Consider the following 288358-nt stretch of genomic DNA (forward strand, 5'->3'; position numbering starts at 1 on the left):
GCATATGCTGGATGGAAACCTCTTACAGGTTCTGAATTGCATATAGTGAGTCTTTTCGAAGTTTAATGTCAGTGAGTTGGCTTTAAACCATTTATTAATATCCATGAAAATATCATTAGCAGATCTTTCTAGAACTACACTCGACATACTATTTATTGCAATACTTGTGTCATCTGCAAACAAAACGAACTCTGCTTCTGGCAGTGTAACTGATGAGAGATCATTAATGTACACAAGAAAAAGCAATGGCCCTAAGATGGATACTTGTGGGACACCACATGTAATTTCTTCCCATTCTGATGATGACTGATGACTTAATTCAGTAGTCCCTTGCACTGACACCCTTTGTTTCCTGTTAGCAAGGTATGACTTTAGCCATTTTGCAGCACTGCCCATGACACCATAGAATACTAATTTATTTAAAAGGATGTTGTGGTTCACACAATCGAATGTCTTTGACAAATCACAGAAAATACCTGCTGCTTGTAACTTGTTATTTAATGAATTAAGTACATTTTCACTGTAGGTGTAAATAGCCTTCTCGATATCAGAACCCTTCAGAAATCCAAACTGTATTCTTGATAATATGTTAGTTTTGGTTAGATGGTTGAGAATCTGCCTGTACATTACTTTTTCTAAAATTTTTGAGAATGCTGGCAAAAGTGAAATTGGTCTGTAGTTTGACGGCATCTCTTTATCCCCTTTTTGAATAGAGGCTTAACATCTGCATATTTTAGCCAGTCAGGAAATGTCCCAGTTATAATTGACTGGTTACACAAGTAACTCAGAATTGTACTAAATTCACAAGGACATCCCTTAATTAACTTTATTGATATTTCATCATAACCACTAGAACGATTTGTTTTTAAAGATTTTATTATGGAATTTATTTCTTTTGGTGAAGTGAGTGACATATTCATGTACCTGAAGCTATTTGTAAAGGCTAGTTTCAGGCATTCAAGGGCATTATTTACTGATCCTGACAATCCCATTCTATCAGTAATGGATATAAAGTACTTGTTAAATAGATTTGCCACACTATGCCCATCGGTTAGTAATATGTCATCTACCCTTACTGCTATTTGCTCCTGTTCCTTTCTGGTTCTACCAGTCTCCTCTTTCACTATATCCCATATTGTTTTTATTTTGTTCCCTGACATTGCTATCTTCTTCTCGTAGTGCATTTGTTTAGATGTCTGAATTACTTTTTTAAAAATATTTTACAGTATTCCTTGTATTCAGCTAAATCATCAGCATTGGAGCTATTCTTGGTCGACAGATACATTTTCCTTATTGTCTTACAGGAAATTTTTGTTCCTTGTGTAATCCATGGTTTTATTATAGACTTCTGTTTAATTTGAGTAACTTTTAGAGGAAAACAGCTTTCAAACATGGTACTGACATTGTTCATGAATGTGTTATATTTTTCATTCATGTCATGAGCACTATAAAAATCTTTCCAGTTCATATCTTTGAGCAGTTTTCTAAAACAATTTTTGGTCGATTGACTACTTTCCTGTACTCAGATTTAACAGTCTTGATAATCTGCTTAGAATTTACATTTAAAACAAGGAGATGCATGTCATGATCTGATAGTCCATTTATAACAGGTTTTGTGGTATGATTTTGTTCCTTTGATTTGTCTAATAAAATGTTATCAATGGCTGTCCTTGAGAATTTAGTGATCCTAGTTGGAAAGTTTGCAGTGTGAGTTAGATTGAAAGACAACATTACTAACTGTAGTAAATGTATACTGGAAGATTGCATTAGAAAATTTGTATTAAAGTCACCAGCAATCAAAATTTCTTTGTTTCTTCCTGTTAAATAACCCAAAAGAGTTTCTAGATTTATGAATAGATTATAATTTCCTGCAGGTGATCGGTAAATAGTTACTATTATATCGGATCTGTTATGGAACTCTACTTCTGTTGCACATGCTTCTAGATGCTGCTCTAAACAGAATTTATCAGTGTTAATGTTCTTGAATTTATGGCAGTTTTTAATAAATGTGGCAACTCCTCCTCCATACATATCTACTTGCAGAAGTAGGAAGCTAGCTTAAATCCTGAAATGTCTAACATTTCTATACTAGTGGTCACTTGATCTTCAGAGAGGCAGATTATGTCAATTTGGTTAGATGAATTCGTTTCATCAATACAAATGAGTAGTTCATCAACTTTATTTATGAGTCCCAGAATGTTCTGGTGTAATAGAGATAACTGATACTGCATACTAATGGGATTATAACTGCTTTGGCGAAGATGAACTGGCAGTTTCTGATTACTTTCTGTTAAACATTGTTTAAATGAAGGCTGTATGCTAAAATCTGACTCCTGTTCATCTGTTTTCTCAAACTGAGTGTGTCTGCCAATCTCTCTCAAAACTCGTTTTCTTTCCCCCTTCCCTATCCTAAAATAGCCATCCCTCTGACACCTGTGACCACTGGTATTTTACCACTTGTGGCCGTGTCCCCCTTAAGTTTTGTGCCGTCAACCCAGACAGTTTTCCCTTCCCTTTCCTGTTGAAGTGAAGGCCATGCCTAGTGTAGTCCCACCTATCGATAGCATCCACAGGAATCAAACCAATATGGGACCCTATATCCGTCCTAAGCAGCCACTCCAACTCCAAGTTCACCCTCCCTACAGAAGAGTTCAAATGAGGCCGATCATGGCGTCTCAACACAGACACAAATCCCACACTCGTATGCTTCGTTGCTGATGCTATCTTCACCAGGTCACTCTCTATGGAATATTCAGAGTCTTTGTCAATGCTATTTCCTGGACCACCCACTATAACCACGACATCCTCCTTTGTGAAATCCTTGCATAAACAACATACATCCTCTGATACCTGACCCAGTTCTGCACTAGGCTTGAAAAAGTTTGTGACCTGGTACTCTGGATCTAGATTTTCCTGCAGTAGTTGGCCAACACCTCTACCATGGGAACTACCTAACAACAGAACTTTCTTTCTCTTTACAAATTTCCCTACCTTTTTCAAGTCCTTGAAAGCTTGTTGTGCCCTTTCTACCTGCTTCAGCTGCATGAGGCTCATCCGATTCTAACTGAGGCAACAGGTCAAATCTATTTTCAAGATTTATGACAAAGCTGTCTGATGCTCTCCTTTGCCTGTTCCCCCTATTACCTGTTGCCACTTCCCACCTCTGTTCACCCTTCTCCCTCTTTAACCTGTCCAGATCCTCCCTTGCCTTGTCTAGGTCAGCTTGAAGAGCTTCAATTTTCCCTTCCTGTTCCAGTATTTTCCTATCTCTACCGCAGATCCTACAATACCAGTGGTGAGCCTCATTTATGTCCCCATTTCCCACGCCACTACATTCGCCCCAATGAAAGAAACTACAGCACCCATCACACCATACCCCGGAACTAACGATCCTACGGCATGTCACACATTTTTCACTCATGGTAAAAACAGAAATCGTATAAACTGATTTAAGTACTGACTAAAACGTAAACAAAGGAGCCTAGAAACGATTCAGGCGGATGAATAAAATGTTTTCTGGTTTCCAACCGCGTCAATTGGTTAAAACTACACGAGCTTTCGGCCAAGCACTCCTTGGCCATTGTCAAGTGTTATGACTGCCAGTGGGCTGTTGGTGCGCCCTTATATACGCTAGCTGCCGGCTGTGACGTCACTGGTGTCCGTGACATTGCCGTATATGGGCATGTTTTGAGTCGGCGTTCGATGCGCCCTCTTTAACCGCGCGATCGCTGGATCCCACGCAGCGCTGAGCTGTAAGCCACCGTCTCTATTCAGGGTATTTGTGGTAATTTTTATTTTAATAGCTTCCTGTATTAAACTGTCCCAGAAGCCGTTAGTGCGAGCCACAGCAGAGGTATCGTCAAATTTTATGTGGTGACCGTTTTCTAACGCATGCTCAGCTAACGCAGATTTCTCTGTATAGCGTAGGCGATAATACCTCTCATGTTCTTTCCTGCGTTGCTCCACAGTGCGCACTGTTTGTCCGATGTACTTCTGGCAACACTCACAAGGTATTTCGTAAACTCCAGGTGTTCTGAGACCTACAGCGTCTTTAACTGGTCTCAGTAATTGACGGATTTTCGTTGGAGGCCTGAAGATCGATTTGATCTTGTGTCTTTTCAACAGGCGGCTTATCTTGGCCGACACAGAGTGACAGAATGGCAGCAAAGCAAGTTTCTTTTCCTGCTCTTCGTCGTTGGTCTTATTCTGGTATTTCCCAGAAATCACTTCTTTCACTTGATGGGTGCTGTAGCCGTTATTCCTGAAAACCTTTCGTAGGTGGCTCAGTTCGTGGGGCAGGTTGTCGTTGTCTGATATTACTCTTGCACGCTGCACCAATGTTTGCAATACTGTGAGCTTCTGTGCTGGATGATGATGGCTGGTGGCGTGTAGGTAAAGGTCTGTGTGGGTGGGTTTTCTGTAGACGCTGTGGCCAAGGCGCCCACGAACTGTAGCTGACAACTGCTGATGGGGTCGTGCAGTGACGTCACGTCAGCTGGTCCCTCACTCACGATGGTCACCCTGCTGTGACGTCACGCCAGCAACTGCGCCTGACGTCACACTACGTTGCGCCTACCCCCACCAGTTGCGTTGTGATATGTAACGTCGCCCAGTGCCCAACCATGATTCGCTTCAGACTCGCCATTTGGAAAGCCGTAATCTTCTGCACAATCCTTAGTGCATGTTTTAATGCTATGTTTTTACAATGAATGTTTACAATCAGTATTTACAAAAAGCATAACAAAAATATAAACTGTTTGTAGCTGAAACTTTACAATATGATTAATGCAAAAAAGCACCCTATTGATTTCTTTTATTTAAACATTGTTACAACCCAGGTTCTTTTGAAGAAAACTGTGATACCATTGATAATTAATCGCTTATCTAAAAGACATAAACTAATCATTTTCTAGTGGCGAAGCCGTGTTGCTGTAGTGTATGTCAGTGTTTTGTTAGTTTCCCAACACCCTTCATCGACCCCAATGGGTTAAACTGGTACAGTCTGCACATTCATACTTCAAGCACTCTCACACCATGCAACACGTATTTCTAATTATGTTCCACCCATTACCAACTCTAGCTACCTTTTAACTCTTTCTACTTTACGCTAATCTGGGCTGTGATGCTTCTCCTGATGCCAACATATTGGATGGTGACTCTGGTGCGGATATCTGGCGCAGAATCTGGGTCAACTATTGCTCACCGCTCTCTGTACATTCCTTACTGTACTGACAGTATAGATTAGACATCAACAAGAATTCACCTTTTACTCTGAAACTGACCAATAAATCTCAAAAATCGACGTGCAGATATCAGCAAATAACAGCTGCTGCAGACACATAAAATACGAGTCTTTTATAATTTGTAGTGCATAAGAATTCGTGATTGTCTTCCTTTTTTTTGTCTGGTCCCATTTACCGTATCTTTTCTATTCATCTAAAAACTTACTACCATGACTTGCGCACCAAGTGATCACCCCACGTGATATGAAACTTCGCCTATGACGTGCCTCTGGCGCTGGCGATCCACAATCGAAATGCCACACGACAAACATCACCTCATTACTGACGGTAAGCCATAAGCGATAACCACAGACGAAAAAGTACCACATACGGAAACTATCGCACCATAGACGATTATCCGTAAGTGCAACCACTCTCGAAAACTACCAACATGAACGCATTGCTCCACTGGCGATAACCCCAATCGAACCACAGCGATAAAAAAAGAACATACTTGAACGTCAACACGGCCCCATCGATAAAGTTGGTATGATCCAAATCACGCCAGAATCCACTATCGGATCGCAAGCAACTTCTGTGGCACCACTATCTCTTCCTCGCTCTGAATAGAGAGAGTCCAGGACTTGTGCAATTATTTCTGAACAAAAAATGCGATTTTCACGTTCTTCCAACACATAGCATTGCTGTGTGCTCAAGTATTAAACTACCAGTTTTATCATAAACCCAAGAGGTTTCTGCGGAGAAATCGGCACATTCCTATCCACAAAATAAATTTTTTTCTGTGAAACAGGAGAGGATACCAGTACGTCACAAATTTGCAGTAAATTATCAAAGTGCACATGTGTACATAAAACTACAAACGCCAGCCTCATTAATCAAATGTCACAGGAGAAAATCTTTTCCTCTAACTGTAATAATAATACAGCCAAAAAGTGTTAAGTGCAAACAAATAAAGAACAATACACTATTATCTTATTTATTAACATTACAGAGTGACCCACCACTTGGTACCTATAGTGGGTCGTTTGCTACTACAAATTAAACAATTTTGAGAATTTTGGTTTTTTATGTAATTAAATTGTTACTTAAAGAAGAAAAACAAAACAAAAAACACAATGTACATAAATTATAGCTGGAAAAAAAATTACTGTATTGTTAAGAAGAAAATAATACACGAAGGGAAAGATTTAGACGGCAAAAGACGTCCTTTTACTAACTATGTCAAGTGGGAAGCTTCGGAAAATACTTCGAGCCTGTCTCATCTGAATTAGCATATTCTATTCTACTACAGCTATTATTAAATGTACGTACAGTGTGATATTAACCCTATGTGATTTGAGTATAAGGCATGACAGTACTATTTGTTACTACAATTGCTTTCTCCACTTAACCGCGCCGTAAGCTCTTGGGGGGCCTCGGGAGATGACCTAGAGCCTCGTCTCCCCGAAGGGCACTTTTTATCTATGTTGTGCACTTGTGTTTGTGTATTTAAGTCTTATTGTACTCCATATGTACGTTCATGCACAATTTTATAAAGTTCATATGTTTTACAGTCTGCATCTTGTACATTCACAAATTACACATTTACATATTTGAAAATAATGATCCAAAGAACTAAATAATTACTCCTTTCACTTGTACAAACAGGAAAATTCGTTGTTTTATTTCTGTTACTAACTTATTTCTAAATTTTATTACTTGTAGTACTGTTGCAGTCGTGTGATCTGATACTATGCCATCCATGTATCTGGTGATATTGGAATGTTCATGTCATCATCTGTGTCTATATGTTCATTTGTTTTCATACCAGTGTTTGAATCTCTGTTGTCTCATGAAATCTGTTGTGGTGTAGGGTGTGTTTCCGGTTGTGATCTCGTCTATGGTCGTTGATGAAGTATTGCGTACTGCTCTTGATATTTCATCGTGATGCAGTTAAGTATGCTCCAGTTATCTGGGTCTCTCAAAGCTTGCCCTATGCCTTCGATTTCTGATGTCAACCATATGTATGTGAGTGTGCCACATTTTAGTGTTATGTGTTCTGGGGATCCATATTGCCCACATTCACACATATCACTTTGGCTAAGGCCAAACCAGTGCATGCGTGTAGGGTAAGGGCAATGGCCCGTCAGGAAGTGTACGATACAGTGACTTGGGTCAACGCGTCCGAGCGTCAAATATTCCCGAATTTTCAGTAAGAAGGAGAAAATCCGAAGGCATTTGTTGGATGTTTCCCAATCTTTTTGTCATGTCTTAACCTTCCAAAGATTTAATTGGCATTATTCTGTAATATACTTCCCCGTTATCTGATATACCTTACCCACTCTTCCTGTTTTTAGTCAGTATGCTGCTGCCCTGAGTATAATTGTTATGTCAAAAGGATATGTCGCAAAAACAACGCATAGGGCTTCCACTTACGTGGTGCCAAATGCCTCTGACATTTTGAGAAATACACCTCTTTCTCTCCGCCTTGAAATGGTTTTTTGGGCCGTGATTCAAAGAGTGCTATATGACACACAAGGTCTGCAGTGGTAGTCTGTAGTGCTTTGAGTTTAATGTGGCGAGCTTCTGCATTAGTCTTGTCGCTTTTTCAGTTGCAAGTCTTATGTCATTCGTCGAGGTGTATCCTTAGGCATCTTGATTTTCCTCTGTGTGCTAGTGTCGTTCAGCCTAATGGTGGGGTTTCTCTGCAAGGCCCCTTTGATCAGTAAGTATACTGTCTTGTTTGCCACAATTGTGAGTTTGTTATGGCTGCACCAGACATTTATTTTTGTAAGGTGTTGTGTAGCTTTGCTTTCGAGCTGCATTCTCGAGTTTGCAGTTATTACTACCAGCAAGTCGTCAACATAGGCTACTGTACCATGCACCTTATCATCTTCGCGCAGATTCTTGAGGAGCGGTTCTACGGCAATATCCCAGCAAATTGCCCCCCTGCATTGTGGGCATCCCTTTGTTACTTTCTTGATAATCTTTTGTGTTCCTGCTTGCCGTTGCACAACACTTCTTTGCAGTAGTCCAGTAAGCTATTGTATAAGATTGTTGGTGTTATAAGATTGTTGGTGTCTAGAAACAAGGTAGGTCACCAGAGATTGTTGTATGCGCTTGCTATATCTGTTGCTATTACTACTGCATATTTTTCTGGTATGTCGTTATTTCCAGCGCGCAGTTAGCTGCGTCGTCTATTGAACTTTTTGGTCTAAAGCCATACAGGAATGTACTAAGAGCGTCCTCTCTAACTGCAGTCGATTACACAGGAGCCTCTCCTGCACCTTAGCCAAAATGTTCAAGAGCCAGATAGGCCTGTAAGTCGTCGGGTATGTTGGGTCGTGATCCTCTGATTTTTTGATGATTACTACATTCCCTATTTTCCACATAGCAGAGGCCCTACCTTGTAGCAGTGCTTCATTCAGTAACTCTCTTAGAAAGGGGGTGATCTGAGTGACAGTATTTTTTAGTGTTTCTGAGTATATGCCATTTGAACCGAGAGTCTTTTTATCCTTTAATTGTTTTACTGCTAACCTTACCTCTTCTTGAGCACATGGGACAGTAACGGGACGATCTGTCTAGGTGTCCTCCATTTGTCTTCGTAAGTCTGAGTGATGTAGCTGGTCATTCGCCTTTTCGTCATCAGGAAGGAGCTTGTTCAGCAGTTACTCTTCTGAACACATCCAGCCCTTTCTAGTACTGCCATCTGTGCGCCTAAGAGTTGACGATACTGTCGGCGTCTTTACCTTATCAGTTAGAAGTTTAAATGGTTTCCCCCATGAACTGTTTTTTAGCTGAATTTTGACAAAATTGTTCCAGTGATCCTGTCTGGTATTGTATAATTTGTTTTTATAGTTTTGCTTCGCGTCACGGTATAGTTCCAATCTTACCGCCCTCTTTTGTGATGTTTTTGCTTTTTGGTAACGTTTCCTGTTGTCTCTAGCACCTTTCCTTAGCTTTGTTAATTTAGTGGAGCAGGGGCATTTCTGTTTCGGTGCACAGTCGGTCTTTGGGATAGCTAATGCCCTTTCTGAAGCAGGCCCGTCAGGATGTGAGCTTTATAGTCTATGCTACCACTGACTGTATGGAGGGAAAATTCTTCAAATACGTCCCTTAATGTTTGCCAGTCAGCCTTGTTTAGAAGAAATCGTTGTTTTTGCTGATATGAAGGTTTTGTGTTTGTGTTTGTGTATATGTTTGTGTGGATGAGTATGGCGTTGTGGTCAATGTGTGTAGCAAGTTCTAGTATCTCCCATTTGTTGACGTGTGTTGCAGCTCTACATACAGATACCAATAGCCCCGGAGGGCCACCGAACGCTCTGTGTCGCTACACATTCTGTCTAAGGACAACATTGCCCGCAGAAAGCACTTATGCTATCCCGCCAATTTCACCAGATTTGTAGAGCGCCCGGACTTCGCCTTGCTTGTGAGATGTCAATATTGGTGGATTCTCATACAGTGTTGCAGTAAGTAGGTGTTTGTTCTACTTTGTTTAGAATAAAGAGGCTGCATTCATTTATTGCGTCAACTACGATTTGCCCCCTATTAGCGGTTTGTTGCGTGTCATAGTCAACCATTTATTGATGTCACTAAGTGTGAGTAATCTTCTGTCCATAAAAATTGTGCTATAGCTCTTATTTAGTCAGGGAAAGGCCCTATGTCTCATGAATAGTGTGCGTACATGGTTATGATAATCCAGGATTCTCGTCCATGCGTAATTTCAGCTGAGGCTGCATGTTCAGAACAAAGTTGTGTTATTTTTGTGATTGTGTAATTTATGTTCACTATTGCAATTGCAGCCTTGGCATCTCCCGGCATTTGTTATGAGATTTTTGGGAAGGCCTGGAAGTCTCCCGTCTCGCATATTTGGCTCTTGGAGAAGGAATATGTCTACCTGTGCTTCGTTCAGAAGTCTGCCCAGTTCCACTCCAACGAAAGCGCTCCTTTTTCAGTTTAGTTTGCAAGATCTTCACAGGAGGGGTATCTACTAAACCAGGGGCGGGCAGGAATTCTGCACGTGTGCGGTGCACATGCACGTGTGCAGTTAACAGGTGTTCTGCGAGCACACAGGGGCAAGCTGGCCACCCGCTTCTCACCCCTCCCCGCCATACCTTTCTCTCCGCTTCATCCTCTGTAATGCGTTTTGTTTCCTGGCCTGCTTTATTAAATGAAGGAATAAGGTTAGTAGGAGTGCTTGACAGAAATCATGGTTTGAAAGAGTACCTATTACCTACGATACGTTTTATTTAACCATCACAGGTGGAGTTTACAATACGTTTAATGTCTGGAACAAAATTTCTACATACACACAAACGCAAACAGTTACGTAAATTTTCATTACTGATGTTTGCTCTTAACCGAGACTTATTAATTTTCATAACAGAAAAAAATCTCTCACAAAAGTATGTCAAGCCCAACATTGACTATCTTCATGGCTTCATGATGGAGACGAGGAAACTCTTGCTGTGGAAAGTCGTGATAAAAATCTATTACACGTCTTGCCAAAAGGAACTTGTCTCTCAGACGAGAATTACACTGTAGATCTATTAATTCCATTTGCAAACTGAGATGAATATCATCTACAGAAACCAGATTCTCTCGAGAACTATTCAAAACCTTGGGATAAGTAAGATATATCCCCAAATCGCTTGAGAAATTCCTATTTTATTGCACTAAGAACGGCAACATACTGAAATTTATTATAATGGCGTTCAATATTAAACTTCCGCTCACCAGCGACAATACTGTGACATATTATACATTTCCAATTTTCACGTTTTTCCACAGACAACAAATGATTCTCCCATTCCTTTTTAAATGATAGCAAATCTCAAATTCTCCGTTTCCTTGATTCATTCTGCATTTTCCGGTTATTGAAATACAACGTTCACTGCGTAGTGGTCGCTTCGCTTCAACGTCCGCAGCTTAGCCTGGTACTACACTGCCGCAACCTGCAGGCTGTCGGCACTGTCCCGTTCGACGATTGCACGCGAGCAGCACACGTACAGCGCTGTGTGCTCACGAGCCGCGTGCAGCGTTTGCCCGCCCCTGTACTAAACGCATAGCACTTACGTGTTGTGTCTTTAAGGTCGTAATAAACGCGCCCATGTGCGCTGATGAGGTCCTCGTAAAATTTGTCATGTTTAAACCTTCACCTGTTCGTACGCAGGCTTGTCCTAAGAGTATGAAGAGCTCACGATGGTCGATTGACAGGTTCTCTGTCCTAAGTATCATTCTGTCGGTCTGCTCTGTTGTATGGAAATTCCCCTTTCGGGTGACTGAGACTTATCGCCATCCACTGAGCAGTCTCGAAAATTTCCATATTTGCTAACCTACTTACGCGTAAGTTACTCTCAAAATATAGCATAACCAATTACTTATTACTGTGTTGTTTGGGGTTTCTGTGTGTGTCCTGTGAAACATCCTGACATTTGTCTTCCCCTATTGTTTGTGTACACTGGGAATTATGGGCGGATGAACTACACACATAAAAAGTATTGCATCACTCTGGGTCCCAGAACTCCTGCAGACAGACGTTGACTGTGGATATTGAATCACAGACACAGTCCCTTTGACTGTTCAGAGATATCACTAAACCCGCCTAAAGATGTAAACAACCATGCATGAGCAGCGCTTATTATGCGGAGGGGGTCCAACAGCCGATCTATGCCAGTCATTCCACCAGGAAGGAGGTACACGGCTCGTGTTGTCTGTAGTTCAACCATGCGTAGACGGTCAATGCCGCAGTTCGATCGCGTCCGCATTGTTACGTTGTGCCAGGAAGGGCTCTCAACAAGGGAAGTGTCCAGGCGTCTCGGAGTGAACAAAAGCGATGTTGTTCGGACGTGGAGGAGATTCAGAGAGACAGGTACTGTCGATGACATGCTTCGCTCAGGCCGTCCAAGGGCTACTACTGCAGTTGATGACCGCTACCTACGGATTATGGCTCGGAAGAAACCTGACAGTAACGCCACCATGTTGAATAATGCTTTTTGCGCAGCCACAGGACGTGGTGTTACGACTCAAACTGTGCGCAATAGGCTGCGTGATGCGCAACTTCACTCCCGACGTCCATGGGGAGGTCCATATTTGCAACCACGACACCATACAGTGCGGTACAGATGGGCCCAACAACATGCCGAATGGACCGCTCAGGATTGGCATCACTTTCTCTTCACCGATGAGTGCCGCGTATGCCTGCAACCAGACAATCGTCGGAGACGTGTTTGAATGCAACCCGGTCAGGCTGAACGCCTTAGACACACTGTCCAGCGATTGCAGCAAGTCAGAGGTTCTCTCATGTTATGGGGTGGCTTTAGGTGGGGCCGACGTACGCCGCTGGTGGTCATGGAAGACTCCGTAACGGCTCTGCGATGCGTGAATGCCATCCTCCGACTGATATTGCAGCCATATCAGCAGCATATTGACCAGGCGTTTCGTCTTCATTGACGACAGTTGGTGCCCCATAGTGCACATCTTGTGAATGACTTACTTCCGGATAACGCCATCGCTCGACTAGAGTGGCCAGCATGTTCTCCAGACATGAACGCTAGATTGAAAAGGGCTGTTTATAGACGACGTGACCCACCAGCCACTCTGAGGGATCTACGCCGAATGGAGTGGGACAATCTGGACCAACAGTGCCTTGATGAACTTGTGGATAGTATGCCACGACAAATACAGGCACGGATCAATGCAAGAGGACGTGCTAATGCGTATTGGAGGTATCGATGTATACAGAAATCTGGACCATCACCTCTGAAGGACACAAACAACACATTCACTAAAATAAAATGACTGCAACATACTACAAATTGCTGAGGTACAACGCAGAGCGCCAAACCCGAGTCTAAATGTTCTCAGTGCGCCGTAGCCTCACTTTGAAAAAAAGAAAAAACACTCGCCTGTTCCGCAAGATAACGCACTAACTACCTAACAAAAGTGCCAAGATTCGAGATGCTGGCCAAGGGCCCCAACTCTAAGCCGTAGCTTGCTTTAATCATAAATATATGTCTGAGTGATGCTAAATAAATCTTATTATCGTTAGATAAACAAAAGTATAATCTTTTCAATAACTTTCAAGTCTTGAGCTACCCTCTTAATTTTTATATATGCATTACTGGATTTACTCATGGCACTTTTGTTGCCTATGCCTGAGGTCTCATTCAGAATTCAAATTAGTAATCAAATTAATTAATTTTATAAGAATGAACCTTAAATTGCTGGCGTACCCATGTACCTCCACAATAAAATAAAAACAGTGAATAGTTGAGGGAGTGTAAATGAGGACATTGGCATATTTAAGTTTACAGAATAATGAAAAGTTTTATTAATCCTTTTGTAACTACTTCTCGCTGATAAATCTTACCAAAAATGACAAACACAAATCAGAAAAGGAATGGTATTTGATTGGCAAAGCATACATTGGGGTGGAAGCTATATAAATTCTTCCCTGAATCAATCCCTTTTACCACGAAATCTGACTTTGTTTATAGGGATCCATTGTGAGGCTCAACTCTATTGAAATGGAATCAAGTACGACCAAATATTCCGTAAATTATGGTTCACCTGAGAATAGGGAGTTGTGAGTATCATTTAACAACCCAAGCAGTATTTTACCCATTCAACTAGATTCAGGCGCCAGCAGAAAACAGCGCGCTTTGAGCGAGTGGCAATGCGCTGTGACAGCTGTGAAGTTTCGACGCGTCCATGAAAATTTGCAAACTACGCGGTCTGGCGTTCTTTTATGAGAACAGAGAAACTTCCCTATTAGAGCCCTGAAATCCCTCCAGCTTTCAGTATGAAGTGCACCTGTTCGCTCGTCTGGCCAAACGAATTTGACTCACAGGCACGACGGTGCATGCTGGAACCGTCAAACGTCAGGCAGCCGGCACAGGACGAATAAGTTCACCCTAGTGACACATGCTACGTCCGTGACGATATGCAGTTCTACTGTCGGTACAGTTGGGAACTGCCACTGGCTCTTATTCCACCACAAGATACAGACCACAATGTCATTCACTAGGGAAAGACCTGAAGCTCTCCAAAAGGGGAGGACCAGAAAACGAAACAGGCAAAGAATCATCACCACTTTCCACCAAGCCTCGGTACGGGAGCCAAATCAGCAAAAAGTAAACCACCCTCACATTGCACAAACCAATCGAACTATCCTCTACCTGGTAGCTAATACAGATACAGCAGCAGGGTTCTCACGATAGGGGTGCAGGCCTCCACTTCGCATATCCTGAGAGGAACCAGTCAGCGACTGTAAATCTTTCTTGCCTGGAAAAAGAAGATTTTAGACTAGGGAGGCATCGTTCTCGCTGTAAGCATGGCCAAGTTCTGCCAAAAAACATCTGCGTAGATGGGAGCAAAGTCCCTCATTTCTGAAAGAAAGCTGTTACACTTCCCAGATAGTTGTACCCATGAAATATATATTCCTGCCACTCGCTAAAACAACCTGATGACTTCATGGAGTGGGGGCTTACAGTCTTGCCTCCACTTAACACTATAACAGACTCTCCTTCCTTATCATCCCATGTCCTAATCTGAGAAGGCACGAAGTTTTATGATCTTTCCACCTTTTGCACAAAGACTTAGTTTACAGCAGTCTCTCTTAAATGGCTTCCTCCAACCACTTTCCGACAACTGACCACCTTTGAGATGGACTGCGGCCTGGCCTAGGTAAAATGTTTTGCGAACTGGCATCCTTCTTCTGACGCTAAACTGGAAAGAGGAGAGGGCTTTGGCCAGATGTTCGTCTGCAGCTACGATTCACTGAGCGCTACTTCCCAGAATCACTCACACAGCCACGCCGCTGCACACACCATTTATAGCCCCCAGTTCATCTCGCTCCTTGTTCTGTCTCCTCCAGTAGCGCCCCTCAACAACAAGTTCTCTACAGGCTACACCTACAGTTATAAAAACACTCTGTGCACAATTTTCTCATGTAAAAAGTCATAAAACAACCAATACCAAATGTAGTACTGGGGAACACTGGTGTGATGACGTAAAATATTAATGTTAATCTGACTGACAATGTTGTTAAAGTAAGAGAGTGGCATGCCACCTTTCAACATCAATGTCAATCTCGGATTAGGGACGATAAATGACATCTCATCATAACTTAAGCGCGTGATTGGAGTTCTGGAGTGTGTATCTTTATATCTACCCCTCACATTCACGAGCACTGCTTGACCAGCAACATCAGGTCGACTATGGATGTCTCTACCAGGGCAGCCATTGACGACCCCACACAGACTCGGACTGTAAGAATAAAGAAGGCGAAAGCAGGAGCACCACAAAAGTGTTGCAGCCAAATTTTAACCTTGAAGCCACCCAGACTTCAAGATAGCAAGACACAATGGAAAAGAACCCGATGACGTTTGGTCTGGTTCCGAAAATATTTGAAAGAATTCTATTCAAGAGAATTAACCTGAGTCAACATAAGGTTATCCACCCCGAACATCTTGGTTTTCACAGCCTCTAATCGCCGGCCGCGGTGGTCTAGCGGTTCTGGCGCTGCAGTCCGGAACCGCAGGACTGCTCCGGTCCCAGGTTCGAATCCTGCCTCGGGCATGGGTGTGTGTGATGTCCTTAGGTTAGTTAGGTTTAAGTAGTTCTAAGTTCTAGGGGACTTATGACCTAAGATGTTGAGTCCCATAGTGCTCAGAGCCATTTGAACCATTTTGAACAGCCTCTCATCAACAGAACTCCCAACTCATACGCATTTATGAAACCACACGGGGCAACTTAAATAATCGCAAGATGATAATTGGGGTGTTTTTTAGATGTGGAAAAAGCGTATAATAAAATATGGCGAGACCACATCCTCAAATTTCTCCAGGACACGTCGATATGGATTTTTATATTAGAACGATTGACAGTTTTCTTCAAGAGTGGCAATTCTACTTTCGATTCGCACATAAAAGCTCTGAGAAGAAATTGTTGGCGACTGGGATATCCCAGGGTTCCGTCATCTACCAGCTCTGTCCAGCATCTGTATAAGTCATATCCTGACTGTACCTCATGTGTCAGTTAGTCTGTATGCCCATAACACGGTCTTCTTCTCTGTTTTGGCGTAACCACAAGCGCTGGAACAAGGATGCGGAATGCAAGAGCAGAGAAGGCGGTGAGGAAACGGCGGCAGTGGTGCGCGGATTTGGACCGCGACTAGCCAAGAGCGACACCTAGAAGAAGGGGATATAAGCGACTCTCCTGCTGCCTCTGCCGCGCAGGTCGGCACCGGATCGCGGACGTTAGTTATCAGTGATGTGTGTAAACTTGCCTGAACATTTCGCATATCAAGGGCTCTTAAGTTATATTGCAAGTCGCCGCTCGTTTGCGACTATTACTTGTAAATCTCCGAAGTTAAGTTTTGTCAATTTGCTTTCTAGAAATGAAACTTTGAAATTGTTGTATAGCACTCCGAGAACGCTGCAACTCGTAGGCACCCTATTAGCGACGAGTGGGCAAGACCCCACATTCTTCACTGGGAGAAATGTGGACCAACTCATCACACGGATGCAGTGTCAGATCGACCAGATGGAGCAGTGGGCCATGATGGATGAAATCACTATCAACCCGACGAAGATGGTGGCTGTACTTTTCACAGAACAGAGGCCAATCTTGAACATGAAGTTCCCAATCAACTCTCAACCTATCTCTTGGTCCCAAGAGTGAAATACTTGGGGGTCTAATTGAATAAGGAAAGAAAGCAGGACTACGCGGGCTCAGACCACTGGTACCGTTCAAGAGCACTCACCTGGACACCGGCATGAAGATACCACTTTACAAGACAACAGTCGAACCTACCGCGCTCTGTGGTTCGACATCTTGAGGAACGACGCGTACAACGATTATCAAGTCACTTTAGGTGATACAAAACAATGTGAACGGATGGCACTGGGAGTCCGCTGGTGGACACACCCAACAGAGCTACACGACGCGATACAGGAAAAGTACCTGCAGCAAAAAGTCTAAAACAAACCACACCAAATATCCGATACAATCGAAAACTTTTGCGGCACATCTCGGCAGTTGCAGACAGTAGGAACAGACCAAACGGAGAGGTTATTATTTGTTGACACTTCCCCCTTCATAGGGCTGAATTCTCTGACTACTAACCTTGGGGGGGGGGGGGGTCTGCATGTGATAACCTGTGTGACATTACTATAAGGGGCGTTCAGAAAGAAACGAGCCAGAGGCATATTTACAGAACCCAGTACCTGTATGTTAGAAGTATTGACCCTGGCCGCTGAGACACTTGCCCCACTGTGACACAAGGCGGTGAATGTTTGCCTCAAAAATTTCCTGGGGCTGCGATGTTAACCAGTTCCGCACGTACAGCTGGACGTCGTCGTCCGAGGTGAATCGTTTGCCCCTCAGAGCTTTTTTAAGGGGACCAAAAATGGCATAATCGCAGGGAGAGAGGTCCGGACTATATGGAGGGTGACCAACAAGAACCTCCCATTTGGATTTCTGCAGGAGTGCCGTGGCTCTGTTGGCCGTATGAGGCTTTTCATTGTCGTGGAGCACAATGACTCCACGGATGAGATTGTCTTGATTTGGTCGCTTGGCGAAGGGTGGTCAAGGTTTGCGAGTAACGCTGAGCATTCACTGTTGTCCCGTGCTGAAGGAAGTGAATCAGAAGGGGACGTTTAGGTCAAAGAAGAACGTGAGCATAACTTTTCCTGCACTCGTGTGGACAACGACGTCCAGCTGTACGTGCGGAACTGGTTCACATCGCAGCCCTGGGAATTTTGTGAGACAGCCGATCACCGCCGTGTGTCACAGTGGGACGTGTCTCAACAGCCAGTGTCAATACTTCTAACATACGGTTACTGGTTTCTGTAATTATGCCTCCAGCTTGTTTCTTTTGAACGGCCCTTGTACTTTACATTTAGTTTTATTGGCTTCCTTAATTTTTAGTTATATAGAATACAAGGATATTTTGCTTTCTGCATGGAATCGCCTGAGGATGCTGCTATTAGCAGTGAAATCGTTCGTGTGAGTAAATAATCAAATAACAGCTGTTTGCGATTTCATTCAGTTTACACATGGGAACATCTTTATCTTGTGTTAGGTATTGTTTCAGTCTCTGCCCTTCTGTGATGTTTTTCTTGCGGATATTCTGCGGGTGCAGCAATTTGCTGTCTACTTTGTGGATTTTTCTTGGGTTCTGTTTCCGCACTGTCCATTTAGGTTTGGTGCTCGATTGTCTGAGACTAGCTTTTATCACAGGTGTTTGATTCACTTAATGATATATTAATTTTGCTTTTGTTGAGGTTTCTCTCCTTGCTGGGAGCTAGACCTGCTTTCGTGGTGAGGAATCCAGACTCTCTGACTGGAGTTGAGTGTGAGTTTGGGAACTTTGACTTGTTGTCGGGTTTGCATATGGGTTTTGTTCGTCCCATATGGCAGATTCTCATGCTGTTGGTCGTGGTTATCAATTAATTTTCCTCTTCATTTGTATCACTGCTTCAGGAGGTGAGGAGGTTGCGATGTTCGCTACGTTTAGGATTCTGGGGTGAATTTAAAGCTTTTACATGTTCAGTATACCTACGCACGTCTCGAATAGACCTCCGTTAACCACAAGGGTCTCAAAATTAACATACCTTCCCTTTCTCTCACACTTAACTTGCCGATAAGTCACTCGTCGGCTTGTCACCTTAGGTTGTTCACACCCAAATGAGAACCTTACGTTTAATTCACCCTTTCGACATTTAACCTCCTTCATGAGAAGCGTAGATCGCTGCTCGAAAGTTCCACTAAGCTGCAGGCAACGGAAAGCGCTCACACGGCGAGAGGTACCACTCGTCCGCGACCACCGGCAGCATACGCTTCTTGCGACACGTGAGTATTACACCGTTCATCACGATATGTTGACAGGAAATGGCCGCAATGCACTAAATTTCTAGTACTTCCACGGCCACAAAATCTTTGCATGGATAGGGACTCGAACCCTGGACCCCGCAGTGTTCGAAGTGTGGTACATTACTGGTTTAAAATTCTGCGGCCTGTCCCTCAAGGGATATACCCGTCATTCTGGATATAGCATGTGCAAAATAAGCTAACACGAATAACAACGCCAAGGTCTTTACCGCTTTCCCAAACAAGAATGAATTAGAATGAAGTAAGACTGTTAATTACAATTGTACAACTTTTCGGAAGCAATATTTCTATTTCCCACCAAACATTTACGCTGTAACGACTAGACCACGAGTTTTTCCTGGATGGGGAAAATCAAAGTCGATGGACAACTGAAAAACATCAACATTTCACTAACTTTTAGCAGTATCGTCTCGAGAATGGCTCGCACATCAACTTTTAGTGCTAGCCAGTCAGGGGTAAGTATCTCCTTCCACGCTATTATAGCTTTCAGTATTATATTTTAGTAACTGTGGCTTCGAAAAAGTGACACGTCGAGATGACTTGGTTGGACACACTTTCTCTTATCCTATACGTCTTCATTTTAGGAAGCATATTTATTTATATTAAACGAGACACAAACAGTTTAAATAGGGCTCTGCTTTTTTTTTTTTGGGTGCGCGTGGTCGGCTGTACTATTGACTCATACCCCAGGTCGATCAACATTTTCATCTGGAATCTGGCGCTGTCCTGCCGGCGAAATCCGTCGGGTCACGTTCCACGTACCCATTCGAAAACGGCCTGTGTGTTTTGAAAGTGTGGCCGCCTTCCCATTCCTGCACCCGCCCCCAACTCAGCAACCACAGTACCTGACAACGAACTTGTTGTTTCCTTAGATATGTGCTCGATTCCTATATGAAACTAAAGTTGAAAGGCTACACCCTATAATCCGTGTATCAGAAAGTTTCGGTGAAAGAAGCTGAGTGATGTTTTTTAGTACAATGTCTGTTCTCAAAAGCCATTCAACAATCAGAGGAGTAGGCAGTGTCTGCTTTTTCATAATACTTACGGCCAACAGAAAAGAACCTTCCAGGACATCCCTTGCTAATATTATTTCTTCCATAAAGTTACATGCGCAGCATCTTGTGCGTAGTCCTGAACACAAAGATATTAGATCGTTTCAGAGTTGCTATAAGCTGCTTTTCAGTAGTAAATTCATTGCTTTATTGTTATTCTGTCCTATCTGAAGAGACGCTTAACAAATTTCTGTCGCTGTTTCAGAGACAGCCACTGTGAATGTGGTAGTGACTTGGCATTTCCGTCTAATTTCCAATTACCTCCAAGACGTTCAAGTACATGCGCTTTCACCTTGAACTCTTGAATGTCAGTGCTGAGTGGTGCATTTTGGCTCTGTGAGCAAGGAATACAGTTTTACTGGTGTCTGTTCTCCAGAGCCACTGGTCAGGGCACCTTTTATCATTTCATCTGAATCATAAGTTCCATGTATTAGTGATGGATGAGGCTATAGACATTTTAATAAAGCTGTCTCTTTCTTTCGCAGTGTTATAAAAATCCTCATATTTTCGTTTAGAAAGTCTCTCTTCTTCGCAGATTGGAAGGTGAAGTGTCATGTTGCTCACCATCCTCCTAAGATAAGCATCTGATTAAATCTCTAAAAGTTCTTGCCCATCTCATTCGTCTTTACGAGCCCTCCTTCGAGCTAAGTAATACATACACTATGTGGTCATAAGTATCCGGACACCTGGCTGAAAACGACTTACAAGTTCGTGGCGCCATCCATCGGTAATGCTGGAACTCAGTTTGGTGTTGGCCCTCCCTTAGTCTTGATGACAGCTTCCACTCTCGCAGACATACGTTTAATCAGGTGCTGGAAGTTTTCTTGGGGAATGGCACCCCATTCTTCACGGAGTGGTGCACTGAGGAGAGGAATCGATGACTGTTAGGTGACGCCTGGCACAAAGTCAGATACTAGTAGATTTCTCTGGGTCATGAGTGCCCTTTTTGCCGGTGCTAGTCTGCTATTGATGCCACCCTTGCTCCGCCCATCAGGGGTTACTTCGTTTCCTACGTAGCAAAGGTCATAACTTAGTCTACTTCGTGATCATCAGGTCTGATGTGAAACTTCTCGCTATTCTCATTTCTGATACTTCTTATTACTTTCATCTTCTGTTTACGCTCAGACTACACTCCTGGAAATTGAAATAAGAACACCGTGAATTCATTGTCCCAGGAAGGGGAAACTTTATTGACACATTCCTGGGGTCAGATACATCACATGATCACACTGACAGAACCACAGGCACATAGACACAGGCAACAGAGCATGCACAATGTCGGCACTAGTACAGTGTATATCCACCTTTCGCAGCAATGCAGGCTGCTATTCTCCCATGGAGACGATCGTAGAGATGCTGGATGTAGTCCTGTGGAACGGCTTGCCATGCCATTTCCACCTGGCGCCTCAGTTGGACCAGCGTTCGTGCTGGACGTGCAGACCGCGTGAGACGACGCTTCATCCAGTCCTAAACATGCTCAATGGGGGACAGATCCGGAGATCTTGCTGGCCAGGGTAGTTGACTTACACCTTCTAGAGCACGTTGGGTGGCACGGGATACATGCGGACGTGCATTGTCCTGTTGGAACAGCAAGTTCCCTTGCCGGTCTAGGAATGGTAGAACGATGGGTTCGATGACGGTTTGGATGTACCGTGCACTATTCAGTGTCCCCTCGACGATCACCAGTGGTGTACGGCCAGTGTAGGAGATCGCTCCCCACACCATGATGCCGGGTGTTGGCCCTGTGTGCCTCGGTCGTATGCAGTCCTGATTGTGGCGCTCACCTGCACGGCGCCAAACACGCATACGACCATCATTGGCACCAAGGCAGAAGCGACTCTCATCGCTGAAGACGACACGTCTCCATTCGTCCCTCCATTCACGCCTGTCGCGACACCACTGGAGGCGGGCTGCACGATGTTGGGGCGTGAGCGGAAGACGGCCTAACGGTGTGCGGGACCGTAGCCCAGCTTCATGGAGACGGTTGCGAATGGTCCTCGCCGATACCCCAGGAGCAACAGTGTCCCTAATTTGCTGGGAAGTTGCGGTGCGGTCCCCTACGGCACTGCGTAGGATCCTACGGTCTTGGCGTGCATCCGTGCGTCGCTGCGGTCCGGTCCCAGGTCGACGGGCACGTGCACCTTCCGCCGACCACTGGCGACAACATCGATGTACTGTGGAGACCTCACGCCCCACGTGTTGAGCAATTCGGCGGTACGTCCACCCGGCCTCCCGCATGCCCACTATACGGCCTCGCTCAAAGTCCGTCAACTGCACATACGGTTCACGTCCACGCTGTCGCGGCATGCTACCAGTGTTAAAGACTGCGATGGAGCTCCGTATGCCACGGCAAACTGGCTGACACTGACGGCGACGGTGCACAAATGCTGCGCAGCTAGCGCCATTCGACGGCCAACACCGCGGTTCCTGGTGTGTCCGCTGTGCCGTGCGTGTGATCATTGCTTGTACAGCCCTCTCGCAGTGTCCGGAGCAAGTATGGTGGGTCTGACACACCGGTGTCAATGTGTTCTTTTTTCCATTTCCAGGAGTGTATATTTTGTACTCATCAGACTGTTCATTTGATTCAACAGATCATGTAATTCTTCTTCACTTCATTTGAGGATAGCATTGTCATCAGCGAATCTGATCATTGATATCCTTTCACCCTGAATTTTAAGTCCACTCTTGAACTTTTCTCTTATTTCCGGCACTGTTTCTTTGCTCTATATATTGAACATCCGGGATGAAAGACTACATCTGTCTTATACCCTTCGCAATCCGAGCACGTCGTGGTCTTCCAGTCTTTTTTCCTATAGTTTACCCCTATTTGTCTCAGATATTAGAATAACTTATAGCATTTTACATTATCGAATGCTTTTTCCAGATCGACAAATCTATGAACGTGTCTTGGTTTTTCTTTAGTCTTGGTTCCATTATCGAGGGCAGCGTCAGAACTGCCTCTCTGTGCCTTTTTACCTTTCCTGAAGTCACAGTGGTCGTTGTCTATTAGATCATTAATTTTCTTTTCCACTCTTCTGTATACTATTGTTGTCAGCAACTTTGATGGTTGAGCTGTTAAGCTGATTGTGCGGTAATTCTCGCAGTTGACGGTTCTCGCAGTCTTGGGAACTGTGTGGCTGACATTTATAATGTTACTTAAAATCCGTTTTGATTGCAAATTTTTTATTCATACGACCAGTTTCGGTTCATTCAGTACCATCTTCAGATCTGATATTTCAGTTACAGGAGTAACCCGTCCAAATCCAGCAACTTTCACATGCTACGTCACATCCATGTTTTCTGTTGCCTTCAAATAACCAAAACATACTGACTAAGGGAGATAACCCCAAAAATAAATCCTGGCCCTTCTAGAAAGAGCGTTGAGCAGATGGCTAGTAACCAACTATCGGAAAACACTAACTACTCCTAGTACCCCACCGGAAACAGGATGGTTTCAAAGGTCAATCACAAAGCTATGAAAAAGGACATACGAAAATGGATCAACGGATATATCAAAGTAACAACATTGAATGGCAGAGAAATTTAGTAAAAAGAGAAATAGCAAATAAACTAAAGGACAGGAATATCAACGCTGTAGTAATCACAAAAACGAAAATGAAAATGAGAGGTAGTAAATATGTAGGTAATTACATTATGTTCTGTAGTGGAGTCGTATAAAATGAAAGAGCAAGTAAAGTTTGGCATTACTCCTGTAGAAGAGGTGGGAAAAAGAGCTCAAAGATTGCACATACATAAGCGAAAGTCAGATTGAAACTGAGAAGTGGCAACGACACCATTATTGGCGTATATGCACCAGAATAAGGAAAACAAAGATGAATCTAGAAGTTTCTATAAAGAACTACAGAAGGCTCTGAATAAATACAGTGCTACTGATCATATTATTATGACGAGTGATTTCAATGCCAAAATAGGAAATATCCCATTAACGAATATTAGAATGCCTTTTGGAGAACCGGTATGAAATGAAAATGGAAAAATTCTAAGTGATTTCACCACTTACAATAATCTAAAAATAACAAACTCACTTTTCAAGAAAATAGATGTACATAAATATTCTTGGGCCAGTAGAGGTCTTAGATCAATAATTGACTATATTTTAATAAATAATATGCTAGCAGGTCAACTAAGGTTCAAATGGCTCTGAGCACTATGGGACTTAACATCTATGGTCATCTGTCCCATAGAACTCAGAACTACTTAAACCTAACTAACCTAAGGACATCACACACCACCCTGTCATCACGTGGCAGAGAAAATCCCTGACCCCGCCGGGAATCGAACCCGGGAACCCGGGCGCGGGAAGCGAGAACGCTACCACACGACCACGAGCTGTGGACGGTCAACTAAGGGATACAAGTGTTTATAGAGGACAAGTTATAGGATCAGATCATTTTCTAGTAATTTCCAGACTAAATCTTTTCTCGATATGGAATAAAATGGCAAAACGTATAAGTAACCAACATAATCAAAGCTCTTATAAAGTATACTTGCCGGAAGGGGACAGTATCAAACATCTCTAACAAAGCAGCTTGTATAAGGAGCTACCATACTTGCAAACTAAAGATAATATAGAAGAGGAATGCCAAAATCTACAGAACGTGACATACAGAATAACAGGACAAGCTCTCGGTAAAAAGAAAACACAAAAAAGGAAAAGAAAAGGCCTAAAATTTGGAATGAGCGTATAAGAAACGCTCTTAAAGAAAAACAGGATGCATACATAAAATACCTCAGCAACCCCACAGCTGAAAAGATGCAATCTTATAAGAAGAGAAGAAATATTGCTGAATCTGTAGTAAGAGAAGCTCATGCTTGTGACAGAAGACAGAACACCTGGTTTGCTTGCATTTTTTTCTCTTGTGACTTCTCTTTTCTATCCATCAGTTTACTTTACATCTTTCAACCGTTTTAGATCCATTTCTCAGTTCCAAAATTGAATTTAGGAACAGCACATACAAAACATTTATTTTGAATTCAATGCCAGAAGGACGTCTTCCTCTTACTCATTAATACTCAGACGTTTACTGAGTACATTGAGACCTATACAAGCCGAAGCCAATTGCAGACGTTACCATTTTTTTAATAGTGCCGTAGTGCTGTCCTCCAGAGCTGCTGTCTGCAGCCGCTATGTAAGATACGATGCCTTTGTTTCCCAGAAAGCTACCTAACGCAAACTTCACATCGTGATCCAGTTGCAAATGCAAAATGGGATGATTACTTCTCACATGGAATACTGTGAGCAGGTGTTCTTAGTGCCTCCTGTCTTCCCTCATAACATTTGTCCCTTCATAACATTTGTCAATCCTGGCCTCTCACGAACAGTCATCCAAGTGTTCATTCTCCTGGAGCGACCTCCATCTTCTCAATAATTTCCCAAAACTACTACGTCAGACAAGCCCTGTCAATGAAATTCCTGCATTTTCGCACCCAGAGGCCTACAGCTAAAGAGAGGAATTCGTTTTGGCTCTGTCCTATCGGTACCTCAGAGGAGCACGTTATTGTGTTACAGCACGTTGTTTCCTACGACCCTCCTAAGATTCCCATCTGATATATATATATATATATCAAATTAATTCGGCCTACGCATCACTCTACATAATTTGCATATCAGATACCGAAAATGTAAAAGTCGACGAAACCATCAGTTTAGCCGTTTTCCAGAGCAACACTACATAACAGTTGCCTTTCCCCTGATAACGTTGAGTCGTTACAGACCTAGAAAAGGTACTTCAGAAGCCCATTGACTACCAAGTTATTGTGACTCACCACAGTAAAATGCTTTAAAAATTTGGGATGGAGTGGCGGTCATCTCGTGCAGAATTCAAACTACTCCTCTGCAGCTGTCCGGACAGATGCAGGGTTACCTGCTGTCTTTAATGTGTCGGCTCGTGATGGGCGTCCCCTAATGCTGTCCAGTACATACAACAGCCTTCGGCGAACGCTGTCCTACCTGACGTTGGCGTCATCTTTCACAACCTGCGTTAAATTAATGATCGACCCGGTTTGATGTGCTATCTGTCTGTGAAACTGCCAGCCCACTCAAACGTAATTCTCAAGAAATAAAATACCTACAAGTAATTCATGTATTGGCAGTCACTATTAGATAATCTTTACTAAAAATAAAAGAATACGCTATTTTCATATCAAATTAATTCGGCCTACGTATCACTCTACATAATTTGCATATCAGATACCGAAAATGTAAAAGTCGACGAAACCATCAGTTTAGCCGTTTTCCAGAGCAACACTACATAACAGTTGCCTTTCCCCTGATAACATTGAGTCGTTACAGACCTAGAAAAGGTACTTCAGAAGCCCATTGACTACCAAGTTATTGTGGCTCACAATCGTGTAACAGGCCTCCTTCGCCAAAGCTGACACATTGGCTCATGTCATTCACTATTGGGCAACAAGTTCATGCTTACAAAAACACGTCACCCCAGGCTCGCAACACACTTTCGAAGAATGCGATCATACCAAAAAACGGAATTTAAATTGTTATGAGTCTTACGTAGGAGTAATGAACACTTATTTGGTCCCATGTTCGTTCGACATTTGGCTTTTCAATGGCTTCCCAATTTACAAGTTTTCGACGTTTCTCTCTTCTCGGCGTACCGTTCAAAAATGTTCCTCACATCAGCGGAAAATGAAACTGTTTTTCACCACCTCTGCAGCCCTTCTTTTGTCTTTCTATTATTCTTCTTGGCCTGATTTCAGTGTTGTGGAAGGATGAAACATGTAACTCTTCTTGTAAGTTAGCTATGAGTACTCTCTTAAAACAGTGTTGAGCCTTAGCCAATTAAAAAAAAAAAATCTGTGGAATGTGATATCTGTGGCAAGGCAGTGAATAAGGACAAACTTTTTGTTTCAAGTGGCAAATTTCTAGCGTTTAATAATTTGTGTTTTCCATCCACCAGTGATGTTGTTGCAGCAACTCCATTCTTTCCCACTGCATTATGTATCGTGTGAAAATCCGCTGTCAGAACTATTAGTGGATGTTCGCAGCAAATTGTTTACGTTTTGGTTTGGACGGATGATGTTTGGTTTTGGTGTACTAGCAAGTGGTGAAAATATGTTCATGGAGTTGGGAGCAGGAGACAATTTGGAGCGAGTGAGACAAAAACGGAATTAATGTTTACCTGTCACAGATGCTGGTACGTCTATGAACATATAATGCAGTAGTGAGTGCTGTTATCTCGATTCGTTCCATTCGGGTTTATTATAGTATTGTGTGCGATTTTGCTGCAACGCATTTTGATATTCATGTTATTGGTTAGGATAACTTGCTGTCTGTGTTATTTTCTATTTCGTTGTGTAGGTGAGAGGTGCCTTGTGTGACCATGTATCATTGTGACATGTTAAAATTACTGTACTACGTTAAAGTGACGTGACCTTAATGCCTCTAAATATTCTTGAACATGAGTTGAGTATTATTGTTATAACCGATAAGTATTCTTGCAGATGCATAAATATTATATACTCTCGTTTTTCTGCCTTTGGGAGTTTGACTTCGGTCTTACCGATTTTGAAGAATGGAATACCACAGAACAAATGGATGTCAGTAGACAGAGCACAAAGGATTAAATAATAATTATGACTAAATGTAAGTTTAGAGACACCTTTGTAGTCTACATATATACTTGAAGGCTTGCTATTGATAACATATTAACCATCGTCCGAAGGATCTCATTAAGTGAATCATTTTGGTTCTCGATGTTGTATATTAAAGTGGTTGTCCAGCGTCTGTAACATATCTTTGCTTAGAACTGTCTATGGAAAATCTGACCTAGAATGCTAATGAAGTTCGTTTGTTTTACTTCTCTAAAGAGTCTTAATTGTCCCTCGTGCAATATGTTGTTACAACAATCATTAAGGAGAGTATGAATGGCCTATACCAGTAATGCTAAATTTGTTAATTCGTTAGCCAATTTTCACAGGAACGGCTTCATGCAATTTAATGAAGCTTTTGTAAATTATTTATACACGCTTCACCGAGCGAGGCAGCGCAGTTGTCAGCACACTGGGCTCACATTCGGGAGGACGACGTTTTCCGTGATTACCCTAAATCGTTTCAGGCAAATGCCAGGATAGTTCCTTTGAAAGAGAACGGCCGACTTTCTTCCCCGTCATTCCCTAATCCGATGGGACTGATGACTTCGCCCTTTGTTCCCTTCCCCTAAATCAACCATTCAACCAACCATGCTTCGTTTACTTAGTCCTGTAGTTTGGCTGAAGTTCAAAATGGCTCTGAGCACTATGGGACTTAACATATTAGGTCATCAGTCCCCTAGAACTTAGAACTACTTAAACCTAACTAACCTAAGCACATCACACAACACCCAGCCATCACGAGGCAGAGAAAATCCCTGACCCCACCGGGAATCGAACCCGGGAACCCGGGCGTGGGAAGCGAGAACGCTACCGCACGACCACGAGATGCGGGCTTTGGCTGAAGTATTTATTCTAGGAGTCAGGATACAATTTTTTTCTATCGTCTTTTTAATAACATGTACCATTAATTGTGAGACTGGAAGACAGAAAGGAGAATATCACATATCAGTGAGATAACGCTAGCGTGACTGAAGCACTTTTGCGTTCATTCCCCGGCACGACATGTGCGGGACGTACATTGGTGTCTGGCCACCTTCACACCCTTCTCATCATCAAGCGTCGGACAAATGCTGGGTTTTTCAGTAAAGAGAACAAACGCAGTTGTTCCAGGTTCCATCCATCTTCTTCGCGGGCCCCGGTGATGAAGAGGTTTTATTGCTCAAAATGGACACCTAGATACTGTTTGTTAACATGGTGCACGGGCTGGATCGCCGCAGCCTTCCGACGCATCTAAAGAGCGTTACAGTTTTGGCGACGTATTCTGTTCGGGATACCCAGAAGCCATAATTTGTAGGTAGAGACCATTCGCTAATTATTTTGACAATCGCCGACCACTAAAAGGCAGACCTTTCATGTTTTACCTCCCACACTGGCAGCTGAACGATCCGAAGATATCACTGTGGTGTATGCCGATTCGGATTCGGCGGGCAACTTCCCGTGATCACAATCCTTCTTGCAGTAAAGTGACAAACAGCTCCTGAACTGTACTGGGAATTCAGCCACATTACGCGGATGGCTGCACATAGCTATTCACTGTGGCCAAAGGAGTATCGCGAGAGAGTATTCCGAGCACATAAAAGCTGTTTCAGTCATATGATTGGTGTAAAGCTTTGTTTAGCACTTATTTTCATCTTTTAGTGAAAGTCTGTTAATTGTCTAACGTGTTCTGAATGTAGCACATCAGTGTTAGAGGGGGTAGTAGTATGAAACTTGAATGATGCACTCAGTATTCGTCGATTTTTTATAAACATTGTACATGTGGGTGCCACCACTGTTACACGCTTCACTGTAGAAAGTTTGTACTTTTCTTCTCCTTCTGTTGAATACTAAACTTGTAATGCCACTGGCTATCTTTAAAATAATGATATAGCTGATTGATGTCCTTGAGTCTACCGTCAATTAAGATTTATGTATCGTCGACATATGGTTGATATTCATGTTAGTTAAGACTGCAACATAATCCTGAACGGTCATCATAAAGACGATTTTACCGAATATTATGACACAGGGTTTTTTCTTATACTGACTTAATTTGCACGGAACGATACATCCTTATTCGACATTGCATTACTTGGAAACAGAATCCTAGGCAGTCAAACGATAATATGTCATAAAAATATTTAATTTTTGTGCACATTACAGTGAAGCTTCCAGAGTAAACATTTCATCTCATGTCTCAGGAAGTTGTTAATACTCTCTATATTTTTCTAGGCGTCTTCAGGGTAAGGTTGAAGTGGAACGTTCTGGTGCCAGAAATCCATCCGCTCTGCGTCTTTGTTGTGAGCTAGCGAGAAGTTGGACTGCATCAGCATGTAGCTGCGAGTCACATTGTCGTACGGCTCCCAGATCACAGGATCCGCCTCCGGGGTTGGATTTCTGCGGAAACACGAGGGTGATTCGAATATGCTGATCCTTAGGAACGTGTTAAGCACAAGAAAATACTTGTTTCTTCACAGCTTTTAAGCTTTATATTGTCTCTTAAGTTTGCAACATTGAGCCACCAAGTACAGATTTTGCATGTGCATTTACGTGGAGACATTAAACAGAAAGAACAAACTTACGCACAGTCTCAGTGTGTGGTAACAAGAAAATTCGTGAACAGGTAGCGAACTCAGTAATGCCACAATATATAGAGAGGAAGATAACACCATAAGAATGACGTTGTGAAAAGTACTTGCTTTCTAGTTAGAACTAACGCTATAGGAAAAGACGGGTAGCTAAACTGCCTCGAACGAAATGACCACGTAGTTGGCGAGAACGCGGCATAACTGTGGTGTTCATTATTTCTCGGCTTCTTAAATATTGCAGAATCACATAAATACAGCGATGTCCGTAATACGACAATATCATAGCGTTTGATCAGTACCTTTTGGTGTTTGTTAACCGTTTCGTCTGCTAAGTTAGTGTGATTGCAATAGGTATTTCACTAAGATACTCTCAAGCGGTGCACCTCCCCAAAGTGTTAATTTGGAAATAGACTGTGAGAGGTTAGCGATTACTTGTTTTATATAACATTGTCAGATAGGAGAAAGTGAACAAATATTGGCATCTCAACATTTCTACAACTAAAAGAATTTTGTTTTTATAATTATCTACATCGCATACATTATAAAATATTAAATCATAACTGATTTCAGTTGACTAAACAACCATCTTCACATCTCTCATGGTAAAATATATGTTAGCATTTAGCGTACTGAAAATCCAGAATCGTCGATATAGCTCCGTCTCTGTACAGCAACCTCACTGAGTATGGCATTGAACTACTTGATTTTACCTTATTTTTTATTCAGTATTTTGCTGAAAGTGCTACTCATACGGACATGCTCCCAGTTATGTAGACGACACCGTCATCACACTTTTATTGATTTAGAATGTAGTGCTGTAGACAATTATAAAAAAAGTTAAGTTGATGTATATGACAAACAGTAGTTGCTGCAATATTTAGCAAAGAGCCGGAGCAGTATTTAATGACCTACTGCACTCTGCTCAGCTAAAAAGAAAGAGCAAAAAAAATTTTAGGAATAATTATTTTAATCTGGTGACAGAAAAAGAGAGGACTAATTGTATAGCTACATACCCATACTTAGCGAAGTTGGTCCAGTATCGAACCATATTTCTGCGCACTTGATCCTCCTCTGACGCTGGATCCAGGTTACATACAGTATCATCTCTCACAAAGAGCACGAATATGTCACCGGCGTGATTCACCCCTGAAAGACGGGTATTATGTTAAAACAGTCGTTAGTATACTGCTAACTTCATGTTAAACGTATGTGGGAAGTGGTTGATCTGCTTCTGAGATGGTTTACGACTTTAGATATTTTAATAAAGAAGTGGAATTTTCATGCCATATTTCCATCTCTGATATAATCTTGTGTTATTGTAGCTCGGTAAACACGAATGTCCCTAGTCGCTAACATCTGTACGGTAATTCATACAGAGTATTTACTGTTATCACTGTGGTCTCTTTTAAAGCAAGACAGCATACATTTGTGTTGATAATCACGATTAATACCAAAGAATAGTTCTCGATGCCAATAGGTCTTACGTTTTCCCTTTGAGGGTGAATTACTAGGCTGAGAGTTCTTAGGAAATATGTGAGGAATGTGCCCTTGTTTTAAAATTCACTTATTATTATTTTATTGCTGTACTTGACCAACGTGTAATTCTGAAATCTTCCTTAAGAATGATTAATTTATCGAAAAATGCCTGTAAGTTAATAGAGATCCATGAAAATACGCGAGTCTCAACAATAATGTATTCTCTAACAGATGCCTTGGGTAAAATACAATATGTGACGCAGTGATACAGATAGAAGGTATACCGGGTAACGGACTTAACAGTGTACTGTGTCCCTTCACCCTTCAACTAGAATGTAGCTCTCAAGTCGCATCAAGACGTACAGCATGGCTAGCCTTAATGGTTCCCAATGCTTGACACATGCCCTGCAGACCATGGTGTAGTGTTTAGGGCAGTAGTTCTTCTGTCTAGAGGATCCTGCAAAGTTTTTATCCGGTTTGGATAGCGAAGATGTTGATTCTTGAAGGTGTGACACCTTCACGATGTAGGTACTCCTTCACCGGGTCAACCTTGTCGGATATTTCCATCCACTGGACTGAAATCTGGTACAAATAGCAGCACATACTGTTGTAGTATTTTGATCCTATGGACTTCAACCATGACTTTCTTACAGGAAGAACGTAAGAAGCGTACATATTCCTAAAATTATTGTATACAAACTGAAACAGTGATAGAGTCATATTTGCCCCTATCTGCAGTACTATCAAGATTCACATGTCTCAGGGTCTGCCCGCTCAACAGATGGCTAGATCCAATCTTAACACCGACACATCAGTAAATAGAATTCTGTTTCAGTGTTGCTATAGTCACTCAGAGCTGACAAGATACCACATTCGCTGTCTCTGCGCGGCTGAAATGTATCAGGAGGGTCGCCGACATATTAGAGCAATATCCGAAATCAGTGGCTGATAGTTCAGTGGTAGATATGCGTTCAGGCTACTGTTAGGTCTGCTGGTTGGGCTTCTTCGGGTCCGAAACAGAACAATCCTGGTGTTGGAGTGTAGCACGCACACTCTGATTATTTTGTCCTTGCTGAATTCTTCACCTAAGCCGTCTACATTCAGCTCTCGGACCATCTCGCATTGACCAAGGAGGCATATAATCTTCCGATAATTAGTGTACTCTGTGCTGTCCTACTTCTATTCTACTAAAATAGTGTAATACTGTATACCGCTAACTACTTCCCACTTCAAATTTCTGTGTCGATACTCGCAAAGTTCTCCCTAGATATTAACTCAACCGACACAAAACTACTATCTACTGACGTTGCGTGCTCGATACACAATGCCCCAGGCATCAGAAAAGACACGTAACAAAAAGAGAAAAAGAATGCTAGAGGGCAATGCTCATCGGCTGGCACATGCTAAGCTCCAGAATAAAAATGTCAAAGACGCTATGCTGGCACAACTATCAAGGAATGATAACCATAACTAACTGTGTCTAGGATTTGACTACTGTTCAATTCATCAAAACTAGACGACAGATAAACATTAAACTTAATTAGCACCATTAGACATAGATGTGTATGTCCAATCAACCATCGCAGCTTCAAGTCGTTTCTTTCACGAGTGTCTTTGGACGATGGATATAAAACAGCACATTGAATACTGGGAATGTATTTCACCCCTCCTACGGAACAAACGACTGCAATTTTTTCTCATAAAATGGCCAGGCAACGTACTAGGAAGAATATTCTACAAGGTGACTACTATCTTGGACGTTTGCTCCCGTGTATTACAAATACCTGGTTTATCTACAATGTCAGTAAATTTTGTAAGTTAGTTGTTACCAGATTTAAAAAAATAGCAATGTATGAAGCGCTCTTTCTAGTATTAGACTAGTGTATGTACACTCCTGGAAATGGAAAAAAGAACACATAGACACCGGTGTGTCAGACCCACCATACTTGCTCCGGACACTGCGAGAGGGCTGCACAAGCAATGATCACACGCACGGCACAGCGGACACACCAGGAACCGCGGTGTTGGCCGTCGAATGGCGCTAGCTGCGCAGCATTTGTGCACCGCCGCCGTCAGTGTCAGCCTGTTTGCCGTGGCATACGGAGCTCCATCGCAGTCTTTAACACTGGTAGCATGCCGCGACAGCGTGGACGTGAACCGTATGTGCAGTTGACGGACTTTGAGCGAGGGCGTATAGTGGGCATGGTGGCCGGGTGGACGTACCGCCGAATTGCTCAACACGTGGGGCGTGAGGTCTCCACAGTACATCGATGTTGTCGCCAGTGGTCGGCGGAAGGTGCACGTGCCCGTCGACCTGGGACCGGACCGCAGCGACGCACGGATGCACGCCAAGACCGTAGGATCCTACGCAGTGCCGTAGGGGACCGCACCGCCACTTCCCAGCAAATTAGGGACACTGTTGCTCCTGGGGTATCGGCGAGGACCATTCGCAACCGTCTCCATGAAGCTGGGCTAGGGTCCCGCACACCGTTAGGCCGTCTTCCGCTCACGCCCCAACATCGTGCAGCCCGCCTCCAGTGGTGTCGCGACAGGCGTGAATGGAGGGACGAATGGAGACGTGTCGTCTTCAGCGATGAGAGTCGCTTCTGCCTTGGTGCCAATGATGGTCGTATGCGTGTTTGGCGCCGTGCAGGTGAGCGCCACAATCAGGACTGCATACGACCGAGGCACACAGGGCCAACACCCGGCATCATGGTGTGGGGAGCGATCTCCTACACTGGCCGTACACCACTGGTGATCGTCGAGGGGACACTGAATAGTGCACGGTACATCCAAACCGTCATCGAACCCATCGTTCTACCATTCCTAGACCGGCAAGGGAACTTGCTGTTCCAACAGGACAATGCACGTCCGCATGTATCCCGTGCCACCCAACGTGCTCTAGAAGGTGTAAGTCAACTACCCTGGCCAGCAAGATCTCCGGATCTGTCCCCCATTGAGCATGTTTGGGACTGGATGAAGCGTCGTCTCACGCGGTCTGCACGTCCAGCACGAACGCTGGTCCAACTGAGGCGCCAGGTGGAAATGGCATGGCAAGCCGTTCCACAGGACTACATCCAGCATCTCTACGATCGTCTCCATGGGAGAATAGCAGCCTGCATTGCTGCGAAAGGTGGATATACACTGTACTAGTGCCGACATTGTGCATGCTCTGTTGCCTGTGTCTATGTGCCTGTGGTTCTGTCAGTGTGATCATGTGATGTATCTGACCCCAGGAATGTGTCAATAAAGTTTCCCCTTCCTGGGACAATGAATTCACGGTGTTCTTATTTCAATTTCCAGGAGTGTATATTGTGATTCATAATTGTTTCGATAGTGCCATTAACGCAACAAGAGGAAGACTTCTCTTTTATGAAAGAAAATACATCATCTACAACATACTCCGCCAGCCACCTAATGGTATGGGGCGGAGGATACTTTCGGTACCACTACCTGATCCCTCCAACCCTGTTCCACTGGCGAATAGTGCGTGGCAAGAATGATTGTCGTTAAGCCTCTGTATTGGCTCTAATTTCTCGAATTTTCTCCTCGTGGTCAATACGCGAGATGTATGTGGGCGGAGGTAATATGCTGTCCGACTCCTCCTGAAAATGCTGTCCCGAAATTTCAATAGTAAATCTCTTCGTGATGCACAACGAATCTCTTGTCACGTCTGCCAGTGGAGTTAGTTTAGCATCTCTGTAATGCTCTCTCGCCAGATAAACGATCCCGTGACGAAACGCGCCGCTCTTCGTTGGATCTTCTCTACATCACTCCTACCTGATAGGGATCCCAGATACATGAACAATACTCAAGAATCGGGCGAACAAGCGCTTTATAAGCCACTTCTTTCGTGGATGAGTTACATTTCCTTAAGATTGTTCCGATGAATCCGAGTCTGGTATTTGCTTTTCCCACTATCTGTTTTATGCGGTCATTCCACTTGAGGTCGCTCTGAATAGTTACGCCTAGATATTTTACGGCAGACGCTGTCTCCAGCTGTTTGTCATCAATAGTGTAGCTGTACATTAGTGAATTTCTTTTTCTATGTATGCGCAGTATGTTACATTTATTTACGTTCAGGGTCAACTGCCAGAGCCTACACTATTCATCAGATCCCTGCAGTTGATCTGCAAATTCTTACTGTTTTCTGGCGTTGCTACTTTGGTATAGACAACTGTATCATCTGCGAATAGCCTTAAAGAGCACCCGATTCTTTCTACTAGATCGTTTATATATACTGTAAACAGCAACGGCCGTTTCACACTTCTCTGTGGTACTCCGGGTATTACATCTGTCGATTTTGCTCCGTTAAGAATGACGTGTTGAGTTCTATCTGCAAGAAAGTCTTGGCTCTAATCCCAAGTCTGCTCTGATACTCCGTAAGCTCGTATTTTTTTCATTAAACAACAATGCGGGACGGTGTCAAATGCCCTACTGAAATCGAGAAACAAGGCATCAACCTGAGCGCCGTTGTCCACTGCGCTGTGGATCTCGTGGAGGAGCAGAGCGAGCTGAGTTTCGCTGGATCTCTGTTTGTGGAATCCATGTCGATTTTTACGGAAGAGATGTTCATTTTCCAAAAACCTTATAATTCTGGAGCATAAAACATGTTCCATAACTCTACAACAGACTGACGTCAACGATATACACTATGTGATCAAAAGATCCGGACACCCCCAAAAACATACGTTTTTCATAATCAGGTGCATTGTGCTGCCACCTACTGCCAGGTACTCCACATCAGCGAGCTTAGTAGTCATTAGATATCGTGAGAGAGCAGAATGGGGTGCTCCGAGGAACTCACGGACTTCGAACGTGGTCAGGTGATTGGATGTCACTTGTGTCATTCGTCTGTACTTGAGATTTCCACACTCCTAAACATCCATAGGTCCACTGTTGCCGATGTGATATTGAAGTAGAACGTGAAGGGACACGTACAGTACAAAAGTGTACAGGCCGACCTCGTTTGTTGACTGACAGATGTGTTCAAATGTATGTGAAGTTCTATGGGACCAAACTGCTGAGGTCATCGGTCCCTAGTCTTACACACTACTTAAACTAACTTACACTAACTTATGCTAAGAACAACACATACACGCATGCCCGAGGGAGGACTCGAACCTCCGGCGGGAGGTGAGTGACAGAGACCGCCGACAGTTGAAGAGGGTCATCATGTGTATTAGGTAGACGTCTATCCAGAACATCACACAGGAATTCCAAACTACTTCAGGATCCTCTACAAGTACTATGACAGTTAGGCGGGATGTGAGAAAACTTGGATTTCATGGTGGAGTGGCAGCTCATAAGCGACAAATCACACTGGTAAATGCCAAACGACTCCTCGCTTGGTGTAAGGAGCGTAAACGGACGACTGAACAGTGGAAAAACGTTGTGTGGAGTGACGAATCACGGTACACAATGTGGCGATCCGATGGGTACGGCGAATGCCCAGTGAACGTCATCTGCCATCAACGCATTCTGAAGTCTGCGTAGTTCAAGTGCTGCATCTCAAGACCGCTACACGAAATTGACGAGGCCGACCCAGATGGTAGAAAAGAGCCAGTAAGGTGCTCATCAAAGAAGTGTTTCCAGAGATAATTGTGTGATCTGATGAGGCACAATTTATACTATACTGTACAATAAACTGGCAAAATTCAACCTAATGGGCGCCTCAAATCTGCACGTAAATGTGGAGCAACCCGTGAAATAACTTGGGAGGAAAGTGTGGTGTGAGTTATGTAATCGGGGTTTGATTGGGCCGTTCTTCTTTGATGTCACAGGTACGGGTGAGGTGTACCTAGAAAAGCTAGGGACGTTCATTTTATCTGCCTCTGTGAGCTGTCTAGGGACGAAAGTTTTCGCTGTCAACAGGAGGCTGCCCTACCACACTGCCACAATCGTGTCACGGAGTACATATACGAAAACGTACCAGCACGACGCAGAGGATGAACAGGTGCCGTCAAATTCACCAAATTAAGGTCTCTGAACTTTTATCTTTGAGGAGTACTAAAGGATTTTTTTGTTGTTGTTGACGTAAACCACCCCACAATGGATTAGCCTCGAGAGTGCATCGAACATTTCTGTGGAGGAATCGAACTGCAGTCGATAGTCGGTGCAGCAGTCCAGCGGCATCGCCTCTGTGTCGATGTTAATGGTGGACACTTCAAACACCTGTACTACTTTCGATAATTTGAACTTTAAGCTGCGTTTTCAACGAAAATGAGACGTTTCCGTCAATTAATAAACTATTATCGGAGTTATGGACTGTTGAACAGTTTATGCTTTTTTGCGTCCCTCTATATTCTTCCACTGTCTTCATCGTCTGCGGAGATCTACATCTACATCTACATCTACATCCATACTCCGCATGCCACCTGACGGTGTGTGGCGGATGGTACCTTGAGTACCTCTATCGGTTCTCCCTTCTATTCCAGTCTCGTATTGTTCGTGGAAAGAGGGATTGTCGGTATGCCTCTGTGTGGGCTCTAATCTCTCTGATTTTATCCTCATGGTCTCTTCGCGAGATATACGTAGGAGGGAGCAATATACTGCTTGCCTCTTCGGTGAAGGTATGTTCTCGAAAGTTTGACAAAAGCCCGTACCGAGCTACTGAGCGTCTCTCCTGCAGAGTCTTCCACTGGAGTTTATCTATCATCTCCGTAACGCTTTCGCGATTACTAAATGATCCTGTAACGAAGCGCGCTGCTCTCCGTTGGATCTTCTCTATATCTTCTATCAACCCTATCTGGTACGGATCCCACACTGCTGAGCAGTATTCAAGCAGTGGGCAAACAAGCGTACTGTAACCTACTTCCTTTGTTTTCGGATTTCATTTCCTTAGGATTCTTCCAATGAATCTCAGTCTGGAATCTGCTTTACCGACGATCAACATTATATGATCATTCCATTTTAAATCACTCCTAATGCGTACTCCCAGATAATTTATGGTATTAACTGCTTCCAGTTGCTGACCTGCTATTTTGTAGCTAAATGATAAAGGATCTATCTTTCTGTGTATTCGCAGCTCATTACACTTGTCTACATTGAGATTCAATTGCCATTCCCTGCACCATGCGTCAATTCGCTGCAGATCCTCCTGCACTTAAGTACAATTTCCCATTGTTACAACCTCTCGATACACCACAGCATCATCTGCAAAAAGCCTCAGTGAACTTCCGATGTCATCCACCAGGTCATTTATCGTGCACAACAAGGCAATGTTGGCTAATTGCCATATCAGTCTGTCATACAGTCTGTGGCCTCTACTACTGAAAGGCCTGCGCCCCTCTTCGGTTATACCAACTGAAAACGTGAATTCTGTAAATGAATCCGCACTCATGTTATGGCACTGTATTTGTAAAGGTCCGTCTTGGTGACATGACATATATAATTCACAAGTACCGGTTTCGGCCTTTCCACATTTTCAGATCGTAAGAATCTAAGCTGAATTAGCTGAAGTAGTTCTACAAAAGCCTTGTGATAAATAAGAGAAATAAAAAAAAATATACCATGATTACCAACCATATATACAATAAGAATTACCTGATGTCAGTATCAAGGTCAGCCTATATATGTAGGTACATAGTAAGTGCTGGGGCACTAATGTTAGGACAAATGAGTAACAAGTATTCTACATTCAATGTGCTTAGTCATTAATTAAAATTATGTCATATGGAAAAAGGTGTTGCATAGAGCGTCAAAAAGACAATTATTGGACATAATGGCAAAACTGGAAATCCGGCCACCGTGGCCGAGCGGTTCTAGGCGCTACAGTCTGGAACCGTGCGACTGCTACGGTCGCAGGTTCGAATCCTGCCTCGGGCATGGGTGTGTGTGATGTCCTAAGGTTAGTTAGGTTTAAGTAGTTCTAAGTTCTAGGGGACTGATGACCTCAGAAGTTAAGTCCCATAGTGCTGAGAGCCATTTGAACCAAAATTGTAAATTTACGTACATAGGTAATGGCAACTGGTATTACTGCTGAATAAAGAGAATGTGATTAAGTTGGATGTTTATTTTGATGTATTGAGAAACCTGTTAGTGTGAGCAGCGTCATGCGCCGCAGCAACTTGGGGTGTGGTCATGTGCGCCGGCCACCATGTAGGGAAGCAGCCTACTCACGCCGCATAAAATTCACATCAGTCTTTCTATTGTGTGCCAGCCACTCCACTGTAATTAGCTCTGACGTCATAAATGTTGCCCAATACTTTAAGAATCAAATAAATAACCTGAAACGTTTCTAGCATGTCAGGAGTAATACTAAATCAATATGTGTTGAATATCAGTTCAATAACTTTAACCATTTTCGAAATTTGGACGTTTTTCTGTAAAAATCATTGGCGCAACAGAAAAGAGCTAGAAACTTAAAAAATTATATTTAGATTCCTTTTGCATAATAATTTAGTAGAAACAGGATTCTGGATCTCACAAATTAAAATTTTAGTTGAAATTCATGATTTTCTGGGTTTTGTCTTAAAAATTAAGGAAGCAAGATAGATTAAGTAGGCGAATAAATAAGGCTAGGATGTTTAAATTTAAGTAGAAGGGAGATCCGCTATAATCATAAAGATGTGAGAAGTTTCAATTGAATAACTATAAAACTATAGCGATAGCGTATCTCCAAAGAGCAAATTCAGAGCTCGTCTACTGCGTGTAGTGTAATTAAATTAATTCTCTCGCCCAAAATATTTGACGTTACCACGTCAGACTTTTATTATGATTACTTAAATTGAGAGCTTCATCGGCCATCAGCAAAGGAATCAATGATTTATTCAATAATTTAAAGTGGTGCATTACTACCCCAGCGGCTAGTCGGGAGAGCAATTTTGATCAGGCGTTCCCTTAGCCGTCCGCACCACGGCTTTATATATAAGAACGCTGCGCGAGAAAGAAAGGCCCCAGTTCTCTCCAGACGCTGATTAGCGCACCATCTGTGCCGGGAGTCGCGTCGCATCGGTATCATTGCTATAAACAGCCTCGGATGCCGTAATAAGTTACTCGGGATATGCGTAACCATGAAATCGTTTTCGAGTGAAGTGTTAATTCTGGGATGACTTTAATGATCTATCTTCAGTTTGCGTATGTCGTATTTTCACGTGCCGCCGCGGGACAGACATTCTACCATTATTTAGCGTGGCGTTTGATGAACATTATCATCAAATTATGGCGAGCATTCACTTAAACCTTTAATTTGGACAGTTATAGTTGCATCAGCGCATTAGACGCTGAACTGCTCTGGTAGTTGGATTGTGTGAATTCTTTTTTGGTCTGTGACTTTCAGAATATAGTGAACATTTTAGAGAGAATCGTTTTTGATTATGAATCCCAGACAATCCCCTAATTCCTCATGGCTATAAGCTGTAGCTATAAGTGTATTTCTCAGATGAAGTGGGCGCTAGGAATTCTAATTACAGGCTTCACGTTTTGCTAATCACTTTCTGGTTGCCAATATTGTAGTTAGAGAACCAGTGTTGAGAACGGCAAACAGCAGCATTAAATAAATAATAGGAACATTTTATAATAACAATTATTCCACCCGCCGCCCCACATATGTTGCTAATCGGCCGGGAAATGCATCTTTTCTACATTACATTCTATATTCATTCAACAACAATATTCCACCCGCCGCCCCACAACCAAAGGAAGGAGACTGGGCCTGAGACGCCACTGGGATTCCACTCCGTACGTGTCATCGACTATCGAGATTTTAATTAATGGACACTGCTCTATTAATTATCTCACACAAACGTAAGGTTAATTCTTCTGTCTTGCTGAAGGGTTTGAGTCGACAGATGCGATGTTTACTTTTAAACATTTCATCCTGACATTTACACAGTTATGTGTTATTTACTTTGCAGGGATAAGAGCTTCCTATTAGTATTCCTTACACGTTTTATACGGTTTTAAGTATGGATTTTATTTTTTTCTCCATATGAAAAAGTTTTAATTAATGATTACGCATATTGCGTTTCAACTATTGAATGTACAATTCTGGTTACTCATGTATCCTAGCATTAGCGCCCTCAGTTATCTGTGTAAATACAGGATGCACCCAGGTCATTACCAGCACTCATTTTGGACCTACGTATATAGATTGACTTTGATACTTACATCAGAATTTTTTATGGTATGTATGGCTGTTAATCACGTTAGTACCCTTTATTTTTCTTGTGTGTCACTAGATCTGTTGCAGAAACTGCTTCAGCTAATTCATGTTACGTTGTTTCACGACTGTTTTTCTATTTGTATCTCAAGATGATAATGGCCGAAACCGGTACTTGTGAATCATGTTGTTTATGTAATCAAGATGGACCTTTACAAATAAAATATCCACAGATATCCGTCTGTTGCGGTTGTTATCTGTATCGATGAGGCACGCAAGCGTGTTTCATAGAAAGTTTTACTCGCATGTGAGTCACAAGCGTCATACAAAGACTGCATTTCCCATGGTTTCTTGTGCTAGTGCAGTATCATCTTTGGTTATGCTGTATACCTACAAGCAACACTTTGAAGACAAAGGCTTGTCAAGAAATGAGCTTGCTAATTGGATAGATCCGAGTTCGCATGGCGCTCGTGTGTTGGAGCAAAGCACTTACTCTTTCTTCCGTCCACGCTGTTTACATCGCACTGCTTGATGACGGCTTAGTAAAAGTTCAGATATATTATCTTGTGAATGATCTGAGATGGCCATTACTCAGCTGCCGTTTCTAGAAATTTTTTGAGAATGCTGCATGCTTGCGCAGCACTGGCGTGGTTACATTTTATATGGTTTTTCAGAGCACTTGTGTATCCACGTGCGAAACGTTGCTTTTCTTTGTCCGACTATGCAAGGATCATTATCGATCTTCGTTGTATATAGGAAGGATTTAACGTGACTTTCCCAATCATTTTATACGCTGAAGTGCCAAAGAAACTGGTATAGGCATGCGTATTCAAATACACAGATATGCAAACAGACAGAATGCGGCGCTGCGGTCGACACCGCCTATATAAGATGACAAGTGTCTGGCGCAGTTGTTAGGTCGGTTACTGCTGCTACAACGGCAGGTTCTCAAGATTTAAGTGAGTTTGAACGTTGTATTATAGGCGGCGCACGGGCGATGGACACAGTACCTCCGAGCCAGCGATGCAGTGGGGATTTTCCCGTACGACCATTTAACGACTTCATATCACAAATAAGGTAAAACATAAAATCTCCGATATCGGTGCGGCCGGAAAAAGATCCTGCAAGAACAGGATCAACGACGACTGAAGAGAATCGTTCAACATGACGTAAGTGCAGCACTTCCGCCAATTGCTGCAGATTTCAACGCTGCTCATCAACAAGTGTCAATGTGCGAACCATTAAACGAAACACCATCGATATGGTCTATCGGAGCCGAAGGCCAACACGTGTAACCTTGATGACTGCACGACAAAATAGCTTTACGCCTCGCCTGGGCCCGTAAACACCGACATGGGACTGTTGATGACTGGAAACATGTTGCCTGGTCGGACGTCTCGTTTCAGATTGTGTCGTGCGGATGGACGTGTATGGGCATGGAGACAACCTTGAGCCGTGGCGGGACCGGCGTCAGTAGTATCTCTGACATGAATACGATCGATTTCCTAGCACAGAGGTTCGTCTTGGGGCATGGTACGGCTCGGGATATAAGCGAGTGCCGACCGCGAGTAACGGGAACAACACTTTGAGAACTTCCGTGGTGCGCGAGTCGGCGATTGGCTGATGGGCAGAAGCGAATACGGCGTGCCTGAGGCCGGGCGGCGGTTATCACGTGATTATACTGGAGGCGGCGGGAGTTGGCCGGCGCTGTGCATTCTCCGGCAACCTCGTGAGCTGTGGATGTGCCCGCTTCCTTGGAGGGACACGCTGTTAAAGTCTTGAGAAGTGATGGTCTGACCTTCGCAAAATCGCCCCAGCATCAAGACACCCAGTTAAGTTCTCTAATTACTAAGAGCGCTTAGTTAACTGTGATCGCTCTTGGTACAGTAAGACATTGCCGGACGCAAGATGTTATGTGTGTTCGATTTCATTTGATGCCTCTTACTAAGCATGTGCTCTGCTTCCGCATAATATTGATGTATTTGAAGAATGTTAGTTCGTTACCTATTCTTAGCAAGTGTTCAACTTGCTTACGATATCGGTTAATCCATGTCAGTATGTTCTCTGCGGGCAATCTGAGTTTTTATTTCTAAAGGTTACCGTGTTGAGCTTTTCAGGCTCACTTAAGGTGGCCAATATGTGTATCATTAAATTCTAGTGAGTGTAGGTTCTCGTGAGCCAGTTCATTTCCTACTCTTAGCGTTTGTTTATCAGGTACTCACTTAAAGAAAGGACTTGCGAGTGAAATTAGTTGTCGTTAAGCCTTGATTTTATAGTGTTAATTTAGTGGTCAATCCTGAATGTTAAAGTTAAGAAAAGTTTTTTGGCCTCCTGTTGTCGGGTGTGGTCTGTGTTTCAGTGAGCTGAGGCAGCCGGCAACCGAGGCGCAGAGCTTGCCTTTAGATTACAAGTTTGACTTACGGGCGGTGGACTTCGCCTGCGCTCCTCCTGTGTTCCTCTTCGGTAGCGTTTGCTTGGTTCACATTTCGGTGGCCTACTCGATGTGGACTTGCAAACAGAGCCACGCCTTAGTTCGAAGTTAAGTATTACTTCCCTCAGTCGGTTCCACCGTTCGTGGTTAAACTACGGCCTTACAAGCTTGGACCTTACTTCTGTTGTTACACATATATGATTGTACGAAGTTGTGACTTTCTATGCCCTAAAAGCCCATCTTACAAGCCAATGGGCATTTTAATAATTTCGTGGTTCGCTGTGCAAGGTTCTCTAGTCTAGTAATTTGCAAGATTGCCCTAGTTACGCTTTAATAAATATATTCTAAGTATTCGTGCTAAAATTGAGGCTGTATGTCCACTGTTATTTTACATGTAATGTTTGAGTATTGAAATTGAAAGGGTCTTAAATAACGTGTCTTAACTAGAGTTGTTTTGTTAAAGTTATGGCCAGATTCAGCCTTAGTGGCTTCGCTCAATTTTTATATGACATCGTTGCTAGTGGTTTATTAGTTTATTAATGATTTTATGCAATGAGAGAGTTTCTTAAATATTTTGCCTGAGTGGCGTTTATCAATGTTTATGGGAGATCGTTACCTAATGATTTATTAACTTGCTTATGATTTTGTGTAATGAGTGTTTCGTACATAATCTTGCCTGAGTGGCGTCTGACAATTTTTATGTGAGACTGTTTTTGGTAGTTAATAAACACATTGGAATGGAAATGTTCACTTTATTGGGTCAGCCCTTCCACTCCATTTACATTTAAAGGTTAAACAAAGCAGGTGTTAAGTAAAAACGTTCCAAACCTCATGAATCCATGGACACTGCATATAAGCAGGGGACTGTTCAAGCTGGTGATTGCTCTGTAATGGAGTGGGTCATATGCAGTTGGAGAGATATGGGAGGGACCCCTGATACTTTTAGATACGACTCGGATGGGTGACAAGTACGTAAGCATCATGTCTGATCACCTGCATCCATTCACATCCATTGTGCTTTCCGACGGACTTGGGCAATTCCATCAGGACAATGCAACGCTCCACACGTCTAGAATTGCTACAGAGTGACTCCCGCAACATTCTACTGAGTTTAAACACGTCCGCTGGCCACCAAACTCCCCAGACATGAACATTATTCAGCATATCTGGGACACCTTGCAACGTGTTGCTCAGAAGAAATCTCCGACCCCTCGTACTCTTACGGATTTATGGACTGCCCTGCAGGATTCATGGTGTCAATCACCCCAGCACTACTTCTGACATTAGTCGAGTCCATGTCACATCATGTTGCGGCGCTTCTGCATGCTAGTGGGGCCTCTACAAGATATTAGGCAAGGGTACCAGTTTCTTTATCTCTTCAGTGTAGTATTATGGGGATTTGAAAGTATATTTGGTTCTTGTCTGAGTTTGTGAAGGTGTGGTATTTGTACAACCAAGTGGGTCGCTAGTAGACATTTGTTTCTATGGTTCAGGAATTTTCATGCATTCAGGGGTACAAATCTTCTAAAAAGGGAAATATTTTCGGGAAACTAACACCAGATTCATAACGTATTTACACTCTTAGGTAGTTAAAATCTTTTCTAAAATCAGTATTTCTGTATGTTGCGAGGGCATTATCGTACTACTCCTATGTTGCCGATACGAATTGTAACACGACATCCAAGTGTAAAAAGGAGAGACTCTTTAATCACCCACAAACATGCGGCTGCGCAAGCACAGATGGAGGCTAAGATCGGGTCATATTCGTGTTGACAGCTGAAATAAACTTGGCTGGAGCACGTAGAGGGCCATTTTCACACTATGCTCCATAGATGGGGTTGTCTGTGGCCTTCCGCCGACTGCAGACGCCCGCGTGATCGGGAAAATCCGTCCACTATGGCTACTACAGACGTTATGAAATACATTACATGCTTTCTCAGTTCCATGCTACAGCTGATGGTTGTCGTTATCCGCAATTGCGAATTCATGTAATGTGTTTCATAACGGCTCTAGTCGCCGCAGTGCCTGTTCCTTTGAACGTGCATGCATGTCCAAAGGAACTTTGCATCATAATCAGAATATCACAGGTACTGCAATGTCGTACATACATACGTGTCTCTGGAGCGTTGTCGCGTTTTCAGTAGGTAGCTGGGAAACCGGCCATATCTCGACAGGTAGTGTGTAGGTCCCTTGGTCGGAAGGAGGTACGATATTCTTGATCTTTCAATTATGCTGGGAAGGAATGGCAGGTTGTCCTCCCTGTTTCTGGCCTGTTCCACGTTTCTCGCCATTTTCTATTAATTACTATCTTTATATCCCTATCTGATGTGGCTCTTGTACACAGTATCTGTTTTATCTTAACATATTCGCCCTTTTTGAACCGATATTGTGCACATACCTTTATTATGGCTAGGTCTAATGGTAGTAAGGTTGGTATCACCAGCAGCACCTCAGACAGTGTTGAATTTACACGTCTATCAGGCGGAGAAGTACACTTCTCAGAAATTTCATTCCTGGGGGTTCCAGTTTCAACTGCATGACTACAATAATGTCGTAGGCTGAGTAGTTCATCTGTTTCAGTCTTTTGAACAGGGCAGGCATAATAAGTTATTGAACACCCCAGGTATACGAAACATTACGATTCAGTTCTGAAGTGCTCACATTATGCATTGTGTGATCTGCGGCATCCTCGATACATTTCGCTTCCCTGAAACCGTACTGCAGAGCATTCATACCAATTATCTGTCTGCGACCCCTCAGGCGGTGACACAGAGGCTTTCCGAATACTTTGTCTAGAGCTACCAAACAAATCGGCCCTTATCATTCAGGTCTTCTTGGGTCTCAGTCTTCCCGCATTTACGGTATAATGGTATTCGAGATTCTGGGCATCTGTCAACGGAAAAGAGATTCGTTTAATAACACAGGGTGCTCGGTAATTTTCTTTACATCCTAAGACTTGTAGAGGGGAGTGAGTTGATAATATTTTGAATTGGATTCCATGACCGGAAAAGTACCGTTTCCGTGCTGCGACAATTTGCAAACATGTTGATAACGTGACCACTTCCACAAGTGATTGATTATGCGTGACCTAGTACATCACTTGTTTGGCAGTTCGACTCATTAGTAGGCAAAGAAATTGCTCGTGTACTCGTTAACAGGTTGTCTTCAACGTGAGGCAAGACGGCCTCTTGCATTTCGGGTGTGTGGCGTCTGCTTGGAACACCACAGCCTGCTAACGGTGAAGGCAACCTTTCTCGAAGCCGTTGTGTAATTGTGGCGAAAAGAGTATGCGATGGAGCCGAACGTTGTGGAGATCGGTTTTGATAAAGGCGATGAGCAGCTCTTCCATTACAGTGAGCTTCGCCATTCAGAAGGATATGTCGATGTACTCCGCAAACGTGTACCCAATCGTGTTTCTCTGACACTCAAAGACACGTGAATGAAGCTCGAACCAGGCCAGAGAGGTAGGATAGACGTCAAATGACATCAGCCGCGCCAGCATAACCATGTATAGGCACAATAAGTAAAATTTCATTATGCTAGGCTTGGTGTTGTAATTGCCAGCGGAGTAACGGTGTACCTAGGTTCAGTATGTATCTGAGGGTTTGAAACTGGCCAGTATGTATCTGAGGGTTTGAAACTAATAACTGTAACTACTTTCTCGACTTGTAGTGTATCTACTGATCAGCCAGAACATTATGATTACCGCTCTACTATCGATATAAACCCATCCAGGCGATACCAGTCTCCGCTGGTGAGGAATGACTGCTAGTCAGTCACACGCGCAGTGCATGCACTATCAGTGAGCGTGTAGTCCGTGCGTAGAACGGGGAAGGCGCGTGATCTATCTGAGTTTGACCGAGAGCAGATTGTGAAAATCCGGAGGCTCGACACGAGTATTTCGGAAACTGAACGACTTGTCGGGTGTTCAAGGAATGCTGTGGTGAGTGCCTACAACACGTGGCGAAACCTAGCTGAAAACACGTCCAACGTCGTGCGATTGGGCTGTCACCCCTCGTTACAGATGTCGAACGTCTTAGGCTGGGCAGACTGGTAAAACAGGACAGGCGGCGAACCGTGGCGGAACTAACATCAGACTTTAATGCTGAGCAGAGTACGAGTGTGTCTGAACACAGTGCAGCGAACACTTCTAATAACGATGGACCTCCGCAGCCGATGACCCATGCAGGTGCAAATATTAACAGCACAACGTAGGCAACTACGATTGAAATGTGCTCGTGACCATCGGCACTGGACGTTGGCGTAGTGGCAGAGCGTTGCATGGCCTGATAAATCCCGATATCTTCTTCATCATGCCGATGGGAGGGCGCGGATCCGTCGTCCTCCAGGGGAACAGCTCCTTGACGCCTGTACTGTGGGAAGGAGAGAAGCTGGCGGCGGCTCCATTATGCTCTGGAGAACGTTTACTTGGGTATCCGTGGGTCCGGTGGAACTCGTGCAGGGCACCATCACGGCCAAGGAGTATCGTACACTGGTTGCAGTCCACCTGCACCCCTTCATTACCATCAAGAGTCCCGACGGCAGTGGCATCTTTCAACAAATGTTGTGCCATGTCACAACGCCAGGTGTGTGATGGAGTGGTTCAAGGAACACATTGTTGAGTTTCAGTTGATTTTATAGCCCCCTAACTCACCTGATCTGAACACGATCGAACGCATCTGAGATGTGGTTGAATGTGCGTCTGAGCCCATCGTCGCCTCTCCCCGGAAGTAGCGGGACTTAAGTGACTTATGTGTGCAGATGTGGTCCGAGCTCCCTTCAGCGTCGTACCAAGGCCTCATTGCTTCCACGCTGTTATGCGTGCCGAAGGTGGGCGTGCCTGCTATTAGGTAGATGATCACAATATTCCGGCTGATCAGTATAGTTCCTCCTTTTGCGACTAAATAAATCAACACGACCGTTAATTTGTATTCCCTACTGACTAGTAATATGTCGACTTCCGAATATTGTCGCGGCATCAGCCGCAGGCAGGACGTTGCAACCAACCAAGGAATGTGCGTGATCGCCACTGACGAAATGCTGGAGCTGGGTGCTAAAGCAGTATTGGAGGAGCACTCTGGAACACAGCAGTCTACTGCGGCTGTGGCCTGGGTTACTCTATACCGTGGCGCGACGCCGCTTTTCCTCAGTTGCCATCTACGTGATGGGAAGCAGACTCCTGTCACAACACACCCAGGACCGCCTAATACATGTGTGCCTCCCGCTCAGCCATTAGCAGCACTCGTGTTTGGACTTTGGAATTGCACCATCGTCATGATAATCTTCACAGGAGTCCTCAGTCCAACGTTTGGCGAAGCCGTTGAGATCTCACTGAGAAGTGTAATGAACTGTGCAATGTCGATGGTCTTCGGGCTGCCAGCGAGACTTCGGACGTCGAACTCATGCCACTGACAGGAGGCGTTTCCCTGAGTGTCGTCATCTGATAGTCTGGCCGACTGCAGCGGCCTTGGGTACATCATGGCATCATGGAGCATCTGCACGGCCTTGTGTATCCCCCCCCCCCCCCCCTCAAGCCCAATGCAGTGTACGCCACTCAGCTGTCTCTCTACACCGCTACAAAACAGACAGCTGTCCAGCGCCAGCAAGGTCACGCACACTGTCAGTCATTTCATGCTGAGGCAGCACGCCGCCTGGTTCCTTGGCGCCAACATCGATTTATCTTTATGGAATGCGCTTAATAAACGATATTGTTATTGAGTGAGCGTTTCTCATTCCGCTCTTGCTGCGGTAGTGATAGACCGCTACCCACAGATCCTACACAAGCAACTCAGGGGCAGAAGTGGCCATCCTAGCTGGTAATGGTGTTGGTGTTTACTGCCACTCTGCGGCGCCGTTATACTATGTAAGAAAACTGATTTTAGCTTTTGGGCGGATTTTAAAGATGAGTGTGACTGCTCTCACTTTTAGCAAATATTAATTCTATGACACTGCTTTGACAGGAAAGAGATACGTTTATGTTAAGTGCGTTATTTTCTTTGTACTCACCCCACTGCGTAGATTCGACGATATCCCCGCGGTAGTCGAATACATAATAGAACACTGGTGTGTCACTCAGCTCGGCCACTGTCCTCACCAGCGTGTCTGTTGGCTCGAAAGACCTCATGTCGTTGTCGAACTGTAAGAAAAAATATGATTTGGCTGTTGATTGTTACTGTAGTTTCATAATATATGGATCGAACTGTGATATATCACACTAGTTTCAAAGATGACTGTACCAACCATTATATGAATAAAAAAAGTAAGAAAAAATTACTTTTATAAAGTATGGTCCTTTTTTGGGAATTAAGCAATCCTATTCTATCGGCTCAATTTAGCAATTTGATTTGTTCTGTAACAGCTTCTTGTACTGCTTCTTAGGTAACGATCATCGGTTTGCTCTTCCAAAACGTAAATGGATAAACATATTTCCCACTAACAGACTCCACCTCTTACAAAGTTTATCGATCAAACATTTATTCAACAACTGACTTCAATAATTACTCCCTACATTAACTTTCCACTCAGTCAATACATGTTTCTCCAGTGCTAGATATATACTCCTGGAAATTGAAATAAGAACACCGTGAATTCATTGACCCAGGAAGGGGAAACTTTATTGACACATTCCTGGGGTCAGATACATCACATGATCACACTGACAGAACCACAGGCACATAGACACAGGCAACAGAGCATGCACAATGTCGGCACTAGTACAGTGTATATCCACCTTTCGCAGCAATGCAGGCTGCTATTCTCCCATGGAGACGATCGTAGAGATGCTGGATGTAGTCCTGTGGAACGGCTTGCCATGCCATTTCCACCTGGCGCCTCAGTTGGACCAGCGTTCGTGCTGGACGTGCAGACCGCGTGAGACGACGCTTCATCCAGTCCCAAACATGCTCAATGGGAGACAGATCCGGAGATCTTGCTGGCCAGGGTAGTTGACTTACACCTTCTAGAGCACGTTGGGTGGCACGGGATACATGCGGACGTGCATTGTCCTGTTGGAACAGCAAGTTCCTTTGCCGGTCTAGGAATGGTAGAACGATGGGTTCGATGACGGTTTGGATGTACCGTGCACTATTCAGTGTCCCCTCGACGATCACCAGTGGTGTACGGCCAGTGTAGGAGATCGCTCCCCACACCATGATGCCGGGTGTTGGCCCTGTGTGCCTCGGTCGTATGCAGTCCTGATTGTGGCGCTCACCTGCACGGCGCCAAACACGCATACGACCATCATTGGCACCAAGGCAGAAGCGACTCTCATCGCTGAAGACGACACGTCTCCATTCGTCCCTCCATTCACGCCTGTCGCGACACCACTGGAGGCGGGCTGCACGATGTTGGGGCGTGAGCGGAAGACGGCCTAACGGTGTGCGGGACCGTAGCCCAGCTTCATGGAGACGGTTGCGAATGGTCCTCGCCGATACCCCAGGAGCAACAGTGTCCCTAATTTGCTGGGAAGTGGCGGTGCGGTCCCCTACGGCACTGCGTAGGATCCTACGGTCTTGGCGTGCATCCGTGCGTCGCTGCGGTCCGGTCCCAGGTCGACGGGCACGTGCACCTTCCGCCGACCACTGGCGACAACATCGATGTACAGTGGAGACCTCACGCCCCACGTGTTGAGCAATTCGGCGGTACGTCCACCCGGCCTCCCGCATGCCCACTATACGCCCTCGCTCAAAGTCCGTCAACTGCACATACGGTTCACGTCCACGCTGTCGCGGCTTGCTACCAGTGTTAAAGACTGCGATGGAGCTCCGTATGCCACGGCAAACTGGTTGACACTGACGGCGGCGGTGCACAAATGCTGCGCAGCTAGCGCCATTCGACGGCCAACACCGCGGTTCCTGGTGTGTCAGCTGTGCCGTGCGTGTGATCATTGCTTGTACAGCCCTCTCGCAGTGTCCGGAGCAAGTATGGTGGGTCTGACACACCGGTGTCAATGTGTTCTTTTTTCCATTTCCAGGAGTGTATCTTTTCCATTTTTTTCTCGTTTCATCGCCGCATTAATCAAAACATACTGTTTCCCACACAACTTTAATTATAAACAATTACATCAGTTCAGCTTCCAGCATCAAACAGTCTTTGTGTAGGCCTTTAAAGTTTTATCCTCTAAAGGATATTACTACAAACAACTGCTTCCTTTTATCTATGTTAAGCTTAACCTCCTTTTTTACATTTATTATTGATGTTTAATTTTTTTAAACCTTGTGTTTAAGATCTCTCCTTGTATTGTATTCTCACACGATACTATAACGCAAACAAATTGCAGTTTTACTGTCAAGGGTTCTTCTAAATAACATTCAGATCGATTTTCCCTAATTCTTTTCTTCAGTAACAGACAAAATTTGAATTCCGTCACGAGTGGTTTGCTATTTCGGAACATAATTGTCAACCAATAATTTTGTAACCTTTCTTTGTTCTCTTTGATGTATTAAGGCTGCGAACATGTTCGGCAGAGAAGGTACTGAACAATAGTTATCTCATTTAGTTCATCGGCCATAATATTATCTTTGGAATTTGACGCTCTCTGAAAAGTCTTTGAAGTATTTCCCGTGGTATGAAACCCACTGACACCAGACTGAAATTCTTTCTAAAGAATTCTGTCTTAGACTAACACTTCATACTATTGCGTCTCTGTTTGTGTATTTCTTATTTTAGTTTCCTATTTAACTTCATTTGGCTAATATCCAAATGCATAACTATGCTGGACATGGTTAATTGTGGCATAAGTGACCGTTTACGCACAGTACGTTAATTCGAATCTTCACATGTAGGTAAGTGTATCTTGGTCTGTTCGGAAGGTAAGTTCTTGCAATTTTAGAGGAATCTGTTTATTTCACTGTCTGAAATCCATTGCAGTGTTATCGTTTTTCATTCTTCCCAATTCCTGTCTCGTCCCTAACTATACTTACTTAGACCACGTTTGCGTGTTATTAACAACCAAAATTATTTTACTATTTGTGTAACTAAAGTCCGACGAAGTCTGAACTAAATTTCGAAGCTTGAGATACTGTCCAGAAAAAAAAAAAAAGTTTGATATCTGCGTTTTGGTATTAACCGGAGGTTTACATAACAGACCTGACACGCCGTCATCTCCGTTTGTACTGAGACTTGAGCTACCAATCATGATGCTGTAACAATAAATTTGTTCAAGAAACATCCAGGCAACGGATAAATGCTGAAAAAGTGAAGAGAACTAGTGAACTGCAGAAACACTGTGTACTCTGTACTACGTTTCGAAGATTGTGTGTATTGTCTATTAAACCGGGTACCTAGAAACGACGGAGATGTTTCGTCCCGCCATAGCCCTTAGTTGTTCACAACACCATAACAGGCCACAGCAGTCCACCCACCCCACCGCCGTCCCATACCGAATTCAGGGTTATTGTGTGGTTCGGCCCTCAGTGGAACCCACCCCCCCTCCCCCCTCCGCCCAGGGGAATGTCTCATACCAGATGAGTGTAGCCCCAAATGATTGCGTGGTAGAGTAATTATCGTGTACGTGGAGACTTTCGCGCAGCAATCGCCGACATAGTGTAACTGAGGCGGAGTAAGGGGAACCAGCCGACATTCGCCGAGGTCGATGGAAAAGCGCCTTAAAAACCATCCATAGGCTGGCCGGCACACCGGACTTCGACACTAATCCTCCGGGTGGATTCGTGCCGGCGATCGGCATGCCTTCCCGCTCGGGAAGCAGCGTTTATGGAAATGTTGGAGCATCTAGTATGAGGAACACTGACAGAGGAATGGTCCAATGCGACATGTCGAAAGCTACCAAGAAATTTTTCACACAGGAAGAGTACACTGAAAGAAAAGCACTGTCAAAATTTTAGCTACAAGTATTTAAGAAATGTTAAAGATACTCACTTTTGTCTCACGAAGAACCATTTACAACGGCGATTTGTACGGCCCTTCCTATCCAGCGCGCGTTCAGCGAATAAGCAGAGGCAGCCGTGGCATGTGAACGTAGCGCCTTGTAGTGCGAAGTTCAAAGTGCAAGCACGCAAATCACAAATTGAAGCATATAAACCATACCGAACATGCCTCAAATCACTAATTTTTTGTATAACTTGCACTTCATATAGACAGCTGGACTGCTGCAGAACGGAAAGAAGATCGAGGCAGTGTATAACGTTAACTTGCAGACGTCTTGCAAGACTTCAATTTGTTGACGTTAATTATTTTATAACTGTTCCAGTAGCACAGTTCTTATGATAATTTTTAAATAATGTATATTTTACTGACAATGAAACGCTTTCTTTCTTATTCCCTGTTATCTTCGCAAAAATGTGACGTGTCTATTGGATGACAAAACAAACATTTTCCTACACTAGGCACCCCTGAAAAAAACATTAATGGAGTCAGGGACTTCAGGGTAATTACTAGCTTTATTTATACAGAACTGGAATGGGGCAAGAAATCGTCATGGCCGTTGTTCTGCAGATTGTTCTGCGTACATTGATCGAATTCGACGAATGCAGGGATGCAAATTCACAATCCAGATATGACTGAAGTTTAACAATACTGTTCCTCTGATAAACGTGAAATGACAAATAGCTATCGGAAATTGTCTTAAAATTTTCTGAAAAATGCATTATAATGTCGAAAAATTAATTCATTGGGAGACTGAATCTCTTCACCATCATTCTAAAGACCGATGTGATATTATGTACAGGCCAAGAGCCAAACAAAAGCAATGAACTATTTTCTGCAAATGGTAAGAAGACGTTCCGGATGTAACATTATTCTCTCGTTTTTTTAAGATTTTTCCACGTATATTACAAGATTTTTCCAAGTAAACAGTCTTTTTTTCCATTTTTCCCCTAATTAACCTTGATGTTCCTGGAGACAGATATAAAACTGCGAAACAGTAATCCATCGATACCACTGACATTGTTGTATACGAATGTGTCATAGCATTCGTGGACTGCACAGGCGACTGATAATTTTTTCTTTTTCTTCTGCTCGAAATGATGAAGTGCTGTCTGTACTCAGTTCTTATGCGGAACGTGACTGATTGGCTTTACACACAGCATTTTTGGGGATAAGAAGCAGCTTCGTTTTCCAAACAGCTACTAATTTTTCTGTAGTATTACCTATTAATGACATATCTTCATGTTTACTTAAGGTAACAATCGTAATTTGGGACTTCCTTTTCGTATAAATTCCTGAATCTGTTTAACGAGGTCGAACTGACCTGAAATGTTCATATCAACTGTGATTCAGAGCCCCCACTCTCGTGTATCTCCTTTGTAACAGTGCACTGGTGCTCACGAGCAGTTCTAAATCTTTCGAAAGGTTTTTATTTCGTACCTTTGCGAGTTTCATTTTGTTGGATATTTCGTAGTTTTTGTATATCTTTCTTTCATTTATAGAATTAATGTTCAGTTTTTACGAAATGTAGCTGGCTATGCAAACTTCTTAAGTTTAAAAATTTCCTCCCCGCCCTATTCAACAAAAAATTACCTCTTTTATTTCGTCACTGGAAACTATTACTGGAAGTACTTACTTTCGGATTGGAAGGTAGTCTATTTCTGTTCTGGACTTTCATTAGCGCAGCAATCATATTTCGGGCTACAATTAACAGAATCATCTGAGTAATTTCCCGTATTTTCTAATATTTGTATTTTCACAACAGAAATATCGACAACATTCGAGAGTATGTTCAAGAAATTAACTAATAAATAACCAATATGTAGATCTTCAGGAGAAGTAGCCGATTTCGATTGCACACCAGGATTTTCCTATTTCATCTTTGCAAGACTGGAAACATTAATTGGATTCCAAGTTGCTGCGAAGTTCTGGAACCTCGACAAAGACAGATGCTATTAGCGACCACTGCTAATTATTATGAACATTTAAACGAGTTGTGATTTCTAGTGAATAGTAACTGTGTACAATTGTGCCAAACTATCAACAAAAACTTAAATTCGGTTTACAAATTACAATTGCGTCCACCGAGCGAGATGGCGCAGTGGTTAGCACACTGGACTCGCATTCGTGAGGACGACGATTCAAACCCGCGTCTGGCCATCCTGATTTAGGTTTTCCGTGATTTCCCAAAATCGCTTCAGCGAATGCCGGTATGGTTCTTTTGAAGGGGCACTGCCGACTTCCTTCCCCATCCTTCCGTAATCTTAGGGACTGATGGCCGCGCTGTTTGGTCCCCTCCCCAAATCAATCAACCAACCAACTAACGTGCCATCAATCAAATGTAGGATTTTGACCACCGTGTTGCGCATGCGCTGTAAAACAAGGGTATACATTTCTCCCACTTGTAACAAATACTTGCAATGTGTCTTAGTAGCCAACATTTTGACAGTGTGTTTCTACTGCTGTATTCTTCCTGTATATAAATTTTTAGGGCAATTTTCGACATGTCAGATCGGACCGTTCCCCTGTGAGTCACATACGACTGATAAGACTAAAGGCATGACTATAATATACACACGATTGACAACCAACACTCCAGTTCCGAACGAACCCGATAGAAACCACCAGTCCAGTTTTGAACGAATCCTAAAGAAAAGGACGATTCATTTAACGCCTGATCCTTCGAAATGCGTTTTCCTATATAAAATCCTAATCTTGACTTATATCTAATATATAAATATTAATACTTGTTGTTTCTTTTTTCGTCTTTCGTGAGCTCCGATACCATTCATTCGATAAGAAACTCTGATGAGTTGTAGTGCACATGCCTGCGAAAGTTTATGTAGGGGTAAGAAACACCTAACCACCCGTAAATATGAGGGTGGATGGATGTCATAGAAAATTAACTCCGGAACCTCTGGAACAAATGCAAAGATATTTTGTGTATCCATCCCATTGTTTGCAAAATTATCTGTATAAAAATATTTTTGGGGGAAATATACCGTAAGCAAGCCCAGAGGTGAGGTGGTAGTGAGAAGAGATGCTGACGGATACTGGTTTCAAATCCGCAACTTTTGGGGTCGCTAGACTTAGTGGTGAAAATCAAGACACCTCTAGCAGCCTTACGACTGATTTGGAATGGAAAGGTGTGACATAAAAGCGAAACTCAGAAACATCTGGAACCAAATTTGGTATACACATGACTCAGTATGTGGGAGTCAGATACCCCTACTACTGCAAAGGATGCAGTTGACTATGAGATGGAGCGACATGCAGAAACGTCTGGAAATGACCTTTCCTGTAACAAGACATGGTTAGAAGGAAATCCGCAACTGAGCTGATGCTGAGTCTCTAACGACCTCGATGTCGACAGGGTGTTAAGCCCAATCTTCCTTCCTTTTTTCCTTGAATTTGAGCGCTTAATTGGGTAACTTCAATGCTAATTAACTCGCATATGGAGCAACATATCGAATTTTTTTCTGAACGATTATCCCTCTGCACAAACTACCCTGCAATGCCCTTACAACCTTTTCAGGCTGTTCCTGACCAGCCTGTATATAAGTGTGAAATGTATGTAACGTATGAGTGCGCAAGCGAAGCCACGGACAAATAACTAGTCTTCAATAAATGTAATCTGAAAAGTTACGCTATATGCAGAAGAATGTATATAGATCATAGGTGTCCTCACGTTAACTCAACGTGAATTTACGTCACAACTCTAAATAGAAACAGAAGTGAATGGATGTTGTACTTTTCGACGAGCTAAAACCGAAATGTTAATTGGAGAGTGATATCAATCGCGAAATTAATTGTAATTGTACGTTTCTAAAACTGTTCCAGGTCATAACTTTTTATAACTGTTTAGTATTAGCATTAACTGGTGAATACAATATTAAAATGTCTCTCAAGAAATAAAACCTTATACAAAATGAAACAAATCGAGACAGCGTACTTGTAGAAGGAACCTAAACGCACTACATAGAAAGTAGGCAAGGCATCCTTTATCAATGAACTAGCATTCGACTTGGGAGACTTCCATACAAATTGAGAAAAAAGGTTCTGGATTACTTACGTTCACAAGAGATTCACCATCGTCCGTAGAGATAGTATCGTTGCCAAAGTAGAATTCCCTCAGCTTGAGAGCTGCTTCCTGTTGCTGCTCTACAGTTGAAAGATGCAAACAGGGTGCCACCGACTCGACGAATTGGCTGTTGAGTATCTCGATTTTCTCTGTGTTGTTCAGTATTTGGAAACCTGTCGGACAACGATAGATAAGTGTTTCCAGTAAGACAACGGTACAGATTTAACCATACTAAAATTCTCCTTATGCATCCAAGTTGCTGAGAAGAACAATATACAGGCGAATGGAAAGGAAAATTGAGGATGTTTTAGATGACAATCAGTTTGGCTTTAGGAAAGGTAAAGGCACGAGAGATGCAATTCTGACGTTGCTGTTGACAATGGAAGAAAGACTAAGGAAAAATGAAGAACGTTCATAGGATTTTCGAATCCTGCCTCGGACATGGATGTTTGTGATGTCCTTAGGTTAGTTAGGTTTAAGTAGTTCTAAGTTCTAGGGGACTAATGACCACAGCTGTTAAGTCCCATAGTGCTCAGAGCCATTTGAACCATTTTTTTTCATAGGATTTTTCGATCTGGAAAAAGCATTCCACGATAGGCAAAGGTGACGTTTGAAATTCTGAGAAAAATAGACGTGCGCCGTAAGGAAAGAAGGGTAACAAACAATAAGTACAAGTGCCAAGAGGGAAAAAATAAGAGTGGAAGATAAAGAACGAAACGCTCGAATTGAAAAGCGGATAAGACAGGGATGTAACCTTTCGCCCATAATGTTCAATCTATACACCGAAGACGCAATGAGATAATAAAAGAAAGGTTCAAGAGTGGAATTAAAATTAAAGGTGAAATGATATCAATAATACGATTCGCTGATGACATTGCTATCGCGAGTGAAAGTGAAGAAGAATTATATGAGCTGCTGAATGGAATGAACCGTCTAATGATAACATAATATGGACTGAGAGTAAATCGAAGAAAAACAAAAGTAATGAGAAGTGACTGAAATGAGAACAGCGAGAAAATTAACATCAGAATTAGTCATAAAGTAGAAGATAAAGTTAAGGAATTAAACTACCTAGGCAGCAGACTAACCCATGGCGGACGGAGCAAGGAGGACATAAAAAGTAGACTAGCACTGTCAAAAACTGCATACCTGGCCAGATAAGTCTACCAGTATCAAACGTAGGTCTTACTATGAGGAAGAAATTTCTAAAAATGTATCTTTAGAGTACAGCATTGTATGGTAGTGAAACATGGACTGTGGGAAAACGGGTACAGAAGAGAATCGAAGCATTTGAGATGTGGTGCTACAGACGAATGTTGAAAATTAGGCGGCGTGATAAAGTAAGGGATTAGGAGATTCTGCGCAGAATCGGAGAGGAAAGGAGTATATGGAAAACACTGATAAGAAGAAGGGACAGGTTGGTCGGGCATCTATTAAGACGGCAGAGAATAACTTCCATGGTATTAGAAGGAGTTGCAGTGGGTAAAAACTGTAGAGGAAGACAGAGGTTGGAATACATCCAGCAAATAACTGAGAATGTAGGTTAGAAGTGCTACTCTGAGATGAAGAGTTTGGCACGGTAGAGGAATTCGTGGCGGGCCGCATCAAGCCAGTCAGAAGACTGACGAAGTTAAAAAAGGATATAAAGGAATAGCGAGTTGTCACATTGACAAGGAGCAGTTAATCTCCACATTTAGTGCTAGACTTTTTTCGGCATTGCAGGGTTCCTTTACGTTGTGACACGTTGAATCTAAATTGATCTACTCATGGCAGCAAGTGAGTTGTTTCTTAAAAATGTTTTCTGGTTCTTCGTCGGAAGGAAAATAACGCTGTTCTACATACAAAATGATACGGAAATTAAATGAGCTACGTATTTGTAGAAAGCCGACAACCAGAGATACGACTGTACATGCCACGTCCAACCACCCACAAAATAAAAAAATTGGTGGCCTATGACACATCTTACAAAGACTAAGTGATATCCCACCAAGTAAAGAATGTAACGAAGAAGAGTTACAAACAATACAACTCATAGCCACAAACAGTGGCTAGAATAACCACATACCCCTTGGTCTAGAGTAGCGTCTATGATTAGTAATGAAAACATGGCACTAGTTAAATGTTGATTAATAATCAGCATTGATGGCCGAAGACTGCCGGCATAAGTAATCACACTCATTCTGCCAACAGCCTTGTCAAAGAGGGCGGAGGAGCGGACAGAGGTTCAGGACGCTCTACATCTACATGTATACTCCGCAAGCCACCCAACGGTGTGTGGCGGGGGGCACTTTACGTGCCACTGTCATTACCTCCCTTTTCTGTTACAGTCGCGTATGGTTCGCGGGAAGAACGACTGCCGGAAAGCCTCCGTGCGCGTTCGAATCTCACTTATTTTACATTCGTGATCTCCTCAGGAGGTATAAGTAGGGGGAAGCAATATATTCGATACCTCATCCAAAAACGCACCCTCTGAAAACCTGGACAGCAAGCACACCGCGATGCAGAGCGATTCTCTCGCAGAGTCTGCCACTTGAGTTTGCTAAACACCTCCGTAACGCTATCACGCTTACCAAATAACCCTGTGACAAAACGCACCGCTCTTCTTTGGATCTTCTCTATCTTCTCCGTCAACCCTATCTGGTACGGATCCCACACTGATGAGCAATACTCAAGTACAGGTCGAACGAGTGTTTTGTAAGCCACCTCCTTTGTTGATGGACTACATTTTCTAAGGACTCTCCCAATGAATATCAACCTAGTACCTGCCTTACCAACAATTAATTTTATATGATCATTCCACTTCAAATCGTTCCGTACGCATGCTCCCAGATATTTTACAGAAGTAACTGCTACCAGTGTTTGTTCCGCTATCATGTAATAATACAATAAAGAATCCTTCTTTCTATGTATTCGCAATACATTACATTTGTCTATGTTAAGGGTCAGTTGCCACTCCCTGCACCAAGTGCCTATCCGCTGCAGGTGTTCCTGCATTTCGCTACAATTTTCTAATGCTGCAAATTCTCTGTATACTACAGCATCATCCGCGAAAAGCCGCATGGAACTTCCGACACTATCTACTAGGTCATTTATATATATTGTGAAAAGCAATGGTCCCATAACACTCCTCTGTGGCACGCCAGAGGTTACTTTAACGTCTGTAGACGTCTCTCCATTGAGAACAACGTGCTGTGTTCTGTTTGCTAAAAACTCTTCAATCCAGCCACACAGCCGGTCTGATATTCTGTAGGCTCTTACTTTGTTTATCAGGTGACAGTGCGGAACTGTATCGAACGCCTTCCGGAAGTCGAGGAAATTGGCATCTACCTGGGAGCCTGTATCTAATATTTTCTGGGTCTCATGAACAAATAAAGCGAGTTGGGTCTCACACGATCGCTGTTTCCGGAATCCATGTTGATTCCTACAGAGTAGATTCTGGGTTTCCAGAAACGACATGATACTCGAGCAAAAAACATGTTCTAAAATTCTGCAACAGATCGACGTCAGAGCTATAGGTCTATAGTTTTGCGCATCTGCCCGACGACCTTTCTTGAAGACTGGGACTGCCTGTGCTCTTTTCCAATCTACTGGAACCTTCCGTTCCTCTGGAGACTTGTGGTACACGGCTGTTAGAAGGGGGGGGGGGGGGGCGCAAGTTCTTTTGCGTACTCTGTGTAGAATCGAATTGGTATCCCGTCAGGTGCAGTGGACTTTCCTTTGTTGAGTGATTCCAGTTGCTTTTCTATTCCTTGGACGCTTATTTCGATGTCAGCCATTTTTTCGTTTGTGCGAGGATTTAGAGAACGAACTGCAGTGCGGTCTTCCTCTGTGAAACAGCTTTGGAAAAAGGTGTTTAATATTGCAGCTTTACGCGTGTCATCCTCTGTTTCAATGACATCATCATCCCGGAGTGTGTGGATATGCTGTTTCGAGCCACTTACTGATTTAACGTAAGACCAGAACTTCCTAGGATTTTCTGTCAAGTTGGTACATAGAATTTTACTTTCGAATTCACTGAACGCTTCACGCATAGCCCTCTTTATGCTAACTTTGACATCGTTTAGCTTCTGTTTGTCTGAGAGGTTTTGGTTGCGTTTAAACTTGCAGTGAAGCTCTCTTTGCTTTCGCAGTAGTTTCCTAACTTTGTTGTTGAACCACGGTGGGTTTTTCCCGTCCCTCACAGTTTTACTCGGCACGTACCTGTCTAAAACGCATTTTACGATTGCCTTGAACTTTTTCCATAAACACTCAACATTGTCAGTGTCGGAACAGAAATTTTCGTTTTGATCTGTTAGGTAGTCTGAAATCTGCCTTCTATTACTCTTGCTAAACATATAAACCTTCCTCCCTTTTTTATATTCCTATTTACTTCCATATTCAGGGATGCTGAAACGGCCTTATGATCACTGAGTCCCTGTTCTGCGCTTACAGAGTCGAAAAGTTCGGGTCTGCTATCAGTAGGTCCAAGATGTTACCTCCACGAGTCGGTTCTCTGTTTAATTGCTCGAGGTAATTTTCGGATAGTGCACTCAGTATAATGCCACTCGATGCTCTGTCCCTACCACCCGTCCTAAACATCTGAGTGTCCCAGTCTATATATGGTAAATTGAAATCTCCACCTAAGACTATAACATGCTGAGAAAATTTATGTGAAATGTATTCCAGATTTTCTCTCAGTTGTTCTGCCACTAATGCTGCTGAGTCGGGAGGTCGGTAAAAGGGGCCAATTAGTAACCTAGCTCGATTGTTGAGTGTAACCTCCACCCATAATAATTCTCAGGAGCTATCCACTTCTACTTCACTACAGGATAAACTACTACTAACAGCGTCAAACACGCCACCACCGGTTGCATGCAAGCTATCCTTTCTAAACACCGTCAGTGCCTTTGTAAAAATTTATCTCTGGCTTCAGCCAGCTTTCCGTACCTATAACGATTTCAGCTTCGGTGCTTTATATCAGCGCTTGAAGTTCCGGTACTTTACCAATGTAGCTTCGACAGTTTACAATTACAATACCGATTGCTGCTTCGTCCCCGCATTTCCTGACTTATCCCCGCACCCTTTGAGGCTGTTGCCCTTTTTGTACTTGCCCGAGGCCATCTAACCTAAAAAACCGCCCAGTCCACGCCACACAACCCCTGCTACCCGCGTAGCCACCTGCTGCGTGTAGTGGACTCCTGAACTATCCAGCGGAACCCGAAACCCCACCACCCTATGGCGCAAGTCGAGGAATCTGCAGCCCACACGGTCGCAGAACCGTCTCAGCCTCTGATTCAGACCCTCCACTCGGCTCTGTACCAAAGGTCCGCAGTCAGTCCTGTCGACGATGCTGCAGATGGTGAGCTCTGCTTTCATCCCGCTAGCGAGACTGGCAGTCTTCACCAAATCAGATAGCCGCCGGAAGCCAAAGAGAATTTCCTCCGATCCATAGCGACACACATCATTGATGCCGACATGAGCGACTACCTGCAGATGGGTGTACCCTTCATGGCATCCGGAAGGACCCTTTCCACATCTGGAATGACTCCCCCCGGTATGCACACGGAGTGCACATCAGTTTTCTTGCCCTCTCTTGCTGCCGTATCCCTAAGGGGCCCCATTACGCGCCTGACGTTGGAGCTCCCAACTACCAGTAAGCCCACCCTCTGCGACTGCCCGGATCTTGCAGACTGACGGGCAACCTCTGGAAAAGAACAAGCAGCCATGTCCGGCCGAAGATCAGTATCAGCTGGACACTCTCCAGTCCTTGGGGTGGGAACTGCCCCTAAAAGCCGAAGAATCTGCAATGATCAACGGCATGAGGATGTACAAGGCAATGGAAACCACTGTATTAAAATCACATAAAATGTATCTACAGAACATGTGATCTGTAATTGAAAAAGTGTCATGATGATCTCCCCACTCGCAAAGGAATCCAGATTAGTCCCCCAATCCCCATTCAGATCTCAGGGAGAGGACTGCCCAAGTGTAGGTGAAGACGTGAAAAAGATTGAATAACCAATGAAATGATGACCTTCTGTGAGTCGAGGCGTGGAATGTCAGAGCTTGAACACCCTAGGAAACTTAGAAAATCAGAAAAGGGAAATTCTAAGGCTCATTCTAGATATCTACATCTACATCTACAGCTACAGAGATACTCCAGAAGCCACCGTACGGAGCGTGGCGGAGTGTACCCTGTACCACTACTTGTCAGTTCCTCTCCTGTTCCACTCGCAAACAGAGTGATGGAAACACGACTGTCTGTATGCCTCCGCACGAGACCTAATTTATCTTATCTTCGAGATCCTTACGCGCGATGTATGTTGGCGGCAGTAGAGTCGTTCGGCAGTCAGCTTCAAAAGCAAGTTCTTCAAATTTTCTCTTGTAGTGCTTCTCGAAAATAACGTTGCCATCTCTCCAAGGATTCCCATTTGTGTTCTCAAAGCATCACTGTAACACTTACGTGTTGTTCGAACCTACCGGTAACAAATCTGGCTGCCCGCCTCTGAATTGCTTCGATGTCTCCCTTCCGATTACGGGTCTGGTGACATCCAGCCACAACAGCGAGGTGAACTGTAAGGAAGGCTGTCATTTTTAATGATGTTCAGTAACTTAAGTCTCCAGTTTGAAGATTTGTTCGAAGTTAGAGGTTCATCACGCTTTCAGCTCCAACCACAGATGCAAACGGATACCCTTCTGTAATGTTTTCTATCTTTATATAGTAACTTTCAGCCTTTGAAGTATGACTTACGTGAATATAATTGTTTTATCCTGATATGCGTTCATTTGAATCACAATCCATTTCCCTTGTCTAGGTTTGCCAAGGCATTAACTTATTATTGCCAATGACTGTTAAACTTCTCCTGTTATATGTAACAAATCGTTTTTAATTCATTCGTTTAATAAACTAAGTTCATTGATATACCACTTTAATTTTGTAACAGAATATACTGTTTTGTCACTGCTTTGGTGGATAGTGATTTCATTACTTCAATACAGAGTCACATTAATATATTCCATCAAACATTCAATATAAAAGCAGATCCCACCTCGAATCACAAAATGACACAAGTGGGGCTCAATCATCTCATCAGGTATCTAGAACTTCCAAAAAAATAAGGCAGAGGTTATGGCGTCGCAGTTACAACAGTGAAAGCATCTAAATAGCTCCGTGAAAGTTACAACATTTAACACTAAAAATAAAGAATTTGAGCATGTTTTAAATCTGAGAAAAACTTCACATTCTGCGAAGACTCAATTAGTCTGGCGTAGGTGTTGAATACGAGGCACGTCCTGTTCAATGCCGACTGTTCATCGACGCATCGATGAGAAGTCTTAGAACACAAGTTTAATAGCAGTAGTTTTACGTAATGAAAACGAGCTTTCTTCCATTCCTGTGAAGTAAGCCACCAATACAAGAGAAACATCTACAAATATGAGAAACATCATGACAGAAGTAGAGTACATATGATACAGTGAGGCCCACTAGGCCTATTTCATTTTGTGTAACTGTAGCTTAAATTAAACTACGATAAACAGTAGATAAGGCACCTGGGAGCTCGTTGGCATATTCATTGATAGGATTGTACTAAGTGACATATCTTTTGCTGTCTTGGAGGAAGCTAACAGAACCCGAATCACACACTGCAAACTTGCTGTCTCTTATGTATGTTTGCTATCTCAAACACAAGATAGATAAACTACCTTTAATTTAACTGTAGCACACTCGCTACCAATGTAAAACTCTATTGCTCAATGTGGTTAAAAAAGCTATCGAGTTATCAACTAGTTCAGAAAATTCGGTCAAGAAAATTTACTTTAACTGGTAAATATTCTCAGCAAATTTAAATAAGAAAAATGGTCAAAAAATTATTAATAGTGCTTAAGTTCAAAGGGAGCTTTCAACATCGTATTCTTACGCTGTTTATGACGGCAAGCTTTTGCCGTAAACATGAATTTCTGAAAAACATTTGTAGACGCAAACTTATCACTTATATTTACTTGAACAGAGGAAACGGTATACTTGTTAAGGTAAATAATAATTTAAAGGCAATTAACTTGAATTACTCCAATTTTGGAGACTGCATGACATATTTTGAAATACTATGCGAACTCTCTGACGATTATTGAAAAGGTTAACAAATATAAGAACTGCCTTGCTTTGAGAAGGTATATGTTGAGATGCTGCTATTGAGATGAGGTTGCTGATGTCGTGACCATTATTAGAACAAGGCCTTCTGCTCGCAGACGCCGTTGTACTCTTGGTAGCCATACTCAGCAACTCAGTATTGCCATTAATTTTAGCATGGAAAATCTAGGACTCCGCAACTCAAATAATACAGACGATTTTTCCCGTCATCTGATGTTACCACTTACGATATTATGGCTGGCCGCACTAATTTTAAATTCTCAACATTATTGAAGTTAGGACGGAACCAGACGGGCGTCAGCACCCTTTGCCTACCAAACAGGCCTACGCATCTGTGTATTTTTACCTAGTGCACACGGCTCGGCGTCCCATGGTAAGCTTGCTTGCCAAAAGGAAAACACATAGCGGATCCCTTTCATAACTACATCCACATTATTTTACTGATCGAAAACTATTAAACCTGAGATAACATCAGTCAGTTTCTTTTACAAAATGAGGATTAATGATCAACTTACATCTATTAACATTTATTGCATTACGTATCTTCATTAAGGTATGTTGCTTGATGTCGTTTCCCAGAGGTCGTGGCTTCTCCCAATACGAGAATACTGTTGGAATCAGAACTTTCTCACATAATTCTATGTTTTATAAACTTTGAAAAATTTTGAACATAAATTTAGGTTACTTTACAAGGTCTACTGTTACTGCATTTACTACAGCGGCTTTGCGAAATCGTAGGTCATGTAATGTTGTCGATCCATCGTTGAGGCTGCTACTGTAAACAAAGCCGCGCAGCATGCATCTGGCTGAATTGCAGCTGTTGAAACAGGTGGCGAAAAACGGCTTTTTTTCACCTTGAATGGTCGCACATTGTCTAACAAACACCCTAACTGCACCGGAGCGAACACCAATGGGAACAACAGGGATCGGCCGTTTACACCTGGCGCCGACGGAAATTTTTAGTTTCGCCCCAAGTTTCTATTTTCATTCTGTGTAGAAGGTATAGTCTTGCGGAATCGGCTAAAGCTTTCCGAAGTGTCTTTTATTTAGTAAGCAGGCAATCACTGAGTCAGCTTCGTTCTCCTGAGTCAGATCCCGTATATGTTTTTCGGCTGAGTCCAAGAATATGTATGTAGTAAACTACCCATTCATTGCATCCATTGCCAAAGGGTTAACTGAGGTTAAATACCTAACAGCGTTAAGTTCGAAAAACAATAGCTCGTTAATTCAAGACGGTTGATAGTTCCTTAGCAACAGGACCAGTCTTGCTGGTTTTCCTTCAGACACTGTATGGATAGTGGCCGTTCTAGCCGCACAATTAATTCTCCAACAACATACATGCGTTAGATCCGCAACATGTAAAACCAGTCATTCTGCAGCACACAATCCATTGTTCAATAACTGAGATAGGAGAGGTGAGTGAATGGCCGTCGTTTAAGCTGCTAGATACTAGTAGAGAAACCGATTCAATAACCTGTGCACTTGTCTCACACTGAAGTAACGTAGATTGCCGTTGTAACATTTAAGTACGAACCAATCTCTCCGGAAGTGACTCCAGTCATGACGGGCACTCTATGGAAACGACCGTCGATGAGCGTCTGGACTGAAGACTCTGTGAGGAAGGCACCTTCGAGGTTTGGTTCGACGTGTGGTGACCATACTCCGTAGCTAAATAAAACCTTCAGCTGTAACCAAAAATAGCCATTAACAGAAAGTATTCTTTAATATCAGTATAAAAGCAAGTTTTATTGGTTACGAGAAATACGTTTTATTTATAGGAAAGAAGTTGTGGTCTGAAACATGTTTATTAAAAAGGAACTTACATTGGCAGATTAATTTTCTAAAGGGAAGTGGGCTGTTACAACCTCACAATGAACAACTTTACTTCTATTTTGTTACGGTTCGGTAAAGATGTATTAAATGACATGAGCAAAACGAAAAAAAGCTAAGTCGCACGGCCTTAATGACTCCGATATTCCAGGGATAGGGTCAGACCGTAAGTGGGACGGTTTGTTATTCCACGTTGGCACACTTCCTTCACAAACTGTGAATACTATTTCAAGGATAACTATCTAATAAATGTCCTAGTGTATTTTCTTGGTACACTCGCCATGTTAATTCTGTAATAAAGTCAGACCTTTCGAGAGTACCCACCACTCTCATTGTCAGGTAAGCAACTGACAAGTAACGGAACCGTATAGGTGTAGCTGTAGTGCCACGTCAGTGTGGTTCACTTACTCGTTCGACAGTCAGTTGTTTAAGTGATAATGACAATGTCGGCAAGAAGTGCACCCGGAACATTTAACAAAGGAAATCGGGCGAAAGACTTCGTAGTTAAATTATCTAATAAGTTTTGCTGATTAACCAACTATGTAATATGGCGTTGGTCACTAGATGTCACTGGAGGCAGATCCAGTAGTATAGAAAGAAGCGGGAAGTACTGTAAACACATAGCAGTTACAGCGGAGTAGGTCGGTCAGGAGATCTCAGTGATTTCGAACATGGAGTGCCTATTGGATGTTACCTTAGTAACAGATCCATCAGGGGCATCTGAAATATTCTAAAGCTGTCGAAGATGACTTAAGATGATGTGACTGTAAAGTGGAAACGCAAAGGGACAACCACAGTTAAACCAACGCCGGGCAGACCTCATTTGCTGATGGAGCGTCGAGCATTACGGAGAGTGGTTGTAAAACGGTATGAAATCAGCGGAAGGAATCACTCTTGTGTTCTAAAGTGCAACTAGTAGCCCAGCTGGGAAGTTAAAAAGAGTGGGGTGCACAGGTGGAGCAGTTCCACATGACCTAACATTTCTGTTGTCAATACTAAGTGACGTTTTAGGCGGTGTAGAGAGCGACGCCAGTGGACATTGGATGACTCTAAACGAGTGATATGAATTATGAATCACGCTATACCCTGTTGCAGTCCGATGGCTTTGGATTGTCGGATATCTGGAGAACGTTACCTGTCATCGTGTGTAGTGTTAATAGAGGAATTTAGAGGTGGTTTTACAGTTTTGGGGTGTTTTCCGCTGTTGTGGTGTGGCTGAGCGCTTGAGACACCGCTAAATTTGGAAGGGTATGAACGTATTTTGTAGCGTTACGTACTGTGAGCAGTAGAGGTACAGTTCTGAGATGATGATTATGTTAGCATGACAATGTACCTTGTCACAAAGCAGTATCTGTGACACAGTGGTTTGTGGACAGTACATTCCTGAAGCAGATAAGTCGTCCCAGATTCCAGACCTGAATCCACTGGCACATCTTTGCGTTGAGTTAGAACCTTGACTTCGCTCTCGACCCCTGTGCCGAACATAAATAGTTACTCTGGTTTCGTCTCTATAGGAAAAATGGGGTGCCGCCCGTCCACAGACAGACATCTCATTGAAGTTGTCCTTATTAGAATTCAGGCAATCTTAATGGCGAATCGTGGACACACCCCATATTAATGTCCACTAATGGGTGTCTGGATACTTTTGATCACAATGTTTGTGTAGTGAATCTTTGTGTTGTTGTTGTTGTTGTTGTTACCTTAGCGACCCAATCCCCTGTATGGATCACCATATATAATCTGAAGTGTCCTCACTTCGGCTGGCCGGGGTGGCCGAGCGGTTCTAGGCGCTTCAGTCCGGAAACGTGCTGCTGCTACGGTCGCAGGTTCGAATCCTGCCTCGGGCATGGATGTGTGTGATGTCCTTAGGTTAGTTAGGTTTAAGTAGCTCTAAGTTCTAGGTGACTGATGACCTCAGAAGTTAAGTCCCATACTGCTCAGAGCCATTTGAACCACTTGTCCTCACTTCCACGCGGCACCACGAAAGTGTTTAGGTTCCAAAAAACAGTAAATCAACTGGTAAAGAAATTTGTCACCTGTACTCCATTTTTCACCATTAGCATTCGAATCTGTTATCTTGAATCGAGTGCCAGTATAGCACATGCGTGCACAGGTTAGGTTAGCTACGAATGTGGATTAGGATATCACATTTTTGTTTTAGCCGATATGATTTTGATATAATTGTGTGATTCACTGTAAGAATGTGTAAATGAAGCCACTCATTGACAAGAAGTTTTCTTGTAATAGCAGTAATAATAGTCGTAATAACAGTAGTAGCAATTTTATTGACTTTACCTTGGATCACTGATGCTGAACATGTCATACTATTACAGGATAAACAGAAAGAAAACGTAATTCATGCATACAGGTGTTTAGATTCTCACACTTCAGTTTGACAAGTATGGGGCAAGTAGCTGGTCGTGGCCTTATGTTAGGCACTGTTTTGAAATCTGTCAGAATTCATTTAAAGAAACTCTGGAAAACCTAAATGAGGATGGTAGGATGAAGACTGGATCTACATCCTCCCTAATGAAAGGCCAGTCTGTTTAAAACAGCATATTTATTTACTGTCTGCCTGAGAAACGTGTGTAGAATGGGGGACACACATGACCAGCGCATTTGATGGCAGGAAAATGTTGGGTTGGCACCGTTTGAGACATTATATCTAAGAGACTGTGCAAACGTGAGGATCTAGACATGCTGCTGTGACGAGAGGCTATCGTCGGGAACAATGTGCTGCTGACACATGTCGCCATTGACAAGTGTGGGTTTTAACAGTAGATAAGCAGGCCACAGTGCAACATATTACCAGTCCATTCAATGCTGGACAACAACAATCCACCGAGTAGCCGTACAATCCTCTTTCTACGATGCGGAAGCTGCTGTCATATACGTGTATAATATTTCAGTATAATACATGTATCATCTTTGTTAACAATCTCCTCGCGGTTTATAGGTATATAATTAAAACATTGGGAATACAGAAAATTACGCCAGTCGACGAACTGCAGGCTTTACCCTTGAAACCTTTAATACAGAATGTTTAAAGTCTGCTCATCGCATTGTTTCTGTTAAGTATTACCGATCTCAACACAGAATTTCAACTACATGTTGTGTCACTTTACATTGAGAAAAATTATCTTTCCTCCAGCTTCAATATAGTAGTTACGTATAATATCTGCGTCGTCTTTGTTGAGATCGTCTACCCTTCGCCTGCCATCCCATCTCTTTTTAGTACAGTATTCTCCCAGTTCGATTATGTACAACTGTCTGTCACCCTCCTTTTTAGTTGAGTGCTTCTATGTGTGGTATTGATTCCCTCCATACCAAATATTCCTTTAAACCTACAGCCTTATACAGCATGTTCACCTCAAGTTTCAGCATCGTGATTATAAAATGTAATTCACTTATGATAAATAATCAGTACTGAAACACAGAAAGGGAACCGGATTTATAATACAGATTTACACGTACTTTACAGGCAAATAATGAAAACTATAGACAAAGCATAGTTTACAACCTTAGTTCAGTCCTGATTGTCTGGAAGGTATAGTTCTGCACAGGTCAACCTTTTTGTATTCTTATTCGCCTAGTAGACAAACTGCAGAATGATAATATATATATATATATATATACACATATACATATATATATATATATATATATATATATATATATATATATATATATATATATATATATATATATATAATGCTTAAAGCGAGCTAATCCAGTTGGGTTAGATCCAAATTTTTGACAGCATTGTTACTGGCAGTAGATCCACTACAACGTCCATTCGTCCAGTTCCAGTTTGTTGCAAGAGTGTATTTGCTTGTTTAAATAATGGACTGCAGTAACTGTCAAACTTTAAACTCTAGGATGCCAAAGGGCACTCTCTGGCTGTTAGATAACATGTGCTGATTTGGAGAGCGGACATAGGACGCCTGACCTAGTGCACAGTCATGTAGCAACTGAAATAAAAGTCTTATTGTGAAGAGATACGTTTCGATTATTTTAAACCATCTTCAGTGGTCAGATTTTTGTTTGTTTATTTGAGTCTTATTTGTCTTGCACGTGTATTAGTTGAGTATTTGCACACAGCATTTTCACTTCACTTAACACATGTACAGTTCCTTGTTAGGAAGTAACACTGCCCTCTCGCCACATTGTGTAGTTTGTTTTGCTACAAAACAAAACACAAGGTGAAAGTGCTATGTGCTGAGACACATGGAAGACGAAGAAGAATGGAATAAACAACAAAAATACCTGACCACTGAATATGCTTCAAAATAAAGCGAAACGCCTCTGGCCATCATAAAACTTTTATTATAGTTGCTGAAGACGTTAGTTAACCTATGTAACTTGTATATGTGCAACCGCGGAAATTTTTCATTGTTTGAAGATGAACAAATTAAGTTAAAAGAAGTCATTTTTATTTTAAAGAAACGTCACCAGTTTCTATGATTAATGTGGGAGTAAATAATTACAACCGCGCCAGGTACAATTTGGTAGTAGTTGAATGTTTTATGTAATTGTAGCTGAAGTAGTCCGACAGCCAACTACTAGGATCACGGTCATCTCTCCTACATTTACGAGATGAGACCTTACAAGTGGCGAACCGTGACACGATGCAGTTTTCGGATTTAGTAATCTCGGAAACGAACTGTATTGAACCACGCAAGGCAAGAACGTGGTACGTTCCAAGTGCAGGAAATACAACGATTTCCGACACCTGATGGAGAAGTGTAGTACATGTGAAACAGCGTACAGCATCAAAGAGCAGGAAAGAAAACGAATTCATTTGTACGACACACCACAACATTTCGACGATGGAGTGCAGCGAGTTATGTTGTCAAGCAGAAACGAGTGAAAGTGTCGCACAAAGCTTCACTGATGTAGAGGGTTGCATGCAAAATCCCTCCTTTAGACATGACTGAGTAAAAGTGTTGTTCTCGGGTGTGTTTAGGCTAAACTAATGCGTTATTTCAGAAAGTGAGAATCAGTCTAACGAGGCTAAAGTAGTAAAAGTCATGGAGGAACAGGCCGAAAAGGTTAACGAACAAAATGTTCAGTTATACAAATTGGGAACACAAATAAAAAAGGCAGACACAGATTCAGAAATCACAGAAAAGTCAGGAACAAACATAACAGCGACTTGTCTAGCGAACGTAACAGTAGATGTGGAAGATAATAAGGCAGAACAGGCACTTATGCAGAAAATACTGAAGGCCAATTGCGTTTAGAATATCTTACTAACAATAATGGGCAAGATGGGGGAGAACTCGTCCTACTTGGAAGAAATACAGAAAGAGAGAGGAAAACCAAGCTGAAATGAGAAAGGTAAAAACTGTGCAAGATGAATTCGTCACTGAGTGGAATCAACGGATCGAAACATACGAGAAATGGAGTCGCAATCGTAAACTAAGAATCCTGGAGGCTGAAGCAGCTGCGACGGGGTACGCGGAGAACTGTAGCTAGCTCAGAACACAGCTAACTACTGTGAAAGACGTGGCGAGAAACGTAGCAAAAAAGGTAACCGAAACTGGTGGTAGAATTGAGGTGGAAATCACCAAGGTCAATACGGTATCGGCAAGGTCTGTTGGCACTGTGACAACTAGCAACAATAACTGGGATATCTTCTTAATGGAGAAAGAAGCGACAAACGTCAATGATCCGTGTCGACTCAAGTCGAATCTTTTGGCCATTTATTTGTCTGATTTACTGGCATCTCGATGGGTGGTGTGATTGCAATGCAGTGTCTCTGGAGTTGCCGTTCGCGCGGCGGTGTGAAAAACAAGCCCTGCGAGCCCGACGGGACTTATTAAGGGACGAGCCCAGGAGTAGGACGCGGTCTGGCGGTGAGCTCTTTGAAAAACATGGCCTGCACGCCGAAGTAGCCAGTGTGCGTCTTTGAGGAATCGTCGCAGTTACTGGTCGTCTCCGGTTGTATTCGACTGCCTTAATTGCGTATTTGGCTGTCCGATCGTTGACAGAAATTTTAAGTGTTTGGACTGCATAGCACTTCCTGTGTAATGATCGGTATTACGCACCTGTTTGCTCACTGGGTTCCTGCCTTGCATGGCTCTCTGAGATTTGTTGCAGTTTAATTTGATGGAACAGTTACCATACGGTTTATTCAGAGTACGTTGGAGTATATTTAGTTTAACATATGTGATTTTGGAAATTATTTGGGCCACGTTGTGGTGTAAAATTGAAAGATTAATTAGTACTTAGGTATAGTTTGAAAATTTGTTGCATCTCATTTATTATTTTATAGAGATATGTGTTTTTCTCAAAATGAAATTTTGTGAATTTACAGGCGATTGCTAACATGTGTTTGAACTGTTTTAGATCCTATCGTGCAAGATTAAGACCTTAATGTATTTCTTATTGACTAAAAGGTTCTTCTAAATACAACCAATTACAGAGATAAGGCTTATAAATCCTTCATAACACCGATTGCGTTAACGGCCCTTTGCCGGACCTGTATTGCCAAGGCATTACACTTAGTGTATGTTTTCTGGACTTTAATTTGCTCACTTCGTTTTATCTGGTTCGCGTTAGCCTTGGTCTCTGAGATACATTGGCGTGTGGTGCTGTAAATTTATCTTGTTTTAAACTTCCTGTTATGTTAAAACGTTTATAGGCATTTCTGGATGCGAGCTGACTGAATAATTTTCTGGCTTCTTAGCATTAGATTCAAAACGCGCTTTTTGGCGAGTAACGTTAGAGGAGGCTTTAGTTATCTTGGCCTAATTTATTTGTGCTTAGGGTAAGGTATTCTTTTTGACACCTTTTGCTATTTGTATTGCTTGATAGTAGACGTGCTTGGCGCGACCGCGAGGCCTGCTGTTGTGGCACCGCGGTATCGGCTGGTATTTGTGACGGCATCGCACCGTGGTGCTCAAGTTTGTTTATGTCGGTTGTCTGCAGATTAAGTTGACTTTTATCAGCCTTTCTCTTCACCACCTAAAGGTTATTGTTCAACGTCTGCTGTATATGCAGATGTCATGTTTTCAGGTCGTTGTGAGCTTCATATTCGGTCAGTTATACTTATTTCACTCTGATTGCTAGCGAGCCTTATTGTATAAGTCTCCTGCGGCAGTGCTTTGCGTACAAAACTTTACCTTATCTGAAAGTTACTTTTAAAATCCTTAATACTTTAACTTAACGTCAGTATGTGTCTGTTAATATTGTTTCATTTTTGAAGAAAATTTTTCTATTTTTGAACAAAATATGTCTAGTGTTCCACTTTTACAGATTTAGATCGTCTGTTACGGCTTTTTGTGTCTACCTATCTTAATGCCACGATTGTGTATTGATAACATGGAGAGTATGTTCTACAGAAATCTTTCATTTAACTGTAATTAAATATTAAATGTGAAGTTATAACCTAGGTGCTTAATAATTTGATATGTTCTTTTTAAATTCTCAAAAAAAAATATTTTTTAATTTCCATTATGCTGCCACTAATTTTGATTATTGGTTAATCTTAAGTGGTGAATTCCAGAGCATGTTTATATTGGCACGTATTGTTAATGCTCTTTGTTACAGTATTACGTTTACCAAAAATAGGTATGAAGCTGTAAATGACAAATGATAACAATTGTGGGACTGTCCTTCGAGGTCTTGTTTTCCTATCTCGCCCTACTTTCAACTGTTGAAACAAGTCTGTCGTAGTTGTGCCAAGTTGGCACTTTAAAGATTTGCAGCGTTCAATGTATTTGAGTAATGAGGGAGTGTGCACATCTGTACGTGTGTGTGTGTGTGTGTGTGTGTGTGTGTTATCGCTTGTGCTAATATGATACGTACCTCGTCCGTCAAGAGGACGGAGTTGTCAACGACCAGATCCGTTGCGTCCCGAGAACGCAGGAATTCAACCAGCTCTTGTGAGTCATTCGTTTCCAAGCCAAGTATGGAGCCCAGTCGGAAAGCGTTCCAGCGAGCCTGGTCCAAGCGATTTGGACGTCCGATGAAGTTGCCGCTCTGAATAATGATCCTTGAGAAGAGTCCTGTGCAAATTCAGACCTATGTCAAACAACGTTCATAAAAATCTCAACACGAGACGTAGGAGATAGCTAAAAAGTGAATGATTATTTTGGAAACTACACTGTCCGCATCTCATCATCATCATCGTCACCGTCATAATCATCATCACAACCGTATTTTAGGATTAGGCCTTTTGGGCTGTTCCGCGTCAGAATCGTTGACGCCACTTCTCTAAGGGATTGTTGGGCCTTATAGTTCTATAGCTTTACTTATCCTGTTATTAGACATGCGTCAAACATGGTCTTTCCAAATGTCTGTATTTTTCAACTGAAGTTGGAAAGGGTTCAACATTTAGTTCTTATCTGGTCCAGTAACAAATAGCACATTCTGCAGCGGAGGAACTTCATCTCTATGAAACGATTCCTCGTCATTGATCAGCTGTTAGAGCCCAACATTTGCTACCATACAGTAGCAAAGGTAAAGCTGTTACTTCGTAAAGTTTAATTAATATTATTTCAGTGCAATATGTTTTAATGTAAGTTGTGTGGTTAGAATATGTCTGATCAATTTTAGCTCTCCGTATTCGTACTTGGGACATTTAAAATTCCCAAGTAGATATTTAAATTCTAGTACCTGTTCAATTGTTTGTCCATCTATAATAATTTTAGCTCTAATGAGTTCCAGTTCTTGAAATTCCATCACCTTTGTCACATGTTTTTTATCTGTCGATATTCTCATTCCCTATTTAGCGTCTATTTCATTCAAATTATGCACTGTAATTTGAACCTTTTCTTCAGATTCTCCTGTTATGCGTTAATCATATGCAAGTAGCAGCATCAATTAAAATTATCACCTGTTAATGCGTCTCTTAATATAATCAACCATTTAGGAGTGAGATTATCAATGTAAACATTGAAAAGGATGTGGGCAGTTAGCAGCCTTTTGTACCTACTTAATTACCACTGGCAGATTCTGCCCTAGTCCTTACAGTAAGGATCCTCATTTTGATATTCTTCTTTATAGCTGAATTGCTGTAATCAGACGTGCGGGAGTTTTAGTTGCCTTTAGTGATTCTGGTATCATTTAGAGTTTAACCTTCTGAAACGCCTTTTTAGAATCGATAAAAACATAATAAGTTGGTAACCCAATTCTCTTCTTTCTGCTGTTGCTTGTGTCAAAGTGAATAGACGGTACATGATCCTCCTTTCCTAAAACCGTGTTGTATCTCCAACATTCGTGCTTCCGCGAAGGGTATTAATCTTTTTTTTATTATTTCATCATACAGATTGTAACAGAAATTTAGCAAATTTCTTCCTCGGTAATTGGCGCATTGTGATTTATCGCCTTTCTTATAAGTAGCGCATAACAAAGCTTCAGTTCTTTCATCCGTGAGATATTCGCTCTGACAGCAAACATTCATAAAATTATAAAGTCATTCCTTTAGTTGATCAGACGCATATTCAATAGATTTCATGTTTGTACTACATGTGCACAGCGATTTTTTGTTTTTTTCAAGCACTTTTTGCAGTTAGTCCAACATTATCAGATCTAAAGAGTCATTGGTATTGGCGTTTCTTTCTGTAACTTCTTCAGTATCAGTCCATAAGCATTTGAAGAACTATAAAAACTCCTTTTTGGATATTATATTTAGGAAATCTCGTTCTTTTTTATTAAAGTTGTATGCATTGTTTTGTCTTCCATGAATATCATGTTATACTTTACTCACGGATCTATTCCAAGTTTCCTGTTTAGTTCTTCGTATTTCTTTCCTTTCTGAAATAGATTTGTTTTTACAACTCTCTCTGTAACTCATACTATTATATAATGAATAGATTTTTTTTATATACGCTTCTTTATTCATTAACTTCCTAACATGGTCTTTCCAAAGCAATCGTCTGGTTTTAGAGTATTTATTTTTCCTCGTTCCTAATGCGTCGGCGGTTGGTTGCGTTATAATTTCGTTAATAGTATTGCATTCTCCACTTATGCTGTTAGTTTCTGGTTTCATTGGACAGTTCTCATTCAGTATCTTGTCAATATCTAATATTTTAAGCACAGGATGCAGAATACAATGATAAGCGTTTGTTTAAATTAATCTTGTTTTGATTTTGAGATTTATGTATAGTTTGCTTAATACAGCAACAAAGCTACCATAAAAGGAGAGCAGATAGTCTATGTCTTTCACACTCACCAGGTGATATATTCAATACAAGATAAAGATAATTATGTCATTGTGATGCATGCTCATGAGGATTTCAACCGAAAGCCGATAGTTCTTAATTCATACCTTATTTGTTTATTTTTATCATTAGATATAAATAAGATAATAATGACAGCAATTCTCCATAACTAATAATTTTTAGCAATTTCCGCTTCATATAACGAAGGTCTGAAGGGGGACGTGTGTAACTGTGATCAAAACTTCACTTTTCGATTTTGTTTGTAATTTACTGACAGCTATTTTCCAAAGTCTCATTTCCTAAAATAAATGGGAAGTAATGAAAAAAATTTACGTTGTTTGATGTTTTCTGGCCACTCTCCCTTTCCAACTGTTTGTGGACTAAGAGTTTCTGACAGGCAAAAAATGGATTCCTGAATGTGTAATGAATGCTATGAAACCCACATTTAGGTTCCTGGCAAATCCTGGCCTTCTAAGGAAGTGTGTTCAAGGCAGAACTCAAAAGCCAAATGAATTTGTGAATGCATTTATCTTGCCCCTAGAAAACATTTTCATGAACTTAAGTTATAATTGAAACATATGACGCAGTAATTGTTTTTAATCACGGAAACAGTGTTACAACTTTTGAGCTTCAGGGCTGGCGCGTTCACTGTTACAGTTCTTGAGAGAATTGACCTACGTCGTTTGTCTAGAGCTGAAATGTCTGTACAGGATCTAGCAAAGGAAAGAAGACGAAGGAAAGAAGTTACAAGACAAATCTTGAGGACAAAGGAGATCCTGATCACAGTTATGGAGCATTATGAGAAGGTGTAATTGAATGAATAAAAGTTTAAGCTTTAAATTAATTTCTCGGAAACTACATTTTCTGACCTTTGTGTACCTTTTCCTCAGAACACCTTTGATATAACGCTTTAATATTTGGACCACGCGCCTCTCAATGGGAAACAAACAAAGTTGCAGATCTAAACTTTCTAATGTTTTGTTTAAGAGAGATGTGTAAATAAAAGTGATGAAATTCCTATATCGATTCCTACCAAAAACATGAACCACTTCATAAAATCTTTTTTCATCAAAGGTATTCAAAACTCCTTACGTATAATAGTTTATATCGATGTAGGCATACTACTGATCAACTTTGGCAATTATTGGTTTAATAGGTTATGAGGAAAATAATTATTAATAAGTATAGATGTATAAAAATTGATATTTCTACACCAGTTTTTAAAATCAAAGGTAAATTTTGAAAACTGGATTTGAAATTTCTTATTACTGTTAACATTAACCACATAAAATTTTAGTTGTTCATCTTTAATATCTTAGGCACACTGTCCGATAACAAGGGAGAATGCATTTAATGCATGTCGCCGTCTCACCCTCTCCATACAGAGTGGTACCTCTGAAACGTTTCTCGGACTCTGGAACGCGTCTTGCGAAGCCGCGCTTGGTCGAGAGTACTTCACGCACTCGCTGTGCGGCGCGCGAAACAAATTAGGTTGCAGATTCAAACACAATCGTTTGCTGGTGGATCCTATATAGTATCATATCAATCTAAATAGGGCCTCGCTAGACCTGCGACATATAATTAAAATTGTCACTACTCCTGTACCGCTAATACCTGTTCTGTACCAGTTTAACTACACTTAGAAAGACTCATAGGCGCTACTACAACGCCCCCAGGTGGTTTATAGTAACTCGCAGTATTTCCTTGTGAGCAGTAACTTTTCATTGGTTGAATTAGAGCTATCAAAAGCTGTTTCTTTCACCATCCAACGCCATCTCCACTAACTAATATCTCCTCACGATGGTACGAAACTTCTGTGTACGAGAGGCTTTAAAGTAATGCAACATATTTTTTCCTCAGTCAGTTTCGGTTAGAAAACACAGTTGTTGTGGAATGTGGTGGAATATTCCAGCTTCAACATCATATGTAGTGTCATGGAGTTCTGATAGGTGCTGGCGCTATAAGTAACTTTCAAAGTTGCGTCTGTAGCGGATGTTCGTTCCAAGCAGAGAGCTGTCATTGAATTTCTTTTGGCGGGAAACCAGAGCGTTACAGACATTCATAGGTACTTCCAGAACACCTATGGAGACCTGACAATGAACAAAAGCAAGGTGAGTCGTTTGGTGAGACGACCGTTATCATTGCAACAAGATTACGGCAACCTGTCCGATCTCCCGCCAGCCAGCTGACCACACACAGCTGCGACTCTTGCAATTTTGGAACGTGTGGCCATTCTCATTCGAGGTTATCGACGGATCACAGACAAACACCTCGCTGCTCAACTAGACGTCTCCGTTGGTAGTGCTGACACGCAAGACCACCACTTGAGTACTCAAAACTGTGTGCCCGCTGGGATCATCGCCGCCCAACGGAAGGCCAGGAAGAGCAGTGAAGGCCATCTGTGCGAAGTTGCTTAAGCTTTACGAATCTGATCGTGAAAATTCTTTGTGGACGATCGTCACAGACGATGAAACATGCGTTCATCACTTTGAACCAAACGACAGTCCATAGAGTGGCGCCACACCACCTCTCCTCCAAGGGAAAAGTTCAAAGCCGCATCTGCAGCCGGTAAAGCCATCACGACGATCTTCTGGAACTCTGTAGTGTCTATTCTGTTTGATGTCCTCCCTCATAGTGCAATGATCAACTCTGAAGTGTACTGCTGTCCTTAGGAAATCGAAGAAACGATTTCTCGGTACTGGTCGTCACAAAAACGCAAAGGAATATCTCCTTCTGCATGACAACGCAAGGCCTCACACAGTTCTACACACCTAAGAGGAGCCCAGAAAACTTCATTGGACTGGGCTTTTCCATCTACACTACAGCCCGAATCGCGCACATTCCGATTTCGATATGTTTGGCCAAATGAAGGATGCACTCTATTGGAAGCAGTACGTCTATGATGCGGAGGTTACTAATGCAGCAAGACTTTGGCTCTGTTGTCGATCAGTGGAGTGGTACCATGTGGGCATACTGGCCGTCCAGTAAGGTAGCGTAAATTGCATTTAACGGAGATTGTGTTGAAAAAGAGTAGGGAGTAATATGGTGTATTCTAATCCCGAATAAATCCAACCTGCTTTCAGAAAAAAAAGTGCTGCATTGCTTATTTAACGCCCCTCGTAACTAGCATGTGTTTGCTAACCAAACCGTAACCCTCGCCCAGAACAGTGAAAATGATTTAAGCCGAAGTCCTCGTCCGTGCACGGGAACGTACGTTTAAAGTCCTGAAACCTTCCGTGCAAACACAATGACATTAAGAATCACTGATGGCCATTCACTCCCCACATCAGACATACAATACTTAAAATGTCATCTCCCCTCCATAGTGCCCACTCCTTGTTACCTACAACACCGAAAGTTTTCGATCGATTTCTGACACCTATAGCACTTTAAAACACGACCTCAACCTTAGAGAAAATGCAGATTATCTCCAACAATTGCGAGAGTAGCCGGACACTTCCAGATTTTGCATGGTCCCAGCCAGCACATGAAATCATTTCAACTGTCATGTCATCAAAGCATCGATCTCAGGAGCTGTATGCAGGCGTTTTCGTTGACCACTTCCTGGTTCCGCTTGTAGTCCTCAGCAAAGTGCTTCAACCTGGAAGGACTTCTAAATCGTTTATTTCCATCATAATCTGGAAAACAGTTGCTGTGAGGGGGAAGTTACTAGCCCTCAGGCCAAAATAGTAGTCTCCTACCACAACCCATTTACAAGGATTACAAAAGGACTATCTCATACTTTCCAGGATGGATAAAAGAATCCAATCCACGGAAGAATTCCCAGTAGTCCAGCAGCGACTGAGTAGCGTTGCTTCGTGGCGGAAGCAGACAGCGCACAGCAGGGCGGAGCACGAGTCACTGCTGGACTAGTGCTTGTTGTTAGTTTTTCGCTGGCCCTCTCAACGCATATCGATAAAACGAATATCGCACTGGACTAATTTGGGACAGCTATACTGAATGAGCATGTGAAATTCTACTTGAATATGTTTCAGTTTATAGCGTAAACATACTATCTGTGCGACACAGGGTGTCGCATAAGGCATGTAATCGATAGTATTTGTTTTGGCTGATTTGTTTTGGGCGGCCCCAGCAAAGCATTGCGAAAACAAAACTGGGAATACCTTCTTAAACACTAGAGAAAATTAACCTTACGATTCTGCTCATATGAGAGCCATCCAGTATACACACAGTCCAGTCACATTAACATGGCTACAATCTGTGTTCAGTGTCAACATGCAATAACCACTCACAGGCTGCAGTTGGCGGTACTGACAGTGGAGGCTGTATTAAGTGTTTTGAGGCGATCCAGAAAAGAGTGTAACCATAATGTGTCACAATGTGGAAATGGAGCAATTTATCTGACGTTCAAAAGGGCATAACCATTGGCATCTGGGGCAAGAATGGAAGCATTTCCGAAATGGCTAGATTTATAAGCTTTGGCGTGCTGGCGTGTTTAAAGTACCACGTGCATGACAAAATGGTGCAATCCAAAGCTGGTGGCGAGGTAGCAGTGGTGCACCATGCACCGTAGATGACAGGAGTGAATGACAACTGTGGAGATGTGTTTGGGTCATTAGACGTGCAGCTGTTGAGCAACTAACCAGGCAGATGAACCAAGGGGCTACCAGCAATATCTCCTCAATGTCCGTTCAACGAAAGTTGTGTGTATGGCCTCTGCAGCAAGCAGCTGCTTCATCAATCTTGCTGTTCACTGGAGATGAAGGCTGAGATTCGGAAGCCAGCATTGCAGCTAGACGCCCACTAAGTGGCGACAGGCGGTCTTTTCAGATGAATCTTGTTTTACACTGGACGAATGGCCACTAGCATGTACTGTGTGAAAAATCTGAGAGCAAACACTTTGCTACAATCGCCATTGTGGAAGCCACAATGGATCAACACAAGTATGTATCTATCACTGAGGACCATGTCCATTTCTTTGTTTGGCATCTACCAGCAGGACAATGCAATGTGTCACACAGCTCCGATATGAGTTTACTGTACTACCCTGGCCACCAAACTCCTCAGATATAAATCCTATTGAGAAAATGTAGGACCACCTCGATAGGATTTTTCGCGCTATGGATCCTAGCGCAGCTGCAATGGAGTGGGCATGACTCCACATCCCTGTTTGTAACTTCCAGAAACTCGTGGACTTTCTCCCTGGATGTTCTGCAGGGGACAGTGCTGTAAAATTTCCTGGGTTTTGACAGGTGGTCTTTTTAATGTGGCTGGACATAATATAAAAAAAGACTTGAATATGCACTGCTGGAAAGGAAATGCCACACTGTCAAGGCCAGGGTTCAGTGGCACCAGTCTAAAATATGTGCATACTGCGGGTTTGTAATATTAGTGATATATTTGTCACTGTCATCAGCAATCAGATGGCGCTCAGAAGGCTCGTGTCTATACTTTCTGTTTTGTCACTGCAGCCAGTAACTGCACTGAGTTTAGAGTGCCTGAAACATTCATTCTAGGGTGCAACCACGCCCCACTGACGTACTTGTATTGTACACTTCCAGCATTTTGAATGGGGTCGCATTGTAGGCGTCTGGGAAGCTAGATAGAGGTACTGACAGAATGCTCCGCATGCTCAACATAACGTATCAGTGGTGATTAGCTGCTCTGGACGGTGGGCTGTGGAACAACTCCACACATGTAGACCACGCTACTGCCATTCATTCGATAGTAAGGTGATGCAGTTCTTCAGCAGGACAATGCAGTTTCCCACATGGCTATAACGTGTTCTTCGCACTGTACAATTACTACCATGGCTAGCAAGATCACCAGATCTCTCGCCAATTGAGGACGTTTGGGACATAATGAAATGGGAATGTATTTGTTGTCCAGGGCTGCAAGAACCATTACTGAATCGCAACAAAAGGTGCAAGATGCTTGCGACAATCTGCCACAGGCTTCTGTTCAGCACCTTCATGTGCATGCGAGAACCCATACCAGCTTTGCCGTTTGATTGGTGTACACATAATATGGATGCGACAACCTGGCACCCTTTGTTGTGACTTGTGTCTTTCATTTGTTGCAAATCGAATTAGTTCATGCCTCAAGATAGACAACCTACTGACAGAATTTCAAATTGGGTTTCTGTCCCTCTTTCCCATGAAGATCATGTCTACAACTTCCACGCATGACACAAATGTATTGACGTTTGTCTATTGATCACTTGCAGTCTGTATGTCTTGTAGTTTTCACACAGCTTCTGAAGTCCTCATGGTACCCATGAATAGTCTGTATTTAAGAATGAACTGTGGTAGTTCAATAAATTCAAAACTTTTTATGGATGTAGCATCTTGGATGAGTAAGTTGACTATAATTACTTGAACGACCTCATGTGCAATCATGATGCATAGTTTTTGTATACAAAAAATGGCATTTACTCATCTTACTCTTGGATACATGAGTAGTATAGTGATGACAATTCTGGTGCAAGGAGTATACTTTTTAAAAATTTCTCAATTTAAATATAAGATTTCAGTTTGGCTATATCCCACAATCAAACATTTATCTATTAAAACAACCGAATTTTTTATTTATAAAAATATAAAAATTTATTAAATTTTTTCTTTATAAGTTAAAACAAAACATGATTAATGCGTAGGAGGAATTTAAATTTGATAAAAGTATTTTCAATGAAACAAGAGACGAAAAAGTCAAAAGTAAAGTTTCCAAAAAATATTTTAGATCATTAATTATAAAATATTTGAGAAATGAATATAATGAAGCTATTGATCGTTTAAAAGCACTTAATTCTGAAGAATGTTATGCAGGGTGTCTCACCTAACTATGCCACCACAAATACCTCTGGAACAACAATAGATATTCAAGAACGGTTCTCACGAGCATGAATGTACGGCAGGGGCTTCGGAAACCAAATACTGTGCAAAATGTTAAAATGTAAACAAATACTATTTTCAACACAAAATGGTGTACTTTTAAGTGAACACACCTATTATTTCGCATGCAATCAATAGCATGAAAAATCGGAAAAATAATGACATTGGTTGCATTGCAATACATCAATTACATCCCGAGAGATTGTTAAGGGAAGTTGTTGCTTTTAATAAATGAAGCACACAGCTAACGCATGTCCTGAGACTCAAGCGTACACCTCTCGCTGCCTGTGTCAAGGGCTCACAGAATAGGAAGGTATACACAATCCACAAAAATAAACAAGTAACACATCCAACGAAAAATTACGTTTTTCACATTGTAAATGTATGTTTATTCTAGCGAAATGACAACTAGAGCTGCAATTAGAGATAACACACTTTAGTTCATTTTGCTAAACACATTTACTAGTGGCCTGTCGCCCACTGAAACTGTACTGTCGTGCATTACATCCAGCACAGAAAATACACCCACATCTTGATCACTGAAACTGTGTCACATCAACATACGTTCGAAGTGCCCTCCGTTTGCATCAATACACGTTTGCAGACGGGTAACGAGACAGTGTTGCACAGATTGTAGAGTTTCTACAGATATTGCCGCACATGCCGCAGTAATACGATGTTGCATATCCTCTACTGTCGTTGTCGTTGGGGGTTCTTGATACACTCATACTTTCATTGCGCCCCAGAGAACGAAGTCTAATGGCGCCAAGTCTGGGGACCATGCTGGCCATCAAACAGTACCCCCCTGCACCATCCACCTATTTGGAAATGTCGCATCTAGAACGTCTCTGGCAACTTTTGCATTGTGTGTAGGACATCCATCATATTGAAACCATATTGATAGACGAGTTTCCAATCCTAGATTCTCCATGAGGAGCAGTAGTGTGTGTTGAAGAAAAGTTGCATATCACTGTCCATTCAATGTTCCACAGTAAAAATAAAGGCCTACAATACAGTTAGCAATGGTACTGCACCAATCATAGATACTCCACAATCGTTGATGAGCAACTTGGCGAATGCAGTGGGGATTTTGCACGGACCAGAAGTGCATGTTTCGCAGATTCACATTACCATGATCAGTAAATGAAGCCTCGTCCGTAAACAACGTATTACTTAGGAATACTGGATTACTTTGCAACTGCTGAAGTGCAAAATGATAGAATGTAATGCAGGATTCAAAGTCATTCCCCTACTGGTCTTGTGCAGTGAGATACGGAATGGATGAAACTGATGTCGATGCAAAATTCTGCACACACTGCTGTGGTTTATTCCTACACTTCGTCCAATTTCTCGTACACCCACTTGAGGACTGTGCGCTACAGTAGCCAGAACAGCAATTTCGTTTCCATTGCCAGTCGCTGGCGTTGTACGTCGATGTTTTGTGGGAGCCCAGCTTCCTGTTTCCTTGAGTGTCTTGTAGATGTTGCCAACTGTTCGACGTGACAGACTCCACCGATCTGGGTAGCATTCAGCATACAGTGTCACAGCTGCAGTTGCATTTCTGTGACATTCGCCATAAATTAAAGTAATAGCTAGTTTTTCTTCATTACTGAAGGCCGGTATATCGACTAGATGACGGCAAATGTAACAAGCCACAAGAAAACAAGTTTTAATGTGGCAATATATGTGAACTGCACGTTAGGAGACACTTGTACACTGAAGGTAGAGCATGCCATGGTGACAATGATGTGTTTATGGCAGGATACAGGTGGCAGTCCAGGCAACCCTGAGCCCAGTACTATGTGTGATACATTATGTCAGACACTGTGACGCCATTGCTATCCTTTACAAGCCACAAGAACTTATGAGGTTTAGAAACGTGAAACCAAGTGTGTTACCACTAACTATACCTGTAGTTGTCATTTTGCAACAATAAATGTTATGTGCAGGACATCCATCATGTAGCATTATTTGACACATCATGAGGTGGACAGGTTTAAGTAAGGTACAGCTCCAGAAGGCGCTAAACTATACCCCTTTAGGAGTGCCATCAATGAAATATGGGCCAATGATGTGTTGTCATACAACACCACACCATTCACTGACATACTACATCAATCACATCACGATTAGCGGCAGCATGAGGTGCATGCTTAAGTCTCAGGACTTCCTCTAGCTGTGTGCTTCATTTATTTCAAGCATCAGCTTCACTTCGCTATTTCTCGGGATGTATTTGACATATTGTGATGCAACCAATGCCACTATTTTTGTGCTTTTTCATGCTGTTGATTGCATATGAAATAATAGGGGGTGTCATTTAAAAATACAGAGGTTTGTATTGAAAATAGTATTTGTTTATATTTTAAAATTTCGCACAGTGTTTGGTTTCCTAAGTCCCTGCTCTATGTTTATGCTGGTGAAACCCGGTTTTGAATATCTATAGTCGTTCCAGGGATATTTGAGGTGGCAGAGTTAGGTGAGACAACCTGTATATGATCATTTTATGATTATGAGAAGTAAGTTATAGATATTTGGGAAATAATTAAAGAATTGAAATCTCTATTTTACATAACAGAAAAAAAGCTAATTATTATTATTAAAAAATAGATATTTTGAAAGAAATTCAGAAATCAAACTCACTCTGATCCATTACTGCAAGAAATATAGCAGATTATTATTATTATGAAACAGGTAGAGAGGAGACCTACGAATTTTACAAACTACCAAAATTATTAAGAGATTATATTTGTCCTTGTACAATATTTTAAAAATTCTTCAAGAAATAGCCAAAATATCAAATTAATTTTTTTTTCTCTGCCATATTTGACTGAAAATATTTCAAAAGGAAATGTAAGCATGAGGTTAACACTTCTGTAACATTTCTAATTTGTTATTCTTTTATTTAATTAAAAATTTTCGTTTATAATTCTGTGTTGTGGATCGTAAGTTAAATTCTTTTTGCCATACACAATTATCTATGGAATTGTATAAAGGGGTATATTTTCATTAAAATGCATATAATATCACAATTGTTTTTTGAGTAGTTACAACATTCAGTCATCTAGGCACATTTATTACACTGATAGGGTAAGTTTCAATAGCATTGAATGTATCTATGTCATTATTTAACTGTTACTCACTTGAAAAATGTGAGGGCATTGTAAGCTTTTACAAAGTTATTTTGTGGATCAAGATTGAGTTATACTTGAGGAAAAACTTCATTTCTTCCATTTTTTACACAGAAATTTTGTAATTTCACATATCAGATGAAAAAAAGCATCACTTACATGATTACTTTTTCGGTTAGTTGGTAAAATAACAAAAATTAAGGAAGGGCTATCAAATTCAACAGAATTATAAAGCTGTGAGTACTGGACGTGAGTCGTGCTTTGGTAGCTCAGATGGTAGGGCACTTGCCCGCGAAAGGCAAAGGTCCCGCGTTCGATTCTTGGTCAGGCACACAGTTTTAACCTGCCAGGAAGTATCATATCAGCACACACTCTGCTGTAGAGTGAAAATCTCATTCTGGAGAATTATAATAATTAGTAAATGTAGTTCAAAACTTCTTTTTCCATTTCATCCAGCAAATTCAATTGTTTGTAGGTCAAAGAAAGAAACTGGAAATTTCGGAATTTTTAATCATTCTTGTTCTAGTCCAAGTGAATATTCTGGTTCATATGTAACAACAAGAACATGAATTTTCGTACTTTTTGAACAATTTGACTTATTTTGGAAGTGTATTATTTTCATTATTAGTAGTCCATCGAAGAATAGAAACTTCTTGATCTTTTTCTTGAACTCCAAGTGAAAATTACTGTTAAACCTCATTCAAAAATTGTTACTTTTAAATCCTTAAAGAGCCTATGAAATAATTCTCATGGATAAAGTAATTTTTTTAGTTTGTTTTCAGTTTTATCAAAGTTAACAATATGTCCTTTCATAGTTTCTTCTATTGATAGAGATGAAGTTTACTGAATTAGAGTTGATGGAGAAGTAACAGAATATTCTATTCTAGATAAAATATTGTATTCATTATTTGTAATAACACCAAACGATTATAAGACATAATTACGAATTATTTTAATATTCGATTTACAATCATAAACTCAGCTACCCATTCCATCAGTGTGAATAACATCAAATGTACTAAAAAGATGTGAATAATTAGGATCAATCAATCGATTGCCAATATTAATATTAATTTCTCTTTTTGTTAGGAAAATCTAAATTATTTTTTTGTTTTCTCATTAATAGGAAATGAGTAAAACTGATAACTCCTGATTTTCTTCATGATTTATTTAGGAAAAATTATTAATTCATTTTTAGAATTACTGCCACAAAAGCGCTATTGAAAAGAATCAAATTATCATTTTCATTAGTGATGGTAATTATTAAATTTTGAATAGTGACAAAATTTAGAATATTTCGAGGATAATTTAGTTAATAAATTATTTGTCCTCCAAATTTACAATTTGATTTAAATGAAGAAATAATATTAGTTTCTCTATGAAAATGGTTATTATGTTTAATGAACAATCCATCAGTTAAATAAAAATTTATATTTATTAATTCAAGTGGAATTGGCTTGAATAATCTGATTATTAAATCCAAAAATGGTCTAATTTTTCCATAAATAATTTATCCATAAATAATTTAATATAAATATCATTTAAGAACTCTATTTGAAATATATAAAATGTATATTAGGTTTATCCATTAAATAAATTTTTCTAAATATTTCGAAACTGTATTGATCAACAGGAATTTATATCGTTTCTTCATTCAAGAATAGTGTAATATTTGTTGGTATAATATTTGTAGTGAAAAAGTTGAATAAACAACTATGTAAACATTTTTATTAGTTTCTTTTAGTGAAACAGTTAATGGTTTTTAAGAATAGATGAATTATCGCTCAATTGAACTAAGAAAAAAAGAAGTCATGAAAAATGAAAATATAATCAATATAAACTTATACCATACTCTATTCAATGTTCAATAACAGAAACAAGTGGTTGTGGAAAAACAGCATTACCAATTAATAATTATATTCTAGCATGAGGATGGTTAAACTGGAAAAAATTAATCACCTGTATGTTTATTCAAAAAGTCTAGATGAATCAAAATATCAAGAATTCAGTTGTTGTTTTTGACGGTTTTATTCTTGAAAATCAGGATATAGTTTAGAGATGTTCTTCATTTTCAGACAAGATGAAACAAATTTAAATGATATTTAAATGAATTTGTTGGTGGTAATTTAAAGTTTGACGATTTTAAAGAAATATGTAGTAAATCCTGCACTAATTATGAATTTAGTTTTGTAACAATATATATGAGAAGAAAAATTAATAATGGCTAAATATAGAGAAAAGATAAAGAATTTTTTAAAACATTAAAAGTTTAATATAAATGTTATGCTAATGTTTAACATAAAAGTGTTGAATATAAAAGCTTTAAACACAATGATAGTGATAAAAGAGATTATATGTCACATGAATCAGAAAGACATGAAGAGAAGTTAAAGACAAAAAAATTTGAAGATGACGATGATAAAAAAAAATGTAAGTGAAATAAAGTTAAAATCTATAAATCATAGTGAAAATACTGTTTGTGGGTTAAGGCCTGTCAGTACTTTTCAATACATCAGTAAATATTAAGTTGAATTCAGTGGTGATAAATTAAACATTAATGAAAAAGAATATGAAGGTACTGATGGACTGAAGAAAAAACTTTTCTTAAAAAACAAATTACTTTGAATAATTTGGGAATAGAATTAGATTCTTTTGATTTACAAAATTTTGCAAGAATGTTATTCGACTCGAATATTGCATATCCTGATAATAATCCAAGTAAAATTAACTGAAATAAATGAAATAAACATAATAATTTGATGAGAACACTTGTTGTTGCATACTTTTCTAGTTTTTCAGAAATAAGTCTAAATGATTCATTCGAAATATTTATTGAAAACATAGAAAAAGTATTCTAAACCACCAGCTGAATATATCTGGATGAATTTGATCATCAATTTATTCATATATAAACTGTAATCCATTGAGAAGAATTAGTTGGAAATTAAATTATGATAATGAAAAAGTTGCAATAACACAAGTGTCCACAAATTGCCTGACTTTGGTATCAACAATCTGAAAGCTAAACCTCACTCCATAACATTTTGAAGAGTTTATCACATACATTCTGGAAATCTGTAAAAAATGTTTGTGACTTAATAAACTGTTAAACAATTATCCATGAAGCAGAAATTGGTAAGAACAAAGATTACTGCAATGACAAAGTTGCAATAACAAAATTGATGAGAAATAAATTCACGTACTTCATTATGAATAATCCAAAAGGTACACCATATTTCATTAAAATTTTGAATAACACATCTTATAAACATGGGAAAAGAGAAAAATATGTAAACTGAACGGTAAATTTTACTTTAAATAATTTACCTAACTCTGGTGTGCATGTCCTTGTTATAATTAATGTGGATCTTTTACTAAATTAGTTAAAAGTTAGAGGTGACAAAGCCACTAGATGAAACATGTAAGGAACATGATATTTTTTATACAGAGAATTATGAACAAGTCACAAAGCTGATAAAAACTTCAATCAGCTGCAAAAGAAAGAATGTATGCTTGAGATGCCTTAATTCGTGAAAAATTAGCTGCAACTGCAGTTAGAGGAATAATGTATGGAAAACGAAAGGTTGGAATGGGCATATATGTTGTTGAAAATGGATGGCAATTTTTAATCTATGTAAATTAATAACTCTAGTATTGATTTTACTAAACTTATAAGTGGTGAAATAAAACCAAAGGTAAAATAAATAATGAACAACTACATAGTATTGTACCAATTTTAAGTGATACACAGAAAAGAAGAAATTACCAATTAGATTTGATATTCCTCTTGTGAAAAAAAAATTGAATATTTAATGATTAAAAGCGACATAAAAGAAGGAGGTGGACGTTTTAACATTATTGTTACCATTAGCGCATCTAGGAACTGTTGATTCAGTTTCTAGTGGATCTGCAGCAATTGGGAATGCAGTTGTAAAGAATAAAAAAGCTCCTAAAATTTGAAGAACAAGGCAAAATATAATTAAGGTATTGTAAAGAAAGGAATTGGATGTAGAATAACAAATTTAAAGAAAATAAAAAAAATTAAATCCTTGTCCTAGTTTTGATATAGAAAAATTAGTTAAACAATTTAAAATTTATATTTTCATCACATTTTTGATTGATGAATTACCTGATAAGCCAAAAAATGTAGCTTGTGGAATAATAGTTTTAGATATATCTGAATATTTTAATTACTCATTGAAGTTGTTATTATAGGTATAAAAATATAAAATTTTTTTCATTCAGTTGGAGGAAAAAATTTATTTCAAAGTTACATTATATGCTAAAGAAATAATTGGATTTATATTTCAGGTGAGAAGCAAAAAAAAAAGACATTTGGCTTTAAATCAAAGATAATTATTTTCATATATAATCTTTAACACTCTTTGATCGTTATAATTAAGTCTTTTATTTTTTATACCTAAAAATGAAACTATTTATATATAATCAGATTTATAAATTTTTTATGTTTTTAAATTCTGTTACATTATTTCTTTATAATGTAAAGCAAAAATAAAATTATTTGACCTTTTTGCAAACATGAAAATGAAATTTATAAAGAAATAAAAATTACAAATATAAATAGACCTTCAAAAACGAGTTTTACTGAGTGAATGCAAAAGAAAAAAAAAGAATATAGGGAAATTAATTAACATAGAATAGAACTTATTAAACACTGGAAAAAATTTGCTTTTGAAAATTTTGAAAAATAGTTAAAACATCTAGTAAATTAACAAGAAAGTTATTATGGGAAATTTGTTTATAAAATATGTTTGAAAGCATAAAAAATTAGCATATCATGAAGAAATATTAAAAACCCGTCAGATATAGAGGTCATATTTTAAAGTTTATAGTCTGTTTTGAATAAATTTGTTTAAGTAATTTATTAATTGTCATATTTTATTGTTTGATAATGACCATAAGGTAAAATATTAATTATGTCTTGTGATACAATGTATTTGTCGTTTACAGCATTTAAAACAATTTTACTTTATTAAACTGTATACAATATATATTTACATGATGTAATGAAATTAATTTTTCTGTTTTATTTTGTTATTTAAACAATTTGTGTAATCATCAAAACTAATTTCACTTCATTGTTCAGACTTTTTAAATTCCTTTAGGTTTTATATTCAACCATTGTCACTTTTTAACTATCATGCTCAAATATAATTTTTCCACAATTTTTGCCTTCATTTTTAATGAAACTTGCTTACTTGCAGAATTTCATTAATATTTTTTTTGGAATAATCGCTTCTGTCAAATTTGTTTATCATGTATTTCATATCTTTAGAAAAATTTTTACGGCAGTGGTCACACGGGTTCCCATCAGATCACCAAAGCTAAGCATTGTAGGGCTGTGCTAGCACTGGGATTGGTGTCATATGGGCTGCCGAGTGCTGTTCACAAGTGGGGTGAACTGAGCCCTTGTGAGGCAAACTGAGAAGCTACTTGATTGAGAAGTAGTGGCACCGGTCTCGTAAACTGACATATGGCCTGGAGAGTGGTGTGCTGACCACATGTCCTTCCATATCCACATCCATTGACACTTGTGGGCTGAGGATGACATAGCAGCCAGTTGCTACCATTGTGCCTTCAAAGGCCTGATTAGAAAAGGTTTAGTTTTTTGTAAGTATCTTTTGTTCTTATATCAGAAATAAAAGAATCTGTCCAGAATGAGATTTTCATTCTGCAGTGGAGTGTGCGCTGATATGAAACTTCCTGGCAGATTAAAACTGTGTGCCCGATGGAGACTCGAACTCGGGACCTTTGCCTTTCGTGGGCAAGTGCTCTACCATCTGAGCTACTGAAGCACGACTCACGCCCCGTACTCACAGCTTTACTTCTGCCAGTACCTCATCTCCTACCTTCCAAACTTTACAGAAGCTCTCCTGCGAACCTTGCAGAACTAGCACTCCTGAAAGAAAGGATATTGTGGAGACATGGCTTAGCCACAGCCTGGGGGATGTTTCCAGAATGAGATTTTCAGTCTGCTGCAGATTTTTTCTTTGCATTTCTTCCACATCAGTTAATAGTTTATTTGTTGATTTTTGATAGTTATCATGTAAATAAGTTGTCCAAAAAAAGCTTTATTACTTGTTTTAAAATTAAACACATGTTTTATGGCTTGTCTTTTAAAATTATTATAAAATTTCATATTTCCTTTAATTGCTCTTTGTTATATTAAAATATTCTTGAATTTAGTGACTACTACTTCTTTAATTTGATTAAAAAATTCTTGTGGTTGAAGAATATTATCACCATTATTAATTTAATACATTAGTAATCTCATTTTAAAAATAGAGGCTTTACCTTTAATTTGTGTATGTGATTTTTAAAGATAATCATCTCGAAAATTTAAACCAAGTAATCTTTCAGGTAGCTTCTTGTTTACATTTTTGATATTTATCTTCCAGAAGCTTTTGAAAATAACTTTCAATATGAATGTTATTAATTTTACCCTTGGATCTATTAATAAGATGTATTAATGGTTGTGTATTAAGTTTGGAATACTTTTTTAATTTTTTATTTTGCAAATTTTATGAAGGTTTCTTAAAGATGTATTAATCAATTCACTATCGCTATTTTTAATTTTGGCAACAAGTTTTACAATGACATTGATTAACTTTTCTTTGTTACATTTGGAATAATTATTAAAAATTTTTGTTTTACAGATCGTTTGATCTTCTTTTATATTTCTGTCTTAGTTCTCTCTTCATTTCTTTCATTTTAAAATAATCAATAATTTTTTTATATCTTGTCTACTTACATTTGAATAATCTTTTTCTTTACAGTAATTTTCTAAATCACTATAACTTACTTTACATTTTTATTCACAGTACTTTTGGAATTTATGAAAAAACTTAGGTTTGAAGTACATTTTGTTTTGCTTTTAATTGTAAAGAGAAAAATTTAGATCTGTGAGAACTAAAACGTTTCTGGTTGAAAACACGTTTTGAAAAATTTCAATCGCTTGTATGGGTAAACTCTATCTTGGAGAACTTACTAAGAAGAAAAAATTTATTAGATTTCTAATTTTTAAAATAAGTATTCGTTTGTTGTAAATAAATTATTGATTATGGGATATAGCAAAATTAAAATTTTATTTTTAAATCGAAAAAGTTTGCATTAATGTACCACTTACATATGTCATGTTGTGTGTGGCAATGACTGCATATAATTTCAAGTACCAGAAAATTAATCTTTCTTCTAGTTTTTGTACTAAATTTTCTTTTAAATAAAATTATGTATTTTCAATTTCATAATTTCAGTTACATAGGAAGTATTCAAATTTGTTTGTGATTTTTTAAGATTTATACCATGGCCAAAATGTATTACTTTTCCAAAAACGTCAAAGCCCATAATGGAAACAGTGGAAAACTAGTAATCCTCTTTCTGAATTCTTTCAAAACTGGTTCAAATTAAGATAGTGACTTGGACTGAAAAAGTAAGGTTCTTTTTTTGCATTTATTTAAGTAAGTGAATGATGAGGAGGAGCTCATTCTTTCCTGTGAGTTATTGGTTCTAATCACACTCTTGAGAAGAATGGGTCTGCCCATCTCAAGCAGAAGCTACTCAGCATAGCTTTATCATAGTGTTGTTGTATCACATCTGATGAGCAAACATGTGAGATATAAATCGGCCAACTATGCATCAGCAAACATATCTGTGCTGCTGGGTACCACTGTTAGCTTGCAACTAACACGGCTGGAACAAGAAACCTGAGATGAAACCGAGCTGTACTGAATGCCATCTTGAAGGAGAGGAGTAAAGTGGACTTTACTGTTGTAAACAGCGTGTACCCCAAGTGAATTGAATACATTTGTTTTGAAACAAGACACTCAGACTATACTGATAATATTTCGATGGTAGTGCAGATACGGGTTTAAGAGATCGAACAATATGCAATTACTCTGTAGCGAGCCGCCGAAAATGCCTGGCTTTTTGTACCAAAATATCCGTGAATAACCTCCAAAATATCGTCGATGCATTTCCTGTTCCCTCTGTATACTGATGTGCCAGATATACCAGCACAATTAAAATCTTACTTGTGCACAGACTACTGCACTATCATCACGCATTGTTGTGCAGTCTAGTGTGGTTGAGATAAGTAAGTCGTCAGGACAGAATGATATGGGAGGCCTTGGATTCTGTGGGAGTGCAGCAAAAATAACTATTTGAAGTAGCTGTACTTGTGACTTGACTCTGATAGACCACCTGGTCAAAAAATCCAGAAGGGGAGGATGAAATGAAAAGATACTTCATGATCTAAGGGGACATTTGATATTATTTCAGTGCTTTTGGAATCAACTCGAACTTACAAAGCACTTGGCAGTATGAGGCCACTTACCAGGATGACGGTCCACCCAATCTGGACAGAATCCCTATACTACCTCGGATGTGACAGGTGTCGAAAAGTTATTGTGTTCTCTCCAGAGGCAAGCTGGCCCACAACTGTTGTAACTGGTCCGTGATCCCTGGAGACTGGCACTGGCATGGAGTTGACACTGGAGCTGCTCCTATGCATATTCTATTGGGAACAGATCTGAGGCTTGCTGACCATTGGAGTATCTCAAGATCACATACATTTCATAGAGACATGTGCTACGGTGGTCAGCCTGATACTGTCGTGTAAGGAGTAGCTCACTAGGATGAATGATGCCTGTGATGTAATGTTTGCTGTCACAGTTCTCTCATTTGCTGCCAGCTGTGATATGAGGTAATACCATATGGCTTCTCACGCCATAAGGCCAGGAGTAACATCACTGTGCTTCTCCAAAACACTGTAAAATTGGACTCCTCACTAGGTCACCACCATTCTCGCTGAAAGAGGTTATGTGGTGTAATGCACAACTGTGATTCATCAATGAACACAACGCAACACCACACATAGGCGATCTGTGGTTTTATAACATGGCACCACTCCAAAAGTACTTGTTTGTATTGTGGTGTTAACGCCAGCCTATGGATAGTGTGTTAATTTGGTAGGCATTCTGTTGATAGTCTCTGATCAATGGTGAGGGATGACGTAAAAGTTGCAGGGAGTCCATTATTTTTCAATGGCAGGCAGATCTGAAGGGGTTAAAATGTACTTGATGCATGGCAAATATTGATGGTTAGATATCATTGACGGATATTTCTGCCCTCACATTCCAATGCTGTTTAACATCGAGGGCTAGTCCCATCGAATGTCCCACAGATGTAGATATTATACGATTTGACAAACTATCCCAGTGAAGACTGACTATAAGCGCCCTCTAAAATTTTTCAGGATCTGAAAACGCTGTCTCGGCGAGTTACCAACAATGCAGTGGCCTTCACAGTGATCACTCAATTTGTGATGCTGTCCACACCTATTGTATAGCTAATCAGGCCTGGTAACAACACTAGAAATGAACAACACTAATTAACTCTGGTGGCCATTCTGTCACTTAAAACTGCAGCTCTATGACCTCTCTACCTGCCGATAGTGTGTATGGTAGGAAGTTATTGTAATATCTAACCATGTCTTCTGGGTTATTGGCTTTTTTCAGGCAGTATATTTCTCCAGTGGTTTTTAAACAATGCTGCCATCTGGTTGTGGATTGCAACATTGATTTCTGCGGTCAATTTTATATTGTTCAAACTTCCACTTGGTGTGCAAGTTGAAGTATGAACAATATAAAATGGACTAGTTCTTGTGCTCCTCCACATTGCTTTTGATCTGATTGAAACATACATATTACTTTTCCACATAAGATTCTGCTATATTCCCACTTTCGTTAGCTGTGGTCCACGCCAATTAAAAGGTTTTGTTACAATTTAATAATACTTGTAAATTTACAAAGAGAATTTGTTAATAACAACCATTGTCTTAAGTTTGCTATCTGAGGTTAATGAACCACTAAGAGCAGTCCCCATTTAATGTGTCTATCCCACACAACCACTCTCTTACTCCTTGGAAGTATAGTACCTGCTGCTTTGGTACCAGATGTCTTACACAGAGCAGGTCGGGAATATACTGTCAGACTTGACTGAGCTTACAGTGGCTGAAAGACAATATGTAGTGATGATTTATCGGTGCATCTTTCCCAACAACAAATTAACATGCTATCACTAACTGGTAGAGGTTTCTGAAAAATCTTTTCATATTTAGATTCCGCCACGGTCATTAACAGCCAATATATTTAAAAAAACACTATTTTATTCATTATAGCACTACTTTGTATTATGTTCTAGTTATTAGAGAAGACTCGCATTGCATTGGGGAGGACAACAGCTCAAATCCCTGTCTGGCCATGCAGATATAAGATTGTCACGATTTCCCTAAATTGCTACAGGCAAATGCTAGGATGTTTCCTTTGAATTTTCGTGACCGATTTCTTCCCCATCCTTGACACAGTCCTAGTTTGTGCTCTGTCTCCAAAAATATCTGACGGAAGTACACTTACCTGGAGACTTATCATCGCTAGGGATAAATGCTAAAGCTTAGAATTAAAATTCGTGCTAAGGCAGGGACTTGAAGCCCTCGTCTCCTGCTTACTATGCAGATGTGTATCCAGTACGCCACCCTGGGATTGTGGCTGACATATCTACATGGACTAATGTATTCCTCCACCTCCATGAGGTGTGAATTGAAGTTTATGCTATGTAGGGCATTGGTTTACAGTAGTTCATGAGCTGTGCCAGCCCCAATGCCAGGGTGGTGTACTGGATACACATCTACCTAGTAACCAGGAAACCTGGGTTCAAGTCGTGACTTTGCCACACATATTAATTCACTGTATCAGTTTCTATTCTTGTATAGTGGTATCAATGTAAATGAGACGTTAGGCGCTAATCTTCATTCCTTCCTTACCCCATAATAATTTTGATGACTGAAAACATACCGTCATTTTATTTCATTCGAGATTTTTCCTTACTTTTGAGGGAAAATAACGCAAAAAATGTAGACGTAAAAAGTCAAATGCAAATTAAGAATGCACCATTAAAACAGACAATGGAAAACCAGCTGTAGGTGTTCAAAGCTCAATACACCTCAGCCTGGGTTGGATTGAAAGAAATTTTGTTCGATTTAATGCTTCAAGCGAATAAATATTCTTGGAGCAAACCTCTTTTTCTGTAGTCAGTGTCTTTTGTCTCCTGCGTATCCCTGTAGACACCAACATTTCATCTTCCTGCTAAGTTCGAATCCTCGAACATAACCTCTTTTCTTTTAGGTAATAATGAATAAATGCTTCAGTTTCAGTAAACTGATTTTCCTTACAGAATAGTTCCAAAAGAAACCTAGGAGTACTTTCTATAGTAGCAGAATTGTAATTATCTTTCATGGCGTGTTAAAAACCCATGTAGACGCACGATTTACCAGTTTAAGGCACTTTCTGTAATTTCAATGACCATTATAATACGTACAAACAGTCAGTGGTGTAAGAGGCACAGCTGGGTAAGACTGTCATTGTATACTGACCTGCAGACAGTGGCGACATCAGATGGAAGGACGCACAAATGGCTCCAGCACTCTCCCCAAACAGCGTGACCAGCTGAGGGTCACCGCCGAAGCTGGCGATGTTTCTCTGCACCCAGGTCAGCGCCAGCTGCTGGTCCTTGTTGCCTGCATTACCAGGAACCACTTCATCACCCGTACTCAGGAACCCTGTGAAACACACAACTTTATGGCGTGTCTTCTACTTGAACCTCTTGACAGGCTGTAGTTACTCGCGTGCACAGCTGGGCAGGGGTGAATAGACAGCTGACATGCTGTCACTCCTGTCGCAGGGGCTGTAACATTTGCGATCCTACAACACTGGTCGAGCACATGCGGGCAGGGGTGGCCAAGCAGCTGGTGCATAGGCAGAATGCATGCAACAGAGCTGTTTGGCAGATAGCCTACTTCGCCTGTGATTAATGAGAGGGGCAGGCAGGGCGCCACTGTCCCATGAGGTAGCATTGTAGCAACCTGCACATATCGTCCGCTTCAGAGATTTTAGTTCCTGGTTCTTACTCGGTAAAACATTACGATGTTTAAAAGAAACAAGGAAATGACACACGTGAGCCATAAATTGCCTCTCCTTTCTTCATCGTCCCCTTTCTGCTGTAGGGACTCAAACTAAATTAATTTTGACTGCAAAAAAATTTATATTTCCTCAGTATTCACCATCGCAATACTTAGGAACAGGGGGGGGGGGGAGGTACTTTACGCTCACCATCTGAAAATAGTGGAACATCATCAGTTACTTTATATTTTAAAATTCTGAAGAATATTTGTTGTTTCTAATGAGTTCTTCTACCAAACTGGACAACTGTTTAAATTAAACTGTTAAACTTAAACAAAAAATTCAAGTTTCCCTAGTAGATCTTACTTTTGCCAATGAATGTCATATTCAGTATTTTCAGGTTCACAACACTGGTTATTCATCAGTGTCTCCTTAAAAGGTATTTTGCAATTAAACAACAATTGACGAGATGTGAATTTTTATAACTTTTTATGGTGGGCATTAAAGTGCCCTCCCAAATTCCTGGTACTACAGAGAAGGTGTTGATATTGCTAAGACTATGTTAAAAGACATTTTCAGATTCTGGACACTAACTACATATCAGTATATGTTCTTAAAAGTATGTTGTTGACAGAAGCCAACAACAATTAATCAGTTTTAACTTTTATTCTTCTTTAATTTTTTTAGGGTGGGCATCCACTCCCCCCCCCCCCCCATCTGGCAAGAGTGTTATGGAAAATGCATTATTTTTGCTAGGGATGAAACAAAACCAAATTATTGAAAGTGGAAGAGTGCAGGATGTATCTTTCAGACTGGCAGAAAATTCCTAAACATGTGATTAACTTCTCATGGCTGGAATTCACAGTCAAGTAGGATTTCTTTGCCGTCTCCGCCAGAGTTAGAATGTCACCAACAGACCTCAATTTTTTTTATTTTTTCCACTGAATTTTATTTCCTTTCCAAAATTTTCGCTAAATTTCCTTTGCTGCTTGATCTTTCACAAACTGAGCAACATGGGGGACAGGCTACAACACTCACTCTCTTCTCATTCATTGCCTTATTTAATTTCCTTCGAGTTTTATGACATCGATACAAGTTAGTGGTAACTTTTCACTCCCCGTATTTTATTTCCGGTAACTTGAAGGTTCCAATGAGTGTGTTTCAGTCAAGACTGCGAAACTGTTATTCTAAATCTGTGAATCCCATAAATGTGAGTTTCCGTTCCTACAAACTATTTTATTAAGATATACCATGAGGTCAATATGGACTTTAGTAATCGTACAGTTTTCTGGAATCGAACCTGAACCTGCTGCAGTCTAAAATAACGTGCACACACACTTAAAAGAAAATGCTTTTACTTAAAAGCAAAAGCATAATTTTTTACATTTAAGACATTTTTATGGTGGTGATGGATCTGGGGGAGGGTACCAAACAGAAATGTCTTCCGTCCCATCGGATTAGGGAAAGAAGTCGGCCGTGCCCTTTCACATGAACCACCCCGGCTTTCACCTAAAGCGATTTAGGAAAATCACTGGAAACGTAAATCAGGATGGCTGGGCGCGCGTTTGAACCGTCGTCCTTCCGACAGCGAGTCCAGCGTCCTAATCATTGCGCCGCCTCGATCTGTTAAGCCAGTTTGAAAATATAGCAAGATCGATAGGAAAATGAACAAACAGAACAGTAAATGAGGCGACGAGTGCTTCTACTAAACTAAAAAGGGTTTTGAAAACGAAGACTGCGGTGTTTCTGAAACGGAGATGTGGACAGATAGAAGTGGTCTTTTAATAAGACAGCAATTAAAAAACGGAGAACGTCTCAACGATTAAAAGAGAGATACGAGTTGCAAATTTGTGTCACTCAGGACTACATTGTGGAACAGTGTGATTCCCAGCTGGGTGCTTGAGATATCTTTCTTACCAAGACTCTGTCTGTCAGGAAACGGCGGTTGACGGAGAGTTATCTATAAGAATATATTTCGTTTGCTTCTTCAGGTGCCATTAATACGAGAAAAATTTCTTTGATCGTAGTTGTATGATTACAGGCAGTTAATAAGAAAAAATTGAGACTTTATTAGGTCGATTTGTCCCGTACCTGAGCTCTTGAAGAGAAAACGTTTCAGTAACTGACGTCAGTTACTACGAAACGCATAGTCGGCGCTTTAGCAGAGCGGTAAACGGACCTGACTGCCATGCAGTGGGCCCGGGTTCGATTCCCTGCGACGTCAAAGATTGCGACTGTATGCGGTGTTGCCCTCATCATCATTTCATCATTATCGACACGCAGGTCGCCTGATGTGGCATCAGCTAAAAAGACTTGCAACTCGGCAGCCGAACTCCCCGGGTGGGGACTCCCAGCCCGCAATGCTATACGATCACTTCTTCTCACTAAACACACACGGTATGAAATAATTAAAACTACCAGATTTGGTTCATTATTATTGTTCACTGTTAGCAGACAGTGCAATTACTAACTAATTCGCTCTGCCGGAAGGTCTTTCTAATGATTCATTTTTAGTATCTCTGTATCTATGTTCCTTCAGGGTCCTGCAAACGTTTGCGTACCTCCTTTGCACCATTTCATTATCATGAGCCTATTAACTTCGCCCTAAAGACTACAATAGCTAGAAAGACAGCTGTATTATCTAAACAAGTGTCCGGACAGCTATACGTGTGTCTACCAATCTCCTTTAGGATGGGCTGAGCTCTGTCGGGGACAATTTGAATGAGTTATCTGCATGAATGAGGAGGCATTATAGCCCATTTTTCCGCAAGAACCGAAATCAGGGAAGGAAGTGATGTTGGACGGTGAGATTTAGAGCGAAGTCGGTGTTATAAATCAGCCTAAAAGTGTCCCATTGTGTTGAAGTCGGGACGCTAGACAGACGAGTCCATTTCAAAAATGTCGTTGTCTTCATATCATTGTGTCACAGACGGTGCTTTAAGACAGGGTGCATTGTCATGCTGACACAATCAACGTTTTCGAACTGTGCCTCTACTGCACTCATTATACTAAAAAAATTAAACTCCGCCCGAACAGGCCATGAGGGCCCAACGGTACCGACCGGTCGTCGTGTCATCCGCAGCCCACAGGCGTCACTGGATGCTGTTGTCATGCATGTATTCAGCACACCACTCTCTCAGCAGTATGTCAGTTTACGGGACTGGAGGCGCTACTTCTCGATCAAGTAGCTCCTGAGTTTGCCTCACAAAGGCTGAGGGCAACCCGCTTGCTAACAGCGCTAGGCAGACCGGATGGTCAAGCGACCAAGTGGTAGCCCAGCCCAACACTGCTTAACTTTGGTGATCTGACGAGAACGGGTATTACCACTGCGGCAAGGCCGTTGCCACTGTACATAGTATACAGTGTTCTAAAATGTTTTCGTATCCTTTCAGATATAGCGCTTTCATAAGCATAATGAGAGAACCACACCACAACCACGAAAAACGCTCCCGTAAGACCACCTCCGCCATACTTCCCTGTTGGCATTACACGTGTCAGATGACGTTCTCCAGGCATTCGTCCAACAAAAACCTTTCCATGGGTTGACCACAGGGTGTAGCGTGATTTATCACTAGAATTCACTCGTTTCCTGTCATCCATTGTCCAGTGGAGTCGCTCATTATACCACCCAAAGCGTCGGGCTGAATGGTTACTTGGGATGAGCTGCTCGACTGTCTTACTCTATTCTTTGTAACTCCCTACGCATATTGATTGTGTTGGGTTGACTGCTGAGAGCACTTTAAGTTTTGTCGTCCGAAGAACGACGGAACTACGAATAAGGACACTCTTTGCCTGACACAGCAATGAATGTGAGACGTCTGTGCACACGCGCCCTCAAGATGTTCCATACGCCACCGCTACCGGAGGATTACCTACGTTAAAGAACAGCGCCACAGCCGACTCCGCAATCCTCTCTTACAACGACCAAAAAAAAAGGCTCTGAGCACTATGGGACTTAACATCTGAGGTTATCAGTCCCATAGAATTTAGAACTACTTAAACCTAACTAACCTAAGGACATCACACACATCCATGCCCGAGGCAGGATTGGAACCTGCGACCGTAGCGATCTCGCAGTTCCAGACTGAAGCACCTAGAACCCCTCAGCCACTTCGGCCGGCTTTACGACGATAGCATCGTTTCACAAGGAACCCCTTATGTGCGAGGTCGCAAAAGTCCAATGATGTTTACGGCATTCGACGCCCCACTTCTTGCCTACCACGCAACTACAACATTGGCTGCTAATGGAAACATTGGGCGGGACTGGAGGTGTCCAATGGTGAGCGCAGCATGAGGCTACGGAGCGTAGTAGAACTGCTTGATCGACGAACAACTAACACATGAGTTCCAAAAGAAATCCGTTGGAATTCGATTACTCGATAAATAGTACAATTCTCAAGTCTGTCAATTCAACTAAGTACCTGGGTGTTAAAATTACGAACAACTTCAGTTGGAAAGACCACATAGATAATATTGTGAGGAAGGCGAGCCAAAGGTTGCGTTTCATTGGCAGGACACTTAGAAGATGCAACAAGTCCACTAAAGAGACAGCTTACACTACCCTCGTTCGTCCTCTGTTAGAATATTGCTGCGCGGTGTGGGATCCTTATCAGGTGGGATTGACGGAGGACATCGAAAGGGTGCAAAAAAGGGCAGCTCGTTTTGTAACATCACGTAATAGGAGAGAGAGTGTGGCAGATATGATACGCGAGTTGGGATGGAAGTCATTAAAGCAAAGACGATTTTCGTCGTGGCGAGATCTATTTACGAAATTTCAGTCACCAACTTTCTCTTCCGAATGCGAAAATATTTTGTTGAGCCCAACCTACATAGGTAGGAATGATCATCAAAATAAAATAAGAGAAATCAGAGCTCGGACAGAAAGGTTTAGGTGTTCGTTTTTCCCATGCGCTGTTCGGGAGTGGATTGGTAGAGAGATAGTATGATTGTGGTTCGATGAACCCTCTGCCAAGCACTTAAATGTGAATTGCAGAGTAATCATGTAGATGTAGATGTAGATGTAGAGCAGCAGTGCTACAGTGCTAGTGGTGTTCATACAAAGCAGAGCAATGGCAACGATAAACAAAGCAAACATAGCATTGTACGTACAACAACAGTTGTCGAAGGCGACATTTCGTCAGGCAGGACTTGTTACAAAAATTAGTGTCTACCCGTTTCAAGGATGTTCAATACAATTTGCAGGATCTGCGATGTTACGCACATCAAATTTCGCGTGACATATATGATCAAAAGTATCCGGACACCTGGCTGAAAATGACTTACGTGTTCGTGGCGCCCTCTTTCGGTTATTCTGTAATTCAATATGGTGTTGGCCCTCCCTTAGCCGTGATGACAGCTTCCACTCTCGCAGGCATACATTCAGTCAGGTGCTGGAACGTTTCTTTGGGAATGGCAGCCCACTCTTCACGGAGGGCGTCACTGAGGAGAGGTATCGATGTCGGTCGGTGAGGCCTGGCACGATTCGGAGTTCCAAAACATCCCAAAGGTGCCCTATAGGATTCAGATCAGGACTCTTTGCAGGCCAGTCCATTACAGAGATGTTACCGCCGTGTAACCACTCCGGCACAGGCCGTTCGTTATGAACAGGCGCTCGATCGTGTTGAAAGATGCGATCGCCATCGCCGAGTTGCTCTTCAACAGTGGGAAGAAAGAAGGTGCTTAAAATCTGTGCTGTGATAGTGCCACGCAAAACAACAAGGGGTGCAAGCCCCCTCCGTGAAAAACACGATCACTCCATAACAAGAGGGCCGTTGTGGCCGAGCGGTTCTAGGCGCTTCAGTCCGGAACCGCGCTGCTGTTGCAGTAGCAGGTTCGCATCCTGCCTCGGGCATGGATGTGTGTGATGTCCTTAGGTTAGTTAGGTTTAATTAGTTCTAAGTTCTAGGCGACTGATGACCTCAGAAGTTAAGTCGCATAGTGCTCACAGCCATTTGAACCATTTTTTTGTTTTAGGTTTACGTAGTTCTAAGTCTAAGGGACAGATGACCTCAGATGTTAAGTCCCATAGTGCTTAGAGATATTTTTGAACACCATAACATCACCGCCTCCGAATTTTACTCTTGGCACTACACACGCTGGTAGATGACTTTCACTGGACATTCGCCATACCCACACCCCGCCATCGGATCGCCATATTGTGTACCGTGATTCTTCACTCCATTCAACGGTTTTCCACTGTTCAATCGCCCAATGTTTACTCTCCTTACACCAAGCAAGGCGTCATTTAGCATTTACCGGCGTGATGCGTGGCGTATGAGCAGCCGCTTGACCGTGAAATCAAAGTTTCCTCAACTCGCGCCTAACTGTCATAGTACTTGCAGTGAATCCTGATGCAGTTTGGAATTCCTGTGTGATGGTCTGGATAGATGTCTGCCTCTTCAACTGTCGGCGGTCCCTGTCAGTCAACAGTCGAGGTCAGCCTGTACGCTTTTGTGCTGTACATGTCCCTTCACGTTTCCACTTCACTATCACATTGTAAACAGTGGACCCATGGATGTTTAGGAGTGTGGAAATCTCGCGTACAGACGTATGACACAAGTGACACCCAATCACCCGACCACGTTCGAAGTCCGTGAGTTCCGTTCTGCTCACTCACGATGTCTACTGAGGTCGCTAATATGGAGTACCTGACAGTAGGTGGCAGCAAAATGTATCTAATAGAAAAAACCAAGTTTTTGGGAGTGTCCGGTTACTTTTGATCACATAGTGTAGATAACAGTGACTTAAAGGGAAGCAGTGGACGGTTGCACAACTTCGAACAGTGCTGCAGAATTGGAATATGTAAGATAACGAAAGTTTTAAACAAAGCATCAACTTGACGATGCACAGCAAACTGCAGAATTGGCCCAAAAATTTGTAGATGAGATAAAAACACTGATCCCATCGTTCAGTTTGTTTTCCGCTCTGATCAATTTGGATCTGAGAAGGAAATGCATATGAACGGAACCATTGAAACTAGAGGTATCAAGAAAGTTCTATCAGGATCAAATAACATTAATACCTCAGTGTATTCGTATACAATTATGTAGACTGTTGATCTGGATCGTAAATTGACTGTAAAGCTATTTATTGTGTTGTGAGAAATTGGAGGCGCTTTGTCTCCTGCGTTTCTTCCTCGTGTGTGTGAACTTGTAAGGGCATTATGGAGTGTTTACATCACAACAAGAGAGTAAAAAAGTGGTCGTAAGCGAACTACAACTATGTTACGACCACTGATTTTGGCGAATTGATGATCAAAATGACTTGCTTTTGCATGATTCCTGACCTGTGTGAAAAAATCATATTCCCTTAGAACACACTCTCTCTCCTGAAAAGTGTGTTGACATTGCAACTCATACCATTTGGAACCACTGGGCATATTCCACTTTTCATGTTTGTTTTTTTCCGTGCCTATAATACATATCGCACTGTCTGCACCTATATCATATGCTGTGTTGTGCGACACAGCCGGGGGAAAAGCACCACAGGTGCGAAGATGCGTGCTGATGCCAGTGCCATACAGACTCGCCATTTGCGCGAGTTTAACCAGCGCCACAGGCGGCGCTGAGGGTGATGATATCGACTTCGAATCGACCAGTTGCCAGACGAGTGCAATTCGCCAATGACAGGACGACAATAGACAGAAACCTACTCGGAAGAGAGAAGAGCAGCTCTCGCTCACTTCGTTATACACTACTGGCCATTAAAATTGCTACACCACGAAGATAACGTGCTACAGACGCGAAATTTAACCGACAGGAAGAAGATGCTGTGATATGCAAATGATTAGCTTTTCAGAGCATTCACACCAGGTTGGCGACGGTGGAGACACCTACAACGTGCTGACATGAGGAAGGTTTATAACCGATTTCTCATACACAAACAGCAGTTGACGGCGTTGCCTGGTGAAACGTTGTTGTGATGCCTCATGTGAGGAGAAATGCGTACCATCACGTTTTCGACTTTCATAAAGGTCGGATTGCAGCCTATCGCTATCGCGGTTTATCGTTTCGCGACATTGTTGCTCGCGTTGGTCGAGATCCAATAACTGTTAGCAGAAAATGGAATCGGTGGGTTCAGGAGGGTAATACGGAACGCCGTGCTGGATCCCAACGGCCTCGTATCACTAGCAGTCGAGATGACAGGCATTTTATCCGCATGGCTGTAATGGATCGTGCACCCACGTCTCGATCCCTGAGTCAACAGATGGGGACGTTTGCAAGACAACAACCATCTGCACGAACAATTCGACGACGTTTGCAGCAGCATGGACTATCAGCTCGGAGACCATGGCTGCTGTTACCCTTGACGCTGCATCACAGACAGGAGCGCCTGCGATTGTGTACTCAACGACGAATCTGGGTGCACGAATGGGAAAACGTCATTTTTTCGGATGAATGCAGGTTGTGTTTACAGCATCATGATGGTAGCATCCGTGTTTGGTGACATCGTGGTGAACGTACGTTGGAAGCGTGTATTCATCATCGCCATACTGGCGTATCACCCGGCGTGATGGTATGGGGTGCCATTGGTTACACGTCTCGGTCACCTCTTGTTCGCATTGACGGCACTTTGAACAGTGGACGTTACATTTCAGATGTGTTACGACCCGGGGCACGATCCTTCATTCGATCCCTGCGAAACCCTACATTTCAGCAGGATAATGCATGACCGCGTGTTGCAGGTCCTGTACGGGCCTTTCTGGATACAGAAAATGTTAACGTCTGGTCAATGATGGCCGAGCAACTGGCTCGTCACAATACGCCATCACTACTCTTGATGAACTGTGCTATCGTGTTGAAGCTGCTTGGGCAGCTGTACCTGTACACGCCATCCAAGCTCTGTTTGACTCAATGACCAGGCGTATCAGGGCCGTTATTACGGCCAGAGGTGGTTCTTCTGAGTACTGTTTTCTCAGGATCTATGCACCCAAATTGGTAATCACATGTCAGTTCTAGTATACTATATTTGTCCAATGAATATCCGTTTATCATACGCATTTCTTCTTGGTGTAGCAATTTTGATGGCCAGTAGTTTGCGTGCCTCAGCGATACAGATAGCCGTACCGTAGGTGCAACCACAACGGAGGGGTATCTTTTGAGAGGCCAGACAAACGTGTGGTTCCTGAAGAGGGGCAGCAGCCTTTTCAGTAGTTGCAAGGGCAACAGTCTGGATGATTGACTGATCTGGCCTTGTAACACTAACCAAAACGGCCTTGCTGTGCTGGTACTGCGAACGGCTGAAAGCAAGGCGAAACTACGGCCGAAATTTTTCCCGAGGGCATGCAGCTTTACTGTATGGTTAAATGATGATGGCATCCTCTTGGGTAAAATATTCCGGAGGTAAAATACTCCCCCATTCGGATCTCCGGGCGGGGACTACTCAAGAGGATGTCGTTATCAGGAGAAAGAAAACGCGTTCTACGGATCGGAGCGTGGAATGTCAGATCCCTTAATCGGGCAGGTAGGTTAAAAAATTTAAAAAGGGAAATGGATAGGTTAAAGTTAGATATAGTGGGAATTAGTGAAGTTCGGTGGAAGGAGGAACAAGACTTCTGGTCAGTGACTACAGGTTTATAAACACAAAATCAAATAGAGGTAATGCATGAGAAGGTTTACTAATGAATAAAAAAATAGCAGTTCGGGTAAGCTACTACAAACAGCATAGTGAACGCATTATTGTGGCCAAGATAGATACGAAGCCCATGCCTACTACAGTAGTACAAGTTTAAATGCCAACTAGCTCTGCAAATGACGAAGAAATTGAAGAAATGTTTGATGAAATAAAAGAAATTATTCAGATTGTGAAGGGAGACGAAAATTTAATGGTCATGGGTGACTGGAATTCGAGAGTAGGAAAAGGCAGAGAAGGAAACGTAGTAGGTGAATATGGATTGGGGGTAAGAAATGAAAGAGGAAGCCACCTGGTAGAATTTTGCACAGAGCACAACTTAATCATAGCTAACACTTGGTTCAAGAATCATGAAAGAAGGTTGTATACATGGAAGAACCCTGGAGATACTAGAAGGTATCAGATAGATTATATAATGGTAAGACAGAGATTTAGGAACCAGGTTTTAAATTGTAAGACATTTCCAGGGTCAGATGTGGACTCTGACCACAATCTATTGGTTATGAACCGTAGATTAAAACTGAAGAAACTGCGAAAAGGTGGGAGTTTAAGGAGATGGGACCTGGATAAACTTAAAGAACCAGAGATTGTACAGAGTTTCAGGGAGAGCATAAGGGAACAATTGACAGGAATGGGGGAAAGAAATACAGTAGAAGAAGAATGGGTAGCTCTGAGGGGTGAAGTAGTGAAGGCAGAAGAGGATCGAGTAGGTAAAAAGACGAGGGCTAGTAGAAATCCTTGGGTAACAGAAGAAATATTGAATTTAATTGATGAAAGGAGAAAATATAAAAACGCAGTAAATGAAGCAGGCAAAAAGGAATACAAACGTCTCAAAAATGAGATCGACAGGAAGTGCAAAATGGCTAAGCACGGATGGCTAGAGGACAAATGTAAGGATGTAGAGGCTTATCTCACTATGGGTAAGATAGATACTGCCTACAGGAAAATTAAAGAGACGTTTGGAGAAATGCGAGCCACTTGGATGAATATCAAGAGCTCAGATGGAAACCCAGTTCTAAGCAAAGAAGGGAAAGCAGAAAGGTGGAAGGAGTATATAGAGGGTTTATACAAGGGCGATGTACTTAAGGACAATATTATGGCAATGGAAGAGGATGTAGATGAAGATGAAATGGGAGATATAATACTGCGTGAAGAGTTTGACAGAGCACTGAAAGACATAAGTCGAAACAAGGCCCCGGGAGTAGGCAACATTCCATTAGAACTACTGACAGCCTTGGGAGAGCCAGTCCTGACAAAACTCTATCATCTGGTGAGCAAGATATATGAGACAGGCGAAATACCCTCAGACTTCAAGAAGAATATAGTAATTCCAATTCCAAAGAAAGGAGGTGTTGACAGATGTGAAAATCACCGAACTATCAGTTTAATAAGTCACGGCTGCAAAATACTAACGTGAATTCTTTACAGACGAATGGAAAAATTGGTAGAAGCCGACCTCGGCGAAGATCAGTTTGGATTCCGCAAAAATGTTGGAACACGTGAGGCAATACTGACTCTACGACTTATCTTAGAAAATAGATTAAGGAAAGGCAAACCTACATTTCTAGCATTTGTAGACTTAGAGAAAACTTTTGGCAATGTTGACTGGAATACTCTAAAGGTGGCAGGGGTAAAATACCGGGAGCGAAAGGCTATTTACAATTTGTACAGAAACCAGATGGCAGTTATAAGAGTCGAGGGGGCATGAAAGGGAAGCATAGGTTGGGAAGGGAGTGAGACAGGGTTGTAGCCTGTCCCCGACGTTATTCAATCTGTATATTGACCAAGCAGTAAAGGAAACAAAAGAAAAATTCGGAGTTGGTATTAAAGTCCATGGAGAAGAAATAAAAACTTCGAGGTTCGCCGATGACATTGTAATTCTGTCAGAGACAGCAAAGGACTTGGAAGAGCAGTTGAACGGAATGGACAGTGTCTTGAAAGGAGGACATAAGATGAACATCAACAAAAGCAAAACGAGGGTCATGGAATGTAATCGAATTAAGTCGGGTGATGCTGAGGGAATTAGATTAGGAAATGAGACACTTAAAGTAGTAAAGGAGTTTTGCTATATGGGGAGTAAAATAGCTGATGATGGTCGAAGTAGAGATGATATAAAATGTAGACTGGCAATGGCAAGCAAAGCGTTTCTGAAGAAGAAAAATTTGTTGACATCGAGTATAGATTTAAGTGTCAGGAAGTCGTTTCTGAAAGCATTTGTGTGGAGTGTAGCCATGTATGGAAGTGAAACATGGACGATAAATAGTTTGGACAAGAAGAGAATAGAAGCTTTCGAAATGTGGTGCTACAGAAGAATGCTGAAGATTAGGTGGGTAGATCACGTAACTAATGAGGAAGTATTGAATAGAATTGGGGAGAAGAGAAGTTTGTGGCACAACTTGACAAGAAGAAGGACCGGTTGGTAGGATATGTTCTGAGGCATCAAGGGATCACTAATATAGCGTTGGAGGGCAGCGTGGAGGGTAAAAATCGTAGAGGGAGACCAAGAGATGAATACACCAAGCTGATTCAGAAGGATGTAGGTTGCAGTACGTACTGGAAGATGAAGAAGCTTGCACAGGATAGAGAAGCATGGAGAGCTGCATCAAACCAGTCTCAGGACTGAAGACAACAACAAACAATGTACTGTGAAGACTACCTACGATTATTTGCACTGAGTAGTTTAGGGCCTTTTTTGTGTTATATTACCTACAGTGTTGCAGACTTAATAATTTAACTTGTCACAAAGATATGTGGCTTTGTTACTAATTTGTTGGGGTGTTGTAGAACAGTTGTTGTCCTATCTTGTTTCCTGAGCCTGGGGCACAGCTGTGTGACAGAGGCAGGGAGAAATTGTCTTAGCTGTGTACTGCACCAGAAGCCGTTTTACGAACTCACGAACTCGGCCTACCGTCACAGTGGCAACTCGGCCTCCACTGCAGTAGTAACGAGGCCTTTACAAAAGTGGCGGCAAGGGCTTACAAAATCATAAAGGATAGCAAGTTTCACGTCAAGGTGCAAGAAAGACTCTTTGCCATTCTGCTACGTGCCATCACATTTCCAGCAATTCTCATCACCTCCTCACACCTATACGACTTTATATGCATTCGTTAAGAGTGGATACCTAGGTGAACGACCTGCACGGTTTGTAACTCCCAAGGAGATGGCCTTAGATCTTGACAGTGCGAACCTTTGTGATCACTATGGAGCGCCATTTTTCATTTGGTGTTCGTGGTGGAAGTTAATGGTTTGTTGAATGTCAGCGATGTCCATTTTGTGAGGTGTAATACATACGTCTCATTGAAGGTTGACCCCAGCACCTCCTGGACATTCACTTTTCTGTCGCCCTCCTGATGCACATCGTAACTGATTAGCAGCTAATATTTCTTCCTGTCGTAATTGCTAACACAACGCTTTCAAATGAGCCTTACTAAAGACTGAACTTGCGACTTCGCAATAAAGCGGTTCCCTGTTAGTTAAATTGAGTTCAATTAGAAGCCAAAATAGTATATCGAAGTTGAGAGCAAATAAACATTAAGATATGACTATCATTCTTATTTGTGTCAAAAATGGTGAGTTACAGAATTCAACGACAGTAACATATACGAGTATACGGACATTTTTGTGGACATAGACTATTTCAAAGTTAAATATTTTATATTTTTCAAACTTTGATAAAGTAGTCTAGTATCTTGTGTGTGTTGTAGGTCCTGCTCGACCTCCTCCAGAAGTACATCTGGGCTTGATATGACACACTACAGTGCCGCCGCGAGTGTCTTCAGCGTTTCTTCGTCCGGCCCTACACTTTAGTGTGAGTCCTCCCGTTGACTGCATGCGGTATTTTACAGCCAACCTTTGCTGTGCTCGACGGTCCCTGTCTACCAGTACATGAGGTCTGCCTCGCCTTGATTTAACTGTGGCTGTTTCTTCCCAGTTACGTTTCACAATCACGTCATCAACAGCGGACTTGGACAGCGTCCAAGGGTTGAAAAGTCCTTGATACATTTGTTACTCGGGAGAAACCCAACGATCAGCCGACGTCAGTGAGCTGCCCTACCAGGTCTTCTGTTACTGCTTCACAACTGAGAACAAAATACACCCCGCCTCCTTTTACACTGTGGGTCTCCCTCCCTTGCAATCTAACGGTCAATTCTGCGTTAAATAGGGGTTTACAGTTGGTTTTGGTCTGTGTGATGATACATTCTGTCATGATATGGTTGCGACCACATTTGTGTATCGTTAAGACTGAGAAAAGGCACTGAAAATGTGACCTACCATCAGAATAATAGTACATACCAAAGGCTCCCAGCCGGTAGTTTATGGTGACGAGTATGACACCGTAGGAGACGAGGAAGTCTGGCCCGTACTCGCGGTCCGAGCCCCCACCACGTACGAACCCCCCGCCATGCACCCAGAACATGACGGGCAGCTGCGCGCCCTCTTCTGGCACCCCCGGCACGTACACGTTCAGGTAGAGGCAGTCCTCTGTGCCGCTGCCGTCCTCTTGGACGCAGTCGCTGCCGTACTGGGTGGCGTTCCGCACTCCGTCCCAGCCTGCTGCTGGCTGCGGGGCCTGAGACAAAGGGAACAAAAATCGTACCGCGATAAACGATTGTACTAGGCGATTTATGGAACCTGCGTTATAATCTTAGAGACATTGTTTGAAATAGGAAGAATTGTGAATATTTTGTGGAACTATACCAGATGATAATGATTTCTTATACAGACATATCTTCGTTTTTTGAAATAAAATCATTTCATATCACAACATTATATTAAAATAAAAATCATTATCATATTATGGCTTTTTCTTCGAGAAACCGTAAAACAAAAGATATCTTGAGATCGACGAAAGACCAACCAGAATCACTACAGACTGCGGCAGTATACGAAATTAGGTGCCAGTATTACATGGGAGGCTGGTCGTGCAGTCAAAAGACGTTTAAAACAGCATCAACCACGTGTACGCCTCATAACACAACAGCCTCAATAACACAACAGTCAGCCGTAACGCAATGTGGTGAAACACGCAGTCAAGATACAGAGTTCGTAATTTTCGCCTTTCGGTTAAAGCATCGTATCAGTGGAAAGAGAAATTAGATCGCTAGCAGAAATTGTTAGACGTGCGAATCGTTTCGATTGTGACTACGTCCTTTGGTTCCCGGTGACTTGCCTGTCTGTCCTCAGTGCTGCGACGACCCACGATATGCCCTCCTGCCTGTAGTGCACCGGTAAACTCTTCAGCCCATCACAACAACGTTGATACATATCCACTGATGAACGTTCGTGGTGGTAAACATGGAAATAGTCTCCTTAAAAATCGAAAGCTTGACAGTGCGCCGCAGCTAGCAGCCTGTTCCCGGAAGAAAGCAAGAGGGCAAAAACGTCTGTCCCGAAGAGTCTGCATATGACGAACCCGTACCGAGGCCCAAGAACTTTTGTCATCATCTGATGTACTGCTTGTGTTCCATTACCTGAGATACCTCTATTACTAGGTCAAGCGAGAGACATTAATAAAAAAACTCTGAAATTTGGTGGATAAAAGCATATGGAATTGAAAAATAACGGCTTCTCACCACACAAATATTGTAATGTATTCAATGTGAGAAATTACATCGACGGTCTTGAGCCAGGTTTCTAAAGTTCCGTGTACGAGGGGTACAGCAAATGCGAAGTATATCTATGAGGTGGGCGTCCGTCAACCTTGACCGATATGTGTTCTTCGAAAAATTCATTTTCGAGAACGACTATTCGCATATATATGTCGAACCAAACATAGTGGCCAGATTGAGAGCTACTTTCTTACAATTTTCATATTTTTCTGAAACATGTTTACCCTAAAATTCTTCAGTGGATACAGTTTTATACATTTGCAAAGAAATATCTTCTTGCAAGTCGATTATCTCCACTTGAAGTGAAGACTTTGAAACGCTGAACAACTTAGGAGCCACATCAGTCCATTCTCCAGATGCATCAACTTCATAAGGAAATTTTAGGAATTGAGACAGCTTTCCAATTCCAGCAAAGTCTTGAAATCTTGTAACAAATTCGTCCCTTAGATCGGACAGAAATCTTACAAACACTGCAATGTCTTCTTCAGAGTTCTCTTTTTTATACTCAAGAATTGTTGGGAAATGAATAAATTCGTGCTTTGCAATATCTTTTTCAAAAATATCCAACTTACGACGAAAAGCAGACACACTTTGTATCAGATCACATATTAATTTCCCATTCCCTTGTAACTCTATGTTGAGCGCATTTAAATATTTCAGAATATCCTTCAGAAAAGCCACAGCTAGAATATTGCGCTTGTTTATTATGAACTCTAAGTGCTTCTTTGCTCCCTGCGTATCCAAGATTTGCAAGACGGAGGTTACTTCTTCCTTTATTAGCCAGAAACGTTCAACAACTTGACCTTTACTTAACCAACGACCATTGTTGTATTGCAATAAGTCAGAATATGCCCATCACATTCTGAAAGAAACTTTTGAACTTTCGGTGTTGAAGAGAAGACTGAGATCTTATAAAGCTAATCAAATGCACCAAGCTGTCCATTACTTCTTTCAGTGTAGCACTGAGTTTACCACAAAGGGCAGATTGATGAATTATACACTGATACGATATTAGACCTGGATTCTGATCCCTGATCTTCTTTACTACACCTTTTTCTTTGCCAATCATCGCTGGGGCGCCGTCAGTTGAAAGCGACACTATTTTATCATAACGAATGTTGGAATTATTAATAAACTCGTCAATACCTTAGAATAAAACTTCTCCTCCTGAATATCTTATTTTCAATGTCGAAAAATCTCACGAGAATAGATATTTGTTCATCATCTACAATGTCACATGATTCGTCAAGTGCAATGGCGTAGCACGGTGCTTTTTCCAAAAGTTCAAGCAGAGTGATTTTAATATCAGAAGCTAAAATTTCCGTTCTTCTTGTATTATTTCTTGCCGACATTGGAATGCTTTGAATTGCAGCGACAACATCCTTTTTTTCTCCAAAAAGTGCCGAGTATACTTCCAACATATACTCTTTCATTATTTCAGAATCTGGAAATGGTTTTTGGTGTTTACTAAGTGTCCAGTACACACGTAACGCTGCTTCTGCCGATTTTTCTTGCTCACTCATGCAGCGAACCAGCAATTTAGTGATTTTTTCGTAAGAAGTGATATATTCCTGTAATTTACATTTAAATTTTATCGTGATAAGTTTACAAAGCAGTTATACATATCACATTTATACATTATCTAATAGAATTATATAACCCGTAGTTTTTCTTTACGAGCCTCACTGCCAAGAGGGAAGTTTTTGTGGAATTGCTGATGAGTTGTTTCATAGCGTCGTTTTAAATAGCCACTTTTAATAATAGCGACGATTTTGTTACGTATTAAGCGAACTGGAACCGCATGAGGCCTATCAGGCAGCGTAAAACAATATTGTTCAGTCCATTCAGTCAGAAAACTCCTATTTTCAGTGTCCACTTTTCGCTTTTTAGGACCCATTATTAATGTAGGTATGTATGTACAAAAGGTTTTTCACACGACAAATTGTAAAACAAATGAATAATTGCTCTGCGGCCTGCTTGCGATTGACAAAACGAAGTAAAGACCGACCGCCCACTGTGCTCTCTTTGACTAAAACGACAGGTTCGGACTTGTTTAACAAATTAACGAATGAGCAGTGACTCGTGATGGGAGGCGCTACTCGCCGAGAAAAATAGAATGAAGTGGATCGACTCGACTAAATGATTTGCTAATATACTAGACTAAATTTTTGTTTTTCAGACACATTTAGTTACTAAATTGCTCAGTATTCGACTAAATTAGTAGCCTAGTCCGAACGAGGCGCCGGGATACTTAGTTGGACGTCGGACTGTATTTAAGAATATTTGACGGTCCGAAGTTCGACCTTCCGCGGTCCGTATACGGACCGCGGTTCGCCTGTTGCCGATCTCTGCTCTAGCCCGACCCTGCTGCCACTAGCAGCCAATATTATATGGTAGACGGTAAGTAGGACGTCTATTGTCATAAACGCCATTGACCATTTGCGACGACCTCGCACTCAATGCGTTCCTTGTTAATTCTCGACCGTACGTTGAAACATTATCTTCCTTCATTTCTCATTCATTCACACAGTACGTGCCTAGTGAACACGTTCATCATGAACTAAGCTGCAATCGCTCACCGACTAAGTGTCAGCCAGCACCAGGTTGTTACTTATCAGTGTCTGCTGGCAGCAAACTCACAGCGAAACGCAACGCTCCAAGCGGCGGCTCAGCGTACGGGATGCCAAGGAAGGCCGTGTACGTCGTGTTGTAGAGGCTGGTTTTTGTGGTTCCCAGCAGCGTGCCATCGGCCACGGTCACCAGTATGTCCTCAGCCTGTCGGGAAAGTACATATTTACTACAACTTACATAGGTGATTTACTAACAGCACCATGAACTATCTTCAATGATGTAATTTCGATATCTGAAAATAGGTTCTTGAGTATTATGTTCTCTGTACCTGTGCACCACTTCCTTCAGTTTTGTGTGGAAACTGCTACAGATCTCTATTATCAACAATAATCAAATAATATCTGTTGGGAGTACAAGGAATGACAAGTTCACTAACTCTGTAATACATAAGGTGACAATGATTTAAACCGACTTGCTTTTAGAGCGCACAGGACACTGAAACAAATATATTTCTCTAATGTCATATTTTCCTGTGATGACGTTTCAAGCCAGTAGATGGTGTTCCCTTTTGATGAAAATTAATCAAACCAATCAATTCTGGGATGTGGCATGGGACACTGAAAACATTTTTTCTGATGTGTTTTCTTGTCAGGCACCATTTTAAGAGGACATGAGATCTTACTTGTTGTAAAGTGCACTCTAGAGTGAGTATGAGACTAGTATCTACACTAGAGTGCGTGCTCTAAATATTTAAGGCAAAAGTGTTGGTTACAGAATAAAGTTATATGCTAATTAGTATGAACTAGTGCGGGTACATGTGAAGCACACACTAGCTAAGGTATGCAAGGGTGTGAACTTAGTGAAGCTCACACTTTTCAGACTATACACAAATGTAAGTACGATAATATCAGAAAAAGAATAGTGACTGGGTTTTAGTGTCTACGATAATGTGATTACACTAATGTGCATGCGCTAGCGTAAGTACAGAACTAGTATCTACATTAGTGTGTGCACTCTCGCGTAAGTACGAGACAGAGACTTCTTCAATGTGCGCGCTCTAACGTGAGTGCGAGACTAGTTTCTACATTAGAGTACGCACATTATAGCAAGTGCCAACGTTTAGTGCAGAAGTTTTGGTTACAGAAAAAGATACAAAAACTTGGTGCAATAATTTTGGTTACAGAAAAATCGTTAACGTTTTACACGAAAATTAAAAGCTGCCCTCCACATCTGCAGGGCGGCTTTCAACATTTAGTGCAAAACTTTTGATTACAGAAAAAGATGCCAACATTTAGTGCAAAAATTTTGGTTACAGTGTAGTGACTGCTTTTTTGTGCGGGTATAAGACAGCAACTACCTTAACACGCACATGCTAGCGTGACTAACATAGCGTGAGAGTGCATTAGGGTGCGCCCTCTAGAGTCGGCACGAAACTAGTAGCACATTCTAGTGACCACAATAGAGTGTGTACTATACTACTTTAACGTACACACTCTAGCGTAAGTACAAAGTAGCAACCACTCTAACGTGTGCACCCTAGCGTGACTACATTAGAGTCCTCCTCTAGTGCAAGTACATTAGTGATCACACTAGTGTGCTGACGCTATTGTGAGTACAGAATAGTAAGTAGCGTTGTGTGACCAGATTTGCCTGCTCACTCTAGTGTAGTTACGCTAGTGTGAGTGCAGAACTAATGACCACACTAGGGTATGCATGCTAGTGTGAGCACTCTAGTGCAAGCACAGAATAGTAATTACTTTAACGTGAACACGCTAGTGTGAATAGTGCAAGTACAGAATAATAACTACTTTAACGTGCATACGCTAGCGTGACCACGTTAGAGTGAGTACTCTAGTCCAAGTACATGATGGTAACTACTTTAACGTGCGTACGCTAGAGTGATTACTCTGGTGCAAGTACAGAATAGTAACTACTTTAACATGCGTATGCTGAAGCGAGTGCTCTAGTGCAAGTACAGAATAGTAATTACTCTAAGGTGCAAGTACAGAACAGTAACTACTTTAATGTGCATACGCTAAAGTGCATACGCTAGCGTGAATACAATACTAGTATGCGCTAAAGTGCGCACATTAGAGTAACTACTTTACCGTGTGCACAATAGCCTCCAAAAGTTGTAGGCTCCCACTTTTTTGTGGCTACTTTTTTGGGAATGCAGAAGAAAGTGTACAAAAAAGTAAAAGCTTTGTTATGATTGCTATTAATTTTATCACAAAGAGACTTGACTCTTCGTGACTATATTGGCGTTAAAAATAAAGCATTAGTGCAAGTACAGAATAGTAACTACTTTACCATGTGCACACTAGTGCGAGTATGAGACTAGTAATTACTTTAGCGTGGGTACACTAGTGCAAGTAATTAATAGTAACTATTTTACTGTGTGTACACTAGCGTGATCACATTAGAGTGCACACATTAACGTGACTATAAAATAATAGTAACTAGTGCACACTAGTGCGAGTACAAGATTGGTGTTCACTGTAGCGCGTGCACACTAATGTGGCAGTTGGTTAGAAGTGCCTCCCCCTCAGCAATGTTACAGAATAATACACTACTAAATATCTTGCCTTGCTGTGTCTGCCACATCATATATTATGTGTATGTCTCTATTTTTTAGCCTGTTTTTACAGTGTTTCGCTCTCTAACACAGTGTGTCTCCTTATTAGGAACGTCTTAATCCTTTGGCCATTTCTCTACCATGCCCACAGGGAGAGGTCTTCTTTTCTAAGTTCAAAAAGATTGTTTCCATATGTGGGTCGCTACAGAGCTGCAAACCATGCTGGATGTTTACCCTTTTGTATCTAGTAAGCCACATACTAATAGTGAGAAGGTGGGGCTTGGACTACACCACAAGCCAAAGTGGCTGACTGTTACCCAGGCACAGTAAATTTGTCTGACCTGGCTGGCTCATGTTAATGCCAAGACTGTCACTTAAGATGTTGGTGAGGCGTTTGTGCTTCGTGCTAGTTGTTCATGAAGGGCTTGAGGCATCCTAGAGGCATGCATTGAATTTTTAGGCTTTATTTTGGCTGGTTCAAAGCTTCTCTGTTTCTAAGGTACTTATTATCGTAAGAATAGTAAGACTGTTAATTTATCTCACGAGTAAGCTGTTTTTTTATGTGCTTGAAATTGTAGTGTTTACTTCGTAAACAGTCGACCACTGGTTTGCGCACAAGTGATTCCAGATAAAATGAACTTGCCACCCCTTTTAAACTTCTGCCCTTCTCATATATCGTGATTCAGTTACTGATGTGTTATTCACAGTCAGAAAAAATCTTGTTGGACTTCAATATTGTGGGATTTCCTCCTCAACGAACTCACATCAGAATTGGTTATTACAAATATAACAGAGGGGAGACGTTTATATTGTTATAACGCCTTTTATGAGTGCTTTGATTCCATATGTGTCTCTGGATACTCCTGAGAGCAGCATTTTTCTACATCACGCTTACAATATTTTTTCGCATACTTCACTGTGGATAGGAATTTTTTTCTCAACTTCAGTCGTTTCAATTTGCACAGATGGAAAAAGAATATATTTTCAAGTGAAATCACTAAATTTTGTATGTAATTTGAACCAATTTTATACTAATAAGTAGCTGGAGACAAAGAATTTTCAGCATGATGATTTATAACGAAGATGTTAAGCTTTGGCCATAAATGAAAATTGCATTTATCACAGTGCAGCACTTAATTTGTTGTGGTACTTGTGTTGACCTTTTATTTCAGTTCCTTGTATTGCGAATATTTTATTAGTGTTTGCTTTACTGACCACCATTTACATTATCATCCCTCTTTATACGTTCATTGTAGTGGAGTTGTGTGTTGAACAGCAATGTGATGTGCTCCTGCTGTTCATCAGGTCGCATATCCCCTTAATTGATAACTCTGCTAATGGCAGTCGTTCAGCTTGCATACAAGCAAATATATTACAGACACTCTTGCATCTCCCTCCATTATGTTGATTTACACGTCCAGCAGCCCTAAAGATAGCTTACCTTACTTTCTCGGATGGCATAACATTCCTTATATTTTTGCCCCTACAATGTACATCACATTTTCTGTACAAATGTTTGTACCTGGCTGACTTAGGTGCAACAGAAATCTGCTTCAAAACCCAGTACTTATCGTCGATAGAGACTGGATAACGGCTTCTGAGAACTGAGAAACGTGTTTGGACTGCGCTGTTTCACATGGAAATAACTGGAAATACCAGAACTACATAGTAACTGTAGAACTGACCAACTCTGCTTCTTCTCTCCTGTTCTTGCTTCCAATGTGGGTACTGCAAGTGAAGTTGTGACTACAGGTCTACATGAAATTCAATTTAATAGAAACCATCACCCCTAAAAATTAAAAATATAATCATGTAGTAAGTATTTTTTTTTCTTGTGGACTCTTGTGAAGAGAGGTAACTGGAATTACAAAGCCTGCACATACAGTGCAATTGAAATATATCAGCTCTTCATGTGTTATGTAGATAGAAATTACCTGACATTTCACACTTCCCATGAGATATTGTATTTCCTGTGTAAGGTACTATGATAAAGGGTGTTTAAAAGGTTTCTAAACTACCTTCTTATGGAGTGCAGATGCCTCTGCAAGACACTAACATATATGTACTGCTGACCAAGTTGAATGAAGTAACCGACATGATGACTTACCTGCAAGAGTCAAGTACGTATTTGTTCATTAGTATATACACTGTTGCCAGCTCCATCATGCTTATTGTGTCGTGCCAATGTGGCCATTCTACACCATGTCACCAGACACTGTATTAACATCAACGGACGTTCCTCATAGGAATGCAGTACAGGAACAGTAACTGTGTGTGGATAGTGTGTGAATCTTACTCTGAAAACTGCACGTACATATACAATAATCTGTTAACTGGCTTAAATCTAGTGAATTCTTGTAGACTCTTTGAGTAAAGTCTCGATTCTAATCGTCTCTGCAACACCACTTTCATGTCACCTGCTTCTTCCTCACCACACAATGTATTTCAACATTCGCACTCTACCATGCAACAACCAACTATGCATGAACACTCGGCAGCCATCTTGCCTCACGCACTTAACGGAGATAGTGCTACCACTGGTAAACAGAGACGTTCAGGTGGCGTTCAGCTCAAACTACCACTCTTCGACGCCAAGAATCTGAGCTTGTAGTTCAAGATCATCGAGTATATTTTTTAGACAAATAGAATTTTCAATGACTAGTTGAAGTATATGCATCTGGTCAGCCACCTGGTGGGCAACTCAGAACTAGTTGCCTCAAGTGGGAATAGTAACATCAAGAGGTCATGTTCGAGATCAAACTGAGTGATAATTCACTGTCACAATTCTGGCCGTGCCTCCGCATCTCAGCGGATCCAGTTTTTGCATAAGATGCTATGTTGTGAGCTCTGTTGTTAATCAGCCTACCGACAGACCTACAGCTCGGCATGATTACGAGTGAGTCAGAGCCAGAGAGGTGGCGCTTAGTTATGGCTGATAGAATGTTCAGTGTCATTCGCCATAGGCAAAAAGTAACAGCACCTCAAGATTCGATTCAACGTTACTCACGGCGGGCTCCCCTCCCCCTGTTGCACAACTACAACCAACTGGACACAGAGGGCCATGATTACAGCAGAAAGACTCCTCGTTGCCTGCACAGCATACACACCAGTGCCCTAAGTTACACTTGGAAACAGTGTCAAGCATCTCAACTGGCTTCAAGTACTAATTCTTGCTGGTGTCATATGCAATTTGGTGATGCTGCACGCAAGTGTTGGTACTCTGGGTGGGACCCGAACTCTATGACTATGTCGCAATAGGTGCTCCAGTCCGTGACGCTTCACCATATCACCTCTAACCCACCAGAATATCTGACATACAAACGCTCACCTCTGCAGTTGCTTACGGATGTCTCTTATAGTGGACAAAGCGTCAAACCAATATCTATTAATAGACACAACTTCAACAAAAGTGTACATGGCACTATCGCAACAACATGCACTTGTCGGACACTCTCCAGTGTCCATGGACCCTCCAAGTTACAGATATGTTAGAACCAGTGATTGGAATCGACTTTTTACTACGTCACCAGCTCTCCACCAACATCTTACGTACCATGTTCATTTACCACTCTCAGGTGAAGGAGTGCAAGCTGTCTCCACCTCCTCTATACCACCAAACCTTGTGCTTGTTGTGATGCCCCTCAATCGCACCATCCAGAACATTCTCGGTGCATGTGCCAAACTTTCAGATGATATTTTCCGCACCTATTGACAGTACACCACATACAATGAACAGACACAACCACTCTGCACGGAAAACGGCGAGCTTTGACATCATATTACTAACACTGTAGCGGCCACAGCAGCAGCACATGAGCAGCTCTGTATGGCAAACGAAAACTGATGGATACGGTCCCAGCCCCACCTGCCTCACAGAGGCACGTCCCACCTCCAGTGCACTCCATACCCACACAGTCTCTGATGGCCGCCAAGAACCACCACAAAGGCAGTAATCGCAGTGAGCAGACTGTGTTAGCAGTGCTCCCGACCCCTGTGCACATGTGTCTGTGCTGCTCTTCATGAAACCATGCCTCACATAATAGCTATGGATGGACCCCATCATATACATACAGCAGTGGTCCGCCGCTCGTGGTCTCGCGGTAGCGTTCTCGCTTCCCGAGCACGGGGTCCCGGGTTCGATTCCCGGCGGGGTCAGGGATTTTCACCTGCCTCGGGATGACTGGATGTTTGTGTTGTCCTCATCATTTCATCATCATCCAGGAAAATGGCGAAATTGGACTGAGCACAGATTGGGTAATTGTACGGGCGCTGATAACCACGCAGTTGAGCGCCCCACAAACCAAACATCATCATCATCATATACCTACAGTTAGCTCCAGCAGACCTGTCACTAGCTAAGGCCGCAGTTAATGAACTCTTTTAAAGCAGGAATTTTTCTCCCTTGAGATAGTCCCTGGGCCTTGGACTTCCAGAATCAAGCTTTTTCCTAAGAAAGATGGCTCTACCAGATAACGGAGCGATTACAGGTTCACCAGTTCTCGAATAGTACATGACACCTACCCCATTCCTAACATTTATGACTTTACGCATGTCTTCACAGGCAGAACGATTTTCAGCATAAACGACTGCAAGTGTACCTACCTGCAAAAACCCATGCCCCTTGTTGACATCCAAACGACTGCCACTAAAACTTCTGTTGGAATTTTGAATATCTCTTTATGCTGTAGCGGTCTCCTATTCCACTTCGCCTTCTGCTATACGTATCTTGGAAACATATTCATCTTCTCGCATTTCGTGGATGAACACTCATGACACCTTCAACAAGCTCTAGCCATGTTGCAGGAGGATGGAGCAGCCATTAACGATGCAAAATCAAAACTTCAGCAGATGAAAGTTGGTAATTATACACTACTGGCCATTAATATTGCTACAGCACGAAGATGACGTGCTACAGACGCGAAATTTAACCGACAGGAAGAAGAGGCTGTGATTTGCAAATGTTTAGCTTTTCACAGCATTCACACAAAGTGTGGCGACACCTACAACGTCCCCCCAGGGGCTCAGCATTCATTTGCTGAGTACGGGCTTGGCGACCCCGGGGTCCTGAGCTGGGGACTGGTCAGCGCCGCCAGTCTCCTGTCACCGTAACCCCCCGGACATGCTTCAGCGACCACCGCATGGCGCGGCGGTGGAATGTTGTGTGCTGCGGGGAATGGTAATCTTGGCTTGACCGCCTGGATTGCGAGGAAGGTAAACCTCTATAAAAACCCCTCAATCTTACGGTGTGCTGCGCGCCTATAAGATGCATGGCTGTCGGGGTGGAACAGTCGCAAGCGGGCAACCTCTGGGGCACCTGCCCAGGTGTATAAGGCTTACCTAGGCACGCGGGGCTCTGTCTAGGTGGACTTCTAGTTCCCTAGCTGCTCGTGGGACCGAGATGGAACCCTCGAACTTTTATTCTTCTCCTGCCAGCGGAAAGGGTGGACCGCTGGTGGGTTCTAACACCCAATCCAACAAGAGGGCTCGTGTAGCCAGTCCTCCTGATTCAGGTATGAGTAAAAGAACGCATGCTGCTTCGCAGAATGTGTTTTTCATAATTAAAAGAAAAGATGGGAGTTTTGAAAAAGTTTCACTATTTTATATACAGAAGGGCTTAGAAGGTATTGCTGGCACATTAAAATCTGTAAAGCGCTTGCGAAATGGCACCTTGTTGGTTGAAACATGTAGCATCCAGCAAGTCCAGAACCTTCAGAAGTCACAATTTCTTGGGGAGTTTGCGATAGAGACTGAATTTCACAACACCTTGAACTACAGCAAGGGTGTTGTGACTTGCAGAGATCTCGTTGACATTCCCCAAGACGAACTGAAGGCTGAATGGTCCCGGGAAGGAATTGTCGACGTGCAACACATTATTAAACGGGTGGATGGTGCTCTCATAAAGACTGACTCATTTGTCCTTACATTTAACAGCACCAAATTGCCAGAGCATGTGAAGGCAGGTTTCCTACGTCTCAGTGTACGGCCTTATTACCCCAACCCCATGCTGTGTTTTAAATACCAACACTTTGGACACACTACTCTCGGCTGTAGAGGGGAAGCCACTTGCGGGAATTGTGGTAAAGCCGCCGATGAGGGAGTTGGTTGCTCCTCTCCTCCCAAGTGTGTCAACTGCTCTGGGGATCACCCTGTGTGGAGTAGGGAATGCAGAGTTTTCCTTGAGGAACGGAAGATCCAGGAACTAAAAACTACAAAACGCATCCCGTATGGTGAGGCGAAGAAAATTTACAAGTCCATGCAGCCGCCCAAGTTCGCTGCTTCCTTTTCTTCCGTTCTCAAACAACCAGTCTTGAAAACCGATGCCGCTACACAAACGGAGGTTGCTACTGTCAGCACTAGCACCTGTGTTTGTCAATGTACATGTGCTGCTGCCGTTCCTGTGAAGCCTGCTGCTCTCCCCCGGTCTTCTGATCAGGCCGTGGTAGCTGACATCATGGAACTTCCTGCCCCTTCCCGGGTCCAGTCTTGTGCACTGCCCAGCGCTGCTACACCCCCTACTGCTTTTGAGGTTTTGGCTCCAATGACACCTCAGGCCAGAACATCGAAGCCAAAGACAAAGGTGAAGACTCGCCCACTAAAGGAGACTGCAGTTATACAGTCTCCTGATGGGGATGTCATTCTCTCTGACGTCTCTCTCGACTCCTCTTCTGAGGCGATGGAGGTTGATGTCAGACTGGGGCAATCATCTCGCCCCAAAACTGAGCCTCCACCTGTTGTGGGCTCTCCTCCCCGACAGAAAGTGAGAATGAAGGTACTCCCACCCTGATAGATGGCTCCCATTATACAGTGGAACATGAATGGATTCCGGGCACATGTGGAGGAACTGAACCTCCTAGCACGGCAACGCCCCCTGTGCTTGTGTTTACAGGAAACGCATTTAAAACCATCTGATGCTCCTGTACTAAGTGGCTATACGTCATATCGCAAAGATGACCTGACTGGAGAAAGGGTCAAAGGCGGAGTCGCTGTGTTTGTCAATAATGACCACCACTCCTCTGCTCTCCCCCTGGATACTGACCTGCAAGCAGTTGCAGTTGAAATTCATTCACCTCGGGGGCTTACCGTTTGCTCCCTTTATTTACCCCATTTGGATGCAATGACCTTAGACGCTCTCACAGATCTTATCGACCAACTCCCACGCCCATTTCTCCTCCTGGGAGACTTCAATGCCCATCATGTCCTGTGGGGCTCCACTTCTCTTTGCGCTCGAGGTCGAATTTTGGAGAGCCTCCTAAAATCTCAAGCGTTGTGCATCCTCAACACAGGTACTCCGACTCATTTCTCTACTGCTACAGGGTCATTCTCAGCCATTAACCTATCTTTCTGCTCTCCAACCCTCACCGACTCTGCACACTGGGAGTTCATTGACGACCTTCATTCCAGCGATCACTTCCCTATCCGCATTCACCTCCTGGATGGTGCATTGCTGGAGCAGCGGCCACCATCGTGGATGATTGGCAGGGCTAACTGGCCACTGTTCACTCGGTTGGCTGTCTTTGACCGCCACAATAACGCACAGGAATGGGTGGATCACATCACGCTTGTGGTCCATCATGCTGCTGACCTGTCCATACCACAGTCTTCTGGCACTCTTAAGCGGCGCCTTGTGCCTTGGTGGACAGAAGAGTGCCGTTCAGCCAACCGGGACAGGCGTGCGGCTCTTCGCCGATTTAAATGCCGCCCAACAGCGGTCAATCTTACCGCCTTTCGAATCGCGAGAGCCAGGGCACGCCGTGTCGTTAAAGAGAGCGAGAAAAGGTCATGGCAGGAGTTCCTGGACTCCATCAACCGTTCCACTTGTTCCACAAAAGTATGGGAAGCCATCCGGAGGATTTCCGGTAAACATAGCCGTTTACCAATAGCTGCTGTCCTGAACCAGGGATGCCTCCAAACGACACCCAGAGCCATTGCTCAGACGCTGGCTGAGCATTTGCACAAAGTACTGCCACTGCAAATCAAGATCCAGCGTTTCGTCGCTACCGTGTGACTGTCTAAAGAGCGACCTTGGACTTTCGGTCGAACAGTTCTGAGGCCTACAATTCCCATTTCTAGGTGTGGGAACTTGAATCGGCACTTACTGAGACTTCTGACACTGCACTAGGTTACGACCGCATCAGGTACTCCATGCTTCGACATCTGCCAGCGGCGTCAAAAGAAATCCTCCTCGAATGTTTTAATCTTATATGGCAGACAGGAGTGTTCCCCACCTCGTGGAGGGAGGCAATCCTCATCCCTCTCCTCAAACCAGGAAAGGACCGCACATGTCCCGGTAGCTATCGTAGTATCGTCTTGACAAGCTGTGTCGGAAAGACTCTGGAACGGATGGTAAGCCGGCGTCTGGTCTGGCTGTTAGAGACCAGACAGCTCCTTAGCCGCTTTCAGTGTGGATTCAGAAAATTTCGGTCCACGGTCGACAACCTGACCCTCCTAGAGGCGGCTATTCAGCAGGATTTCCTCCGTCAGCATCACTGTATCGGTATCTTCTTTGAAATCAGACATTGTATTCTTGCACAGCTGCATCAATGGGGCTTTCGTGGCCGCCTCCCCATTTTCATTTGGTCTTTCCTGTCTCAGCGGTTTTTTCGGACCCGCGTTGGTAACACACAGTCTGATCGCTTTGAGCAAGAGAACGGTGTCCCCAAGGGCAATGTTTTAAGCGTTACCCTCTTTGCCATAGCCATCAACAGTATAACGTCTACAGCGAGGAGTCCAGTACAGTGCTCCTTATTTGTGGACGACTTTGCTGTTTTCTGTTCCTCCTCCAGTGTTGCAACCGTGAGCCGTCAGTTGCAGCTAACAGTGCGGGGGTTAGAGGAGTGGGCTGCAAAGACGGGTTTTCGGTTTTCTGCCGATAAGTGTGTTTGTGTTCATTTTAATAGTTCTCGTCGTCTTTTTACTTTGCCTGCCTTCCATCTGGGGGATACTGTCCTACATTTTAGAGACACAGTGCGGTTTCTGGGCCTAATTTTTGACTCCAGGTTGTCATGGCTGCCACACCTACGTGACTTGAAAGCCAGAACGCTGAAAGCACTGAACATCCTCAAGTGCCTCAGCCACAGGGCTTGGGGCGCGGACAGGGCGCGTCTCCTTCAGTTTTATGGAGCTTTTGTGGGTTCACGGCTGGACTATGGATGCACAGTATATGGGTCAGCGAGGCCATCTTATTTGCGGATCCTTGACGCTGTTCACCATGCTGGGATTCGACTAGCCACGGGTGCTTATCGGACCAGTCCCGTACCCAGCCTCTGTGCTGAGTCTGGCGAACCGCCACTTACCATCCGGCGGGAGCTCCTGCTGGTGCGCCAGGCTTGTAAGTTTCCCTAGAGTCCCTCGGTGTGGAGTCTGTACAACCCCAAATCCAAGGTTTTGACCGCCTGCCACCCTGGTTACTGAAGAGGCCCGGAGTGATTTTAGATTTATTGCAGTACAAGAGAGATTGCACTCCTGCCACCGTTTTTAATGCAGCATTTTCTGCCATTTTATCTGAGCACCACGACTATGTAGCTGTTTTTACGGATGGGTCGAAACAAGGGGATTCTGTTGGTTGCTCAGTTGTTTTTCCGGATCATGTCCTCAAAGTCCGACTGCCTCAGACTTTTACTGTCTTTGATGCAGAATTGTTTGCGATCTTGCGGGCACTGGAGCACATGAGACATTCTTCCTCTCCTAAATTTCTTGTCTGTTCCGATTCACTCAGTGCCCTTCACTCATTGCAACGTTTGTATCCGGCAGACAAAATTGTCCAGACTATCCAGGATGCCCTCCTCCTACTACAGCGACTGGGGAAGGTTGTAGCTTTCTGCTGGGTTCCGGGGCATGTCGGCATTGCTGGGAATGAAAGGACAGATCTCGCAGCCAAGGAGGCATGTCTCGCCCCACAAGTATCTCAGTGTGCTATCCCCTTGCACGCACTCACCTCGCTGTTGAGCTCACGGGTCATGCGTCGGTGGGAGGATGAGTGGCTGGAAGTGACTGACAATAAGCTCCGTATAGTCAAGCCCACAACGCGTGTGTGGTGTACTTCTTTTCAGCCCCATCGACGGGACGAGGTTCTCCTCACTCGGCTTTGAATAGTCCACAGCTCTATGACGCATGGCTTCCTGCTCCGGCGAGAGGACCCTCCAATGTGTGGTGCTTGCGGCGTCCAGGTCACTGTGCGCCACGTTTTATTGGATTGCGTTTTATTTTCTGACCAGCGGGTCGCGGCTGACTTGCCAGCGGACCTGCCGTCTCTTTTAGGCAACACTCGGACGAATGTGGCTAAAGTTTTAAAGTTCTGTGCCCTGTCAAATGTTTTTACAAAGATTTTAGGGAGAGGATTTTAATTTGCTCACTGTGTGACAAGCTCGCCCATATTTTATGTAAGTGGCCAGCCAATAACAATTTCCTGTGACATTCTTGTTGCTATGTTTCCCATTTCCTTAGGCTTTACATTCTTATGTAGCATTATCCTTCTTTTCCTGCTTTCTTTGAGTGTGTGCTTTAGTTCTATTAGGTCTGTCCACATTCGTTCCTTTTAATGTGTGTCAGGGCGCTGATGACCTCGATGTTGAGCGCCCATAAGCCCCAACACATCACCACCACCACCACCTATAACGTGATGACATGACGAAAGTTTCCAATCAATTTCTCATACAAACAGCAGTTGACCGGCGTTGCTTGGTGAAACGTTGTTGTGATGCCTCGTGTAAGGAGGAGAAATGCGTACCATCACGTTTCCGACTTTGATATAGATCGCCTTTCACGATTGCGGTTTATCGTACCACGACATTGCTGCTCGCGTTGGTCGAGATCCAATGACTGTTAGCAGAATATGGAATCGGTGGGTTCAGGAGGGTAATACGGAACCCCGCGCTGGATCCCAACGGCCTCGTATCACTAGCAGTCGAGATGACAGGCATGTTAACTGCATGGCTGTAACGGATCGTGCAGCCACGTCTAGATCCCTGAGTCAACAGATGGGGACGTTTGCAAGACAACAACCATCTGCACGAACAGTTCGACGACGTTTGCAGCAGCATGGACTATCAGTTCGGAGACCATGGCTGCGGTTACCCTTGACGCTGCATCACAGGAGCGCCTGCAATGGTGTACTCAACGACGAATCTGGGTGCACGAATAGCAAAACGTCATTTTTTAGGATGAATGCAGGTTGTGTTTACAGCATCATGATGGTCGCATCTGTGTTCGGCGACGTTGCGGTGAACGCACCTTGGAAGCGTGTATTCGTCATCGCCATACCGGCGTATCACCCGGTGTGATGGTATGGGGTCACCTCTTGTTCGCATTGACGTCACTTTGAACAGTGGATGTTACATTTCAGATGTTTTACGACCCGTGGCTCTACCATTCATTCGATCCCTGCGAAACCCTACATTTCAGCAGGATAATGGACAACCGCATGTTGCAGGTCCTGTACGGGCCTTTCTGGATACAGAAAATGTTCGACTCCTGCTCTGGCCAGCACATTCTCTAGATCTCTCACCAATTGAAAACGTCTGGTCAATGGTGGCCGAGCAACTGGCTCGCACAATACGCCAGTCACTGCTCTTGATAAACTGTGGTATCGTGTAGAAGCTGCTTGGGCAGCTCTGTACACGCCATCCAAGCTCTGACTCAATGCCCAGGCGTATCAAGTGCGTTATTGCGGCTAGAGGTGGTTGTTCTGGGTACTGATTTCTCAGGATCTATGCACCCAAATTGCGTGAAAATGTAATCACACGTCAGTTCTAGTATAATATATTTGTCCAATGAATACCCGTTTATCATCTGCATTTCTTCTTGGTGTAGCAATTTTAATGGCCAGTAGTGTACATATGCTACTGGTGCAAGACCTTCCTCGCCCATTCTCCGCAAGAAACTGTCCAGTCAGGCCCTCTGCAGACAATAAACACGTCATGGCTGGTCATGTGTACCTCCACCACTGCAAACAGCGAGGCTGCCTGGAGCTACTGCTCCTGTCGACGCAGACTGGTCGTCACACCTCACAGTTCGCTACAATCCTGGTGCGGAGCGCTGTGGAGAAATGCGTCCTAGAGGGACTGAAAATCTTTGGTGTGAGCGGTGTGGAAGTCCTATGGGACAGTGCAAAGCGACTTCAGCGATAGACGAGGTTCTCTATACTAATACTCAGTTTAATAAAGAGTATTCTCGTGAAGTGGGTGTGTCGTCTCTCTTGGTGACTTACTACCACCGTAATATCCCACTTCCCGCGATTAAACTAGCCAGTGTAATATACTATTACGGCTTTTTCAGAGAATTGTGTGTACTGTTAGCAGAGACATGGGGAAAGGTTTGCCTTTTTTTTACGATTCTCGATGGTACACCCTACATACAAAAGATTGTGCCTGTATAAAAGCGAAATGTTGGTGTTAGTGCCTACTTGGCAGTAACTATGTACCTGTGATACACTTAACGACGTTTATCTGATAGGAATTGTCTTACTCGCGTTCTTCGTTTTATCAACTTGACCAACCTGTCTCAGGAGATTTGATTATGCTGTTTTTTTAATCCTATGCCTGTCAATCTGTCTTTTATTGTGTTTTCCCGTTTAGTTGCTGGTTTAATCTTGTGCCTCGCGGTGCATTCCTAACGTAGTCTGGGCGCTAATGACCATTGAAGTTGTGCACCCTAAATCCACAAAAAAAAAGTGAATTGTCTTTTGCTGGTGCAATATCTATCTCTTGTGTAAAGTTGTCTACTTATAAATGTTTAAGGTGAATTTTTCCTAATAAAAGTAATAACATTGCGTACCATAGGCACTTTTTGATCAGTGAATCTTCATGTTACACATGTTAATATACCCACAGATCTAAATTTGCTAGTAAGTTATGGGGTTTCAAGTAATGAATACTGTTGTTCAGTCGCTACTGCCTATTATCACTTTGCTTACACTTTATGGGTGAGACATATGATATCTGGCAGTGTCTATACTCTGTCTACGTAACATGCAGTAACAAAAGTCCAATCTGTGATAGTATATCAGAAATACTCCTTACAGTTTTTAGTTGTAGAAGCCTTGGTTGGTACTCGATGCAGAAACGCCATGTGCCATACTTTTTGTTCTGAGAGTACTGAAAACTCTCTGAGATTTCAATAATGTCATCTTGGTGCATTTCCTCCACTTCGTTCCTGGCGACACGCTGTTTCAGCACTGGATTATTGGCATATGACCACCAACGCCTTACCATGGGCCGTTGGTCTGTCTTTTCTCCATTCTTGATTTTAAAGCATCCGACAATTGGTGCCAGAATGGTTGACTATCACTCTCGTTGTTCGTCGGTCAGGCTAGTTTCTATTGGCAGTTCGATAGCAGCGTCCTCTTCTGGATTATCTGGAGTGGCACTGGAGCACTATCCTTCGTCGATATCGTTAATCTGCCATTCTCGGACTGGATCAGCTGTCCCCAGGATCGTACCTTTAGGGATTCTTGTTGCTCGTTACAATTTGTCTCTGTGCGACGATTATAATAATCACACTGGCTTGTAGATATTTTTTATGAGACTGAGTAGCTCTTTGCAATCGATAAAACTCTCGGAGTTACACTAAGCATTTAGAGCGACGACTGGGACGCGTTTCGTTGATGATTGCAAAGTCTACAACCACCATTGTTGCGTTAGGTTAGGTTGCTGGGATAGCTTCGTTAATCTAGAGCTGTGTTCTTCCACAATGTATGATTGCATTTGATGCCTGAATCTGAAAGTAACAATATGGTTACAGCTTGTTAAAACTACGAATTTGGAGGGCTTGTTCCGTCATTGATAGTTATTCTTGTAGTACATGTTCTGGTCAGCTGGGCGTATTTCCCATTTTCGACTTTCAGTACAAGCACTTTCGTAACACGAAACATATCCATATTTTGCTGGTGACATGAAGCGTTTTGCGTTACCGAAAAAGAAGTCGCAGATTCGACCAGTGGCCAGACACGTTGACCGTCGATGATGACGTCAGTGCGGTTTCGTGACATCTTGCAACCGAGAGAGGTGGCACAGCGGTTAGTACACTGGACTCACACTCGGGAGAACGTCGGTTCAAATATGTACGGCTATCCCGATTTAAATTCTCCATAATTTCCCTAAATCGTTAAATGTAAATGGCGGAATGGTTCCTTTGACGGGACGCGTCCGACTTCCTTCCACATCCTTCCCTAATCTAAGCTTGTGATCCCCCTCTGACGGCCTCGTTGTTGACGGGATGTTAAAGACCAATCTTTCTCTGTTTTTTGGTATCTTTGTGATTTTCATCTTTGGCGGTCCCAGCTACAAGTGCGGTCTCTTCGCTTAACGTAGTTTTCGCGAATTCGTCTCCTAGACGAGGTGCTGGTATCTCTGTGCGACGACAGGGAACAGCTACAACATGTTGGAGAGCGATCTTGTTCAGGGTACGACGACGACCTTCGTTCCGCAGGCCAACTATTAATCGCCTGTAGTTGACTGGCTTCACTAAAATTGTTGTTATGACTGACGTCTGACGGCGTAGTAATGGTCGAACACTAGTCTTCTTTCTCTGCAACAGCGTACAACGTGTCCAGGGCATCCTCAGTAGAAACGTAACGGTGCGTATTCCTGTGTCCTCAAAAAAACTTCTGTTGGGCACTAGTCTTGGCAGAGGTGTTGCTCGTACCTGCGTTTGCAGTATGGGTTGTCCTGCACTATAGGTCCTAGTTGGTGAAGTCCATTCTTCCTTGTGTACTGGACTGGTGACGAAGATTAGTGCTACAGATCGATACATCTCTATTTCAGCATTGTCTATTACCTCCTGACGATGGGACCGACGTTCAGGGCTGATATCTTTTGCTAACGCTGTCTGAAAATACAGCTGATATAAAATACTCTATCTCTTCTCTTATTAATGCCATGTTAGAGGAACGAGGTCGTGGAAATCTTGAATAATATCCATAGGGCCCTCATTTTGAAGTCGGCCGCACTTTTCTCATCTGGCTCTTTTCTGTTGCAATTCCTCGGTGAGCTGCTGCTATTAAATGAATTCCTTTGTAGTTGTGACATACTTTACCAGAAGAGCTTGGTACATACGTTTGCAACTCCTGTCATGAAGTGCGAAATTTTGCAAGCTTCTGTCATATTCAGATTCATAACGTGACACAGTGCCAAAAAAAGATTTTTTTGGGACTGCGTCGCTTTCCAATGTCGTTGGCTCCAGTTCTTCGATTGTTCTTCCGATAAGCGGACTTGTTTATTGCTAGTTCTCGTGTACCTGTGGTCTAGGGGTAGCGCCTTTGATTCATAATCAAAACGTCTTCGGTCCCGGGTTCGATCCCCGCCACTGCCTAAATTTTGATAAATAATCAGCATTGGCGGCCGAAGACTTCCGGCATAAGAAGTCAGCCTCATTCTGCCAAAGGCCTTGTCAAAGAGGGCGGAGGAGCGGATAGAGGTTCAGGGCACTCTCTTGTCCTAGGGGTGGGAAATTGCCCCTAAAGGCGGAAGAATCAGCAATGATCAACGACATGAGGATGCAGAAGGCAATGGAAACCACTGCATTAAAGACACGTAACGTGTATCCACAGGACATGTGGCCTGTAATGGAAGAAGTGTCATGATGATTGGCAAAAGATTCCGGCATAGTCCCCCATTCGGATCTCCGGGAGGGGACTGCCAAGGGGGAGGTTACCATGAGAAAAAGATTGAATAATCAACGAAAGGATAACGTTCTACGAGTTGGGGCGTGGAATGTCAGAAGCTTGAACGTGGTAGGGAAACTAGAAAATCTGAAAAGGGAAATGCAAAGGCTCAATCTTGATATAGTAGGGGTCAGTGAAGTGAAGTGGAAGGAAGACAAGGATTTCTGGTCAGATGAGTATCGGGTAATATCAACAGCAGCAGAAAATGGTATAACAGGTGTAGGATTCGTTATGAATTGGAAGGTAGGGCAGAGGGTGTGTTACTGTGAACAGTTCAGTGACCGGGTTGTTCTAATCAGAATCGACAGCAGACCACCACCGACAACGATAGTTCAGGTATACATGCCGACGTCGCAAGCTGAAGATGAACAGATAAAGTGTATGAGGATATTAAAAGGGTAATGCAGTATGTAAAGGAGGAAGAAAATCTAATAGTCATGGGCGACTGGAATGCAGTTGTAGGGGAAGGAGTAGAAGAAAAGGTTACAGGAGAATATGGGCTTGGGACAAGGAATGAAAGAGGAGAAAGACTAATTGAGTTCTGTAACAAGTTTCAGCTAGTAATATCAAATACCCTGTTCAAGAATCACAAGAGGAGGAGGTATACTTGGAAAAGGCCGGGAGATACGGGAAGATTTCAATTAGATTACATCATGGTCAGACAGAGATTCATAAATCAGATACTGGATTGTAAGGCGTACCCAGGAGCAGATATAGACTCAAATCACAATATAGTACTGATGAAGAGTAGGCTGAAGTTCAAGACATTAGTCAGGAAGAATCAATACGCAAAGAAGTGGGCTACGGAAGTACTAAGGAATGATGAGATACGTTTGAAGTTCTCTAACGGTATAGATACAGCAATAAGGAATAGCGCAGTAGGCAGTACAGTTTAAGAGGAATGGACGTCTCTAAAAAGGGCCATCACAGAAGTTGGGAAGGAAAACATAGGTACAAAGAAGGTAGCTGCGAAGAAACCATGGGTAACAGAAGAAATACTTCAGCTGATTGATGAAAGGAGGAAGTACAAACATGTTCCGGGGAAATCAGGAATACAGAAATACAAGTCGCTGAGGAATGAAATAAATAGGAAGTGCAGGGAAGCTAAGACGAAATGGCTGCAGGAAAAATGTGAAGACATCGAAATAGATGTGATTGTCGGAAGGACAGACTCAGCATACAGGAAAGTCAAAACAGCCTTTGGTGACATTAAAAGCAACGGTGGTAACATTAAGAGTGCAACGGGAATTCCACTGTTAAATGCAGAGGAGAGAGCAGGTAGGTGGAAAGAATACATTGAAAGCCTCTATGAGGGTGAAGATTTGTCTGATGTGATAGAAGAAGAAACAGGAGTCGATTTAGAAGAGATAGGGGGTCCAGTATTAGAATCGGAATTTAAAAGAGCTTTGGAAGACTTACGGTCAAATAAGGCAGAAGGGATAGAAAACATTCCATCAGAATTTCTAAAATCATTGGGGGAAGTGGAAACACAACGACTATTCACGTTGGTGTGTAGAATATATGAGTCTGGCGATATACCATCTGACTTTCGGAAAAGCATCATCCACACAATTCCGAAGACGGCAAGAGCTGACAAGTGCGAGAATTATCGCACAATCACCTTAACTGTTCATGCATCGAAGCTGCTTACAAGAATAATATACAGATGAATGGAAAAGAAAATTGAGAATGCGCTAGGTGACGATCAGTTTGGCTTTAGGAAAAGTAAAGGGACGAGAGAGGCAATTCTGACGTTACGGCTAATAATGGAAGCATGGCTAAAGAAAAATCAAGACACTTTCATAGGATTTGTCGACCTGGGAAAAGCGTTCGACAATATAAAACGGTGCAAGCTATTCGAGATTCTGAAAAAAGTAGGGGTAAGCTATAGGGAGAGACGGGTCATATACAATACGTACAACAACCAAGAGGGAATAATAAGAGTGGACGATCAAGAACGAAGTGCTCATATTAAGAAGGGTGTAAGACAAGGCTGTAGTCTTTCGCCCCTACTCTTCAGTCTGTACATCGAGGAAGCAATGATGGAAATAAAAGAAAGGTTCGGGAGTGGGATTAAAATACAAGGTGAATGGATATCAATGATACGATTCGCTGATGACATTGCTATCCTGAGTGAAAGTGAAGAAGAATTAAATGATCTGCTGAACGGAATGAACAGTCTAATGAGTACACAGTATGGTTTGAGAGTAAATCGGAGAAAGACGAAGGTAATGAGAAGTAGTAGAAATGAGAACAGCGAGAAACTTAACATCAGGATTGATGGTCACGAAGTCAATGAAGTTAAGGAATTCTGCTACCTAGGCAGTAAAATAACCAATGACGGACGGAGCAAGGAGGACATCAAAAGCAGACGCGCTATGGCAAAAAAGGCATTTCTGGCCAAGAGAAGTCTACTCATATCAGATACCGGCCTTAAGTTGAGGAAGAAATTTCTGAGGATGTACGTCTGGAGTACAGCATTGTATGGTAGTGAAACATGGACTGTGGGAAAACCGGAACAGAAGAGAATCGAAGCATTTGAGATGTGGTGCTATAGACGAATGTTGAAAATTAGATGGGCTGATAAAGTAAGGAATGAGGAGGTTCTACGCAGAATCGGAGAGGAAAGGAATATGTGGAAAACACTGATAAGGAAAAGGGACAGGATGATAGGACATCTGCTAAGACATGAGGGAATGACCTCCATGGTACTCGAGGGAGCTGTAGAGGGCAAAAACTGTAGAGGAAGACAGAGATTGGAATACGTCAAGCAAATAATTGAGGACGTAGGTTGCAAGTGCTACTCTGAGATGAAGAGGTTAGCACAGGAAAGGAATTCGTGGCGGGCCGTATCAAACCAATCAGTAGACTGATGACCAAAAAAAAAAAAAGTTCTCACTAAATGTTTTCTTCTGTTAGGCCCGAAATTAATTCCAGCTACTGAGCTTTTCTTCATTGCTCTCGAATCGATGCAGGACTGTGCCATAGAAGTACAAATTCGCCAAAAACATCATGTTACCCCACCTGTTGTATCTGGCGACTCGGTCGAATACTTTCAGCCGTTTCGACCAGTCATGACCAGCATTTCTGGAAAACAATGATGCATACCTAGTACAGAGCTGATTTACTGCCGTTTTGGAAACCATTGTTCTTTTCCATTCTTCTGTATATTACTCGTGTCAGCAACTTGGATCCATCATGGTTTTCCAGAAATGCTGGTAATGACTGGTCGAAATGGCTGAAAGTACTTCGACCGAGTCGCCAGATACAACAGGTGGGATAATATGATATTTTTGGCAAATTTGTACTTCTATGGCACCGTCCAGCAGAGATTCGAGAGCAATGGATAGAAGATCAGTAGCTGGGATGAATTCCAAGTCGAACAGAAGCATACATTTAGTGACAGCCAGCAACAAGCAAGTCCACTTATCGGAAGAACAATTGAAGAACTAGACCCAGCGACATGGGGAAGCGATGCATTTCCAATCTTTTTACCCCTATGCCACAAAAGCTGGTAAAATCTCGCATTTCATAGCAGGAGTCGCAAACGCTTGTACCACACATAGGTGTGTGTTTGTTTGTTTGTTTGTTTGTTCTGCTGAAATGCTTCTAATTTTAATTCTACTAATATAATATACACATTTTCAACTTCTCGCGGTGTAATGCATAGTCCATTAAATTTCGGATATGCAGCCGCGCAAATGAAATTTCCTCCACTGATATTTCGGCCGCGTATCGTCCGGCCATCCTCAGAGTGAGTCACAAGACTGATGACAAGATCCCAAGCGCGGCCTTATATGCTCCACTGCAGCGGTGCCGCCGCCGCGCTGGATTAGCCGAGCGGTCTCAGGCGCTGCATTCATGGAGTGTGCGGCTGGTCCCAGCGGAGGTTCGTGTCCTCCCTCGGGCATGGATGTGTGTGTTTGTTCTTAGGATAATTTAGGTTAAGTAGTGTGTAAGCTTAGGGACTGATGACCTTAGCAGGTCATAAGATTTCACACACATTTGAACATTTGAACCGCGGCGGTACTACGCATTCGGGTCACAGATGCTGGTCGGCGGCAAAGAAATACGTTTACACATGCGCCGCCTGTGGCGAAGGCGTAAGGACATTCGATTCGCTTATCGATGTATGATCAGCGGTGCTGACTCCATATTTTCATGGCAGTAGGTGCCATCACCCTTCACAGGCCACAGGTGTCCTTAAAACCTTAGTGCATAGTGTGCACCGTATATCCGATAAAGACAATTTGCAAGAAGAACTCATATACCTGAAAAGAATTTTTAAATCGAATTGATTTTCTCCGCAACAAATTCGTAGAGCATTCAATGAAAAACCTAGAAAGCATGTATGTGGTGTGGAAGAAGATCAGATCTAGTGCGTTTTTGCACTATATGGGTGCTCTTTCCTCGAAGATAGGCCGTATTCTTGAGAAAGACTGTGTTAAGGTGATCTTACGGCCCCCAACGAAGATTGCAGCTTTACTCGGCTCTGTGAAGGACGATTTACAGCTTCATAAAGCGGTTGTGTATCAGATTCCTTGCGGAAATTGTGAGAAGTCGTACATATGACAAACAACACCCACCGTTCATGAGAGATGTGTGGAGCATCGAAGATACACACGCTTATTACAGCCAGACAAGTCAGCTGTGATCGAACATTGTATCATTACAGTGATGTGAAGATTTTAACATCTCTTCGTTTTTGGAATCTGTCTTCAAGGAAGCTATAGAGATTAGATTAGCTAATAATTTAATGAACTGAGATAATGGTTTTAATTTGGACAAAGCATGGACCCTGCTCTTGGGGTAATTAAACTGCAGAGAAGTCGTCATGGTGTCACCGCCGCCTATCATACATCGATAAGCGAATCGAATGTCCTTACGCCTTCGCCACAGGCGGCGCATGTGCATTTCTTTGCCGTGACCAGGATCTGCGACCCGCATGCGCAGTACCGCTGCGGTGGAGCGTGTAAGGCCGCGCTTGTCATCTTGTCGTCAGCCTTGTGACTCACTCTGAGGATGGCCGGACGATACGAGGCCGAAACATCAGTGGAGGAAATTTTATTTGCGCGGATGCACGCCCGAAATTTAATGGATTATACACAGTCATGCAATACAGTAACACAACTGTGGTGTTCAGTAAATTAAACAACCAAATTTTAGGAATTGCATTATACTGAAGATAAATGTAGACGCACCTCTCATGTGTAAAAACTGGAGGCACAGGGTAACGCATCATATATAACTAAAGGCACATGCAACAGTAAGCGAATTGTAACCTATTTTTCCATTGATGTGGAGCAATGAGGAAACCATTATGCTCACCACTAACGCCAGGAATGTCACTGTGTAACTTTTCTCCTGAATGGTGTGAACCATTGAAATGTTTAGTGGTCTAATAAATAAGAGACAGACTCAGAACACAGTTTCATTTGTATTTAAGTGTGACTTATAACCCCCTCGACACCATGCTTTTCGGATGAAATAATGAAGTTGTTGTGTTATATATAAGTACCCTATGGAATAAAGATTCTGTACCTCCACACATAGTTGTTTATCTCAATTCATTCAAAAACATTCTGCTTTTAATTACTCAAATGCATATTCTCGTGAATGCGTATTTTTCAACTTCTTTTGGACAAGCCTTTCAGAACCGTCCTGTAATTAAATGCTCTTTACGGCCTCTATCTATATAACTGGTTACCTTTCGGCATTGCTAACATCCCAACAATCATTCAGAATAGTTTAGAAGAAACTAATAAAAATATTCCAGAATGCGTCAGTTTTCTGGAAGATATCCCACCTTGATTATGTAAACTCACAATCGCAACAAATTGCTCGACCACCCCAAATCACGAAATAGCCAAAGAAATTGGTACGACTGTCTAATATCGCGTAGGGCCTCCGCGAGCACGCAGAAGTGCCGCAACACGACGTGTCATGGACTCGACTAATGTCTGAAGTAGTGGTTAAGGGAACTGACATCATGAATCCTGCAGGGCAGTCCATAAATCCGTAAGAGGACGAAGGAGTGGAGATATCTTCTGAAAAGCACGTTGAATGGCATCCCAGATTGCTCAATAATGCTCATGTCTGAAGAGTTTAGTGACCAGCGGAAGCGTTTAAACTGAAAAGAGTGTTCCTGGAGCCACTCTGTAGCAGTTATGGACTTGTGGTATGTTGCATTGTCCTACTGGATATGCCCAAGTCTGTCTGAATTCATAATGGACTTCAATGGATGCAGGTGATCGGATAGGTTGCTTACGTACTTGTCATCTGTCAGAGTCGTAGCTAGACGTATCAGGGGTTCCATATCACTCCAACTGCACACACCCTACCCCATTACAGGGCCTCCATCACCTTGAACAGTCCCCTGCTGACATGCAGGTTCCTAGCCGGCCGGAGTGGGCGCGTGGTTAAAGGTGCTACAGTCTGGACCCGCGCGACCGCTACGGTCGCAGGTTCGAATCCTGCCTCGGGCATGGATGTGTGTGATGTCCTTAGGTTAGTTAGGTTTAAGTAGTTCTAAGTTCTAGGGGACTTATGACCACAGCAGTTGAGTCCCATAGTGCTCAGAGCCATTTGAACCATTTTTTTGAACATGCAGGGTCCATGGATTCATGAGGTTGTCTTCGTACCCGTACACGTCCATCCGCTCGAAACAATTTGGAACGAGACTCGTCGGACCAGGTAACATGCTTCCAGTCATTAACAGTCCAGTGTCGGTGTTGATGCCCCCACTCGTGGCGTAAAGCTTTGTGTCGTGCGGTCATCAAGGGTACACGAGTGTTGCTTTGAATGGTTCGCACGCTGACACTTGTTGGTGGCCCAGCAATTTACGGAAGGGTTGTACTTCTGTCTCACTGAATGATTCTCTTCAGTCGTCGTTGGTCCCGTTCGTGCCGGATCTTTTTCCGGTCGCAGCGATATAGGAGATTTGATGATTTACCAGATTGCTTATATTGACGGTACACTCGTGAAATGGTCGTACGGGAAAATCCCCACTTCTTCCCTATGTTGGAGATACTGTCCCACCGCTCGTGTGCCGACTGTAACACCACGATCAAACTCACTTAAATCTTGATAACCTGCCCCTGTAGCAGCAGTAAACTATCTAACAACTGCGTCAGACCCTCGTTGTCTTACCCGTATATAGGCGTTACCGACCGCAGCGTCGTATTCTGCCTGTTTACACATCTCTGTATTTGAATACGCATGCCTATACCAGTTTTCTTTTGGCGCTTTGTGTATTTCCTAAATTCTATTTTACAGCGCTAGAACTATTATTTTAGGTCTCTGAAACTACAGTACTAATCATTATGAATTACTACCATCTAAGTACACAAAGATGACGTCACTGTTTCCTTAAGTTTACGGTGAACCAATGCAGTCAAAAAGTTGGTTGTGTCTAAACGTTACCTTGCCGTAGGTGATGAACTGAATAAGGAGAATTCCAAACAATTTTCTGGCGTTCAGCAGCATGGCAGTAGGTTCGTCGGTTCCACGAGCAGATTTTGAGTGACGCTTTTTAATAGTATGGCTGATCCTTTAAATATGCCTCAGCCTTCGCTCAAGGACTGCAGGCTCCTTGGTAGCCTGTTGTCAATACAGCTGCTGCGTTTAAACATGCCCCGTATTCGCTCATGGTTCGCAAGCTGCTGAAATTTCTTGGTACCCTGTTGTTGTTACAGCTGCAGCGCAGGTGTGTTTCATTTTCAATGAGTAAAGAACAGTCACGTGAAGTCGATTCATTATCTCTTGGCTGTGTTTGTGTGTTAGTGGCTGAATACAACTTGTAAACAAAGTTGTGAACGCTGGGGACTGTGCCCGCTTGTTTCTCGTAAAGTAAACGAAAGTTGACGTCTTTTCCATTGTTAACTAAAAGAAATTTCAGTATAAGGTTACACAGCCAACCGGTTGCACATAAACGTTAGGTTCATTGACTTAGGTTTCGACCTACTAGGGGTGTCTTCATCAGAACCAACAGTTGGTAAATCGTAAAATTAAATTGCTAAAAATCAACAGTCAGAATTTTGAGCTACCATTTTCAAAACTGTATGGCTAAAAGAAGTTCTTTCGACACAACAGAACCACAACCATTTCGTTTCTTACAGATCTATCACTGGAAAAACATTCAGGCACAACATGATCGTGTCTTAATTAACGAGAGCAATGGAATGTGAGGAGTCGGAACGTGGTAGGGAACCTAGAAAATATGAAAACGGTAATTTGAAAGCTCAGTCCAGATGCAGTGGGAATCAATGATTTGAAAAATATTTCTCGATAGTACTGAGAAATGGAAAGAACATAAGGTTTTCTGGTCATAAGAATGTAGGATAATATAAACAGCATCAGAACATGGTATAATAAGAGCAGGATTCGTTATTAATTAGAAAATAGGGTAGAGTGAGTACTGCGAACAGGTTAGTGGTAGGGTTGTTTCTATCATAATCGACTCTAAATCATCGTCAACAGAAAAAGTTCATGCTGACGTCAGAAACGAAAGACGAATAAGTAGGTAAAGTATGTGAGGATAGTGAATGGGTAATTCAGTAAGTAAAAAGAGATGATAATCTAATTATCATAGCTGTTCGGCACGCGGTAGCAGGAGAAAGAATAGACGAAAGAGTTACCGGAGAATGTGGACTAGGTAACAGGAATGAGAGAAGAAAGAAATTGAGTTACGCAATAAATTTGTTGCGTACCACCCTTATTCAGCTTCGTACGTTGTCCACAGAGGTAAGAAATAACTATGTGTGTCTTCAACTTCTGCCTGCATACATCACGACGAAATACACTCCTGGAAATTGAAATAAGAACACCGTGAATTCATTGTCCCAGGAAGGGGAAACTTTATTGACACATTCCTGGGGTCAGATAAATCACATGATCACACTGACAGAACCACAGGCACATAGACACAGGCAACAGAGCATGCACAATGTCGGCACTAGTACAGTGTATATCCACCTTTCGCAGCAATGCAGGCTGCTATCCTCCCATGGAGACGATCGTAGAGATGCTGGATGTAGTCCTGTGGAACGGCTTGCCATGCCATTTCCACCTGGCGCCTCAGTTGGACCAGCGTTCGTGCTGGACGTGCAGACCGCGTGAGACGACGCTTCATCCAGTCCCAAACATGCTCAATGGGGGACAGATCCGGAGATCTTGCTGGCCAGGGTAGTTGACTTACACCTTCTAGAGCACGTTGGGTGGCACGGGATACATGCGGGCGTGCATTGTCCTGTTGGAACAGCAAGTTCCCTTGCCGGTCTAGGAATGGTAGAACGATGGGTTCGATGACGGTTTGGATGTACCGTGCACTATTCAGTGTCCCCTCGACGATCACCAGTGGTGTACGGCCAGTGTAGGAGATCGCTCCCCACACCATGATGCCGGGTGTTGGCCCTGTGTGCCTCGGTCGTATGCAGTCCTGATTGTGGCGCTCACCTGCACGGCGCCAAACACGCATACGACCATCATTGGCACCAAGGCAGAAGCGACTCTCATCGCTGAAGACGACACGTCTCCATTCGTCCCTCCATTCACGCCTGTCGCGACACCACTGGAGGCGGGCTGCACGATGTTGGGGCGTGAGCGGAAGACGGCCTAACGGTGTGCGGGACCGTAGCCCAGCTTCATGGAGACGGTTGCGAATGGTCCTCGCCGATACCCCAGGAGCAACAGTGTCCCTAATTTGCTGGGAAGTGGCGGTGCGGTCCCCTACGGCACTGCGTAGGATCCTACGGTCTTGGCGTGCATCCGTGCGTCGCTGCGGTCCGGTCCCAGGTCGACGGGCACGTGCACCTTCCGCCGACCACTGGCGACAACATCGATGTACTGTGGAGACCTCACGCCCCACGTGTTGAGCAATTCGGCGGTACGTCCACCCGGCCTCCCGCATGCCCACTATACGCCCTCGCTCAAAGTCCGTCAACTGCACATACGGTTCACGTCCACGCTGTCGCGGCATGCTACCAGTGTTAAAGACTGCGATGGAGCTCCGTATGCCACGGCAAACTGGCTGACACTGACGGCGGCGGTGCACAAATGCTGCGCAGCTAGCGCCATTCGACGGCCAACACCGCGGTTCCTGGTGTGTCCGCTGTGCCGTGCGTGTAATCATTGCTTGTACAGCCCTCTCGCAGTGTCCGGAGCAAGTATGGTGGGTCTGACACACCGGTGTCAATGTGTTCTTTTTTCCATTTCCAGGAGTGTAGTTCACAGGTGAACGGCCGGATGTCAGTATCCAACGGGCACAATGCTCTGACAGGCGACCACATTGGTATCGTCTGGTGCGATGATAAATCGACCACTTTGAGGGGACGCGGCGCTGTTAACTCTGATCTGGCCACTGGTCTTCGTCGTCAGCGCCCAGCATCTCCTTACCCATTTCGAGCCAAAATAGGCGTTTGTCGAAATATTGGCCCATTGAACATTGACATCCGGCCATTCATCCGTGAACTGTTTTGTCATGAACCACACTGGGAGAAGCTGAAGAATCACGTCAGATGCCTCAATGGGAAAGAGACGTATCACAGCTGGAAATGAGTTGACAAGCTGTGCCACTGGCGGAGGCGTTTGTTAAGTGCATTTGTATTTTACTTATGAGGACAAGAACATATGAATCCGAACTTCGCAAAGGTAACTCATCACATAGATTCAGCAACGGCCAGAAGAATCATGAAATGTGCCATCCTAGCCTTGGCACGGGAGAGAGAACGTTTTATTCGCTGGTGCCTGGAATAGACTAACAAAGCTCTTTCTAATTAAATCCACAGCCGGCCAACCAGTTCAGTTCTTGTACGTGGGACTGGACTGATGGTGTCACCTGGGCCACAGCAAACTCCGTACAAACAAAGGCAATCAGACGGCAGACATCAAAATCCGAGAGTATAATTATCGGAGAGACAACCTTCTGGCGCTTCTTGCAAAATTGTCATCAGTCTCACGGGCAAACTTCTAAAAGTGGATGCGATTTCAGTTCTTAAGAAATGATTATATTTTGCACCACCTCCTGAATCCACACCAGTCACGGACATCAACAGTAGAATGGAAGAGGCAGCTTCACGACTTCCACCGGCATGGAGAGGGCAGCAGTACAAGAAGTAAGAGAAGATACAGATATCATGGTCTCACTAGCCGACGCGAGCAACGAAATGTGGTCCTGTCTCATCAGGATTACAATGAGAAAAAGCGGGGAGTACATATCGAAAGACTGATTCTGATACTACCAAGGGGCTGGAGGGAAAGACCACGGAGCTTCTGAAAGAGGTTAAGAAACTTCCACACAGGTCATTGATTACATCGAGTTTATGGACTGCTGAAAGTTCCCAAAGCTGGGATGCCATTACGCCTCATTGTTAGCGAAATTGGTGACACACATTCTCACTCATTAAGACCTGGAGGCTTTGCTTAGCTCTTACATCGGGAGGTGTTCACATCACATTCATAGCTCAGTGCATTTTGTTGTGGATGCCTTAAGAGCCTTAAGGACAAGGATACCGACGTTGTCATTACAATAACCCTTCGAACTTATTAGAAATTTGACATAGAAACGACCATCGTTTCTAGGAATGTCGACGTTGCCGGTGCTTACCATGCGCAGAGGGAAAGAGTGGCCATGGCCTCCAGTCGAGGAGGAAGCCCTGAGATCAGTCCAATGTAAACCTATCTGTTTCTTCCTGTATGCAGGCAACATCTTCGCCTTATCGTCACATGGAAGAGGTAGCTGAATGATTTCACCATACATCTCAGTGTCATACACCAAATGATCTGTTGGAAGTCAAAATCAATGGAATCCTCCCATTTCTGGATACCCCCCCCAAAAAAGCACTTTGGGGCATATCGTGTACTGGAATAAGACTCACTCTGATCTATATGCGCGAACGGACAGCTGTCACCACCCACCAGAGAGAACAGACGTTCTCGAGATATTGGCCTATAGGTAAAATTAGTAAAAAACGTTCTCGATTTCACTGTGATTTATTAAAACATTGACAGGTTGAGGCCTCTAGTTGTAGGCTATTTTCAGAAAAAGTTTCATCTGGCTGACGATGACGAAGCGTAGAACAGCTGTGCTGACCCCAGTCGCAAAACTAATCTATAGCGCTTGCAACCTCTCTGACTGTGAAAGTCTCCGCCAGTAGCTTGAAGATCTTGTGAAGGTTCGTCTAATGCCACCTTTCTGATTTATTGGAATTCTCTACTGCGCTGATAAATAACACGATGGGTACAACTACTGCTGAGGCCTGGATGAGCCGTCAGTATGGGTAAATTCCATGAATGCTTGTGTGCTGGTAAATACGTTGAAGAAGTTTCCTTAGTGGAAACAAAGTTGGCTTCACTGACCAGTAAATCGAGGAATAGTCCACATAAGGCTCGATCAGAGACAGCAGAAACAGAATTGGTTGACCACCATGGAGTCCCAAACAGTGTGTCGCTGAAGAAATTAATATGAAAAACTTGTTGTTGTTGTGGTCTTCAGTCCTGAGACTGGTTTGATGCAGCTCTCCATGCTACTCTATCCTGTGCAAGCTTCTTCATCTCCCAGTACCTACTGCAACCTACATCCTTCTGAATCTGTTTAGTGTATTCATCTCTTGGTCTCCCCCTACGATTTTTACCCTCCACGCTGCCCTCCAATACTAAATTGGTGATCCCTTGATGCCTCAGAACATGTCCTACCAACCGATCCCTTCTTCTGGTCAAGTTGTGCCACAAACTTCTCTTCTCCCCAATCCTATTCAATACTTCCTCATTAGTTATGTGATCTACCCATCTAATCTTCAGCATTCTTCTGTAGCACCACATTTCGAAAGCTTCTATTCTCTTCTTGTCCAAACTATTTACCGTCCATGTTTCACTTCCATACATGGCTACACTCCATACAAATACTTTCAGAAACGACTTCCTGACACTTAAATCTATACTCGATGTTAACAAACTTCTCTTCTTCAGAAACGCTTTCCTTGCCATTGCCAGTCTACATTTTATATCCTCTCTACTTCGACCATCATCAGTTATTTTGCTCCCCAAATAGCAAAACTCCTTTACTACTTTAAGTGTCTCATTTCCTAATCTAATTCCCTCAGCATCACCCGACTTAATTCGACTACATTCCATTATCCTCGTTTTGCTCTTGTTGATGTTCATCTTATAACCTCCCTTCAAGATACCATCCATTCCATTCAACCGCTCTTCCAAGTCCTTTGCTGTCTCTGACAGAATTACAATGTCATCGGCAAACCTCAAAGTTTTTATTTCTTCTCCATGGATTTTAATACCTCCTCCGAAATTTTCTTTTGTTTCCTTTACTGCTTGCTCAATATACAGATTGAATAACATCGGGGAGAGGCTACAACCCTGTCTTACTCCCTTCCCCACCGCTGCTTCCCTTTCATGTCCCTCGACTCTTATAACTGCCATCTGGTTTCTGTACAAATTGTAAATAGCCTTTCGCTCCCTGTATTTTACCCCCGCCACCTTTAGAATTTGAAAGAGAGTATTCCAGTCAACATTGTCAAAAGCTTTCTCTAAGTCTACAAATGCTAGAAACGTAGGTTTGCCTTTCCTTAATCTTTCTTCTAAGATAAGTCGTAAGGTCAGTATTACCTCACGTGTTCCAGTATTTCTACGGAATCCAAACTGATCTTCCCCGAGGTTGGCTTCTACTAGTTTTTCCATTCGTCTGTAAAGAATTCGTGTTAGTATTTTGCAGCTGTGGCTTATTAAACTGATTGTTCGGTAATTTTCACATCTGTCAACACCTGCTTTCTTTGGGATTGGAATTATTATATTCTTCTTGAAGTCTGAGGGTATTTCACCTGTCTCATACATCTTGCTCACCAGATGGTAGAGTTTTGTCAGGACTGGCTCTCCCAAGGCCGTCAGTAGTTCCAATGGAATGTTGTCTACTCCAGGGGCCTTGTTTCGACTTAGGTCTTTCAGTGCTCTGTCAAACTCTTCACGCAGTATCGTATCTCCCATTTCATCTTCATCTACATCCTCTTCCATTTCCATAATATTGTCCTCAAGTACATCGCCCTTGTATAGACCCTCTATATACTCCTTCCACCTTTCTGCTTTCCCTTCTTTGCTTAGAACTGGGTTTCCATCTGAGCTCTTGATGTTCATACAAGTGGTTCTCTTATCTCCAAAGGTCTCTTTAATTTTCCTGTAGGCAGTATCTATCTTACCACTAGTGAGATAAGCCTCTACATCCTACATGAAAAACTTAGTTTATTGTAATCTCGTCTTTTGTTTTCGTGTTGAATTCTGGTTAAGGTTGCAGGAGCAGGGCCAGTTTCATCCAGGTCCCGCAAGATGGCATATAATTCCACAGCGAAGACAGTAAAGTAATGGTTGTCAAACGTTTTTGCTCAAGAGCCAGTAATGACCTTGTGGGGGCACCTAGGGCCAAATGCGTATCGATCTTTTTATTAATTCACAACCTACATAAACTAGTACATCATAAGTCCTCAACCGACTAGCGGCAGTAAGTGCTCGATAGGCTGGCAGACCTACGACATGGGCTTCCTTTGTAAGTTACTTTCTTCAGATCTGTAATAAGATTAAAGGAGTGCTACAAACTGTTATACAAATAATGTAAATTAACCCATAGAAGAACGAAATGACAACACATGTTCATAAAGGTTATTACAGACGTTTTGTGCCAGCTATACACAAAATCTTTCCATTTAATTTCCAGTTACATAAAACAAAGAGATGAACGATGCGTTGGCATGTAAAAATTAAAATTAGTATGCACATCACACTTCGACAAAACATCGTTCCCATAACATAACACGTCACGGCTACGGGAGCGCCACAAGACTGTCAGCAACCAATGCATGATATGAACTGACCGCAAGCACAACAGTTGTCGCTGCAGTTAATGGATTCAATCAGTAAAAATCAAATACGTAATTTAAAAACGACCACTATTCTACGTATACTTACCATAAATAATTCTGAAGTGTTTGGAAAACGTTTTTGATGATTTCTTCGTGACAGAATACTGCTAAGAAACCCTAGACACCATATTTACGATACCTGCGTTATATCATTACAAAACTGCAAGTATCTTTTTTAGGCGGTAAGTAAGCGACAAGCACAGTTACAAAAGAAAAATAATATTTGAGAAAACTTTTTTATAAGAAAACAGAAGCTCGTTTGTGTGCTAACGCACCCAATCTAAAAGTTACACCATTATAGTGCATCACATTTAGTGCACCAAAAAGTTAAGCGATGTGGTGGCCTACATCACGACATGAATACTACAGAGGATACCAAAGGAAAATCTTTATATAATTACAGTCCGCATCTTAGATTGAGTTTGTGGTTGGTTCTGAGCACTATGGGACTTAACATCTGTGGTCATCAGTCCCCTAGAACTTAGAACTACTTAAACCTAACTAACCTAAGGACATCACACACATCCATGCCCGAGGCAGGATTCGAACCTGCGACCGTAGCGGTCACGCGGTTCCAGACTGAAATGCCTAGAACCGCACGGCCACACCGGCCGGCTGAGTTTCTGTAGCCAAAGAATACTGAACATGAGAAATCAAAACGCAGTCCCGAGTCTGGGCGCGAAGATGGATCCGAACGAGAGGAAGAGTGGAGCGTCTGCCGTTCGACATGGACACAGCAGCTCGAGTTTTCTGCATGCGTAAGGTGAGCATTTCACGGCATCGGCACTAGGAATCTGTGTAGTGAATTTCTCTTATTTTATTGTGCACCCATTACAATAGCAATTTTTGTCCTATTTAAGAGTACTGTGGCAGCTTGTTTCGAGGTTCACTTCACAATCACTGTCATTCGTATTAATCAAAATCAGACCGTGAATCGATTTTTTTTAAATTACAGGTAATGTTAAGCCACCACCTGTGGTTAAACTATATCAGCTGTCTACCAAAACATTTTACTGTATAAACACACAGTACACTGTAACCATTTGCTACGTAGAACTGCATTCCGTTGAAATTATGTTTTTGTGAATAAATGTCTCGTGATGTTGAGTTATATCTATTATTCAACTAAACAACATCTCTTAAACACCTTCAATAATGTCGCTTCGTACTTATTATAATAAGAGGAGTCTTGGAGTAAAGGAAAAACGATGCGTCGTATTCAGTTTCACTCTACACTGCCATGTTATATTCGTTCGCGTTTAAATCCATTACGTGTACTTTTCACAGAAGTGTTACTGAAACGGTGGTTCTATACCTTAGAGTACAGTGAGGCAGAAGTTCGTAACAGATATCCACATGCCTGCACACCAGAGACACGTGTTGCAGGCGTACCTTGCTACATCTTTCGTTTCTTCGAACATTAACACTTTTCTGGAAATCTGTTGGTCCTAATAGTCTAACACGTCCTAGGTTGTGGACACAAAAAGGGAAATACCTCTCCACTTTCATTATTTCTTCTAGATGTGAGAATCTCTGAAAGAATCTTATCGTATTCTGTTTATTTTGTTTTAAGTATAATGATTAATTTTTCATGAAACAATCCTGTTTCTGGATAACAGATTTCTTCTAACCAACCACTTCCTCCACTTCTAGACAGGTATACTGAAATATACAGATTTTCTATGTGCTACTGCCCTCTATCGGGCCGCTTTCTGTCTGGAAACTGCTGGCCGCCTATTTTCGAAAGCTTGCTAATTGAGATACATAAATGAAAATTTTACGTTACACCTACTGGTAATTTTTCAGTATGCGGAAACCATTATCCACACCATATTATGTATAACAAAAGTTCGTTTCGAGAGTGTTTTGTGTCCATAATGCAGTGATTCTCGCTGGTCTATATCGTCTCCTATTGCCATTGATCATCGCTAACTGTATTCACCTAATGGCTGTTCTCCACCTGAGAGCGAAAAAGTGATCTGAGTCTTTCAGTTCCTCTATTTACATTTAGTATAAGATTGTTTACTCTTTGGATATTATTTCTGGTAACGGAAGTAATAGGTTACGAAAATGAGTGAATTTTTTAAACATTTTTTGATTCATCAGTCTTCTGACAGTGTTTGATGCCAACCCCCACCGATTCCTCGCGTGTGCCAACCTCTTCATCTCAGAAAAGCACTACAGTTTTTACCCTCTACAGCTCCCTCTAGCATCATGGAAGTCATTCCCTGATGTCTTAACAGACGTTCTGTGATCCTGTCCCTTGTCCTTGTCAGTGTTTTCCACATATTCTTTTTTCTCTCCGATTCCATGCAGAACCTTGTCGTTCCTTACCTTCTCAGTCCACCTAATTTTCAACATTCGTCTGTAGCACCACATCTCAAATACACTCCTGAAAATGGAAAAAAGAACACATTGACATCGGTGTGCCAGACCCACCATACTTGCTCCGGACACTGCGAGAGGGCTGTACAAGCAATGATCACACGCACGGCACAGCGGACACACCAGGAACCGCGGTGTTGGCCGTCGAATGGCGCTAGCTGCGCAGCATTTGTGCACCGCCGCCGTCAGTGTCAGCCAGTTTGCCGTGGCATACGGAGCTCCATCGCAGTCTTTAACACTGGTAGCATGCCGCGACAGCGTGGACGTGAACCGTATGTGCAGTTGACGGACTTTGAGCGAGGGCGTATAGTGGGCATGCGGGAGGCCGGGTGGACGTACCGCCGAATTGCTCAACACGTGGGGCGTGAGGTCTCCACAGTACATCGATGTTGTCGCCAGTGGTCGGCGGAAGGTGCACGTGCCCGTCGACCTGGGACCGGACCGCAGCGACGCACGGATGCACGCCAAGACCGTAGGATCCTACGCAGTGCCGTAGGGGACCCCACCGCCACTTCCCAGCAAATTAGGGACACTGTTGCTCCTGGGGTATCGGCGAGGACCATTCGCAACCGTCTCCATGAAGCTGGGCTACGGTCCCGCACACCGTTAGGCCGTCTTCCGCTCACGCCCCAACATCGTGCAGCCCGCCTCCAGTGGTGTCGCGACAGGCGTGAATGGAGGGACGAATGGAGGCGTGTCGTCTTCAGCGATGAGAGTCGCTTCTGCCTTGGTGCCAATGATGGTTGTATGCGTGTTTGGCGCCGTGCAGGTGAGCGCCACAATCAGGACTGCATACGACCGAGGCACACAGGGCCAACACCCAGCATCATGGTGTGGGGAGCGATCTCCTACACTGGCCGTACACCACTGGTGATCGTCGAGGGGCACTGAATAGTGCACGGTACATCCAAACCGTCATCGAACCCATCGTTCTACCATTCCTAGACCGTCAAGGGAACTTGCTGTTCCAACAGGACAATGCACGTCCGCATGTATCCCGTGCCACCCAACGTGCTCTAGAAGGTGTAAGTCAACTACCCTGGCCAGCAAGATCTCCGGATCTGTCCGCCATTGAGCATGTTTGGGACTGGATGAAGCGTCGTCTCACGCGGTCTGCACGTCCAGCACGAACGCTGGTCCAACTGAGGCGCCAGGTGGAAATGGCATGGCAAGCCGTTCCACAGGACTACATCCAGCATCTCTACGATCGTCTCCATGGGAGAATAGCAGCCTGCATTGCTGCGAAAGGTGGATATACACTGTACTAGTGCCGACATTGTGCATGCTCTGTTGCCTGTGTCTATGTGCCCGTGGTTCTGTCAGTGTGAGCATGTGATGTATCTGACCCCAGGAATGTGTCAATAAAGTTTCCCCTTCCTGGGACAATGAATTCACGGTGTTCTTATTTCAATTTCCAGGAGTGTACTTCAATTTTCTTCTGTTCCGGTTTCCCCACAGTCCATATTTTACTACCGTACAATGCTGTGCTCCAGACGTATATTCTCAGAAATTTATTCCTCAAATTAGGGCCTATGTTTGATACTAGTAGTCGTCCCTCGGCCAGGTATGCACTTTTTGCCAGTGCTAGTCTGCTTTTGATGCCTCCTTGCTAAGTCCGTCATTGGTCGTATTGCTATCAAGGTATCAGAATTCCTTAATTCCATCCACTTCGTGACCAATCATCCTGATATTAAGTTTCTCGCTGTTCTCGTTTCTGCTACTTCTCATTACTTTCGTCTTTCTTCGACTTACTCTCAATCCATATTCTGTACTCATTAGACTGTTCATTCCGTTCAACCATCGTGTAATTCTTCTTCACTTTCACTCAGGATAGCAATATCATCAGCGAATCGTGTTATTGATATCCTTTCACCTTGAATTTTGATTCCACTGCTGAATCTTTCTTTTATTTCCATCACTGCTTCTTCAATGTATAGATTGCAAAGTAGGAGCGAAAGACTACATCCCTGTCTCACACCCTTTTTAATCCGAGCATTTCGTTCTTGGTCATCCATTCTTATTGTTCCCTCTTGGCTCTTGTACATATTGTACATTACTCGTCTCTGCCTATGCATACCCCTATTATTCTCAGAATTTCGAACATGTTGCCCCATTTTACTCTGTCGAGCGCTTTTTCCAGGTCGACAAATCGTATACACGTGTCTTGATTTTTCTTTAGTCTTGCTTCAAACATCAACAGCAACGTCAGAATTACCTCTCTGGTGCCTTTACCTACCATAAAGCCAAACTGATTGTCATCTATCACATCCTCAGCTCTCTTTTGCATAATTATGTATATTATTCTTGTTAGCAACTTGGATGCATGAGCTATTAAGCCGATGGTGCGATAATTGTTGCACTCGTCAGCTCTTGCAGACTTCGGAATTGATAGTTTCATCATTGGCACAAGCAACAGATTTGCCTTGCTACCTCAGTTAACTAAGGAAGAGGCTCAGGCAGACGTAAGTGTAGTCTGCACTAACCAGACTTTCACTAGGAACCAACTGTTTCAAAATAAGTAGAAAGCAGGAGGAAAGTTTCGTTTGTTAGGTAGTAGCCATGGAAGAAGTGTGGGCCAGATCTTGCAGAAAAGTTAGGTAACAGGCACCAGGTTAAAAGTTTTTTCAATCCCAGTGCATGAAAAAGGTGATAGAGGATGTAGGATCATTATGCAAGGTTTTACAAAACTGGATTATGTTGTGGTAGTGGATGGAGTGGGAAACAGTATTAGTAGGGATCATGGCTACAAAATTGAGTGTGACCTGGTAAAAACATCATCTGCAACGAACTATACAAATGCTGGCTTGGTTCCTGCTTTCAGTGGGAATTGTCGGCCCCAATTCAGGAGGGTCAATATGGAGCTAGATCAGCTGTTTTGGATGGCTTTTTTACGGGCATAGGTTTGGTTGCTGTTGTTGGTATGGACAGGTGGGACTTCACAAGATATGGCCTGCATCTTAGTGGTAAACGGAATGATAAATTCGCTGCACTGATAGGAAAATATTTCAGAGGGGAGGGGGCAGCACTGAAACTCATGGGAGTACCACTTTTTTAGGCTAAGATCAATGTCCAATGATTCAACATTGAATGAAATTAAGCTTAATAAGAAGCTCAGACAGGCAGGTACTAGAGATGTAAAATATCACAATATTCTTCTAAAAGTACAGTGAAAAATAATGTTAGTATGTCATAAGATTGCAATAAAAGCACAGCGAGAAGTAATGTTAGTATATTACATCAGTATATCAGATGACTGTGCCTGTCTGAACATTATATAGTCACAGATATGGGAAAGGTTAATGTAGGGGGATATAAGCTTTTAGCACATGTAAGTAGAGGCACTATGGAGAGAGGCGAAGTTGCCATATACGTTAAAATCTGTCACAGTGTGAAACATTTGCAAACTAAAAAGTTAGGTGTAGAGCAACATATAGAAACATGTGCATGTGAGAAACTAAATAATGGAACTTTTGTAATTGTAGCCTTGTATAGGTGCTCACTGGGAAATTTTCAGCTATTCTGTCAGACAGAGGGAAGCAAATTATTGTTTATGGGAATTTCAATCTAGATTTTTCTGAAAGGATCTGATAGAAAGCTTGACATTGAAGTTTTACTTGGTCCATTCATATTTAATGTCAGTTATTGAAGTTACTTCTCAGGTGGTGCAGAAAAACAACACACTGATAAATAATTTTTTATAGACCAAGATAAATTTAATCAAATAAAAGCTAGAAGGAGTAAAGACACAGAAAGAGTGAAACATTATAAAAACTATTGCACTGTATTAACAAAATTTATTAAAAATTCCAGTAGTATGTGTATCATGTTTGGAATTAGGACATGTGATAACAAAATGAAAACAATTTGGAATTTTGTTAAAAGGGAAACGGCACAACTGAGAGCGCATGAAGACTGAATTTCTATCAAACTCAATGGAAAGTTAGTTAACAAAAAGCCAGAAGTAGAAAACATTTTAATACTCATTTCTAAGTGTTGTTTTTATTATTTGCAGTTACTCCATTTGGCAAATGCACCGCCTTCCCATATGTTTTGCTGTTGTGCTACAATTTATCAATGCTGTGGCCGTATTTTACGATAGGTATGTCCCACTGTCTGTATTATCTACCATAGATGTGAGCAAGACAAGTGGATAGCGATATTCAGCATCTCACTTGTGTTGTCGTTGATGCTGGTGGCATTCGTTTCTCGACAGCAAAGAAGTTGTAGAAGTATATGGAGACTAAAGAATATTTGTTTTTAAATAAAAAAGTTCAGTTCTCTCTCTGCGATTGGGGGGTGGGGGAGAGCGAATTGTTTATAGTGTAGTTCACAGCAAATAAGGGAGAATTTTAGTTGGTGCAATGCATTATTTAATCGTGCAAATATACTTGTTTGTTACTTGTGGCACTGGTTATCGTTAAAATGGTTCGACTGTCGGAAACCATATACAGCTGTAGGAATATCCGTCTTGGTCTACGTTATTTATCACTTCCATAACACATTTCGGCTTTGCAGACGTTCCTATAGTAGTAAGAACACCGCTTCCAAAAGAGAATGGTTGATTTGTGCGGTCGTAAGATGTAAGATGTTTTTATTTTAGTGGAATTAGAGCGCAAGGTATGTAAAGATGAGCAAGGTTACCCATTCCTCGTACAAATTAACTATCTGATAAACGTAACAGTTTGTACTTCAGAGCGGGACTGATGTGTCATCGGAAGTTTAGCCACATTGGTCGATCTAACCTATAATTGTTTATCACTTGCATACCACGTTCTGGGGACTGATTCGGATTTTTCGGTACTTATGTCAAGGATGGACCACAAATAGTATTTACCAATCACAAGCGTAATTATTCTCAACTGGGAATGTGAAGGATATCGTGATTGTTATCATATGGTGAAAGATAAATCCCCGGGGCGAGCCCAATTCAAGAATCTTAAGGACAGGATGGAGACTTTACGGCAAGCTCACCAACTAATGCACTCAACTGTATCCCTGGCCTCAAATTGCCGTGTACGTTTTATAGACTGATCACGTGATCAATATGTGACTTCCAGTAGTGCGTCCTAAAAAATTTAGAATGCAAATTGATACCGTGGATTGAAAAAAATTGTGTAATGTGGTAGGTTGTTTCGTCTTAGTGACATGTACTTTTCTAACGCAACAACAATTAATACTGAATCTCGAAGTGTCGCCGCTCCATAACGTCATGGTAATATCACTATTCTGTCATAAAGCAGCCATGACTGACCAAATGATCAGTCTAATCTATAATTATTTATCACTTACGTATCACTTTATGAGAAATGATACGATGGGTTTTTCGAAGAATGTAACGTAAGGAAAAAAAAAGTCAGGTTGCATGCTTTCCTCATCAACCTGAACCCATAGCAGGCTGCATTAATAGATATGGTATGCAATTACCTCACTCGTATGTTCCCTTAACTGCTCAGTAGAGCGCTGGCCATAATAGAAAATCATCACGTGTAAAAACTACCATCACTATCCAAAGTAATTTTCAAATTTACAACCTTAGAGAAGAGAACAGAAAAAAGATTCAATAGTATGCTACCTACAGACCTCTTCCCAGCAACATCAGTCCGTGAATTTGTCTCCGAAATTAGCTGCTTTGTTCTTCGTCTTTGATGACAACTTCAAGGACGGGACATTTTTGGACCTGCAGTGATGTATGAGACGCAGGAGATCGGAGGATTCATGGTATACTATTAACTGCAACACTTTATACCGAATGATTCTATTGTACCGAGTACATATAGGAACCTATTTTGTTACTAAATAACGCATTTTGTTTGCATAGGATATCAAGACTGCATGGGTAAATCCAGCAGTTCACAGACCTTCTCAGGTTGGGGATTTTCTCTGCCCGGGGACCGGGTATATGTGTTGTCGTCATCATCATTCTCATCATTCGTGACAGTGGCTAGATTAGACGGTGAAAAAAATTGGACTGTGAAAAAAATTGGACTTTGTACTGGCGCTGATGATCGCGCAGTTGAGCGCCCCACAAACCAAACGTCATCACCATCATAGACCTACTCTATGGCACAGATGAGCCATAAAATAAAAAGTAATTTTAGAACATTTTTAAGGTCGCCTCCATGCAGAGTTTGGTGACTTATTCGGATAATATGCAATTGTCTTAGTGAGTGTGAGCGCATCTACCAGACTGACATCTTAAGAGGTGGTAGGAGCTATCTGGTGAAGACAAATGCGTACCTTCAGGGCTGTAGAAAGGAATTTCTTCACCTTTACTGCTTGCGACGACACACACAGGACGTGGATTGACTAATGCGTCGGTTACTGTCAACCAACGTTGGCACGTTGAGGCCATGATGAGTCTTCCCTGGGACTAGAATTTTCATTTAGTGAGGAGCGCCGTTGCTACAACAGCTGTATTCCTTAGGTACCTGGTGACTTGTGTTCCTTCAGGCTGCATACACACTAGTGATTGTACGAATCGAGAAGAAATGATGGTGATTCCATTGTTTTCAAGTATGTGCAGGTCGTTTATTCCAGCAGTCATTGCGGCATTCGCAGGCTAATTCCTCTCTGTGGAAGATTAATTTTTATTATGGAGAATCAACTTATTGACAGATGGTGCATGAACCATGCAGCTCTCTCCAAGGTCGTTTTTTATCCTATAATGAGGGAAGTGCCATGACCTCTGTGAGTTGATCGCTTCGTATGCGGAAATATTTTATTTTTGGTGCACACTTGTCACTGTTCTGTCTCACTTCGATGGTGAGGACATATGTACTTCAGGGTATTTCCAAATCTATTTGTGAGTCTCACAGTGATATCGTACACTCATTTCGGAAGCGTTACATACATATTTATTTTGTCTGGGAGCACTGGCAGATATAGACCACCGCTAGTGTGCTTGCAGCACTGTATTTGTCGCCAAATTTTTCCTGATATGCTGAGAATGGTTCACGAGTAGACCGGAGTAATATATTAGCTTTGTCCCATTGTGCCATTCCTACCCCCATTTGAAGGAAACGGCAGAGTAACGTTACTAATGTGATGGACACAGAAGGATTGGTAGCCTATCTACTCGGAGTTTCTACGTATCTTCTAGCTGTGTCACACCTTAATAATAACGAAATAGCTGATATCGTGTGGCATGACTATTTAGCCTGCCTAGGAGCTCTGGTTGAAAGTGACTGACGTCGCCCGCGGATAAGCAAGAGTTGTAAAATCCATTCTGACTGATACGTACGATTTGATTGCCTGTGTTATTCCGAATTACGATGAAGCATTGTAATTCAGAACCACACAGGAGCTGCAATATTGTATTTATCCGCTAACATTGCGCAAGTGACTTTCAAGTAAAATGTCTCACCTCTACGGAATATACATAATGTATGTACGAGTACAGGTTGTAGACGCATTGTTGACAACGTATGGAAGTTTAGGTCTTGCCATGTATCGTGCACGGATAGTCAAATGGCAAAGCGACCGCTCACGATAAGCAGACAATCCGGATTTGAATCCCAGTCCAGCACAGATTTTCATTGTCGTCACTCCACTCTAGAACTGACGGTTACTCATATTCGCAATCGTGAATACATTTAATGTATGTCATTCTGATCGATCCAGAGAGTGTAAAGGGGGAGGTGAGTGCCAAGTGCTTATCTGCACTGCAGCTCACATATTCCCACCGACATTCTGGGACTTTTTTCCAAAAAGGAATACAAACGTCTCAAAAATGAGATCGACTGGAAGTGCAAAATGGCTAAGCAGGGATGGCTAGAGGACAAATGTAAGGATGTAGAGGCATATCTCACTAGTGGTAAGATAGACACTGCCTACAGGAAAATTAAAGAGACCTTTGGAGAAAAGAGAACCACTTGCATGAATATCAAGAACTCAGATGGAAACCCAGTTCTAAGCAAGGAAGGGAAGGCAGAAAGGTGGAAGGAGTATATAGAAGGTCTGTACAGGGGCGATGTTCTTGAGGACAATATTATGGAAATGGAAGAGGAGGTAGATGAGGATGAAATGGGAGATATGATACTGCGTGAAAAGTTTGACAGAGCACTGAAAGACCTGAGTCGAAACAAGGCCCTGGGAATAGACAACATTCCATTGGAACTACTGACGGCCTTGGTAGAGCCAGTCCTGTCGAAACTCTACCATCTGGTGAGCAAGATGTATGAGACAGGCGAAATACCCTCAGACTTCAAGAAGAATGTAATAATTTCAACCCCAAAGAAAGCAGGTGTTGACAGATGTGAAAATTACAGAACTATAAGTTTAATAAGTCACAGATGCAAAATACTAACACGAATTCTTTACAGACGAATGGAAAAACTGGTAGAAGCCGACCTCGAGGAAGATCAGTTTGGATTCCGCAGAAATATTGGAACACGTGAGGCAATACTGACCCTACGACTTATCTTAGAAAATAGATTAAGGAAAGGCAAATCTACATTTCTAGTATTTGTAGACTTAGAGAAAGCTTTTGGCAATGTTCACTGGAATACTCTCTTTCAAATTCTGGAGGTGGCAGGGGTAAAATACGGGGAGCGAAAGGCTATTTACAATTTGTACAGAAGCTAGATGGCAGTTATAAGAGTCGAGGGGCATGAAAGGGAAGCAGTGGTTGGGAAGGGAGTGAGACAGGTTTGTAGCCTCTCCCCGATGTTATTCAATCTGTATATTGAGCAAGCAGTAAAGGAAACAAAAGAAAAATTTGGAGTAGGTATTAAAATCCATGGAGAAGAAATAAAACCTTTGAGGTTCGCCGATGACATTGTAATTCTGTCAGAGACAGCAAAGGGCTTGGAAGAGCAGTTGAAAGGAATGGACAGCGTCTTGAAAGGAGTTTTGCTATTTGGGGAGCAAAATAACTGATGATGGTCGAAGTAGAGAGGATATAAAATGTAGACTGGTAATGGCAAGGAAAGTGTTTCTGAAGAAGAGAAATTTGTTAACATCGAGTATAGATTTAAGCGTCAGGAAGTCGTTTCTCAATGTATTTGTATGGAGTGTAGCCATGTATGGAAGTGAAACATGGACGATAAATAGTTTGGACAAGAAGATAATAGAAGCTTTCGAAATGTGGTGCTACAGAAGAATGCTGAAGATTAGATGGGTAGATCACATAACTAATGAGGAGGTATTGAATAGAATTGGGGAGAAGAGGAGTTTGTGGCACAACTTGACAAGAATAAGGGATCGGTTGGTAGGACATGTTCTGAGGCATCAAGGGATCACCAATTTAGCATTGAAGGGCAGCGTGGAGGGTAAAAATCGTAGAGGGAGACCAAGAGATGAATACACTAAGCAGATTCAGAAGGATGTAGGTTGCAGTAAGTACTGGGAGATGAAGAAGCTTGCACATGATAGCGTAGCATGGAGAGCTGCATCAAACCAGTCTCAGGACTGAAGACCACAACAACAACAACAATATAAGAGTGTGGCCATCATTTATGTTAACGACCCGAAAAGAAATTTTTCTACGAAGAAATGGGTGCACAAAGGCGGGACTGTATACTATAAGCGATATGCTGATGAAGTCATCGCTTAAATAACTGGTAATGTGAATAATGTCCATAACTACTTATGTTATTTGATTTCTATTCATAAGGTGTTAGGAAATAACAACAATATTAATTTCCGAAATTTAACCGTAGGTAAAGCTTCTGGTAAGCACAGTTTAAACATTTTTAAAAATTTACCACATCAGATATGATTATGCATACAAATTGATGCCACTTGGTGAGATAAATAAAACCCTACTTTCTTCAATGATACACAGGATAATCAAGCTACCTTTGTATTAAAGAGAGAGTGTGACTTCAAACTGTATCGCTAACAGGAATGATTATGACCTACTTTTGGTTGATGAAATGTGCAGAAAGATTAAGTCTAAAGAAAAGAATAAGAGCAATGTAATTTCTAAGCTGGAAAAAAATACGACGCCTTGACTTACAATGGTTTTGTTTCTGATAGTCGTATCAGCAGTCAGAGAACAGACACACAACTCAAAAGTCAGCACAATAAAATTGCATTTGAAGATAACCTGCGTCAATCCAAGCACAAAATTTACGACATAGATCATAATATGAAAATTCTTCTTAAGATACCCAAAGGCAAGAACACTGTGGCAAGAACACTGTGGAAAGCAAGCAGATTCATAGGCATAACAAAAAACTGTCAGTGTGTTGAAAGATCAGTTGGATTGAAGTGGCAATAACTTATTTGACGTATTTTATGCTATCCTACGATGCCTTACACAGCCTGACACTTCTGTTACCTGTTTACTTAGCTTAGCTAAGCAGTAGGTAGACAGTTTCTAGCATAGTAGTGTACTGGGTACGTAAGTTACGGTGTTGGTGGAGTGCTGAGGGAGAAGTAGGACGGGAAGTGGTTAATGGGCTGTATGAAGCTATCATATGATTGGTACTTTCACTTGATGTTAATATGTAGTTAGAAAGATAGTGGCTGGGATGGAGTGAAGAGTGTGGTGGTGGTGGGAGGGGGAGGGGGGAGGGTGGAAGGAGTGATGAGAAAAGTGGTAAGGACAAGAATTTGTCTTTCTGGTATAAATTTATTTTAAAATTCTAATGGTCAATAGTAGAATCCTTGAGTTCTGGCTTTCTGAAGTTTTATCACTCGCATACGTATCTGTATCTCCTATATGTCAGATATCTCCGGTGCACATACGCATCAGGATTAGTGTAGTGTGCCGCTCGTTACTGCTATCCTACAATCAGTTACTGAAGCCCATCTTTTGATTGTATATGCCTGTATCCTTGCCTATGATCTCAACATTTTTATGGGTGTTTATTCAGTATTCATCTGTAAATGTGAAAACATATAACTCTTCTGATGCCTCCTCACTGGTGAGTACCTTTATACCTTTACGCATTCATCCCAAAATTTAGGATATGATGTCTTTACTTGAATCCTCCTTTACTTGACTTTAAATAAAATGTTCTTGTTGGCAGTGTAAATAAAGGATGAAGACACTGTTGTAATATGAACATGCATTGAGAGTGGGTTTAGACTACATGTTTTCCTAGGTATAACTGTTGATGATCTTCTGACCTATTAATATCTCTTATGTCTCAGTCTTATTTTACGTGCCTTTCGTCTGTCTAATCCGTAGCAGACATTTTGTAGTGTGTGAGATGGTCATTTTGGTACTTGATATTTAGGTTTATTTGTCTTTCCCTTTCTGACCTGTAATAGACTTGTGTAGTGTATGAGGTAGTCTAAAAACTTATGCTGCTGCAAAACGAATAATGTACATCTTTGGATAAGCAAATACGTAGGTTACGTCAGTAGTGTCTTCACAGGGCATTATAAATCTGTTCCCTGTCTTATCTGTAACAGGCTTTTTTGTAGTGTAATGAGATAGTCTTCTTGGCAGGTGGGATGCAATATTATTTGACCGTCCCTGCCTTTCTTTAACAGATTTTCGTTTTAGTGTATGAGATGTTCACATTGGGAGTTGATATTGGAGATGTAATACCACGACGAATATGAGGACGTTTGAATAAGTCAAGATTTTCACAAATAGCAGCTTAAGATTCATCCTTGGGGGTCACACACATGGCTCTTGTTAGCTGAATATTTTCTGTGAAGAAAATTCCCTATTTTCATAACCTTTCTTTTATTTATTCACCTTTACTCTGCATTTTTTGATCCATCAGTCTTTTGACTGGTTTGATACCACCAGCCACAAATTCATAGCCTATGCCAACCTCTTCATCTCAGAGGGTCACTTGAAACCTACATCCTCAATTACTTGCTGGATGTCTTCCAATCTCTTCCGCTACAGTTTTTGCTCTCTGCAGCTTTCTTTAGTACCAAGGAAGTCATTCTGTGATGTCTTAATAGATGTTCTATCATCCTGTCTCTTGTCCTTGTCAGTGTTTTCCACATATTCCTTTCCTCTCCGATTCTGTGCAGAATCTCGACAGTCTATCTAATTTTCAACATTCGTCGTGGTAGCAGCACATTACAAATGCTTCGATTCTCTTCTGTTCCGGTTTTCCCTGTCCATCTTTCACCACCACACAATGCTGTGCTCCAAACGTACATTCGCAGAGATTTCTTCTTCAAATTAAGGTCTATGTTTGATACTAGTAAACATTTCTTGGTCAGGAATGCCCTTTTTGCCAGTGCTAGTCTACTTTTGATGACCTCCTTGCTTTGTCTGTCATTGGTTATTTTGCTGCATAGGTACCAGAATTCCTTAACTTCATGCACTTAGTGACGATCAGTCCTGATGTAAAGTTCTCGCTGTTCTCATTTCTGCTACTTCTCATTACTTTCCTCTTTTTCTGATTAACATTCAGTCAATATGCTGTACTTATAAGACTGTTTATTCCAGTCAGTAGATCATGTAACCCTTTTTCACTTTCACTTAGGATAACAATGTCATCCAAGCTCTTATCACTGATATCCTTTCACCTTGAATTTTAATTCCACTCCCGAACCTTTCCTTCATTTCCTTCCTTGCTTCTTTCACGTGCAGAGTGAACAGTAGGGGCGAAAGAAAATATTCCTGTCTTACAATCTTTTTAATCCGAGCACTTCGTTCTTGGTCGTCCACTTTTATTATTCTATTTCGGCTCTTGTACATATTGTATATTACCTGTCTCTACCTGCAGCTTACCCCTACTTTTCACAGAATTTCGAACATCTTGCACCATTTTAAATTGTCGAACGGTTTGTCCACGTCGATCGATCCTACGAACGTATCTTGAATTTCGTTTAGCCTTGCTTCCATTATGAACTGCAACATCAGAATTGCCTCTCTTGCCTCTTTACCTATTCCCAAGCCAAACTGATCATCATCTAACAAATCATTATTAATAAATGTTAATTGTATCCCATGTACAGTCCATTTTAGGTGCTAATCCAATAAGATGGTTCCATACTCTAGTGTTTGTGAGAAGAGAGAACTTTGAAGAAAATGTGGGTGGGTTTATATTCAGAAGTTGTCACTTTCCCCTCTCGCTGTCTTGTCTGATGCTGTCCCTGACATATACATAAAATAAATGAGTGCACTTGCTCATAACTGATACATACTTTTGCTTTGGCTCGTCTTATTGCAGACATGTTTCTGAATACTTTTAATTATTCTTTGATGATAATTGTGAATGTTTTTGTGTGGTCGTAAACATGTTTTCTGTAGCAAATGTTTTCTTAGACATGGAGATTTTGTTATATGGTTATTATTTATCCAATTGTCATTAGATTACCTAATATCATATATCTTCTTTTCAAGCATGATGTGTGTGACCTACTTCATTTAAAATTTGGTCATTAGGAAATTTATTATTGTAAACTACGATTCCATGAATAACAGAACTGTAAGTGTAGGTAAGATAAGTAAAATGCTTTATTACTTATAAATTCACTTGTTCGTTAAAAAAATGGCGCTCTTGTTCAGCACCCAGATAATAACAATGTTGACTCGTGTTTCACCTGCTTTTTATGGTACTATAATTATATAGATGTCACTTTTACTTCCAGTGTAATACTTTACACAGTTCTAGATGATTAATGACATTGGTTGTATACTTCTTTGTGTAGAGGTTAATTATGCGCACGCACAAACATTACTAAAGGATAAGAAAACGTACATGGATGGCTGATGTACCTGTGGTACGACTGATGTGTGGCTACAAGTCTTTGGATTAGTACCTACGACTATCCATAGTATCCACATATATATTATTTCAGATCTGCATTTCCTGTTTTAATATGATTAGTTTGTCATTTGGTACTGTACTTCTAGCACTTTTCACATGTTTATTCTATTCGCATCTGTCGTTTTAGTGTATATATTTGTGTATACTTAAATTGAAATACTTACAAAATTACCTTTCTCGATAACGCTGAATGTGCAATGATATCTGCTCTTAACTGACAATGGCGAATTTATCATTTTAGTTCTTCTGCCTCACAAATGATGTTCTGATTAATTCATAACAATTAAAATTTTTATTTTACTGATGATATTGTAAAGTCTTGGCAATAGGTACAACTACAAATGTCGGTGTTTTCTCTTTCCTGTCAGTCAGTGGAACTATAGTACTATGCTAAGCTGACAGTAACGCGTTAATAACACTTTTTTTATTTAAATGATAACCGACGTAGAAACTCCCATCGTTCATATTCCTTGTTGATGCCAGTGTGTTTTTCTGTGTTATAAACAATTTCTTGTATGAATTTATGATTCACAGAGTATTTTACGTGTTATAACAAAAAAGGACAAAATAAAATCATGTAAGTAAAATAATGCAGTAGACATTTTCTGAAAGTGCACGCTCTGCCCTGAGCTGCACTTCCATTCAATTCTTACCACATATCACTTCAGCGAATATATTGGTGCATTGTGTATTTCATACTTTGACCGTCTTGTTACTGACAAACGAATGTACTTGCACTATATTATGAGTAGGATTTGTTCCCACTATGTTATTCATATGCATGCACTTTAAATTTTTGAAGGTAAGTAATGTATTTTATCATAAGTACACAACTTCTGGAAAACTGTTCTTTTACAATATTTTAAAATTCACCTTGTAGTGTAATTTATCCTTTGTTACGTTTGTAGATCAATTGATGACAGAAAGCTACTGTCAAAACCGTTCATTGTGGAATAAATATTATTTAGGAATCTTGGCTTCAGAAGAAACTTCTTTCAATCCATATTCTTATTCTTTTACATTTATCTTTGGTTTACTGCAGCATCACCGTTCTTGTCTGTCCTAAGGTTTTAGCAACCTGTCCATGTTACTAGTTTTCTTGTGGTGATGGAGGGCAGAGGGTACAGAGGGTATGTCTCCCATCACATGACTTGTCAAGGTGGGCTCTAGCTGCTTTGTGGGCGCGGAACTTTTCCACATTCACCCCGTTAGCCCTCTCTTACTTCTTCTTGTTTCTGTCTCTTGGTTTTTTAGATTCTCCGTTAGAGTCGTATTCATTTGGATCCTTCTTCTCTGACCACTATTCCCGACTTGACACACAAAGGAATGAGGGCCGATGATCTCGTAGTTCGGTTCCTTTAGCCCCCTCAGTCAGTCCATCCATCCATTGAAACTGGCACTCGAAAATGTAATGCAGTTCAACAAAGGGAACTTTCAGGCATCCAAACCAGCAGTGGAAATACAGGGTGTCCGAAAAGTCTTTCCCTGATTACATAAATTGATAACTCAGGCTAGAAGTAAGATACAAATATGAAACTTGTGTCGAATTGTTTAGAACTATCAAAATTTTTTTTCTGTTTTAGGTTCGCAGTACGTAAGTAGTGAATGAGGTGCAGTGCCCAAGAAGCCATGTTAACCAATCAGGAGAAGGCACAGTGTGTCCTGTGGTACCAAGAGACACAATCACCAACCACAGTGCAGAGACACTTCCAGACAAGATTTGGATGTAATCCACCTGATGTCAAGAGCATTAAATCCTGGTATGAGAAGTTCAAGAACACAGGATCGGTTGCTGACCTTCCGGGGTCTGGTCGACCAAGAACCTCAGCAGACAGGGTGGAAGCTGTAAGGCAGTCTTTTCTGCGAAGTCCGAAGAAATCGCGCAGGGCCTCGCGTGAATTACAGATACCAAAAAGCTCTCTCCATGACATTTTACACAAACGTTTATTGTTTCGTGTATAGAAAGTGCAAATCGTTCAGGCCTTGTTGCCCAATGACAGTATACGTCGATATGACTTTGCAGTCGAAATGCTATCACGTATTGAGGACGATGATGGTTATCTCAGACGAATTGCCTTTTCAGACGAAGCAACCTTTTTTGTCAGTGGAGTAGTGAATCACCATAATGTGCCCATTTGGGGTTCGCAACCCCCTGACGAGGTCATGGAGTGCACCAGAGGCAGTCCAAAGGTGAATGTTTGGTGACGCTATTGCACGATCGAATTATCAGACCATTCTTCTTCGCTGGGGCTACCATCACATCTGCAGTGTATCTGAACATGTTGCAACTGTATGCTGTTCCTCAGCTGCTTCAATATCACCCCGATGTCTTGTTTCAGTAAGACAGTGCACCACCCCATTGGGGTTTGGACGTCCGTGCCTATCTCGATATGATCTTTCCTGGTCGTGACGGACCAACGGTTTGGCCTCCACGCTCTCCTGACATAATCCCGTTAGACTTCTTATTATGGGGTTATGTCAAGGACGCTGTCTACCGAACACGTGTACCAGATCTTGAAACCCTGCGGCAACGGATAACCACAGTCGTTGAATCGATCCCTCCAGTGATGTTGGCTAATGTGTGGACGGAAACTGAATGTCGCCTAGATGTCCTACGTGCTACCAAGGGTGTTCATGTGGAAGTTTACTGATGTGTGAAAAAACCTTTCATGGTTTGTAAACAATTAGACACCAGTTTCATATTTGTATCTTACTTCTAGCCTGAGTTATCAATTTATGTAATCTGGGAAAGACTTCTCGGACACCCTGTATTACTTATCTGGCCTTTGCTGATGACATTGCCTTAGCAGCATGCACAAGAAGAACTCAAAAGAATTAGTCAGACCCTGGGATCAGTCACAATGCTGTTAGAACTACAGATTAATACTAGAAAGGACTGAGTACATGACCATAAGCAGAATACTCCTTAACTCCCAATATCTAACTGTGAACTGTACCATGTATAAACATAAGAACTGTACTGAGGCAACATAAGATGATGAGTCGCGGAAAGGCATGACAAATAGACTGTTAGAAAGTTAGCCAACAATGCCTTTGTTAAAAATAAACAACATATACACACTCACGGAAATGCAACTGACACACGCATGACCTCAGTCTCTGACAGCTGGAGCCAGACTGCGAGGAGCAGGGCATTATAGGAGATGCAGCTGAACGGGGATAAGGCGATGGGGTGGGGAGGGGGAGGGATAGTGAGGTAGGGGGGGGATGGTAAACTGCTGGTGGGAGCATGTAGAAACGAGGTGGAGTGTGGGGCAGCTATGTGCAGTTGGGAGGTTAGATGGAGGGCTAGATGGGTAGGAGAATGACTAACGAAGATTGTGGCCAGGAGGGTTAAGGGAACAAAGGATATATTGTAGGGAGAGTTCCCACCAACGCAATTCAGATAAGCTGGTATTGGTGGGAAGGATCCAAATGGCATAGGCTGTGAAGAAGTCATTGAAATGAAGGACGTGGTGCTGGATGGTGGGCTCAGCAACAGGGTGGTCCAGTTGTTTATTGGCCACAGTTTGTCGATGGCCATTCATACGGATAGACAGCTTGTTAGTTCTCATGCCCATGTAGAATGCAGCACAGTGGTTGCACCTTAGTTTTTAAATCACGGCCGGCCACGGTGGCGGTGCGGTTCTAGGCGCTGCAGTCCGGAACTGCGGGACTGCTACGGTCGCAGGTTCGAATCCTGCCTCGGGAATGGATGTGTGTGATGTCTTTAGGTTAGTTAGGTTTAAGTAGTTCTAAGTTCTAGGAGACTGATGACCTAAGATGTTAAGTCCCATAGTGCTCAGAGCCATTTGAGCTATTTTTTAAATCACATGACTGGTTTCACAGGCAGTCCTGCCTTTGATGGGACAGGAATACATGGTGGTGGGATGGGACAGGGCTTGCATCTAAGTCTATTACAGCGACATGAGCCATGAGGCAAGGGGATGGGAGCAGGAGTTGTATAGGGATGGATGAGAATAATGTGTAGGTTCGATTGGAGGAATACCTCTGTAGGAGGAGTGAGAAGGATAATGGGTAGGACATTTCGCATTTCAGAGCACGACGAGAGGTAGTCGAAACCTTGGTGGAGTATGTAATTCAGTTGCTTCAGTCCTGGTTGGTACTGAGTCACGAGGGTAATGCTACTCTGTGGCCAGACGGTGGAGCTTCGGGAGGTGTTGGGTGACTGGAAAGATAAGGCACGGGAGATCTGTTTGTGTACAAGGTTAGGACGGTAATTACGATCTGTAAAGGCCTCAGTGAGACCCCCGTTATACTTTATGAGGAACCGCTCGTCACTACAGATGCAACGGCCACAAAACATTAATACGAGGAGTACTACATGGGTGTCGAACCTGGAGCACACGGAAACAAATCAATAACTGTCTGCTTGTATATGAGAAGAAAGTCGTCACGAAAATGCATGGACCAGTCTGGGATCGAACTACAGAGGAACGGAGAAGGCATTACAAGTTTTTTATTTTTTTATTTATCAGTCTTCTGATTGGTTTGATGTGACCCGCAATGGATTTCTCTCCTGTGCCGACCTCTTCATCTTAGAATTTTTCTTGCGAAGTTGTTTGCTGGATGTATTAAAGTCTGTTTACCTGTACAATTTTTTCCCTCTGTAGCTCAATGTAGCACCGTAGAAGTTATTGTGTGATGTCTTAACAAATGTCCTGCCATCCTGTCCCTGCTTTACATTCTATCCCATCTTTGTATAAGTGTTTTTCATACATTTCTTTCCTTGCCGATTCTCTGGAGAACGTCCTCATTCCTTGCCTTATCAGTTCACCAAATTTTCAACATTCTTCCATAGCACCACATCTCAAACGCTTCGATTCTCTTCTTTTCTGGTTTCCCCACAGTTCATGTTTCACTATGATTCAATGCTGTGCTCCAGATTTGCATTATTAGAAATCTCTTGCACAAATTAAGGCTTATGTTTGACTCTAGTAGACTTCTCATGGCCAGGAGTAACCTTTTTGTTAGTTGTAGTCTCCTTTTTATCGTCCTTCTTGCTGCGTCTGTCACGGGTTATTATGCTGTCTGGATAGGAGAATTCACAAAGTTGATTTATTTCGTGGTCATCAGTCTTGATGTTAAGTTTCTTGGTGTTCTCATTTCTGCTACTTCTCATTACTTTCGTCTTTCTTCGATTTACTCTCAGCCCACACTCCGCACTCATTAGTTGTTCATTCAATTATAACTGATATACTTTCATCCTGAATTTTAGTTTCACTCTTGAGCATTTCATTTATTTTCGTCATTGCTTTTTCGAGATATACCAGGTGATCAAAAAGTCAGTATAAATTTGAAAACTGAATAAATCACGGAATAATGTAGATAGAGAGGTACAAATTGACACACATGCTTGGAATGACATGGGGTTTTACTAGAACAAAAAAAAAAAAAAAATACAAAAGTTCAAGAAATGGCCGACAGCAGATGCCGCTTCATCTGATCAGAATAGCAATAATTAGCATAACAAAGTAAGACAAAGCAAAGATGATGTTCTTTACAGGAAATGCTCAATATGTCCACCATCATTCCTCAACTATAGCTGTAGTCGAGGAATAATGTTGTGAACAGCAATGTAAAGCATGTCTGGAGTTATGGTGAGGCATTGGCGTCGGATGTTGTCTTTCAGCATCCCTAGAGATGTCGGTCGATCACGATACACTTGTGACTTCAGGTAATCCCAAAGCCAATAATCGCACGGACTGGGCCCTGGGGACTTGGGAGGCCAAGAATGACGAAAGTGGCGGCTGAGCACACGATCATCACCAAACGAGGCGCGCAAGAGATCTTTCACGCGTCTAGCAATATGGTGTAGAGCGCCATCCTGCAGTTCGGTTCTAATAAAACCCCATGTCATTCCAAGCATGTGTGTCAATTTTTACCGCTCTATCTACATTATTCCGTGGTTTATTAAGTTTTCAAATTTATACTGACTTTTTGATCACCCGGCAGATCGACAGTAGGGGCAAAAGACTAAATCCCTGACTTACACACTTTTTGATCCGAGTACTTCATTCTTGGTCTTCCACTCTTATTGTTCCCTCTTGGTTCTTGTACATATTGTGTATTACCAGTCCTTTGCTATATCTTACCCCTATTTTCCTCAGAATTTTGAACATCTCGCAGTATTTGACATTGTTGAATGCTTTTTCTAGGTCGACAAACCTTATGAACGAGTCTTAATTTTTCTTTAGTCTTGCTTCCATTATCAACTGTCCCGTCAGAACTGACTCTCTGTTGCCTTTACCTTTCCTAAATCGAAACTGATCATTATATAACACATCCCAAACTTTCTGTTCCATTCTTCGGTACGTTACGCTTGTCAGTAACTTTGAAACGTGAGCTGTTAAGCTGACTGAGCGATATGTCTCGCACTTGTCGGATCTTGCAATCTTCGGGTTTGTATGGATCACGTTTTACCGAAAGTGAGATGGTATATCGGCATACTCATGTATTCTATACACCAACGTCAATCGTCATTTTCTTGTCACTGCGATTTTAGGAGTTCTAATGGAATGTTATTGATCACTTTCTTCCTTATTCGATGTTAAGTCTTCGAAAGCTAAATTCAGGTTATGCTACGGGATCTCCCATTTCTTCTGTAGCGACTCCTGTTTATTCTTCTGTCACGCATCAGACACGTCTTCTCCCTCATAGAGGCCTTCAATTAACTCTTTCCACCTATCCGCTCTCACCTCTGCATTTAACAGTGGAATTCCCATTGCACTCTTAATGTTACCACACTTGACTTTAATTTCACCGAAAGTTGTTTTTACTTTCCTATATGCTGAATGAGTCATTCGCCAATCATTTTTTTTCCGAGTTCTTCACATTTTTCCTGCAGCCATTTGGCCTTAGCTTCCCTGCACTTCCTGTTTATTTCATTCGCAAGTGGCTTCTGTTCCTGTATTCCTGAAATTCCCTGAATATTTTTGTACTTCCCTCTTCCAACGATCAACTGAAGTATTTCTTCTGTTACTCATGATTTCTTCGTATTTGCCTTCTTTGTACCTATGTTTTTCTTTCCAGCTTGTGTGACTGCCATTTTTAGAGTCTGCCTACTAAAATATTCCCTATCACAACATCTATAACCTCAGAGAACTTCAAGCGTGTCACTTCGTTCCTTAGTACTTCCCTATCCCGCTTCTTTGTGCATTAATTCTTCCAGACTAGTCTCTTAAACTTCAACCTACTCTTCATCACTACTAAATTATGATCTGAGTCCATATCTGCTTTTGGATACTCCTTACAATTCCGTATCTGATTACGGAATCCCTACTGACCGCGATATAATCTGACTGAAATTTTACCTATCTCCCTGCTTTTTCCAAGTATACCTCTTCCTCTTGTGATTATTGAACAGAGGATTCTCTATTACTAGCTGAAATTTAATACAAAGCTCAATTAGTCTTTCTCCTCTCTCATTCCTAGTAGGTTGCCCGTATCCTCCTGTAACCTTTTCATTTACCCCTTCCCCTACAACCGTATTCCAGTTACGCATGACTATTAGATTTTGATCCCCTTTCGTAATGAATTACCCGTTCAGTATTATCATATGCTTTCTTTATTTCTTAACCTTCGTCCTGCGACGTCGGCATGTATACCTGAACGATTGTCGTCGGTGTTGGTTTGCTGACGATTCTGATGAGAACAATCCTATCACTGAACCATTTACAGTAACTCACTCTCTGTCCTTCCTGTTCATAACGAATCCTACTCCCGCTACACCGTTTTCTTCTGCTGTTGACACTATTATACACTTATCTGACCAGAAATCCTTGTCGTCTTCTCATTTCACTTCAATCAGCCCCAGTATATCTGGATCGATCCTTAACACTTCCCCTTTTCATATTTTCTAGCTTCCCTACCACGTTCAGACTTCTGACATCCCACGCCCCGACTCGTGGAACGTTGTGTTTTCTTTGGTTATTGGATCTTTTTCTCATATTCACCTCCCATTGGGCAGTCCCCTCCCAGAGATCCGAATGGGAGATAGTCCGGAATCTCTTGCGAATGGATGCCAATAAAGGCATATTTTCGATTACAGGGCACATGTCCTATGGTTACACGTTATGTGTCTATCGCACAAACTTCCATTGCCTTCTGTATCATCATGCTGTTTTCATTGCTGATTCTTCCGCTTTCTCCACCTTCTTTGTCATGGCCGTTGGGTGGGTGACACTACTGAACTAGAAGAACTGTACAAGGAGCCTGACGTCTGTGGAATGATGACAACCAAGAGAATTCGATGGGCTAGAGATGTAGAGAGAATGGCAGAAACGAGATGGCCCAAAACTGCAATGGATTGGATGTAATCAGTCAGCAGACCAATGGGAAGACCTTGGAAGAGATGGATGAATGAATGCGGTAAGACAAAGCTTGATGCAGCTGGGAAACTTTAAAAACGGGTGACAGGTACCAGAAGACAGAAAAAGATGGAGAGCTGTAACTGTGATGTCGCACAAGCCTCTGGGTGTGTAAGTTTCGAATAGGATGTCATTGACATGATAGTCACCTCTGGTCCCTGTCGACTAAAATTTTTTTACGGCCCTTGTTCTTAGGCTGTTACATGGTGAGTGAGTGATACACCATTCGTTTTAGAAACGTTGGACGGTCCAAGCTGACGTAGCAACTGATGCAGGACTGCCTCATCTAAAAAGATGGAAACGATGAAGTTGATACTATATTGCAGTGACACTATATTGCAGCCTGGAATATAAGTCACAGATTCTTGAGAAAGTAATGGTAAAGGTGGAGACTACGTAAGCGAAAGAGTTGTGAAGATGCATGTAAATGAAGGATGGGTGCAAATAACTGTGACTGGTGGCCATTAATCCAATTTACTACTCCACTGTTGGTTTACAGTACAGGCATCGAAACTTTTTACTGTAACAGTACACATCATAACTCTAATAGAATCTAAAAAGTGCTGAGTAATAACTATTTAGGTAGAAAAACAGAAAATTACAGTTTATATTTATGTGAATTTTGAAGAAAAGTGTTTCCCAAAATAAAATTTGCCTAACAAGGACTAGAGATGGAGTCAGCGCGTGATTCATAACAATTACGATGGTGAAGAAGAAACACCAATGACAAGGGCGTGCTGAAAAGTAATGCCACCGATTTTTTTATTCTTTCAGTATCGGTTGAGGTATTATACGTCAAACATATTAATCGGTAGACTTCCCGCTTCATTGAGGCAGGTTGCAACCTTCTGTCGTTGGAGGGCTCCGAATTGTAGCGTGTAACGTGGTGGCGCACAACGTAATTATGTCAGTAGGTGAGAAAAAATGTGCTGTAATCGAGTTTCTGACCACAGAAGGCATGCCTACAATTAAAATCGTGTCTGTGTCCACATATGGAACAACCTCTCCTTCAGCATAACAATGCCAGATCATGCACAAGTGCTGCAACATCTGCAACAATTCGACTCTTGGGTTCACTGTCATCGATCATCCTCCCTACACTCCAGACTCTTCCACATCCGATTTTCATCTGTTTCCTGAGCTTAGAAAACAGCTTCGTGGACATCACTTTGATAGTGATGAAACGGTGCAAGCAGAGGTGAGCTTGTGGCTCTGTCAGCCGAGTCAGACATTCTACAATGACGGTATCTATAAACTGGTTTCTCGTTGGGAGAAATGTGGTACTCTCCGGGGTGACTATTCTGGGAGATGAATTTCAAGACATGAAGAATAAAGATGTAGGATCTTAATGAAGTTTGATTTATTTAAAAAGTTTTGAACGTATTCGCTTAAAATTTTGGAGGCATTAATTTTCAGCACGCCGTTATAGAAGAACTTAGTCGCAAAATGTAACGTTGTTTAATACTTAATACTGATCTGTGGAGAAGTGACACTGATTATGATTTTCTATGAGTCGGACAAAATTCCTCGAGCAAACACTAGGAACTTGTAGGCAGTTCATCCCTCATGTATAGAGCTACTAGATGAGGTGTCAAGTGTATTTTTTATTCCTTCTGTAAATGAGAGTATAACATTTGTAGTTTTCTGTAATATACGACCATAGAGAGCTGCAGTAAATCAGCGTTCGGACTGAGAACCACATTACTCCATGAGGATAAGTCAGTAAGTGTTGGCGCCACCATTACAATCATCTTCAGGTTGGCAATAGGACGGCAGGATAGCAGTACCAGTTCTGGCCCAAATTGCTAATACCAGCATTCCAGGAACTGGTGATGCCATGCTCAGCTATTCGCCAGAGGGTCCCGCTCCTATGAGACAATTTTCTCTCCGTTTTGGTTGTGTGATCTTTAGTGAGAGGATCAGCATGTGGCTATTTGTTATAACTAATAATAACAAACTATTTTTATTATTATTACAGTTATGCGAGTTTAGTCATTCTAGATCTGTACACTGTGATGAAAAGACCATTATAAGCAGAGTAACCCCACGAAAAATATGGCAGCAAAGATCGTAATTTACGAGGTTCAAAAAACGGTTCAAATGGCTCTGAACACTATGGGACTCAACATGTGAGGTCATCAGTCCCCTAGAACTTAGAACTACTTAAACCTAACTAACCTAAGGACATCACACACATCCATGCCCGAGGCAGGATTCGAACCTGCGACCGTAGCCGTCACGCGGTTCCAAACTGAAGCGCCTAGAACCACACGGCCACACCGGCCGGCTAATTTACGAGGTACTTTGACCCTACAGTGAGTGTATAAATTAACGACGTCATAGTAAATTTTGCAAAATGACGAAAAAAACGTCAGTCCATCCATTTCTCTGCGCGACTTGTGTGTGTGTGACAGAGTGCCATTATACTAAAAACGCTGGTCATAATACCACAGATAATAGCTACCTTCAAGTCATGCATCTAAATTAATACAATTAGTGGGAAAGCATTGAGCATTTTCTGCAAGCCATCTACTGTAATGTAGAGAATGAAACCATTGCTATAAGGAAACACGTCCCTCAATTCTCGAACTGGTTTTGCTCATATTCAGTTGTTGTGAATATGTGTGATATATACTGCGTATTGGAGATCACGAAGATTACATGACTTTTAGCGAGAAATTTCTTGCAATGAAAACAAATTTAGCTTAGCTGAATAAGTGTGTACATCAAAGAAGGTAGTGAAATTTCATTTGGCACATGCATCTAATATACGTTCATTTTGCCCCAAAGAAGTGGCCTGCACACTTGTTTGAGAGTTACCCAAAAGAAAAACAATTTAAATACAGGCATTATATGGAATGAATACCTGCAGTGACAATATTCCAACATGATCAGCATGTCTGCCAAGGAACTCAGCTGATTAGTCACAACTGGTCTGTATGACTCTTGCTATGCAGAGGGGGATACGTGTATATATTTACTAAAGCATTAATTATTATGGAGAGATCACATTACACTGAAATTTCACATTAATATAAATATAACAAATTTAATTTAGCGCTAAAACTTAGCTAACAGTAAATACACAGGAATAAAATTATTTTCAGGTCTCATTTCAGAAGTTTAGTGTATTAGGTACAATGTGCTTCTATTTACTTGAAAAGAAGTTATTTCATAGTGATAAAATTAACGTTATCCTCACGAGACTGAAAGCTCCTTACAATCAACAAGTTATTACGGATATCGAAGGTAGATACAGACACAGTTAAGTGGATGAAGAAGCCATACTATATGTTTGTGTCTATTATAAAGTGATTTCCAAGAACTGCAGTCACAGTCAATCTCATTTGTAAGATACAATTAAAGTGTGCAAAAGTCAGTCTAAAAGTTCTTCTAGGAGCAGTCATCATCCCACACCAAGAGGCATCAACCAATTGGGTAGGAAAGAGAAAGGTAATTGCTTTCAGCTCTAGCCTACAAGCGTACAACGTTACGAACCACTCGAGATTGTATCCTGTAAATACGTTCTGCACCTTACGAGTGCTGCTCTGGACGGTGGGACAGAGAAACGGAAGTGAAAGGTCAAGTGTGTGCTACTGTTGCGGCAGGCCGAAAGTGACCTGACATTACTTGTCAAATGCATTACTGAAACTAACTACCGGTTGTGTTGTTCATCGTCATGCCATCTTCTTGACCCATATGTACTTCATGTATAGACATTTAGATGTATCAGTATTGGCCATCAGTATTTGGAGATCGTAAATCGTTATTCGAGTGCTTTCTTCTAAGATTTGACAACAACTGTATCAGTTTTGTTTTTTCTACGGTTGCCAATATGTGTTAGTGTAATGTTTGAGCTACTGATAGCCGGCTGCAGTTATAAAGAAGAAAATTTTTTGTCGTTGTTACTTTGCTGGCAAGGGGAAGAAAACTGGTGAAATACAGTTCTCATCACCAGACTGTTTCTCCTGTTGAATATCAATCCTCTCTCCACTCTCTTATGGAATAAATGGATGCAAAATGTTGGTGGTGATTCATAGGTTGAAACTAGAAATTAATCTAGAGTAAAGGCAATGATTCATCCTTTTTCGTCACTTACCATCGTTATAAATACTACAAACACAACGCTCCGTCTTGCACACACACGTACACATACACACACACCCAACCATACACACACACACACACACACACACACACACACACACACACACAGAGAGAGAGAGAGAGAGAGAGAGAGAGAGAGAGGGAGAGAGAGATTAGTCACGTTGACCTGATATTTGTCCTGTGCAGTTGGCAAGCGAACAGCCTACGTGGGACATTAAAGATTTGCCGCGTGCCATGAGCCACACGAGTGCATTCACTGACAGAGAAGACCTGTCTGGTGTTCCTGGCGACGTCCCACAGCGCACCTGCTGTGACGTTATGTGTTGTCTGCAAAACAGATGCCGCACGAAACATGGTTGTGACGCAAATTGTGATTGCAGCCGGATCACTTTTGCTGCCGCTGCTCGACAACGTTGCTGCTTACTTGAAGTTCTGCTTTCGCTTACAAATAGTAACACTGCTGACACTTCTCTGCCTAAATCACCCGACATCAACAGAAATTTGTTATAATTAGGTCCAAATGAGTAAAATAAGAGAAAACCCCCATGCACCTATGTTTGCATCACGATCGCTCTGAACCTCGTAGTGAAAGGGTGCATGAAAAGTGAGTGTAGGTCCGCTAGTTACTAGCAAATATGTGATTACTTGAATTAAATAAAAAACTATATTTGATCTATACGAAGAGTACTGATTTCCAATAGTGTTATTATCATTTCTTGTGTCAGTGGAATATCTAGAAAAGTTAACCTAATGTGATGTGTATAATGAATGAGGAATGGTATCGTTGCATTGTTAAACATATCACTTCCATGTAGCATACCCCGAAAAACTAAGAAGTATCTAGGCTGAATCAATAAAAAGTAGAGAAACGTAAACACGACGATTTTAACCCTAGAGCACTGGGTGATATTTTAAATTGTTACTAAAGCATTGTAAATTTTACTACTCCCTATTTCACTCAAAGGAGTCATGATTTATAGTTTTTGCACTAGTTAATTGTAATTATAATGTATCCAGTGGTACAGCATATACAAAACGAATAGTGAATGTCCTTTCTTTACACCATATACTCACAACACCAGAAGGGCGGGAACCGCGAATCGGTACCAACTGCAGTCGTAAATTTTACGAGGGTTTAGTAATCTAGTCTTAATGCCTCATTGGATGTTCTACACAGTCCCTCTCTCCTCGTTCCCGTCTCCCCCACATGCATCCAGTGCACAGGACAGTCATACAACGAAGTTAAACCGGCTGAAATGTCCTCCTTTGTTGTGAAACTCGCGCGCTATATTGATCTGTATATCGGTTATGTAGTGAAAGCGTCGACCCTGCATGTTTATTTCTACACTTTGTCGTATTATGGTGGGATCGTATTGCTAACACGAAGTCTCATCATCTGTGATGACTTTTTCAGGAAGGAAAGGTCCACGTTCCCCCTTCCAACCATACCGTGGCAGGTGTCCAGGCGACGTTATGTTTGTTGGATGTCAATGTGAGCGGAACGAACTTTGAACAACCTCAGTCCTTCTTCAAAACATTCTGGAGAACTTCAACAACTGATTTAGAGATGTTTTTCCACTGGCATTTGTGATACATCGCCCGCTGCTTATCACTGCCTGCTCAGAACTGACTGGTCGAATGCACATGTGCTGTTTACAGTTGTTAATTCATGTTGCTACCGGCAGACAGTGTATGGTGCCACAAAATGCTAAAAGCTGTATCTTTGGAGTGGTGTAGTAATCATCAGTATTGAATTATGAGTAATGTAAATAATGACCGTACTTTAGAATAAACAAATAATTTGAGACAAGTGTACCTTTTAATACATTACTCATGTGCACGAAGGAACTGAAAATAATTTCTCCTTATGGACTGTCGTAGCATTGTGATAGAACTTTCTTACAGTAGCAATCTTTCCAGTGTATAGGATATGCAGTGCATAGTATTAATTCTATATCGGGCTTAACTGCTACAGCGATATGGATTTCATCTGTGAGGATAAATTTGGAAGTCTCCCATGATTATCATAATCACTGTTAAAATACAAGTACCTTTATAAGCACTGTGATGTCAGATACCATACACAACGTAACAGTGTGTTTGTAACCAGCTGTAAGCTGACCTCAAGTTACTGAAGCGACTGCATCAATTTAAAGAAGTTTTTGACAACATTTAAAATTGTACACGTGATGTTAAACTGCATACATTAGTTCAATGTACATGCTGAGAACACTTCTTATGGCACAGGCAAGTTATATTGTGGAAATGCTGCACAAAAAGAAACCACAGAAGAGGAGAAAACTGGAATAGAAGAACGAGAAAGTAGTAAAAGGGAGATATGAGGTTCATTACTAAGAATCTCAAAATTTTCAGTAAATATCCTGCAGAGTACGTCTGGTTGTACAGTTAAAAATTTATCTTGTTACCTTTCTACGATTATTGTATATTACATACACTTCCAAGCTCTTCATATGCCAACATTTTTTTATGGAGCATGATGAATTATGTTCTGTAGTCGTGGTGGTGTCACCTGCCTCGTGGAAGTGTGCAGTTAAACTGAATTCTTTTGCTATAATTTATATTTTACCTATATCTCAAGTTAACTATGTGCCCTGCCGCCAGCACTGAAGAATTCAGTTTGCACATCTGATCTTCTACATTCCAAAATGCTGGTAACTTAACGTGTTACCTATTTCGTACACAATCTCAGTGCCTTGTCCAAAGTCTTTCGAAACCTTTAGCTGCTTTTCCGAATTTTCCCACTACACTTTCGTGCACAATGACTTGTCATAAAGTAATTCCCCTACTACTATGTGCTGTGTCGATTGAATTTTCTTATTATGTGCAAACTACAGAGGACCCACTTCATCTAGTGTTTTACTTCTGAAATGAGAAAATATGCGATTAGTTTGTCTAGTATCCGAAGTATATTTTATAAACTACATTTCACGTTTCACCGTCGGATGTAAAAAAAAAAAATAAGTTTGGTGGTCGTCCAGTATACTATGCGAATATTCAATTTATGGTTGTTAGAACTAGAAAAGCGATTATTTAAAATTCACTCTTCTGCAATGGAATGCTTACCCTTGTGGTTTGTTGATAGTCGTACAGTATGTTAGTCTTAACGAAAATTGGAACCTTTTAAAGGTGAATGGAAAGTTAAGTCGAAAATTAATGAGAAGTAGTGGAATTCATGGTAGACTTACTGACTTGTTTTCTTTTCCAGGTACCACTTCCACTTCCATGACGTTGTGTAGCTGCTTTCTTGCGAGAGCTTACCGGTAACATTGAGCGAAATTAAGAATTATACTGGGAAATTAATGCTTTCATTTTGGTTCATCATTGTATCAGTAGATTTAAACACTTTTTCTTTCCCTGTTATTCGCTGAGATGATGTGGAACCACTTCATATTTTATTGGTAATGAAGCAATCTCTGTAGATAGATACACTTTTTCCATGAGTTGTTTCTCTGTTTTTAATACGTTGCAAAAGTCATCGTTTAATACGATTTTGCAGGAGTGCGGATTGGTGCACTCTGAGCTACTTCCAAAGTGTACAACATTCTGGAACATTCGAAAACATTAGCTGACATTCTAGAATAACCGTCAAAGCTCTAAAACAGTATAAAACATTCCGATGCGACCACATGACTCAGGTATCTCCACAACCACAATAGGTACTACTGTAGTGCACAAAGGGTGGCAACAGACACAAAATCTGGTATCGTCAACTTTACCAAAAACACTGGTGTAAGAAAACTACTTATTTAAAAATTTACAGTGTTTAGTGAAGATAAAAAGAAACATTTTAAAAGTGACAGAAGTGTCACAGGCGCACCGCTTCCCCGCTATGGATCAATGAAGTTTTTGACGGTGGTGATGTTCAAACGATGTTCAAACTGCCGCGAGACGAATATTGTTTCAGAAATGTTGCTGGAAATATCGTTTACATCAATGCAAAACGAAAATTATGCAGGGGGAATCAGAACTCCGACGACAAACTTTGAGAGATTAAATAGGAAAAAATTCATAGTAAACATGGGCTCTAAAACGTATACCGTAAGAGTTGTGAGCACTTGTCATCATCATCGCCTTCAAGAATTAGACCTGTTGACCAGTTCCGCCTCAGAATTGGTCACGCCATCTCTTTAACCAAGTCCAAAATTCCTCTTGCTAGTTGGGCTACATTGTATTGTTGCTTTAGTTATTCTATCATTCTTCCTAGTTTTTCTATCATTCTGTCTAGTTCAATCGGTATTTTTTCAGTTATATTTTTAATAATTTCAACATTTAGTTCTTGTCCAATATTGGTATTTTTTATGGTCCAACAACGAATATCCTGCTACAAAGTGGAGGAACTTCGTGTCTTATGCTTCGAGTCATTGTCGTTGATCAGATGTTTAGGCATTCAATACCATACAGCAGCAAAGATAACGCTATTACTTTGTAGAGTTTAATTAATGTTTCTTTCCTTGCATTATTTTTTAATGTACGCTATATAGTTCCATAGAAACGTCTGAATCTGGCTAATTTTAGCTTTGCATCATCTGACATGGGAAATTTATATTTACACCCTAAATATTTAAACTCTCTCACTCGTTCAATTATTTGTCCACTTATAAGAGTCTTGGCTTGTATGGGTTCCAGTCCTTGAAATTCCATCACTTTTGTTTTACCTACTGATGTTCTCAACCCGTATTTAGCGGCAGTTTCACCCAGTTTGTGTACTGAACTTTGAATATTGTTTTCAGAGTCTCTTATTAAAATCCGACCATCAGTAAATAAAGTCGTCATAAAACTGAAATTATCATTTCTTAATGCATCATTTAATAAACTAAACCACTTACGAATGACATCACCAATGCAAACATTAAAAAGGGTGTGGGATAGAGGACAGACCTGTCTGACTCCTTGCCTAATAACGGCAGATGGTTTCATATTCTTCACAGTACGGATCCTTACTTTATTATTTTTGTATGATGACTGAATTGCCATAATCAGATGTGATGGAACTCACAATTCCTTAATTGAGTTCCATAGCATTTTCCACTTTACCCTGTCAAACGCTTTTTCCTAGTCGATACAAACATAGTAAGTTGGCAATCTAAATTCCATTCTTTCCTCGCTTAATTGTGCCAAGGTGAAAAGACAATCAATGATCTACCTTTCCTAAAACAGTGTAGTACTGCTAACATACATGCTCCCGCTGTTGGTACTAATCTCTTGTTCATAGTTCTAGCGTACAGTTTATAGCAGCAATTTAGTAGATTTATTTTTTGGAAGTTTGCACATCTTGATTTATCACCTTTCTTGTAAATAGGGCATACATTACATTTGCCTAGCACTCGTTCGCTCAGCCAGAAAACATTCGTAAAATTTTAGAGTCTATGTTTTAGTTGCGCAGATGTATATTTAATCAGCTCCATGTTTATATGCCAGCCAACTTTTTCTTTAATAACATTTTGTAATTCTTCCATTGTTATCAGATTCATAGAGTCGCTGGTACTGACTTTTATTTCTGGTTCTTCTTCATCATCAGTCCACAAACATTTGAAGTATTTTAAAATTCTTCTTCGTGTATTACATTTAATTGTAAAGTATCTCGTTCATGCATATCAAGTGCTCCATGTTCTTGTATGCTTTGTTTTGTCTTCCAATACTATCGTGTATCCAGAATGAGATTTTCACTCTGCAGCGGAATGTGCGCTGATATGAAACTTCCTGGCAGATTAAAACTGTGTGCTGGACCGAGACTCGAACTCTAGACCTCTGCCTTTCTCGGGCAAGTGCTCTACCATCTGAGCTACCCAAGCACGACTCACGCCCCGTCCTCACAGCTTTACTTCCGCCAGTACCTCGTCTCCTACTTTCCAAACTTCACAGAAGCTCTCCTGCGAACCTTGCAGAACTAGCACTCCTGGAAGAAAGGATATTGCGGAGACATGACTTAGCCACAGCCTGGGGGATGTTTCCAGAATGAGATTTCCAGCGAAAGGCAAAGGTCCCGAGTTAGAATCTCGGTCCGGCACACAGTTTTAATCTGCCATGAAGTTTCATATCGTGTACTGTTGCGCTCACGTATCAGTCCCAACTTTCCCGTTTAATTTTTCATATTTCTTTCTTTACTAAAGCAGATATAGTTTTATAATCCTATCTGTAAAATCCATTATTAGGTAATGACAAAGTTTTTAGATCGACCCTATTTATCTTTTATTAACATGCTAATATGATCATACCAAATCGTTAATCCACTTTTAGAGTATTTCTTTTTCCTCTTTTCTATTGCTTCAGCAGCCGTGTGCTTTAGGATTTTTTAAAATTGAATTCCAATCTGTATTTATATTGTTGCTTACTGGATTCGTTTGACATTCCTTATTTAGTCTTTTTTGATGTAATAGTTTGATACTACTGTATATTCTTGGAGTAGGTGCACCTTGTAAGTCGGCATCCCGCTAGGCATTTACGTGTGGTTTCATCCATCTTTTCAAAAAACTTACGTCACTTCTTACTGAATAGGGGTATTACGATCCATTCCAAGATTTGTAAACTATTTGTCTTTTATTCTTACCTATGCCTTTTTATTTGCAAGAATTCATTCTATTATTGAAGCTGTACCACGAGTTGCTCATGTAGATTTACGGATGTGATGATTTTTAAAGAAGGCATTTGTTATTCGTAATTCATTGCTTGTGGAAAACTGTTATTCAGAGCATTTTCATCCTATGTACCTTCTATATGTTTAATGTATCTCTTATCTAATCGGGCGTTTAATTCTCCCATGAGAAGTAGATAATCATTTTTATTTACTTTTATCATAGTGTTCTGTAACAGATCATAAAATCCTATAGAAGTTTGAGTTCTTCCTTCTTCTGGAGCTTACAGAGAGAAAACGGAGATGTAACCTCTCTCAATTTTAAGGCATAGCATTAGTGTTCTTTTATTTATAAATTTGCACGAATGTATTCTGTTCTTTAACGCTTTTCGCACGAAGATGGAGACTGCACCAGCAGTTCTTTGTTCTTGTGATACTCCGCAATAGATCGTCACATGATTCTGAAATTCGATCGTTCTCCATAATTTCTTATTTGTTTCAGATCTGACAGCAATACCGATTTTAGCATTGCCTTGTTCTTGTTCTAGTTCTGTTCCTTTATGTGTCAGACCTCTAACTGTCGCTGTTGCTATTTTAAACGTTCCTGATATATGTAACTTGTCCTTACTTTTTGCTTTATTTCATTTGAGGGTCGACAGGTAATGATCAGTCCGGCGTGAAATTTTCTTTGGATATTTAGCAATTCGAGTGTCTCCTGACCGCATCACAAACGCTGCGAAGTGTAAGGACAGTGGTGGAGCTGCCGCCTTTAAGTTTCAGTCCCAGCTGATTTTATTTCTGGCTTGATCAGTCCTAGACAGATTGCGTTTCCTACGGCCTCGAGATATGTCCTCCTGTTGTGCTTCTTTATCTGAAATACTATGAAACACATCTCTTCTAATGCTTTCCATATTTTGGAGGGGGTAGTATGGACCAAAACAAGAAAAAAAACTGGTAAACATACATACATACCATAAGAACTACGAGATGTATCTCACAGTAGCGAAGATAAAGTGCCCATAGCTCTTCAGGTATGTTTTCTTGTTATGATCTACATTACCACCTCTGAAAGTTTGTTGGTGGAGTTCTGGTTTACCCCATATGTATAATAAAAGCAAACCAATAACCAAATAAAAGACTATGTATTTGAAAGACCATGTCTGAAATCGAAATCAGCTGCTGGGTAACAGTGATTGGTGTACTTTGCAATATACTCGGATGCTCTACGACATGTTGTTTACAAGTTTACCAATAATGGGTTCCTCATGACTATTACGACACTCCCCTTGCGTTGGCAAGCCTCTATTTGTTCTGGACTGACTGTACAAGGCGAGATCGTCGTTGAAAATATCCAAGTCCGCCACATCTCGCGGTTGCTGATCTGAAATCCACTAATCTGCTTCTTTCAGGTGGTGTCCCTTTCTCTGCAGTGGATGCACTGGTCGTGGGCTAGTAAGATCTGGAGGCAGATGCATAGTTGCAGTGGTAAACTGTGAAGAGTATCCTGAACTACTGATTTTGGCTGTAAAGAGTATACAACGATTTAAATTTTGCCATGTAATTATCCAGATATTCTGTAATGTCGCCACATATACTGCACTAAACGCTTCATTAGTTATATACTAATATCGCAATTTGATACTGTGAGGAACTACACAGAAGACACTTATTACACACATGTGTGACCTCACAATAACGGACGACGGACATGCATGTCTAAGCAGTAAGACTGACAGTAATTAACGAGAGCCACTTCCAGACTGTTAATCACTATGGCCACCAATACCGATTATACTTTTAGTACAAGAAATTCAACACTTAACGAAGTAAGTAGGAGGTACAACCGAAACACGTCTGCTCCTGATGGTCTCTCCTCTGTGACTAGCTTGTCAACTCTGACTTTCAAGCTGCGATACGAGGCAGGGATCTGAAAGTTTCTCCCTGATGTCTTAATACATATCCTGTTATCCTGTCCCTTCTTCTTGTCAATGTTTCCCTTATGTTCCTTCCTTAGACCAGCATTACTCTGTAGCACCACATCTCAGACGCTTTGATTCTCTTCTGTCCCATGTTTCCCAGTGTGAATGATTCAGCACCATAAAATACTGTGGTCCAATCGTACTTTCTCAGAAATTTATGCCTCAGGTTAAGGCCTATGTTTGAAATTAGTAGTCTTCTCTTGGCCAGGAATGCTATTTTCTAACTGGGCAAGTCTGTTTTTTATGTCCTGCTTGCTTCATCTGTCATGGGTTATTCTGCGCAACTGAGCTACCTGCTGTGATGTTCCTTATCGCGGTGTCCACATGTTCAGCGAATTTCAAACGCGTATCACACTTCCTCAGTACTTCAGTGTATCCCAGTTTCCTTCCACATTGATTCTTCTACATCATGCTTAGTTTCAGCCTACTCTTCATTATTACTAAATTGTGATCTCTGTCTACACCTATTCCTGGGTCTGCCTTAGAATCCAATATCTCATTTCGGAATCTCGGTCTGACCACGATGTAATCCATCTGCAATCTTCCCACGTCTCTATGCTTTCCCCACGTATACCTACTGCTCTTGTGATTCTTGAACGTAATATTCGCTATTACTAGCTGATATTTATTGAAAAAGTCAATTAGTCATTCCTATTGACTATCACATATTCTCTCAAACGCTTACTTCTACCCCTTCCACTACAATGGCATTTCAATCGTCCCTCTGATCATAAGATTTTCATCTTCCTTTTCGTACTGAATTATTAGTTCAATATCCCTATACACTTTCTTTGTCTCTTCTGCTTGCGACCTCGGGATGTATACCGGTCGATGTTGGTTTGCTGTCGTTTCTGATAAGAACTGCACTATTCACCACAACTCAGCCTCTACCCTACCTTCCTAGTCATAACTAACCCTATTCCTGTTATGCCACTTCTGCTGTTGATATTAGCCTACACTCGTCTGACCAGTAATATTTCTCTCTTTTCGATTTCACTTTACTCACATCCACTATATCTATACTGATCCTTAGCATTCCCCTCTTCATATTTTCTAGCTTAAAGCCACGTTCAAACTTCTGACATTCCACTACCCCGACTTGTAGAGTGTAACACTTTGCTTGGTTAGTCCATTTTTCTCTCGTCGCCACTTCCCTACCTGGTAGCCCCTCACAGAGATCCTGATGGGAGACTAGTTAGGAATATTTTGCCAATGGAGAGATCATTGTGGCACTTTGTCAATTACAGGTTACATGTCCTGTAAATACGCGTTATTTGTCCTTGATGCAATAGTTTCCATTGCCTTCTCCATTCGCAAAACGATGGTCATTGCTGATTCTTCCGCTTTTTTGCTTATAGTTTCGCACCCCAAGTGTAAGAGAATGCTCTGAATCTCTGTCCGTTCCGCCGTCATGAGCAGGCCGATAGTGGGACGGTAACGGTTTCTTATACTGGTAGTCTTCGGCCGCCATACTCGTATGCTCATGACTTTTACTTCAAATGTAAGAAAAGGCTAGGTTCGAATCTGGAACCCAGGACACTTTGATTACTAGACGCTACCCCCAGACAATGGTTCCACAGTTGTGCATTATCGGCTTAAAAGAGGAACCCTTAATTGTGGGTATGGAAAACAGAATGGCGGATGCTGTCCGGATACTACCCCACATATCGATGAGATGCTCCAGATGTATGTACATTGCAGCGGCCGCTGGCGTAACTGACTCACCTTCGTGTTTATACACTGTGTGGGACGTACATTGCTATCTGACTGCCTCCACTCGCTCTTTATCATCAAGCGTCAGACAAATACTGGACTTTTGAGTGGAGAGACCAGACGCCATTGTTCCACGTTCCATTCCATATTCTTTGCGGTCCCCGGTGTTTAGCAGGTTGTGTTGTTCCTCGGAACGAACAACTAGAGGATATTTGCTTGCGTAGCTTACAGGGGGTGTCGTCACAGCCCTCTAAGTCACCTACAAAAAGACATTACAGTTCCGAAGCATCCTGGTCGAGGTAACTGTAAGCCGTAATACACTCCTGGAAATTGAAATAAGAACACCGTGAATTCATTGTCCCAGGAATGGGAAACTTTATTGACACATTCCTGGGGTCAGATACATCACATGATCACACTGACAGAACCACAGGCACATAGACACAGGCAACAGAGCATGCACAATGTCGGCACTAGTACAGTGTATATCCACCTTTCGCAGCAATGCAGGCTGCTATTCTCCCATGGAGACGTTCGTAGAGATGCTGGATGTAGTCCTGTGGAACGGCTTGCAATGCCATTTCCACCTGGCGCCTCAGTTGGACCAGCGTTCGTGCTGGACGTGCAGACCGCGTGAGACGACGCTTCATCCAGTCCCAAACAGGCTCAATGGGGGACAGATCCGGAGATCTTGCTGGCCAGGGTAGTTGACTTACACCTTCTGGAGCACGTTGGGTGGCACGGGATACATGCGGACGTGCATTGTCCTGTTGGAACAGCAGGTTCCCTTGCCGGTCTAGGAATGGTAGAACGATGGGTTCGATGACGGTTTGGATGTACCGTGCACTATTCAGTGTCCCCTCGACGATCACCAGTGGTGTACGGCCAGTGTAGGAGATCACTCCCCACACCATGATGCCGGGTGTTGGCCCTGTGTGCCTCGGTCGTATGCAGTCCTGATTGTGGCGCTCACCTGCACGGCGCCAAACACGCATACGACCATCATTGGCACCAAGGCAGAAGCGACTCTCATCGCTGAAGACGACACGTCTCCATTCGTCCCTCCATTCACGCCTGTCGCGACACCACTGGAGGCGGGCTGCACGATGTTGGGGCGTGAGCGGAAGACGGCCTAACGGTGTGCGGGACCGTAGCCCAGCTTCATGGAGACGGTTGCGAATGGTCCTCGCCGATACCCCAGGAGCAACAGTGTCCCTAATTTGCTGGGAAGTGGCGGTGCGGTCCCTTACGGCACTGTGTAGGATCCTACGGTCTTGGCGTGCATCCGTGCGTCGCTGCGGTCCGGTCCCAGGTCGACGGGCACGTGCACCTTCCGCCGACCACTGGCGACCACATCGATGTACTGTGGAGACCTCACGCCCCACGTGTTGAGCAATTCGGCGGTACGTCCACCCGGCCTCCCGCATGCCCACTATACGCCCTCGCTCAAAGTCCGTCAACTGCACATACGGTTCACGTCCACGCTGTCGCGGCATGCTACCAGTGTTAAAGACTGCGATGGAGCTCCGTATGCCACGGCAAACTGGCTGACACTGACGGCGGCGGTGCACAAATGCTGCACAGCTAGCGCCATTCGACGGCCAACACCGCGGTTCCTGGTGTGTCCGCTGTGCCGTGCGTGTGATCATTGCTTGTACAGCCCTCTCGCAGTGTCCGGAGCAAGTATGGTGGGTCTGACACACCGGTGTCAATGTGTTCTTTTTTCCATTTCCAGGAGTGTATGTAGGTAGCGGACACCAGCCGATAATGTTGACAAAATTTCCATGTTTTACCTCTCACAATAGCAGGTGAATGTTCGAAAAGTGTCACTGTGGTTTGCGCCGATTAGTCAGGAAGCTTCTCGTGATGACAGTAATTTTGAGAAATCGCTTGTAGTTACGTTCGAGGAACATTGACAGACAACGGCCATCAGGAGTCGCTTCCTCTGGTTCACAAATTGGAGGCACAAAGCACTCTCCTCAAAGCATTTGTTAATTCAGCTGCACTTTTACCTCCATGATGCAGGCGACTGCTAGTAGCGATTTACCGTGGTCAAAAGAGCATCGAGAAAGGGTTTTCCGATCACATAAACACTATTCCAATCATGAGTTGTGTAAAACATTGAGTAGTATTTATTTTCATCTTTCAGTAAATGTCGGATAATTCTTTATACTGAATTAATCTGTATAGAACAATAAATGCTTATTCGTAAATGGAGTACTAGTCATTTTTACATATTGATAACAGAATACTAGGCAATCAAACGATTCTATGTAATTATAATATTTAATTTTTACAACGTTATAGTGAAGTTAATAGAGTAAACATTTCGCCTCATGTCTCAGGAAGCTTTCGGTTGTGAAATCTCTCCATATTTTTCTAGAAGTTATCAGCGTAAGGTTGTAACGGAACGTTCTGGTACCAGAAGTCCATCCGCTCTGCGTCTTTGTTGTGAGCGAGGGAGAAGTTGGACTGCATCACCATAAAGCTGCGAGTCACATTGTTGTAGGGCTCCCAGATCACAGGATCCGCCTCCGGGGTTGGATTTCTGCGGAAACACAAAGTTGATGTAAATCAGCTGACGCTTAGAAAGGTGTTAAGCACAGCAGAAAATTTGGGTTCTACACTGTTTCTTGAGTTCGTGACGTTCGTTTGGCAAATAGACTAGGGATTTTACGAATGCATTTAGTGGAGGCAGTAAAGAGGACAAAAGAATTAATGCACGCTTGCACTGCACGCTAACAAAAATACTCGTAAACAGGTAACGAAATAATTAATACCTCCTGGTGCAGGTGACGTGAACGTGGCAGAACTGTGATATCAATGTATTTACCGGCTTCTTAACTACTGCATAATCCACCAGTTCTGGTACATCCGTTATACGGCAATCTCATGGTGTTTGTTAAGCGTTTCAGTCGTCTACTAAGTTCGTGTGATTCCAATAGGTACACCATCGAGGTATATCGTTGTGGTGCAACTCACGAAAAAGTCATTTCGGAAATAGGCTGTAATGGGTTAGCGTTTATATATGGTATCTGACACTGTCAGAAAGCAGAAGACGAAGAAATATAGACATCTTAAAATTTAAATAATGAAAATTGTTTTATAACTATTATCCACGTCGCATACATTGTAAAACTTTAAATATGATGACTAGTTTCAGCTGACGAAGTAACCATCTTCAGATCACTTATGTAAAACGTGTGATAGCATATAACGTATTGAAAACCCTTCACCTTCGATGGGGCTCGACCTGTCATATATCTCTGAATAGCAATGTCATAGAGCAAGGTTTTGAACTAATTGGTTTTATCTTCATGGTTTATTCAGTTACTCATACGGACATACTCCCAGTTATATAGATGATACAGGAATTACATTTTTAATGATGTACGTGATTTAGGCAACTATAGTTTTAAGAAAGCGTTTAGAACGAATAGCAATTGCTGTAATTTTTAGCAAACAGCCGAAACTGTATTTAATGTCCTACTTCAGACTGCTGAGCTAACGACAGTGAAAGCAAAATTTGAAAAATAATTTTTTTAATCTGATTACAGAAGAAGAAAGAACTAATCATATCTGTACATACCCAAACTTAGCGAAGTTGGTCCAGTACCGAACCATATTCCTGCGCACTTGATCCTCCTCTGACTCTGGATCCAGGTTATATACAGTATCATCTCTCACAAAAAGCACGAATATATCACCAGCGTGATTCGTCCCTGAAAGAGGAGTTTGTGTTAAAACAGACGGTAGTATATTGTTAATGCTGTGGGAAATTGTTGATCTGGTTCTGAGGTGGTTATGGCTTCAGATATTTTAATATAGGATTGAAATTATCTTGTCATATTTCTGTCTCTGATATTATCTTGCGTTATTTTAGTTTGGTAAATAGGGGTGTCTCTAGTCGCTACCATTACTACGATTCTTCGTACAGAGTAGTTACTGGTGTCATTGTTGTATCTTTAAAACTAGGGATGGCCAATATCTCGGCTTATGGACCATGCCTGGGCCTGATTGCCCAAGCGATCAGACTCGCCTCACATTTCCTCCACCACCACACTGCGCTGTCAGAGTATAATAGGTAGTACGGTCGTACTGCATACGACTTGGTTTTATATTTCACATTTCTCAAGAACATAGAGGACGAACAAAACAAGTTTTCAGTATTAATTGATTATTTTTGGCACACTGAAGACATAATATAATTTTTATCTGCTGCAAACTGTCGGCATACGGGCAAAGGTAGACAATTTCACATAGTTTTGCACTCAAGTTGCCAAGTAATCGTAACTTATTTAATTCATAATTCAAAAGAGGTCTTTCACACAAATATGTCGATTGAAATACTGTAGCACTTTTGCAAACTCATTATGGAGACTTGGAAAATCTACCTGAGAAAAGCAATGAAGACATCCTGGACAGTTTAATGTAAAAGGCTTTATAATTAAAACAGGAATCGTCTTGCAATCCAGTCAGTTACATTTGCACATGGATAGGGGTGCTTTCAACGGAAACAGCTCAAGAACAGATGTCATGAAAAACCTTTATAGAACTATCGCTGTAATTATTGCTAGGTCACAATGAGTTCTTCAGACCTCACGCTTTCTTCAACGCCAGTGAGCTTAGGGAACTGGATTGTCTTTGTCAGAATGTGTCCATTCTACAACGCGATTTTCTTTTTAAACGCATCCCCATCAAGTCAAGAAACAGTTACCTCGAAATGTCTTGCTGTGAGCAGTTTGCAGTCAAGTCTACTTAAGATGCGAAGTCTGCAGTCCATTCCGGATGTTCTAATTTCGACTAAATGTACTCGTAGTCGCGAATATGATAACCATCAACTGTATAATGGAATGATGGCAATGAAAATCTGTTCCGGACCGGGACTCGAACCCGGATTTCCTGCTTATCAGGAGCGGTCGCCTTACCACCTGGCTATCTGAGCACAACTCACGGCCAGATCCTAATCTCCACATGTCGTCAACCGTTTGTCTACAACCTGTATTCATACATCCGTTATGTATATTCCCGTACAGGAGAGGCATTTTGTTTGAATGTCATTTGCTGGTGTTGGCGGTTAAATACAATACTGCAGTGCCTGTGTTATTCCGAATTACGATGCAATGTACCTTCACTGCAATATCGCGTTCTAATTTTCTTTAATTTTCTTTCCTGCTCTCCTTTCTCCTTCATAAATTGAAAGCCGGCCGGAGTGACCGTGCGATTCTAGGCGCTACAGTCTGGAGCAGAGCGACCGCTACGGTCGCAGGTTTGCATCCTGCCTCGGGCATGGATGTGTGTGATGTCCTTAGGTTAGTTAGGTTTAATTAGTTCTAAGTTCTAGGAGACTGATGACCTCAGAAGTTAAGTCGCATAGTGCTCAGAGCCATTTGAACCATAAATTCAACAGCAAGATTTAAATCGAAAAATAGGCCCAGGTATGTCCCTTGTCTCAACCAACGTACTTCCCAGTAATATATGATGCCTCCATACTCTCCGTTCATTCCAAGTTAAAACTGTTGAAACTGGAAATGGAATAATGTGCGCGACTTCAGATAGTTTACTATTCGTACCGCCAATTCCTTCAAGTGCTCCACGCCTGCAAATTTAGCACAAAGTGCTTGCTAATGTGCAGAACAATGAGTCCCTTCTGTCGACCTTTCGGAGTTCTTGCTCTTTCATTGTCGTCTAAAAGTGTTAATTATATCCGCAAAATTATAACGTTGTTTCCTAGCAAGCAAGCAGTACCCGTCGCGTATGCAAATTGAGAATTCTGGTCCCTCTTTTCAGTGATTCCCATTCATTTTAAGGGATTGTGACAATAGATCGCTAAATTGCCTCTTTTTTGTGCAAACAGCAAATGGACCTATGAACGTCTTCATAACACGAACAAATAGCGTGGAGTAAGTAGCACCGGCACCACGATTCTACCGAACTCAGAGAGTTGTTCCGACTGCAAAATGCCGCACCGCAATGCTAAATGAAATAAATGTACTACCGATAAGGACCGAGAAAAGCCCAGTGACAGGAGGGGCCATGGTCCGCACGCAGCCCGCACAGGCTGCACACGTGAAGCTTGGCTCGCCATGGCGAGCCCTGCTTTAAACCAGGAGAGCATACACTTGTGTTCATAATCGCGATTAATACCAAAGAACAGTTTTTCGATGGCAATAGGTCTCAAGTTCTCCCCTTTGAGGGCGAATTACTAGTCTGAGTGTTTTTAGGAAATACATAAGCAAGATGCACTTTGTTTTGAATTCACAAGTAATTATTTTATAGCTCTATGTGACCATGGTGTAACCCTGGAATTCTCTTCACTTTTATGGATGAAAATACATCAAATGTTATCTACATCGTAACAGACATAATGAAGTATTGTGTGTCATTCTAGGCGACCACAGTTTGATAATTTATATTGCAATGACAGGCACTAAACAAAAAATTGTAATCCCTCTAACAAGGAGGTAAGAATCATTCTGATAATTACATAACTGCAGAAACCATTCCATAACGTAACTGAGCTTGCTGAATTATAAAAAGCATTCTAGACTGAATTTCTCTTCGAGCTGATCTGCATTATTCTGTTGAAACACCAAGATGGACGAGGAAAAAGCTGTTGAAATCACGCAAAGGATCTTCATAAATTCATATGCTGTTATTTTACGGATTCCTTCGACCGCTCAGAAAATGACGGTCTTACTTTACCTTAAAGTTTTTAAGTTTTTATTATTAATTTATTCTTCTCCACTCATATTAATAATCATTTCACAATAATATTTCCTATCTAAAGTCTTCACACTCCTTACACATTCCTTTTAACGAGGGCATTCATCACGAAGAAATAGTAGTCAACACTATATAGAGCGTATAAGGCTGTCGTGAAGTTACAACGAGAGGCGCTATATTGTTGTGCAGTGATAGTAATGACACAAAGCAAGATTGAAGCCACTTATTTGAGGATGCTGCCAGTTCTTCAAAATCATGAAGGATGACGCAGAGATGAATGACGTGGGATACGGATTTCGTTTATGGACGCTCTTCAGAATCTTGCGTTCACTGTTCATGAAAGCACCTTGTGGCAGTCGATAATTTTCACTGGAGTGGCTGTATCTGAAGCCATTCTTATCAGTCCATCAGACACTCAGTACATAATTTATTTGTTCCTTTTATAGCTTTAAGTATTGTCTTGAGTTATTCAACATCCATGAGTACCATTTCACTTACGTCCTCTAGAAGGAGCATTAGTACATTAGTAAGGCCCTTGTTTACACATATGTTATTGCTTGTTGTGGTTTTATGACACTTCCTACATTCTTCAGAGTCTCTTCTATGGATCTATGGAACAAGAGAATATCTAATGTAATTTTATCTAATCTACATATTTCCAAAATTAATGGCGAGCAAACAAGAACTTCAAGTGTGAAAAACGAAGTGGTAAGCAGAGACTCACAACAAAAAAAAACATTTTGAACGACAAGAACAGTATCTGCAACAAGTAGGATTGAAACAACAGCAGTAAACATGAGAAGAAGAACACCGATATCAGCTGGTGGAACAGTTTCGTGATCAACAGCATTCGGAATTTCCAGAGTTTCCATAGCCCCTAAATCTATAAATGTTATAAACGTAGGTTTGCGTTTCTTCAACGCATATTCTTAGATACGTCGTAGGCTCAGTATTGCCTCACGTGCTGTAACACTTTCGCAGAACCTAAACTAATCTGCGCTGAGGTCGTGTTAAAGATCTACAAAAACTACGATATAGACGACCTATGACGACAGCAGCAAGTCCAGCGAACTCCAGTGCTGTGTTAACAACAATTCACTCTCTCTCCGCATAAGTCTGTGAGACAGTGTTCCCGTGAAACCATGGTGAGTCACTCAAGTGATCAACGCTTTCTGAAGCGTGCGCAGTGTAAGAGTTGCATGTTAAATCTGCTATACGCAATTAACGACTCCGACACAGATCGTAGAAACGAGTACTGCGAGTGACTTAATGGTAAGGTGTGTATCAATCAAGTGTTTGCAGAGATGATTGTGTGGGACGCAATTTAAACTCTATGGGACAATATACCGCCAAAATTACGTCTACTGAACGGCCTCAAATCTGCACGTAAATGTGGAGAAAGTTGTGAAGTAACTTGGAGGGAACGTGTGGTGTGAGTTATATTATCGGGGTTCGATTTGGCTGTTCTTTGATGGCACAGGTATGGGTGAGGTGTACCTTGAGAAGCTAGAGAGATTAATTTTATCAGCCATCTGTGAGATGTATGGGGACGAAAGGTTTTACTGTCAACAAGAGGACGCCCCACCACACTGCCACAATCGTTTCACGGAGTACCTCTACGAAAATGTACCGCGTGATGTAGAGGACGAATAAGTGCCGTCAGATTCCACTATTTTCTCCAAATTAAGGTCTCTGAACTTTTATCTTTGAGGAGCACCAAAGGATTTTTGTTCGACAAAAACCACGCACATTGGATTAGCCTCCAGAATGCATCTAACATTCCTGTACACGAATCCAGCTGGACACACTGCAGTCGGTAGCCGGTGCAACAGTTCAGCGGCATTGCCTGTGTGTGGATATTAATGGTGGCCCCTTCGAACACCTGTACTGCTTTTGATAATTTGAACTTTAGGCTGTATTTTCAACGAAAATGAGACGTCAATTAATCAATTATTATCGGAATTATGGGCAATTAAACAGTTTATGTATTTTTAGGTCCCTCTATATTCTTTCAATTTATTCATCATCTGCTGGGATAGTTGTCATATAAGCCTTTACTACTGTAACAGGTGTCTGATTAGTGTCTATATTGTTTACGATAATGCTTTCACCACGGTTTTCTTAGCAGCTTACCCGCATTCCTATTTTCTTAGAGACCTAGTCCTGTATTATCCCTATTTGATTTTGTATTTATAACAACGTACTGATCTAGCAGAAGTCATGATATTCTTTCCACCGTCACTAATACTCACTATATCTATCCTTACCCTACTCGATTCCCTTTTTATATTCTGTAACTCACCTTCTCGAATAAGGGATTAAACATTCCACACTGTGGCCGACATAATGCAAGCTTTGTTTTACCTGATGACTAAATACTCCTGAGTATTCCTCGCCCTGTGATCCTACTAGTGGGACTATTTTACTCACGGAGTATTTTGCTCATGAGGATGTCATCATCATTAAGCCGAACAGTAGCGTTTCATGCTCTCGGGAAGAAATAACGATTGTAATTTCCCCTTGCTTTCAGTCGTTCGCAGTACTAACACAACAAGGGCAATACCATATCAGTCAATAATGTCGTTTGTTGCCTCTGCCACTACTGAAAAACCTGCGTCCCTCTTCGCACTTACCTCTCCACAGTTAAACCAACTGAAGAGAAGAAGTCTGTAAATGAATCAGCGATCATTTTATGGCACTTTATTTTTAAAGGTCCGTCTAGGTCACATAAAATCACAAGTACCGGTTCCGGCCGTTGCCATCTTCAGATCCGTTTCAAATAGTAGAAACGCTGTCTTGTAACAGCACAAGTTGTACTAACTGAAGAAGTTTCTTAAAAAGTTAGTGATAAGTTAGAAAATCAAAAAATCACTGAAATAATTAACGGCCATATGTACCATACCAGTATTATGGTGTAGTTATCAACGTCAACCTATATGTCTAGGTGTATAGTAAGTGTTGGTAATGGGATGGATGCCTGCTGTATTTATACAAATAACTGAGGCCAGTAGAGGGCACTAATTCTAAGATAAATGAGTAACAAGTATTGTAAATTGAATGGTTAAGATACGATGTATATAGTCATTAAACAAAATTATTTCATATACCAAAAAGTGTTGCGTAAGGTGCCACAAAGACAGTTATTGAACCTACTAGAAGAATTTGAAATTTATGTTGCAACGTCCCCTTTGAAGAACTTATACAAGACTGTGCTTAAACTGACACACAATATTTTTTGTTTTAGCGCAACGCAATCTGACTTTCAAAAATCCCTACAAATAAATGGCCCTGACTAACATTAACCTATACGTTTCACAAATCACTTACCTCACAAAAATCTTCGTTACTCCAGCTACAGCAATACAGCGAGCGCCACTACTGCCAGCTAAATAACAGATTCAAACTACGGAAGTCACTAACTACTGATAGGCATAGTTAGCAAATTAAAGATTTTAATAGAGAACAAACAATGTATTTACCTTAATAGTGTTGAAAAATCATAATATACATAGCAGTTCATGACATCCAGTATTGGAAATTTCAAAACTCCGCCATTTCTCTTCCCACATCCACCACTGCTGGCGGCTCACCTCCAACTGCGCAACGCTACGCGCTGTTAACATCCAGCTGCCCAACACTACAATGGCAGACAACAATGCAAACTAGCCACAGACTGCACACAGCACAGCCAGTGATTTTCAAAATGGCTCTGAGCACAATGCGACTTAACTTCTGAGGTCATCAGTCGCCTAGAACTTAGAACTAATTAAACCTAACTAACCGAAGGACATCACACACATCCATGCCCGAGGCAGGATTCGAACCTGCGACCGTAGCGGTCACGCGGTTCCAGACTGAAGCGCCTTTAACCGCACGGCCACACCGGCCGGCAGTGATTTTCATACCGCGCTACGTAACGTTGCCGATAATAAAACATAAACAGCCTACTTACATAGCCCCCATGCTCCCCACAAAAAATTTTACAAATTGTTTTGGGCAGTGGCCAGTAATGATTTGATAAAATTTTTCATAATTACAATAACAAAAATATCAAATGCACACACTTATTAATACAATGTTGGTCAAAAGCTAAAATTTTCTCACAGTCCATAAAGACAGTCCTGATCATTCTTCAAAGTAAAACTGCCGTTTCTTTTCTCAAAGTCAGCAGTATAAGAAAATGCACACGGAAGTAGTGGATTTCCATGCAGTCTTGAAGAAGTAATGTTGTCCTTCCAACGGAAAGACAGTGCTGACTCTTGACATGCTGACAGGTAATGGGCCACAACAGAGCAAACCCACAACAGAGTCATTCGACGTTTTGAAGAATATTGGTAGGTAGGTCATCACAGAGCAGACCCACTGTAGTGGTAGAGAATATGGTATTGGTGGGCCACCAGAGGCGCAGACCCACTGCAGTCCTTGTAGAAATAATGGTATTGGTGGGCCATCAAAGATGTAGACCCACTGTAGTTCATGTAGAGACGGCCAGCAGCCATCTGTTGCGACTGTGCAGGTGCACATTTACCATCGAAGAGTCTTGTGGAGAAGATAGCAAGTCCATAAACCACCACTTGTACACTCACGAAGTTTTTGTAATTGTCCTTAGAACCAGCAATGCTGTTATCCAGTCCCTTGCTGAATTAGTAACACACGTGGAAACACTAACAGTCCCAACTTCTCACATATTGTCCATATACTATGACCAACAGAAATGTGTGCAGTGAAATGAATGCTTACAAGTTACTTAATTTGATGAACTGGTGTCAATTACAATATTATAACATGAGAATACAATTACAAAGATACAAAATACATCATTAAAAACATAACAATACAGATAACATTCGTAGTACAAGCTTTACAAAGGAATCGAAATAACATATACCTGTACATCAGTGTTACAGGAATTATGACATGAGTACATACATAAAAGATCAGAATAACTTTCGAAACATCAACTTCACACATGAGCATTACAACAAAACAGAATAAATAATGTCTAAACATCTTTACAAAGTAAATAACATATTATTAATGCAAATTATATTTGAGGATAACAGTATTCCTCATCATAGTGAATGTAGCTGAGTATTAGAAAAATTCTACAACATAAATCGTATCAGATAAACACATAAAGACAGGAAAAACACAAATATACAAGGGTACACAAACATATAGTGGGATAACACAAGAGGAAAGGGCAGGGTTTGTTTTCAGTGTAACATTTGGTACAGCAGTTCAACCCAAAACTTCGTTCCATAGATCTTTCGTCTTATTTCAACATTTGTTTCCACCAAAAAAATCCTATCCAAGCATGCTTTCTGTATTTATAAGTTCACACATTTCTTACCTCATTATTTATTTTCCATTATCTTACCTCATCATTTATTTCCAAGAAAATCCTACCTAAACCTGTTGTCTCTAAACCCTACTTTTTTGTTCATATCCTTTTTCAAAATACTTTTTTGGCCAAATCATTTTCTTATAGCTTCTCAATGTACACTCCTGGAAATTGAAATAAGAACACCGTGAATTCATTGTCCCAGGAAGGGGAAACTTTATTGACACATTCCTGGGGTCAGATACATCACATGATCACACTGACAGAACCACAGGCACATAGGCACAGGCAACAGAGCATGCACAATGTCGGCACTAGTACAGTGTATATCCACCTTTCGCAGCAATGCAGGCTGCTATTCTCCCATGGAGACGATCGTAGAGATGCTGGATGTAGTCCTGTGGAACGGCTTGCCATGCCATTTCCACCTGGCGCCTCAGTTGGACCAGCGTTCGTGCTGGACGTGCAGACCGCGTGAGACGACGCTTCATCCAGTCCCAAACACGCTCAATGGGGGACAGATCCGGAGATTTTGCTGGCCAGGGTAGTTGACTTACACCTTCTAGAGCACGTTGGGTGGCACGGGATACATGCGGACGTGCATTGTCCTGTTGGAACAGCAAGTTCCCTTGCCGGTCTAGGAATGGTAGAACGATGGGTTCGATGACGGTTTGGATGTACCGTGCACTATTCAGTGTCCCCTCGACGATCACCAGTGGTGTACGGCCAGTGTAGGAGATCGCTCCCCACACCATGATGCCGCGTGTTGGCCCTGTGTGCCTCGGTCGTATGCAGTCTTGATTGTGGCGCTCACCTGCACGGCGCCAAACACGCATACGACCATCATTGGCACCAAGGCAGAAGCGACTCTCATCGTTGAAGATGACACGTCTCCATTCGTCCCTCCATTCACGCCTGTCGCGACACCACTGAAGGCGGGCTGCACAATGTTGGGACGTGAGCGGAAGACGGCCTAACGGTGTGCGGGACCGTAGCCCAGCTTCATGGAGACGGTTGCGAATGGTCCTCGCCGATACCCCAGGAGCAACAGTGTCCCTAATTTGCTGGGAAGTGGCGGTGCGGTCCCCTACGGCACTGCGTAGGATCCTACGGTCTTGGCGTGCATCCGTGCGTCGCTGCGGTCCAGTCCCAGGTCGACGGGCACGTGCACCTTCCGCCGACCACTGGCGACAACATCGATGTACTGTGGAGACCTCACGCCCCACGTGTTGAGCAATTCGGCGGTACGTCCACCCGGCCTCCCGCATGCCCACTATACGCCCTCGCTCAAAGTCCGTCAACTGCACATACGGTTCACGTCCACGCTGTCGCGGCATGCTACCAGTGTTAAAGACTGCGATGGAGCTCCGTATGCCACGGCAAACTGGCTGACACTGACGGCGGCGGTGCACAAATGCTGCGCAGCTAGCGCCATTCGACGGCCAACACCGCGGTTCCTGGTGTGTCCGCTGTGCCGCGCGTGTGATCATTGCTTGTACAGCCCTCTCGCAGTGTCCGGAGCAAGTATGGTGGGTCTGACACACTGGTGTCAATGTGTTCTTTTTTCCATTTCCAGGAGTGTATTTCTTCCAATTCATCACAGCTCGTTCTCTCATATAGCCTACGCCATCTTAAGCTAACTTAAATCTACTGAGCTCAGATGCTAAACTAAGGGACAAGGCAATGCAGCAGCACATAACAAATTAACACAAACAGCAAGGACAAGAAAAATACAAATTGGCAAAGTAAGCAACAATATTACAACTAATATAAGGCAATGTGCAGCAAACAAGGAAAATAAATCAGTAGTAAACTGGATTAACAGAGTAAAGCAGACAAGGGAAATGTATATTCTCATTTTAATGTATAAGTAATTAAAATGGTGCACCACAAATTATTCTACAAAAAAATTACCAAGTAGTTGAAAAGAAAATTCCATATACAATTCCTGTGAAGGGAAATGTCTTTGTGCTCCCCCTTTTTTGGGAAATGTATTACAAAATTAGAAGGAAAATTGTTGCTGGAATTCTGCAAGAGGAATGGGCTGACGATCGCAAATTCCTGGTACAAGAAGAGAAGTAGTCACAAAATAACTTGGTACAGTGGGGACTGGTCCCAAACTTCAGTAGTAGACTATGTACTAGTGGATAGGCAGATGATGAGCAGCCTCACAGATGTTAAGGTCGTTCCATCTGAGGCCTTAGACAGTGACCATCGGCTGTTGGTAGCCACCCTGAGAGAGAAAAAAGATAGGAGGGCAACAGGTATACAGGAGAAAAGGTTGAAGACATGGATGCTGAAAGAGGATGAACGGAGGACCCAGTACCAGACACTGATCAGGAAGAAGCTGCCAAAGGAAGATCAGAGAACAGTGGAAGAAGAATGGGGAGATTTTAAGAGGGCCCTAGTTGAGGCAGCTGAGATTGTGTGCGGAAGAACTAGCACAAAGAGGAGAAGTAAGGAAACCCCATGGTGGAACAACATATGTAAAGAGGCAGTACTTCGAAAGAACAAAGCCTTCAGAGAATGGTTCCAGACCCGAACAGAGGAAGCTAGGGTAAAATATAAGGAAAGCAAGAAAGCGGCACAGACCATAGTAAGGGCGGAGAAGAAGAAGTGGATGGAAAAATGGACAAGAATGTTAGAAGAGGACAGTGAAGGGAACAAAAAAGTACTTTACACCATGGTAAGAAATAAGAGGAAGGACAGAAGCGAGTGCCTGAGGATCATGGATAATAATGGAAGAGTTGTGGAGGAAATGCATGAGCTCAAAAAGATTTGGAAGGAGTACTTTGAAGATCTGTTGAATGCCGCCAAGCGGGTAACTAACAGCGATGGAGAGCCTAAGGCAGCAGACGATGATAATAGTGGGGAAATTGATGATCTAACTTGGAATGAAGTGGAAGAAGCCATAAAGAGGATGAAAGGGGGCAAGGCACCAGGTTGGGACGAAGTAACAGTGGATATGATACGAGCAGCAGGAGAAGTAGGAACCCAGTGGCTATACAGAGTGCTGAGGGTGGTGTGGAAGGAGAACGGAATTCCTGAGGATTGGAAGAAAGGAATTATAGTCCCGATCTTCAAGAAAGGGGATAAAAGGAGATGTGAGAACTACAGAGGAATCACCCTGCTATGCCACTGTGGAAAAATCTATGAAAAGATCCTGGAGAAGAGAATAAGAAGCAGTATTGAAAGTAGACTGCAAGAGGAGCAGTATGGTTTCAGACCGGGAAGATCAACAACGGACCTCATATTTGCGGTAAGGCAACTGCAGGAAAGGCACTATGAGTACGGGAAGGACTTAATCATGGCCTTTTTAGATATTGAGAAGGCGTATGACAGTATCTGTAGGGACAAGCTCTGGGATGTGCTGAACGCAAAAGGGATAGATGAAGAGATAACACGAAAAGTCAGAAAAATGTATGAGGGAAGTGAGAGTTGTGTGAAAGTGGGGAGGGAATGTACTGCATGGTTCAAGCTGGAAAATGGGCTGCGACAGGGAAGTGCACTTTCGCCTTTATTGTTTATTATTGTTATGGATGAAATCCTACAGCAAGTGTCAGATGCAATTGGAGATCATAAAATGAAAGCAGTGCTTTTTGCCGATGACCTGATGTTATGGGGAAATTGCGAGAAGGAGGTGCAAGAGCAGTTAGATGCATGGGAGGCAACGGCAGCACAATATGGAATGCATTTCTCTGCAAAGAAAAGTAAAATAATTGTCACAACAAGGAAGACGAATAGGCCAAATGTGGATATAACTTGTGGAGGGGAAAAACTACAAGTGGTAGAGAACTTCAAGTACCTGGGAAGCGTGATTGAAAGTAAGGGGGGAAACGCAATGGAAATAAATGAAAGGTGCAGAAAAGCAGGGCAGTTCTACAAATGCATTAGGGGGCTTATTTGGAGCAAGGAGATGCCACAGAAATCCAAGGGAATTATATACCGAACCTACTTTGTCCCCATATTGGCATACGGAAGTGAGACATGGGTAATGCACAAAAGCGACAAAAGTAGAATACAGGCTAGCGAAATGAAGTTCCAGAGGAGCAGGTTGGGTGTAACAAGACGAGACAGATTGCGAAATGAGTATGTGAGGGAAAGACTAAAGGAGGAACCAGTACAGGACAGGATAGAAAAATCAAGACTGCAGTGGTATGGACACATGAAGAGAATGGATGAGGGAAGAATTCCTAAGAGGATGTTTGATCTGCAACTGGAGGGGAAGAGGCCCAGAGGAAGACCAAGAGATAGATGGGTGAAGGGAGTGAAGGAATGTGTGACGAGAAGAGGAGAGAACTGGACGAAGGTGGAAGAGGGGGAATGGTGGAAAGACAGAACACGATGGAGAGGCTTGTGTTCCCGACAGACCCAGCCAGTGGCTGGAAACTGTCCAAGATGATGATGATGATTACAAAATTAGTATTTACTGGATCTGTAGACAGAAAATTTTTATATTAGTACATCTATAAAATTCTATTTTAACCAATGCTGCAGTGCAGCCAGAAACTAGATATTAAAAAAAAATGAAAATATGTACAAAGGAAGGCATGAAACATCATTCATTAGGTATATGGCATTTCATAAAAAAATCTCTCAACTATAAAGACAGTAGTCATAATCAGGTGTATAGACATAAAATATTTCTCGTCATTTCATTAGGCATTTCAGTGAATCATAAATTAAGAGCTCCACAGTGTAATCATATGTTTTCAAGTTTGAGTGTGTTGTATTTGGGATGCTTTCTACAAAGGAATGTCAATAGCGAGGATAAGGGCCTCCCCTTTTTTTTTCTACCTGTGCCTCTGAAAAGGCACACCCTTGTTCTCCAGGCATCTGACGCAGCTGGGTGCCTACGACGCATTACCTGCAGGTGTTCACTTAACTTTCTTATGGAAAGATTTACGACTGCAGTTTCCGCTACAGTGACAGTCTCATATACAAAATTTCATGGGTCGAGAATTTGCGTTGCAAATGTGTAGAACAAAATCTTATGAATATAACAGTGTCCAAAAAATTTTCGCCGACATTGTGATACATTCACGCATTTACACACATTTCATAACTCTTAAAGTACGAGTCTTGGTTTCCAACATCCTTTTTCACAAGTCAGAGTCCCTAACCACTACTCATTATTCCTTACCTTATTATACATATACATATTCGTCGACACTTCTTCAATATTTCATCATAAGAAATACGTAGCATAATCAAATTCCTCATATACGGTAGCATCATCTTATTGATCATAAACATATCTCAACAGCATAATACACATCGTTGTCATAATAATAACATCATAACACTTCAGTCAAATCTCAAAAACGTCGTAGGTTTCTGCAATAATTTCAAAACCTAAAGAAAATTCTCTGCTCATTTCAGTAGTGTCATCTACCTGAAACGTACTTTAAAAATCGGGATCCCATACCAAATACATCATTCAAAGCTCTCATAGTATCACAATGGTTCCGAAAAAATATGAACAGTTCACAAAATACAGACAAAATACAATTTCGTAAGTGTGAAGTTATCCAACGGTGTAATTACGTAAACATGTGTCACTGACGTAGTAAAAAAGTTTGTCTCTCTCAGTTAAGTGATCAGATAGCTATGTAATTTATGTGTTAGAGGAATATGGTACCGATGTGTAAAGTTGTATAAGCAAATACCATATTAGCTAGGGCTCCTTGTGCTTGCCAAACACATGATACACAAAGTAAGCGTGTACCCCCCTGAGGATTAATGTAATTATACCCTCAGGTGTTACAGATTACAAGAATGGAATGAAATGTATTACGGAAAACCTTTGTATCATTGTACTTCAAATATCTTTAAAAATAAATGACTTAAGTACAAAATTAATCACTGAAATACGTGTCCTGTAGCGTTAAATGTGCATCTTGTTGTAAGATAATCTCTGTGGAAGTGTCGTAGCTATTTTCCTCCGAAAGCTAAGTTCTGCAGAAGTCAATGTACTTACCTCATGATAAACAAAAGTAAAATGCTTTGCATATAGATATCTTAGTTATTACGCTTATTGTTGTGATGAAGAAATTACTGTGCTGTAACGTATTGTTGTGCTACGGAAAAAGCTGTCTCATTGTAGCTATACCACAAAAGTTACTACTAAAACATGTTTTACTTTCCAGAATAATTCAGAAAAACTGTGCAGATATAAAACAGAAACACCGCAAAATCAACATTGTAAATTGTCACACATTAGTAGCATCGTGGTATAATCGTGTAGCTGTCACATAAACTAACCACTGTGTCATCTGGTATCTCTCAGAAAGTACTTTAATTCAGAATGTATTTTCAAGTACACCAAAATGTTGCATTAAAATCTCATTAGCAGTACTGGTAAATGTTCTCAGTATGTGAGCCTTCTAGTCGTTACGTAATCATGCAACTAACAAGCAAGAATGTACACACACAATAACACTGTGTCGTCTGTTTGCAATAACAATGCATTCGTAATTTCTGTTTAAATAAGTTCTCTTGGTTCTTGATTGGATATTTAACTTCAAACATTGTTGCATGGTAACAGTTTCTAAAGCATACTAGTAACGTGAAGTGAAACGTTTTATGGCAAAGACAAAGTTAAAAAGCAGATTATCTTTCAATAAACGGTTTTACATGTGAAATGTAGTGTAACCCTTTGCTCTTCGTAGTACGCAGAGTTCCCACTTTAACGCAATTATCATGTGGTATACGTCGGTAAAGGATACTGGAATTTTTCTCAAGGTTAGCGTCTATGTTATTTTTCCCTGAGCCAGTGGGCGCAGGTGGCTGCCTGCGGTGCGAGTCATTGTCTGTTTCTTTGTTGGCGCGCGCCGTTACTGGGATTAGGAGACCTAACTTCTACAAATTCATGTTGTCGAAAGTGCCCTGCTCTATTTGAATCCTGCCAGTTCTGATAAAACTCAGGTCTGTCGTTATGATTATATCGTCTGTCGTCATGTCGGTAGATTCCATAGTTTCTTTCTTGTCGGTCACGTAATGGAGAATTTCTCCCTGAGTCGTAACTGCGCACTGGACCGTTGCATCTAAAGTTATTCTGTCTCCCTTGATAATAATTATTTTGGTTCCCATATTGTCTGTTTCTCTGATTGTCTCTGTGATAGTCATTACCGCAGAGAGGTGATCTTTCCCTGTAATTATTACTACTCTGCCAACGGTTGTCATACGAGTGGTGTCTGTTTTGGTCACAATTTACGTTGTAAGAATAGCCTTGTCGTGTCCATTTATTATTTCTGTCATCGCAGAATTGTGACAGATGTGACCTGTAATTGTTGTACTCCTGTTTTCGCGTTCCGCGATTGTCAGTGTCAATTTCCAGTTCTTGTAAGAGCCCCTGAAAGGCTTCAATGTCGTCTTTGCAACGTCCTGCTAAAATAATATGTCGTAAATGTTCAGGCAATTTGATTAAGCAAATGCGGATGAGTTCTGAGGGGCTGTATGGGTTTGAAAGATACTGATTCTTGTGCAACATGTCTTCAAAATATTTCACAAGATTGGAAAATTCAGATTGTTCGAAATGTTTCATCATTATGATGCTATGTTTTACTCGGTCTTGTGTGGCTTGAGACCAGTATGCTGAGAGGAAGGCATGGTAAAATTCTCCTTCACTGTGGCAATCGTGAATGACCGATCGCATTCTTACAGCTGGTTCATTCTTTAAGTAGCCACACATAAATTCTAATCTGTGTTCTAATGACCAGTTGGGAGGAAAACAATGAGAGAATTGATGAAGCCATGCTTGTGGATGAATGTCGTTGTCAGAATTCTTAAATGTTTTGAATTTACGTGTAGTAATGAACAGCTTATAGTCAAAATCATCATGTCGGCGAGTCGCATATCGGTCATTGTTACGTCGTTTCGGCGGTTCCATTTCAAAATTCGGTGCACCTTGCCAATTTCTTTCATAATTTCCGATGTGCCCTGTGTTATTATTTTGTGGCTGTTCTGTATTTCTATGTCCCTCTTCCCGTATTGGAGCGCGAGTGTCCTCTCAAATACGTAATTCTTGTATTACCTGTGTCAGCTGATCTTGTACTTCCCGGATTTCTCTTTGGTGTTGCGTATTAATTTGATTCAGATTTTGTTTCAGTTTCCTAATTTGTTCACACTCTTCTGTGTCATTAAAGGCTACCAGTTTTGTGTCATTCAGATTATCATCTACCTTCGTAGATAAATTATTTAGCTGATCCGAAAGTTCAACTACTTTCTCTGATAATGAACTAATTTCCTCCATGTGTCTTTCTGAACCAATTTTCAGAGTATCTACTGTGTCCTTTAAGTTTTCTTGAGTTTTTGCAAGTTGCGTAACCGAATCAGTAGATGCAACTGAGTCAATTTTAGCCCACAAGGTCTCATGATTTTCATGAACAATGGTTTGCAGTTCTTTTATGGCTGCTTCGTGATTCTGTAATGCATTTTCATGCCGCGAAAAAATAGGTTGAAAATGCTCACAAATTTGTGTTTTTACGTCATTACAGACTTTTTGACATTTCGATTCAATGTTATGTCACTCAGTAGTTAAATCTTCACGTGTTTGTTCAAGTGTGGTGTCTAACTTTTGAAGCTTTTGCTGTGTTTGTTTCTGACTTTGTTCCATTGTGTCTAACTGTTGCTGTGTTTGTCTCTGATTTTGTTCCATTGTGTTTAACTTTTGAAGATTTTGTTCCATTGTGTCTAACTTTTGAAGATTTTGTTCCATTGTGTCTAACTTTTGAAGATTTTGTCCCATTTGTTTCTGATTTTGTTCCATTTGTTGCATTAATTGCAATAATAATGTATTAGTGTCTGGAATCTGTTTCTCTATGCTTTTTGGCAGTGCATTTTCACCGGCAACATTCACATTTTGACAAGCAGAAAATGTGTCTTGACTCATTTGAGCAAACGGTGAGGACCCAAAACCTAAGTCTACAGTATTTGCAATATTGTGTTCTCTCATTTCGGATTCCTGAGGCGAGCTGTTGCCGACCGATCGATCGATAATGCTTCCCTGTTCACTACCTGTTTCACTGTCTACACCATTATTTGCCGCCCGCTCCATTTCCCTATGCACAATTACCAAATTACTACTTGGAATGTCTGTTAATTCACTACACAGTGGTGCTGATAAGCTACACTCGTCGTCACTATTATTTCTCAGTTTACTTTGGAGCCTAGTGTTACGTTTTTCACACGCCATTATTGTCACAATATTTCACACGATAACACAGAAAAGCACAATTTGAAGAGCAAAAATAAGAGAACACATTAACATAGCACTGAAAATAATATCTAGTTAATTGCAGCTGCGAAATACTTGGTGCAAATCTACATGCATGCCACAACTGTTTTACTGTACAACAATGAAAGGCTGCAACTACAAAGGAGATTTTCTCTACAATTACGCACTAGCAATAAACAAAAGCTACACTAATTACACAAACTACAAGAAAAAATCAGAAGATTCCAGGTTCGTATCCTGGCAGGGTCGCCATATGCAACGTCCCCTTTGAAGAACTTATACAAGACTGTGCTTAAACTGACACACAATATTTTTTTTTTAGTGCAACACAATCTGACTTTCAAAAATCCCTACAAATAAATGGCCCTGACTAACATTAACCTATATGTTTCACAAATCACTTACCTCACAAAAATCTTCGTTACTCAAGCTACAGCAATACAGCGAGCGCCACTACTGCCAGCTAAATAACAGATTCAAACTACGGAAGGCACTAACTACTGGTAGACATAGTTAGCAAATGAAAGATTTTAATAGAGAACAAACAATGTATTTACATTAATAGTGTTGAAAAATCATCATATACATAGCAGTTCATGACATCCAGTATTGGAAATTTCAAAACTCCGCCATTTCTCTCCCCACATCCACCACTGCTGGCGGTTCACCTCCAACTGCGCAACGCTACGCGCTGTTAACATCCAGCTGCCCAACACTACAATGGCAGACAACAATGCAAACTAGCCACAGACTGCACACAGCACAGCCAGTGATTTTCATACCGAGCGCTACGTAACGTTGCCGATAATAAAACATAAACAGCCTACTTACAATGTACGAAGAAAACAGCAACAGGTATTACTGCTGAATGAATAGAATGAGATTAAGTTGGATGTTTATTTTGACGTATTGGGAGCAGCGTCGCGTGCCGCAGCAGCTCTTCCTGTGGTAGAGTGCGCCGTCCACCAACGGAAGGAGACTGGGTTTCTTCCGCAAGCTCCACCACAGGAAAACAAAAACTTCTTTCAGAGAAGCCACAAGGCGGCGCGACTGAGATTCTATCTAGATTTCAATTAATAGTCACTGTCCTGTTAATTATCTCACACTTACCGTTATGCTTGCTTCTTTCGTCATACTAAAAGTTTTGGGTTTATAGGTGTGATGTTTACTTTTAAATTTTTTAATCTGACTTTTATACAACTATGTGTTACTTATTTTGCCGGACTAGGAGGTCCGTATTGTTATTCGTTACACTTTTTGTGCGGATATTTAGTATGCATTTTATTTTCACATATTGCATGTCAGTTCATGTTTCATTGTGAGACGCTTTCCTTTCGCCGCAGTCATGAACTGTGCAGCTGGTCCCGGCACAGGTTCGAGTCCTCCCTCGGGCATGCGTGTGTGTGTTTGTTCTTAGGATAGTTGATGTTAAGTAGTGTGTAAGCTTAGGGACTGATGAAAAAAAAAGTTCAAATGTGTGTGACATCTTATGGGACTTAACTGCTAAGGTCATCAGTCCCTAAGCTTACACACAACTTAACCTAAATTATCCTAAGGACAAACACACACACCCGTGCCCGAGGGAGGACTCGAACCTCCGCCGGGACCAGCCGCACAGTCCATGACTGCAGTGCCTTAGACCGCTCGGCTAATCCTGCACGGCTAGGGACTGATGACCTTAGCAGTTAAGTCCCATAGGATACCACACACATTTGAACATTTTTTTTTCCTTTCGCCATATGAAATAATTTTAATTAATGACTATGCTTACTGCCTTTCAACTGTTGAATTTACAATTCTGGTTACTCATGTACCCTCACATGAGTGGCCTCTACTGGCCACAGTTATCTGTATAAACACAGGACGCATCCAGGCCATTAGCAGCACTAATTATGTACCTAGTTATATAGATTGACTTTGGTACTTACATCAGAATATTTTTATGATATGTATGGCTGGTAATCATGTTAGTGTCTTCAATTTTTCTTATGTACCACTAGACCTGTTGCACAAATTGTTTCATCTAAATCAAATTAGGTTGTTGCAAGAATGTTTTTCTATTTTTACCAGATCTGAAGATCGCAATAGCCGAAACCGATATTGTGCGGTTTATGTAATCGAGATGGAATTTCACTAATAAAATATCCGTTGATACAAGTCTGTTGTGGTTGTTATGTTTATCGATGAGCCACCCCACTTAGGCCATGTTTATTGTTCATGGGGGACTTGTCGAGTATCTGGTGACCATCATGGAGGAGCACAGTGTTTTTCCCCTGTATTACCTCTACGGAACCATGACAATGAGCTGGTTTTATCAAAGTAGCCTGAAAGCAATATGTTAGAAACGCGTTTGAATCAAAATTTACTCGCCAAGTTATGATTCACATGCGTGATACGAAGACTATATTGCCCATAGCTTCGTTTGCTAATGCAGTCTTATCTTTGGTTGTGCAATATACCTACAAGCAATACTTTGAGCACCGAGCTTTGTCAGCCGATCAGGCAGCCAAGCAGTGAAATTGGAGTTCGCATGGCCATCGTGTGTTGGGGCAAATCACTTACTCTTTCTTGTTTTGCGCGCTTCATTCGCAGCTGTAGACGGTGTTTACTTCGCACTGCTTGAGGGCAGCTTAGTAAAAGTTCACGTACATTGTCTTGTGAATAATTTTACATGGCCATTACTCAGCTGCGTTTTCGTGGAATTTATGTGAGAATGTTGCATACTTGCGCTTCACTGGCGTGGTTACATCTTACACTGTTTTCCAGTGCACTTGAGTATCCAGGTGTGTTTGGATCGAGAATATTTCCGACTGTGGAAGGATCAATATCTATCTTTCAGTAAGTCATCAGAGCATATAGGTAGAATTAAACGTTGCTATCCCACTCATTTTATAGTATTACGGGGATATGAAAGTATATTGGGATCTTGTCTGTTTTTGTGAACGTGTGGTATTTGTGCAAACACTTTGGCACATTGTGGACATCTGTGTCTATAGTTCAAGAATTTTCATGATTTTAATAATAATTTAAATTAGTGTTAAATCTCCTATGCATTATTTTCTCCTAAGATCTTTCTCAAACTTTAAGAACTATTGGAGCCAGTGACATATGTTCGATTAGCTCTTGTTCTGTAAACGATCTGCCTTCAGAAAAATCCAGGCTAATATTAACTGCCATCAGAAGATAAAATGTGTATTACTTTTCTAGACGATTTTCAGTCCAATTAAGGTAAGTTGCGAGTTCCACAGAACTTCGGTAGCGGTGGTGCACTCATGAAGATTTTGAGACTTCCAGTCGTTAATTCTTTTGGTTGTTCGATATTAGGCCACGCTAAAAGTAGTACCGTTTACGCTGTACACGTCTTTTAAGTAAGGAAAGATGCATACATACTGACAGGTTGTATTTGGACAGTTGAAAAGTTTGTATGTAATTTTGCCTTATTTTACACAAAATAAAAGGTCCTTTTATATAGGGTGTTAAAAAAGTTTCGAATACTTTGCCAGGTGGTAGTACTCATCGAAATAAGGAAAATAAGTCCAATAAACATGGGTCTGGAATTGCATAGTTTTGAGGTAAGTCCTGAAATGCATAATTTCTGCGGTAAACTAGTGTTTACAGTAGGTATTCAACGTCCATTCACGACAAGCACCCTCTGCCCCACGACGTAAGGAATGACGCACCGTTTGAAGTATACCTGATTGTTGCTGTATCCGCTGGCACGTTTTGAAGAAGTGACCCTGTAGTGTCCGCACATCGTTGATTGGAGTGGCGTAGAACAATTCCTTCAAATGTCACCGTAGCCAAAAGTCTACGAGAAGCATTGAAAATTATAAAAGTCTACGGGATTGAGGTCTGGGGAAGGAGCAGGCCAAGATGTGCAAGTCCATATAATGCGCCCCAGTTTACCTTCGTGGTAGCACGTACGGCTCTGTAATCTATCGCCAAGTACGCCTGCCCATACATTAGGAATCGGTGTTGATGCCCTCTTTCCTTAGTTTCATGGAATTTACATCAGCCCATACATGCTGGTTATGGAAATTCATAACACCATCTCTTGTAAACACTGCCTCGTAGGTAAGTAAAATCTTGGATGTGAACGGTGGATCTGCAGCACACTTCTGCAACAGCCACTGACAGAACCGCCGTATGCCATGATGATCCTGTGGCCTTAGGGCCTGAACGCGCTGTAGATCAGATGGCTACAGCAATTGTTCATGAAGCACCCCGTCCCGTCCAGATAAGAGTGAGATACGCCTTCTGCTGCAGATACGCCTTCTGCTGCCGCAAATCGCCGCACACCGAATGTAACATACACTCCTCCATGTCAGGCGTGAAGACTGTACGGGGCTTTCCACTGTCAGTGTTCCGAAGTGCAAGGGTACCTGTGTCCTTCAGGCCCTGGAAAAACCTTCCGCTCAGCTTATCAGAGGTCACTCTGCGCTGTGAATATTTTTCAGCGTAGACGGCACGGCATAGCAGAATATCATATCCACCATACAACTTGTCGAGTAGTAGGATTCCATAGGTCACAATTGGCGGAAGAGAGGAAATGGAAATGTACTAGACAACTTGTATATACAAACAGTGCAATAACAGTAAACACATAAGTGAATCCGCCTTTAGAAGAAGGTAAAACATAGGTACCCAGGGTTGACAGTACTGTACAATAAGGCACACAAACACTAAGAAAACTAACGTAGCCTACAAGACGACTCGAACCCCACAACGACTGCACACCACCTAAAGGTAGGTAGAGTACTGTAAGACATCATAATACCCTGCCGACACATTTGACGGACCACCAATGCAACGACTGTGCAACCAAGCGTCGCGCAGCGCTTCCTGTAAACACGTGTTTATCTCGGAAAGCATAGGTTTTCGGACCCATGTTTATTGGATTTAATTTTCTTGTTTCGGAGAGTACTGCCACCTCTCAATGTATTTGAGACTTTCTTTTGAACACCCTGTATATTCCTTTACGCAACGAGGGTTCACTCACAGTGAAATGTAACATTAATGGTAGTCATAATAGCAATGTTTGTCAGTTTAGGGGTACCAATTTTACGAAATGGGGAATATTTTCAGATCATTAACACCAGAGTCATAACGTATTTACACTCCTAGGTAGCTAAAAGCTTTGCTAAAATCTGTATTTCTAGTTGTTTCGATGGCATTATCATACTACACCTATGTTGTCAATATAAATTAAAATATAACTGCCAAAAGTAATAACAAAAGCCTTGCTCACAGAAGCATTATCGTGTACCGTTGTCTCAGACGGTTTCATCAATCAGTTTCACGTCATTTAAAGAAATTCTCCGAATTCTATTAAAATACGGAAGTGTTCAGCTTACAGTTGACACCTGAACGTTCAAGAAGGAGGTCACAACACAGGGATCCAGTCGCCCTATATCGAAGCAAAGGTTTGGAAAGGAACGTCGCACCACATAATATCCCCAGATATTTTACTGTCAAAATGGAGATGTTCGCCTCACATTGGCCTCATTCCATCCACAAAAACAGCGGGCACGGAGCGCCTTTTTAAGACTTTCAAGTAACAGATGTTGAAATATTTAGCTGAAGCATCTTGTAAGTCGACTCTCATTCACTTTGTTAGCACATACTGGGGAACAGCAAACAAATAACAATAATCCTGCGTATGTCTCAGATGCTCTTGTCCTTGCTGGCTTACCATTTCAGAAACTTCAGCGTCCGCACTACACCCTGTGGTTGCATCCTGACACCACCATGTAGGCCAGAGACTTTGGAATTCGCCCCTGGTGGATTGCAGTCGAAGTGGAGGCCACTCACAGTTGATCAAATGTCGTCATTCACCACCAGCAAAGGTACCTTGCAGCGTTACCGTAACAGTTCCTGCCCTTGCTAGTCCCTCAACCACTTCTATCATCATAACAGATCATGATCAAGACACACCATCGCTGATATTGTTATCGCTGCCTTCGACGTCACCAGTGCACTTTCGGCATATCCTGGTCTGTAGCATTTTGTTTCATGGCACACTCCCAGAGGTTATGCTTCACATTCGTAAGTGTCTCTGGAATATGGGCCACATCCCGACAGGTAGCTGTAGCTCCCTTGGTCCTTTGATGTAGCTATTGTGAACAGTATCTCTTTTACCTTAACGTGCTTTCCCTTTTGGGCCAATACTGTGCACCTCTCTTTCTTACGGCTAGGTCGAATGGTAGGGAACCTAAGATCACCAGTAGCACCTGAGGCAGTGTTGAGCTGTATGCCACTGTCAGGCGGAGAAGTATACTTCTCGTCAGAAAGCCTGTGCTGTCTTTACCTTTCTGGCTCTATGGACCCTCACACTCGACCTTTAGCTCACACTAGCTGTTACGATTGCGTTGTGATACATTGTCACTGCTGTCAGAGGCTATTTTGCTGAGGTTTTTAATACCTCTCTGTGGCAACTATTCCTACGTGTGCATGTAAGTCTTGATTTTCGTCAATGTTTATAACGTGGTACTCACATTTATCTTTTGTTTTCACAGATTGGTCATTTGATCTGATTATGGGTTCTTCTCGAGGATGACCATGTTTCTTTTAATAACATGTAAATTGTTTTGTGTGCTGCTATCCTTAATTTATTTTCTATGCACCAGTTTCTAAGAGTTACAAGAACATCCATATTATCTTTTCTACTTTAATCTTTGTGTTGGCTGATACTGTAATTAGCAGATCATCTGTGTAGAAGGTGCTACTCTAGTATTTGTCATATTACGAAGCTCGTTCAGTAATGGCTCTAAGGCAACATCCCAGACATCTGGACTACAAATAGCGCCCTGAGGGCATCTTTTGGTGATGTTTTTCGTATATTTCCTTGCGGGGCTTTCAAATTTCACCTGTCTGACTGCAATATCTCACAGGCTATTACATAGACACCGGGGGGGGGGGGGGGGGGGCGGGGGTTCACCTGCTTCAGTCTTTTGAACAGGGCAGGCATAGGGGGGCCTATCTATATGAAACATTATGCTTCTCGTCTGAAGTGTTCACAATAAGCATTGTGTGATGTACCGTCCTCGACGCATTTCGCTTCACTGAAACCGTACCAGAGGCAATTCATGCCAATTATCTGTCTGTGACCCCTCAGGTGGCAGCACAGAGACTTTCCCCTTTGTCTAGATCTAACAAACAAATCGGCCTTTAGGACTGAGGTCTTCTTGGGTCTTTCTCTTCCTCCTCGATATTCCAGATTTTCCAGATTCTGGGCTTCTGTCCATGGAAAAGACATTCGATTAATGGCACTGTTATACAGGGTGTACGGAAATTCGCGTTACAAACTTCTAAGACTTGTAGAGGGGAGTGAGTAGACAATATTTTGAATTGTAACCCATTCGGGTGTGCGGTGTCTCCTTGGAACACCTCTGTCACGCCTCCTGACGGTGAAGCTACCCCTTCTCAAAGCCGTTGTGTAATTCTGGCACAAAGGTTACGTGATGAAGTCGGACGTTATGGAGAACGATCCTGATGAAGGCGACGAGCAGCTTCGCCATTCAGAAGGATAAAATCTTTGTATGCTGCAAACTTGTAGTCAACCGTGTTGCTCTAACACTCACAGACGCGTAAATGAGGCTCGAACCAGGTCAGAAAAGTAGAATAAACGTCAAATGGTATAAGCTGAGCCGACGTAACCACGTATACGCACAACATGTAAAATTTCATTCGATGATAGCAATGTAACGGTGTACACAGGCCCGGTAAAAATGGGTATGTGTGGGTTTTAAAGTAGTAACTGTAACTACTTTCTCGACTTGTAGTGTATACACTGATCTTTCAAAATATTATGAGCACCGACCTACTATTGATATAAATCCGTCCAGGCGATACCAGCATCACCTGGCGAGGAATGGCTGCTAGCCAGCCACACGCACGGTGCATGTAGTATCAGTGGGCGTGCTGTCCGTGTGAAGAATGGGGAAGGCGCACGATCTATCTGAGCTTGGTCGGGGGAGATTGTGATGGCCCAGAGGCTAGGCCCGACCGTTACATAACTGTACGACTTCTCGTATGTTCGAGGAGTGTTGTGGTGACTGTCTTCAGCACGTGGCGACAGTAAGGAGAAACCAAATCCAGACGTCGTGGTGTTGGGCGCCCTCCATTCATTATAGTTGTCAGACGTCGTAGGTTGGGTACAAGGGTGTCTGAACGCAAAGTGCACTGAACACTCCTAACGACAGGCCTCTTCAACTGACGATCTACGCATGTGCCAATGTTAACACCACGACGTTGGCAAGTATGACTGAAATGAGCACTTGACTATCAGCATTGGAGGTTGTCACAGTGACAATCCTCTCTATGTCTTGTATCAATCCTATCTTCTTTATCACGCCAATGGGACGGCGCGAATCCATCGCCTTGCAGGGGAACAGCTCCTTGACAACAGTACAGCAGAACGGAGACAAATTGGCATCGGCTCCATTATGGGCTGAGGGACATTCACTGGAGCTCGTGTAAGGCACCATGACGGTCAAGGTGTATAGCACACTGTTTGCAGACCACGTACACCTCTTCTGCCTCGTGATGGCTGGGTGTTGTGTGCTGTCCTTAGGTTAGTTAGGTTTAAGTAGTTCTAAGTTCTAGGGGACTGATGACCATAGATGTTAAGTCCCATAGTGCTCAGAGCCATTTGAACCTCTTCATGACGATCATGTTTCCCGACGGCAGTGGCATTTTTCAGCAACATTTTGTGCCATGTTACAAGGCCAAGAGTGTGATGGAGTGGTTCGAGCAACACAGATGCGAGTTCCAATTAATGTGCTGGCCCCCTCACTCGCCAGATCTGCGCCCGGTCGAGCATATGTATGGTATGAGTGAACGTGGCGTCAGAGCTCAAAGAATCCCCCCGGAATGTACAGGAATTACGCGTCTTGTGCAGATGTGGTGCCAACTCCTTCCAGCGACCTACCATTGTGACGACGCTTCCTCACTGTTATCCGTGGCAGAGATAGACATACTAGCTGTTAGGTAGGTGATTATAATGATCTGGCTGAATTGTGTAGTTCTACATCTACATCCATACTCCGCAAGCCACCTGACGGTGTGTGGCGGAGGGTACCTTCAGTACCTCTATCGGTTCTCCCTTCTATTCCAGTCTCGTATTGTTCGTGGAAAGAAGGATTGTCGGTATGCCTCTGTGTGGGCTCTAATCTCTCTGATTTTATCCTCATGGTCTCTTCGCGAGATATACGTAGGAGGGAGCAATATACTGCTTGACTCTTCGGTGAAGGTATGTTCTCGAAACTTTGACAAAAGCCCGTACCGAGCTACTGAGCGTCTCCCCTGCAGAGTCTTCCACTGGAGTTTATCTATCATCTCCGTAACGCTTTCGCGATTACTAAATGATCCTGTAACGAAGCGCGCTGCTCTCCGTTGGATCTTCTCTATGTCTTGTATCAACCCTATCTGGTACGGATCCCACACTGCTGAGCAGTATTCAAGCAGTGGGCGAACAAGCGTACTGTAACCTACTTCCTTTGTTTTCGGATTGCATTTCCTTAGGATTCTTCCAATGAATCTCAGTCTGGCATCTGCTTTACCGACAATCAACATTATATGATCATTCCATTTTAAATCACTCCTAATGCGTACTCCCAGATAATTTATGGTATTAACTGCTTCCAGTTGCTGACCTGCTATTTTGTAGCTAAATGATAAAGGATCTATCTTTCTGTGTATTCGCAGCACATTACACTTGTCTACATTGAGATTCAGTTGCCATTCCCTGCACCATGCGTCAATTCGCTGCAGATCCTCCTGCATTTCAGTACAATTTTCCATTGTTACAACCTCTCGATACACCACAGCATCATCTGCAAAAAGCCTCAGTGAACTTCCGATGTCATCCACCAGGTCATTTATGTATATTGTGAATAGCAGCGGTCCTATGACACTCCCCTGCGGCACACCTGAAATCACTCTTACTTCGGAAGACTTCTCTCCATTGAGAATAACATGCTGCGTCCTGTTATCTAGGAACTCCTCAATCCAATCACACAATTGGTCTGATAGTCCATATGCTCTTACTTTGTTCATTAAACGACTGTGGGGAACTGTATCGAACGCCTTGCGGAAGTCAAGAAACACGGCATCTACCTGTGAACCCGTGTCTATGGCCCTCTGAGTCTCGTGGACGAATAGCGCGAGCTGGGTTTCACATGACCGTCTTTTTCGAAACCCATGCTGATTCCTACAGAGTAGATTTCTAGTCTCCAGAAAAGTCATTATACTCGAACATAATATGTGTTCTGCACATCTGTTCGACGTCCCTTCTTGAAAACGGGGATGACCTGTGCCCCTTTCCAATCCTTTGTAACGCTACGCTCTTCTAGAGACCTACGGTACACCGCTGCAAGAAGGGGGGCAAGTTCCTTCGCGTACTCTGTGTAAAATTGAACTGGTATCCCATCAGGTCCAGAGGCCTTTCCTTTTTTGAGCGATTTTAATTGTTTCTCTATCCCTACATGTGCGACTAAATAAATCAACACTACCGTTACGATGTATCCCATTTTCCTGCTGGCGAGTCATACGTCGACTCAGAAACAGAATACTGTTGCGGCATCAGCCACAGGCACGACATTTCAACTAGCCAAAGGGTGTGCAGGCTCGTCACCGACGGTATGCTCCAGACGGGTGCTAAAGTTGTACTAGAGTAGCATCCTGTAACACAGCCGTGTGCCGTGGCGGTGGTCTGGATTGGTTTATGCCGAGGCGCATCGCCGCACTTCGGCTGCCATCTACGTGATGGGAACCATACTACTGTCACAACATATCCAGGTATAAATATCCCCCGCTCATTAGCAGAACTGGTATTTTGGCTTCCAAATTCCACCGTTACCGTTTACCGTGACAGTCTCCACAAAAGTTCTCAGTCCAACGTTTGGCGAACACGCTAAAGTGTCGGCGAGAAGTGTCATCAACTATGAGCCAGTAGCTTGACTTCGGACGTCGAACTGATACCACTGACAAGAGGACTCATCCCGTGTCATCGACTGATACTTTGGCCGACTGCAAATGCCTTGTGTTCAACATGGAGCATCCGCTCGGCCCTGTCTACCCCGCAAGCCGCATGTAGTGTACGCCAGTCAGTTGTCTCACTACACCGCCGCAAAACAGACAGCTGTTCATTATCATTAAGGTCTCGCACACTGTCAGTCGCTTTTTTGAGTGAGCATTTCTCAGTCCGCCCTCGCCACAGTAGTGAAAGACCACCACCCGCCGAACCTACGCAAGCCTTTCTGGGGCATCCTGGCTGGTAAAGGTGTTGGTGTCGACTGCTACTCTGTGGCGCAGATATATTATGTGCGAAAACTGTGATTAGTTTTTGGACGGTATTCAGAGATGAGTGTGACTGCTCTCACATTTAGCAAACTTTACTTCGATGTCGCTGCATTATTTTAGCTACATGAGATATTTGACAGCAAAGAGATTCGTTTATGTTAGGTGCGTTACTTTCTTTATACTCACCCCACTTCGTTGATTCGACGATATCCCCACGATAGTCGAATTCATAATAGAACACTGGTGTGTCACTTAGCTCGTCCAGTTTCCTCACCAGGGCGTCCGTTGGCTCGAAAAACATCATGTCGTTGTTGAACTATAAGAAGAAAAACATGATTTGTCTGTTAATTGTGATGGATGTTGCTGCAGTCTCATAATGTACGTGTCGAGTTGTGATATATCACACTAGTTTAAAAGGTAGCTATATCAACCGTTATATGAATAAACAGAGAAAGAAAAAATTACTTTTATCAAGTACAGCCTTTTTTCTTTGAAATTATGAAGTTCTATTCTTTGGACACAATTTGTCAATTCTATTTGTTCTGTAACAGTTTTCTGTACTGCTTCATAGGTAACGGTCGTCTACGTACTCTTCCCAAACGTAAGTGGATAAACATATTTGCCACTAACAAACTCTAGCTCTTAGCAAGATTCGCGGTTAAACGTTTATTCACCTATTGACTTCACTAATTATTTCCGACATTACCTTTTCACTCAGTTGATATATGTGTCTCCAGTGCTAGATTTTCCTTTTCCATTTTTTGTCGTTTAATCGTCCTATTAATTTAAACATACTCTTTCCAAAATATCTTTAATTATAAATCAATGACATCAGTACACTTTCCATTTTCAAATATTCTGTGCGTAGTCCTTTAATGTATTGTCTGTTATCTACACACTACTGCTTCCTTCTTTCTGTGTTACGCTTAGCTTTCGTTTTTACATTTATTATCCATACTTAAACTTAGTACACCTTGTGTTTAATGTCCCCCCCCCCCCCCCCGCCGTACTGTATTTTCATATGTCACTACATTGCAAAAAAATTACAGTTCTCACTGTGAAAGGCTCTTCTAAATACCATTCAGACGAATTTTTTCAATTATTTGCTCCGGTAATAGGCAAAATTGGAATTCCGTCGCGAGTGCATCACTGTTTCGAAACACAAACTGCCATGTACCAGTTTTGTAATCTTTCTTCATTCTCCTTGATATATTAAAGCTGCGAACATGTTCGGCAAATAAGATTTTGAACAATAGATTTAGCTCATCGACCGTAAGTCGGTCTTTGGAATTTGACAAGTGCCAGGAAAACCTTTGAAGTATTTCCAGTGGTATAAAAAGTGGTGCCACCAGACTCAGATTCTTTATAAACCGTTCTTCCTTAGACTATCAGTTCATGCTCTTACATCTCAGCTTCTGTATTTTTTCTATTTATTTTAGTTTCCTGTTCAACTGTATTTGATTAATATCCAAATGTATACCTGTGCTGGAAGTGATTAAAGGTGGCATAAATGGTCGTTTACGCACAGTACATTGATTCACATCTTCACATGTAGTTATGTGTATCTTGGTCTGTTCTGAAAATTAATTCTCTTGATTTTAAAGGAATGTGTTTACGTCAATATCTGAAATCTGTTGCACTACTATCCTTTTAATTCCTCCCAATTCCATTCTCGTCCCGAACTATACTTACAAATGATTTAGACCACTTTTGCGTGTTATTAACAATCAAAATTGTTTTACGATTTGCGTACCTGAAGTTCAACGAAGTCTGAACTAAATTTCGAACTTGAGATACTGTCCAGAAAAGAAATGTTTCATATCTACGTTCTTGTATTAACCGGAGGGTTACATAACAGACGTGACATGTCGTCAGTTCTGTGTGTCTGAGTTAGCAGTCATGTTGCGGTAACAATAAATCTGTTCAACAAACAACCAGGCAACGGATAAATGCTGAAAGAAGTGAAGAGAACTATCAGACTGCAGCAACACTATGTACTAAGATTTAAAGATGCTTGTACGGTCCCGTTTAAAGTAATATTACAGAAATGTTGTTGGAGCATCTCGTATGAGGAATACGACAACGGAATGGCCGAATCCGTTACGTCGAAACCTATCATGAAATTTTTCACACAAGAATAATACACCAAAAGAAATGTACTGTCAAAATTTTAGCTGAAGTATTTAAAAAAATGTTAAAGGTACTCATTTTTGCCGCATGAATAACCACTTAACAACAGCGCTTTGTACGTCCCTTCCTACCCAGGGCGATCGTCGAATAAGCAGAGGTAGCCTTGATATGAAACGTAGTGCCGCGTAGCGCGAAGTCCATAGTGCACACTCGAAAATTTGGAGCATTCAAACCATACCGAACATGTATCAAATCATTAATTTTTTGAATAACTTGCAGTTAATATCGACAGCTTGATTGTTGCAGAAAGAACAGAAAACCGAGAGAATGTACGGTGTTATTATTGCAGACGTCTTCCATCAATCGGGACTTTAATTTTTGGCGTTAATTATTTTATAACATTTCCTGTAGCGCGGTTCTTATGATAATTTTTGAACAATGTATGTTTTACTGAGAATGAAAGCTTCCTTGCTTGTTCCCTGAAGTCTTGACAAAAATGTGAAGTGTCTCTTGGATGATAAAAACAAACATTTTTCTTACACCACGTACCACTCACAAAATATTGATGCATTCAGTGAATTCACGGTAATTATTAGACTTATTTATAAAAACTGGAATGGAATAAGAAACTGTCATATCCGTTGTTCTGCAGGTTGTGCTGTGTACGAGTCATACTTGATCAAATTCGACAAATGTGGTAACGCAAACTGCAAATGTAGAAATGACTGAAGTTTAACAATACTGTCCCACCATAAACATGAAATGACAATGAGCTACTGGAAATTATATTTCTGACAATCTGCTGAAAAATGACCTATAATGTCGAAAAAGTAGTTTATTGAGAGGCTGAATCATTTCGTCGTCCTCCTAAAGACAGATGTGATGTCATGTCCAGGTCAAGAGTCCAACAAAAGCAATGAATTATTTTCTGCAAGTAGTAAGAAGACGTTTCAGATGTAACATTACTCTCGTTTTTTTCCAGATTTTGCTATGTAGATTACAAGATTTTCGCTAGTAGACAGTCTTTTTTGAAAATGTTGTCCTAACTTACCTATATATTCCTGCAGATAGATAAATATTTTTTTTCCTCGCGAAAAGATAAACTGCGGTCTGCACGAAATTCCTGCACGGAACTTGATTTATACACACCAGTTTAGGGGAAAGAAGCAGCTCCGTTTCGAAAACAGCTACGAATTTTTGTATAGTATTACCTATTAACGACATATCTACAGGAATACTCGAGATAAAATTCGTAATTTTGCGACTTCCTTTTCGTATAATTTCCTGACACTGTTTAACCAAGTCGAAGTAGCCTGGAAATCAGCAATGTTCATCCATTTGTTATTCAGAGCGGCCAGTCCTTTAGATACCTTTCGGTAACAGTGCACTACATCTCAAGAGCAGTTCTAAATCCTTCAAAAAGTTTTTCTTTCGTACTTTTGAGAGTTTCATTTTGGTGGATATTTCATACTTTCCTGTAAATCTCTTTTGTATTTATATAATTCCTGTTCAGATATTACGAAATGAATCTGGCTACGCAAACTGCTTACGTTTTAACGTTTTCTCCCCCCACTGTTTAACAAAAATTCACTACCTTTAGTTTGTCATTCAAACTATTACTGCACATGTCTACTTTGGTCTTGGAAGGGTAGTCTATTTTTGTTCGGAGGTTTTATTAGCGCAACAGTCATAGTTCGACTACAATTAACAGAATCGCCCAAGTTATTTCATGTTCCTTCTAATATTTGTATTTCCTCAATTTGTAACGAAATGTCGACAACATTGAGAGAATGTCCAAGAAATTAACTGATAAATAACCAATACGTAGGTCTTCAGGAGAAGTAGTAGATTTCGACTGTGCATCAAGTTTTTCGTATTTCATCTTTGATAGGTTGAAAACATGAAATGGATTTCACAATCCGCGAAGCTCTGGAGCCGCCACAAAGACAGATGTTGTTACCAATGATTGCCAGTTGTTATGGATATTAAAAGAGTTTTGAATTCTCGTGATTAGTAACTGTGTACAATTGTGACAAACTATCAACAAAACTGAAATTCGGTTTACAAATTGACAGTTGCATTGTGCCTTGTTTTCTGTTTACTAATGCGCCATCAACGAAGTGTATGTACCTGCCGTGTTGCGCATACGCTGTAAAAAAGGGGTATATATTCCTCCAGCGATCTGGCGGGCTACGAATTTGACAATTTTCAAAATTCTATAAATATACCTGCAATGTGTCTTGGTAGCTAAAATTTTGACATAGTGATTCTTTTGGTGTAATAGTCCTGTATAAAACTTCAGAGCAAGTTTCGACATGTCGGAATGCACCGTTGCCTTGTGAGTCACATGAGATTCAATAGATTAAAGGCATGACTACAATATAGACACGGTTGACAACTAATATTCCAGTTTTGGGCGAACGTGAATGAATAGGACCGTTCATTTGACGCTTGATCAGTCGAACTGCTTTTTCTTATATAAAATCCACATTTAACTTATATCTAATATACATACATCAAAAACAGTTTTCCATCACCCCGGTTCCCAGAACTCATGAAGATAGACGTTGACTGTGGATATTGTATCACAGACACAGTCCCTTCGACTGCTCAGAGATGTAACTAAACCCGCCCAAAGATGCAAAAAACCATGCATCAACAGTGCCTATTAGACGGAGGGGGTGCGACAGCCCATCAATTCCAATCATTCCACCAGAAAGGAGGTATACGGCTCGTGTTGTCTGTAGTTCAACCGTACCTAGACGGTCAGTACTGCGGTTCGGTCACGTCCGCATTGTTACTTTGTGCCAGGAAGGGTTTTCAACAAGGGAAGTGTCCTGGGGTCTCGGATTGAACGAAAGCGATGTTGTTCGGACGTGGAGGAGATGCACAGAGACAACAACATACCGCATGGACCGCTCAGAATTGGCATCACGTTCTCTTCACCGATGAGTGTTGCATATGCCTTCAACCAGACAATCGTCGGAGACGGGTCTGGAGGCAAACCGGTCAGGCTGAACGCCTTAGACACACTGTCCAGTGAGTGCAGCAAGGTGGCAGTATATGGCGCCGACGTACGCTGCTGGTGGGCATGGAAGGCGCCGTAACAGCTCTACGATACGTGAATGCCATCCTCTGACCGATGATGCAACCATACTGGCAGTATATTGGCGAGGCGTTCGTCTTCATGTACGACAATTCGCACCCCCATCGTGCACGTATTGTAATGACCTTCTTCAGAATAACGGCATTGCTCGACTAGAGTGGCTAGCGTGTTCTCCAGACATGAATCGTATCGAACATGCCTGCGATAGACTGAAAAGGGCTATGGACGACGTGACCCACCAACCACTCTGAGGGATCTACGCCGAATTGCCGTTGAGGAGTGGGACAATCTGGACCAACAGTGCCTTGATGAACTTGTGGATAGTATACCACGACGAATACAGGCTTGCATCAATGCAAGAGGAGGTGCTACTGGGTATTAGAGGTACCAGTGTGTACAGCAGTGTGGACCGCCACTTCTGAAGGTCTCGCTGTATGGTGGTACAACATGCAATGTGCGGTTTTCATGAGCAATAAAAAGGGCGGAAACAATGTTTATGTCCATCTCTATTCCAGTTTTCTGTCCAGGTTCCAGAACTCTCGGAACCGAGGTAATGCAAGACTTTTTTTGATGAGTGTAAAAATGTTAATACTTGTTTGTTTGTTTATTAGTCTTTTGTGCGTTCCTATATCATATATTTGATAAAAAACTTTGTTGGGTATTAGTGCACACGCCTGTGTATGGCTAAGATCCACTTAACACCCATACATATGAGGATAATTGGATGTCATAGAAAATTAATTCAGGAATGCCTGGAGCAAATGCAACCAAATTTTTTATATCCATTACATTATTTGTAAAATTATTTGTATAAAACTATAGTGGGGGCAATATACTGTAAGCAGCCCTAGAGGCGACGTAGTAGTGAGAAAACGCAACATGTAAAAATATTCGATGCTGACCGATGCTGGTCTCAAATCCATAGTTTTTGGCGTCGCTAGACTTACTAGTCAAACTCAAGACGCCTCTAGCAACCCTACGACTGAGGTTTTGGGGTTGAAAGATGTGTCACAAACGCACATATCAGAAACTACTGGAATCAAATTTGGTATACACATGACCCCTCCTGCTGTTAAGTGCCGCAAGTGAGTATGAGGTGGAGTGGCATGTAGAAAAGTCCGAAAACAATCTTCCCTATAATAAAGTTAGTTCGAAGGAAACATCTGAGCATCATAGCAGAGTCAGATAAATATCTGATTCATTTGTATTTACTTTTACTAGTTCAAAATCACGGCCGATTTTCGGCTGATTATAAGTCCATCTTCAGGTGGAAAGGTACTATGAAGCGTATGGATACGGAATCTCGGCTTCACCTGCGGCTGTCACCTGCCAGCAGCCCAGGGTTCACGGTGTGCGGCAGCAAGGCGTCTCACGGTTCCTGAAAACCTGAAGACGGACTTAACAAGTGATTCTGAACCAATAAAACTATTCACAACTGAACCAGTTGTTTATGTGACGTTGCTGCACTGATTTGGAACACTTCAGAAGTATGAATCCCAATCTCATTTATGTTGTTCAGTGCATCTTTGGAGACGCTTGGTGAAAAAGAGAGGAGAATAGATACTTCCTTACGATAGGCTTCTTCTCGAAACGACATTTGATTACTGGCAGAATTATAAGTTTCTTCCGAATTCGGATGAAACTGCAGTTCGAAATTCATTAGAGCCGAAGTATGTGTACAGGTATGTGTGAAATGTGTATATCAAATATTATTAGATTATGCTGAGAAATAATTCTTTCGAAACTATTAATACGTTGCGCGATTTGCAAATTAATCAAAATTGAAGTTAGCCAATTATTATGGCTCTTGCGAGCGCTAATTCAAGCAGCCCGCCAGATGCAGTTTGGTGTCAGTTATTCTCTTAGCGTAGGTAATAGCGCAAGATACTGCTCAGCCTTTGGTTCTGGTTCGATCCTAACTACCGTTCCTTGTACAATTTTTGTTTCGCTCTCTTGTTTGGGTTTAGAAAACCGAACGAAGAATCCGTTTGCCGCCGCCGTGTCTGGCGGGTCGCTTGAAATCGCGCATCGAGCCAGTTGGCGCACTGGTTAGCACACTAGACTCGCATTCGGGAGGACGACTGCTAAAACCCGCTCCCGTATTTAGTTTTTTTCGTGATTTCCCTAAATAGCTCCAGGCAAAAGCCGGGATGGTTCCTTTGAAAGGACACAGCCGATTTCCTTCCCCATCCTATACACAATCCGAGCTCGTGCTCCATCTCTAATTACCTTGATGTCGAAGGGACGTTAAACCCAATCTTTCGTCTTTTCTTCTTTGAATTTTCGCACGCAGTGGCGTGATTGCCTAACTTCAATGCTAATTACCAAGCATACAGAGCAATGTTTAGAATTTGTTCTTAACAATTATCCCTCTTGCACAACCTACCCTGCAATACCCTTACAACCTTTTCAAACTGTTCCTGACAACACTGTACATAATTGTTAAATATAAGTCAGATAAAGTGTGCAGGCGAAGTCGCAGGTTAATAGCTAGTCTTCAACAATTGCAATCTGTTATTTACATTATATGCAGAAGAATGCATGTAGATCTCTGATGTCCTCACGTTACTCAAACGTGAATTTAGATGGTAACTCGAAACAGAAACAGATGTGAATGACTGTCGTACTTTTCGACGAGCTAAAGTGAAAATGTGAATAGGAGAGTGATATTAATCGCGAAATTCACTGTAATTGTACGTTTGTAAAACTATTATAGGTCACGACATATTTATAAGTGTGTAATATTAGCATCAACTGGTGGATGCAACATTAAGACATCTCTCAACAAATAAATCCTTACGCACAATCAAACAAATGTACATAGCTTACTCATAGAAAGGACCTTAACACACTCCATTGAAAATAGGCAAGGTTTCCTTTATCAGTGAACTAGCATTCGAGTGGGAAGACTTCCCTGCGAACTAAGAAAAAAGGTTCTGGATTACTTACGTTCACAAGAGGGTCAGCATCGTCCGTAGAGATAGTATCGTTGCCGAAGTAGAACTCCCTCAGCTTGAGAGCTGCCTCCTGTTGCTGCTCTGCAGTCGAAAGATGCAAAACGGGTGCCACCGACTCGACGAATTGGCTGTTGAGTATCTCGATTTTCTCTGTGCTGTTCAGTATTTCGTAACCTGTCGGACAACGATATATAGACTATATAGAAAACAATGCCAAGAAGAAGAGACAGGCTGGCAGGACATCTGTTAAGAAGTAAGGGAATTTGCCCGAATGCAAATAACACTGTTCTACACACAAAATCGAATGGAAGTCAAATGAGCTCCCCATCTTCAGAAAGCCAACACCAGAGATGCAATTATGCGTGCCACGTACAATCACTCACAAAATAAAAAAGCATTGCCCCTACGGGACGTGTTACAAAGACTAAATAATATCCCACTAAGCAAAGAATATTATGAAAAAGAATTATAAACCAAACAACTCATAGCCTCAAACAATGGTTATAACGCATATGTAGTACAAAGACTCAACCACAGAATCAAAGTATAAATAGAGAAAATGAAAACAGTTCGAGAACACAAACGCAACCGAACCCCACAAACAATAGAGACACTACAGTACACACAGAAACACAAAAAGTAAAACTTATGACATGACTAACAGAATGAAATGGTGGACTTTAATATACATACACAAGCCAACACACAGAAGAGTAAATTGACTACAGAAACAAGGATTATATGGAGCTCTACGCATCTGTGCTTTTTTCACATCTTGCATACGGCTTTGGCTTGTTTGGCAAATGGAAAACTCAACATTTACCCCGCCTCCCCTCCCGTAACTCCATCTACATTATTTTACTGATTGTAAACTACTCAACCTGAGATAACATCAGTCAATTTCTTTCACAAAATGAGAATGAATGATCAACTTAATTCTATTAACATTTATTGTGTAAGTAGGCTGTTTGTTTTCTTATTGGCAACGCCACGTAGCGCTCTGTATGAAAATCACTGGCTGTGCTGTGTGCTGTCTGTGGCTAGTTTGCATTGTTGTCTGCCGTTGTAGTGTTTGGCAGCGGCAGCTGGATGTGAACAGCGCGTAGCGTTGCGCAGTTGGAGGTGAGCCGCCAGCAGTGGTGGATGTGGGGAGAGAGATGGCGGAGTTTTGAAATTTGTAAAACTGGATGTCATGAACTACTATATATATTATGATGTTAAGGTAAATACATTGTTTGTTCTCTATTAACATCTTTCAATTGCTAACTATGCCTGTCAGTAGTTAGTGCCTTCTGTAGTTTGAATCTTTTATTTAGCTGGCAGTAGTGGTGCTCGCTGCATTGCAGTAGCTTGAGTAACGAAGATTTTTGTGAGGTAAGTGATTTGTGAAAGGTACAGGTTAATGTTAGTCAGGGCTATTCCTTTGTAGGGATATCTGAAAGTCAGATTGCGTTGCGCTAAAAAAATATTGTGTGTCAGTTTAAGCACAGTCATGTATAAATGTTCAAAGGGGACGTTTCAATTGCATTACATATATTCATTAAGGTATGTTTAATAACGTCTTTTGCCAGGTGTGATGGCTTCTACCGAAACGAGAGTACAGTTGGTATGAGAAATTTCTCACATAATTCTTTTCTTCTATGAAATATGAAAAATTATGAACCTAAATTTGTTTAGGTTACAAGGTCTAGGGTTATTGCATTCACTGCTGCACCTGTGCGAAATTGCAGGTCATCTAAAGTTGTTGCAATTGGAGGAAATCTTTCACAAACCTCCACAATAATTACATAGCGCAAGATACGGCCACATGGGAACATTGGAGGTAAATGGTAAAATCTGAGAACGGTTCTCCACTTATGGCTGATCCATCGTTGAGGCTGTACTGTCGACAAAACTTGAGCAGCACTTGCTGATTGAATTGCAGCTGTTGAAACGGATGCCGCAAAACGGCTTTTGTTTCTTTGTTATCGCCACCTTGAATGGTCGCACATTGTGTATGAACGCGATAACTGCACTAGAGAGAACACCATTGGGAACAACATGAACCGGCTGTTTACACTGGCGCCGAGGGAAATTTGTAGCTTCGCCCCTAGTTTCTATCTGCATTCCTGTTGAAGATACAGTCTTGCGGAATCGGCTCAAGCTTTCTGTAGTGCCCTTTATCCAGTAAGCATTCTGTCACTGTTAGCCTCCATGAGTCAGATCTCATCCCTGTTTTCCGACGTGGTGCCACTAGGTTACATAACTATCATGAAATGTGTGACAGCGTAAAGGTCTGAAAGCAATAGCTCAGTAATTGAAGACGGTTGATAGTACCTTAGCAACGCTACAAGTCTTGTTATTTTTCTCGTGGTAATGTTATGTAATGTGGTAAGTTCCTATGGGACCAAACTGCTGAGGTCATCGGTCCCTAGGCTTACACACTACTTAATCTAACTTAAACTAACCTACGCTAAGGACAACACACACACCCATGCCCGAGGGAGGACTCGCACCTCCGACAGGGGGAACCTTGCGAACCGTGACAAGGCGCATCTGACCACGCGGCTTCTTTTTCTGTCAGACGCTATTTGCATAACGCTTACGGCCGCAGAGTTTAATCTCTGTCAAATCAGCAACATGTAAAATCAGTTATTCTGTAGCCCACAGTCCATTGTTCAGTAATTCAGTTAGCAGAGATGAGTGAATGACCATCGCTTAAATTGTACTTCTAGATATTAGTAGATATTAATGCAATAACGTGCGCAATTGTCTCACAGTGAAGTAACGTACATTGCCGTTGCAACATTAAAGTACGAACCCAGTTCTCCGGAAGTGACTCCTTTCATGACGGGCACTTTGTGGAAACGGCCGTCGATGAGCGTCTGGATTGAAGACTCTGTGAGGAAGGCGCCTTCGAGGTTTGGTTCGACGTGCGGTGACCACACACCGTAGCTAAATAAAACTTTCAGCTGTAACCAAAAACAGCGACTAATATAAAGTATTCTTTAATTCTTTTACTGATGACAGGAAATATATTTTATTTACTGGGAAACAATTTGTGGCATGAAACGTGTTTATGAAAAACGAACAGTCATTGGCAGATTAACTTTCTAAAGGGACATGGTTTTGTAACAACCTGACAAGGAACAACATAACTTCAATTTTGTTGTGGTCCGTTAATATGTATTAAATGACATGAGTAGAGAAAAGCAAAGGCGCGCGGCATTAGTGGTTCAGAGATTCCAGGTTCAGTCGATAAGTGGGACGGTTTATGTTACTGCACATTGGCACAATTTGTGAGTATTATTCCAAGTACAAATCTGTCATAAATATCCTCGTGAATGTTGTCCGTACACTTGTTGCGTTAGTTCTACACTCCTGGAAATGGAAAAAAGAACACATTGACACCGGTGTGTCAGACCCACCATACTTGCTCCGGACACTGTGAGAGGGCTGTACAAGCAATGATCACACGCACGGCACAGCGGACACACCAGGAACCGCGGTGTTGGCCGTCGAATGGCGCTAGCTGCGCAGCATTTGTGCACCGCCGCCGTCAGTGTCAGCCAGTTTGCCGTGGCATACGGAGCTCCATCGCAGTCTTTTAACACTGGTAGCATGCCGCGACAGCGTGGACGTGAACCGTATGTGCAGTTGACGGACTTTGAGCGAGGGCGTATAGTGGGCATGCGGGAGGCCGGGTGGACGTACCACCGAATTGCTCAACACGTGGGGCGTGAGGTCTCCACAGTACATCGATGTTGTCGCCAGTGGTCGGCGGAAGGTGCACGTGCCCGTCGACCTGGGACCGGACCGCAGCGACGCACGGATGCACGCCAAGACCGTAGGATCCTACGCAGTGCCGTAGGGGACCGCACCGCCACTTCCCAGCAAATTAGGGACACTGTTGCTCCTGGGGTATCGGCGAGGACCATTCGCAACCGTCTCCATGAAGCTGGGCTACGGTCCCGCACACCGTTAGGCCGTCTTCCGCTCACGCCCCAACATCGTGCAGCCCGCCTCCAGTGGTGTCGCGACAGGCGTGAATGGAGGGACGAATGGAGACGTGTCGTCTTCAGCGATGAGAGTCGCTTCTGCCTTGGTGCCAATGATGGTCGTATGCGTGTTTGGCGCCGTGCAGGTGAGCGCCACAATCAGGACTGCATACGACCGAGGCACACAGGGCCAACACCCGGCATCATGGTGTGGGGAGCGATCTCCTACACTGGCCGTACACCACTGGTGATCGCCGAGGGGACACTGAATAGTGCACGGTACATCCAAACCGTCATCGAACCCATCGTTCTACCATTCCTAGACCGGCAAGGGAACTTGCTGTTCCAACAGGACAATGCACGTCCGCATGTATCCCGTGCCACCCAACGTGCTCTAGAAGGTGTAAGTCAACTACCCTGGCCAGCAAGATCTCCGGATCTGTCCCCCATTGAGCATGTTTGGGACTGGATGAAGCGTCGTCTCACGCGGTCTGCACGTCCAGCACGAACGCTGGTCCAACTGAGGCGCCAGGTGGAAATGGCATGGCAAGCCGTTCCACAGGACTACATTCAGCATTTCTACGATCGTCTCCATGGGAGAATAGCAGCCTGCATTGCTGCGAAAGGTGGATATACACTGTACTAGTGCCGACATTGTGCATGCTCTGTTGCCTGTGTGTATGTGCCTGTGGTTCTGTCAGTGTGATCATGTGATGTATCTGACCCCAGGAATGTGTCAATAAAGTTTCCCCTTCCTGGGACAATGAATTCACGGTGTTCTTATTTCAATTTCCAGGAGTGTATATGAAAGTCAGACCTTTCGAGAGTACCTACCATTCTCATCGTCAAGTAAGCAACTGACTGTCGAACAAGTAATGGAACCACATAGATGTAACCAGAGTGCAATGTGGCGCTGACCACTAGGCGTCACGCGAGGCCGATTCGAAAGTACAAAAAGAGGCGCGAAGTACTGTCAGTACAGAAGCAGTTACAACTGAATAGGTCGGTGAGGAGAGCTCAGCGACATGGATTACCCACTGGATGTCATCTGAGTAACGAATCCATCCGCAGCTCGTGGTCGTGCGGTAGCGTTCTCGCTTCCCGCGCCCGGGTTCCCGGGTTCGATTCCCGGCGGGGTCAGGGATTTTCTCTGCCTCGTGATGACTGGGTGCTGTGTGACGGCATTAGGTTGGTTAGGTTTAAGTAGTTCTAGGTTCTAGGGGACTGATGACCATAGATGTTAAGTCCCATATTGCTCAGAGCCGTTTTTTTTGAAGTAACGAATCCATAACGGACATATTAAATCTTCTAAAGCTGTCTGACATGACTCAGGGTACTGCAACTGTGAAGTGGAGACGGGACGGAACAACCAGAGCTAAACCAACACATGGCAGGCCTCGTGTACCGACGAGCAGTGAGTATCGAGAAGTGCGGAGGGTGTTTGTAACACTGGTACGAAATCGGCGGAATCTTGAGTTCTAAAGCGCTACCAGTGGTCCAGTTAATACAATGATTGTGCATAGGAAACTGAAAAGAACTGGGTACGCTGGTGGAGCAGCTCCACATAACCCAACACTTCTATTGTCAATTCTAAGCGACGTTTTAGGCGGTGTAAAAGAGCGACGCCAATGGACAATGGATGACTCTAAGCGAGTGATATGGAGTGATGAATCACGCTGTACCCTGCTGTAATCCGGTTTGCGTTTGTCGACTGTCTGGGTACGTGCTTATAACGTGATGATCTTATTGCGCTTGAAGACCGCTAAATGTGGAAGGATATGAATATATTTTGTAGCATTATGTACTGTGAGCAGTAGAGGTACAGCTCGAAGACGGTGGCTGTATTAGCATGACAATGAAGCAGGGTCTCTGAGGCAATGGTTCGTGGACAGAACACTCCTGAAACAGATTAGCCGGCTCAGAGTCCAGACCTGAGTCCATCTGCGACATCTTTGCGATCAGTCAGAACGTCGCCTTGGCTCTAGACCACTGTGTCCAACATAACTACCTTCTCTGGTTCCCTCTCTTTAGGAAGAATGGGGTACCATCTGTCCACAGACACCTCACTGCAACTGTTTCCATCAAAGTTCAATCCGTTTTAACTGCGAATCTTGGATACACACCATATTAATGTCCGCTAACTAGCATCTGGATACTTTTGGTCGGAATGTGTTTGTAGTGAATGTTTGTATTGTTGTTGTTACCTTAGCTCCCCAATCCTGTGGTTGTTGTTGTTGTGGTCTTCAGTCCTGAGACTGGTTTGATGCAGCTCTCCATGCTACTCTATCCTGTGCAAGTTGCTTCATCTCCCAGTACCTACTGCAACCTACATCCTTCTGAATCTGCTTACTGTATTCATCTCTTGGTCTCCCCCTACGATTTTTACCCTCCACGCTGCCCTCCAATACTAAATTGGTGATCCCTTGATGCCTCAGAACATGTCCTACCAACCGATCCCTTCTTCTGGTCAAGTTGTGCCACAAACTTCTCTTCTCCCCAATCCTATTCAATACTTCCTCATTAGTTATGTGGTCCACCCATCTTATCTTCAGCATTCTTCTTTCGAAAGCTTCTATTCTCTTCTTGTCCAAACTATTTACCGTCCATGTTTCACTTCCATACATGGCTACAATCCATACAAATACTTTCAGAAATGACTTCCTGACACTTAAATCTATACTCGATGTTAACAAATTTCTCTTCTTCAGAAACGCTTTCCTTGCCATTGCCAGTCTACATTTTATATCCTCTCTACTTCGACCATCATCAGTTATTTTGCTCCCCAAATAGCAAAACTCCTTTACTACTTAAGTGTCTCATTTCCTAATCTAATATCCTCAACAGCACCCGACTTAATTCGACTACATTCCATTATCCTCGTTTTGCTTTTGTTGATGTTCATCTTATATCCTCCCTTCAAGACACCATCCATTCCGTTCAACTGCTCTTCCAAGTCCTTTGCTGTCTCTGACAGAATTACAATGTCATCGGCAAACCTCAAAGTTTTTATTTCTTCTCCATGGATTTTAATACCTACTCCGAATTTTTCTTTTGTTTCCTTTACTGCTTGCTCAATATACAGATTGAATAACAACGGGGAGAGGCTACAACCCTGTCTTACTCCCTTCCCAACCACTGCTTCCTTTTCATGTCCCTAGACTCTTATAACTGTTATCTGGTTTCTGTACAAATTGTAAATAGCCTTTCGCTCCCTGTATTTTAACCCTGCCACCTTTAGAATTTGAAAGAGAGTATTCCAATCAACATTGTCAAAAGCTTTCACTAAGTCTACAAATGCTAGAAACGTAGGTTTGCCTTTCCTTAATCTTTCTTCTAAAATAAGTCGTAAGGTCAGTATTGCCTCACGTGTTCCAGTATTTCTACGGAATCCAAACTGATCTCTACCGAAGTCGGCTTCTATCAGTTTTTCCATTCGTCTATAAAGAATTCGTGTTAGTATTTTGCAGCTGTGGCTTATTAAACTGATTGTTCGGTAATTTTCACATCTGTCAACACCTGCTTTCCTTGGGATTGGAATTATTATATTCTTCTTGAAGTCTGAGGGTATTTCACCTGTTTCATACATCTTGCTCACCAGATGGTAGAGTTTTGTCAGGACTGGCTCTCCCATGGCCGTCAGTAGTTCCAATGGAATGTTGTCTACTCCGGGGCCTTGTTTCGACTAAGGTCTTTCAGTGCTCTGTCAAACTCTTCACGCAGTATCGTATCTCCCATTTCATCTTCATCTACATCCTCTTCCATTTCCAAAATATTGTCCTCAAGTACATCGCCCTTGTATAGACCCTCTATATACTCCTTCCACCTTTCTGCTTTCCCTTCTTTGCTTAGAACTGGGTTTCCATCTGAACTCTTGATGTTCATACAAGTGGTTCTCTTATCTCCAAAGGTCTCTTTAATTTTCCTGTAGGCAGTATCTATCTTATCCCTTGTGAGATAAGCCTCTACATCCTTACATTTGTCCTCTAGCTATCCCTGCTTAGCCATTTTGCACTTGCTGTCGATCTCATTTTTGAGACGTTTGTATTCCTTCTTGCCTGCTTCATTAACTGCATTTTTATATTTTCTCCTTTCATCAATTAAATTCAATATTTCTTCTCTTACCCAAGGATTTCTACTAGCCCTCGTCTTTTTACCTACTTGTTCCTCTGCTGCCTTCACTACTTCATCCCTCAAAGCTACCCATTCTTCTTCTACTGTATTTCTTTCCCCCGTTCCCGTCAATTGTTCCCTTATGCTCTCCCTGAAACTCTGTACAACCTCTGGTTCTTACAGTTTATCCAGGCCCCATCTCCTTGAATTGCCACCTTTTTGCAATTTCTTCAGTTTTAATCTACAGTCCATAACCAACAGATTGTGGTCAGAGTCCACATCTGCCCCTGGAAATGTCTTACAATTTAAAACCTGGTTCCTAAATCTCTGTCTTACCATTATATAATCTATCTGATACCTTCTAGTATCTCCAGGGTTCTTCCATGTATACAACCTTCTATCATGATTCTTAAACCAAGTGTTAGCTATGATTAAGTTGTGCTCTGTGCAAAATTCTACCAGTCGGCTCCCTCTTTCATTTCTTAGCCCCAATCCATATTCACCTACTATGTTTGCTTCTCTCCCTTTTCCTACACTCGAATTCCAGTCACCCACGACTATAAAATTTTCGTTTCCCTTCACTATCTGAATAATTTCTTTTATTTCATCATACATTTCTTCAATTTCTTCGTCATCTGCAGAGCTAGTTGGCATATAAACTTGTACTACTGTAGTAGGTGTGGGCTTCGTATCTATCTTGGCCACAATAATGCGTTCACTATGCTGTTTGTAGTAGTTTACCCGCATTCCTATTTTCCTATTCATTATTAATCCTACTCCTGCATTACCCCTATTTGACTTTGTGTTTATAACCCTGTAGTCACCTGACCAGAAGTCTTATTCCTCCTGCCACCGAACTTCACTAATTCCCACTATATCTAACTTTAACCTATCCATTTCCCTTTTTAAATTTTCTAACCTACCTGCCCGATTAAGGGATCTGACATTCCACGCTCCGATCCGTAGAACGCCAGTTTTCTTTCTCCTGATAACAACATCCTCTTGAGTAGTCCCCGCCCGGAGATCCGAATGGGGGACTATTTTACCTCCGGAATATTTTACCCAAGAGTACGCCATCATCATTTAATCATACAGTAAAGCTGCATGCCCTCGGGAAAAATTACGGCCGTAGTTTCCCCTTGCTTTCAGCCGTTCGTAGTACCAGCACAGCAAGGCCGTTTTGGTTATTGTTAGAAGGCCAGATCAGTCAGTCATCCAGACTGTTGCCCTTGCAACTACTGAAAAGGCTGCTGCCCCCCTTCAGGAACCACATGTTTGTCTGGCCTCTCAACAGATACCCCTCCGTTGTGGTTGTACCTACGGTACGGCTATCTGTATCGCTGAGGCACGCAAGCCTCCCCACCAACGGCAAGGCCCGTGGTTCATGGGGGTGGGGGGGGGGGGTGGGGGGGGGGGAAATCCTGTGGATGGATAACCATATACGGTCTGAAGTGTCCGCACTTCCAAGCGGCACTATGAAAGCGTTTAGGCGTCAACAAATAGTATATAAGCTGACAACGAGGTATATCTCTCACCTGTACTCTATTTATCGATAAAATAGCAATGACTATATTTTTTTACCGTTATCACTCGAATCTGTTACCTCGAATCCAGTGTCAGTATAGCACATGCATTCACAGACTACATTAGCTACTAAGCTGAGTTAGAATATCGCGTTTTTGTTTTATCTGGTATGATTTTGAAATAAATGTGTGATTAACTGTAAGAATGTGTAGACGGAGAGTCACTCATTGCAAGAATTTTTCCTGCAATACTAGTAATGATAGAAGTAGTAATTTTATTCAGTTTATCTTGGATCACTCTTACAGTGCTACTGAACGCGTCATCTATTACAGTTTAAGCAGAAAGAAAAACGTAATTTATTCAAACACCTATTTACATTCTCACAATTTAGTGTATGGGACATTTAGTTGGTCGTCGCCTTAGGTTAGAAATATTTTTGAAATTTGTCTGAAATCATTTAAAGAAACGATGGAAAACGTAAATGAAGATGGCAGGATGGAGACTGAATCTCCAGCGTCCCGAATAAAAGAGCAGTTTGTTTAAAACAGCATATTTATTTACTGTCCGCATGAGAAACAACAGTAAAATGGGGGAGAAACATGACATCAGACTATTTGATGGCAGTCAAATGTTGAGTTTGCATGGTTTGGGAGTTGATATCTAACAGACTGCGCACCTATGAGGATCTACACATGCTGCTATCATCGGGAGGAATGTGCTGCTGACACATGTCGCCTTTGACAAGTGTAGATTTTAACAGGCGAAGAGCAGGCCACAGTGCAACAAATTACCAGCCCATTCAATGTTGGACAACCACAATCCACCGAGTAGCCACACAATTCTCTTTCTAGATACGGAAGCTTCTGTTCAAATGGTTCAAATGGCTCTGAGCACTATGCGACTTAACTTCTGAGGTCATCAATCGCCTAGAACTTAGAACTAATTAAACCTAACTAACCTAAGGACATCACACACATCCATGCCCGAGGTAGGATTCGAACCTGCGACCGTAGCGGATGCTCGGCTCCAGACTGTAGCGCCTAGAACCGCACGGCCACACAGGCCGGCGAAGCTTCTGTCATAAGCGTGTATAATACTGCAGTATAATGTATGTATCAGCGCTGTTAACAATCTCCTCCTGGTTTACAGGCATATAATTATAGCAATAGCCATACAGAAAATTACACCCGTAGACAAACTGTAGATTTTACACTTAAAAACTTTAACATGGAATGTTTAAAGTCTGCCCACCCCTTAGGTATTACCTATCACAATATAGAATTTCAGCTGTATGTTGTGTCTTTTTGTCAAAGCCCTACATCCAGAAAAAATAAGTTTCCCCACCTTTAATATAGTCGCTAATATAGCCGCTCTGTGAAGCCACCAAGTGTTAGATTAATGTAGGAATTACGAGACCATCTAAGCAGAAGTCTTCGCGCAAGCAAGGTAAAGATGTTAAATTTTTATGACTCTCCTTTTGCTAAAGCGTTAGTGTAGATGAGCTGACAGATAATTTGTAATTGCTGAGTAATCCAAAAATGTAAATAAACTGATTTGATGAAAAGGCTAGTTGGATATTTACCTTAAGGTCATCGGTCCCGAAGCTTGCACACTACTTAATCTAACTGAAACTAACTTACGCTATGGACAACACTCACAGCCATGCCCGAGGGAGGACTCGAACCTCCGACGGGGGGAGTCGCGCGGACCCTGACAAAACGCCCAAGACCGCGTGGCTATCCCGCACTGTGAAAGCACTGTGAATGAGAAATACGTAGAGTTGAATTACAAAGTTTTTAACAGTGCATTGAAGGAAATGCTCCAGTGGAATAGGAATACTGAATAGTCAGAGGATGTCGTTGGTGTGAATGACTTTCTACAATTGCCGGAATCATCAAAGTGAATGCATTCAATACAGCAACTTACGTTTTCCATTGTTTGAAAATGAAAAATTAAGTTCTTTTACGATCTCTTATATTTACTGGAATGGAGATTACAAGTGGCGTACCGTGACACGACGAAATTTTTGGATTTAATAATGTCTGAAAGGGACTATATTGAATCATGCAAGACAAGAATATGGTATGTACCACATGTACACTGGTGTCTAAAATTAAAGCAAGAAATCGCTATTTCCCCGTTCTGTGTCTAATTCACGATATAATCATACAAACTGTCAACCAGGTGTCCATACGATCGTGTTCTGCACCCCGGTCGACCATGCCAATGATGACGTCAGAGCACCTGTGAAACGATGTAGTGTTTGCCGGGTAGCCCCACATCCAAAATCGCTGTGTACACAGTCATAGACGTTGCAGTATAGTACAGAGAAGATTTCTCTTTGCGGTGGAGGGCCAGCAAAGAAAGGAAGCAGGACAGTCACAGAATGATTTGGCCAGGTGGCTTAATGTGAATCGTTCTGTTGTTGCTCGGATATGGAGACAATGTATACAGACGGAAACTGTATCCTAAAGACCAGGGCAGAGCCGACCACGTGTGGCTTTAGAGAGTGCCGTTATTTGGCGGTAAGGGCGAGGCAGTACAGCCTTCGTACTGCACGGCAACTGGCATGTGAGTTCGCAGCATCCACTGTACGAGTTGTATCGTGGCAAACGATGTGCAGAAGGCTTCAGCAGAGTGGCCTTTACTGTCGGAGACCTTCTGTATGTCTTCCTGTGACGCGTCTTCACGGAGGGGTACGTTTAGAGTGGAGTCATTAACATGCCACCTGGGTGGTCGAACACTGGGCCAATGTTGTTTTCACAGATGGGTCTCGATTTAGTCTGGGGAGTGATTATCAATGGATTCGCATCTGGAAGGAACGTGGAAAACGATTTCCGGATCCAAGCATTGTGGAAAGAGACCGAATATTGTGGGTAGGGATTATGTTGACCTCTGGACCCCTTCTTCGTGAAATTGTATGGGTGAATGGGCAAGGTTTAGCAACTGAGACGTAAGGTGATAAGATCTTGGAACCTCATTTGCGGTTGTTGTGAGGTGTTTTGCGCCCAGACATCGTATTGATGGATGGTAATGCTCGACCTCATAGAACACGGGTGGCTGATGTATTCTTGGAAACGGAATATATTTGCACGAATGGCGTGGCCTGCTCACTCTCTCGATTTGAATCTCGTAGACCACGTCTGGGATGCGCTAGGGAGACAGCTTGCATTACGTCAGCATGCACCAAAAACTCTCCAAGACTGCCAGCAGTTCTGCAGGAAGAATGGGCGTTGTTGCCTCAACATGAGACTGATGACACAATTCACAAAATGCCCCTGACAGGCCAAGAATGCTGCCAGAGGTGGTCACACCACACACTGAGCACATTAACCAGTTGTCGGAATGTGTGTGCAAATCCATTAAGTAGGAAAGAAACGAAAAACATTTTTGTGTACCGTTATGCTTTCTACTTTACTACTACCTGTTTATACTGTTTCGTGGCAAAATAAACACAACCTTGCAAAATTTCCGTTTGTTGCTTAATTTTGGAGACCAGTGTACGAACTACAACGGTTTCTGACACCAGCAGGAGAAGTGTTACACACGTGAAACAATGGACAGCATCGACAAGCAGGAAAGAAAGCGAACACATTTATACGAGACACCACAACACATCAAGGACGGAGTGCAGCGAACTACGCTGTCAAGCAGAGACAAATGTACGTGTTGCAAAAAGCTTTACTGATGTAGATGATTGCACGTGGAATCTCTGCTTTAGGAATTGTTTAGTAAAGGTACATTTTACGCGTATGTTTTTGCTAAACTGATGCATTTCGACAGAAAATCAGTGTAACGAGTTTAAAGTAGTAAAGTCATGGGGGAACAGGCCGAAACGGGTAGTGAGTAGAATGTTAAGTTATGCAAACTCAAAGAATAAATAAGAAAGGTAGATATAGATTCAGGAACCGCAGAAACGTCGGGAACTAATTTAACAGATGTCTTGTCTAATGGACGAAACATTGGTGTGGGAGATGATGAGATAGAAGGGTCAGGAAATACTGGAGGCCAATAACGTTTAGATATGCAGACGCTCTTAGAAACAATAGTGGGAAAGATGGGGGAGAACTCATCCCACTTGAAAGAAATAGAGAAAAAGAGAGGAAGATCAAGCTGAAATGAGACAAGTAAAAACTGAGCAAGCAGAATTCATCACTAAGAGAATGAGCAGATCGAAACATACGAATAATTGAGTCGCAACCATGAAGTAAGAATGCTACAGGTTGATCCAGTTGCAACGGGTTGCGCTGAGAATTGTGGCCAGCTCAGCCCACAACTAATCGTTGTACAGGACGAGGCAGGAAACGTAGCAAAAAAGATAATCGAAATTGTGGTAGAACTGAGGTGGAAATCACCAAGGTCAAGACGGAATTAACAAAGACTGCTGGCACTGTGAGAACTAGCAGCAATAACTAGGGTGACTTCGTGATAGATACTTTAGAGAAAGAAGCGACGACCCTCAATACACCCCGAGTAAACGACATAGTACTAATTGGTTTGGTGTAAGTAAAAGCTTTCGATAGAGAATGGTACAGATTCCGACAGGGAAGAAGGCTGCATCGATTGGCGTTTTTTCACAGGCTGAAATGGCCAGACATAGAAAAGATAGATTTTGAATGGAGGCAGATGGAAGAAGGAGCAGCCAGCTGGGTAGATTCCCTGAATTTAGGATGACATACGACGAGTTTGAAAGTGCTTTCATAGAGAAATATTGGTCACAGGAAAAACAACAAGAGGTGAAGCATGATCTGAAACTACGAACATACAATAAACAGACGTTAACAGACAGTGCTAACTACCAAAGCCAATCCTTTTATGCACAAAAACACCCATGGATTGTGACGGAGTGCTAATTTTAGCTATTTTACATGCAGATTAATGTTTAGTGATTCTTACAAAACCTGTTACCATTGTATTGTTTCTTTTAAAGAAGTAGAGTGACTATTTCTTTCACTCTCCTACTTCTTTCCCGTTAGTATTTCGCCTCTACCGAGCACGATGACGACTAGACGTTGAATTACATACCAGTTCACTTGTTTACTATATTAGCTCGAAATTTCAATAGTTATTTGAAATTTTTGGTAAGGAAAACTTTCTTTCAACTGTTCAAGCAAGTCTGTCGCTGTTGTGCCAAGTTGACGCTTTTCAGACTTTCAGCTTTCAATGTATTTGAGTATTGTGAGCGTGTGCGCATCTGTACATGTGTGCGTACGTGTGTATGTGTGTGTGTGTGTGTGTGTGTGTGTGTGTGTGTGAGGTGTCGCTTGTGCCAATATGATACGTACCTCATCCGTCAAGAAGACGGAGTGATCAACGCCCAGGTCCGCTGCGTCGCGAGAACGCAGGAATTCAACCAGCTCCTGTGAGTCATTCGTTTCCAAGCCAAGTATGGAGCCAAGTCTGAAAGCGTTCCAGCGGGCCTGCTCCAAGGTATTTGGACGTCCGATGAAGTTGCCGCTCTGAATAATGATCCTTGAGAAGAGTCCTGTACGAATTCAGGCCTATGTCAAACAATATTCATGAAAATCTTAAAATGAGAAGTGGGAGATAGGTACAAGGCCTTTTGGTCTCTTCTGCGTCAGAATTGTTGACCCCATGTCTTTAAGGGACGTCTAACGTTTTTCTTTCCTATTGGGACACATTGGTTTGCAGGTTTCTTATTTTATTATTAGACATGGGTTAGACATGGTCTTTCCAAAGTAGTCTCTGTTTTTCTTTTTTAGCTGAAATGGGATCAACATTTAGTTCTTATCTGGTCCAGTAACGAATATCACACACCAAAGCGTAGGAACATCATCTCTGATGATACGATTCGCCGTAACTGATCACCAAGCAGCAGCAAAGGCAAAGCTATTACTTCGTAACATTTAATTAATATTTATTTTAGTGCGTTATGTTTCAATGTAAGTTGTCTTGCTAAATAAATATCTGAGCAATTTTAGTTCTCCATACTCTTACTTGGGAAATCTAAAATTGCCACAGAGGTATTTAACTTCTGATACTCATTCAATTATTTGTTTAGCTATAACAATTTTAGTTCTTATGAGCTCTAGTGCTTGAAATTCCATCACATTTATCACATTTTTTTATCTGTCGATATTCTCATTTCTTATTTAGTGGCTATTTCATTGAGATTATGCACCGTAATTTGAACCTTTTCTTCAGATTCTTCTGTTGTAAACTGATTATAAACAGTAGCACCGCAAATTAAAATTATCACCTCTTAATGTGTCAGTATAATGAACTATTTACGAATGGATTGTCATTGTAAACACTGAAAAGGGTGTGGGCAGTGGGCAGCCTTTTTCAACTACTTTATTACTGTTGGCAGATTCTGCCCTATTCCTTACAGTGAGGATCCTCATTTTGGTATTTTTTTAATGGCTGAATTACTGTAATAAGATGCGCAGAGATTACGATATCATTTTCAGTCTAACCTTGTTAAACACCTTTTCATAATCGATGAAAATATAATGTTGGTAATCTAAATTCTTTCTATAGTTACTTGCGTCAAAGTGAATAGACAGTAGTTGATCTGCCTTGTCTAAAACCATGTTGCGTCTCAGACATACGTACTTCTAGGAAAGGTATTAATCGCTTTTCATAATTTCAGTGTACAGTGTACAGTTTGTAATTTGCGCATTGTGATTTATTGACTTTGTTGTAAGTAGCGCATATCAAAGCTTCATTTCTTTCGTCCACGATATATTCGCGAAGCCAGCAAACATTCATAAAATTTTAGTCATTCCTTTAGTTGATCAGGTGCATATTCACCTAGTTCAATGTTTATACTACCAGTGCGCAATGACTTTTTGTTTTTTTTGCTTCTTCGGTCAGTTTGTGCAGTTTTTTCATTAATATCAGACTTAAAGAGTCATTGACATTGGTGCTTTTTTTTTTTTTGGAACATGTTCAGTATCAGTCCACAAGCATTTAAAGTACTACAAACTTTCTTTTCCGATTATTGTAGTTAAAATTTGGCTCTGAGCACTATGGGACTTAACATCTGAGGTCATTAGTCCCCTAGAACTTAGAACTACTTAAACCTAACAAACCTAAGGACATCACACACATCCATGCCCGATGCAGGATTCGAACCTGCGACCGAAGCGGTCACGCGGTTCCAGACTGAAGCGCCTAGAACCGATCGGCCACACCGGCCGGCACGTGAACATGTGTGACCAAAAATTTCATTTTCTGATTTTGTTTATATTCAGTAGTAAAATTTACTGACAGCTTTTTCCCAAAATCTCGTTTTCGAAAAAACGTGGGAAGTTATGGAAAAATCTATGTTGTTTAGTGTTCTCTGCCCACATTCCTTTTCCCAACTCTTTGATGAATAAAAGTTTCTACACCCACAAGAAATGGGTCCCTGAATGTTATCTTGCTTCAAGAAAACATTTTCATCATCTTCAGTTGTAAAACTTGAAACGTAGACGCCGTAACATATGACTGGAGCATTCACTCTAACAAATCTTGAGAGAATTGATCTATGTTGTGTGTCTAGAGCTGAAATGTCTGTTCAGGACCTAGAAAAGGAAGATCTTGAGAGAAAAGAAAATTCTGAGCACAATTTTGGAGTATTATGAGAAGGTGTAATTGAATGAAATATGAGTTTAAGCTTTAAATTATTTTCTCGGAAACTACTTTTTCTCACCCTTCTGTACCTTTTCCTCAGAACATTTGTGCTATAATGTTTTAATATTTGGCCCATTCGCTTCCAATGTGCAACAAACAAACACACAGAACTAAATTTTATAATGTCTTGTTTAAGATGAGTTGTGTAAATGAAAGTGCCGAACTTGTACCGATTCCTGTCAAAAACATATACAACCTTATAAAATCTTTTTTATCAAAGGTATTCAAAGTTTGTTACGTATAGTGGTTTATATTTATGTAAACATAACACAGATCAACTTTGGCGATGATTGGTTTAATAGGTTATGTGGAAAAGGAGTAAGTGCAGATGTATTAAAATGGATATTTTTATAGTAATTTTTAAAATCGAAGGAAAAATTTTGAACACTGAATTTAAAGTTGCACAGCACTATTGCTAAGAACCACATAAAATTTTACTTGTTCATCTTTAATATTTTAGGCACACTGTTCCATAGCAAAGGAAAATGCATTTCATGCACGTCCCCCTAATGCTCACCTTCACGCACTTACTGTGCAGCGCACGAAACAAATTAGGCCGCAGATTCAAACAGAATCGTCTGTTGCTGGACCCAATACAGTATCATACCAATCCAAATAGAACCTCGGTTTGACCCGCGACATACAATTAAAATTGTCACTACTACTGTACCATTAACAACTGCTCTGTACCTTTTTAACTACGTCTAGAAAGACTCATAGGCGCCACTCCAGCGCCCCCAGGCGGTTTCTAGTAACTCGCAACAACACATACTATGAAAAAGAAGTTTAGGTTTCATTGATAGAATCAGAGCCAAAATCCCTCACTTCCATCCAGCGCCACCTCCAGCCAATTAATGTCTCCTCAATCTGATATGAGATCTCTGTCTACGAGGGGCGCCGGCCGAAGTGGCCGTGCGGTTAAAGGCGCTGCAGTCTGGAACCGCAAGACCGCTACGGTCGCAGGTTCGAATCCTGCCTCGGGCATGGATGTTTGTGATGTCCTTAGGTTAGTTAGGTTTAACTAGTTCTAAGTTCTAGGGGACTAATGACCTCAGCAGTTGAGTCCCATAGTGCTCAGAGGCATTTGAACCATTTTCTACGAGGGGCGATCGACAAGTAATGCAACGAAGTTTCTCTCTCGGTCAGTTCCGGTTGAGAAAATGCGGAATTTGTTGGGGGCATTGTAAAATATTCCAGCTTCAGTACCTATAGTTTCATGATGTTCCGATTGGTGGCGGCGCTGTAAGTGTCTTTCAAAATTGCATCTGCAAACGAGATGCGTTCCAAGCAGAGAATTGACCTGGAGTTTCTTCTGGTGGAAACCCAGAGCATCGGAAATATTCATTGTTAACAGAATACCTACGGAGACCTGACAATGAACAAAAGCAGGATGGGCCGTTGGGCGAGATGTCTGTCATCATTGCAACAAGATCACGGAGACCTGTCGTATCTCCCGCATGCCGGCTGACCGAACACAGCTGCGACTCCTGAAATTTTGAAACATCTGGTCACTCTCATTCGAGGTGATCGAAGGTTCCCAAAGAAAGACGTCGCGGAGTTTCTCATGCATTTCGTATCTGGTAGTAACAACGTTTTGTGGAACTTCATCACAGGCGGTGAGACATGGGTTCCACACTTCGAACCGAAAACAAATCCATAGTCTACGGAGTGGCGCCACACCACCTCTCTCCGAAGAAAAAGTTCAAAGCCCCACGTTCAGCCGGCAAAGTAATAGCTACTGTTTTCTGGGATTGTGGAGGGGCTATTCTGTGTCATGTCCTCCCTCATGGCGCAAAGATCAACTCAGCCAACGCAAGGCCTCACACAAATCTGCACACCCGAGAGGAACTCACAAAACTTCACTGGACTGTTCTTCCTCATCCACACTACAGCCTGGATTTCGCACCTTCCGACTTCGACCTGTTTGGCCAAGTGAAGGTTGCATTCCGTGGGAAGCATTACGTCTAGGATGCGGAGGTTATTGATGCAGAAACCTTCGGCTCCGTCGTCGACCTGTGGAGCGGCACTATGCGGGCATACAGGTCGTCCCAATAAGAAGCATTCAAAGAAGATTGTGTTGAAAAATATGTTTTGTAGGCAAAAGAGTTGGGAATAATGTGGAGTATTGTAATCCCGAATAAAATCCACTTGCTTTCGGAAAAAGAAGGTTACTTTACTTACTGAACGCCCCTTGAAACTAGAATGTAGTCACTCACAAAACTGAAACACTAGCCCAGAACAGTAAAGTGACGTAAACCGAAATCCACGACCGAACTCTGAAACGTACGTTGAAAATCTTGAAGCCTTCCGTACCAAGAGAATAAACTAAAGAATCACTAAACTAAACTACCACTCGCTCCCTACAACATAAATGCAACACTTAAAATGTGATCTCCTCTCCGCAGAGCTCACTCCTTGGTGCCTACAACCCCGAGAGCTTTCAGTCAACTCCTGACACCTTCAGCACTTTAAAACACTACCTCCGCCTTAGAGGGCACGTAGATTATCTCCAACAATTGCGAGGTCAGCCCGGCAATTCCTGATTTTGCACACTCCCAGCCGGTACATAAAATCGTTTCAACCTTCAGGCCATCCAAACACCGAACTCGGGGGCTGTATGCAAGCATTTTCATTGTCCACTTCCTTGTTCCGCTTGCAGTCCTCAGCAAAGTGCTGCGACCTGGAAGGATTTCCATCAGGTTCTGGCAAACAGTTCCCATAGTGGCGAAGTTAGTAGCACTCAAGCCAAAATAGTCGTCTCGATACTCGCACTACATTAATTGGGGCCGGTCTATTGAATAGAGATGTAAAATTCTACTTTAATATTGTAATTTTTTCGTTTGTTGTCGGAAAGAAACCGACGCATTCTATTGACCCAAGGTCTAGCATAAAACATGTAATCGTTATTTTTTATTTTGGCTGATTTATTTTGGCCGTACCTAGATACGCATTCAGAAACGAAACGGGATATACTTGCCTAAACACCGGAAAAAACTCACCTGTCGAGTCTGCTCGTATGAGAGACATCCAGTATATACAGGTTGCAGTCACATTAATGTGTCTAACGCCTATGTTCGAAGTCGACATTAAATAACCACTCACAGGCCGCAGGTGGGAGCACTGGCAGTGGATGATGCATAAAGTATTCTGGGGTGATGCAGAAAACAGTGCAGCCATTTTCATAATGCGAAAATCGAGAGATTTACCTGACGTTCAAAAGGGTACGACCATTGGCATTAGGGGCTAGGATGGAAGCGTTTCCGAAATTGCTAAATTTATAAATTCTCCGCTTGCTACCGTGGTTAAGTTATAACACGCTTGGCAAAATGGAGCTGTCCAAAACAGGCTCCGAGGTAACAGTGGTGCACCTTGCTCCATAAATGACAGTGGTGAATGGTAGCTGCGGAGTTGCGTATGGGCCAAATGGGCCAACAGACGTTCAACTGTTGAGTAACAAACCACTCAGATGAAGAAAGCGGATACCAACAGTGTCTCCTCAACGACCGTTCAGCGAACGTTGCTGGATGTTGGCCTCTGCAGCAGGCGGCTGGTTCATCCACCCATGCTGACTGCTGTTCATTAGCGACGAAAACTGGAATTCGCACGCCAGTATTGCAACTAGTCCTCCACTGAGCGACGACAGATAGCCTTTGGCATGTACAGTGTGGAACGTCTGAAAGCAAATTCCCTGCAATAATTGTCATTCTGGAAGGCACAATGGATCATCACGAGTTGGTCTATCACTGAGAACCATGTCCTTTGTTTTTCCTCGGCACAGTGACACTTATCAGCAGGACAATGCAACGTGCCAAACAGCTTCCACTGTAGGGTTTGTAGTATTAGTGATACATTTCTGTCATCAGTAATCAGAAGACTCTCAGACGGCTCCTGTGTGTACCTTCTGTTTTGATTCTGCAGGCTGTAATTGGTCTTTCAGATCAGCCATTTCAATGGTGTCGCATTGTGGGCGTCCGGGAAACTACTGGAAGCATTGACGGAATGCTGCACATACTGGACGTAGTGTATCGGTGGTGATTAGCTGCTCTCATCAGTGCCCTGTGGACCATTCCCACACATGTAGACCACATTATGGACGTCCGCATAGTACAGGTGCAGGTCAATATCGACGCAGCATTCGAAATATGGCCGACCGAACATCATTCACGATCGAAATAGGGGCCTGCTGTGCCAGCAGGGAACATTGGGAAGCCTCGGCTTGCAGCAAGATTTAGATCGTATGTGGCTCTGGCCAGGCTACCGGCGACACGACGACGCCGCCAGACATGGTCACTCTGGTGCCATGGAAGAGTTAACTGGAGACTGGAATGGCGCTCCATTGTCTCCAGCGATGAGAGTAGGTCCTGTCTGTGAGCGAGTGACAGACGTTTAAGGGTATGGTGGAAACGTAGTGAGCTACACATTCTAGAGTGCATTCAGCCACGATGCTCTGGTCCAGTTTCAGGGTTCATTTGGGTGGAGTCATCACTTGTAACTGGTGGTCACATTTTTTGTTTCTGCAGGGTAAACTAATCAGTGACCACTACAGTGCGAAGTCTCTTCTCTCCTTGCTACTGATATTTATTCGACAGTACGGTGATATACTTTCTCAGTAGGACAGTGCAATTCCTCACACGGCTGATGCGACGTAACGTGTTCTTCGCGGTGTGAAACTATTACCCTGGCCAGGAAGATCACCAGATCTCTCGCCAATTGAAAACGTATGAGACATGATGAAACGGGAACGTATTCGTTATCCGTTCCCGCAAGAATCATTACAAAATTTCAAGAAAAGGAACAGGATGCTTGGACAATCTGTTGCAGGCTACCATTCGGGACCTATATGTGTATACGAGAATGCACGCCGGCTTTGCCGCTAGAAAGGAGTAAACTTCGTATTGATGCGACCATCTGGGGAGCATTTACTGTGACATGAGTCCTTCATTTGGTGCGAACGGAATTAGTTCGTGCCTCAAAATAGGTAGCCCAATGAACAGAATTCCAAATAGGATTTCTGTCCCTCTTTCCCAGGAAGTTCATGTGTGCGACTTCTGTGAATCACACACTCTTATTGACGTTTGTCGATTGATCGCCTGAGCATGATGAGATGCCCCATCCACCGATGCGTCTACTTTCTGTATGTCTTATGGTTTTCACACACCTGTCGTTCTGTTTCACTGCGATGTGGGGCAGGAATTCTTCGTTCGGTCTGCCGCCAGTTGTGTTAGTTCATTTAGCGTTACCCAGGGTGCACCACGTGGAGGCGAACTAACTTATTTATTGCTCTGTTTATACATATGTGATTTTTTTTTAATCGTGTTGTTTCTGTAATTTTTACTGTGATGTTATGAGCCATACGCTAAATAAATAATAAATTCACACACCTTCTGAAATCTCCGAGGTACTAACAAATAATCCTATATTTAAGAATGAACTGCAGTAGTTGAATAAAATCAAAATATTTTGGTGGACGTATTCTGTTGGCTGAGTATGTTGACCCTAATTACTTGAAAGGCCTCATCAACACGTACATTCACATTGCATAATTTTCTTATGTAAGTATTAACACTAATTAGTTTTACTTCTTAGATACATGTATTGTCATATTGCATGAAACGATGGTAATTTCAGGTACCAAAAAAGTAACCTCTGTTCTAGCTTTTGTACTTAATTTTCTTTTCAATAAAATTATATATTTTCAGTTTCATAATTTCACAATTTTGTAGACAATATACAAATTTGTTTGTGATTTTTAAAATTTTAGACTGTAGACTAAATGTACTATCATTTATAAAATGTTAAAGCCCACAGTAGAGGCAGTGGAAAACTATTAACCCTCTTTTTAAGTTCTTTCAAAACGGGATAAAATTAATACAGTGGCTTGGACTGACAAGGTAAAGCACTTTTTTTACATTTATTGAATTATTGATTCTAATCAGACCCTCGAAAACAATCTTTCTGCCCATCTCCAGCAGGAACTACTCAGTGCTGCGTCGTCGTGCTGCTCTTCTATCCCATTTGACGAACAGATTGATGAACAAACATGTGAGGTGTAAATCGGCCAACTATTCATCAGCAAACGTATATTTACTGTCTTGTACCACTCACTGTTAGCTTGCAACTAACACTGCCAAAACAAGAAACCGAAGATGAAACCGAGCAGTACTGAATGCAATCTTTAAGGCGAAGAGTAAAGTGAACATTACTGCTGTAAATATCAAGTACCCTGAGTGAATGGAATATATTTGTTTCCAAACAAGACACGTAGAACATATTTCCAATATTTCGATGATTATACAGATATGGAGTTAACAGATCGAACGATATGCAGTTACTTTGTAGCGAGCCGCCGAAAATCACTGGTTCCTTGTACCAAAATACTCAGAAAATATTCGTGAATACCCTCCGAAACTTCGTCGAAGCATTTCCTATTCGCTACGTATACTGGTGTGCTCAATTTAAACTGTCACTCGCGCACAGACCACTGCACTGTCATGGCCGTGTTGCGGCGCCGTCTAGTGTGGCTGAGACAACTCGGTCGTCAGGAAAACACGAGATGGGGGGATCTGGATTCGGCGGCCGTACAATAAGAAGAACCATTTGAAATTGCTAAACTTGTGACCTACCTCCGATAGGCCATCTAACCAGGAAAGCAAAGAACGCTGAAGGCGAGAAGGAACCGAAATGATACTTCATGGGTTAAGAGGATATGTGATGTTATTTCAGTGGTCTTGGCATCGAGTTGAATTTACAAAGAACTCTGCCGCATGAGCCCACTTACCAGGATGAAATTGCACCCCATCTGGCCAGGATACGTTCACTGGCTTGGTTGAGATGGGTGTCAAAAAGGTGTTGTATCCTAGTCCAAGACAAGTTGGCCCACAGCTGTTGTAACAGGTCCCTGTTATCCTGGACGATGGCACTTGGAGCTGCTTCCACACACGTATTCTATTGGGAATAAATGTGAGGTTTTTCCTGACCTCAGGAGTGTCTCAAGATCACACGCGGCTCAAAGAGTCATGTTCCACATGTGGTCGATCATTATCTTGTTGAAATGGCAGACCGACACTGTAGTGTAAGGGGTAGCTCACCAGGAAGTAATATGTCTGTGACGTACTGTTGTGCCGTCACAGTCCCTCAGCCGCGATATGAAGTAATACCATAGAGGTTCTCATGCCGTGACGCCAGGAGTGACATCACTACGACTTTCTAAAACATTGTAAGAATGCGAGTTCTCGCTAGGTCATTGCCACTCTGACGGTGGTCATCTGGCGTAGTTCAGAGCTGTGATTCGTCACTGAATGCAATGTGACACCACTCATAGTCGTTCTATGGTTCTATAACGTCATCGCTCCAAATGTACGCGTTTGTCTTGTGGTGTTGACGCCGGCCCAAGGGCGGCGTGGTAATTCAGCACGCAGGCTGCTGGTAGTCTCCGAGCAATCGTGAGGGATGACACAGAAAGTTGCAGGGATTCCATTTCTTATTCTGGGATGTCAGGTACAAACGCGAAGCGGTTAAAATGTGCTGGTGATCTGGGGTAGATCGGAAGTTAAACGAATGTATTTGCCCTCACGTTCCAAACATCGGGACATTGTCCCATCGAATGCCCCACAGATTTAGATATTACGTGATCCGACCAGCTGGCCCAATGCAGAGCCACGATGGGAGTCCTTTAAAAATTTACAGGAGTGAAAAATCTGTCTCGTACAAGTAACTGACACTCACGTGGTCTGTACAGTGAGCACGCGATATCTGATACTGTTCACGCCCCTTATGTACCCAACCAGACATGGTAACAACACTAAACACCAACAATAGTTATTCATATGGTAGCCGTTCTGTAACAGGGAACTGTAGCTCTATCGTCTACATATTTGCTGATAGTGTGTACTGTACGAAATTACAGTGATATCCGACCATGTCTTCCGTGTTATTTGCTTTCATTCAGGCAGTGTATTTCTCTGTTGTTTTTTAAAGCAATGCTGTCATATGATTGCTGATTGCTATTTTGTGAGCAAGTGGAAGTTTGAACCATATAAAGCGGCCTTGCTATTGCACTCCTCCACACAGGTTTTGCTCTGTTTGAAACTTAGATATTACTTTTCCTTGGCATATTGTACTGTATTCGCAACTTCTTAAGCTGTGGTCCACACCAAGTGTATTGTATTTTTTTTAATGTTTCAGATCTTGGATTGGTTGTTAAATTATAGAAATTATATAATTAACAGGTTTTATTATAATCTTACAAAAATTATGGATTCAAATAGAGATCTTGTTTTCCTTGTTAAATAACGACTACTGTCTTAATTTTGATATTTGAGATTATAAAATCACTAAGAGCCGTCCCCAATTAACGCATCTATTAAGTCAACCACTCTCTCTTTCTTTGCAGGTAAAATGCCTTCCGTTTCGCTACCAAATGTGCTACGTTCAGCAGATTCAGAGGTATACTGTAAGCCTTGATGGTGTTTAAAGTGAGTGAAAGGTGGTACGTAACGATGATTTATCGATGCATCTCTCTCAGCAACAAAATAATATGCTTTCAGTAACTGGGAGCGATTTCTGAAAAATCGTTTCGCAATTTGATTCCGCGACGTTCATTAACCGTCAATGTCTTTAAACAATAACACTTTATTCATTACAGTATTGCTTCGTATTACCCCCAGATCTGGGGTATTACGTTCTAGTTATCCCAAAAGACACGCATTGCTTTAGGGAGGACGAAAGTTAGAATCCCTGCCCAGACATACAGATTTATGCTTCCCGCGGTTTCTAATCGCTACAGACAAATTCTGGGATGGTTCCTCTGAAAGAGCACAACCGATTTCCTTCCCCATCCTTGATACAGTCCTAGCTTGTGTTCCGTCTCAAATAATACCTGACGGAGTTACATTTACCTATAGACATACTGAGTCTCAACTTTACCTTCGATGAGGATAAAAGATGTAGCACAGAACTAAAATTTGTGTCAAGGACGGGACTTAAACGCAGATCTCTTGCTTAGCAGGCAGATGTGTATGAAGTGCAGTAGCCTGGCATTGTGGTTAACACAGTTGCATGAACTATCCTACTCCAATGCTCTCCCTCCACCTCCATAATGTGTGAACTGAAGTTTGTGTTACAGAGTGCATTGGACTAGGATAGTGCACAGTGCCTGGGTGGTGTACTGCCCAGTAAGCGCGAGGCTCAGATTCGATTCTTGGCCTTGATTCATTGCTTCAGTTTCTGTACTTGTCTCATAATATCGATGTAAACGAGGTGTTATAGAATCTTCATTTCTTCCTTCCTTACCAAAGAAGAGTTTTGATGACGGAAAACATTCCGTCATTTTCTTTTATTTGACATTTTTTCATGCTTTTGAGGGAAAATAGTAGGAAAAATGTAGGTGTAAAAAATAAAACACAAATTAGAACGCATCATCAAATCAGATAATGGGAAACTAGCTACAGATGTTCAAAGATCAATAGGCAACAACTTGGGCTGGATTAAAAGAAATTTTGTTCCATTTAATGCCTCAAGCGAATAAATATTCTTAGAACAAAGCGCTTTTTCTGTGGTCAGTATCTTTAACCTCCTTTGTATACTTATAAATGCCAATATTTCATCAACCTGCTATCTTCTAGTCCTTCCACACAGACTCTTTTCTATTAGAGAATAATGTATACATGCCACAGTTCTAATAAATTGATTTGACTTATGGAACTATTGGAAAAGAAACCTAGTAGGGCTTTCTAGAGTCGCAGAATTGTAATTATCTTCTTTCGTGGTGTGTTAAACACCCACGTAGACGCATGCTTTACCAGTGATGGTACACAGTTTAAAGCACTCTCTGTGATTTCGACGACCATTGTAATATGTGCAAACAATCAGTGGTGTAAGAGGTAGAGTTTGGTGTGAACACCAGTGAGTACCGACCTGCAGACAGTGGCGACACCAGGTGGAAGGACGCACACATGGCTCCAGCGCTCTCCCCAAACAGCGTGACCAGCTGAGGGTCGCCGCCGAAGCTGCCGATGTTCCTCTGCACCCAGGTCAGCGCCAGCTGCTGGTCCTTGTTGCCTGCGTTGCCGGGAACCACCTCGTCACCCGTACCCAGGAATCCTGTGAAACATGCAGCTTTACGGCATGTTCTCTACTTGAATCTCGCGTCAGGCTGTAGCAGATGTCCACTAAGTTGGGCGAACACGAGCACAGCTGAGCAGCTGAGCGCATGCGGGCGTGGGTGACCAAGTAAATAGTGCATAAGCAGAATGCATGCATTATGGCAGTTAAGTCGGTAGCCTACTTTGCCCATGAGTAATATGAGGAGTGGGAAGGGCGCCCATGTCACATTAGGTGGCATTGTAAATGCACGTCTATCTCCTCCCATTCGTATGTAGAATTTCATGTTTCTAATTCGGTAAAACATTACGATTTCTAAAAGAAACTAGGAAATGGTCACATGAACCATAACATGCTCTGTCCTTCCTTCATCGCCTCCTGTCTTCTGTAGGGTTGCTAAGAAAATGACTTTTTACTGCAGCAAAATCTATGTTTCCTCAATGTTAACCCTCGCAACACCGAGGGGAGAAGGGAGGGAGGACTTTACGCTCACCGTCTGAAAATACTGTAACATTATCAGTCACTCTATATTTTAAAATTCTGAAAAATATTTATCGTTCTTAATGAGTACTTCTACCAAATTGCGCAACTGTTTAAAATTTTCAGTTAAACTTAAACCAAAAATTTAAGTTTCCGTGGTAGACCTTACTTTTCCCAATGAATGTCACATTCAATATTCTCAGGTCCGGAACAGTAGTTAAACGTCAGTATCTCTTTAAAAATTATGTTGTGACTAAACAACAGTTAACGAAATTAGAATTTTTATGGTGGGCATTGAAGTATCCACCTCCCTCCCGGTACTACACGTTACTGAAAGCGTGTTGATATTGCTAAGAGTGTGCTAAAAGATATTTTCAGATTTTTATTATCCATATTTTATTTTTTTAGGGTGAGCATAAAGTACCTACCTCCCCCCGTCCCCCCCCCTCCCCCCCCAATGGTAATGAGTGTTATGGAAGATGCGTTGGTATTGTTAGAGGTGAAACAAAACCAAATCATCGAAAGTGGAACAGTGCAGGATCTGTCCTCCAATTTGACAGAAAATTCGTAAATTTGTGATTAACTTCTCATGATCGGGGTTCACAGTGATGTAGATTTTTTTAAAGCTATGATGTTCATCGTTGACTGTAGAAAATTATTTATTTCTTCCAATCAGCAGCGAACATAATGCTTTTTTAAAAAAATTCTTAACATGTATAAATGTAGCCTCGTTCCTTCCTGCAAATAAATCCTGTATTTTGGAAGTTTTAAGTTTCTTAAGAACTAACATGGAAAAGAAAGATTTTTCATTACTTTTTGGTAGCCCTCTGTGATATATTTGGCCTAATCTGCTTTACTATTTAATACGCATAGCCAGTTGTATAGTCTCTCAGAGAAAAAAATATTTGTGGATGTATGTTATTGTTGTGCTCCTCAAGGTGAAGAGTGGTTTGATTTAACTCTCGATGTTAGGTTGCCAGGTGTAAGTCTCTTCATTTCTGTGTAACTATTGCAGACTACATGCATTTGAGCTTGCTTACTATAGTTCACCTTTGACGTCCTCAAATAATTTTTTCCCCTATACCATCAATGCCCACCAATGCACACTCACACACTTGTTTCTATTACCAAACTAGCTATGGTTAATATCTAAGGTTGTCTCCTGTCAACCTATCTCTTCTACTAGTCAGACCATTTCTCTCAACTTGATTCAGAACCTCTTCACTGGTTAGCCTATCTCTCCACCTATCTTCACCATTCTTCTGCAACACTACATTTCAAAAGCCAGTAAACTCTTCTTGTACGGATGTTTGACTTGCATATAAGGTTACACCATAGGCAAAAACTTTCAGAAAATACTTCTCATCCACTGCCTTATTACATTTCCTTCAATTTTTAAGACATCGATACAAGCTAGGCGGTAACGTTTCGGTCCCTATATCTTATCCATGATAATTTCAGGATTCCAATGAGTGTGTTTCAGTCAACATTGCCAAAGATTTTTCTAAATTTGTGAATCCCATAAATATGGGTTTCCGTTTCTTCAAACTATCTTATAAGGTATGTCATAGAGTCAATATGGACTCTCGTATTCGTACATTTTTCCGGAATCGAACATGAACCTGCCGCAGACTAAAATAATATACAAACATACCGAAAATAAAATGCTTCCGTTTAAAAGTATAGATATAATTTTTTGCGCTGAAGCCAGTTTGAAACAATAGCAAAATGGATAGGAAAATGAACAAACAGAGAAGTAAACGAGGTCAGGAGTGCTTCTACTGAACTAAAGACTGTTCTGAAAACGAAGATTGTCGTGTTTCTGAAATGGAGATCTTACTACCAGCATATACTTTCGTATTTTACTCTGTGTCACTGAGCAATACAGAGGGGATAGGAGGGTGAGGACTTTACGCTACGGTACACTTGAGGCATCTTTCTTACCAAGACTGTCTGTCAGTTGACAGTTACCTACAAACATATATTTCGTTTCCTGAATTCAAAATTACTTTGATCCTAAATATATGATTACAGGTAGTTATTACGAAAAAATGGGAGCTAATTAGGACGATGTTTCACATAGCTGAACACTTGAAGGGAAAACGTTTCGATGACTGACATCATTTATTACTTAACACAGAGTGCGCCTCCTTAGCGGAGTGGTCAGCTCGTCTGACTATCCTGCAGTGGTAACAGGTCCCATTCCCGGCCGGGTCGGAGATTTTTTCCGGTCGGGGTCTGGGTTTTGAGTTGCCCTCATCATCATTCCATATCATCACCGACATACAAGGTGCCCAATGTGGCTTCAACTAAAAGGACTTGTAACTCGGGGGTCGAACTTCTCCAAGTGGGGTCTCCCGATTTCTCAATGTCATTCGATCACTTCATTTCACTAAACACACACAGCATGAAATAGCTATAACTACCAAATTTGGTTGATTATTGTTGTTAACTGCACACAGCGCAAATACTAACTAGCTCGCTCTATCGGAAAGTCATTGTGATGATTCACTTTTAGTATCATTTGCCTACCTCCTTTCACTGTTTAATTATGATGAGCCTATTAATTTCGCCCTATAGAGCAGAATAGCTGGTAAGATAGATGCATTATCTAAACAGGTGTCCGGACTACTGTAAGTGTGCGAACCCATCGCCTTTATGATGTCTTGAACTCTGCTGGGGACAATCTCAGTGAGGTGTCTGAGTGAATTTGGAGGCATTGTAGCCAAGAAGGAAGGAAGGAAGTGACGTTCGACGCTTGGATCCAGAGCGAAGTCGGCGTTGTAAATCAGTCTAAAAGTGTTCCATTGTGTTTAAGTTGGGACGCTAGACAGCCGAGTCCATTTAAAAAATGTGGTTGTTTACATACAACTGTGTCACAGACGCTGCTTTAAGACCGGGTGCATTGTCACGCTGATACAAAGAATCAACGTTTCCGAACTGTGCTTCTACTGCACACAGCGTATAATGTTTCAAAATGTGTTTGTATCCTCCCGGAAATAGCGTTTTCTTAAGCACATTAAGGAGACTACACCCCAGTCACGAAGAGCGCTCGCCGTGCAGTAGTACCACCTCCTCGATACTTCCCTGTTGACACTACACATGATGTCAGATGACGTTCTCAAGGCATTCGTCTCACCGAAACCCTTCCATGGGATTGCCCCAGGGTGCAGCCTCATTTATCACTAGAAGTCACTCGTTTCCTACCATTCATTGCCCAGCGCAGTCGCTCTTTATACCACCAAAAGCGTAGCGCTTAACTTTGGTTACAGATGTGGGTGACTTGTGATGAACTGCTCGACTATCGTGCCTCATTTTGCATAACTCTCTACGCATAGTGATTGTATTGGGTTAATTTCTGATAGAACTTTGAGTGTTGTCGTCCGAAGAACGACAGAATTACAGGTAAGGACACTTGCTGCCTGAAGAAGCAATGAATGAGAGACGTCGGCGTAGACTCGTCCTCAGGAAGTTCCATACGCCACCGCTACCGGAAGATTACTTGCGTCACTCAGACAACTCCGCAATCCCCGCTTACAACGACAGCGACGTTTTACAAGGAATCCCCTAAGTGGGAGGTCGCAGAAGGCCACGGATGTTTGCTGTATTCGAGGCCCCACTCATTGTATACCACGCAACTACAACATTGGCTGCTAATGGCAACAGGGGGCGGGACTGGAGGTATACAGTGGTGAGCGCAGTATTAGGCTAGGGAGCGTAGTTGAACTGCTAAGTTGGCGACTAACTCACAACAGTGCTACTGTGATAGTGGTGTTGATACAAAGTAGAGCAATGGCGACAATAAACAAAGCAGACGTTGCATAATATCTACAACAACAATCGACGAATTTGACATTTCGTCGGAGAGGAACCCAAAGAATGTACATGAGGAGTAGAATGATGATGATATGTGCTTAGCAAGTGAAAGTCATATTGAGACAGGTGTCGACCGATACAGTTCATAATCCTTGTCAGACAGATGTAAGATAATGAAATTTCAAACGAGGTGTCAACTTGACTATGCGCAGAAAACTGCGGAATCGACCAGAAAATTTGTAGGTGATGTAAGAAAATTTATCCCATCGTTCAATAAAGTATTTCCAACAATGACCACTTGTGATCTGAAGAGGAAATACTTATGAAAGGTACCCTGGAAATTAGAGGTACCAAGAGGGTTGCATCAAGATCGACTAACATAATGCCCCAAAATATTCATATACAATTATGTCGACAGTTAATCCGGATAGTAAATTGACTGGAAAGTTGTTTATTGTGCTGCGAGGAGCTGGAGGTGCTCTGCCCCCTACTATTCTTTCTCTTGTTCGTGATCTTGCAAGGATAGTAGGAAATGTTTACGTCACAACAAATAAGAACGGGAAAATGAACGTAAGAGAAATATAATCATGTTACGAGCACTGATTTTGGCCAATAGTTGGTCAATATAACTTGCTTTTGCTTCGTTTCTGATCTGCGTACAAGAATCATACTCCTTCAGAGCAAACTATCCCTCGTGATAACTGTGTGACATTGCAATTCATACCACCCGGAATCACTGATAAATCCATCCTCTGGATGTTTATTTTTTCCGTGCCTATAAAACATACACTAAAGAGCCAAAGAAACTGGGGCAACTGCCTAATGTCCACTTGCTTAGGTGGGTGGTAACGTGCTTGCGTCCCATGCACTGGGCCCGGGTTCGATTCCCGGCCGGGTTGGAGATTTTCTCCGCTCGTGGACTGTCCTCGTAAACATTTCATCCTCATCTCCGGTCGCAAGTCGCCTAATGTGGCGCCAAATGAAATAAGGCTTGCGCTTGGCAGCCGAACCCGAATGGGACATCCCGGCCAACAATGCCATACGATCATTTCATTTCAGAGCTGCCTAATATCGTGTAGGGCCCCTACGAACATGCAGAAGTGCCGCAACATAACGTAGCACGGACTCGACTAATGTCTGAAGTAATGCTCTGCGGAAGTAACACTACGAATCCTACAGGGTGAATCCTGCAGGGTTGTCCATAAATCCGTAAGAGTACGAGGGTGTGAAAATCTCTTCTGAACACCACGTTGCAAGGCATCCAAGATATCCTCAATAATGTTCATGTCTGGGGAGTCTGGCGGCCAGCGGAATTGATTAACCTCAGAAGAGTGTTCCTCGAGCAGCACTGCAGCAATTCTGGACATGTGAGGGGTCGCATTGCCCTGCTGCAATTGCCGAAGTCCATCGGAATGCACAATGGGCTTGAATGGATTCAGGTCATCAGACAGGATGCTTACGTACTTGTCACCTGTCAGTCTTATCTAGACGTATCAGGGGTCCCATATCACTCGAACTGCACACGACCACCCAATTAGTGAGCCTCCATCAGCCTGAACAGCCCCTGCTGACATCCGGGGACATGGATTCATGAGGTTGTCTCCATACTCGTACAGTCGTGCTGAAAAGTATCCGAACGACCTGAATTGCTTTTCGCCTGATTCGAATGCAACCCACATAGCGCAGCTGTCTAGCAGGTCCTCTAAGCGCCCCTCAGTACAGTCGTTTGACTATTGAAAATGGTTCCACCAAGCCACCACTAGAAAACACTGCTCTGTATCGCAATAACTCAAGATGTAAAGTAATACCAAGGTACTACAAATATCAGGGAACATCTTACCACAGATAGGACGGTTCTTCAGGCTTGTAAGCTCACATTTATTGCAATAAATGACATACATGAAATGTTACCAATCTCATTATTATGTCAGATAGGTAATTCACTTAGTAAGTTCGTCGTATTCATGATTTCCTCTTCAAAATAACATACCGTACTTATTATTTAACACAAAATGAAATTAAAAATTTAAGTTAATCACGAGCAGCTAGTTGAGAATATGTATGAAATTCAAATGACACGACGAACCATCTCGTTCTGCACATGGATTCAAACCCATGTCATGCAGACTAAGCAAAGACTAAGTGACAGACGGAAACTAACAGTCATTCCTGACTAGGCATACAGAGAGTGATATACCTCGATTTTAGACAGTATCAGTTAGCAAATATCAACTTTAAATTACATAACTTAAACACTGTTAACGGACATGAATTCCTACCCAGCCTCTATTGTCCTTGTTAACGAACTACGAGAGATGTTAAATATTGCTTCTTCACAAGTAACTTACTTGAAGTGCCGTGAGGTAAAGCTTTGTGTTGGACAGGGATTCGAACCCAGAACCTAACTAGATTGTCGTCGAAGCACAATCAACGGTGATATATCGGATTTTTTCGGCAATAGCTAGATGTTTTAACTGAAATAACGAGACGAAGCATTAATTTTTTCTTTCCTAGGACTCCAACCTGGCACCTATCGCTGTTATATTCTAGAGAAAATGAACGTTAAAATGGCTTTGTTACACCAGCAGCGACATGTGAGCATGTTTGAACTAGAAATAATAAGACGAGGAGTTCATTGCTGACTGGGAATCGAGCCCCAGACGTATCGTTGTTGACTGCACACGTCAGCTACCGAATTTTTGTCCACCAGCAGCTCGGGATAACATCCTTGAATTTACAATGATTTCGCAAACAGTTCTGTGTCTCACTAGGACTCAAAAACGTCAAATACCGTTAGTGTTGACAACAAATGAAAATACATTAAAAATCAAAATTATCATCCACCAGCAGATAGGTGTTCTCATGCTAGAGCTTGATAATACATAATGAAAGCTTTAGTGCCGGGCCAGGATCTGTGGAAATGTTGAGGAATCTGCAGTTTTGAACAAACAACAAATTGCAGTCGAGCTGTATTGTCACGAAGGGTTTAAATTCCGCGTTAAGGGCGGCTTGAGTTGCATTCCCAGATCAGAACCGATTTTATCGACATACAGAATCTCAAATAAAAGATGGATTACGTGTTCTGTGACCCTACATAGCGTTTGTTTCGTCACTAGAAATATATAACTAGTATAAGAAAGGTTACTGTTGTTAGATTTTCTACGTGTCACGACACCTGACATTTTTGTGGTTCAATCTAACGTCTACTTGGTAGAGAAGGAATATCATGTTTAACATGAATGTCAGACCACAATGCCATTACACCTTCTTCACTTGGCGTAGCCAGAGGAGAACAGAATCTGTCTCTCCTTGTCAAAAATCCTCAGCAGAAGTTGGAATCGAACCCAGAAGTATATGAACCTAGCATCAATACAAGAGACCACCAAATTCTCTTCCCTATCTCTCATTTTTCTGTCATAATAATGTTCCGCCACACTGAATGAGAATTCCGACACACAGACTCTGTGTAGTAGTTTGCAGCATGTTCAGTACATTCATTTACTTGGTTGACCGAATCGCCATGACCTAGCTGCCTCAGCTACCCAGTGCATACATTCGACTCTATTTTGTAATCACCGAAATAAAATCACGTAACTGGCACCTACACAGAACTGCCAACAGTATAGGATGCAGAAATTTAAACAGGAAGTGTTCCTTTCGACTTGAGCTACTCTATTGCGCTAGCTGTTTGTTAAAAATGTCGTGCAGTGCAAAAGGAAAGCTGTAACTGTCTGTCTCTCAGAAGTCTAGATGTCTAGATTATCTCACAGCACTGTGCAATGCGCAAGTTCTGGAGGAATTGTTGTTGAGTTCTGGAGGTGTTGTAGCTACGTGTCAGCTAGTAGCGTAACTGTAAGCGACACGCACTGTTGATAAGACGTCACGAGTTTGGGTACATTCCCTGCTACATTTTTTAAAACGCCATACTGCTGTCTGCGGAAATTATCGATCTAATGGAACTTTGAACATAATTCCCTTCAGTTCTCAACCCAAAATAGTCACATGTGGAAAAAGGGCTAACTTCTGCGACATTTTGTTCTTTTCAGGTTTAATAGATGGCCAGGCTGCAGATGCATCTCGAAACTTTTGTATATTGTATGGGGAGAGTGCTTCGTGCCAAAATACGTCAGAAAACTATTGTCTACATGATCTGTTGTGTGGCAGTGGCAGTTTATTCTTCATAAAACCTTGTTTGACAGCTTTAACTCAGAACAGGTTTTCTACAAGCATGTAATCAATAAACTGCATGTGCATTGTTAGACTGTTATAGATAATGTCAGCGAATTAGCATATATCGTTGATGATTAATTCCTCTCTCATGTTAACTAATGTTTTAACAACACTAAAAGAAACCGTACGAAAATTGTGCACTGTATTATAAGAAATGAAATGAAACTTCCCACGAAAACCTTACGACGAAAGTCTGATTCAATAAAACTGAGTGCCTGTCCACAAGCGTGCCTCTATCGGCACGAATTTGTTAACTACTAATCACTAAGATTTTGATTGGGTCTGTGTTTGATTGGTATGCTGTGTCATACTCAAGTGATATGCAAATGTGGCATTTCATGAATAAAGTTATGTATTCCTTGAAACCCAAAATTTGTTTGTCAGCAGCGGAAAGAGGCGTTACCTGTTGTGCAGCATTGTAAGTTTTTCACCATTGCACTATGAGCAGAAAGTATTTTCTTGCGATTTCCTTATCGATGTGTGATCTGACTGCTTGTAGCTCTTTCACATAAGGGATAAAAACGTTACAGTCAGCAAGACTGGAACAGCAAACCATAACAGACGCTGTCTCTCAGGTTAGCACGTTTCTACGGAGCTACAGAAGGCACATGCGTCTAGGTCTCCTCTTACGAGACCAGTAGTGGCTAGAACTCGTAAACTGCTATGTAAAGGACGAGATTAGATGCGATTTTCACGTGCAACGACTTTCCTGGGCTGAAAACCGTAAATTTACAATCTTTAGTTACAGCTCAAGCGTTGATAATAACTCAGATTATTCAAAGGAAATGACAGGAAAAATCAAGCGAACTTTGAGGCTTAATTCCGTGCACACCAGGAAGTAACTCGTCGATCACAGAGTTGCCAAATATACCTTGCCTTGTTGCCAAATCTCAGTTACATTACCAGCAGGAAGAAGACGAACCGATGTGATCCTACACTGGGCTGGGAAGTGATCATACCTGACGTCACAAAGACGCGGCTGCTACGGCCTGGAATACATAATCCGTCTGATTCACATTTCTGTAACTGCGTTTAGGGACTGGAGCGTAGTTACTAATAATACTCAGAACTGACTGCAAACTAAGCTTCATAAATCAGTTTTTATATATCTTTCATAAGTGTACTCAAAGCTAAGAAAATCATTGACGAACGTTTTCGTGCCTCGCCGATAGTCGAGCACAACAAACAAATAAAAATAAAATAAGACTGTGTGTGTGTGTGTGTGTGTGTGTGTGTGTGAGAGAGAGAGAGAGAGAGAGAGAGAGAGAGAGAGAGAGAGAGAGAGAGAGAGAAAAGAGAGAGAGAGTGTGGGAGAGAGATAAAAATAAAAAGAGAATGAGACCGAGTGAGTAATTAATTGTTGCAAAGAAACTGATTCATGGTATGTAAGGAAATCTTTCATTAAAATGACACGTTCTACATCATTACGAAATGTCGTATTCATGATCTATGGAACAAGTATTAATCTAATCTAATCTAATCATATCATATTGCTGACTAGTCAGGAAGAGGCATGAATTACAGAAATGTTCGCCAATATCAGTAACCAAATCTACGCTTTTTTTTTAAAAAAAGGCGATAGTTTTTGTAATAAACCGGGACTCCTTTAAAGACTCTTTCGTCCCTGTTAACTAACCACGAAAGACGTGTGATATACCTCCATTCAGAAGGAACAAAGTGTTCATGCATTTAAAGATGAAGCGCATGATGTGAAGTTCTGTGACGGAGATACGAACCCAGCACACAATCGGATTGTTAACTAAGTAAAATCAAATGTTACGTAACGGTTTTTCTTACCAGCTGCTAGATATTTGAATCTAAAATAAGGATACAAATTTTTGTGCCTGAGCGACAATCGAACCGCACACCTACCATCCTTCTTTATCATCCACGAACATAGCTTAAGTAACACTTTCTTACTCACCAACAGTAAGATGTGTGCGTGTTTGACCAGAAATAGCGACACCTATTGCGATTGTTGGCAACACATGTACAGACATTAAAAATGCACTTTAATTTTCACTAGCAGACTCGTATGCACGTGATGGGCTTGAAATGAAGTTATGAATATTTCTGTACTGAATCAGGATTCGGACCCACATACTTACCTTTGGAGGAGACCTAGAGAAGATTGCAGTCTTGGGAAAAGGAACGAAATGATTGAACTATACTGTTCCGAGAGATTCAGATCCTCTAAAGATGAGATACGAATTCGAATATGTGATAATATTTACTATATAAGTGAGTTATTATTGGTTTCTTCATTCACCTCTGCCTTTCTTGTGTTGTGACTTCATATTTGGAGTGTTTCGTATCGAGCAACTTAACCTTTTACCCGTGTTTACATTCAGCGCTGACCAGTTGCAGCTGTAGTGGCGTATCGAAAGCTAAGTACTAATTAATTGTTTGTGTATAGTAGTTTATTTAGGAACTTTAGTAGTCTTCAACCGGTGTTCTTGGTGTTTTCTGGTGAAATAATTTCAGAAGACATTTTTGCGAACTGCTTTCAGTTTCTTTACTGTGTCGTTAGACGTTTGATTTTCTTTCTGTGTTAGTATTTTGTTATATTCTCATTTGTTGTTGATTAATACTGTCTATAATAGTAGTTACTTCCCTTGCAGAGCAAGTTTGTGATTATTATAGTCAGTTTTTAACATTGTAGTAGCGGAACTTAGATAAAGATGGTTTCTTGTTTCAATAGCTGTAAAATTTTACCATGAGTGAGAAGTGTGGGCTTTGCCGTAGGCTCGTGAGTAGTGGATTGCGGTGTGAGACTTGTTCGAAGTATTTTCACTGGGGGGAATGCAGTGGGGAAGCCAGTGGGCATTCTGGGTAGATCCTCTCCTGGAACTGCAGGTTATGTAGCAAGAGTAAGTTGATAGGGGAGCAGGAGCGTAAGATCTGTGCCCTTCAGGTGCAGTTGAAAAACGCACAGGAGGAGCTAGTTAGGATGAGGACGGAGGAGGGGGTTGGGGAATGGGAGCTGGCTGTTGGCAAGAGATCTGCTAGGAGAAGGAGATTTTCAGATAGTTTTACTATTGGTGTTTGTAATAGATATGACCAACTGTCAGAGTCTAGTGGAGAGGAATCTCTAGTAGCTGTAGATGTAGGAAGTATGCAGCAGACCTCAGCAGTTATGGTGGCTAGGACAGTTGCAAAGAGAGTTATGGTGGCTAGGACAGTTGCAAAGAGAAAGAAGAAGGTTCTCCTGTTAGGTAGTTCTCATGGTGGAGGTGTAGGTCAGCAGTTGCAGGAAGTGTTGGGGAGTGAGTACCAGGTCACCAGCATTGTGAAGCCTAATGCAGGATTGGCTCAGGTGACTGTTAACATAGGGGGGGGGGGGTTATGTAGGGATTTTACTAAAGAGGATCAGGTAGTGATTGTGGGTGGGACTGGTAATAGTATTGAAAGGGATGTGGAGTTCACTAGACATGACCTGCACTTCAACATGTACGGAAAGGGGAGGTTGGCAAAGCTTGTAGGTGATAGCATAGATGGGGGTGGTGGGATCACTCATGGGAAAATTCCGGTAGTTGTGGGTGTTAGAGCTGTACCTTTTTTAGATTGAAGTCAGCTAATAGGTATTCCTGCTTAAGGGAAGTCTTTCTAGCAAAGAAACCACTTTCGACAAAGCTTAGGTATCCGATTAATGAGGGAATTAGTATATTTCATCAAAATATACAAGGCATTAGAGATAAAGTTAGTGAACTGCTTATAGATGTTGACTCTGAAATTATTGGTATATCTGAACACTTCTTAAGTAAGGAGATAATTCAGAGGCTTCCTTTATCAGGATACAGGTTGGCTGGCAGCTTTTCTAGGAGCTCTTTGCGGTGTGGGGGAGTAGCCATGTATGTGAAAAACGGTATCCCATTTGAGTCAATTGATGTTTCAAAGTACTGCACTGAAAAGGTGTTTTAATGTTGTGCAGGTGTGGTTAGATTTAGTGGAGCTAAACTTCTTACTATTGTTATTTATAGATCCACAGACTCCGATTTCACAACATTTTTGCTAAAGCTAGAGGAGATCCTTGGTTCACTTTATAGGAAATACAAAAAGTTAGTTATATGTGGTGACTTCAGTATTAATTGTATAAGTGACTGTGCAAGGAAAAGGATGCTGGTAGACCTCCTTAATTCATATAATCTTATGCAAACCGTATTCTTTCTAACGAGAGTGCAAGGGAACAGTAGAACAACCATAGACAATATTTTTGTTCATTCCTCACTACTAGAAGGGTATTCTGTTAGCAAAAAGGTGAATGGCTTTCAGATCATGATGCACAAATTTTAACTCCAAAAGATTTTTGTGCTGCAACACATGTTAAATATAGTTATCAACTTTTTAGGAAAGCTGATCCAGTTGCTGTAGAGACCTTTGTAAACCTTATCAAGGAACAAGTGTGACAAGACGTTTATAGTGCTGATACAGTAGACGATAAATATAATGCTTTCCTCAAGACTTTTCTCGTGCTCTTTGAAAGTTGCTTTCCGTTAGAACGTTCAAAACAGGGTACTAGCACAAACAGGCAGCCTGGGTGGCTGACTAAAGGGATAAGAATATCTCGTAGAACAAAGTGGCAATTATATCAAAACGTTAGAAACAGTCACAATCTAAATGCAGCAGCCCATTACAAACAGTATTGTAAGGTGGTTAAAAAGTTATTAGGAAGGCAAAAAGTATGTGGTATGCAGATAGAATAGCCAAGTCTCAGGATAAAATTAAAAGCATATGGTCAGTCGTAAAGGAAGTGGCTGGTCTGCAGAGACAGGTCGAGGATATAGAATCAGTGCGTAGTGGGAATGCCCGTGTTACTGATAAGTCGCATGTATGTACAGTATTTAATAATCACTTTCTGAATATAGCAGGTGAACTAAATAGAAACCTAGTCCCAACAGGGAATGATATAGCGCTCGTAGAAAAAAGTGTTCCGAGACTGTTACCTGAAATGCTCCTCCATGATACTGACAAGAGGGAGATTGAGTTAATAATTAAATCACTAAATAACAAGAAATCTCATGGATATGACGGAGTATCTAGCAGAATACTGAAGTATTGTTCTATGTATGTTAGCCCAGTATTTAGCCATATCTGTAACTTTTCCTTTGGGAGTGGTCGGTTTCCTGACCGATTAAAGTACTCGGTAGTGAAGCCACTTTATAAAAAGGGAGACAGGGATAAAGTTGACAATTATAGACCTATTTCTATGCCATCGGTGTTTGCTAAAGTTATCGAGAGGGTTGTATATACAAGGTTACTGGAGCATTTAAATTCACATAATTTGCTGTCAAATGTACAGTTTGGTTTTAGAAATGGCTTATCAACTAAAAATGCTATATTCTCTTTTCTCTGTGAGGTTTTGGACGGATTAAATAAAAGGTTGCGAGCGTTAGGTGTTTTCTTTGATTTAACGAAGGCTTTTGACTGTGTTGACCACAAAATATTACTGCAGAAGTTGGACCACTATGGAGTAAGGGGAGTAGCTTACAATTGGTTCGCCTCTCACTTTAAGAACAGAAAGCAGAAGGTAATTCTCCGCAATATTGAGAGTGGTAGTGATGTTCAGTCCCAATGGGGCACTGTTAAGTGGGGCGTTCCCAAAGGGTCGGTGCTGGGGACACTGCTGTTTCTTATTTATATAAATGATATGCCTTCAAGTATTACAGGTGATTCAAAAATATTTCTATTCGCTGATGACACTAGCTTGGTAGTGAAGGATCTTGTGTGTAATATTGAAACATTATCAAATAATGTAGTTCATGAAATAAGTTCGTGGCTTGTGGAAAATAATTTGATGCTAAATCACAGTAAGACTCAGTGTTTACAGTTTCTAACTCACGGAACAGTTCAAGTTCCTAGGCGTTCGGATAGATAGTAAGCTGTTGTGGAAAGCCCATGTTCAGGATCTTGTTCAGAAACTAAATGCTGCTTTATTTACCATTAGAACAGTATCTGAAATAAGTGACACTACAACACGAAAAGTAGTCTACTTCGCATATTTTCATACGCTTATGTCATATGGTATTATTTTTTGGGGTAATTCTTCTGATTCAAAAAGGGTATTTTTGGCTCAAAAACGGGCTGTTCGAGATATGTGTGGTGTAAGTTCGGAAACCTCTTGTCGACCCCTATTCAATAGTCTGGGAATTTTGACATTGCCCTCGCAGTATATATTTTCTTTAATGTCGTTTGTTGTTAGCAATATTAGCTTATTCCCAAGAGTTAGCAGCTTTCACTCAGTTAATACTAGGCAGAAATCAAATCTGCATGTGGAATGCACTTCCTTGACTCTTGTGCAGAAAGGAGTGCAGTATTCTGCTGCATCCATTTTCAATAAGCTACCACAAGAACTCAAAAATCTTAGCAGTACCCCAAACACTTTTAAGTCTAAACTGAAGAGTTTCCTCACGGCTCACTCCATCTATTCTGTCGAGGAGCTCCCGGAAGAGCTAAAAAATTAAGCAAATTTCAGTGTTACATTGTTGATTTTCTTTATTTAAACTTACGACTTGTCGCCTGAATATGTTTGTTATATTTCATTTTAGCTCTTTCTACAATCGTGTTATAATTTTATGTATTGACTCGTTCCATGACCATGGAGACTTCTCCTTAATGTGGTCACACGGAACAATAAATAAATAAATCACAGTCCAGCACCAAATTTTTCAACGTCTCTAGTTCAATCAAGTACAAGAAAAATAAGAGTCCTGTTCCTTTAAATGGCTATCGTTTCATAAAATAAAATAAAATTTTCTAATGTAAGTAAGTTTACTGGAGACAGTATTTCTGTTTACCTTGACTGCCTCCTATATTTCCCAACGTAGATCGGCTCTGCCCAATTAGTAATGAAGGAACGTGATGTTTAATGCGGATTCTGGATTATAACGTCGTTCTCTTGAGGTTACCAGAGGTAAAGTAAATCTGTTTGTGCCTCTTAAAAGTAAATGCCTGGAATTTAGTGGTGCTCTCTCTTCCACTTCTGTATCAATATGCCTGACCTAAACGCCCACTTTATCATTACAGGCCCTGGGCAGTGCAACAACATACTGACAACAGTAATGTGCTGATACTGATAGCCCCATTGTTGGTTTTAGCTGATTTTGTAACCATTTAAATAAAACAACATGATCTTCCTGTGGGAGATATTTCGTCCCCATTTTCCTTGTGTGAAATTTGTCAGTAAGCGTTTTGCCTTCCAACCAGCGAAATGCGGCAGAGTACAGCCAGTATACGATTCACAAAACACGATTTAGTGCCATTAAGACGATTTCTTTAAACATTGTCGTAGCTGAAGGAATTTGGTTTCTTCTTAAATCGTCTTATGCGGCAACGTTCACAGATATCTCAAATAGGAAAAGCTCTTTATCCATGTACGAAGGTTTTGAGACAAACTTCCCACAGTTTGTGTCAGGTTGATCTTTTCGTCTGGTAGCACTGCATAAGTATTTTGTCTAAGAGGTATCACAAGTAGTGTTCCTGTAGCTGTGGGAATCATTGGTTGAAAACGAGTTTAACACCAGTGGGTACAGTACTGCTAAATATTCTAAATGATTATCAAACTAAGTCTGAGTTCATCCACAAACTGAGGCGTATTTATAATACTGTAGCTAGATTGAGTATCCTTGTCTTCCTTGAATGGGCATTCGAAGACATTTACACACGCTTATACATTACTATGAATACTTCGAACGCTGTAGCTATCGTTGCTCTCAAATCTAATTTTACTGGATCGGGGGATACAAAGAAACAATCAGACCCAGGGGTGTGGACAGAAACTAAAGGGCAGATGCGGGCACTGTGCAGATCTGCGCTTTTTCTTCTTCCGATCTATACAAATAATGTATACAAATCAGCGTATGCACCGCTTTCATAATGTTTCCCTCTTGTTTAGTCTTCCAATGATGAAGTGGATCCACACCCATGAGTCTGATTGTTTCTTTGTATCCTTCCATCTAATATGTTTGTGTGTTATTGCTCGGTGTTCAAAGAGCAATAAATTATGCCTGCTCCCACGAGGTATTAGAACACGGTCGCAAGAAGGCTAACGAATTATAATCAAAATACTCTAAGACGCCAATTTTTCCGTCGTCATGTTGTTAAGTCGGTAGAAATAATTGGATATTATTGCCTGCATCACCGGCATCCCATTGCCGTCTTCTCTTTCGTTTGTGTGTTGCGCTTATTGCAAGAAATATTTGTGTTTTGCTTGCTTCTGCGACGGTTTCAGCCCACTGAATGCGAGCAAGCTCACGAATAGACTGTCAATAGTTGGACTTACGTAATAATACACTTAAAATGTGTATTTTTGCATTATGTATCTCGATGAAAATGAGTAAATAGATTATATGCCTACCTGCTTATTACTCGCGCTTCTCGATGCTTTCCTCAGAAAATAAAAATAAAAATAAAGAGAAGGAGAGAAACAGAGAGAGAAAACAGAAACGTTTTTCAAATATCAGCTCGGTGACGCCATGTTCGTCTCGTGATGTAAAGCAAGGATAGTTGTACTAGCGATATGTATGGCTACAGGGGTCTTTCTTTTCTCTCTGCAAACAACCAGAACAGAATTCAGTAACAAAGAAGTAAGAAGACCTATGCAGTGCGACAATTAAACACTCAGTCTTTCTAGGTTATTTTGTTAATCCTTGATATTCGTGTGTAATGCAGTAAACATCTTTGATTACTGATTTTTTATTACTACCATTGTCATTGTTATTCGTCACCTCACAACAGATTTCCTATCACTCACTGCTGCCGATGCACGTTACGAGTGGATCAGGATGAATGGAATGTGGATGTTTCGTCACGGAGAATATACACATTTCTCTCGGCGTCTTATGTTCAGGGTAATATGAAAATCTCAGTAAGAGCAGACGACAACGGGATGCCGGTGATACAGGCAATAATATACAACTATTTCTGTCGACTTAACACCATGACGACAGACAAATTGGCGTCTCGGTGTATTTTGATTATAACTCGTTAGCCTTCTTGTGACCTCGCTCTAATACCTCGTATGAGAAGGCATAATACACTCCTGGAAATTGAAATAAGAACACCGTGAATTCATTGTCCCAGGAAGGGGAAACGTTATTGACACATTCCTGGGGTCAGATACATCACATGATCACACTGACAGAACCACAGGCACATAGACACAGGCAACAGAGCATGCACAATGTCGGCACTAGTACAGTGTATATCCACCTTTCGCAGCAATGCAGGCTGCTATTCTCCCATGGAGACGATCGTAGAGATGCTGGATGTAGTCCTGTGGAACGGCTTGCCATGCCATTTCCACCTGGCGCCTCAGTTGGACCAGCGTTCGTGCTGGACGTGCAGACCGCGTGAGACGACGCTTCATCCAGTCCCAAACATGCTCAATGGGGGACAGATCCGGAGATCTTGCTGGCCAGGGTAGTTGACTTACACCTTCTAGAGCACGTTGGGTGGCACGGGATACATGCGGACGTGCATTGTCCTGTTGGAACAGCAAGTTCCCTTGCCGGTCTAGGAATGGTAGAACGATGGGTTCGATGACGGTTTGGATGTACCGTGCACTATTCAGTGTCCCCTCGACGATCACCAGTGGTGTACGGCCAGTGTAGGAGATCGCTCCCCACACCATGATGCCGGGTGTTGGCCCTGTGTGCCTCGGTCGTATGCAGTTCTGATTGTGGCGCTCACCTGCACGGCTCCAAACACGCATACGACCATCATTGGCACCAAGGCAGAAGCGACTCTCATCGCTGAAGACGACACGTCTCCATTCGTCCCTCCATTCACGCCTGTCGCGACATCACTGGAGGCGGGCTGCACGATGTTGGGGCGTGAGCGGAAGACGGCCTAACGGTGTGCGGGACCGTAGCCCAGCTTCATGGAGACGGTTGCGAATGGTCCTCGCCGATACCCCAGGAGCAACAGTGTCCCTAATTTGCTGGGAAGTGGCGGTGCCGTCCCCTACGGCACTGCGTAGGATCCTACAGTCTTGGCGTGCATCCGTCCGTCGCTGCGGTCCGGTCCCAGGTCGACGGGCACGTGCACCTTCCGCGAATCACTGGCAACAACATCGATGTACTGTGGAGACCTCACGCCCCACGTGTTGAGCAATTCGGCGTTACGTCCACCCGGCCTCCCGCATGCCCACTATACGCCCTCGCTCAAAGTCCGTCAACTGCACATACGGTTCACGTCCACGCTGTCGCGGCATGCTACCAGTGTTAAAGACTGCGATGGAGCTCCGTATGCCACGGCAAACTGGCTGACACTGACGGCGGCGGTGCACAAATGCTGCGCAGCTAGCGCCATTCGACGGCCAACACCGCGGTTCCTGGTGTGTCCGCTGTGCCGTGCGTGTGATCATTGCTTGTACAGCCCTCTCGCAGTGTCCGGAGCAAGTATGGTGGGTCTGACACACCGGTGTCAATGTGTTCTTTTTTCCATTTCCAGGAGTGTATTTTGCATTTTGAACACCGAGCAGTAACACACAAAGATAGTAGATAGAAGGATACAAAGAAACAATCAGACTCATGGGTGTGGGTCCAGTCCATCATTAGAAGAATAAACAAGAGGGAAACATTACGAAAGAAACGAATACGCTGATTAGTATACATTATATGTATAGATCGGAAGATGAAAAAGAGCACATCTGCACTTTACTTTCTATCTTAATGGGCATGATTTTTTGTTTCTTCTCTTCTGAATTTTCAAATGAATTGATTATTACATGGCACAGAATAAGTAGTTAACTGTGTTTCTTACAGCTTCCATTCGCACCAACATTTTTCTACATTCTCGTTCATTTCATGAAATTCTAGCGGTATGATCACAAGACGGCACATAGATGCAATAGATTTCGAGGTGCATAGTATTTGTTACCTTACTTTTTGTGACAGGGGGGCAAAGTTTATTTCCAAAAACTTTCTATTGTACTGAAATAGTCTTTTGTCACAAAGTAACAAGGTAAGTGTTTTATTTGTATATATTTTGTGGGAAACTGTAATCGTTATGGAAGATTATACACCTGAATGTTTGACACAACTGGTAGGAGAAAACGCTGCATATTAACCAAACCACACGCCTCCTCTCCGTATCCTGCTATGACATGAGCATGGGATTCTCCTCACATACCGCTACAGAGCTGTTCCTAGCACAGCTGAGAATTGGCAACACCGTCACAAACATTTGGCAACACTGTGACAGTGCAATCACTTCCACGTATGGTACTGAATTGACTCGCTAAATTCGCTTGATATTCCCTTTCCATTTGAATGACTGGTGCTATATAATCCTCATGTAAACTAAGACACTGAAATTGAAAATTCAATTTTTTGGCTAAAGAAATGCTGTTCCTCATATAAGTGACAAATTTTATTATCTTTCACGATGTGTTATGAGGCTGAGCGACCAATACCATGATGAGAGTGGAGTACTTGCTGCAGTGTGTCCGTAGCCCCGTGGTACCGCCTGTGTCGCGTGTCGCAACGGCTCAATGAATCGTCAGTTCTAACCGTGGTAGGAGCCAGCGTGTGCGAACTTTTTTTCTGATTTATTTTATGGAGCTACGAATTTCCTGAAAAAATTATGTAACGAAATCGGAAGAAAAACCTTTACACTTCAAGTCCTCTTGGTAGCTCGACCCAGTAAGTTGTGTTAGTGGTCATAGATCTTGGCTTTCTGACTGTCAAGCTGCTTCACAATACATGCGTCTCTGAAGAAATTCGAATCGACCGTCAACGATACGAATTTGAATCTTGTTCTTCATATAAGACTCACATGGCAGGGTGATAAGTATGAATGGAATGAACCTCTTGATTACTGTAAGGCCTCTATGCTAAATTTCCACAGTAGCAGTTAGGAAGTCTCTGCAGACATTTACTAACAGTGGTTCTAGCGACTTACTTTTTCTCTGGGTAGCTTCAAATATGGGCAATTTTGTGACCTTAAATCCAATTGAATATTTTAAATATCACTTCTGAACAGCGTTCACTTCTCCATTAATTAATATATAGACCTCAAATCAAACTATATGCCTGAGTAGCTATGTAGCAGGTTTGAAAGGTATTGACACTATGTTTTGCATCCATTTACCAGAGGGAATCAAAGAAAGGAACCAAACACATTACACTGCATTTACTCTCTGGGCCTTGACTAAGACATATGAATCCATGAAAAAAATATATTGTTTGAAGAATCTCTTGTGAAAGGAAAAAGAACAGGATATGACACTTTAATTATAGCGCACTGGATCACAATGAAATTAAATCTGTGCCACATTGATGTATTGCATACTAGTGTAATCAAATACTCACCAAATAAAAACGGTTTTGTGCCACCGTTGCAATAGAGTGTGAAACACAGATCGTAGACAGATTTTATGGGTCACCACTCAACAACGTTAAAGCGTGTTACACCGTCGAGAGTGAGGAATGGACAGACCTTCACATCATGCGCTTCATCTTTAAATGCATGAATACTTTGTTCCTTCTGAATGGAGGTATATCACACGTCTTTCGTGGTTAGTTAACAGGGACGAAAGAGTCTTTAAAGCAGTCCGGTTTATTACAAAAACTATAGCCTTTTTTTTAAAAAAAGCGTAGATTTGGTTACTGATATTGGCGAACATTTCTGTAATTGGTGCCTCTTCATGACTAGTCAGCAATATGATATGATTAGATTAGATTAGATTAATACTTGTTCCATAGATCATGAATACGACATTTCGTAATGATGTAGAACGTGTCATTTTAATGAAAGATTTCCTTACATACCATGAATCAGTTTCTTTGCAACAATTAATTACTCACTCGGTCTCATTCTCTTTTTATTTTTATCTCTCTCCCACACTCTCTCTCTCTTTTCTCTCTCTCTCTCTCTCTCTCTCTCTCTCTCTCTCTCTCTCTCTCTCACACACACACACACACACACACACACACACACACACACACAGTCTTATTTTATTTTTATTTGTTTGTTGTGCTCGACTATCGGCGAGGCACGAAAACGTTCGTCAATGATTTTCTTAGTTTTGAGTACACTTACGATAGATATATAAAAACTGATTTATGAAGCTTAGTTTGCAGTCAGTTCTGAGTATTATTAGTAACTAGGCTCCAGTCCCTAAACCCAGTTACAGAAATGTGAATCAGACGGATTAAGTATTCCAGGCCGTAGCAGCCGCGTCTTTGTGTCGTCAGGTATGGTCACTTCCCAGCCCAGTGTAGGATCACATCGGTTCGTCTTCTTCCTGCTGGTAATGTAACTGAGATTTGGCAACAAGGCAAGGTATATTTGGCAACTCTGTGATCGACGAGTTACTTCCTGGTGTGCACGGAATTAACCCTCAACGTTCGCTTGATTTTTCCTGTCATTTCCTTTGAATAATCTGAGTTAATGTCAACGCTTGAGCTGTAACTAAAGATTGTAAATTTACGGTTTTCAGCCCAGGAAAGTCGTTGCACGTGAAAATCACATCTAATCTCGTCCGTTAAACAGCAGTTTACGAGTTCTAGCCCCTACTGGTCTCGTAAGAGGAGATCTAGACGCCTGAGTTTTCCGTAGCTCTGTGGAAACGTGCTGACCTGAAAGACAGCGTCTGTTATGGTTTGCGGTTCCAGTCTTGCTGACTGTAACGTTTTTATCTCTTCTGTGAATGAGCTACAAGCAGTCAGATCACACATCGATAAGGAAATCGCAAGAAAATACTTTCGGCTCATAGTGCAATGGTGAAAAACTTACAATGCTGCACAACAGGTAACGCCTCTTTCCGCTGCTGACAAACAAATTTTGGGTTTCTAGGAATACATAACTTTATTCATGAAATGCCACATTTGCATATCACTTGAGTATGACACAGCATACCAATCAAACACAGACCCAATCGAAATCTTAGTGATTAGTATTTTACAAATTCGTGCCGATAGAGGCACGCTTGTGGACAGGCACTCAGTTTTATTGAAACAGACTTTCGTCGTAAGGTTATCGTGGGAAGTTTTATTTCATTTCTTATAATAGAATGCACAATTTTCGTACGGTTTCTTTTAGTGTTGTTAAAACGTTAGTTAACATGAGAGAGGAATTAATCATCGACGATATATGCTAATTCTCTGACATTATATATAACAGTCTAACAATGCACATGCAGTTTATTGATTACATGCTTGTAGAAAACTTGTTCTGAGTTAAAGCAGTCAAACAAGATTTTATGAAGAATAAAATGCCACTGCCACACGACAGCTAATTTAGAAAATTCTTTTGTGACGTATTTTGGCACTATGTGCTCTCCCCATACATAATACAAAGTTTCGAGATGCATCTGCAGCCTGGCCATCTATTAAACCTGAAAAGAACAAAATGTCGCACAACATGTGACTATTTTGGGTTGAGAAGTGAAGGGAATTATGTTCAAAGTTCCATTAGATCGATAACTTCCGCAGACAGCAGTATGGCGTTTTAAAAAATGTAGCAGTGAGTGTACCCAAACTCGCGACGTCTTATCAACAGTGCGTGTCGCTTATAGTTACGCTACTAGCTGACACGTAGCTACAACACCTCCAGAACTCAACAACAATTCCTCCAGAACTTGCGCATTGCACAGTGCTGTGAGATAATGCATATAGCCGCATCTAGACTTCTGAGAGACAGACAGTTACAGCGTTTCTTTTGCACTGCGCGACATTTTTAACAAACAGATAGCGCAATAGAGTATCTCAAGTCGAAAGGAACACTTCCTGTTTAAATTTCTGCATCCTACACTGTTGACAGTTATGTGTAGGTGTCAGTTACGTGATTTTATTTCGGTGATTACAAAATAGAGTCGAATGTATGCACTGGGTAGCTGAGGCAGCTAGTTCATGGCGATTCGGTCAACCAAGTAAATGAATGTACTGAACGTGCTGCAAACTACTACACGGAGTCTGTGTGTCAGAATTCTCATCCAGTGTGGCGCAACATTATTACGATAGAAAAATGAGAGATAGGGAAGAGAATTTGGTGGTCTCTTGTATTGATGCTAGGTTCATATACTTATGGTCTGGGTTCGATTTCAACTTCTGCTGAGGATTTTGGACAAGGGGAGACAGATTCTGTTCTCCTTTGGCTACGCCAAGTGAAGAAGGTGTAATGGCATTGTGGTCTGACATTCATGTTAAACATGATATTCCTTCTCTACCAAATAGACGTTAGATTGAACCACAAAAATGTCAGGTGTCGCGACAAGTAGAAACTCAATCAACAGTAACCTTTCTTATATTAGTTATTTATTTCTAGTGACGAAACAAACGCTATGTAGGGTCACAGAACACGTAATCCATCTTTTATTTGAGATTCTGTATGTCGATAAAATTGGTTCTGATCTGGGAATGCAACTCAGGCCGCCCTTAACGCGGTATTTGATCCCTTCGTGACGATACAGCTCGACTGAAATTTGTTGTTTGTTCAAAACCGCAGATTCCTCAACATCTCCACAGATTGCGCGTGAAAGGGTTCGAATCCTGGCCCGGCACTAAAAATTTCATTATGTATTATCAAGCTCTAGCATGAGAACACCTATCTGCTGGTGGATGATAATTTTGATTTTTAATGTATTTTCATTCGTTGTCAACACTAACGGTGTTTGATGTATTTGAGTCCTAGTGAGACACAGAACTGTTTGCGAAATCATTGTAAATTCAAGGATGTTATCCCGAGCTGCTGGTGGACAAAAATTCGGTAGCTGAAGTGTCTTTGTGTGCAGTCAACAATGATATGTGTGGGGCTCGATTCCCAGTCAGCACTGAACTCTTCGTCTTATTATTGCTAGTTCAAACGTGCTCACATGTCGCTGCTGGTGTAACAAACCCATTTTTAAGGTTCATTTTCACTAGAATATAACAGCGATAGGTGCCAAGTTGGAGTCCTGGGAAAGAAAAAATTAATGCTTCGTCTCATCATTTCAATTAAAACATCTAGCTACTGCCGAAAAAATCCGATATATCACAGTTGATTGTGCTTCGTGCTTCCAGTTAGGTTCTGGGTTCGAATCCCTGTCCAACACAAAGCTTTACCTTACGGCATTTGAAGTAAGTTACTTGTGAAGAAGCAATATTTAACATCTCTCGTAGCTCGTTAACAAGGACAATAGATGCTGGGTAGGAATTCGTGTCCGTTAATAATGTTTACGTTATGTAATTTAAAGTTGATATTTGCTAACTGATACTGTCTAAAATCGAGGTATATCACTCTCTGTATGCCTAGTCAGGAATGACTGTTAGTTTCTGTCTGTCACGAAGTCTTTGCTTAGCCTGCATGACCTGGGTTTGAATTCATATGCAGAACGAGACGGTTCGTCGTGTCATTTGAAGTTCACACATATTCTCAACTAGCTGCTCGTGATTAACTTAAATTTTTAATGTCGTTTTGTGTTAAATAATAAGTAAGGTATGTTATTTTGAAGAGGAAATCATGAGTACGACGAACTTACTACGTGAATTACCTATCTGACGTAATAATGAGAGTGGTAACATTTCATGTAAATCATTTATTGAAATAGATGTGAGCTTACAAGCCTGAAGAACCGTCTTATCTGTGATAAAATGTTACCTGATATTTGTAGTACCTTGGTATTACTTTACATCTTGAGTTATTGCGATACAGAGCAGTGTTTTCTAGTGGTGACTTGTTGGAACCATTTTCAATAGTCAAACGACTGTATCGAGGGGCTCTTAGAGGACCTGGTAGACAGCTGCGCTATGTGGGTTGCATTCGAATCAGGCGAAATATAATTCAGGTCGTTCGGATACTTTTCAGCACGACTGTACGAGTATGGAGACAACCTCATGAATCCATGTCCCCGGATGTCAGCAGGGGCTGTTCAGGATGATGGAGGCTCACTAATTGTGTGGTCGTGTGCAGTTGGAGTGATATGGGACCCCTGATACGTCTAGATAAGACTGACAGGTGACAAGTACGTAAGCATCCACGACTGTACATGCCCATCCACTCAATACAATTTGAAACAAGACTCGTCCGACCAGGCAACTTGTTTCTAGTGATCAACAGTTCAATGTCGGTGCTGACCGGCCTAGGCGAGGCATAAAGTTTTGTGTCGTGCAGTGATCAAGGGTACATGAGTGGACCTTCCGCTTCGAAAGCCCATATCAATGACGTTTCGTTGAATGGTTCGCACTCTGACACTTTTTGATGCCCCAGCAATGAAATCTGCTGCAATGGTTGCACTTCTGTCCCATTGAACGGTTCCCTTCAGTCGTCGTTGGTCCCGTTCTTGCAGGATATTTCTCCGGCCGCAGCGATGTCGGAGATTTGATGTTTTAGCGGATTCCTGATATACACGATTTCAATGCTACCTCGGAGGTGCTGTGTCCCTTCGCTCGTGCGCGAACTATAACACTGCGTTTAAACTCACTTAAATCCTTATAATTTGCCATTGTAGCAGCAGTAACCGATATAACTATTGCGCCAGACACTTTTTGTCTTGTTGCCGACGGCAGCGCCGTATTCTTCCTGTTTACATTTCTCTGTATTTTAATCCACGTGTCTATACCAGTTTTTTTGGCGATGTAGTGTATTGTCGCACAATTTATAGCTATACCTTAAAGGATAGCCAGCATCACGGTAAGATCCAAGAGATATTGTTTCACATTCTGTTGCATGCCGTCACATTACATCAGATCATCACCCCGTTACACCTATATGATTCTATACGCATTCTTTAAGAGCGGATATCTAACTGAACGTCCTGCAAGTTTTGTAACTCGCTAGCAGTTCGCCATCGATCTTCTTGGTGCGAACCTTTGTGATCACTGTGGCTCGCCATTTTTTATTTGGTTTAGTGGTTTCTTTTGTATATTTATTGAACGTAGAAGATGTCCACGTTGTGTAGTGTGATGCATACATCCCATAGAAGATAGATCTCTGCATCTCTCATATACTCGTTTTCTATCGCCCTCCTGGTGCAGCATGATGAGTCATCAGCAGCTAACATTTTTACTATCATAATTGTTTACACTGCACCTTCAGATGGGCATTACTGAAGACTAAACTTGCGACCTCGTAATCAAGGGGTTTCTTGTTAGTCAGATCCAGCTACACTATTTGTAGTAGAAGCCAGAACAGTAAACCGAAGTTTAGAGTCAACTGAGTATTGAGATATGACTATCATTCTGTTTTGTGTCAAAAGTGGTAAGCTGCAGTGTTCAACGATGTAATATATACGAGTACGTAGTCATTTTTGTGGACATGGACTGCTTCAAAGTTAAGTATTTTATATTGTTCAAACTTTAATAAAGTGATTTAATATTTTGTGTGTGCTGCTGCCCTATCTCCTGCAGAAGTATATCACGTTTGATATGACCTACTACAGTGCCACCGCGAATGTCTCCAGCGTTTCTTCGTCCGGCACTACACTTTAGTGCGGCTCCTTCCGCTGACTGCACGCGATTTCTTACACCCACCTTCTGCAGTGCTCGAAGGTCCCAGTCTGTCAGGACGTGAGCTCTGCCTGGCGCTGACGTAACTGTGGTCGTTTTTTCCCATTTCCATTTCACGATGACTTGCCTTGGACAGCGTCCAAGGGTTGAAACGTCCTTGATGCCTTTGCCACACAGATGGCACCCAGTGACTAGTCCACATCAGTGAGCTCTCCTAGCTGACCAAATCTGCTGTTAATCTTTCACTAACGAGAACAAAACACACTCTGTCTGCTTCTGTAGTGCGAGTCCGCCTCTTCTGATATGTGGCGGTCACTTCTGCATTACATAGGGGTGTACAGATAGTTTTGGTCAGGTAGTATGAAGATACAGTGTGTCACGATCTGGTTGCAGACGATATTTGTGTATCGTTTGGACTGAGAAAAGGCATTAAAAATGTGACCTCCATCAGGATAACAGTACATACCTAAAGCTCCCAGCCGGTAGTTTATGGTGACGAGTATGACACCGTAGGAGACGAGGAAGTCTGGCCCGTACTCACGATCCGAGCCACCACCACGTACGAACCCCCCGCCATGCACCCAGAACATGACGGGCAGCTTGGCGCCCTCTTCTGGTACCCCCGGCACGTACACGTTCAGGTAGAGGCAGTCTTCCGAGCCGCTGCCGTCCTCTTGGACGCAGTCGCTGCCGTACTCTGTGGCGTTCCGCACTCCATCCCAGCCTGCTGCTGGCTGCGGGGCCTGAGACAGAGAAAAAAATCGTTCCGTGATAAACGATTGTACTAGGCGATTTATGGAACCTCCACTAACTATCTTCTTAGCGAAAGTCCCTAAAATAGGAAGAACTCTGAATATTTTGTGGAAATGCATCAGATTATAATGATTACTTCAACAAATATGTCTTCGTGGTTTTGATATAAAATCATTAGCGTGCTATTACATTATATGAAATTAAAGTCAGTATCATATTAAGCTTTATTTTCCAAGCAACCATAACGCAAAAAATACGTTTAGATTGACGAAAGACCGACCAAAGCCACTGCAGATTGTAGTAGTATACGAAATTAGGGGCCAGTATGATGTAGCAGAGATTTCGTGCAGTTAAAGGACGTTTAGAACAGCATGAACAACTTGTACGCCTGAATATCGCAACACTCAGCCGTAAATGAAGTTATGGGCTTTGTTATTTTCGAATTTCGGTAAGAGCATCGTATCAGTGGAAAGAGAAACTATAGCGCTAGAAGAGACTGTTAAACACACAAACTGTTTTAATTGTGGCGACGTACTTTGGTTCCCTGCGTCTTGGCTGACTGTCCTCAGCGCTACGAGGACACACGCTACGCCCTCCTGCCTGTCTTCCACCGATAAACTCTTCAGCCTATCAGAGCAACGTTACTGAATAGGCCTGATGAACATTCGTGGCGATAAGCGTGGAAATACTCTCCTGAAATATACGAAAGCTCGACAGTGCGCCACAGCTTGCAGCCTGTTCCCGGAAGAAAGACTCAGCCGGAGGGCAAAAACGCCGGTCCCGAAGATTCTGGATATGAGGATCCCGTACCAATGCCCAAGAACTTTGGCCATCATCTGATGTACTGCTTGTACTCCATTATCTAACATTAGATACCTCGTATTAGTAATTCAAGCGACAGAGATAAAAATATAGAAATTTGATGGATGAAACCTTACGGAATACAGAAATAACGGCTCTTCATCACACAAATGAAAAGAGAGAGATATTTTCCCACTCTTATCTGTCGACTAAGCTGTTGATTCAGTTGCACTGGCTGACTGCTCCGTCGGTTCTTGGCAGAATATTTTAAAATACATTATAAATGAAACAAACGACAATGGTGTAAAATTTATTACAAATATTGTACAACCATTCTTATCAATACCGTAGAAAATTACACCAGTGTTGTGTGTGTTTCATTCATAAAGTATTAATTCAATATTAGAAATGACTGACTCGTTTATATCAGATAATTTTCGCCTTATTCGTTCAAATGGTTCAAATGGCTCTGAGCACTATAGGACTTAACATCTGAGGTCATCAGTCCCCTAGACTTTGAGCTACTTAAACCTAACTAATCTAAGGACAGCACACACATCCATGCCCGAGGCAGGATTCGAACCTGCGACAGTAGCAGCATCGCGGTTCCCTACTGAAGCGCTAAGAACCGCTCGGCTACTACGGCCGGCTGCCTTATTCGTAACCCCTTATTTGTACATCAATAACTCCTAATAAGGAAATAGTAAAACGCTGCATTAAAAATTTCGTTGAAAGAAATATTGAACGAAGGAAGTTCGGCATATGAAACATTTTCGAGAATGTCATACCAGGATATAATCACGAGAAACTCTCTATATAGGTAGTTGTTCAACATCTTGTCGACGTCGACGTCGAGGTTTTTTGGAACAGAGCACAAGTTTATGTTGAGGATGGGCGACAAAGAAACTGGTACCGCCTTCCGAAGAAGCATCCCAGTATTCCCCAGAATTTAGGATAGCACGGGAAATCTCAATCTGAATGGCCAGACGGGGGTTTGAAACGCCGTTCTCCAGAATACGAGTCCAGTGTTTTACCCGTGCGCCGTCGCATTCTGTACTGAGAAGAAGGCATCTCGAGTAGTTTTACCTGTGCTGTACGATGTTTTCGAGGTAAAAGTAAATGCTCTCCAAGTTCAGCATTGGAATTTTTGTCACAGTATATCCATTCAATATCGCTAACTCCGACTAGTCCTCAACGTGGAAGTAGTAAGTGATACAAAAAGTCAAAATTTCGTTTCTGATATCTGGTGGCCAGGAGGAGAGCAGAAGTTCTGAAGTACAATTTTTGATCACTAAGCTGTATGAATCTCAGTATTGTCATGAATTTCATATGAGCATAGGACAAGGTTGACGGTGATCCATTATGTGGCTGCAGACATTCAGCACGGGGGGGTCGGTGGTGGATTGCGAAGCAGAAGATTATGAATCGAACACAGTTTTAATCAATCCACTTGTTCAT

General features: G+C 42.0%; 2 protein-coding genes across 2 annotated transcripts in view; both read right to left on the minus strand.

The window, feature by feature from the left end:
• Positions 1-29917: 29917 nt before the first annotated feature.
• LOC126175409 (juvenile hormone esterase-like) lies at positions 29918-144020 on the minus strand. The gene is made up of 10 exons (XM_049922204.1): positions 143888-144020; positions 118302-118436; positions 114346-114622; positions 99897-100082; positions 76112-76311; positions 68004-68154; positions 58333-58514; positions 50385-50514; positions 31383-31515; positions 29918-30178 (listed from the first exon to the last, which is right to left on the minus strand). Exons 1-10 carry the CDS (start codon positions 143948-143950, stop codon positions 30010-30012), a joined length of 1626 nt encoding a protein of 541 aa, XP_049778161.1. The 5' UTR covers positions 143951-144020; the 3' UTR covers positions 29918-30009.
• Positions 144021-192364: 48344 nt separating this feature from the next.
• The window catches only part of LOC126176427 (esterase FE4-like), a 100182-nt gene continuing 4188 nt past the window's right edge, over positions 192365-288358 (minus strand). The window contains exons 2-9 of the mRNA XM_049923584.1: positions 285813-286089; positions 258210-258395; positions 245942-246141; positions 233846-233996; positions 231038-231219; positions 223039-223168; positions 193833-193965; positions 192365-192791 (exon numbers count right to left, since the gene is read on the minus strand). Of these exons, the coding sequence (XP_049779541.1) occupies positions 192623-192791; positions 193833-193965; positions 223039-223168; positions 231038-231219; positions 233846-233996; positions 245942-246141; positions 258210-258395; positions 285813-286089 (1428 nt within the window). The 3' untranslated portion in view covers positions 192365-192622. The remainder of the gene's footprint in view (positions 192792-193832; positions 193966-223038; positions 223169-231037; positions 231220-233845; positions 233997-245941; positions 246142-258209; positions 258396-285812; positions 286090-288358) is intronic.

This window comes from Schistocerca cancellata, chromosome 3, assembly GCF_023864275.1.
Source record: "Schistocerca cancellata isolate TAMUIC-IGC-003103 chromosome 3, iqSchCanc2.1, whole genome shotgun sequence".
Classification (NCBI taxonomy): Eukaryota; Metazoa; Arthropoda; class Insecta; order Orthoptera; family Acrididae; genus Schistocerca; species Schistocerca cancellata.

What these genes read in the sequence shown, in the direction of transcription:
- LOC126175409 (XM_049922204.1), bottom strand. Translation starts at nt 143,950, where the DNA reads ATGCTGCTGAACGCCAGAAAATTGTTTGGAATTCTCCTTATTCAGTTC. An exon ending in AGTCACTTCCGGAGAGATTG is followed by an intron (nt 58,515 to 68,003) that starts GTTCGTACTTAA and finishes GTTGTCCGACAG; the next exon opens with GTTTCCAAATACTGAACAAC. An exon ending in ATGGTGAATCTCTTGTGAAC is followed by an intron (nt 50,515 to 58,332) that starts GTAAGTAATCCA and finishes TTTTTCTTACAG; the next exon opens with TTCGACAACGACATGAGGTC.